The sequence below is a fragment of the Pleurodeles waltl genome, chromosome 3_1, assembly GCF_031143425.1.
Source record: "Pleurodeles waltl isolate 20211129_DDA chromosome 3_1, aPleWal1.hap1.20221129, whole genome shotgun sequence".
Classification (NCBI taxonomy): domain Eukaryota; kingdom Metazoa; phylum Chordata; class Amphibia; order Caudata; family Salamandridae; genus Pleurodeles; species Pleurodeles waltl.
In genome coordinates, this window is record NC_090440.1 from 708216690 (window position 1) to 708505047 (window position 288358).

The 288358-nt window shown below is 49.4% G+C and overlaps 1 protein-coding gene across 1 annotated transcript; it reads left to right on the forward strand.

Annotated features, from left to right (window-relative positions):
• The first annotated feature begins 14288 nt into the window (after positions 1-14288).
• LOC138284536 (bone morphogenetic protein 8A-like) lies at positions 14289-218059 on the forward strand. The gene is made up of 7 exons (XM_069223415.1): positions 14289-16344; positions 91126-91318; positions 165641-165789; positions 166033-166227; positions 199463-199542; positions 202263-202373; positions 215709-218059. The coding sequence occupies exons 1-7, from the start codon at positions 15951-15953 to the stop codon at positions 215856-215858; spliced, it is 1272 nt and encodes a 423-aa protein (XP_069079516.1). The 5' UTR covers positions 14289-15950; the 3' UTR covers positions 215859-218059.
• The last annotated feature ends 70299 nt before the right edge of the window (positions 218060-288358 follow it).

Genomic DNA, 288358 nt, shown 5'->3' on the forward strand with positions numbered 1-288358 from the left:
GCACTCTGAGTGTATGTTACAATAAATTGCACACTGGCATCAGTGTGCATTTATTGTGCTGAGAAGTTTGATACCTAACTTCCCAGTTTTCAGTGTAGCCATTATGGAACAGTGGAGTTTGTGTTTGACAAACTCCCAGACCATATACTCTTATGGCTACCCTGCACTTACAATGTCCAAGGTTTTGCTTAGACACTGTAGGGGCATAATGGTCATGCACATATGCCCTCACCTGTGGTATAGTGCACCCTGCCTTAGGGCTGTAAGGCCTGCTAGAGGGGTGACTTACCTGTGCCACAGGCAGTGTGAGGTTGGCATGGCACTTTGAGGGGAGTGCCATGTCGACTAAGTCTTTTTCTCCCCACCAGCACACACAAGCTGTAAGGCAGTGTGCATGTGCTGACTGAGGGGTCCCCAGGGTGGTATAAGACATGCTGCAGCCCTTAGAGACCTTCCCTGGCACCAGGGCCCTTGGTATCAGGGGTACCAGTTACAAGGGACTTATCTGAGTGCCAGGGTTGTGCCAATTGTGGAGACAAATGTACAGTTCAGGGAAAGGACACTGGTGCTGGGGCCTGGTTAGCAGGGTCCCAGCACACTTTCAAATCAAAACTTAGCATCCTCAAAGGCGAAACATTAGGGGGTAACCATGCCAAGGAGGCATTTCCTTACAAAATCTCATTGTTAAAACTCGCAGATATTATCACGAAGTATAGAACGAACAGCTAATAAACAATGTTTGCAAAAGCATTTCAGTAAAGTTAGCGTAACATTTCAACACTGCACTTCTGGAAAAATACTAAAACGGAGGCACTTTTACTAATGCTAATACTTGAAGAATAAAGCATTTCTAATAATTTCAAAATATTATTTTTGCTCATTTATATTAATCATCTTTTTGTTTGTACATGTAGTTATAATTTGTCAAAATACATTTCACAGTCATAGAAATCTAATTGACGGACTCCATGTCAACCACATTTTAAACATTCACGTTTTATTTTTCTAACACACTTTTCTCTATTTAGGCCTTTTGGTATGTTATATGTTACATTATGTTTCATACTATGTATGTTGTATGAAGTGTTCCTTTGCATTTTTATCTCTATCCAAGACTGTGCCGTGCCCTGTCGCAGATGGCGTTTTTTTCTTGTCCCTTTTTATTGAACCTGTCTTCTGACCCCTTACACACTCCGAGGCTGTATTCTGCCCCTTTATATACTCTGCCTTGCTTCTGGTCCACACACACTGAGAATGTCTTTATGTCCCCTACTCACTAAGTTTGTGTCCTTCCCCACATCCACTGAGTCTGTCTCTTGCTCTTTCTTGAAGCCCGTCTACCTCTCACATGCTGAACCAATTTCCTGGACTGCTTCAGTGAACAAGTCAACTACCCCCTTACACCAGTAGCATAGCAAGAATGCCATGGGCTCTGATGCAAGCAAGAAAAATTATCCCTTTGACTGCCGTTCGCGTAGTAAAATACAGCCATTATGAAGGTACATTGTTGCCGAACTATGTTGTGGCCGGTACCAACTTCAGATGCGGAAGAAGGGGGGTTAGGCATAGAGCCAACTACCGTACCATGTAAAAAATAATTTTGCTACAGAAACATCAACCAAAACACATTCCAGCCTTATGAACAGAGGGTTCTCTTTCACAGAGAGCTATGACACTATGTTGTGAAAGCCAGAGATCCCTGGAAGCCACAAAGCCGATCCATCTGCTTTCGACCAAGAGCATCACCACTGGGACAAGGAATGTGAGGACCATGTACAAGACAGGCAACACAGCCCAGCTGGAAGCGGAGATAAAAAATATACAACTTTGCCCTGCTTCGTATCAGGGAGACGATATGGGTCCAGTCCAGACAGAAAAAACTGGTTCCAGGAAGGATGCTGCTGTATTCTGGATACAAGGAAGAGAACACCCCACACGCTCAGAGTGTACTACTTTTGCTAATGCCATCAGCCAACAGAGCTCTGATTGGATGGGATGGCAATGGTCACAGAATCATCACAGCGACCTTTGGCACAAAGGAAAAGAGGATCAACACGAATGTTATCAAGTGCTATGCATCTACAAATTACAGCAAAGAAGAGGGAAAAGGACAATTTTACAACGGACTCTGGTCCATCCTGGAGAAATGACTTGAGAGAGACATCACCATACTGACGGGGACCTCAATGACATGTTTAGAAGCAGCAACACTGGGTACAAAGAAGTCATGGGCAACCATGGCCTTCGTGACATTAAATGAAAATGGTGAAAGGTTTGCAGATCTCTGTGCCCTGAACAGTCTGGTGATAGGCAGTAACAGTCTGGTGATAGGCAGTAGTGTATTCCCACACAAAGAATACACAAGGCAATGAGGGTGTCATCAGACCATTCAACAGAGAATCAGATCGACTGTATCTGTATTGCCAAGAAGTTCCATAGGTCCTTGCAGGATGTGAGAGTAATAAGAGGAGGAGATGTGGCGTCAGACCATCACCTTGTTGTGGCCAGGCAAAGCTAAATCTGAAGGAAGCATGGATGGAACCGACAACCGGTAACTGCATTACCCTCAAGAGCAGCATTGAACACCTTGGTAAGTATTTTAGCCCAGAAACAGGGTAGAAACAGGGTGCCTCATGATAGAGTGCAAAAAAAAAAAAAAGGGAGCACACTGCCTCACACTCCAGCAAAACGTTGGCCCCAATGCATCTTGGTAAATGCAATCTGATTTGTTTCACATTAACAAAAGTAATCAAAGTCTTTCACCTTAGTAGGTGCAACAAGTGCTGTGTATCTCTGGACATGTGTTTCTGGGTTTCGCCCGTCATCAGCAGAGAGCAGCATATTTTGTGGGGTTGCTTGAAATGCCACCAAACGTCTTCTCAGGTTTATGTATCACTCTGGCGCGCAGGTGCCATGATGCCTTGGGGTCACAAATGCTGGAATGGAAGACAGGCTGCTCCCCATTTTGACTGTTGTAATTAAGGCTCCCATGAGCCTCTGAGCTGACGAGCTCGGGTAAAGCACCTGTGCACCTTCTTGAGTGGTACTTAAACCTGTGAATACTTTCAAGGCATCATTTCAAGCAACCCTGCCAGCTACACGTTGCTTTTCACTGATGACGGCCAAATAGCCAGAAAGACGTGTCCGAAGATACGGCACTTGCCGCACCAACTTATGGTAAAAAAACTTTCAAAACTCTATTCAAATTCGTGCTAATGACTGCATTTACCATGATGCCTTGGGGTCACAAATGCTGGAATGGAAGACAGGGTGCTCCCCATTTTGACTGTTGTAATTAAGGCTCCGTGAGCCTCTTAGCTGACGAGCTCGGGTGAAGCACCTGTGCGCCTTCTTGAGTGGTACTTAAACCTGTGAATACTTTCAAGGCGGCATTTCAAGCAACCCTGCCAGCTACACGTTGCTCTTCGCTGATGACGGCCAAATAGCCAGAAACATGTGTCAGAAGATACAGCACTCGCCGCACCAACTTATGGTGAAAAACTTTCAAAACTCTATTCAAATTCGTGCTAATGACTGCATTTACCATGATGCCTTGGGGTCACAAATGCTGGAATGGAAGACAGGGTGCTCCCCATTTTGACTGTTGTAATTAAGGCTCCGTGAGCCTCTGAGCTGACGAGCTCGGGTGAAGCACCTGTGCGCCTTCTTGAGTGGTACTTAAACCTGTGAATACTTTCAAGGCGGCATTTCAAGCAACCCCGCCAGCTACACGTTGCTCTTCGCTGATGATTGCCAAATAGCCAGAAACATATGTCCGAAGATATGGCATTCGCCGCACCAACTTATGGTGAAAAACTTTCAAAACTCTATTCAAATTCGTGCTAATTACTGCATTTACCATGATGCCTTGGGGTCACAAATGCTGGAATGGAAGACAGGGTGCTCCCCATTTTGACTGTTGCCTCATGATAGAGATTTACCGGGACCAAATCTGGGCCCAGGGCCTTATTCCTCTTCATTGCTCTCAATGCTCTAATCACTTCTGGGATTAAAATTCCTATTTTGCTGGTGGTGGTGAGAAGGGCGCCTTGCCTCTGTCCAGGAGCCAAGGGATCCGCCACGTGGGTTCTATACAATGTACTGAAGTGGTGGACCCAGGCAGCTGGGCCTATGTGGATTTCAACAACATTCGCTGTCCCCTTCCTCACTTTAGCTACTAGTTCCCAGAATTTAGTCGTGTTGTAGTCAACTATGCTTGCTCTAAGTTCAGCCCACATTGCATTTTGGTACAGCCGTTTCTTGGTTGCTAACGAGCACTTACAATCTCTTCTATATTCTTTAAATTTCATTTAGCTAGTCAAGCTGTTATGATGCTGTGTTAAGGCAACTGAGACTTCTCTTTTTGCCTTTGCACACTCCTTGTCAAACCATCCTTCATATCCTAGCTGCCCTTTTCTAATAATACCATCTGTCTTGATCCATGCTGGTTTAGAGCACAAGGCCCCCAGCTCCCTTCTCATTTGGTCATAAGCAGCCAGTATGAAGGGACTATCATTAGCCGGGGTGTCTACGATAGATTGTCCATTGTTGGATATTATGGGTTCTAGCTGTGGAAGTCCCTGTCGGTACTTCTCACCATCCCATCGTATTGTTCTTCTACAATTGTACAGAACAATCTCCCTCCTGTGTAGCCCCAGGGCCCGTCCTGTTGTAATCCCTAGCCCCAAGAGCGTCCGTCCTCATAACCAGGGCAAGTGGATTGTGGTCACTTTCCACTCTGCTAACCACACCCATGTCTAAGATAGACGACCATGCTTCCATGTTGACGATAGCATAATCAATGATCGAGGAAGATTTACCATTATTAAAGTTACATTAGCAGAGCCATCAGACTTTGAGCGCCCACTGACAAAGCGGAGACCGTTGTTCAATAAGAGATCAGTAAAGGCCTCAGCTTTTTTTTGTAAACTTAAAGTGACTCATAGCTGTCTCTGGGTTCCCCATACACGATCTTCCAACAAGATTTCATGGCTGTTGATAGTGTCACAAACTGATGTGTTAAAGTCACTACAAACCAGCATCACACTCCTGTCTCCTACACAGCCCTGGGTATCTTTACCATCCTCTGTGCTTCTTCTAACTTTTTAAATATATGTGGAGCACTCTCTCCAGAGTACCTGAGCCCCCGAAGACCACCCTGGCGGAATATATACATTCAAGATATCAATTACCACCCCTTTATTAAGACCTGACCGAAGTCTCAAATGTTGGATATTAGTAGAAGCCCTCAGGAGTGGTATATCAACTTTCTCTACTTTACACTCTAGCTTGCATGACACCCATATTGAGATACCCCCCGTCCAAACAGCCAAAATATCAAAGCCCAGAAACCCATCAATGCACAATCCTTCAACAACCCATGTTTCTTGGAAGCAACAAATATCATGCAAACTGACATATTTTATTCAGTCGCTGTCTTTCAGTTTGCTAGCCAAAACTGCTATGTTCCAGGAGAGTATTCGCAGTCAGCCCCCCTCCAAGTTATTGTGGGCAAGCGGTATCGGGGGAGCATACAGAAGAAATGGCTGGATAAAGAGAAGTTTCCTTTGCTAATCAGTCAGTTCTTGCTCCTGTGTCACGAGTATAGCCACTACCCATGAAAAGCTGGAAAGACAATCATTGGTAACGAAGGCCAATTACAAAGATGGGTGGAGCACTTTGAAGAACTGCTGGACCAGGCCATGCCCCAGTCTCCACCAGACATATAGTTAGTTAGCTGACAAGGACTGCTAATCCATAGCAGCAGACGAGCCAAGAAAGGAATACAGCAAGCCACCCAACATCTGAAAAATAGGAAGGCCTTCGGACCTAACAACATTCCTACAGGGACACTGAAGGCAGACATTGAAACAATCGGAAGACTTGCTCTACCCTATGTTTGAAAGGATAAGGGAAGAGGAAAAGGTGCCATTAGAACAGAAGGAGGGCTAGCTCATCAGTATCACCAAGAAAGGTGATCTGAGTAACTGCGCAAATTACAGAGGGATAACCCTTCTTACATCTCAAGGCAAATCCTGAATAGAATAAAGGTCTATCAACTCAAGGCAAATCCTGAATAGAATAATGGCTCAGTGGCAAGACCAACAAGCTTGCTTTCACAAAGATACTTCCTGCACAGACCAGATTGCAATACTGTGCATTATCATTGAGCAGTTGTTGGAATGGAACTCCCCCCTCTATGAGAAGGCATACAACAGCGTAGACAGAGATACCCTTAGGAAACTTCTCCACCACTACGGATGTGCCAGATAAACTTGGAAAAATCATCAGAAACTCTTACGAGAGATTGACCTGCAAGATACCCCAACGAGGACAACTCACTGAAGTCTTCCAAATGAGGACTGGAATCCGATAGGTTTGTTCGCTCTTGATTTTTCTCTTCCTGCTTGCCATAGACTGCATCATGAAGAAATCCACAGCAGAGAAGAAATGGGATACTGTGGACACCTTGAGCATAGCTTGATGACCTGGACTTTGCAGATGAACTGCCCCTACTCTCCCATACCCAGCTACAGAAGCAAGAAAAGACAAACAATGTGACAGCCACATCAGCAAAACTTGGCCTCAGCATCCATAGGGGGAAAATCTAAGATCCCAAGGGAAAAGACAAAGGTCAAAAAACACATGGAACTGAGGCCTTGAGGCTGACTGCAGGGAGAATGGTTACACTTCGAGTTAGACTGAAGAAAATCCTAGGACAGAGATGGCTGAAGGGTCCTGTTAGATGGCCTTGGCTCCAGGAGGAGTAGTAGGTATAAGTAAATAAGTAAGCAATGTGCCCCGGTGTCACTGCACTTGTTACACCATTGGTAGCCCACCCCATCTTAGACACTGAGCCTTACATTTTACCTGCTAACCGTAACACATTGAGCCGCCCTCTTCATGCATGGATATTTGCCTTGCTTCCTAACACACTGAGCATATACCTTCAAATACTGACCTGTCTCCTGCTTCCTCCCACACCAGGCCTGTCTGTTAATGCACAGAGCTTGTCTCCAGACCGTTACACGGCACACCTCTCCTTTCTTGGGCTGCCCTGGCACACTGAGCCTGCTCTTCACACAGGAATCTGCCCTACCATAATCCATATTGAATGAGTATGTATTTTCTAGGAGCTGCTCCTCCGTCAGGGCGGAGGAGCGATGCCCGCTGAAAAAATGCCCCAGAGCAGCTGAAAAATAAAATGGTAATAAATGTTATTTATTACCATTTTATTTTTCAGAAACGTGTGCTGAACTGAGTGTCAGGACGGGGCTGGGCAATTGCTGCTGAGTGGCACCAGTGAGCTGTGCACTACGTTTAAAGTGCGCATGTCTCTTTGGCCAGAGTCTTACGACATCCAGCCTGACATGCACTTTTTTAATTTCTCTAACCCTGCTGTCTCAAGACAGAGGGGTTAGAGGAAACACAGGTCTCCAGTGCTCTTGAGTGCTGAGCGTTTTTGTCTGAACAGCAGAAGAGTCTGTTCCTGATCATGGACAGGGGAACATGGCGGCCGGCTGAATAGTCCGGTCGGGAGCTCACAGAGCCCAGGCGGCTTGAACCAAATAGAATGCGAGGAGATTGAAAAAAGAATAAAAGTATCTGCTGCGGTCTTGGTGCGGTCCCGGAGAGGTTCCCGGCATATGTAAGTATCGGGTGAGCAACCGCTTGGCAGTCAGGTCGAATTTCAGGCACACAGCGCACATAAGGAGGTGGACAGCTGCCATGGCTCTGGTGTGTGGGCGGACGCAGTTCGGGGCCTGGATTGAGGGAGGCGTTTCCTGGTCCGGGTTGATTTCCAGAGTGCTGGAGGTGCCGTCAGAGGAAACTTCAGGTTTGGGAGAACGAGGTCTGGGCTTCTGGAGGCACTGCACGCTATCTGTTTGGAAGGTGCCTGGTACATGACTCTGGCTGAATCGTGTGCACGGGCCTTCTTGGACCCTTCGACCGCCTCAGCTCGAGCAGGCAAACAGCTTAAAGGTACGGAGGGGTACCAAGATATTCTGGCGGAGGGATTGGCAAAACGAGCCACCCCTTTGGAACAGCATGGTGCCAACCTGCAGAGAATATGATTTAGAAAAGGGGGGGCAATGTTAGGGGGAAAATCTGTGATAAAGACTACAGCACGGATAACTCAATTTCTCCCAGGCCAATAAAAATGGTTAGAAGAAACAGAGGGAATCAGTTACAAGTCTTTCCCCAGTCTGTGGAGAGGTCCCTATAGGGGGTTCTAAGACCCCCTCCCTTGCATTCTTTTTTTAAGTTTCTCCCTCGGGAGGCCAAAGATTTTGTGGATACCTCCTCTCTGGCGATCCCAGGGGGCCCAGCCCACAAAATGCAGGTCTCGTGAACCATAAAGGAAAGCTGTTTGTCGCATCAAGAAGGGGTTATGATGGTATTAGATCCTACTGGGCCTGCGACCTCGCTTACTACACAGGCTGGGGAGGAGCAGGTACCTGTGTCCCTGACATCCCAGTCTTTGAGCCGTGAGGTCCAGATGGACATGAAGAGCCTCTGAGCGCAACCAGGAAAAAAATAAAGAAACCTGTGACATAATGGAAAATAAGACAGGAATATTGATGAAGAGGATGGGTATTATGGAAGTTGCCCTCGAAGAGCTTGATAAACAGGTGGTCTCAAATAAACAGAAATATAGCAAATAAAAACAGGAGAGAAGGCCATACAAGAGAAGCATGAGACTTTAGAAAACAATATGAGGAGGAATAATATCAGGTTGTTAAATGTTCTGGAGGGTGTAGAAGGGTATGACATTAAAGGTTTTGTAGTAGCATTGATAAAGGAGTCCATCCCGGTGGCGGGACATTTCATATTGGAGGAAGATATTCAGAGAGTGCATCGGGACTCCTTTAACAAAAATCCAACTAGGAAAAATCCGAGAAAAATTTTGGTCAATTTCGGCTCCTTCTCCATTAAGGAGAAAATCTTACTAGAGGCTCTTAAGGCGAACAGCTTTTCTAAAGGAGATTGGTCCTTCCGTATCAGATCTGACATCTCTAGGGCAACACAAGACAGGCAGTGGGAGTTAGGGAGATACATGTAGGAGCTCAAGTCCATGGGGGCAACTGTACAGCTCCGATTCCCAGCTGCTCTTAGAATTATGTGGGACAACAAGACACATAATATCAGGGACCCAAACAAAGTTTGCGCCTTTTTGGAGCAAATGAAAGCATCTTGCTAGATACTCTCTTTTTCTGATGTTAGCTGCCCGGAGCTGAGCAGGTTCGCTAGGGCTAATCCTTTGGATAATCCCAATGAGAATAGGGAGGGTTCCCTGGAGAGGTAGAGGGTTTGGGGCACAGAGGGAAGCTTTTTGTATCACAGGGTTTGGGAGCATGTGGGAGAAAATTTAAAAAAAAATAGTCCTCATGGTGTTCAGTTCTCGAGATAATCTATTTAGGGGGCTAGGGCACAGGATTTGGAGATACCTAAAACTGGGTTAGCTCAATTGTAGGTTTTATCCTGGAATGTGAATGGTCTCAGGGTCAAGGGACGTAGACAGAAGATTTCTAAGGTTGGCAGATGAGGAGGGGGTGATCCTCCAGGAGACTCATCTGATGCAAGAGGAATGGGGTAGTATTTTAAAGCAATTATCGTGGGTGGAGCATTGTGTGAGTACTAACCAGCCCTATACAGTTAAAGGGGTTGCAATATTGTTTGAAAAACCTTTAAAGGCAGTATTGGGTAAGGTTACTGTAGACCCTAAAGGGCGGTGGTTGGTGGTAGAAGCAAACATATACGGGTCTTGGTTGACAATAGTAGGTTATTATGGCCCCAATACAGATGATCCAGCCCCTTTTCAGGCTCTTTATAACCAGTTATTAGATTTTAAACACCCAATTTTGCTGGAGGTGGGTGGGGGGCTTTAACGCCCTCTTAGACCGTATTTTAGATGAATCAACTATGAGAAATACAGCAAACACCCCTGAGACAAGAGCTTGGGTGAAGCAGGTAATGAAGGGTTTGGATCTGGTTGACATTTGGAAATGGAAAGGTATTAATGGATCAAGATTCACTTTTCACAATAAAAAATATGGGCATTATTCAAGGATTTATTTCTTTTTAGTGGGTAGGAGTCTGTGTGGAAAAGTGAAGTATGTAGAACATGCCCCGGAGCACTTGTGTGATCACTCGGTGGTGAGGCTTCACCTTTTGCTTGATAAACCAGTTGTAAGCTCCAGGTGGACAGTGAACCGTGTTCTGTTTTCAGAGGAGTGGGCTATTGAGAAATTAAAACAGGATACTAAGATTTCTTTTTTGCTGTGAACTATGGGTCTACCACTATCCACATGGTTTGGGATGCTTATAAAGCTTATATCAGGGGTCAGTTGACTAGTATGGAAATTCACAGGCACAGAGAAGAGAAAAAGCAGATAAAGCATTTGGAGTCTGTGATAACAGAACTTACAATATAAGGCACATGGGATAGCTGCACAGCAGATATCAATACTGGAGGATCAGCTAAGGAGGGCTAAAGCTGATTTAGATATTTTATTGGAGATAAAGACCATAAATAAATAGGAGAGTAGTAGGTTTGCACAATATGAGTACGGGGAAGGGTGTGGTAAGCTTTTGGCCTGGAAAGCAAAAGTAGAGCAGACTAGAAACATAATTACATTAATCATGAATAAAGATACAGGTCTTAGTTATGTTAGGGATGATGAAATAGAACATGATCTTAACTCCTTTTTCAGGAGTTATACACAGAAGATTCAAAGGCCACAAGGGAACAAATTGAAGATTTTCTGGATAAAAGTTCAATTCCCTGCCTACACGAAGATTCAAGACACAATCTGGAAGTTAAGATAGATATAAGAGAACTGAATAAGGCTATTATGAGTTTAAAAGGGAGTAAGGGTCCTGGACCCGATAGCTTACCTAACGAGCTTTATATTCTACACAAGGATGAACTAACCCCACTCTTGCTGGAATTAGTTAATGGAGATCTGCTAAAGTCTTGGGACGAGGCTATTATTACTTTAATTTTGTAACCAGACAAGAACCCATCCTATTGTGAGTCTTACAGACCTATTTCATTATTGTACTCGGACTATAAGACCTACACACACATATTATGTAAAAGATTAGAGACAGTAGTTGCTTCATTGGTCCATGAGGACCAGAAAGGTTTTATTAAAGGTAGTCAGCTCTCTGAGTTAACACATGATTTATTAGGTGCTATCGATTCGGCCACCCAGGAGAATTTACCTTTGGCAGTGCTCACCTTTGATGCCGCCAAAGCATTTGATCAGGTGAGCTGGTCTTTCCTGTACATGGTAATTGATCGATATAAGCTTGGAGACACCTTTTCCAGAGCAATTAGTTTGTTATATAAGAACCCTGTGGCTAAAGTGCTGATTAATGGTAATCTCTCCCAGCAAGTTAGAATTGGACGGGGCACTTGCCAAGGCTGTCCATTTCTCCTCTCTTGTTTGATTTTCATATTGAGCCTTTGGCGAGTGGGATTACAGAATACAAATATTTTACCTTTCCAGTACAAGGGTTGGGAGAAGAAAGTTGCACTCTATGCAGATCACCTAATGATATATACAAGGGACTTAGGTGTCTCATTACCAAACTTTTTACTATCACTGAAGGTGTTCCGAAGGGTGTCCAGGGTATCTGGTAAACCAACAAAAAACTGAGATAATGTGCTGGAATACTACTTATAGTAGCCCGTTGATTAAAAAGGAAATAATGTACTTGGGGGTACAGGTTATGGCTAATCTGGATGATGATCCCCGGGTTAATTTTAACAAGGCATTTGTTGCCACTAAAAAACTTTGAAGGTGGGAGTCTTCCCCTGTCTCTTATTGGGAGGTTGAATATTTTGAAGATGATTATTCTGCCCAAGATTACGTTTTTGTTTAACGCGATCCCCTTAGAATTTAGACAGTCTGGTTTCAAAAGCTGCAAGGGGAACTAACTTCATTTGTTTGGGCATCTAGAGGGGCTTGCATTGCATGAAAGAAATTATGTAAGAGGAAGAGATATGGAGGGATAGCGAGTCCTGACCTTTATAAGTATTATTTAGTTTTTCAGGTGAAAAATGTGAGAAGACTACTGAATACAAGCTCTAGTTGTACCCCTATGTTTAGGGCTATGACCAGCTACCTCCAGGAGCAGGGGAGCATTTCTATTTAAATTTGGACACCCGAAGTACTTTAAGAAAATAAGGCTGAAGTGTCTGGGGGCGGCTTGCAAGATATGGTTTCAGGTCCGGAAGGTGTTATGGATACCCTATTATAGTAATCTGGCCCCTGTTGGGGGTTACCCCGGAATGTCTGCAAGACAAATTATCTCTTCCCTTAAAGGGGTAGGGGCTGGTGAAGTGGGGTCAATTTCTAGAGAACCATGCTTTGCTGCCTTGATCAGTATTTAGTGAGCAATGGGGGGGGGTGCCTTTTCGAAATATAAATATTATCAAATGGCAAGTTGGGCAAGTGCGCTACTGAAGGAAGGGCGTGGGCAAGAGGAGAACATCTGGGAAGAGAGATTGGTACAGAGATTTACCCTTGGCACGGAGGTCACTCTATGGTGTTGGATGCTGATAGAAGTTGGGGAGGAATCCGCTCCTCTGCCAGAGAAAAAGTGGGGAAAGGACTTGCCATCACAGGATGTTACCACTCTCTGGCAAGTATCAATGTCTATGCTTTAGGGTTTGGTGAAATCTTTAAAGAAACATCATTTGTTCACCTTGCATAGGGTGTATTGGACGCCGCAGAAGTTGACTGCTTTGGGGAGTCTTAAGAAGAATTGCCCCCGTTGTAGCGAGGAGGGAGCAGATGACATCCATATGTTTTGGCAGTGGCCATTGCTTCATCAGTTTTGGCAGGATGTAAGAATGGAAATCATGCAAGCGATAAGTGCGGAGGTTAAGGTAAGCCTGCCACTGGTAATATTTGGGGTGGTTGGTGGAGTAGAGTTGAGTCAAAAGTTACAGCACTATCAAAAATCTCTGTTATTTGTGTTAATTCTCTTGCGCGCCGGGAGATATGCTTAAAATGGATCCTCCCCTTGGCCCCGACATTACAGTACTGGAAGAGATCAGTTACGAACTTGTGCTGTTTTGAACAAAGTTTTTCCTTAAAGAAAAGGGATAGATTCTGGACACTTTGGGAAAAGAGGCACGCAACTCCAAATGGTCTAACATAAGGGTTGTCCATTTATTAAGAGCTCTACAAGGCCTTCCTCGGGAGGTGTGCTGAGTTAGGTGGCTACCTGACCACTTGGGAGCAGGGGAGGCGGTCTCTAATGGACCTTTTTAGACCCGGTGGTATCGGTCTGACATCTGGCCTAGCTGCACTCTCAGCCGATGCGAACTCACAATGAGGACAAAGAAAAAAAAAAGGGTGAGCAAGGCCGCTCCCTCCAGTACTGACGCTTCTGCTGTTTAACACCATGAGGACAGCGCTGGATTGGGTAGTGCGGTTCCCTGGGTCTGGAGCTTCGAGGAGAGAAGACATTGGAGTGAGGAAGACATCGTGGCAATTGAAGGTAAGTGCATTTTTTATTATTATTATATTAATGATGCATCAGCACGCTATATAGACGGCAACGCCACTGGTCTGTTCACGTACGGGCCTGTCACCCTCTCCTTCACACACTCAACTTGTCTCTTCGACCTGTCTCCCGCTCCGCTGACACACACCCACCCCTCTCTAAGGGTGACCAGGTGTCCTGAACTTTCCGGGACAGTCCCGGTTTTTCGACAGCTACCCCGGCAGATTTGGGTGCATTCGGTTCGTGTCCCGGTTTTGAGAGAGAGTCTACTGAAAACAGTGAGTGGCACATTTTTGGGTCTTTCCCAAGCAGGGCTAGTTAGCAGCAGTTATAAGTAAGCAATATAATTAACAGGTAAGAAGCTAGTTTTAAAAATTACATTTTATGTATTTTCGTGGTGCGTCTTCCGTGTCTCTATGTTGATGCAGCCTGTCACTCTTAGTTACTTCGTTGATGTGAAATTGTAGTCCTTCCTCCATTTTTGCTCAATGTCTTGGTTTATGGGTCGCAAGATCTGGTCATCCTAACCTATCTTCTGCTCCTTACCATCGAGAGCCCGTCTCCTCCACCCTCACACATTGATCATGTCCCTCCAGAGGTACTCGTCTCGTGCCCCCAGCACGCTGCGCCTGCCTCCGGCTCACACATGCACACTCTACTCTCGGGTACCCCAAGAAGTGCCGCCTAATCCCCTGGTTGTTTTACGTTACAGTTCGCATCTACCCTGTAATCTTAGTTTGTGCCAAGTGGGAGGAGGAGGGCGCGCTTGGAAGAGGCAGCCCTTCCCTCGGGGTGACAGGAGAGCTCGCAGTAGGAGCTGACCGGGTCCTGTCCAGGGCCAAAACTTTGCTCCAGCCTGGGATCCGCACTCTGCCCAAAACCTATGCAGCACCTGCACTCTGCCAAGGAACTACCCACCTGTCCTGTGCACTCGACACAGACCCGCGCTCTGCCGAAGACGTGCTTCTGTCTGGCACCTGCGGGCTGCTACCCCCCCCCCCCCCCCCTCCATGGTCCTCCCCAGCTCTGCTCCCCCTAGCCGTGCGCACCCCGCTCCCCCACACGCCCCCGGCTCTGCGCCTACCCAGCCGTGCGCACCCTCCAACCCTGAGCACCCCAGCCCGCGCCTTCTGCCCTAAGCACCCCAACATCACCAGCTCCAGTCCTGCGAGATGCCATACGCCGTCCATTCAGCCAGCGCTACTCTGCCCTATTCCCGGGGCCCAGTCCTCCACTGCCGCAGCCCCGCCTAGTCCCACCGCAGCCTCCTATCCGGGACCAGCGCTCTACCCCTGTCTTTCCAGCGCAGCAATCCCACCCTCCTGCACTCTACCCTCTGCCCGGGATCTGCCCCACACTGCCCTCAGAGTCCTGCCCTAGTCCTGTCATAGCCCTGGACTCTGCCTCCAGTCCCAGCCGCGCTCCTACCCACTGACTCCGTCCCATCATTACGCCTAAACCTCTCGGCGCTAGGTCAACGCCGGGTGAAACGTGTGCTGAATTTGTGGGCGGAATTTAACAACTGGATTTTGCAATAAGCGGGATATACAGCTTTCGCCAGCTGGGCATTTCCTGGACGTACTCCCAGGGTGACCGCCCACTGCCCCCCGTGCCCCCTTCACCCACAAACAAGTCGCCGTTTTCCCGATAAAGACTCCTCTCAAGTCGTTAGAGCCGAGTTTATTTTTTGACAAAACACTTCAATCTGCGCAGTTTTGATTTCAAAGTGGGTTGGTGAATGGCCTCCTTGTGGGAGCGGCGCTGCGCTGAGGCGTTTTTCGTGTTTCCCCTGTGCCCTTAGAAGTGGAATAAAGGTCTGGTTTTATGCGCCTTTGCTCGAGATTGATGACTGGAGGCGGAGAGCGGGAGAGCCCGGCTCGTGGGCACGATGGGCGGCGTCCGGGCTCCTTTTAGGATGTTTTATGGAAATTGAGCACTGAAGGTCTTCACCTGCAGCGAACTGCCAAGTTTACAGGCACGCTGGACCTCTCAGTGCCTTGTTTTTATTTATGTATTTTTATGGAAGTTGATGGCTGCAGGTGGAGAGGGGCAAGTATTCCAGATTGCAGGCACGATGGGTCCCACTGAACCTACTTCTGGGATGATTTTGGGTGGAATTTGATTCCCGCAGGCAGTGCCAGCCGAGAGGCCAATTGTTGATTTCACTGCCTGCCTCTGGAACTGAATCTGTTTCCTTCTGCTGGGAAATTGATGACGATAGGTCGGTGAGAGGCCCACGGCCGAGCTTCCTATGCCAAAAGGCATCAGTTGGACAGTCTTGTGGTGGTTTGGTGTAAATGAATGACTGATGCCAGGGTCAGTTTAAGGTTTTGGTTTGCGGGTCCAATGGGCAGTGCTGGGCCTCCTTTTGGGGTCTTGGGCTGAACTCTCGGAGTGCGGCCAAGCAGAATCAGAGCCTTTCTGTCATGGGCAGGACGCGTTGCTCTGGCTGTCGGCTCTGGGCCTGGGCTTGGCTCCTGGTCCTTGGGTGGGACGCAGCCGCTGGAAGCTTCTTGAAGAACCACATCCACTCGAGCTTCATCCAGCGGCGCCTGAGTGGGCGCGAGCGCCGTGAGATGCAGCGGGAGATCCTCTCCATCCTGGGCCTGCCCGGGAGGCCTCGGCCCGGCGTCGGGTCCAAGCTTCCCTCCTCCGCCCCGCTCTTCATGCTGGACCTCTACCACGCCATGGCCAGCGATGACGACGACGAGGGGCCGCAGGGGGTCTCCCGCCCGGTGCTGACCAGCCTCAGCACCCAGTCCCCCCCGCTGGGGGCGGTCATCAGCCAGGCGGACACCGTCATGAGTTTTGTCAACATGGGTGAGTAGTACCGGGGGGGCACCGTGGAGTGGGTGGATGGGGAAGGGATTTGGGTCTTGGGGCAAGAGGGTACTTATGGCTCTGTGGGTCAGAGAGTAATCTGGGCCGGAGTATGGGTTTGGAAATCATTGTTTTAAGACATTTATCATCAAACTTGGGCACCAAAGGGCTTCAGCACTGTGGCAAGAATGGCTGCTTAGTTCAGCCCCATATCAGTATCTCTGAACAACAAGTGCATTTTGCTAATGTACTTGTCAAATGTCCTTTTGAAGGAGCCACTTAAAATCATTGCAAGTTTGAAATGTTAAAGAGTTATGAGCAAATAAAAAGGAACAAGGAACGTCATTTTTGCTAAACATTTTAAGATGGTGCGTAACCTCCCATCCGAAGCCTCATAAACCCGGGAGGCCCCGAGTCCCTCCCCTCATTTACAATATATTTTTTGGCTTTACAAAAACTCCTTTTATTGCGTTGAAAACAAGGCACTCGGAGCATATTTTCAAACTTCTGCTTCAAGCTGTCAGTTCTGATCTCATGAAGATAATGACTGATGTTGCTTGCAGTGTTTTACCCTGCTTCTCTGAATGTTTATAAATTCTGACTCTTGCCTTTTTTGTGTGTAAAATATGCCTTTAAGCCCCATTTCACCGGTTTAACTTGCTGCTCGTGTTTAACATTTAATAGTCCATCCGGTGGTCCCCTAAATGTTGAGACAGCAGCAGTGAGCTGAGACAGGTGATTCACTCTGGTTCGGGTTCTTCTCATGCTGTGCTTCCTTTGCTTTTAAAGCCCCCCTTGTCTATTGCAGTGCTTAATTTGAGCCGGTGCTTTCCGGCGGGGGCACTTATTCTGGGGTGCCGGCACTAATTTTTCGGCATCAGGCAGTTACTTTGAGCGAAAGACACACATAGGAAAGACAGAAAAGCGTCACTAAAGGGAGAAAGCAGAAAGCAGAAAGCGGCAAAGTGAGTTTAAGGGACAGGAAGTCGTTTTAAATGGATTAAAGATGCCCGAGATGGCTTCAGGATAACGCTGCCTCAGTATTCTGTGCTCGCACACTTAGTTACAGCAGCCGCGTGTTTTAGAGAAGAGCTTTTTGGGGCAGGCACACGTTTTTATTCACAAATTAAGCACTGGTCTATTGGCTCCCGGTCGGTTGTTGAAACACGTGTCAGATTTACTGACTGCGGGGTTGCATGTATGAGTTAAGGTAAAATTAGTTTTGTTCAGTGCGAGTGTCCAGATCCCATTCATTTGTAACGAACACAAGTTTATTTAATTAGTAAAGCGTTTGTATAGCGCCAAAAATGTTGTTGCCTCGTGGCCACATCGTGGCAATACATAGTATGTACCTGTCAGTGCTGGAAATGGAATAAATCACCCAATAAACCCATAATTTAGAGGTCAAGGGGTATCAGCGGAAATGGGTCGGGCAAAAAGGGGCGGAGTCATAAAGAGCAGCACTGTCAGTCAACTTATTCAACTCAAACATTTATAAACTCTCCTGCAAGGAAATTGGCAACGAAGAGGTGTGGGTGAATCTTTCTAGCTTATTTGGTCACAAACCGATAGCATTTCAAAATATTTATGGTATTAAGGCTCTTGCTGCACGGATCTCTATATGCTCAGCAGTTTTCCGGGGATAATACTAACGCGTAGCAAACTCTGATGATTAATACTCTTCTTGGCGAGATCTGTTAGTTTAGTCACAGTTTTGACTCACAAAGTAACATAGAGGGTTATTGTGCCTGCTGCAAAGTACATCGTGTAACATGCACATCACAGATGTGTCCTTTATGCAGATAGTTTAATGAGTTACAGAGAGCCTTTTGTTACTTGTAGTTTAAGTAGGGATCCTTCTAATATAGCAAAGTGAACTATGAGCTGCAAGAGCACAATTGGTTTTCTTAATCTTTCATAATGTTAAAGTTGCTAAAAGGGATTCTTTTGGTAAAACTGTAGTCTTAATTGTATAGACAATCCCAACCACTGTGTTACATTTAAAATACCGACTCTCAGTTTCTCCAGAAGAAGTACTCTTGACCTATATTGACTGCCAATATGGGTAATATCTGACTCCTAGACATTTTAACCCTCATTGTCGTACACGAGTTTTCCTGTATATTAATTTACACACTTGTATGATTGTTGTCACTGTATGATGTGCATGTGATGTAAAGTACTGTGTCACACTAGATTCGGATGAGTAGCGCCATAAAGGAAATTAAATGAAAAAATGAATCTGGTGCTATTTAGATCATTAATAGTCTAAATACTCAAACAGTTACATCTCACATTCTTACAATGCATGCATATGTCTTAAATTCAGCAGTTGAACAAAGTCAACAACATGCCTCCAAATCATAGCTCCTCCTAAGTATTTGTGAAGTGATGAGTTCTGTGCCTTTGTCCCCCCAGCCATCCCCTCAAGTGCATTCACATCTAGATTGCAAGGCTTCAGGTAGCTCCCAGCTAGGTTGATACTCAAGCAAAAGAAGGGCTGATGGGACCGTGGGTCAACTCCCTTCAGCTATTGGCTAATTTCACTGTGAGTGACAGCATTCAGCCTGTTCACAAAGAGCACATCCATACACGAAATAGTTCCCTTCATTGTCAGGTGCCACTCAGGCAATGTGTGCTTTTAGAGATCAAATAATAATTTTGCTTCTATTTAGTTAATGATTTTGTTTTTTATATTGGCAAGGGGCCCCCAGCAATTAAGTTTTACAAAATCACGAGAAAACAAGGATTGAAAAAGCCAACAGACTGGCATCTAATGCTAGACCTATTGGCTTTGTCAATGCCTGTTCTGACTTGGCCCATATAATCTACAATAAATCTCTTCTGTTTTAAAGCTACCCTTTCTGTTTTCTACGTTTTTTTTTTTTTTACTCTTTAGTGCTTCTACTTTTAAATAACAAAACTTTGTAGGAGTCCATTTTATTGAGAGTTGGGCCTGTTTAACTTTTATGTTGGCTTTTATGATGTAATGTTTTTTGTGCGCTTCTCCAAAGCCTGCAAGTTTGGTGATCCTGTCTTGTACAAATTTGAACAAAAATAATAAACAATAAACAAAACCACGTGCCCAAAATGGAAATAGTTTGCGCTGTGTAAGGACTGATCCTTTTGTGTCACGGACAGAAACATGCTTTGCAATGTCCCGTGGTAACACTGGGCTACAGAAGTCAGTGTACCGACTCTCAGCCCATGCAGTTCGACCTGAGGAGATGGCTGTTAAAAAGAACCTCTTCCACTCGTGGTAGAATGTGGGTATGTGCAGGTGGAGGCAACACAGTAAACCAGCAGGAACATCTGAAGGGAACCAGAAGAAACCCCCACCAGGAACATGCTGTCAAGAGCTTCACCCACTGCGCAGTGAGCTGCCAAGGGTCACTGGTGGGACACACTCGGCCCAGCGCCTGTTCTTTGTGTGTATGCCAAAACATCATAGCTCTTGAAAAGCACCGACACACTGCGGTGGGAGGAAAGGCCGCGGTTTATTAAACAGCTCAGTTCTCATGCTCCCCTCTGGCAACGACTTATACGCAGGCGATGCTGGGGATGTTTTTAGTCCAGGATGTAGTAGCCACTGGCCTTTTTACACCCATAGCCACTCGCAAACCATTCAAAGCGAGGTGATACAACACGCCACGCCGCCATCCACACAGCACCGCACCGAAGCCGCATAATTGGTAATAATGCGGCTCAGCAGAACAGCCTCTCTCGGCCGAGCACCACAGCGGAGTGTGATACACAGCGAGTGATGTGGCGCCTGCATCAATTCAGACAACGCGCTGAACAGCAGCAGTGCGAACCACGTCTGTGCAGTGCACTGCAGACATTGGCAGCGAGTGGCAGCGTGAGTCCACAGTCATGATGGCACCCAGCCTCTGAGAGTACGAATGGTGCCAGCCTGCTGTGCGCATGCTGGGAACAAGACATGGCACCCCGCCACCTAGGATATAACGCTTCTGACTGAAAGTGCTGCTAAAATACGTATTTATTGTTGCCCTGCATGAAGACAGAAGTCTGAATATGACCTTCTAAATGGAAGGAGAATTATGATTTGATAGCATTCCAGACGTACAACGCGGTGTAAAGCCACATGGCTAAAAATGTCAAAAATTAAAGTGATAGCATTTAAAGTGGTTAAGGCTAAGGGCGGCGAAACATGCTCTTCCCGCTGGCGCAATTGGCGGAATTTTGGAGACTCTGCGTTATTCTTGTAACTCAGAGTTCCATCATAATTCCACCAATCGCTGCATGGCGGAATGTTTTCTGACCTGCAGCTCCAGAATGGAAAGTTGGCCAACGTGAGCGAGATTTGGTGTCCTCCAGCACGATTTTCGGTCGGTAAGAGGACATCTGGCAAGATTTTTCTAATGTGGGTGTTCGTGACCGTTCGTGGTCAGAAGGATGTTGCTCGAGTAAAAAATCTACTTTAGCGGCAGCAAAATCAACTTGAGTAGCTGCTCCCTCTGGTAAGCCACGTGGTGCCGTTTGGGCTGATTTTTCAGCGCAAAACCGCACTCCTGTCGCCAAATCACATCACGAGCAGCACAACCTACCTATCCCCCCTGATGGTGGAACTCTGAGGAATCTCACATAGGGCCATATATACAAACACTTTTTCCCATAGACACAGAATGGGTAAAAACCTTTGATACATCTGGCCCATAGTTTTTATGTAACTTCGGGGAGTCAAATTCCACAAATACCACCAACCCCTAGTAAAGGCAATTACTTTGATCATGGAATTGCAAAATACATTGTAGTGTAAGGCATGATTACAGGTGTATGGGAGAAAGCTGTCAACAGTGAGCTGCTGTTTGCAGCAGTGTTGTGCCCCAGGGGTGTACGAAGGCAGTGTACCCTGATCTTTCTGTCCTCTACTGTCAAACTGTCAAACTGTCTGGAGAGCACCTTTTTGCTTGAATAAGGGCTAACAGCATCCCTGCTACGCCACTTTCTGGGTTAACTATAATAAAACTGATGAGGTGATCACAGGGTATTTTGAACTGGGCAAGGTGGCTATGCCACCTTAAAAGCGAAGCATAGATATGAGGTGGTTCTTGATTTTGCTTTTAAAATCAACTAAAATATTTTCTAAGTCAACAGAAAGGAAGGAGAAGAATTGTCTGGAGCCAAGCAGGCAGGGCCTGAGTGTGAAGGCAGCATTAGACCTGGGGAAGCAGCACAGACTAGCAGTGTCACATATACAGCCATGGCAGCTCAACTGTCAGGCTGGGCAGAGCAGTGGGCACCTGTATAGCTAGCCTAGGCAAAGAAGTCACCCATATATAGCAAGCACCTCATACTCCTCCGATTGCCCATGGCGGAATGTGTCAAACACTTGTGTGCTCTTATAGGAACAAGCTCACCAGGGAGAGACAGGTAGAGTAGCGGAGGGTCATGTGACCCAGTCATCTTCGTGCCGAGAGACAGGCAAAGATGTGGGTGAGACTTTCCCATGAGGATGGACAAATCTGTGCTGAGAAATTTGTGCAAAGTGGGCCAGAGGTGCTACATATTTTATTTATCTTGCTTTCTAATGATTTCTAAGGAAGATACAAATATAGGGAATTAATTTTGATGGAACTTGTTTGATTATTATTTGATGACATTCAATTTAGAACCATTAATATACATTTTCTCTTCCATTTCCACAGACAGATTAGGTTTTCCTTTGCAGATTTTACGTTTCTTCCTGGGAACATTTGATAAAATTACTTATATTATTGTGTCAGTAATGAAGAGCCCACTACAAAAATGGAAAAAGCCAAAATGCAAAAAACGTCAGCTACTAAAATTGTATTGTATTGCATTAGTATTTATATATCAGTTTCATACACCTTGTAAGGCCTAAAGCACTTTTTCTTCTGGGTGGCCTTGTTTACACAATGCGTCATCTATTGGAAACCGTAATGTTTGGCTTGATTGACACAGTTATGCTATGACGACTTAAAGATCCCTGATGGTATCATGTTTTTAATTGATTTTCTCGTATTTGTTTTTTTTCTTTTTGTGGTAATGTGCTTTTTTAAATCAAAAAGCAAAATCGATCTAAAACAAGTATTCTGTTTTACTTGCATATTTGTCTAAACTGCTCAATATATTCCTGCTAATGGTCTTTTAAAAGCCAGAACACAAGTCCCACAGCTTCATATGTTACCTGAAAGTTCCTTACACTTCAACGATGGCGTAACAAAGGGGAGAACAACCCCTCATACAATGCCCTAAATATCTATGACGCCAGTTCTAATAAAAGATCTGTTTTTGAGGCAAATTATTAATTTAAACTAGAATGCCCTTGACGTTCAGTAGAGTTGCCTCACTTTTCCCATATAGATCCTCCATAGTCTTGATGAAGCTCCTCAATAGGAACACACAGCTGAAACAAAATGACATCTTGCTGTGTTCAAAACAATATAAGCAGTACTATGGAACAATACATTGGATGAGGGCATGAATAAATAACTAGTATCCGATGCCCTGTTTGTGTTATCATATTCATTGTTACCTTTGTAGATTTAAGTTGAAATCTGAAACTGAAACTCTCTGGAGCAAATAGGGGTTCAAGAAATGCCCAATCCCTGCTCCTGGAACCACCCCACCTTCAGTTGAGAATGATACATGAGCCAGTCATTCTCTGGTAGCGCTACAAGAATCTGGAACTCCCTGCTTCCCTCCCTCTGCCTAACCACCTGCCTAGTCACCTTCGAAAAGGACCTCAAGCTCCGCCTATTTGACGGACATCTTGGTTAATCACCCTTGACCAGGCTTAAGTATTCTCTCCACCAGGATCTGATCTACTTTGGTTATGTGACATCACTATCTAAATTGATGCTTTAACCGTGGAGGACCATTGACCAACTGCTGTACTTGTCTCATGTAACTTCTGCATGCATCTACCTATTTAAATGTCTGAGTTTAAATACTGGAACTGGAACCCACTGCAACTGATGTATCCTGCTACTGTTGTAAAGCGTTCTGATGCTTTCGGGCCATGTCTGCGCAAATAAACAAAGTAAATTAAGAATTGTGCTGTAGGACAGTCAGTAGATAATCCTAATGGGGCTTACATCTATCAACCAACAGTTAATGTGGACAAAAGACTGACTAATTAAATACTGTGGACATATTCTGCTTCTAAAACTATAAGCAAGCACATAAAGGTGCTGGATACATGTTGTTTGTATATAATCTGTTCCAGAATTGTAACATTTACCATGTTGGAAATAATTGTTTACCTAAATTGATCTTTAAACATTGGTTTTACTTGTGTAACATGTTTTAGAACACTTTTCTTGTGTTTTTGCAAATAGAAAACACAGATAATTTGTAAAAAAAAAAAAAAAAGAAAAAATGAAAATTTATTAGATAATAATACGACCAGGTATCTTTGAGTGGAGTGATAGTTTAACTGTATATAAATCTAGCCTAAATGGTTTCCACAATACGAAGTCTGGGAGTTTATTTATATTCTGTCTCTTTTTATAATCATCCTTAAAAAACTTTCTTTACCAGGTAATTTGGTCGTCCATGTGTCATAAATTGGGCCGGGTTGTATATCATTAGATGGGCTGTATGCCTCAGGCAGAGGTTGTCTTTTAGAATCTTCCCTGAGTTCTTTCTCACAATTTAATTTTATTCTACGTCCTTTTGTATGACACACTATTCACACATTTCTTAGGCTTTTTGCACTTCAGGTCCTTTGTCAGATTGCTAATTGTATGTTTAACTAATGGAGAGGCTTAGGGACTGGAGAGGGTTTAAAATGAAATTCTAACAGCACATGTGAGTGTAGCTGAAGTGATTTATAAGATCTGTTAAAGGAAATATGTTCACAGGCCAATCAAAGTTGGAAAGAGAAATTAAAGTTCTGTAAATCGCAGAATCAGTTGGCCTGAGATCCTCCAGCAAACTGTGTTGGAGGAACCTCAACAAGCAAAGACAAGACACAAATTTAAAGTGTTATAGACATGATAGGGTCAAACAAAGGTGCCACACGGATGTCTGAAGACTAAGATCATGATAAGAGAAGAAGACAATATTCAGATTTCCACGAGTATGTCAACATTAGTTAAGAGAAACTGGGTAGTAGTGGTATAGGTATTGCATTAAGAAATACAATTATGAGAAGTATAATGAATAATGGAGCTTAGGATTGGCCCTTATGCGGTACTGTACACCCTACTACCAGAGGTACAAGCAAGAGTAGGCCAAAGAGGTCTGCTGTGTATATCAAACTTGGATGAAGATACTCAAAATAGAAGTCCAGTAAGTAGAAGTCCATCACGTAGCGTCCGTAGGCAGTACATCCAATACAGTAATGTTATTAAATCGTGGAAGACTCCGAGGTCTCCAATACATATAACATCACAACAGTCAACACATGTTTCATCATGATAAATGACTTTTTCAAGACTGTAAGTACATGAAATCAAAGTAAGAATAGAGATAACATATGTTCAATCACTCTAGAGTATAGTGTATCTGTTACAGTAAGAAAAATAAATACCCGTAAATAATAAGAAAAAATGTGAGTAGGGATGTGAGTTACATAGCATACCGCACCCAAAAAGTGATGAAGAAAGAGGTTGAGACATTTTAATGGACATTAGATGATTGACTTCCAGTTTCATATTTGGTTCATAACAGTCCTAAGATCCATAACCAGACTTCCGCCCTCATAATATAATCAGCTTAACCATCCAGCACTCTCAAAGTGTAAGACAGGGACACATTATTCCCTCTTGTAAGACTCGAGATTTAGGCAATCCAGATTCAGACAAGAATGCAAATCATCAAAAGGCTGATGAAAATGACTGATATTATATATGCGATTATTTTCTGCCTTCAACCTCAAAAAATGCTTTTCAACCATGACCAAACAACTCCGAAAGCCATACTGTCTCAGAGTGTGTGCAAGCCCTTTACACTTTGAAATGTGTGAAATATCTGCTCAGGTGTTCTTAAAGAGAGATTCAGAATAAAAGCACAGCATTCTGTTCCTACAGTTGCTCCGACCTAACCTTTGACAGTCAGGACAAAATCGAGAGCCATTCTGTAAATAGCAAAAAGAATGTCAAAGAATCCGGCAGTCTCAGCAATGTTTCTAAACAGTTTTGTACATAAAGGAGGGCAGTCGTGATTTAGGGTGTCTATCGGCAGACACAACATGAGCAGGATCATATGATCCAGGCCATTTCTTGGAGAGCCAAACATGAGATTGATTCTACCATCGATTCTCGCAGACGTAAACATTTCCAGGTTGATCATTTGCACCACTGTGGGTGACTAGGACTCTGGAAGGAAGTTCATCATAACGGCACGAGAAGACTTATTCATTCATTGCAGGAAGGGACACATCACACTTACTATGTCCCATGAAGATACTGGCTTTTTCATACTCACAAGTCAGTCCATAACCAGTGGATAGAAGGAGGTAAAATCTGTTGGTGAGCAGATGCAGGTTCTGTCTTGAGAGCGGAACAAGATTGTGGTATTGTCATATTCAGAAATGAAATGCCCATGTGTGTGCAGCTTGTGACGTTGTTCCTCTTCATCAAAGGTAATCAGAATCATGGACACCCCTCCCTTAGATTAACTTTATCTCGAAGGTGGGCAGCAGGCTCGTGTGAACGATTTCTTCAAGATCAGCACTAATCTCCTCCAAACTCAACCATACAATGAGCCATTAAGACAGGCGGCCAGCGAAGAAGGCAGGCCAAAGCCGCCAAGGGATCAGGTAGCTGGGAGGCCTCCCACGAGCAGAGTCGCATGTCATAGACGTCGGCAGCAGGAAAGGCTGCATCTTGGTGATGACTCCAGAGTCTGATGGTAGGATCCAGGAACACTTTGAATTCTTGGATCTCATGGCCTTTAGGGTACAGATGCAGAAGTGCGGGTTCAGCATCAATTGGTTCAGATGTCCCCTTTCAGTGTGGTGTGTGGATCCAGACAGGCAGTCCTCAGCAATTCATGGCAGTGAGCAGGTTGGTAGAATTTCACATGGACTTGTCTTAGGCCTGCAGATCGTGGCATGCTTCTGTCAGGTGATGGGCAAGGCAGCTTAGACCTGGGAATGGAATTTGTTGAGATAGCTAGCCGGTTGTTTTGCAGTATTACAGTCATCTCACAGTTCAAGTGCTAATCAAGCAATTTTGAAGACACTAAAGGAGTGGCAAGAAGTGGCATAGGATGGCCCAAAACAATTTCTTACAAAGTCAACTTTTGGTTAGAAGTGACTCGACTTCACTATAGTGCAAATGGTATAGCATTAGGCCACTCAAATTCAGTTTCTGCACAGATCTAGGATATTTTGTGTTTTGAAAAAGTCCCATGGGTAGTAAGCTCAATGAAGGTGTTGTTTGATCTGTTTGTTTTGGCAACAGACTACAAAGAATTAGTGCCTTTGTCAGTTTCAACTACGAGGTGAATACCAAACCATGGGATGAAATCTCTGGCAGTTTCTTAGTTACAGTGATAGTATCAACTCAGGGGCATGGGTAAGCTTCAACCCATTCAGAGAACAAACACAAGAGTACTATGACAAAAATGGAGGAACAAAATTGAGGCATTTAAATGAAATCTATTTTCACATAAGCAAAGGGGCCCCATAAAAGTGGATTGATAACAGGAGTGGTGTGGACACCATTACCAGCATTTAACACTTACCCGGCAAATAGCACAGATTTGACAAAACTATTGGCTAATAGAACAGAAGTAAGGAGCAAACAAATGGGCACCTTTAGCACAAATAATGCCTGCTCTGCTGACGAGAACAGCACTGTAGTATAACTGTGCTAGATTTAAGAGCAGAACTTGGGTGCGACTACTCTACCTTGCTTATCTTGTCACCTTCCATAGGGATCTCTTATGCATTCATATTTTAACCTTGCATATTTTCATTGTAATTCAGCAACATCCATTACGGTGAGCATGATGGACTCAGCAACCTGGAACACATGTAGAGTAATTTCAGACCAATAGTCTTTCTAGCTGTTAGATCAGCAAAAGCATTGCCTTTGGGCACTTTGTCCTGAGTGAACTGATGTGCAGCACATGTAACAACGGCAGTGCTGGAAGGCTGAAGAGCACCAAGTAATCTTTTTACATAAAACTCTGTTTTGATCGGGGTGCCAACAGAGGCAACAAACCTTATTGTATTCCAAGAAGCACAACTTGTGGGTTTCCCCAAAAGCGCTCTTTGAAGAAGTGAAAATGGTTACATTTTCCTGTGCAGCGATGATACAAGCACAAGCGAGGGCTATCAGTTCAGCTTCTTGAGTAGAAGTGTGTATAAAGTAAACATCAACACTCAACGAATTCATATGTGATGCAGAATTGGTAACTAAATTTCCTTTATCATTTCCTAGAAATGACCGATCAGTTTATTATACAATCATACGGTTCTCCATCGAGAGCTATACGAAAAAGAGAAGCATGCTTCGAGAGAAGACATCGTATTAATTGGACATGAGAAGCAGATTTCAATAGTGTTGCTTATCTTGACAACCTGGTCATGGACAGGTGCTTGGTTTTGGTGGTCAATAATAGTGAAGCCACAGCGTGCTTTACAGACAGAGGTAATCCCAAAACAATGTTTTTGGATGCTTCAACTAGCTGGACAAATGCAGCCACCGTACACAGCCCTGCTGTTACATAATCAATATCAGAGGAGAGATAATCATTTTGTTTTGTGTTGCTGTGATTTCTTGCTGACACACCCAAGGCAAAACCCTCCCTCTCATTGCAATACAAAATGAAATGGTTAGCAGAGGCGGCTCCTCCTTTAGGGTGGAGGGCTGTCGCCCTCCCACCCCCGCCAGAAGCGGCAGCTGCAAACCTTTTCCCCAAAAACGATAATAAACTGTTTATTATTGTTTTTTTGGAAAAAGGGCTGGGTCTCTGGGGTGACTAGCAGTGAGGGGGAGTACTGTGCACTCCCCCTCAAAGTGCATGTGTGTTTGGCGGGCTGTCTCGGGACGGCCAAACACACACGCTCAGTAGGCTCTCTCCAGCCCAGCGGGAGCCTGCGTTAGGCTCCCAGCCAATCCTAACGCTGCTCTAAGCAGCATCAGGATTGGCGCAGGGCAGGCTGGGAGCCTGTGCTTGCAACCAGCAGAGGAGCGGATAGAGTGGTGCGGCGGAGGTAAGTATTTAAAAAAAATGTATTTTATTTTTTATTTAATTTCCCCCCTCTCCGCCGGCCCCTTTTGCATGCTGCGAGCCGTGACTGATGGTTAGCGTAATCAGGCAATCCTAGAGCAGGTGCAGAGGGTAATGCTTGTTTGTAACATAGAAATACTTGTTCTGGCTATTTGGATCAAGGAAAGGGTTCAGATGTATCTTTCATATGTCTTTTAATGAGATGGCAATGTTACAATATCCCAAAATCCTAAAAGTAGTCAACATTTCCACTGTAACAATAAAAGTTACACCCAGCAGAGAGTTAATTATCATGACAATCAATAAAGGTCTAACATACACCTTATACAGTTTTCCTAATTTATTTCAGTTCACCTTTGTAAATCTTATATTAACAATAGCTTCAAAAAACATTATTCAAGCTATGCAATACATTTAAACAATATCCAAGGGAATGTATCATACATCACTGGCAAATAATGAATTCTACATCATAACGACAGGTCCCTAGTTTTGACCACAATCCAATCATAGAAATTCCAACTTAGTCCAAGTACACAAAGTAATTCATCCAGGGAAATAAAAGAATTGTCAGAACTGTCTATGGAATGCGGATACAAAACAGCCAACACGTGTTTTACTGCTTCTTCAGGGCTGTTAAATGTAATGCAGAAAACGTTAAATGTAAAGAGTTCTCAGAAGAAAAAAACATCATACTTGAGGAATCAATCTTAATAAAAATACGTAGTGCCTCCTGGCATGTTTAGGAGCTTGATCTCCTCTTTCACTGTTTCAGTCTCTTTCTGTAGTATAATCATCTTCACATCTGCTAGTTCTGTGAGCACATCCATCAGTTCCCTCGAGGTCTAATCTATCTTCTGTTCCCACTTTGTTGTTTGAGGGTCAGTTAAATCTTCAACTGCAAGGAAAATATTAACACAAAGTCCACCTGATATACTTTTCGCTTCTAACTACTGCTTCAGTGTCATAATATCCCACCACTTCTTCACATCTTTAATTGAAAGTCTCTCTAATTTAATGAATAACTCTCCCAAAACATTTATTTTTTTTCATCTGTAGGTGGTTTGTACGGCCACTGGTATCTGGTAGTTATAGAATACCTTTCAATTTCTCCTACATATTTCAAAACCCACAGCACACAATATCCACCATCACCAAAAGAATATTAACCTAGTAGATTGGAACAGGTCTGGGTAGCATACAGATGGCATTAATGCGATCAGCAGACAGGTACGTCTCCCCTGCCAAGATACTGTGATCTAAATACTGAATATGGGGCAAACAAAATAGCAGATTCTATAGAGATGCTTTATGTCCCTTTTTAGCTAATTCCGCCAGCAGATATAGAGACTCGTCCTTGTATTGGTCCACAGAGCTTGAAGCCACCATAACTTCAACACATTAGCCAAGGTAGATACTTTTGAGATAAGACAATAGAATGTGGCTCTGTATACACTTGAGTAAAACAATACCACATGAGTTGTCATCCACCCCCAAATATGAGAAGGCAAACAAAATTATTGGTTGCTTGGGAATAGAAAAGAAAGCAGCACACAAATCTACAACAGTAAACCATGCAACAGTCTCTAGTATAGAGGACAGAATAATAGCAGAGGCTTGGTATAGCAGGGATACCAGGCATTGCAGCAGCATTTATGGCACATAAATCTTCTACAAAATGATGGACCTGGGGTTTTGATGAGTAAAATAGGTGTATTATAAATGCTTGCAGTAGATATCAAAACCCGTTGGTTGATCAGAGCAGCAAAGACTAGCGGATCTCTAGCTCTGCCTCAGAATGCCACTGCGGTTGTGGTATGTGGGCGAGCAATTTCATGTAGGTCACTGTAAATTTAACTGCGTCAACAGTTTAAACATAACCCATATCATTAGCATGTCTGGAATATAAAGTTCAAGTAACTTTATCGACTACCCATTACGGTGAAACTTTCACGAAAAATCAGTTTCGCATGATTATTTTCACATAAAATGCTGGAACAGCATCTTGAGCTTGAAAGGTACCTTCAAATAAACATTGTCACTAGCGCAAAACACAGTATGATTTAATTTGCATAAAAGATACATCCACAGGAGGTACGCAGGAAAGGTGGTGCTCAACAGAAATTTATGTCGACCAGTAATTGGATCAGAAGAGATAGACACAGGATCAGTAAAGTAATAAGAAACACAGGCGTTAGAAATGTTATCTGCATCAATTGTTTCGCCCGAGCAAAGTAGTGAGGGAAATTCGGAGATCTGCAAGGCAAATCTGCTAGCTCTATTACCAATAAGGCACGTGGTGGGCTTTGCATTAATGAAAATTGTTCATACGGCCCAATCTGATCTGCAGGGATTAAAGCATTCACAGAGCAGTCAGCTGCCCTTGAGCGAGCCTAAAAGGTTAGCTGTCAGTTTAGCGAGTGTCATTCATTGTGTCATTCTTTATCATTGCAGAGTGTTTTACAGAGTTTTGATACCTACCACCTAACCGACAACAACCATGTGGACCCCTATTTTATTATTTCTGGAGCCCGGGGACCACCACTGAATCTTTATTGGGATCTAGGGACCCCTTACTGAGTCATTACTGAAAGGTGGGAAGGGGCCTAATCTGTTAATATTATTTAGTTTTCTAAGCAGTCGAGGACCCCCTAAGAAGGCTTTGCAGACCCCCAGGGGTCCCCGGACCACAGGTTGGGAACCACTGATATATGACATTTCTGTATGTATATGATATTTCTATAGAGCAAACCTAGCAAGATGGCAGCTGTGACAGTAGTTGTACTTTTTGAAGTCTTGACTGATCGCTGCCTGGGCAAAGGGTATTGTGCTCTTTTAGCAAACTATCTGGATGGATGTCGAATCCTTTGTGGCTGTGTGGATTTTCCTTTTTGACTTTTGTTCCCGAGCATGTTTCCGATAGAACCAGTGCTGTTACTCTTGTCACCTGCCTCTCATGTCTGTCACAAGGAGGTGGGGGTGGCAGGTGGGCCGTGATGACTGAGAGAAGCAGTTCTTGACCTGTGATCCGCTGGGAACCATGGGGTCTGCAACACCTACTAAGGAGGACCACAACTCTCCGGAGTATTAAATATTATCAGGAGAATATTAGAGTTTATGAACATCAAAAACAAGATGTAAAACTGAAAATGTTAAAACGCTCTGTAAATGTGGAACAATTTGAAATTGTAGTCTAAAAATTAAGTTGGTATCCAGAGCTTGATTCTTGGGAGCAGCGGAAGTACAGCAAACAGTAGTGTGGACACCTGCTTAAATGAAGCACTATTGTCAGCTGACCAAAAGAGATGATGCATTAGGAAAAAAATGATACACATGAGTCTAGCATATTGCTATATCTTTTAGAAATAAAACCACATTTTAAAAAGCTTTGGCTTCCCCATTAAAATGAAATGTTTAATTTGTATATATTGCTTTGAATGTAAATTAAAGAAACTATTTCATAATTTAAATTTACTTATTCCTGTAGTTTTGTGGTTTTTTTTTTTTAGGTACAAATTGATTAGGCAGGAGGTCCACGTAAGGCAAAAGGTTAATAACCCCTGCCATGGACTCTCCACCTTTTCCGGGTCCCATACTTGAGCTGCAACATTATTTGTAGATTTGAAAGTAAACCTGGGCATCTGACATCCATAGTACCAGCATATGGTGCCCAATATTGCATCTGCTGAGTTTTTCTTGCCCTGCATCATAGTTTTTTAAAAACTTTAAAACACTCCTGTGGAGCTTCATTTGAGTTTGTTCGCCTGGTCCCTGCAAAAATGTCTGGCTTGCCTACTGTTTTTTGCTGATGGGGGCACACCTATTCTTCTTGTCCTGTTTCATGTTTTCTAGCCTATTCTCCTTGTGTCCTCCATCTGTAATTTCAAGCCTAGTGAAACATTGTTGCAATTTCCCAGATCTCTGTATCCTGACCCCGTGCTTCATTGTCCTCAGGGTTGTTGCCAATGCATCCTCTTACAAAGGCTGCAGAACCGATCCTTTGCCATGAGCTGCAGAAACCAATGTGCACTTACTACATGACTTACTCCTCATCTGTGCATACTATAGAAGGATGGGTTACTTGTTTGCTGTGAAGAGCAGTGTTCACCAGTTCCATAGCTCCTTGACTGCTGGTTGTGATTTATCCCACTGGAGGAGGCGGGGTGAGTGTATTCAGTGCAGGCTTCTCCAATAAGTAGCTCATGAGCTACTGGTAGCCCTACAGCTACCTTCAAGTAGCTGTCCTATGTGTGGCTGGGTCTACTGTTATGTTATGAAATGCTATGTTATGTGTATTTGTAAATAACACTATCACTAGCGAGGGTGTCCTGGCTCTGAGCAGGTGTGTATGCCTAGCCCTGTCGGTTAGGTTGGTTAATTGAAAAGCCAGTTCTTCAGCTTCTTGTGGAATTCAAGAATAGAGGAGTAGGCTCTGGTGTGGAGTCGGAGATCATTCCACACGCCAGGAGCGACGTAAGAGAACACCCATCCTCCTGATCTGGTTCTGTGTTTGTGTGGAATGTCTGAGTAGGAATCCTGTGGAGCAGAGGTGTGTGAGTGGTTAGTGGAAGGAGATCCGACTGTTAAAGCAAATGGGGCCTGAGTTGCATAGTGCATTGAATGTGTGTGAGGATTTTGAACTGAGTGTGTTTATGTATCTGGAGCTAGTGTAGTTCCCTGAGGTGTGGTGTGATGTGAGTTCTGTGTGGGAAATTGAGGATGAGTCTGGCTACCGTGTTCTAGATGGTTTGTAGACTTCATGTGAGTTGCTTGGTGATCCTGCCACAGAGGGTGTTCCCACAGTCCAACTTGCTAGTGACTAGGCTGAATAAGAAGCTTTTGTATGTTTGAATTAATATGTGAATATGAAAGTTGAGTGTGTGTAATCAATCAATCAGATTGTATTTATAGAGCACTGCTTGTCACCAGAGTAGGTATCCAGGAGCTGTGCTACTGCGTTGGTTGGAGAGCCAGGTTTTGAGCTCCTTCCTGAAGTGTGTCAGCGAGGGTGATGAGGGAGGGTGTAAGGGGAGGGCGTTCCAGTACTTAGCGGTGAGGTAGGAGTGGTCACCGTTGCGACTACGTCTGATACGTGGTAGCTGGGTAAGGGTCAGGCGGGTGGATCGGAGGTTCCTCAGAGGTATATGGAATCCCAGGTGGTGGTTCAAATAGGCGGGTCCTTGTTCATGGAGGGATTTGTAGGCATGTGTCAGCAATTTATATTGACATCTTTTATCAATGGGGAGTCAGTGGAGGTCTATGAGGTGTTGGGTGATGTGGGTCCTGTTATGCAGGTTGAGGATGAGTCTGGCTACTGAGTTTTGAATCATCTGGAGTCTTTTTGTGAGCTCAGTGGAGGTGCTGGCGTATAGAGGATTGCCATAGTCCAGCCTGCTTGTGATGAATGCCTGTGCCACTGTTTCCTGGTATTGACTAAGAGCCACTTAAAGACTTTGCGGAGCAGGCGGAGGGTGTGGAAGCAGGAAGAGATGACTGCGTTAACCTGGCGTTTCATGGAGAGTTTGCTGTCCAGAATGATGCCAAGATTGCAGGTGTGATCTTTAGGAGTGGGAGTGTGTCCGAGTTCTGATGTCCACCAGGAGTCATTCCAGAGGGAGGTGTGTCTTCTGAAGATCAATACATTGGTTTTGTTCGTGTTGAGCTTCATGCAATGGTTTTTTATCCAGGTTGAGACACTCTTCATGCAGTTGTGAAGGTTGGTCTTCATCGTGGTGGGATCTGCTGAGAACGAGAGGATGAGCTGGGTGTTGTCAGCATAGGAGTGTGTTTATGTTGTGGGCTCTGATGATGTCCGCAAGTGGATTCATGTAGATATTGAAGAGAGTGGGACTGAAGGAGGAACCTTGAGGGACGCAGTAGATTGTGTCCTTGGTTTGGGAAGTGAAGGAAAGGAGCTGTATTCTCTGGGTCCGTCCACAGAGAAAGGATGCTATCCATTGGAGTGGGTTGTCTGCAATTCTGATCTGTCTCAGATGGTGGATGAGTGTGCGGTGGGAGTCTGTGTCGAAGGCTGCGGAGAGGTCGAGCAGGATCAGGGCGGCAGATTCTCCTCTGTCAAACAGGGTGCGAATGTCGGCAGTTGCAGCGATGAAGGCTGTCTCGGTGCTGCGGTTGGCTCTGAAACCTGATTGTGAGGGATCCATTAGGTTGTTTCTTTCCAGGTGTTCTGTGACCTGGAGGTTGATGGCCTTTTTCAGGACTTTGGCAGGGAATGGGAGTAGAGTGATAGGACGGTAGTTTTGGAGTTCGCTGGGGTCAGCCGTTTGTTCTTGAGGCAGGTTCTTACGTCTGTGTGTTTCCAGGCATTCGGAAAGGTGTTTGAGGTGATGGAGGTGTTGAGGATAGTGGTGAGCTGGAGGCTGATGTCACTTGCTAGGTTGAAGAGTCAGTGGGGCCATGGGTTGGTGGGAGCTCCAGAGTGGATGGAGTTTGAGTGTGCTTGTGTTCAATATGATGAGTTGTTTCCAAGCGGAGAGAGGGAGGTCAGGGACTGGGGAGAGAGGGGTGCACGGGCATTGTGTTGGCTGGAGGTTGAAGTTACTGTAGTTGGTTTATACCTTGTTGTAGAAGTGTTTGGCGAGGTCGTCACAGAGTTCCTGTGAGGGGAATCGAGTTTTCGGTGGCTCACAGGCGGGTGAACTCATTGATGATGGTGAACAGTTCCTTAGTTTGGTTGGGGCTGGTGTTGATTCGGTGTGTTAGGGCATCCTTCTTTGTGGCTTTGATCTGGTGGTGGTAGTTGTTGAGAGCTGCTTTGAAGGTGGCGCAGTCAGTGTTGTTTCTGCTGGTCTGCCACGTCCTATCAAGTTGCTTCAAGTTTATTAAAAAATCTATATGTGTGTATTTTCAAAACACATAAGCTGGTGTTTGAAGAACAATAGCTGAATTTCTAAAATATGATTTATCAATGAAACATTAGCTTTATATATAAAACACTGTGTAAACTTATTACTTTTGTGCTGCCATTGCAAGTATAGCTATTCTGTATAAGGTATTCTATATTGGCAAAACCTTTTTAGGTCGAGCGCGCAAGCGCTTTGACCTGTTCTAAGTATTGTGGGCTTTTAACCACACCCACCTCACTCCCATGACTTTAACTCGTCCATGGGCTTGCCTTTCAAAAACCACTTAATGTAATTGGTAATTGCTTTACGTTTGTCCTGCCTTGAGGCTTTTTTTGTCACGCCTTGCAGGCTGCCCCTCTTACATGGATTATTGCATGATTGCCGATATACTTCAGCGAGGGAGTACTACTTCTTTTGTCTCTCTCCTTTGTGCTGCATGGCAGCCGTGGCGCTCACAGCGTGAACTTGATTGGCGGTATTAGAGCGTTGTACGTATTGTTCACAGTTACCTAATCAGAGGCATTTCTTGTGGTTCTCCCCTTAAAACACTTGAAATTGGTGAATGCTTTACTAAATCAGAAATCCTTAAAGCGCAAGTGGCTATCCCGGCACAGAGGGAGAGCCGATACTACAATATTCACTGCACTCTGGAAACTCGTCCCATTATGCTTTGCAAACATTCTTTTCCAAAACATTTCTGCTCATAACTTAGCCTGTGGTGGTCTTAGGACAATAGGACTACCACCAAAATGTTCACAACAATGTGTTCTTTCCATCCGCATCATCTTTGGGCCCTCACACTAGGTTAGTTAGGGACCCCAAAATATTGTCCCATCCCACCATTCAGTGTCTGTTTAACATTTCTCATGGCTAGAACTTTTATTTTACAGCTGAGAGTAGGTTGTGTTTTAAGGGCCAGCTTTGTAATTTCATTGCTATAGGCCTATTAGCCCTGAATGTGTATAATGTACTATGCCTCCTACGTGCCAAATATATGGTTGTACTGCATTATTTTCTGCCATTTTATGTGTGGTTATGACCTCTAGGGGCTAACTATACAGTTACATGACCATGTTTCTTACACATGCTTTTTTTCATTGTGTGGCTGCTCTAAACATTACAGTCTTATCAACATATTCAAATATTCATGGCACGGACACTTAGTCCATGATGCTTTGCAGGGTATTACTCTTACAAAACATTTTTGCTCATAACTCAGCCTGTGGTGGTCGTAGGACAGTCAGATCACCACCAAAAAGTTCACAGTGTGCTCTTTCTGTCTACATCATATTTAGGCACCCACACTAGGTTAGTAGGGACTCCAAAATAATAACCCCTCCCACCATTCAGTGTCTGTTTAACCTTTCTCATGGCTGGAACTTCTGTTTACAGATGAGAGTAGTTGTGTTTTAAGAGCATTCTTTGTAATATCATTGCTATAGGCCTGTTAGCCCTGAATATGTGTAATGTATTATGCCCTCACTGTATTACTTTCAGTCATGTTTTTGTGTGGTTATGCCTGCTAGGGGCTAACTATACAGTTACATGACCATGTTTCTTACAAATGCGGTTTTAATTGTGGGGTCCTCTAGAGACTGTTCTAAGCATTACAGTCATATCAACATATTAAAATATTTGTGGCACAGAAACTTGTTTCAAAATGCTTTGCAGGGCATTACTTTTACAAAGCATTTTTTGTCATAATTCAACCAGTGGTGGTCCAAAAACAATGGGACCACCTTCAAAACATTGGCCACGATGTGCTTTTTCTGTCTACATTATCTCTGGGTCCCCACACTATGTTAGTGGGGACTACAAAATCATAACCCCTACCACCATTCATTATCTTTTTAAGCTTTCCCATGACTGGAACTTTTGTTTTATAGATGAGAGACATTATGTTTTATGGGGCTTGTTTGTAATATCATTGTAATAGTTCTGCTTCCCTTGAAAATATGTAATGCACAATGCCCTCTAGGGGCTAAATATATAATTATACTGCATTACTTTCTCACATTCTTTTTTTTATGTGATTATACTCTCTAACGGCTAATCGCATGGTTACATGGCAATGTTTCTTACAAATGCTATTTTTATTGTGGTGTTCTCTAGGGGCTGTTCTGAGCATTGCAGTCAACATAATATAATATTTGTGGCATGAAAACCTGCCCCATTATGCTTTGCAGGGCATTACTTTTACAAAACATTTTTACTCATAACTCAGCCTGTGGTGGTCCTAGGACAACGAGACCACCTTGAAAACGCTTTTACTGTCTACATCATCTCTGGGTCCCCACACTCGGTTAGTGAGACCCCAAAATAATAACCCTTCCCACCATTCACTGTCTTTATAAGCTTTCCCATGGCTACAACTTTTGTTTTACAATTAGGAGAAGTTTTGTTTTAATGGCCCTGTTTGTAATTTCATTGCAGGAGGCCTGCCTGCCTGCCTTAGAAATACCACGTAGGGGCTACGTATATGGTTATGTATATGGTTACAGTGCATTACTTTCTCCTGTATTTTTTTCATGGGGTTATCCCCTCTTGGGGCTAGCAATATGGTTACATGACCATGTTTTATACAAATGATATTTTTGTTATAGTGCTCTCTGGGGACTGTTTTGAACATTACAGTCTAATGCTAAAAGTTTATTTCTGATAAAGGTTTATATAATGATTCTATATGTTTTAATAATCTCTCTTTATTACAATTATGACCATAATGCAGGCCAATTTAACATCCTTATTACACTATGACTGTTTGAACACTTGATATGTTTGGATGACCCTTCTAGTTTATTTCTCTTGTTACTCCTCCGTAGCTGTCTTGAGTCTTTTTTGGGGGGGGGGGAATTCTGTTAGCCAACCAGCAACATTGATGGTAGGGTGGTGAAACTGGTATTCTATTGAAATTAGCATGGCAGATTTAAATTAGGATGCTAAAAGGTGGCATTTTTATTTTTTGCTGCAGATAGAGGAAGAAGGTAAATAGAAGTGCTTTAGTTATATGCAGGGCCACTGGAATTATATGGTTGGAAAAGACGAAATTATGAAGCAGAGTTGACTCTAACTCTAGCAAATGCGAGACTTATTGCATTGAAAATGCTTGTTTTACATTATTAATGCTAGCATCCCTGCCTGATGCACTGAGTGATCGCTGCTGGTAATCTTGCTTGCTTTGGCTGGCCAGTGATGTAATCTTGAGTGATGTGATCACTATTACTACTCTAATAATAATAGCAGTAGCTCTGGGTGATTTATATTGATCCTAAGTAGCTCTCATTACAGAAAAGGTTGAAGTCCCCTGGCTCAATAAGTCTTTTTGTTTCACTTCTGCAGCCAGTGTCAGTCAGTCCCAATTTGTGGGACATGTCTTCTCTGTTTCAAAATGTTTGTCCAATGTGAGTCGTCTTCCATGAGGTTTCTGCCCCTACCCCAGGGTTTTCTGTTCCCCGTACTCTGCCTGAGGAGGGTACAGGTCCAGCATCAAATTGTTTCTGTGTTGCAGATCACGCAGGTCTGTATGCCACCAGCTGGTGCGTCTGTTGCAGGCCGGGCAATGATGTAAATCAAACATTTGCTTGTCTACATTTCACAGGCTGGTCTGCATGTCACATGCAAGGCTACTCTGTATGTCACACTGTTGTTTATTTGCGACATGTTGGTCAGGACCATATATCACAGGCAATAAGTGCTGCATGTCACAGACTGTGATTTTCTGTTTGTCACAGGCAGTGCTTAATTTGTTAAAAAAAAAAAAAAAAAAAAAAAAAAAAGGGAAGGGAAGTACCAGGGCCCTTCTCAGGGGCCATAGCAGCTTGCACCACCCATTGTCCTTGCCAGCAGTGCCAATGACAGCGTTGACACAACTACTAACCATCACACTCCTGCACGTGTGACAATCCAGACTTTTCCATGCCACCCAAAGCTGCGAGAAAGTCATGGGTGGAAGGAATTATTCATTTTCATTGTGTATTTAATTTTTAAACACTGATGTTGTGCTCATCTTAAAATTTAACAGCGCCACCATGTGGGGGACTGTCATGAGTGCTGTGTCAAGGATAAAGTGACGTGCTAAGCCCTGGCAACCCCCAGCTCAAACTAGGCACTGCTAACAGGTTGCTCTAACTTTAACCTTTAGGTTGCATGTACTTCACAGGCCTGGCCACACTTTATTTCATAGTCAGAATTCGTCAGTATTTAATAGGTCTGTAGGTGACACGCTGATTTGCATGTCACACAGTAGCGGAGCCAGTGTGTCATGGCCCTGGTTCAAGGAAGGAAATTGTGCCTTGACTGCTGTTTTCATGATAAAATGCAGCAATAATCAGGGTTCGGTGGGCCCCAGGGACCTCTGGGCCTCGGTGACACAGAACATGCTACGCCCTTGATGTCACAGGTTGCATTGTGTGCCACAAGCTGGGTTGAATGTATCATGGTATACCTATGCTGGACTATGTGTTACAGGCCTAGGTTTCAATGTCGCATGCTGGCTTGTTTGGCACAGTTAGGTATGCTACTGTTTGGTCCGTATGTCAATGGCTGTTCAGGTTTGTACTCCACACAGGCTGGGCTGGGTTGTGCGTCCCAGTCTGGTGTATTTGTCACAGGCTGGGTTCTGGAATGTTCGCGTTGCTTCTGAAGTGAGGCCTTTGGTCAAAGTACCCTTTTCTCAAACTATATTACAAGTTTGTGAAAATGAGGACCTTGGCGGCACCCTTAATTATTCCCTTAATCAGAAGGCGCGCGATGTGATTCGAAGGTAATGAGAGTCTTCGGAGCCCGACAGTAATTACGGACTGTGCGTTTGCGCAATTCAGAAACGGCTGATCGCCCGCCTTTATTTCTATATAAACCACATGAAGGGAGCAGAGCGCATCACGGACAGGCCTGTGAGCCGGCCTAGGTCTGCCACGCCCAGCACCGACCTGCCACATGCAGCACAAGGATGACACGTAGGACGACAATCTTCCATATAATCCAGGCATGTACACCGCTGCAAACGTGCAACCGCACACGTATGATGCCCCTCGCATCTCTCCCTTCGGGATGCTTCACACCCAGACTTGCATTCCCTTGATAGCCGATCCTCCCCCGATGCATCGCCGCAGCGCTCTGAGAATCCGAAGTAACTTAGTAACTTGATAACTTGTGTTTTATCACGCCTTGCACGAGTCGCAAAACTCACTCTCTCTCTTATGCATTTTTCTGGTTCCTTTGCTATGATCCACGGAACTGCTTTCACCCCCAACAGCCCGTGTATCAAACTTGTGGTCGAAGTACTTGCATCGTCCATAACACCGCGCCCTGTTTTTTGACCATTTAATTACTTTTGGTTCAACTAATCATCCTGGGATAAGTTTGGATCTGGGACTCTTGTCTTTTGTGATCTCAAGCAGGCTGTGTCCAGTTGCCACAATAGCGGTAGGCCTGTGTGCCCATGCTGGACAGTAGTGAACAGTTTACATACTGTTGCAGCGGCTCTTTCTAGGGTGGCCATGTTCCGAATGTGGTGCTCTGAGTATGCGGTCATCCCATAGAGGCTCCTGACCGCAGCTGCATTTTTTTGAGGCTTTTGTGTCCTTGTTGTCATTGACCTTTTGGAGATCAATGCTTAGCCGGTGACATAAGAACACATACTCATAGAAGTTTATGGCCCCTTTGAAGAAGGAATACGTGTGTCTGTGACGTCAATTTGTAGGTGACGAAGTTTTGTCTATTTTCAAGGCTACGTTCAGGTTACTGAGGATATCATTGATGGTGGGGCGAGATGCTGTTTCATCTAATGGTTTTGTTAGGTACTCACTAGTCGGTGCATATGCAAACACTACTTTGTCATGTGTTGCCTTATTTATGCCTCTGAGCCATCATATAATGTGTATTATCTTGGGTACTTTTCGTCAATGTGGCGTCACGTATATTTCATATTGCATAACTGTGGCTTGTTATTTTCTTTATATTAATTTACAGTATAGGAGGCTGGCCTGGTGTGTGGTGGACACCTATAGTGTTGGCACCTTATACCAGGTCCAGGCAACCGTCATTAGTAAGTGTTAGAGTGTCTAGGAGGCCAGAGCGCTCTAGTGGTAGCTGTGGTGCGCAGCCAAGACTTATCGAGGAGGAGTTTAAAGCACTTGCAATACCCCAGCAGTCACACAGTAACTTGTCACACATGAAAGGAACCACACAGTGTTACAAAAATAAAGGTACTTTATTAGAGTAACACTGAACTAGAATTCTATAGGTAATCCCCCCTCCCTGGAGGTAAGTGCACACAAAATACACTTAGGTTAAGTACTAGGAATTAGCATTAAAAACATTGGAACTAGCAAGGGCCTAATAGGGGGGCAAAAAATGGAATGCAAGAATGTGTCCCCCACCAGAGCGTATGGAGTAGTTAGCCAAGGGCTGAGAGAGTATGGAACCCCAAGAGGTCTAGCAGACCCCCAGCGACCAGGAGAGCAGAGGTAAGTTACCTGGCCGTCCCATAGGCTGACATGGGGACTGAGAATTGGAACAATGCAAGAACAGGACTAGGCCGGTGGAACCCAACACTGGATTCCGGATGCAGAGGATCTATGGAAGAAGGAGACAGAGTCCAGTCCACACAGAAGTGTCCAGGCAGGGCAGGAGGCAGTGCCCACTCTTCTGTGGGTGAAGATCCGGAACGATGGGGTTGGATGAAGGCCAGCTGCAGAGTCCAGGAGCTGCTGAGAAGTCCCTGAAGTCACCTAGGAACTGTGCCTTGACGGTCGCCGGATTGCAGATGGGTCAGTTGTCCAGAGGACCACCAACAAGCACAAGCAAATGCAAGTTGGAACTGAAGAAGAGTTTTAGGGCTGGAGAAGACCAGCAAGGTCCTGAGGATTCGACCCTTGGAGGGAAGTCTGGGCTGACACTAGGAAGACAGAAGAGCCAGTAGAAGTATTTTAAGCCCCCACAAGCAACCCACTGCCTGCAAGCACAGTAAGTCACAGTGATACCCAGAAAGCACACCTGAAGAGGAGTTCGCCCTTGCTGGAGCAGCAGGGAGGAGACTGTCCTTGCAGAGGTTGAGTGTTGGGGGCTGGGGCTCCTAGGAGCAGGAGTCATCCAGCCTTGGTTGCTGCAACAGTCACAGTGCACAGGGATTCCATCCTGGAGGAAGAGGCAATGGCTTACTATCTCCCAAGTTGGACAGGAGGCACAGAAGACCCATAGGACCCTACAGAACCACCACCTGTGTTGGAGAAGAATCTTCACAGGTCCAGAAGAAAGAAGATCTCAGCAGCCAGATGTCATTGCCTTAAGTGCCTGCAGATGAAGGGGAGTGACTCCTTCAATCCAAGGGAGATTCCTTCTTGCTTCCTTGGTGCAGCTGAAGTATTGCTGACCCTAGAGGATGCACAGCCGTGGAAATGTTGCAAAGTGCTGACAGGAGCCGAAGCAACAATGTTGCAGGATGAGGTTGTCTCAATGTTGCAGTGTTGTTTGGTTCCTGTGAAGTCCAACAGCGGTTCTGGTAGCTAAGAGCTGAAGAGGTCATTGCAGAGGAGTCCCGGTGGAGTCTTGCATGCTGAATCTGGGGACCCACCCACAGGGAGTCCCTAAATAGCCCAAAAAGGGGCCTGGTCACTTTACAAAATAACCACCTATCAGAGGGGGTCACTGACATCACCTGCCTAATCTGACCACTCAGATGCTCCTAGGGACCTCTGCTCGTCTTGGTTCAATCAAGTGGCCACCTGGAGGAGCTCTGGGCACCACCTCTGGGGTGGTGATGGACAGGGGAGTTTTCACTCCCTTTCCTTTGTGTAGTTTTGCGCCAGAGCAGGGACCGGGGGTCCCTGGACTAGTGCAAACCGGATTTTGCAAGGCGGCGACCAACTGTGCCCTTCAAAGCAAGTGGGTGGCGTGGGGAGGCTACCCCTCCCCAGCCTTGTAACACCTATTTCCAAGGGAGAGGAGGTTGCACCCCTCTCCCACAGGAAATCCTTTGTTCTACCTTCCCCTGCTTGAGCTGGTCAAGCAGCAGGAGGGCAGAATCCTGTCTGAGGGGCTGCAGCAGAAGGGACTTCTCGCAGACCTTGGAAGACTGGTAGGAGAAATACTGGGTGGTCCTCTAAGGAGCCCACAGAGTGCAGGGTATCATACCACCAATACTGGCATCAGTATTGGGTATGATTCTGATATGTTTGATACCAAACATGCCTAGGTTCAGAGTTACCATTATGTAGCTGGACCATAGGTAGTGACAACGTGACCAGTACATAGCTAAAATGGTTTCCCAGCATTTACGAAGTCCAGGAAATTTGAACTGGAGTTTGTAGGGGTACCTCTGCTCTTTCAGGGTTGCCCACACACACAGGGACTTGCTCTCTTCCCTTCGGGCTGGAAGGGCCTACCATAGGGGTGAGTTTCAGTGACCTGGTGTAGTGACCAGGAGTGAAAGGGTGCATGCACCTTTTCATGCAGGCTGCACATGGAAGGCCTGCAGACACAATTTGCATGGGCTCCCATGGGTGGCACAATACGTGCTGCAGACCATGGGAGACCCCTGATATACCAATGCCTTTGGTACCTAAGTAACATATACTAGGTACTTACAGGGTACACCAGTATGCCAACTGTGGGTTGTAAAGGGTACCAAAGCAATCAAATTTAGAGGAGAGAGCACAATCACTGGGGTCCTGGTTAGCAGGATCGCAGTGAAAACAGTCTAAGTACACTAACAACAGGTAAAAAGTGGGGGTAACCATGCCACAAAGAGTGACTTTCCTACATACAGTATAACAATATTTCATATAATTTGACAGTGTTTCTAGGTTATATGTTATATATTCATGAAGTAAGACATTTAAAGAAAAAGTGTACTAGTTTAAGATGAACATGCAAGGGAAGTCACATACTTCTACTCAAACTCTACGTCATAGACTACTGGGTTAGTTACACTCAAAATAATGTTGAAAAGCATATTTCAGAACTTTTCTGAGAGAGAAGAGTTTTGACAGTTCAGAAGGAGCATTCTAGGCAGTCTGTCAAAGCTGTGTTTCTTCACTTGCAATCAGGTTCTCTTGAGAGCAGGAAAAAAACAGACATGAAGACTACGTTGTGTACCGGCAGGCGACCGACTGGAAAAATTAAAACACAATAATCAGTTATGTGTGCTTTTAGGAAGATCCTATTTTTGCAAGGATTTTGGTCCTTACTTACTGCCCATTATGCCAACTGGCATGTAGGGCAGCAACAAAGGACCTCCCCTTCTGTCTGCCTTGGATAAGTTTCTGTACAGCCCCAGCTGTGGGCAGGGGCTTCATTTCTGTTTCCACAGTTTGGCTCCAGGTGTTCTTTGTCCTGCTTCTCTTACATTTGCCTTTTGGGATCCAGTGGAGAGCTGTTCTTGCGATGGAGGCTTGTTCTCTTCTGATGATGTGTCCTTTCCATCTCCGTCTTTTTCTCATAATGATGGTGCCCCCGTGCATTCTTGCTTGCATCCAGTGAGTAAATCCTGGTTGGAGATGGTTTGCAGCTAGAAAATGCACAAGATTCTTCTCAGGTTACTGGTGGGGAAGACTGACACCTTGGTGATGTTACTTTTCTTCATCTGCCAGCATTCTGATCTATACAAGAGTATGGAGAGAATACAGCACTGATAAAGCCTGGTCTTCATATTGGTGCTGTACTGAGAATACTGCTACACAATGTTCAGCATCTAGAAGGTGTCCCTGGCATTGTTTGGTCTGATCTTGCTGACTCTTAATACACCTTCATCATGTCTGATGTGCTGCTTAGGAAAGTGAACTCTTCAGTTGTGGCTAGGTCCTCTCCATCCAACTTGATTGGTGAAGAGTTGAGGATGTAGAGTGGTAGGCCTTCAGATTTATTCATGTTGATCTTCAGACCCACTTTCTGTGCATAAATGTTGAGGTGAGATGTCCTTTCCTGCATATGCTGGTATGTGTGTGAGAGCGCAAGACTAGGTAGTCTGCATAGTCAAGGTCCTCCAGAATAGAGAGTAAGATCTATTTGATACCTCTGGCTTGGTCTTCAGTTGTGCATCACATCACCCAATCAGAAAGAGGGCTGGAGCACACTCAGTTTTCCCCAATGCATCATGGTAAATGCAGTGCATGATAACACGTACTTCAGTAGTAGTCTTTAATTTTTCACCTTTGTTGGTGCAGACTGTGCTGTGTAACTCTAGACATGTGTTTCTGGATTCATTCCTTCATCAGTAAAGAGCAACAAGTTGTTTCTGGGGTGCTGGAAATGATGCCCAAAGTCTTCTCAGGTCTCTGTACCACTCACTAGGTACAGGTGCATCAACACAAGCTCGTCAGCTCAGTAGCTCAAGGGAGCCTTGTCAGACAGAAAGAGGGTGGGAGCACGCTGCCTCTCATCCCAGTACTCAATTTGCCCCAATTCATCGTGGTAAATGCAGTGCATGAAAGCACATACTTCAGTAGTTGTCTTTCATTTTTGACCCTTATTGGTGCAGTCTGTGCTGTGTTAACTTTGGACACGTCTTTCTGGATTATTTCCTTCATCAGTAGAGATCAACACATATTTTCGGAGGTACTAGAAATGCTGCCCAAAGTCTTCTCAGGTCTGTGTACCACTCATGGAGCGCAGGCACATCAACACAAGCTCATCATCTCAGTAGCTCAAGGGAGCCTTCTCAAACAGAAAATGAGTGGGAGCTTACTGCCTCACATCTCAGCAGTCAATGTCTGGGGTGAAGCGCAATGCTGACATCATGCATCCCTGTCTCACACCAGTCTTGACTTCGAAGCTATACCCTCAGTCTCCAACCTTGCAGGGAAAATTATAATAGAAGCTCTTGATGAGAGAACTATCTGCTGCACAGTGTGCCATAGGCTCTCAGCACACGCAGAGGCTGTCACAGTGGATCCTGTCAAAGGCTTTCTCAAAATCAATTATGTTGATGTATTTTGGTGCTAAGGTAGACATTAGGTAGGAATAGGAAAGAAGGGATTCTATCAAATACTCTATCAAAAGTGCCATTTAGTATGATGTCGGTTTTCAGATTATTTACATGTTTTTTCTTTATTTTATTCACATTAGCACTTATCTCTGCAATTATGCTTTTTCATGCATTCTGCACTGAAATCAGGATTTAATATAATGATGAAGACTTTTAATATAATATTGTTGATTTTATGTGTTTGCATTTTTTGAGAAAGAGAATTCCTGTAACCCACTGAAATAAAATGCATTCCTGACAGTCTCTAGAAGGATCTGACAGTTGCTCAATACCCATTATATCACGGTAAGTCGTGGGAGATGCATGAGTCACTGCCTGTCTGTTTCTCCCACTCAAGCTGGTAAATTATTCCAGACCTTTGCTCGCCTGATGGCCAAAGTGAATCTACTGAGACTTGGTTACAAGAGAACTTATAAAAAAAGTATCAACCGGGTTGCTTGGGTTTCATTATTAGTATGAGGGGGAACACCAAGGGTATTGGTCTGAATATCTTTTGATTATGTTGAGGGCTCCACTAGCAGAGGTTCTGTGTGCACACTGCTTATGCACATGTTTAGTTTCGGTTTTTCTGCTGCACTGCTAATCAGGGTGTTCACCTCTGCTTTGGTGACACATATTTACCTGTGAATTGCAATAGAACCATAGGACATGTCTGCCATGATTATGCCAGCAAGCAGAATAGGTTCTTAGTTTCATGAGTATAAAATTGCATGTCTTGGTACATGGCAATTTAGGGTTTGATCTCAGATCAACTTATTTCATATTTGTGGTGTTTCCAGATGTCCATGTGACGATTAGAGTGTTTGTTGAGTCCTTGTATTTGTACCTGGCATACAGACCATAATGATTTACTAGCCTAGGTGTGATCAATGAGATGAGGAATATTTCCTTATTACAATAATTGATGGTCATTGCTGGTTGCTCTGTTTGACATGAAGTGTCTTCAAGCTCTTGTGGCACTGCACGTAGCCGTTTTGGACTAATAGTGTCCCTGCGGGCCACATCCTCTTTGCCCACCATGGCATACTCTGCCAGAGTGGTTTGATTTTCCACATGTGGAGCATGTCTTGCCTTGTGCTGGACATTGGGCTGCAGGATCTACTTCAGCTCAACAGCGGCCACAGTTGTGGCACTCATTCTCGATATTGTTACATGTGCAGGCCCCATCTCCAGAGATTTGTCTGCCGCTGATGGTCTTGATTGTTTCTGCCTTGATGGGAGTGATACATCTGGTTCTTTTATGGGCCCTGTGGGTAGGCCTGGCTGCATTTATTTGGCTCTTGGCAGTTTATGCGATCTGCCTAATAACAGTATCCCTAATTGTCTCTGCATCAGTCACTTCAGCACAGAAGATCTGCATTCTTCGTTGAATTGTGCCCTCACATCTTTAGTTAGGTTGTCATTCGTGCAGATGTTGACGAAATCGCATAGTTGGGTGCAGAATCTATTGATGGACTTCTGCTTTTATTGTTTGGCTTGCCTTAATTTGATCCTCGCATAGTCTGAAATTAGCTGCCAATTGAAATTCGCCTCAAGGTAGCTCAGTGGCGGCTCATCTGCAATGGCGGTTTAGCGTCGCTCCCCCTAGCCAAGAGCCAGGAGATGAAAAATAAAACAATATTTTAATATCGTTTTATTTTTCATCTGCTGGCTAAGCAAGCAGTACGGGGCTGGCCTGGGCGGGGCCACAATAGGAAGGAGGGGAGAGAGTGCACCTAAGTGCGCATGTGTGTTTGGCCGGACGTCTCAGGCCAGCCAAACACACATACACATGTAGGTTTTTCCAGCCTGACTGTGTTTAACAGCGGGGCAGGAGAAACTGCACAGATCCCAAGGTTCTGTCTGAACGGCAGTCACTGCCACTCAAACCTATCCTGACGCTGCTTTCATGCTAGGTTTATCATGAAAGCAGCACCGGGATTGCTGGGGAGCCTGTGCTGGTGTCCCAGTGAATGTTGGGACACCAGAAGAGGAGAGGCGAGCAAGGCGGCAGGAGACGGTGGGTCGTCGTCGTCGAAACGGTAAGTATTTTTTTCCCGGTTTTCTCCGTATTCCACCCACCCCGTGACATTTGTCAGTCATTTTCACCTCCTGTGTTGAGGCAGTTTTTATATACAGGGAGTGCAGAATTATTAGGCAAGTTGTATTTTTGAGGATTAATTTTATTATTGAACAACAACCATGTTCTCAATGAACCCAAAAAACTCATTAATATCAAAACTGAATATTTTTGGAAGTAGTTTTTAGTTTGTTTTTAGTTTTAGCTATGTTAGGGGGATATCTGTGTGTGCAGGTGACTATCACTGTGCATAATTATTAGGCAACTTAACAAAAAAAAATATATACCCATTTCAATTATTTTTCATTACCAGTGAAACCAATATAACATCTCAACATTCACAAATATACATTTCTGACATTCAAAAACAAAACAAAAACAAATCAGTGACCAATATAGCCACCTTTCTTTGCAAGGACACTCAAAAGCCTGCCATCCATGGATTCTGTCAGTGTTTTGATCTGTTCACCATCAACATTGCGTGCAGCAGCAACCACAGCCTCCCAGACACTGTTCAGAGAGGTGTACTGTTTTCCCTCCTTGTAAATCTCACATTTGATGATGGACCACAGGTTCTCAATGGGGTTCAGATCAGGTGAACAAGGAGGCCATGTCATTAGATTTCCTTCTTTTATACCCTTTCTTGCCAGCCACGCTGTGGAGTACTTGGACGCGTGTGATGGAGCATTGTCCTGCATGAAAATCATGTTTTTCTTGAAGGATGCAGACTTCTTCCTGTACCACTGCTTGAAGAAGGTGTCTTCCAGGAACTGGCAGTAGGACTGGGAGTTGAGCTTGACTCCATCCTCAACCCGAAAAGGCCCCACAAGCTCATCTTTGATGATACCAGCCCAAACCAGTACTCCACCTCCACCTTGCTGGCGTCTGAGTCGGACTGGAGCTCTCTGCCCTTTACCAATCCAGCCACGGGCCCATCCATCTGGCCCATCAAGACTCACTCTCATTTCATCAGTCCATAAAACCTTAGAAAAATCAGTCTTGAGATATTTCTTGGCCCAGTCTTGACGTTTCAGCTTGTGCGTCTTGTTCAGTGGTGGTCGTCTTTCAGCCTTTCTTACCTTGGCCATGTCTCTGAGTATTGCACACCTTGTGCTTTTGGGCACTCCAGTGATGTTGCAGCTCTGAAATATGGCCAAACTGGTGGCAAGTGGCATCGTGGCAGCTGCACGCTTGACTTTTCTCAGTTCATGGGCAGTTATTTTGCGCCTTGGTTTTTCCACACGCTTCTTGCGACCCTGTTGACTATTTTGAATGAAACGCTTGATTGTTCGATGATCACGCTTCAGAAGCTTTGCAATTTTAAGAGTGCTGCATCCCTCTGCAAGATATCTCACTATTTTTGACTTTTCTGAGCCTGTCAAGTCCTTCTTTTGACCCATTTTCCCAAAGGAAAGGAAGTTGCCTAATAATTATGCACACCTGATATAGGGTGTTGATGTCATTAGACCACACCCCTTCTCATTACAGAGTTGCACATCACCTAATATGCTTAATTGGTAGTAGGCTTTCGAGCCTATACAGCTTGGAGTAAGACAACATGCATAAAGAGGATGATGTGGTCAAAATACTAATTTGCCTAATAATTCTGCACTCCCTGTAGTTTGAATATTTCCTTCCCCGCATAGTGCAGTAGTATGTTTGTCTCTGGCTGCTCTGAGCAAATTGTTTGGTACTGCTATCCAAATGCACCATCTTGGCACCACTCTTGTAGGGCCTGCAAATTCACTGAATGGCAGTGGGGGATTTCCTGTGGCCTCTCCCACTTAGTGGGCAAAATTTCTGAGAATAGCTCCAAAGACCTGCCCGTTTTGTACCCTTGGATTGGTCTTGCTTCCTGTTTGCCAGCTTGTCCTGGGACTGCTGCCTGGTCCCCATCCACATCTTGGATATTGTCTCCCATGTAGAGTTTTGTTGGGGTGCTGGCAGTGGCAGGTATAGTGGTGCTACTAATTGCATATAACATTAGGCTACTTCGGGTCATCAGTAGGATAGGCCTACTCTGCTTGCCTCATCCTCGCTGAGGGTGGTGCATGTGCAGATGATGGTTTCCCATCTTGTCCATAGGCTTTTTTCACTTCTTTCCATTATTTGTTGTTGTCACTTCTTGCAACCGATAATGGTGTGCAACCAATACATACCAACGTCCTGCACACTGAGGTGCACATGCACTAGAGGGCAGCAGCACCATTGGAGGGGGCTGGGGCACAGATGCTTGTCCTCATGCTGTCACAGAGGGATGATGCCAGGGTGCTAGCATGTGAAGGGAACAGGCTGTAAGCCCTGCAATGTTCTGGCCTTGTCTGTATTTTCAAGCTGTGTGCACTGGCATTTGCAGCGTGTGAGGGTAAACTAGGTTAGCCCTGCAATATTCTGGCTTTGAGTGCTTTTTATTTTTATTTCTTCATGCAACATTGTGCAGACGGTGCACCATGGTTATGTGCTTCTCTGGGACATCAGTGTTTTTCTGCACTTATCCCCAATGTGGTGAGCAGCAGCCTCAAACTCGTGCTCTGGTCTAGAAGTGGGGGGTGGGGTAGAACTCACTCTAGACAGAGAGGTGAACTTAGGTGTGGTGCACCAGTGCTTCAGCTTCCGTTTAATAAATCTATCAGCTGCGCCTAGCACCTCAGTAGAGGTATGTCACGTCATGACGGGGTGAAAGGTCACATACAGCCAACACCATGCTAACCAATAACACTGAACAGTCATGTTCCCCACTAGAGTGACTATCCACTACACTGCAGTGATCAATCCTCCTTGACACGTCTTGCACAACTTTGCACAACCTGATCTTGCTAGCCACGTCCAGTAATGACCTAAGTGAGTCAGCATCCTGCCACATCTAACTCACTGGCCTTCAATATAGAACATCGACCTTGGTGACTTTGTTGTGGGCTGCCACACCCAGCTAGAATCTTGCATTCTGAGCATGCATCAGCCTGTCACGTCCACCTCTGGTCTGCCACATCAAACACCAGCTTGGCACAGGAGCATGCACTAGTCTGCCACATCTAACATAGGGCCTGGGTTAGCCCCACTGGCTTGTCATATCCTATACTGATTGCAGAGAGCCTGCATCAGTTTTCTGCATCCAGCACTGGACTGGTAGGCCCACCACCCGGCTGAGTGAGCATGCACTAGGCTGCAAAGTTCAAAAATAAATTTGCACATATTCCAAAGTGGTTTATTAGTACCGAGACAACCACCAAAGGCCTGACCACTTGGATGTCTTGCAGAAAGCAAACTTCTCAAGATTCTAGTCTCACATTTTAAATGGCATCATACATTTCTATCCCTCTTCATCTGCACACGATGTAAACCACAGTGCACATGTGTAAAGAAATGGCTCCCTGTTGCAGTTACCCCCCACTTTTTGCCTGATACTGATGCTGACTTGACTGAGAAGTGTGCTGGGACCCTGCTAACCAGGCCCCAGCACCAGTGTTCTTTCACCTAAAATGTACCATTGATCCCACCATTGGCACACCCTGGCATCCAGATAAGTCCCTTGTAACTGGTACCTCTGGTACCAAGGGCCCTGATGCCAAGAAAGGTCTCTAAGGGCTGCAGCATGTCTTATGCCACCCTAGAGACCCCTCACTCAGCACAGACACACTGCTTACAAGCCTGTGTGTGCTAGTGAGAACAAAATGAGTAAGTCGACATGGCACTCCCCTCAGGGTGCCATGCCAGCCTCTCACTGCCTATGCAGTATAGATAAGACACCCCTCTAGCAGGCCTTACAGCCCTAAGGCAGGGTGCACTATACCATAGGTGAGGGTACCAGTGCATGAGCACTGTGCCCCTACAGTGTCTAAGCAAAACCTTAGACATTGTAAGTGCAGGGTAGCCATAAGAGTATATGGTCTGGGAGTCTGTTTTACACGAACTCCACAGCACCATAATGGCTACACTGAAAACTGGGAAGTTTGGTATCAAACTTCTCAGCACAATAAATGCACACTGATGCCAGTGTACATTTTATTGTAAAATACACCACAGAGGGCACCTTAGAGGTGCCCCCTGAAACTTAACCAACTATCTGTGTAGGCTGACTGGTTCCAGCAGCCTGCCACACTAGAGACATGTTGCTGGCCCCATGGGGAGAGTGCCTTTGTCACTCTGAGGCCAGTAACAAAGCCTGCACTGGGTGGAGATGCTAACACCTCCCCCAGGCAGGAGCTGTAACACCTGGCGGTGAGCCTCAAAGGCTCACCCCTTTGTCACAGCCCAGCAGGGCACTCCAGCTTAGTGGAGTTGCCCGCCCCCTCCGGCCACGGCCCCCACTTTTGGCGGCAAGGCTGGAGGGAACAAAGAAAGCAACAAGGAGGAGTCACTGGCCAGTCAGGACAGCCCCTAAGGTGTCCTGAGCTGAGGTGACTCTAACTTTTAGAAATCCTCCATCTTGCAGATGGAGGATTCCCCCAATAGGGTTAGGATTGTGACCCCCTCCCCTTGGGAGGAGGCACAAAGAGGGTGTACCCACCCTCAGGGCTAGTAGCCATTGGCTACTAACCCCCCAGACCTAAACACGCCCTTAAATTTAGTATTTAAGGGCTACCCTGAACCCTAGAAAATTAGATTCCTGCAACTACAAGAAGAAGGACTGCCTAGCTGAAAAACCCCTGCAGAGGAAGACCAGAAGACGACAACTGCCTTGGCTCCAGAAACTCACCGGCCTGTCTCCTGCCTTCCAAAGATCCTGCTCCAGCGACGCCTTCCAAAGGGACCAGCGACCTCAACATCCTCCGAGGACTGCCCCTGCTTCGAAAAGACAAGAAACTCCCGAGGACAGCGGACCTGCTCCAAGAAAAGCTGCAACTTTGTTTCCAGCAGCTTTAAAGAACCCTGCAAGCTCCCCGCAAGAAGCGTGAGACTTGCAACACTGCACCCGGCGACCCCGACTCGGCTGGTGGCGATCCAACACCTCAGGAGGGACCCCAGGACTACTCTGATACTGTGAGTACCAAAACCTGTCCCCCCTGAGCCCCCACAGCGCCGCCTGCAGAGGGAATCCCGAGGCTTCCCCTGACCGCGACTCTTTGAACCTAAAGTCCCGACGCCTGGGAGAGACCCTGCACCCGCAGCCCCCAGGACCTGAAGGACCGGACTTTCACTGGAGAAGTGACCCCCAGGAGTCCCTCTCCCTTGCCCAAGTGGAGGTTTCCCCGAGGAATCCCCCCCTTGCCTGCCTGCAGCGCTGAAGAGATCCCGAGATCTCTCATAGACTAACATTGAAAACCCGACGCTTGGTTCTACACTGCACCCGGCCGCCCCCGCGCTGCTGAGGGTGAAATTTCTGTGTGGACTTGTGTCCCCCCCGGTGCCCTACAAAACCCCCCTGGTCTGCCCTCCGAAGACGCGGGTACTTACCTGCAAGCAGACCGGAACCGGGGCACCCCCTTCTCTCCATTCTAGCCTATGTGTTTTGGGCACCACTTTGAACTCTGCACCTGACCGGCCCTGAGCTGCTGGTGTGGTGACTTTGGGGTTGCTCGGAACCCCCAACGGTGGGCTACCTTGGACCAAGAACTAAGCCCTGTAAGTGTCTTACTTACCTGGTTAACCTAACAAATACTTACCTCCCCTAGGAACTGTGAAAATTGCACTAAGTGTCCACTTTTAAAACAGCTATTTGTGAATAACTTGAAAAGTATACATGCAATTTTGATGATTTGAAGTTCCTAAAGTACTTACCTGCAATACCTTTCGAATGAGATATTACATGTAGAATTTGAACCTGTGGTTCTTAAAATAAACTAAGAAAAGATATTTTTCTATATAAAAACCTATTGGCTGGATTTGTCTCTGAGTGTGTGTACCTCATTTATTGTCTATGTGTATGTACAACAAATGCTTAACACTACTCCTTGGATAAGCCTACTGCTCGACCACACTACCACAAAATAGAGCATTAGTATTATCTATTTTTACCACTATTTTACCTCTAAGGGGAACCCTTGGACTCTGTGCATGCTATTCCTTACTTTGAAATAGCACATACAGAGCCAACTTCCTACAACATCCAACTATGGACTACCATGTTCAACTCTGGACTGCAGTGTCCAGCAGTAGACTGGCATTCTCTTCTCTGGACAACAACCTCTAGACTTCTATACCAACAATAGGCTGGCACACCTGACTGCTGACTGCTAGAGCCAACTGTAGACTGACATTATCATTCCTGGACCCCAAACAGTGGACTACCATGTTCTACAATGATTGACGCACCCCCCTCGGGGGTAAGTATTATGTAGAGGGGCAGAAAATAAGTCATGAGTGAAACCTTTCGCTCAAAATTGTTCTTTCATATCTGCATCCACCTACCGCAGACACTAACTAAGGTTACCACATGACTCCATTTCACCAAGGACACAGTGCTCTAGTGCTGGGCTTTCCTGGTCATTGTTTTTAGGTGTATTTGTTCAATTGGATCAATTTTTGTGAACCAGGACTGCATCTTCCAGAAAGCATTAAGCTTTTAAATGAAAACCCAGGGTTGAAGAACTGCGTCCCTGGTGATATTGTATTGTATTTGTAAGAAGTTGGGGTATTAGTTGAGGGGGTAAGTGTCCATTCAGGTAATAACCACAATCCTTCTCAGGGTGACCCACTAAATTCACTAAATAAATCTGAGCTCAAGCCGCTGGTAGCTATGACACAGAGCAGACAGACTTAACTTAGAGGCAATATGTAAAGTATTCATATAGTACTAAAACAGTAATAAAGTTGAAATGCAAAACAATAAAAATCCCCAAACAAATTAGAAAAATAGAGTAAAATGAGTTTAACAAAGTGACACACAATAAAAACCAAATATGGGGAATCAGAGATAGTTTTTAACGTTTTAAGTAGAAATAGTGCCCAAGAAGCACAAAGTGCCATTGATAGTAAATGGTCATGGTAGACAGGACCTTGGCACAATTTCACTCTGACAGCGATGGAGCATAGGTCGGATACATTAACCAGGTTCATCCAGCTCAAAAAGTTTACCTTCTGACATTAGTCCTTTAAGTCCCAATCCACAGCAGGAGTACATTTCTAAATCCTCCATGACCTCAAGGGAGGCACTTTGAGACTCACCAAATGTAAGACAGATGCCATATCAGGTCCAGTCCAGGTCTAGTTGTCACTGGTCAACTGGGCATATGCAGGAAAAGGCCTCTTGAAGCTTGTGGTGTCCCTCTAGCTTTAGCAGGTGGTCAACCTTATGACCCAGTAGGTTTAGTCCTCTTTTGATCTTCCACAGGTGCAGGAGTGTTCTGAAGTGGGTGCCATATTTATGATTGGCTCAAGTTAGTGTGTGGTAAAGACCCATGTGGAAGCCCTAACCAATGCTGTAATGGTTCCCGGAGCTAACTCTACACACTGGGCATTTTTAAGTTGGCTGAACTTTTTTGCTACACTAAACTTGGGCTCTGAAGGCTGAGGGTGTGTACTTTGGTAATCCCGGTGTCCTCCAGCCACTAATGCCAAAATCCAGTTTGATGCAGTCCCTGTAGCCACAACAACTTCAGAATATAACAAAGCTGATCTTTCAGCAATGAGACAGTGATATACACACAAATTGTTTTGGCATTCTGTTTTCCTCTTTTGAAGTGTGCCCCAAATGTTGGATGCAAAACAGCCAAACAGGCTGTGATGCTGTAATATTTTAAAAGAGGCCCACTATGATTGGGGCCTGACTAGCTGGGAAGACAGCAGAAGAGTCGTACTCAAGTCTCTGCTAACATTTTCCTTTGACAGGGTAGGACTCTTTGAAGAGTCTCTCAAGGGTCATATGAATAGCCCCAGCAGATCTGTCAAGCAGGATGTGACATTCAAGCGGGACATGACATTTTAAGTTAAAAAAGGAACTTTGCATATTCTGCCAGGCTCAGAGCGGTTATTTCTAGCCATTCAAGTCAACCTATTGTTTTGCTCCTGAGAGCACGTTCACACCTCATTTATACCTATTCAAATGCTAATTACTGGCTGGCCGATGTGGGAGAACAAAATGCAGATTTAGCTTTCAGGGGCTTCAGGCAGGGCAAATGTAACTTGTTAAAAGTGACCACTCCTTATTATTTAGAATAAATCTGACCTCACCATTGAGCTGGATTTTTAACACCTTTTAAAAATAGTTATTTAATTATTTTTCTAGCTATTCCCTTTCAGAGATACAGTATTATTCGTTAATATTGTATTTGAGTGTTTTCCTACGTAATAACCAAACCTGCTACAGTGAGAATAGCTTTGAGGGTGTTTGAACTGTAAGGACTTGTTCAACGTTAAACTTTTACATGTCCTGCTTTAAAAAAAAAAACATGCACCCTGCGTTTATGGGCAATAAAGCCTACTTAGTGATAACTTATAAATATTTTTAAAAAAAGATTTAGACCTGTCAAAAGGGGTTATTTTGATAGGACGAATTTGCAGTTAAAACCTGCACCTGCAGTGATGTTTACATTGTCTCTGTGGTGGATGGCACAATGATTGCTGCAGTCCACACTTAATGTGACATTTAACTTACAGGCCCTGGGTATGCATTGGTACCATATGCTAGAGAAGTATGGGAAATATGCCAGTAAGGAGTGTACTAACGTTACCATGTTTAAAGGAGGAGCACAAGCACTCTACAAGTGGTTAGCCGGGGTAGAGTGCACAGAGTTCTATTGCCAGCAAAATAGGATTCTGCATAAAGGCAACAAAATCGAGGTGATCTGTAGAAAGGGCAAATTTCCAACAATATTTTGTTGCAAGTGCATTTATATAATGTTTACTATCCATGACCAGGCACTGAAATGCTTTATTGTAGGTAGCACACTACTCCATAGCCCAAAGTTAGTGACTACTCCAGTGGTTATTAATTATTGTTGTAGATTTGTTGGTTATTGATTTATTCTTCTGCTCTAAGGAAACTGAAGAATTTGCCCCATTTGCAAGTGGTGATGATTTAAGGTAATAAGAGTTAGTTTATGATTATTAGAGTGAGTTCATGCAAGTGGAAATAAGGAGTGAGTAACAGGGGTGGCAGAGGTAAGATATTGTGATATCACAAGGAGAGGTTAAATAGAATGAGTAATTTTGATTTATGGCAGTGGATGAGTAGATAGGTTAGAAAGGTTTTGGCATTGTAGGAATGGTTACTCAGGAGAGTTTGTGATTTGCAAGGAAGGGTATGGTTATTTTACTGAAGTAGACTTGAGAGTAAGCTGGCAGGCATGTGAATGGATACGGGAAACTCAGAGGCACTAGGGCATGCAGAGCATGGGGTGTAAGGAGCGTATGAGTTTAACAGAGAGTGAAAAAGTCCTGTCTAATAAAACAGGTTATTTTCATACAGGGTGTTTTGGAATGTTGAGGTTGGATGCAATTTGAGAAAGTATAATCAGTGGAAAGAAAGGCTGAGAGCTAATTATCTGTGGGAAAGCGATATAAAGTTGCTCCATCTTAAATTATTCTGTTTGGCTGTTGCTGCTATCTGTTTTTTTTTTTTCTACAATGGAATTGCACATTATTGAAATTGTCTGAAATTGTATTCGGTTTTTTAAAACAAATAATGGGTTACTAGGTTGTGTAGTGTGAAGCCGTTTGGTAACGTTAGAGCTGTCATGGTTTCAGCACCAGGCTGCACCTCATACCCTTCCTAAAGAAAGTGCCTGGGAATAGAAGACACCCTGATTGGAAAGATACACCATATTTTCTCGCTGTTTGAGACAGTTAGCATCATGTCTATAGAAGACCCTTTATGGCTTTCTCCCTCTAAGAGCCTTCACTGCGTTGTCATCCTTGCACTTTATCATGTTCAGGGAGACCTGCCCTGTCAGGGATGTACATGTATCCCACTTCCACCTATACCGGCAATATCCGCCCACCAGTGCACAATTACCTGCTTGTACGTCCTTCAGAAATTTTAAAATTAAATGAGCAGGGGTTTGCACTTAGTGCCATTTGTGCATCCTAAAGTCAGCTCCAAACATTGTTGGGCAAGAGAACATTGTCCTCACCAGAGCTGCCCAGGCAATCAAGGGTGGGGGCTTAGTGGTCTGCAATATTAGACTAGGCTTATGCCAAAGCCGAGCCTTCGGCATCATATAGGGGGCTCCTCTCTAACCTAATGTCCACCCACATACATGAACACTTGGGGAAAAAGTACTCCTCTATCACCCTCATCCACATTAATTTTCAGCTCTCTGTCCACAGGAAAGCCATTCACTAGGGGAAAGAAAGCACGAGAGGATGCACCACAGACGTTATGGAAAGGGGGCAGTCTCTTGTCTCCAAGAGCGTCTCTCTGACCTGCTCTATCAAACAGTGTAAAGTAATTTCTAATTCACTGTCAGGCACGGATTCCGCTACTAGTATCAGGACTGCACATCCCTACCTGGGCCTCTCATCGTACCCTTATATCTATCTCATTGACTATCCTGTTCTCAAAAGCCCGGTTCTATCACCCATACGCTTTCTTCTCTAATCCCTCTGCCCGATGACCCGGCATCTAAGGTCAGTGACCCAACAGGTACTGTTCATTACTCCCTCCAGTGAGGTGGCGGTGTTTTTGGTCAAGACCACTCCAACACAAAGCTCTTCCCTCCATATTTCCACTTAGAATGTGGGTTATTAGTTAGGGAGGGGGTAACCCCACAACCTCCATAACACATTTTACACTGAGCAGTTCATTGTGAAACTGGCAAAAGCAGCAGGCAGTTCCCCCACAGAAATTGTAAGCAGTACCAAACACTAGTAAAGTTCAGGACACAACACAAGAACTTCTTTCTTGTGCTCGTCTGTGGGACTCCAGTACAGCTTCAAGGGTGAGACAAACCTTTCCACTGCTATTTTGTGAGATAGCCAAAAGTCCCAATTTCTTGAAGATGCTGGAAAAGTCAAGTCACTCCTCGTCAGTCCTACAGCTTCCAAGTGCTCAGGGGCAGGCTTCTTGAATCCAATTGTCTCTCTCGCTAGGGGTGTCACCGGTCCCACCATTCCCAGTTGAGCATTTGGTTCTTCCACACAGGATGCAGCTCGTCTTCATTTTTTTGTTATTCTGAAACGGTGAGTAGGATCCAGCTAGCTGACCCTTGCAGATCTACCCCCAGCAAGCCAGTTAGGATTCTTTTCATCCAGGTCCAAGAATATTCTGAAAAGGTGGCGGCATTGTGCCATTTTTATTCTGTTCACTGGCCAGTATTTGGAGATTTCCTAGGCCCACCTCTTTCGAATTTCCACCAAAACACAATCTTATGTTTTAGCACTTTCTGTTTCTTTATATGAATCCCACCCTTCCCAGAGATCCTCATTCAAAATGGCAGAAGCTTTCTCTGGTGTAGGCAGAGCTGAACGTTTGAGGGGCCTATACAGATAGAAGATTTCAGCCATGTAAATCCCGTCTTGGGATTGTCATCTGTAACAGAAGGCTGTTGCTGTAGTCTTTTGTTACGACATCATTTTTAGTTTGAACGAGGGCATTGGAGGGCTTTACAAGACCACCAGACATTAGACATGTTTTTTTCTTTTGAGCAAAGAGAGAGTAGGTGATTTTCTCAGGATCACAGAATGTTAAATCAAGGTGATGAGTAGAACCTGGTTCCCCAGTTCCGAAGTTGGTAGCTGTAGCTACTAGGCAACAGCGCCGCCATCTATTCTCGTTCCCTCCCAAGTAGATCACCCGAGCTACGGTGATCAGTGTTTGCACTACGACAGTCCTTCTTGTCTTTGAAGTGTTGTAGTGTACTCCTGCAACTCAACACTTCGCACCTAATTGGAAAGCTAATTACACCCATTGGTGGAAAGGCAGGCCAGTAGAACTAGTTCAATTTTGTTTGACTTGAAGGCAGCACAAGTGCACTTTATAAAAATTACTTTTAATTTACAGTTATCAAAACTTTCCTTTCACAGCTGAACTAGATTTCTCTAAAAAATTAAAAAAACATTTTTAAACAAGTTTTAATTATCTTCCCAGCTGAAATTATAAAAACAGACTTTTATCCACAATTAGGCCTTTTACGAAAATGCAACACAGCTAATGGATATAAAGGTAGTTTTTTCTATATGATGGAACATTTTTCTCTGACATGGGCTACTGCAGGGGCAGCTACAGGCAGTCAGTACGGATGGTGTTCTCTGGAGTCAAACATTTTACCTATACGTGGGTGGTGTAAACATAGACTGCAGCCAGCATGTGACACTTAGCTGCTAAACCCCTGATGCATTTCTTGCTGCAACCTGCTGTGGTCTTACTGGAAAGTTAAATAGCCAGTGAGGCATAACCAATATTACTTCAGGTCTTCTGGGGCAGACAAAATCCACTGTGAAACTGAAAGGCAGTTTCACAGTCCTAACACTTGCAAAAAGCAGTCCATAGAAAGTTGAAAAATGTCAGAAGACTGTTCTGAAAACACACATTTTCTGCTTGTCCCTCCTTATCTCTCTCCCGGTTCTTCGTTATGTTCTCCTGTCTTTCCCTCAGCTCTTGGAAGTGAGTTTGCACTGCCATAAGGTACTTCACAAATACCATAAGGTACATAAGGAACTGCAGTCTCGCCCAGGAATGTCAGACAGTAACCAACAAGGCAAGGTGGAGACCAAATTCATAGCCTCTCCTTTCCTGTGGAGGTCTGCCATTTCCTTGATATTCCCTGTTCTGCCAAATAGATTTAGCTCTGCCCCATCCCATCGGTTGCTGCAGTACCTGGTTCCCTTTCTTTCGGAATCTATCTGCCTCATGTTACCCTGAAAACGTTTTCCTGGACCTGTAATATTTGTTACCTCTGCTTGCTGGTGATGTAGGTACAACTCACCCTTTCATTTGTTTAATGTCAAGTCTTAAAACAATATATCTGCAGGTTGCTGTGATGACCGCGAGCTCTGGCTGCCTGTGGCCATTGGCTATTCCAAGCCATAACAAAACAACCAGTGTACTCTAATAGCCACCTGCCCGGGCAGGTGGCAGTCGTTGCTAATTATCACTCTGGGCTCAAAATGATATAACTTCAGAGCTCCACAATGGCTGCCAGCCTGACTGTCTGCAGCAACCGGTCACTGCACGGTCAAAGATGGCATGGTGCATGTTTTATTCTAACCCCAGGGCTGCAGGCAGGAGCTATGATTATATGCATAGAGACAACCTTTATAAGAAGCGGCCGGTGTACCTCAATTGTTTAACTATTATTTTCATTGTTTTAAAACTGAACAATCGCTTTGGCCATTTTTATGAATACTGAAAAACCTTGGTTTTTAGAATAATCTCTAGTTTGGTATCAAGTGGATTTTTAAAACAAAGGCCTTTTTCTTGGCATTTATGCTTTGCGATTTCAGTACAAGCAGAGGCACGAGTTTGAGAAATGCAAGAGATATTTTCTAAATAATCTGATCAAGGAAATTTTTGTAGTGTTTTGTTCAAGTCACAATTTACCAATACCAGCCAGTTGCGTGCGCACTGACGTCAGACGGGTTACGAGGTCCAGGCAAAGGAGGTTCAGTGAGTGATGAACAAAGCACTGAAGCGTCCACCTCCTGTTAGTTCTCTTTAAACATACTTCTTTCGTAGGACCAAATAACAAACAGCGTCAGTATCAATAGCCCCTAGGCACCTACGTCATTCCTCTTAGACACTACAATACCAAGTGGTGCTTGTCTCTAACACAGGCCCAACTGCTAGGGATCCTCACATTGCATCTTAAAGGCTAAGGAATGTGGAGACACTGTCATTACACACTGGGCTGCTCTCCTAGAGTTAAACAAGAACAACCAAAATAATCATAAATAGAAAGCTGAGTCTGAACGCACTTTAAATCAGTCGTTTCATAATTCCTTCTCAGTTCATATTTATTCAGGGTACCCCTTCAATACACTAGGTAAAAACTTTTTAATCAGCAAATGCAAGCATCTCTCTTGGGGAAAGCTGTTACGCTCCATCTGCTGCAATAGCTAGGATTGGTCACTGCTGGTTTTCCAGCTCATTCAGTCAGGCACATAGTTTTGCTTAAGTAATGACAACCTCTCTCTGCCATTGCAGCGTATGATCTCACAGCTAGTTTGTCTTCCTGCTGTCATACTTACTGGCCAAAGAAGGCTGTGCACCAGGGCTGAGACGGCCAACTGCGTGACATTGGGGAGAGGGAAGGAGCCCGCTCCTCTGTTCTCTGAGATGTGCAGTGCACAATTGCATCCTAGTCAGAGGTCGACGTGGCGGGAACGTTTTGGTACTGCATTCCCATGCCTTTTTAGCCTCCAAAAGATGTCTGTTGAAACTTTGTCAATCAAGACGCTTGCGTGATACAAATATGTTGAACGATAAGCACAGCAAGAAAACCCACCAGCCTCTCAGCAGGGCAACCTGATTTCAACTGTGGAATCCAGGTAAGTCCAGATACATTATGCTACCCACTAGGTTCCATTGCATTATGATGACAGAGCCAGACCCAGCTTCCAGTATAGCCATAACACATCCCCGGCCTAGTACAAACCCAACAGAACTCAAACTATGGTACACCCACTAAAATAAGTGAATGTGTAAGGCAACAACGTGAGAAGCAGAAGGTAAGAACAAAGTAAGGAAGACAGATGCAGAACAGCAAGACATTGTTAGGCATGTCAAGGAATAGATAGAGGGTCCAATCAATAAGACAACAAAATAGCTAACACAGAATCACATAATTCACCATAAACATTTCAGAGCAAAATTATTTCCTGGCAAAGGTCTTCCCAAAATCATTTCATGTCAAAGACCTTCCATCACTTACGTATTCCACCTCTTCCTCCTACATGATTTTTTTTGCATCTCCTTGAGTAGCCCCGGAAGTAGGACTAACACCACCATCCAATGTGAAAAAACTACTAGTTGTGGAAGCATCATGGTTCTCTAGAGCATGACTATCAAAAACCCCACCCCCAAACACATCTAGAACATGGAGCAGTATCCAACTTCACCAATCTGAACATGCTCCACACATCTCTGGAATCTAGGATGACAACATTCCTTCTTACCTTATATTTGAGTGGACCCTTAAGCTTGGGTAAGCCCTTCTTAACTTAGGCCTTGTCAGAAGAACAAAATCCCTCTTCTTTCTAAACACTCATTTGTTATCATCGAGCATGTTCCTTTATTTCCTCTGGTATACTTTCCCCCTAGCAGAGTTAGTATGTTCATCTCGGAATATTCACCGCCCCAAACTCTGTCCCTTACCCGCATTCAACCAAGCAGGAATGAGCTTGGAATTGGAAAATCTTCCCTTTACAGAACAGTAGGTAGACTTTAAAGTCACACACATGAGAGCAATGTAATTGTCCCACCAGGCCTCAGTTAACATGTCCTTGAGTGGAAAGTTAGGATCAACTGCTCTTTGTGCACATGGTTTGACCATCCTATTCACTTGCTCTGCCAACCCATTTGCCTTGGGTGAGTGAAATACTGTTTTAACATGCTCAATTGACATTGCCTTCAATAGCTCGCACATCTGAGAGACAAATTGCACACAATTGTCCATGACAATGGAACCAGAAATACCTTTGCAGGCAAATGTGTCCTTTAAATATCCAATCACAGGTCTAGTGTTCACCTTTGAGGCACCACCCCGGCTACATTGGCAATGTAAACCTTGCCAACAGTTGAAATTTGATTCTCATGTTCAAGTAGCCAAGCACATCGATCATTGTGCCATCAGATTCCATGGGATTAATATTGAAATTCAGTCTTGTCCACACCAAACTGCTTGTCCCTTTTGCTGCCCCCAACCGTGGTATAGGGTGATCTCAAATCAGCCTCAACGTCTTCCCACCCACTGTATCTCTACACTCTGGCATGACTAGCTGTTCAAAATCCACTCCACCATCTTCCCTTACACTTAAAATTACCTTCCTTACACTTTCAGCACAACAATCAACACTCTGGGCCTTATCTCCTCTGCAAACTCTGGTGTAATGACCCTTCTTACCACATTCCTGACAAAGCACCCAGGACTGTTGGAAAATATCTTCACTCCCGAACCTATAACATTTTTTCACTGACTTCCTATTTCTTCTCTACCTGAGAAGGAGCTATAAATTCACTACTGACATGCACTACCAAATTTTTATGGATGCCATTTAACTCCCACCTTCTCAGTTTACCCTTGCAAAAAACTTATGTTGTTCAAGATCAACATTTATCTGTGGGCTTAAATGTATTTACGACATCAAAAGACATTTCAATATCTCCCCTGGTTCACCGTCAGCATTCCCTAAAAAAATGCTCATCCAGACTCTCATATATATTCCATTCATCCACCGTAAATTATGAAGACGCACTCCTTGTTTTCTATCGGGAGAGAATGTTTCTCCAATAAGGTATGAGCCAAATAACTTCTTTCATTACGTCCAGGGTAGTAATGGATTGCCTTTTTCGGAAAAGAACAGTGGTGGTTGTGACGTACTTGCTACAGCCATAGTGTAGAAGAGAGAAGACGTTTAGCCACAAGACAGGGACAACAAAACAAGCAGTGGAAAACATTACGTGCAGGACAAGGTGCACAAATAACCTCATCTGGACAGATCAATCCAAAGTAAATGATTCATTCTCCCATAACCAAAAATATAGCCACTAAGCACTATGACCAGACTGAGTTCTGATGTCTAAACTTATACTTCAGGTCTAAACTTAGAATTCAGGTGTAAAGATAGACTCTTGGTCTAACTTTACCTTTGTGAAACGGGCTGAAAGCACTGTTCCTTGGTGTTAGGTGGCAGGAGGAATTCTGTAACCCTACAGCCTCTGAATTGCCCAAAGTGCCACTTTAAGTCTTGGGCTCAAATCCTGTCTTCCCTACTCGATCAAATTGTTTGAATAAAAGCCTTTTCCTTTTCCTTCGCTGTGTATGACTTTACTTAGTCAGTATGAGAGCACATTAAACTAATTTAGTGCAGATCTGTGCTTTACAAAAAACGTATTTGTATTGCTTGCTTTATATTTAATAACTGTAGGGGCTATATAAAGTGAGAACATGACGAGCTGACCTGTTTTACAGAACTCATGTCAACATCAATGGGGAATAAGCGTTTTTGTGAATGTTTCATGTTTAAAAAATGTATGTATATTTTCAATGAATGTCACTGAATCCAGTGACATAATCTTCCATACTTAATAGAAACTGATTTTTTTTTTTAAAATATATGTTTATATTTTAAAGTTTTTGTCAAACTTTGACATTAAATTTGTTGTCTCATTGACATCTTTTGATGGCTTGGCTCGGCTCGCTCGTGCTATGGGTCTTACAGCCAAGCCAGGTCTCTGGGTCTACTTTCACCAAGGGTGTCAATGTCTCCCCCACTAGAAATTTAGGGCCACATTTATCAAAGATTTGTGTTGCCCTAGCACCCCACAAGGTAACGGAAAGGCAATACAAATTCTAGGTGAGATTTACCAAGTCATGCAAGGCTTGGTAAATCTGGAGTAATGCAAGGCAGCGCAAGTCACTGCATTTTATTTCTCTGCCCCAGGGAGGCATTCTATGGGTGGAGCATGGGAGTTCCCTCGCATCCACCCCTGGATTCTGAAGCATTTTCAGATTTACCACTACTGATAGACCTGGGAACGGGTCAGAATGCTAGGCAAGGCATAACGAGGAGAAATATCTTTATTTCTTTTCATTTTTTTCCCTCTTTCTTTGTGTGCTGCATTCTGCAACACACACAGAGGAAAAAGCCTCAGAGGATTGCTTTTGTGCAGAAGGCATACCTTCAGTGCACAAAATCAACCCAGCCTTTAACACATGCACCCTTGCTTCACTGTGAAGGGGGTGCCTGTGTTGGATCTAGGCAGCAGTTTGTATGCCCTCGCAGGCAGAGAGCATGAATGCACCATATCTTTATTGATTTGATGCATTCCTGCCCCCTCCCTTTCGTGCAGCGCAGCAAGGTGTCTTGCTGTGTTGAGTGAAATAATGATAAGTATGGGCCTCAGTGTCTTCTACTCCCTTGTAGCACAATAGCTTCCTTGAAGGGATGTACTAACAGCGTGGAATATTCTATGACTGGTGACTAAAAATTGTAATCTTCACACATTTTTTATATGATTTTAAATGTCCATAATTTAAGTTGAGGGAGGGGCAGAGAGCTGAACAAGAATCAAGACTTGCCAGGGTGCTTGCTGCCTGAAAGAAATATAAATGTGTGCAAATAGTTAATTTGCAATTGTAAAAGGCTTCTTGGTTAATTGATGGAGTCACTTTAAGCTTCTGGGTGACAATAAGTTATTGTTTTTGAGAGATGTTGTAAGGGTGTTACAAGCTGGGCAATGGAGTGTGTGCTTTTATGGACAGTTATAAAAATGTTTGCACTAGGGAAATCTGCACATTTCTAAAATCTTTACTTTAGGAGAACTTTTTTCTCTCCTTTGGAAATGTTGTCAGGAAAGTGCAGGGATAGATTCCTGACACTGAATGAGGCAGATGTTGAGTCCTATGACCTCACGGAGGATACCCTGATTGAGGGCTTTGAACTTACCACTGAGAAATTTAGAATAAGGCTCGGGGAGATTCACAAAACCCCAAGTTAGTCCTGGGTTGAGTTTGTGGACTTTTTCAATGAAGACACTAGGTGGTTGGTTGAAGGGAAGTCAGGTGCAGGATTATGATGGGCTTGATAATTGGATTATGAAGGAACACCTATTAAATAACTGTACTTCTGAAAAGTCGCATCAATACCTAGTGGACCTGGGGCCAATCTCTCCCCAGAGCTGGGGTGGAAGGCTGATCGTTGGTTAGAACTAGGGTGTCCAAGACAAGACATGGTGGGGTGACCAAAAGAAAAAGTCAGGAACCACCACCCCTCCACTCCCCATCCAAGACAAAAAGGTGGACAACCCTAAACATAAAGAAGAGGAGTCCTCTGCAGGCCCCCAAAAATCTGTTCAGGAGGGTGGGTCTCAGGATACATCACAAAACAAAGTGGGTACCAGGGTAAGAACTGGGATGCCTCTAGGGTATGGTGCTTTGACTATAAGCACAAAGGGCACCAAACAAAGGACACTGCCTGTCGTAAAAACAAACCCACTAGTAAACCCCCAGGGGTTGTCAGTGTAGCCATAGGGGATGATTCCTCAGATGAGGAAGTCATCTTAGTATTTAAATGGAAAGTGGTGCCAACAGGTGAGTTGGAGATTCCATTCCAGACGGGAGTAAACACTTCCACCACCTACGGCTGAATGGAATACCAGCCTCTGCACTGAGAATTATCTGTGTCAGTCACAATGTTGTGCATGACAGGCTGGTACTCTCAAACCAGTATATCCCAGGTGGGACTGCCAGGGTAAGGGTTGTCGCAGGGGAGGTCACTGTTAGGCCTCTGTGGCCTTAGTGCCCTTAGAAATAGCTGGGTCCCTTAGCTAGAGAGAGGTGGTAGTCAGTACAGACCTCCCCCTTGATTGTCTCCTTGGTAATGACATCCAAGAGATTGGTCAGAGCCCAAAAGAGGAGCTGGTCCAGTGCCAGCCCTCTTCCAGGGATTCTGAAGGTGCTACCCCTGGAGTGGGTGAAAGTAGGCCCCAGACGAAAAAGAAGAGCAAGAAGTGTAGGAAAGATGGGCAACTTTTAGCCAAAGTTCCAGTAAGACAAGGAGATTCTGCTCCAGTAAGGAAGAACTCCAGAGATGGCACTGGTGAAGCCCAGTCTGACCACAAGAAGTTCTGACTAGTCAGGCACCTGTTAAGCTTGAGTTGGTGGCTCCTCAGCTGACAGAAAACCAAAGAAGCCTGTCACTTAGTCCCTTCACCTGTCAGTGAAGAGCTAAAGGTGTGGTTTTGGGCACTGATAACTGTCAGTGGCCTCGGCTGGGTGTTTGCCTTTATGACTGCACTATCCTTGGCATGGTGGTCCAACCCCATATCAAATAGCAAGCTAGGACCTCTGACCCTGTTGGTCATGGTGGGGTTATTCCATTTGTGGGTGACCTCTTTGGGTAAGCTGGTGTTTTGTCCTGGCTAGAATATGGTTAGCAGAGGTGGACCCCTCTCATCTGAAGAAAAGGGAAAAAGCAAATGAAAAGTATTCTAAGTGGGGCCCTAACACTATTGTGTTATGGACAGTAGGATGTGAGACAGAGTAGGCCCCCTCAACCATGCAGCCTGCTCCCTTACTCTTCCTCGCCTGACAGACTAGGAAGACTCTCCCAGGTTTGGCTGAATCTCCTGGCCTGTTGGTTGGTGGGGGGGGTGTGTGTAGGGAGCTGGGTTCAGGTTGCAACACCCCTCCCCCACACACATTTTGCCTGGTTTTTAGATGCAACTTCGACTGAAGTGCACTGGGTTCCTGCTAACCAGGTCCCCAGTGCCAGTGTTCCTTCTCTAAAAACAAGACACTTGGTCAATTGATCCCCATGTGACCAGGCCCTTAAACCCCCTATAAGTCCCCAGTAAATGGTACCCCTGGTACCTAAGGCATGGGTACTGAAGAGGGCCTCTCAGAGCTGCAGCACAACTTGTGCCACTCTGAAGGCCTCAGCACCAACCTTATGCAGACTTCCATTGCAGGCTGCTTGACAAGGTGCTCCCAAAATTGAAAACACGACATGGCACACAGCCTATGTGCCATGTTCCCTAAACACTGCATGCAATATATGTAATCTACCCCTCTAGCAGTCCTTGCAGCCCTAAGGCAGAGTGCAGTATATTACTTGTGAGGGCATATCCGCATAAGCATATACGACCCAGGTCTCTCCAGATTGTGGAGATGACCAACCCCCCTTTCCTGACTCCATTTTTGGCAGCAACATAGGCAGGAAAATTAGTTAAATTAGTGGGAGTGGCCATTTCATGCTAGTCCCACCCTTAAGGTGGGCAAGCTGATGTGAACACTACTTTTCAAATTCCTTCATCTTGCTTGGAAGGAATTAGGCCACTAGAGTATGGGGTAAGCCCACTTCCCAGCGGAAGTGGTCAGAAGAAGGGTGTAATCACCCTCAAGATGGTCAATGTAGGAGGCTGGCCTGGTTTGTAGCGGGTACCTTGGGTACTTACACCAAGTCCAGTTGTCCCTTGTTCGTGAATGTAGTAGTGTCCTAGCAGCTTAGGCTGATAGAGGTAGGTATAGCAGAGCAGCTTAGGCTGAACTAGGAGACATGCAAAGCTCATGCAGTACCACTTATAGTTACACAGTACTTATACACAAGTAAAGACAATACTCAGTATTACCAAAAATAAAGGTATTTATTTGGGTGTCACAGTACCAAAAATATCTTAGAGACAATACTCCTTCTGGAGGTGAGTATTATACACAATATATACACTAGACACCAAAATTAGACAAGTAAATAGTCATAGAACAATGCAAACAATAGGAAATCCTATAGAATGCAATGGGATAAAATAGGTCTAGGGGCAACATAAACCATATACTAAAAAAAGTGGAATGTGAATCACGAATTCTCCCCTAGACAAGTGTAGTGTGTGCAGAATCGCTGGGAGAGTAAGAATACAGTAAAGGTAAGTAAATTACCCCATCCCAGAGCCCAGAAAAGCAGGAGTAAAGTACTGCAAGTTTCCTTAGGACACACTACACCTCGTTTTTAGAATTTTTCAGCAGCCAACCAAGTCTGCAAAGAACAACTGCTGGATTATTGGACCTGAAGACCTGCAAAGGAAGGAGACCAAGTCCAGAAGTCGAAAGACGTTCCAGGAAGGACAGGAGCACCTGCCAACCCAGAAGAGGGTGCAAAAGAAGAGTCCCTGGATAGTAGGAGACTGCAGAAATGCATGCTAGGAAGAGGCCAGCGGGTTCCTGCATAATGCAAAAGATGTCCCACAGTGTGAAGATGGTTGCAGATGAGATTTCGTGTTGGAAGACGCCAACAAGCCTTGGCTACGGCAAAAGTGCAGTTTTCATCAAAATGGTGCTGGATGGACCCAGGAGGGACCTGGGAGCCTCAACTCTGTGTGAGGAGGAAGAGGGGGCTCTCAGCACTTTATAGAGTCCTCAGGATGCCAGCCAGCACCCCTAGAAGCTGCAGGATCCGGGTTCAAAGGAGGTGCAAAATGCAGTTGATGCAGCACAACAAAAGAAGGTCCCACGCCGCCGGAGAACAACTCAGCGAGTTGAGCGTCGCAGGGTGGAGTGCTGGGGACCTGGGCCAGGCTGTGCATGAAGGAATTGTGCAAAGAGTGCACAGAGGCCTCAGTAGGCGAAGAAGACACAAAACACAGGGGTACGTCGTCCTCGGGGAAGGCAAGGTCTTACCTCCTCCAAATTGCGTCAGCAGGACCTCAGGACAGTCTATGTCGATGATGTCCACCCTATTTGTCCATAGGAGCACGCTTGTTGCCTTGAGAGGAGTCCCAGGGTACTGATCGTTGCCTTGGAAGGTGCCTGCTTGGAGCAGGGGAGTGATTCCGTAACTCTACAGGAGATTTCTTCGGTTCTTCTGGTACAGGATGAAGACAGGGAGTCCCCAGAGCGTGCACACCATGGAAACTGTTGCAGTTTCTGACTTGGAGCTGAGGTTGCTGAAGAAAAGTGTCTCTTCTAGACACTTTCTTGCAGTTACAACGTTTCTTGGAGCAGGCTGCGGTTGATTTGAGGTCAGAGGATCCTGAAGTTGTTGCAGAGGATTCCTGAAGGAAACTTGCAAGCAGAATCTGAAGAGAACCCACAGGAGAGACCCTAAATAGACCTGAGAGGGGGATTGGCTTCCTTATCAGGTTTGGACCTATCAGGAGGGGTCTCTGACATCACCTGCTGGCACTGGCCACTCAGAGCCCTCCAGAGTGCCCCCACACCTTGCAAAGCAAGATGGCTGAAGTCTGGGACACACTGGAGGAGCTCTGGGCACCACCCCTGGGGTGGTGATGGACAGGGGAGTGGTCACTCCCCTTTCCTTTGTCCAGTTTCCCGTCAGAGCAGGGGAGAAAGGGTCCCTGAACCAGTGTAGGCTGGTTTATGCAAGGAGGGCACCATTTGTGCCCTTCAAAGCATTTCCAGAGGCTGAGGGAGGCTACCCCTCCCCAGCCTGTAAAACCTATTTCCAAAGGGAGAGGGTGTATTACCCTGCTCTAAGAGGAAATGCTTTGTTCTGCCTTCCTGGGACTGGGCTGCCCAGACCCCAGGAGGGAAGAACCCTGTCTGTGAGGTGGCAGCAGCTGTAGCTGCAGTGCAAGCCTCAGAGAGCTGGTTTGGCAGTACTGGGGGTCCATGGTGGAGCCCCCAGGATGCATGGAATTAGCTCCCCAATACCAGATTTGGAATGGGAGGACAATTCAATGATCTTAGACATGTTACATGGCCATATTCGGAGTTACCATTGTGAAGTTACATATAGGTATTGACCTATATGTAGTGCACGCGTGTAATGGCGTCCCCGCACTCACAAAGTCCGGGGAAATGGCCTTGAACTATGTGGGGACACCTTTGCTAGAGCAAGGGTGCTCTCACACTTAGTAACCTTGCACCTAACCTTCAGCAAGTGAAGGTTAGACATATAGGTGCCTTATAAGTTACTTAAGTGCATTGAAAATGGCTGTGAAATAGTGTGTGCACGATTGCACGCAGGCTGCAGTGGCAGTCCTGTGTAAGGGTTTGTCTGAGCTCCTTATGGGTGGTAAAAGAAATGATGCAGCCCATATGGATCTCCTGGAACTCCAATGCCCTGGGTACCTAGTTACCATATACTAGGGACTTATAAGGGGGGTCCAGTATGCCAATTGAAATTGGTAAATTAAGTCACTGGCCTACAGTGACAAATTTAAAAGCAGAGAGAGCATAAGCACTGAGGTTCTGGTTAGCAGAGCCTCAGTGACACTGTTAGGCACTACACAGGCATACACATTGGGCCACAAACTCTGAGCACTGGGGTCCTGGCTAGCAGGATCTCAGTGAGACAGGCAAAACATACTGACATATAGGTTTTTATCTATGAGCGCTGGGGTCCTGGCTAGCAGGATCCCAGTGACACCATAAAAACACAATGACACACACTCACAAACATGCCAAAAGTGGGGGTAACCAAGCTAGAAAGAGGCTACTTTCCTACAGTCAGCCCATTGGCTACCATCTGGAACTCCATGTAACGTCCCTAAATTGAGTATTTATGTGGCACCCCTGAACCCTAGAACTCGGATTTCGACAACTTAAGAAGACCCAGACAAAGAAGAGTTGCACCCACAGAAGAGGAAAAAAAGCAGTAGCTGACCTGGACCCAGCTCCTCCAGCCTGCCTGGTGACCTCGAAGTATCCTGCGCAAAAAGCCAACTTGTCCAGCTTTCAATAAAGACTCAAGTCACCCATGGGCAGCGGACTTGCCCTGCAAGAAGAAAATTCCAAACAAAAGACTCTGAAGCTGCTGGACCTGAAAACCTAATATCAGAAGTGACCACTGCATTCAACGTCCACGACCCGAGGTGAAGCTAACCAATGGTGCCAACGTGGGTCCCCAGCTGCCCACGAGGCCTAGTCCAGTGAGGTGTCACCGATCTTGGACTTCCCCAAGACGTCTGCAGCCGCTGCACGCAGGGCCCCTCCCCCATAGGCTTGTGGAGAGAGAAAATCCGACAGCTACAGCAACCACTGCACCTGTGACCCCAGCTGAGGTGGGTCATTGGTGCCAATGACGTACCCCAGCTCCTAGGAGCTCAAGTTCATCCTGGGTCCACCCCTGCTGGACTCTCCCATGACGCTTGCAGCCTCAACATGCAGGACACCCTGACCGCGAGTGCTCCTGGACTTGAAAATCTGATGCCTAAAGACCCCTGCATTCGTCGGCCCCTGGGCACAGGAGAAGAGGACCAAAGGTGCACCTATCTCCCTGAGCACCCCAAGTCTACTACCTACCTGTTTGTTGTCCCTGACTTGCTTCCTAGCCAGAGCCTGCAGCCTGTCTTCACGGGGATCAAACTCCCATAGGAAACCATTGGGCACCTAACACCTTACTGCACCTCTGCACCCGGCCGCCCCAGTGCCAGCCGGTGTGACCTGCTGGTGTGGTTTTGATCAGTGCCAAGTACTTACCTTAACTCAGTGAGACTGGCTTCTTAAGTCGTTGTTAACCTTGTGTTTGCTGAACATTGTTTTCCTCCCTAGGATAACATTGACAGAACTCTGAAAATTGCACGGTCTATTTTTGAACATGCAAAGAATTTGTGCTTAAAAGTCTACTTACCTGATTATGGAGTTCTTGGGTTTGAAACATATATAAAAAGAATTGTTATTTTTCTAAATTGTTCTCTAATTTATTCTTTGAGTGTGTGTGTCATTTATTGCCTCTGTGAGTACAACAAATGCTTAGCGCTACCCTCTGATAAGCTTACTTACTCGCCCACACTACCACAAATACAGCATTAGTCCTATCTACTTTTGCCTCTGCAATACCAATTGGGGATCTACTGGACTCTGCACAGCGTGCTTCATTTTAGTGCAACATATAGACGTAGCTTCCTACATTCACAGTATCCAACTTTTATTTAATGCATTTCGACCACTGCATTGAATAGATGTGGAAAGTCTGGTTTAGGTTTAAAGTGCAGTGGCGGATAAGGTGAACCAGATGTTTTTGTTCAACTTGTCTGAATTAGAAGGAGGTGAAGAAATCATGTACTTTAATGTTTCTCAAACTGTTGCCAAGGGTTTAAAATGTTTAGAAACATAATGAAACATTTGCTGTTACTTTCTCTCAAAGAAAGATTAGGGCAGGAGTGACGCCCTTGCCACCATTCCCAAGTGCATCAATTTACTTTTGAATAAGAAAATAACGCCCACCTGATTGTAGCACCCTTAGAGGCAATCACTTACGAAGCACAGGGACTAAATAGTCCAATATAAAAAATAGTAAATAAGTGTGATGATAAAGAAGTGAAGTATAGCCTCTCCTTGGATGTGTCTGTAAAATTAACCACTTGTCCTTTATTTTTGTCCTGAAATGTGACCCTTTTTCCTGAATTTATACCGACCTGCTCTGAATTTGACGCCATGCCAGGTGGTCACCCCAGAAATAAGAGAGAATGCAAGTCGGGCTGGATTACAAATATTTGCTTGGACTGTTCTTGGTTCTTAGACCGGCCCTGGCACACACTTACGGTAGAGTTAAGACTTTGAGTTTGAACTGTAATATCCAGAAAATTAGCCAGGTGTTAGTTCAAGGAGGCCTTTCGTCTATCCCGTCTGTAAATGTTAGGATGTGAGCTCTTCCGAACCATGTTCAACCTGTTCAATCTGTTGAAGCATGTTCCAAAGCATGTTATCCGCTTTCCTCCTCCTGCCATGCCCCCCGGTGTCCTACACTCAGGTGGTCACTCTGTTTACATCACGATAATGTAAGTCTGGGCCAGTACAGCTGCTCTTGTGTGGGGTTTCACATGGATGAGCCTGGCTCTGAGGAGACATCTATGCAGAAAGGAATGTGGGCGGTTTGTGGGAACTTGTAGATGCGAGCTGTTCCTGTTTTCCACTCCGACTCAGAGCCACTGACATAGACATATGTCACACTCTGAACGTGCAGCCCTCCCACCCACCCCCCCGCCCAGTTGTGCACTCTGCAGTCTGGTAGTGAGCCCTGGCCATGTCTGAAGTCCCGCAGTGCAAGAGGACCTGGGCCTTGACCGTATCCCCTGCTACGCCACAGTATAGTCCTGACAATGTCTGGAGAATCGTCACTGCCGCCGGCACTGCTGTAGTGTGGACATGGGGTGTCTGAAAGAAAATAGAGTAGTTTACCTCTCAACATGACCAGTCTCAAAGAGGCTTAACAGAGGGTCGCCCACAGGGACTTACCCATCTTCGAAGAACCCTTCCCATCCATAGTATGTCACACGGAGTGAATAGGACCAAAGAGATTCACCCCAAAATTGACATGTGTGACCTTACTCAAGTGCCCTGACCCCTCCCGCCCACTGCTCCCAACCCCCACCCGCCCCCATGTGTCATGCTTCATCACTGGCCAGTCCTCGTTCACCATACAGATCTCTAGTGGTGAATGAGCTTCCCATGGCTCTGGGAGTACTTTTGAGCGGTGGGTAGTGCTAGAAAGAGGATCTAGAGAGTATAAAAATCCCTATACCCGAAGAGTTTCCTTTTACTGAGGGGGGCCCGAGGTATGATTGCGATGCATGGGAATGCCTATTATCCTTTGCTTTTGGCGCTCTGGTGTATAGATAGAGAGGACGCAAACATTGACAGCCCCTCTTCCTCTCGTCCAGTGGACTCCCTTCCTTTTTTGGAAAGTGGTTCCGTATTTTGTAGTTTGCAGCATAGCCTGCAGTGCTGCAGCGCAATCAGTGAATGTCTCGAGCCCAGTAGAAGCCTAACTAGCAATATCCATTGTTGCAGCGTGGACTCGACCATGCTTGGAGCCCAGCAGTAGAGCCTGCAGCATTGCAGTGCATCTTGACCATGTCTGCTTTCCAGAAGTGCGGGGTCCTGAGTCTGAATTCCAGTAGTAAAGCCTGCAGTGTTGCATCGGGGACAGCCGCGCAGCTTGGGTGTAGTCTGCAGTGCACTGCTATATTGCAAGCAGGATTATGTCTGACCTCACAGGTTTATCCTGCAGAGCCAAAGTGGGGACCAATAGTGCAGTCACCAGCGTTGCAGTGTGTACATGGATTATCTGAAGTACAGCAGAGCTGCTTGCAGAGGCGTCTGCAGTGCTGCATCGCTGACGTGGCCAGGCCTAAAGTCCACCAGTGCTGTTTGCAGTGCTTCATTTTGGACATGACTCTATCTGAAGTTCAGCAGTGCAAGTTGCAGTGCAGGAGTTATACGTTGTACATTACCATCCCTAGCAACAGCGGCAGTGGCATACTGTGGATCTGGAGCACACTAGTGCAGCTTGCAGTGTAACTTGCAATGTCACGGTGCAACATGTAATATCTGAGGTCCATCGGTTTATCCTGCAGTGCTGCTATGTGTCATGGTATGTCTAGACTAGAAGACAGCACCGTGTACCGTAGCCTGCAGTGTCCCAGTGCAGGGTGAAGTGCTGCAGGCGGACAGTAACATGCCTGGGCCCCACAAACAGCGCAAAGGTGCAATGCACAAAAATGTCTCCCAACACGCACCCCTTCTACGGCTTGGACACATTTCTGTTTTTTGGCCCTGTTGGTATCTTTCGGCTACTGGTGCCGCAAGATTAAAATTAGTTTGGTGTCTGGCACTGCACCCGTTCCCAGAGTGGAGATTGTTTTCCCTTTCTTTTAATACACAGGGGAGGACCGAAATGTAGGTTTCTCATCACAAAATGTCCTCGACTTCCTCCCGCAGCCCAGCTGTCTCCCCTCAGTGACCAGCCCACACAGCCGGAAACGGCCACCACATCCTCCGGGTGGCCGTGCGCCTGAGGCGGCCTCCAGGCTTCACGAGGAGGCACCCTGCGGTCAGCCAGGAGCTGGACGACGGAAATGTTATGTTTAAGCGTTCAGGGACATACAATTAAAATGTTCCTTTTATAGCGCCAAGTTACTGGTTTCCACACCTGCAAACACTTTATGGTCTCGGCGGATGGGAAGAGAGGCTCCCAAAGCGCGAGGACAGAGCTGCACGTGGGCCAGTCACGCTCTGGGACTGGGAGCGATGGCAGATTCCAAAAGATGCAGGAAGAGTGAGTTACTGAAGACCAGGCCTGGCTGTAGGATTCTGGCCCACGAGGGAGCGTGAAGGAGCAGGGGTGAGCTATGAAGGGGCATGGAGGAGTGGGCAGAAGCAATAAAGGAGTTAGGGAAACCTGCTGTTGTCGACACTGAAAACACCTGTTCAGATTTGACATGTCTAAGAAGCAAAAGCTAAATATATATTTTTTATCAATGTTGAATATTATACATGAGACCATTGCCCACGTCCGGTGACCAGTGCCCAGTTTGTACCGGGAGCATATCGGGCACTGGATGCTCTTAACAATTTGAACGGGTGCAACACCGAAGCTGGGATTCCATGACGCCCAGCATATATACACATTTTTTAGAAAAAGTTTGCACACATGTGCCTGACCTTAGCATAGTTACTATAAGTTGGCTGGGCTGCTTCAAATTACACTGACCTAATAGGTTACAGTTACTATTCAATGCACGAACAAAATAAAATAACAACAGTGAGGGCACACGTATGTCAATAGCCCCAACATTAATTTGAATTCTTTTCACAACTAAATATCCATGTTTCATTTTGAAATCCCCAATGAGTTGAGTCTAACCTCAGTTTCAGTCTGGTGCATGGCATGGTGCATGTGAGGAAATGAGGTGTCATGTATGGTGTGGTTGTGTAACCTCACAGTGTAATGCACTCATCAACCACTTTAGGACCAGAAGGTTTCATTTGTCAAACCTTCAGCTCAAACCTGGGGAGCAGTGGCTCTGAGCAGCAAGGCTTACAAGGAACACGTGTAAAGCATTTATACAGCACCAAAACAATTGAAGAAGTTGACAAGTCATTCAAAAAATCTGATACTAATTTATAAAAAATAGACTGTATTATTATGTATTTGTAGTCACCACAACTGGAGGATTCTGGAGAGATTGAATTTAGAAGGTTCAGTAAATCAAAGCATTTAACTAAACCACAAACAAGTACCGGCAAATTCATCACATTTGACACTTAAAATCTTTTTCCACCAAAAAGTTGGGCTAGTTGTATTGTGGCCACTTAGAGTCACTTTAGGCGACCAACTCCAGTAGGGGGCATTCTAAGAGAGCAGCAAGGTCCTCAGAATCTTACTTCCACAGAAGTCTCCAGGCAGTTCCAGGCACTTTATCCCCTTTGCAATGGATTCCTATGGTAGCGGTCCCAAGGGATGAAAAATGCTGAGGATACTGAAGGATGCTGTGGATGAAATGAAGTCAACGGGGTGGTGAGGCGGTCCTGGTCACAAAGTCAACATCCTTCAAAGTGTTCTTGGGGCTTGAAATCCAGTCATCACTCGGCTACCAATAGCCCGGTATCGCAGTCACAGCCAAATAATTCCCTGGGTGATAACTCAGCTTCTGGGCAACCAAGCTACAATCTGACAACTCTCCCAGGCTAAGAGAAGTTGTGCGCAACTTTATGCATTGAATCCTGGTCTCTTGTGCTGCAAGGTGGTAGTTTGCAGCAATCTGAAGATGCTGGGCTTCCAATTTGCCCCAACAGGCTTTCAGCTGTGATTGCCTTGTACTATGAACAAGAGGTCAGTCAACTGACCCTTCAAGTCTCTGCTTTGGCTGGGCTCCGAAGATGACTTCTCCATGAGCAGGAGACAGCAGGCGCAGTCACTTGTCTTTGCTATTCACCAGGTTTAGCAGGTGCAGTCCACTCCAGTGCAGCTTCTCTTTGCAGGTTCTATGGTGCAGCAGGGCAGTCCCTCTTTGGTTCTTCTTCTTCTAGTCCAGTCGAGATCTGATTGCCAGGGGTGCCCTATTTGTGCTCAGAAAATGCCCTCAGGGTAGGATGCAGTTGGTAGCCAATGGGCTACTAGGTTCCCTACCTCCAGATGATAACTTCCTAGAAAGCGTCACATCTGGCTATCCAAAGATGAACCTTTCTGCCCACTCACAATATGGTAGAACCCCTCTCTTGGCATCCAGAGCTCCCTAACCCACTCCAGAAACGTGGCTACCGAGGGGTCTAGACAACCATGAAAAAACGGTTTGACAACAGATTTCCCTTCTCCTTCCTGGATGCCAGCTAGTCTGCTTAAACAAGGAGGCTGACCCTCTCACAAGTGTTCTCTATTTATTCTTCGAATGCGGCTTCAAAAGGGCTCATATACACCCAGTTATTTTTCAAACGGAGCAAGATTTCTGGTTGCCTGATCCTTGATCCTGGGCTGCATAACCCAGTGGCATATTTTAGCATATTGCAGTCCTTCGAATTCGGACATCTTTAAAGTCTTTCTTGCTGTCTTAGAAGGACTTTATGGTGCCCTTATCAAACTTACTACCTAAGGTAAGGCACTCCCATTTTTTCAGTTCTGGAACCTCCAGTGTCTAGACCTAGAGTGAAGCTGAGGTTTACATGAATCGTTGTGTATGTTGCCACCAATGTGGGGAGATCCTGTGTTGTAGATATGTCGTGCCATATTTTCAGTGATGTTTTAGTTACAACAGATATATAGTGTGATCTGGGTCTTTGGGTTTTGAGTATCCGTGGCAGGTCCAAAACATCCATGCCCGCCACGGATTTATTCATAAAAAACATTGTTTTTCAGATTTACGCATGGACCATTCTACTAATATTCGGAGGTGAGATGCTTGATAACATTTGGAGATATCTAGAAGCATCAAACCTCCTTTCTGTAGAGGAACCATCAGTATTTCTTGATGTCTCTCTCTAAATATTTAATAATGCTATTATGTATGTATTGTGGCTCATTTTTAGGTATGGTGGTGGGAATAGTTTAGAAACATATATAAAAGGTGGGGGAATATTTTCATTTTCACCACATTGATCCTCCCCAGCCATCAGATGTAGTGCCTCTTCCACCTAGTTGAATAATCTAAGATTTATGCCTTTAATCTAGGTCAGTTAGCTTTGGTCCAAGTGTCCACTGAATTGGTGACTTGGATGCCCCAATACTTTATGGCTTGTTTCACCCATTTAATTGGGTATGTCTCTCTCAGACGTTTTGCACGTGCCTTACGGCGAGAAAGATTCCCCCTCTCAGCGCCTCGAAACCCTGACGGGTACATAGCGCGCTTTATAAATACTATGATTGATTGATTGATTGATTTGCTGGGCCGAGGAGGTCACGCCCATAGGAGCTGTGATCTCCTCAGCCCAGCAAAGTTCAGCTCAGGCAGCCAGGAGTCTGCGCAAATCGCGCATGTCTGCTCCTGGCTGCCTGAGCTGACCATGGAGAGTGTCTGTCAGGCTGACCTTTGTTCAGCCTGACAGACACTCTTCATGGGGTGGGGGGGCGTGGCCCCTCCGTCCTAAAGGACAGGCCGCCACTGGTTTTGGGAGAGTATTACTAGAGAGTACCAGAAATGGAATAAAAGGAGAGTGTGTGAGTCTAGGTGAAGAAGGGAGATGCAGAGAAGAGTTGTTACAGAAGAAATACTGATATATTAGATCATGGAATAGGTGTTAGAGTTACAGTGTGGTTGCTGAGATGTGGTTTAAATCATATTACCCACGCTGCAGGTGGAGGGGTCTAATTTTTCAAAACCGGTAAAAGTAGTGAAATTATTCACTATTGCAGTCCAGGTTTGCAGAGTACAAAACATGAATAGGGTGAAAAGATGTAGCATAGAGGTGCAAAAAGTAAGTAGTAAGCAAACATTCTATTAGAAAAAACTGAAAGAAACGTTTTCCAAAGAAAGAGCCCTCCCACCTACTATGGCCTCCATTGCGAGTGCCTTTAACCCCTGCACAAACCAGTGTTTCCCCAGGGGTCAGAATTATAATTTGCAGATTTGATTGCACTCTCTAATCATTGGGTGCGATAACATCTGCCCCCTCAATCCCGACTACGTTTTTGGCAGATCAAACGTGCTGATATTTACAGGGGCAATGCCGGAACTCGACGTCTTTTTGCGTAAAGCAACAAAATCCACGTAATGCTTTGTACAGGGAAGATGTGTGACAAGGTGGTGGGACTGTGAGATAGGTGTGCACTACCATCACAAAAGGAGTGCAGTTGGGCCTAATTGCCCCGATTCCACTTTAAACAAGGCGATCACTTCAGCTCATACAACAGATGAGCAGAAGATTTATATCTCCCTCTAAAACTAGGAAAACTTTGCCTTGAGAATATTATGATTTTAGCAATCACAAACAAGTGGTGAAGCAAATGTGCCCCCCACCCATTCGAAGGCATCCCGCAGAATGTCATGGAGTTGCAATTCACTGTGTCGCTGCTATAACTTTTTTTTACTAATATCCTGTGTCATGCTGCACAATACTCTTAGTCGCATACTCAGATTCCTAAATGTCTAATTATTAAGATGCACCTCTGAATTGAACTGCATTGGTACAGTCATGTTGGGGAGTCATTGATAGGGTAGCAAGGGGTCTTCATATCAGTGTAGACATTGGCAGAGCTGTGCGTGGATCTCTAGTGTGAAATTGCAGGTTTGCTCCCTCTGAGAACGCGGGCACACTGGCAGAGGTGTGTGCGTGTCTTAATACTGGAGTAGAAAGGAATTGTGTAAATCAGAATTAGGGTCGACTAGGTGATGTGGTACTAAATAGCTGCATTACTCTAGGTCATGCTTTGCTGCATTTTCAGGTGGAAGCACAGAAAGCTAATGGCCGGGGTGAGGTAGGTGAGAAGTGAGGTGCATCAGCGCGGTTGTTTGGAGTCCCAGATCTGGTATACCAATGTCACTACAGGTTGCAATTGGGCAGCATCGATTTTCAATCAATCAATCAATCAAAGATTTATAAAGCGCGCTATGTACCCGTTAGGGTTTCGAGGCGCTTTGGGGGGCGGGGGGGGTGCTGCTAACGTTCGAAGAGCCATGTCTTGAGGAGTCTCCTGAAGGTGAGGAGGTCCTGGGTCTGGCGAAGAGAGGTGGGGAGAGAGTTCCAGGTCTTGGCGGCGAGGTAGGAGAAGGATCTGCTGCCAGAGGTCTTGCGCTGGATTCGGGGGACGATGGCGAGGGCGAGGTTGGCAGAGCGTAGTTGACGTGAGGGAACGTAGAAGTTGAGTCTGGAGTTCAGGTAGGTGGGTCCGGTGTTGTGGAGTGCCTTGTGTGCGTGGGTGAGGAGTTTAAAGGTGATCCTCTTTTCCACGGGGAGCCAGTGGAGGTTCTTCAGGTGGGGGGAGATGTGACATCGGTGGGGTACGTTGAGGATCAGGCGGGCGGCTGCGTTCTGGATGCGTTGGAGTCGTTTGATGTCTTTCGTTGGGATGCCTGTGTAGAGTGCTTTGCCGTAGTCGAGTCTGCTACTGACGAGGGCTTGGGTCACCGTCTTTCTGGTTCCTGTTGGAATCCACTTGAAAATCCTGCGGAGCATGCGGAGGGTGTTGAAACAGGAAGAGGAGACAGCGTTGACCTGTTTGGACATGGTGAGAGCAGAGTCGAGGATGAAGCCCAGGTTTCGTGCGTGGCTGGCAGGGGTGGGTGGCGGGCCGAGGGCGGTGGGCCACCAGGAGTCGTTCCAGGCCGAGGGGGTGCGTCCGAGGATGAGGACTTCCGTCTTGTCGGAGTTGAGTTTCAGGCGGCTGTTGCTCATCCACTCGGCGATGGATTTCAGTCCCTCGTGGAGGTTGGTTTTGGCGGTGAAAGGATCTTTGGTCAGGGAGAGGACGAGTTGGGTGTCGTCGGCGTAGGAGATGATGCTGAGGTTGTGTTGGCGGGCCAGTTGTGCGAGGGGGGCCATGTAGACGTTGAACAACGTTGGGCTGAGTGAGGAGCCTTGGGGGACGCCGCAGATGAGGTTGGTGGCTTTGGAGCGGAAGGGTGAGAGTCGGACTCTCTGAGTTCTGTCGGAGAGAAAGGATGAGATCCAGTTGAGGGCTTTGTCTTGGATGCCGGCCTCGTGGAGACGGTTTAGTAGGGTGCGGTGGCAGACTGTATCGAAAGCGGCTGATAGGTCTAAGAGGATCAGGGCTGAGGTTTCGCCGTTGTCCATTTGTTGTCTGATGTCATCTGTGGCGGCGAGGAGTGCGGTCTCAGTGCTGTGGTTTCGTCTGAAACCAGATTGAGAGGGGTCTAGGATGGCGTTGTCTTCTAGGAAGTGGGCGAGTTGTGCGTTGACGATCTTCTCGATGACTTTCGCTGGGAAAGGGAGGAGGGAGATCGGACGGAAGTTTTTGAGATCGTTGAGGTCAGTCTTGGGTTTCTTGAGGAGGGGTTGGATTTCTGCGTGCTTCCAGCTGTCCGGGAAAGTAGCGGTGTCGAAGGAGAGGTTGATGATCTTGCGGAGTTTGGGGGCGATGGTGGCGTCGGCTTTGTTGAACACGTGATGTGGGCAGGGGTCAGCGGGGGATCCTGAGTGAATGGAGTTCATGGTTTTTCGTGTTTCGGCGTCATCTACTTGAGTCCAGGTGGTGATGCGGTAGGCGTGGGAGGAGTTGCTGGGGGTGGGGTCCGGCGGAGGTGAGGTGTTGAAGCTGTCATGGATGGTTGCGATTTTCTGGTAGAAGAAGGTGGAGAGCTCGTCGCAGAGTTCCTGGGAAGGAGGGACGTCGTTGACGTTGGCGTTGGGGTTGGAAAGTTCCTTCACGAAGCAGAAGAGTTCTTTGCAGTCGTGAGCGTTGTTATTGAGGCGTTCTGTGAAGTGGGAGCGCTTGGCGAGTCGGATCAGTTGGTGGTGTCTGCGGTTGGCTTCCTTGAGGGTGGCAAGGTTGTTGGGTGTACGCTTGAGGATCCATTTTTTCTTGAGTTTCTGGCAGGTGCGTTTGGAGGTGGTCAGTTCGTCTGTGAACCAGGCTGGTTTTTTCTTATCTTGGTTGGCGGTGGGTCTCTTGAGTGGAGCTAGGATGTTGGAGCAGTTGAGGATCCATTGATGGAGGTTGATGGCGGCGGAGGCCGGGTCGGTGGGGTCGGGTGGTGGGTTTTTGGCGAGGGTGCTGGCTAGTTGTTCTTCGGTGACTTTTCCCCAGCGGCGGTGAGGCGGTAGAGGGGTGCGGTGGTGTTCGGTGTTTTTCTTGAAGGTGAAGTGTACGCAGTGATGGTCAGTCCAATGGAGTTCGGAGGTGTGGCTGAAAGAGATGTTGGTCACTGGGGTACAGTGGCCAGTGCAGATATTCCATTTAGGCTATTGTAGGCAGCTTCCTTACTGTGATCTACACATGGCAACATGTGGTCGACAGACTGTGACAATGGCCTTTTGGATTGGGGGAAAAGGCCACGCAAAATGCAAAAATCCTTCTAGGAACGTTCGCTCTTAGTGAGGCACTGGGGTCTCATGTGGATTAAGAGTATATGCGGCCGGATTGTGCGTGTTCACTGGCCACCCATACAGTGCCCCACATGGGTCAAAGTCAGAAGCTGGAACAAAGAAACAGTCCTTCAGTGGCTCAAATGTTATGTTCAATGCACAAGAAGCCACAGAGCATGGATACTCAAAGTGCGGCCCCCTTGACCTTTACATGCGGCCGCCTGGGCAACAGGACTACAGGGTTGCTGTTCACTCTAACTCGATTCAGCTCTAACAATATAAAGATTGTAAATAAAGAGGCAATTATTTATTTCAAGGTTAACTGGTGTTAAGGAAAGGGAGTAACCAGGGAGTCCTGAGCTTCACTTTAGAAGCACGTTCATTTTTAAAGACATCTTACAGCAAAAGCGTAAAAATATAACAGTCACTTCAAAATTCAAAAAGTGTGCTAAGTTAACATGCAGTCCATTTCACCTAAGTATAACTTATTGTATCAGTGCAATAAGAAGTATTAATTTAAATGTGATAGATTTCAAACATGAATTTAGAAACATTCATTTTCACCTCTACCCTGACAAAAACGCCAATAGGGAATTAATCAAGCAAGTCAGATGTTATGTGCACTTTTTGAGTGGCTTGGGTTCCTATTATACATGAACAACTTTATAGTTTATTAAATTAAACACAGGAGCATATTTGTACGGTGCAGACCCTGATTTCGATGAACTCATGTGTGATAATGAAGGAAAGGGAGGGAAAGTGAAATTAAGCAATTGCCTACGATCAAACAATTTGGAAAAGTGAGGAAACCAAGATTAATCCCAGGTTTTCTAGTTTCATATTGCTCAATTCACCCACTAGATGTATATCCTTCGCTTTGCCTATCAATACTTAACCGCCAATCCTCCCATCCCCCTCGCCCAACCACCATTCCACTGACATTGATGTGCTCCTCGGGCACATCACAGACCAAACGTTTTGGCCCCTGGGAAAATATATGCGAGTACCCATGCCACAGAGCATTGAAAAATAATGTTCTTAGGAATTTAAAAAAGGCTCTTACTGGCCCTTCAGTTACAGGGCATGTCAGAATACTTCTATGGCTTCTGGTGTAGGGTGTGGACCACCTTGGTCCCTTGTGCCCTGTGGATACAACCATGACTAAACTGGCATTTACATTTACTAATTAACCTTGAGCAGGACCCCCCACGTGGTACAGCAATCAAGGAAGAGCTGCAAATCTGAATAAATGGAGAATAGCATGGTCACCTCATGAGTCATGAACTATGTAGCAGGGCCCAGATTTACCAATAGTTCATGCAACACATCAGAGCAAGGCAAGTTGCTGCGCTGTGTTGTGTGAATGGGAGAGAGCTGAACTGGGCCATATTTACAAAGAAATTATGCTATTTAGCTCTCTCCCTGTACCGGCTCACTTGTGACTGACTAGCGCCAACAAAGGCACTCTTGCGCTTAGATGCCAGAGTGCCTCTATTGTGGGCAGGATAGTTTTGTGCAGGAAGGAGTACCTTGCTGGAGCACACATGCAAAGAGGAAGAAATGAGACAAAATAAATATATTTCTCCTTGTTACCCTAGCCTCTGTAGGTGCACCATTTGGCACTAATCCAGGTTTTAGACTTTAATAAATTTGGGTTTACATCAAGTACATGGGTGAATGTAAAGTAACACAACGGCTGTGCTTTACTTTTTTTTCACAAAGCCATGCAAACCGGGCTTCAATTGGCTTTGTATACCTTAAAAATACATTTTGTGTCCTGGCTGCTCATGCAAAATGTTAGAAATTGTGGTTCCTGGTGTCCAGCTTTATCCTCCTGGTTACGTGTCCTGTGTGCCAGTGGGCGTCTGAGAAGAGAATACCTGAAAGACTTTCTTAGCTAGAAACATATGTCAGGGGTGGAAATTCCTTTGAGGCTAAATGACATGCAGGGACCACAGTTAGTTTACTGTAGAGTGGAGTAATTCCCAGACCTATTGGAAGCAGGATACTGGTTGTTAGGAGAGGGAACAATAAGATAGAGAGAAGACAACTTACTCTTCTTGTTAGAAGTGTTCTCTTATTGGATGTTCCCCAGTGTTTGCGAGGTAAGCTGCCCCCTTGTAAGGTGGAAAGATAAGGAGACTCTGGGAATAAACAACATGCCTTAGTGTTCAAAATAGATACCAAGTCCTTACTCTTGTTACCCACACACCCTCACTTTGAGCTGCAATCGAAGATAAGGTGTTTTTCTTGGTGGTGTTTGTCTTCGAGATTCAAGCCATACATCATTGACTCTCTTAATGTGTAGACAGAACAACCCTTACTTTTGGATTCCCGCCCGAGGGACTAATGGGTGCAGTTGGTATACTCTTCACTGCCTACATAATATTAGGTCTGAGATGTGCAGCACTTTATTCCCCAGCTGATGCCTGCTAAGTCCTCTGTATGGAGAATGGCTGGGGCTATTGCTGGTGAGATGTATCCTACTGAGACTTATTTCTTGTGATGATAGCAGTACCCCTGATGCAGCTTGAAGGTGCTTTTCTTGCAACATCTTGTGAAACAAGACAGGTTCTCCTGTCCCTACCAAAGATGGATGGCCCTTCACCAGAAAAAAAACCGACCAAAGGTGACCCTAACAGAGAAACACTTCCTTTTTGTTAAAAACTGACAAGACCAACACATTTTAGTTCTTCAGTAAAAAATATATATATAAGAAAGTGATACTTAAATTGTCCTAGTGAAATTCCCTGTTCAAAAATGTAGGACCTCATTTAGAGTTTGGCGGATGGGTTACTCTGTCACAAACGTGACGGATATCCCATAGGATATAAAGAACTCATAATACGTTGGACGGGATATCCATCATGTTTGAGATGAAGTAATCCCATCCAACAAACTTTAATTCAGGCCCATAGTGCAATTATTTTCAACATTCATATGGTCCTCTTTTCAATATCTTCTGGGACCGACATGTCACAGCTCTGGCTTATGTTAATAAAACTCAGACATTCATGAAGTTCATAATGATTGTTCAGTGGTTCTGGAGAATACTTCTTAAATTCATGTCAGACAATAGCTTACAGCTAAATACCCCTAAGACCCAGCTAACAGCCTTCAGATCAGCTCTTGCTTCCCCAGACCAGATCGATTTAGGCACCACACCCCTGTTACTCCCAAAGCTAAAAATGTGGGTTTCTTTTCGACTCTGAGCTTTCCTTGAATGTCCAGATGGACCATATGATGGGAAACTGTTGCCACCACTTAAATAAATGAAGCAAAAATTATTCCCATTCTTTCTAATGACCACAGGGCAACTGTTGTGGGATCAGCTACCGATTCAATTACTGTAATGTCATATGCTGTTCCAGGGCCTAAGGTCCACAGACTTCAAAGGGCCCAAGATGCTGCCATTAGCCACGGGTTGCCAGTGAAATAGATAATCTCTTTAAAATAGGTGGAAACTTTATTATATGTCTTAGCAATCTGTTACCGAGCCATTATACCTTGAGAAGCCATCCTTACCTTCCTATCCGGAACCTCATAAGTAGCGACCTCAACTTTCTTGTTTCTGAAAAGGAGAGTTTTCTCCTCTCAAGGGCCAATTTTCTTAAAGTCTTTAATGCATAAACCGTGAAAGTCCCACACACACTCTTCAAAAAGGCCTTATGGGCGTATTTATCATAAGGTCCAATAACCCTTTTGAAGCAGTGTATGCATAACAAAAGCAGCCATTCAGTAAGTCAGTCAAAGGTACTTAAAAGTCAGCATACAGACTCAGCTGGCTTAGGTGGAAATCTTCTCCAGGACTATTAATGTTGTTTTGGCGAATGTGCTTGCTTAGCTGCCCCAACCTCAGTGGTTGGTACCAGCCCATTCCAAACCTTTGATTTTATTTTTTTCTTTTAACTCATACTTTTGAACTTTTGGTTAGATGTATGTTAAATTCATATGTACATAAGGTTCTTCATAACACAGACGATTTATCTTTCACGTTTGGGTTTTGTTTTATCTACGTTTCCTCTTGAATTGGATTCTTCAGTCCTTGTTTGTTGTGTTTTTATAGTGCTGCTCTGTCCTCTTCATTTAGCTGTGCTTTCAACTCACTGCGTGAATTGGTCCTTTGCACTCTTCCTGCTACCAACAAATGAAGTTCCTTCACAGCCTCTGATTCCTTCTTTGATCATGATGTTTCAACTACATACTGTTGGAAATATGGTGTACTGCCTGTTGGGCTTACGCCATCCTTCCTTCTTACTAATAGTGGGTTTAGTCCGATTACGGGAAATTCTCACATCTAAAACCAAGAAAGTGATTACTACAGAAAGGAAGACAAAAAACACCCACTTATTTACAAAGTGGAAAGAAATACAGAACACCTAGCAGCTATAAGATAATAATGTGTAGGAAGTAACAGGGACATACATGCACTCATGCTGCAAATAACGCAACTGGTTTCAAGAGAATAAGAGGGATAAACCCAATGGCCTTGCACTACTACTATTCATACTAACTGACCAACCAATTTTACTTACATAGTGCAACAAAGCACATTTTAATGCGGGGGAGAAAACGAGATAAAGCTATATATGACCACTAATCAATTCATACAAGCACTAACAATAATGTGTATGAATTTATTACATTGTACAGAAATTTACATCAACACAAAAATTGTACAAAAAATAAACACTTGCAAATACCTTTAAATTGTATACCACACAAAAGTATGACTAGTATTCAAATAGTCTTGCTTCGATCTTTCAGTCAAAAAACATAGGCAAAACTTGTTTTTAAACAGTCCTTTCCTCTTCTTCAAGATTGTCTAAGTCGATCAATTCTTTCAAAATATTAACAAACGAAACATAAAAGGGTGAAATATATTAAAACAAATAACGTTCTGAATAATACATGCGCATTTAAATAGTAAAAAAAAAAGTCAAACTATTCTTCTCATTCTTTTTCTTTCCTGTAAATTAGTTTTTTTTTCCTGCCCTTGGCCCCCAACTGCGTGTGTATCTGGTATCATGACATTTATTTTGGTCCTGGTGCCACGCTAATACGAGCGCAGAAGCATTGGTCTGTCCCAGATTATACGAGGTTCTGGAGCTGTCCTGTGTCCTAGAGGGGTGCGCCAAGCGTGGGCTACTGTCCCTGTCCTGTGGATAGCACATAAAGCAGTGGTGGCAGCATCCTGTGTTTTGAGAGTGATAGTGTAATCAGATTTATTTTACCTGTGTCACTTATAGTGTGACTTACAGACACCTAGGGGCATATTTATGAGCCTGTGAGCCGCTGAAGCATCATTTTTTTTACGCTCCCGTGGCGCAGACTACAAAATCATATTTATGAGGCCACGGAAAGCCACTGTGCGTGGCTTTGAATGGCCTCATAGATAAGGAGTAGGGCAAGAAAGCACAAGTTGCAGCGTTGCCTAACTCTGCGCCAGGGAGGCATTCCATGGGAAGTGGGTTCTCCAACGCAACTCCCATGGGTTTCAACGCTTTCCCAGATTTACAAGGACTTGTAAAACTGGAAATGCATCAAATCCTTACTCCTCCCCGATCAGGTATAAGGAGGAGAAATATTTGTATTTCGCCTTGGTTTTCCTCTTTCTTTGTGTGCTGCAGAAGAAAAAGGAAAACACCTCAGGATTGTTTTTGCGTAGGAAGGTGCACAAAAGCAAACCTGCCCACAATACAAGCACCATTGTGCAAGGGTGGCTGCGTTGGCCCTAGGCTGCCGAAACGGCGCAGCACAGGGGGAAAGGACAGAAATGCACCGTATTGCATAAATATGGTTCATTGCTGCCCTTTTACTTTGGCGTAGGGCAGAGCAGTAAAGTGACTGCATAAATGTGGCCCAGTTGTGTAAAACATTGCTGCTATGAGAATGCCCAGAAACGTGCACTAACATCCTGTGTGTATGTCGAGTGCATGAGAAATGCACGTGTAGCACATGTGCAGTAGAAGGATTCTGTGCATGAGTCTCGATGCTGAAGCCAGGGTGGCCCGGCTTTCAGACATTCAGATGGCATCTAGCTTTACGCCAGTATTCAGTTGGTATCCCTCTATGGTTCAGGCGGTGGCTCTCTAGTGGTCAAGAGATATCGTTCTGGCCTCTTAGCTGTATTGGCGTTATCGTTTAAGTTTTCTTCTAAATGATTGATGATTTAAACCTCCCTTGTGTGTGCACAACGCTATTTACCCAATGCTTTAACGTGTGCACATGAGTGAATAGCCTGCATATGGCAAGCGGTGGCAGTTCCCGGAAGTGAGGCCATGACATGCCGCAAGCCACCACAATTTATTGAATCATAGGTTCTGATGACATGTGGCAATGCGTAAATGCTGATGGCATGCAGATACATCAGTACTTATGAAAACAGTGGATGCTGATGGCATGAAGGGATACATAGATAGTAATGGCATTCATAGATACTGATGACACTAGCGATGTGTACTTACAACATGCTATAATATTTAGATACAACATACAGCGATGATCAATACTGAAGACATAAAAAGAAATCAGTGAATGTCAGAGATAGATATCAGCCACGAGAAAGGGCTTCCATGCCTGTTCATATCACCCATTTCCTACAGATAAGGACCACAGACGTATCCATAGCCCTACTTGCTTTGCAACTGCAGACTGGGCTTCATCTCCAGCTCTGTCTTGGTCTTAGACTGTAATCACCAGCCTGTGCCTGTCTCACCGCAGACTTCCAACATCCAAACATGCCCAACGACGATATCCAGAAATCCACATTCATAGCAGAACATGGCATGTTTGCCCAATCCATATCTTCTTCTGGAGATAGGTAGTGCATCTGTGGGGTCATGGCTGATTATAACACTTAGTTGCAGGTTCTTTAATTCTGCTCACGAATGATATTTAGCTCTTCCACAAGCTACAGTCACACATAACGTGTCTTGTGTCTTACAGTTGAACATGATAGGGACACCTTCTACCAAAAACCGTACTGGAAGGAGTTTAAGTTTGACCTGACACAAATTCCACCAGGCGAAGCGGTGACTGCTGCAGAATTCAGAATTTACAAAATGCGAAGTGTGTCACAGCATGCAAATAAGAGCCTGCATATCAGCATTTACGAGATCGTGAAGGAGCACAGCAACAAGTACGTGGCATGAAGGGCAAGGGGGGCGAGAATTTTACACAGCTGACATTTTGGCTATTATTGTATGTCTTTATATGTCTGAACACTTGAGAACAGATGTCTTCAAACTGAGAGGGGCTGAGGGGTGGTGGTTCTTAAATGGTACCAGGGAGAGTCCAGACACTGGCCCAGGGAATCATCATGCTAATAAAAAACAGAGCTGCTATAAGCCACTCTGTAATGTGCCATCACTAACATCTTTTGTCACTCATAGCTTTGCTGGGAGTAGGTGTCAGAGGGTGAGGTAAGGCCCTCCAAATAATCTCTAATCCTCCACCACTTCATTTTAAATAAAGAATCACACCGTGGGATGTCTTACACTTTATTCAGACTACTCTGCCCATAGCATGCTGACAATCAGGTATTTGATTGCATTTTTAAAAGGGATAGAGCTTGTATCACCACATTGGCCACCAATTGAAGACAGTGCCTCATGTGCAGTGATGGTTTGGCAGGCAGCCAAGCTTCTCAGGTACTAGAGTAAGAGCTGCCCTCCGTGTTTATTATCCTTTCCTTGTGAAAGGGGCGGGCCTTGTGGGGTGACCTGGATGAGGGTAGTGCACTGTGCACTCCCCTCAGAGCGGATTTGTGTGTTTGGCCAGCCGTCTCGGGCTGGCCAAACACACATGCGCAATAGGCTGTCTCCAGCCCGGCAACTGTGTTGCCGGGCTGGAGAGAGCCTGCACAGGCTTCCAGTCTGCCTAGGAGCGCCCTGGCAGGGCACTCCCAGCCAATCCTGACGCAACACTGAGCAGCGTCAGGATTGGTGCAGGGCAGGCTGGGAGCCTGTGCCTGGAGCCTGCAGGTGAAGAGCAGCGTGATGGCGAGGGGAAGGTAAGTGTATTTTTATTTTTTTATTTTATTAATAATTCCCCCAAGTCTCCCCCCTGTGCAGCCCGCCCCCTTTATAAGCCCCAACTGCATGCTCTTGTCTTTTCTTTCCTCCCTCCAATATCCATCCCACACCAGAATGGATTTTAGAAGCGAAACTGTTCATCTTGCTACATGAGGTATGGCTCTTGTTTTCTAAAGGTGCGGGGGTCGTTAATCTGCTTATTTCCACATCTCAAAAAAGAATGGGGGTTTCAGGCGTATCTAGTACATCAATCCCCTCAACACCAGATTCCAAATGCGTACATTGGCCCAGATCCTATATTCTCTGACCTAGGCGATTGGATTGTGTTATTGGACTTACAGAATGAGCATTTTTATATACCCATCCTGCAGGCCCACAGCCATTCTCTGTGGGTCAAGGTGGGATAGAAGCATGTTCAATTTGCCGTGCTTTGGCCTCAACAGCAACCCTCGGGTGATCACCAAAGTGTGTGCTGTCCATCTTCTGAGGTATTCCCATACCTGGCTGCTGAAGGCAGGCTCGCTGCAGTCAGTAAGGATGGCAGGCCTTTTGACATTGGTTGAATTCACAAAAAATGAACCTAAGTCGCCCCTGATCCTCTCTCAAGGGCTTCTCCTCACTAGGGCAGACTACTTGAGCTGCTGACCATTTATCTACCTGTGAAGGCATTCCTGCTATCCATCTAGGGGAGGCTAGTGCATGTTCTCACAGACAACACCACCACCAAGATACACTGTAACAAGCAGGGCAGAGTGGGGTCTTGAGTCCTTTGCTAAAAAGCTTTGTGCCTCTGGAGGTGGTTCGAGTTCCAGGGCATCTCTCTGGTTGCCAACTGCCCAGCAGATTCCCTGAATGCCAAAGCAGACAAGCTGAGCAGGTATCATCTGGTGGATCAAATGTAGTGCTTACATCCTGAGGTGGAGCAGGGTGTCTTCCACCAGTGATGAGAGCCCTTGCTAGATCTCTGCACCACTGTCAAGAACATGCAGTGTCAATATTTTTGCACATTGGAGTGTCTGCGATAACACGCATTAGGAGCTGTAATCTGGTTAAAATTCAACAAAGCACTCTCTGTACCCTCTCCCGCCACTTCCTCTCCTGAGCTGAATTTTGCAGAAGATCAAAAAAAATGCACTCAGGTTGTGCTGGTGACCCCGGATTAGGCTTGGAGAGTGCAGTTTGAGGAACTTCTGGGCATGAGCATCTGTTCTCAGATTAGATTGCCACTTCAAGAGGCCCTCTTGTGTCAGATCTATGCAACTCACACATTCATGTATGGAGACTGAGTGTCGGTGATTGACAACATTCAGTTTCCAGACTGAGGGGATGGAAGCCATTCTTCCCTAAACTTAATTTATGCCGGGGGTTGGGACAAATTTGTGACCTGGTACGGTGCCCAGAATATAGACCCCTGACAGGCAAAACTTTCGGACATCTTTTAGGTTGTCTTTAGCTGAACAAGGCCTTGCACTGTGCATTGTAAAAGGTTATCTGTTAACCCCTTCAGTCTTTCTACATTTCCTGGACTAACCATCCTTGTTCAAGTCACCTTTTCGAATGAAATGTATTAAAGTTTTGACACACGTTTCCTACCAAGCCATTTGTGATGCTTCAGTAGGACCTAAATTTGGTCCTGACATTACTCATGTGTACGCTTTTCAAGTCTAAGCATAGCTGTTTGCTCTGTCTCCTGACCTTGAAGACTGTTTTCCTCACTGTAATTGAATCATTTTATCATATGAGTGAAATATAGGCACACTAAGTGCAACCACCCTACACCCAGTGGCGTAACGAAATGTGAGGGGGTCCCCTTGCATAGTACATGGAGCCCACACCTGCCGGACTCAGTCAGGCCAGGGTACTGTGCTGAGGGGGTCCCATGGAGGTTGTGGCCCCCCTGCACTGTGGGGGCAGCTGGGGCTAATGTTACGCCATTGCCTACACCACCTCTTTCCTGCACAAATTGGTGCTGAGGACTTAGGCGATCTCCTTACCTAAATTCGTGTCTGCATTCCATGTTGACAATCCATCACTTTACCAGCTTTATTTGCTATGGCTTGCCCCTCAAAAGAGGAGGGGAGGATTCTTCAATTGGACCACAACAGGGCTTTAAGCTTTAACATAGATGTTACCACAGATCATGAAGTAGACAATCATTTTTTGAGGGATATTCTGGAGCAGAGAAGGGAACAGCTGTGCAGAAGAGGAACCTTGTCGAAGTGGATAGTTCTCTAGCTTAAAACCTGCTATGCACTGGTCAAAAAGCAGGTCACAGAAGGAATGAGAGACTATTCTACAAGGGCCATGGTTGCTACCACTGCACTGGTGTGAGGAATGCCTCTCCTTGACCTCTGCTAGACTGCGAAGTGGACATCAGTGCTTACATTCAAGAATCACTACTTGGCTGCCGGTCCGAGGTAAAGGACACTTCACCTGCTTGGTTCCGCAAGACATTGTGGTCTGAGTGCACTCCACACACCCTCTCTCTTAGGTTGGTCGTGCTTTGGTATCTATTCTAAGGTGAGGATCTGAAAATAGAAGTCCCCATCAGAAGAACGGGTTACTTCACTTACTGGTGGGTACACTATTTAACCGCTGATTCCTCTGCGCCATGCCAATGTCCCCGTTCTGTGGAGTGGCCTCTGTTTAACACTCAAAAAGGTCCCAGGTTATTAATCAGCACAGTGTATCAAACAGTTGTTTGCGTTCCATGTCTAGGGGTGTGGAAAAAGAAAAAGATAAGAAACTGATGTCAGATCACAGGTGTTGTGCTTTTATGCAGCCCCATACTGTGCCTTCTAAGGTTGTATGGAGCCAAAGAGGAGCTGCACAACACCACTTATTAGAGTGCGAGACCACTGCTTTGAAAGTTCTATGGATCTACACTGGTGTTTTGTGGAATATTCTAAAGTGAGGAATCTACAGTTAGAAAGAGTATCGACCGGAAAGAGCATTACTGAAGTTAAGTAACTTGTTCACTTGGTCTTGTAAAAGGCAACAAACACTAGAGATAGCATATATAAGTCTAACACGTTTAACGCAAAATAGCCATTAATTATCAAAAATAAAGCTAAGGATGGACCATACAAACAAACTACAGTTTTGTCCCTTCTTCTGATACATCCATACATTTTGGTGCTAAATATGTATGCTTATTCTCACTGCAAACAAATGGAGGAAAGGACACGTGGTAAGTAGAAACTACAGGTAGGCACTCATGAGCAGGCGAGGACTCCTCCAGTGTGAAGAATGGGAGAAGGCATTGAAAACTAGATGCAGTAAGCATAGTAAAGTGGCTGACTTCACTAATGTATGCATTTCTTGTGTTGGGCCAACTTCAGAAGAAGAGTACACTTTCTAGAACAGTTAGGCTAAAATGTGCAGTGTACAACACAGAATCACAAAATGACAATGCATTTAAATGCACAATAATGCCAACACTTAAGTATGCTGTAAGCAGATAAAAACGAGATTGCAAGTTTTAATATAAACTGAATGGCATATAACATTCTACATTCACAGTCTGGTTCAGGTGGTAGTTAGTTTCTCATAGGACTAATGTTTTCAGTTTGGTAGCCTTGTGTCTGAGATCACCAGTTTAGTGATCCCTTGTCATCAAAGGCTATGGAACTGTTTTTATCCAATCGTATTTTAGGTATAATCACATATCCTGTTTTCTTTGTGTCTGTTTCAGACTTGTTGTTTATTTGAGGGTGATTTTCCCTTCTGTTTTGCTTTGAGTCTCATTTTTTCCCCACCATGAACATATATATGTCCAAAAGAGACATTTCAATAACCCCCTCCCCTATTTTTAGGTCTCGCCTAGACAGCACATGTGCTGTCTCTTCGAGACATTTTGTTCTCTATCAGTGGGATTGACTCCCACCTATTGCTTACCAGTGGTTCACTTCATTGTCGCTCCCATTTGCTTGCTTTTTCATTGGTCAGATGCCCTAGGCAGCACTCCATTTCATGTTTGTTTCTTGCCTGGAGCATGGATATGTGTCCCTCCACTGCTTTTTAGGTCGACTGTAAGCATACGACCTCTTGTATACTTTTAAGTATACTGCTTCTGTGGGCTTCTAGCTATTTCATTTGTTAGTTTTAGTGTCATTTAAAATCCTTGCTTGCTAGTGGTCACTCATGCCTCTTTGTCCCTCCTTCCTCTGTGTGGGAGCAGGGATCAACTACTGTATAATTACGCTTTGTCCTCTTTATCTGGTCTGTAGGGGACTTTTTTTTACTTTCTTTCCTGCTCCTGTCCAGGGAAGCTTCCCTTTTCATTTGCAGAGCATTCTTCCTCTGAGCTTAGCTGTAAACAAGGATATAAATGAGGCTGTTAGCTTGGTCACATTTGGTCTTTGTGGGCTCTCTGCACCCTATCTCAGCTGCCTGGTTCCCACCCTTCCTTGGCTTGTATTTTCTTTACCAAGTGTGCCAGCCTGGAGGATCACTTGTAATTACTTATAACCTAGGCACCCAGCTCTACCAGGTCTCTGCAATCCTTAGAGACAGTGCCCACTTCTGCTCCATGCTGGGATCCTGCTTGCAGCTCCATCAGTGCACCTCAGTTCACACACTACAAGCCCTCAACTGTGCCAATGCCAGAACCCCACACACACTGTCTGTCATTGCACCTCAGTTCTTGTAGTCAGTACACACAGCTGTTCCAGTACTGTGACCTCGCACACAGCACCATCAGTGCACCTCATTTCAGATACTCCAAGACCGCTTCCGTGCCAGGAACCCCACACATGCTGTCTGCCAGAGCACTTCAGTTCTTGCAGTCAAAACACTCTGCTGCTCCCGTACTGGGACCTCAGGCGCAGCTCCGTCAGTGCAACTCCTTTCACACGCTCCAGGCCCTCAGCTGTGCCATTGCCAGGAACCCCACGCATGTTGTCTGTCAGAACACTTCAGTTCTTGCAGTACACTCTGCTGCTCCGATACTGGGACCTCGAGCACAGTTCCATCAATGATCCTCCGTTCAAATGCTCCAAGCCCTTAGCCATGCCAGTGCCATGAACCCTATGCACACTGTCTGCCAGAGCACCTCAGTTCTTACAGTCAGTACACTCTCATGCTTCAGTAATGGGACAGCAAGGCCAGCTCCATCAGTGCACCTCCGTTCACATGCACCAAGCCCTCAACCGTGCCAGAGCCAGGAACCCCATGCACACTGTCTGCCAGAGCACCTCAGTTCTTGCAGTCGGTATACTCTGCTGCTCCAGTGCTGGGACCTCGGGCGCAGAGCCATCAGTGCACCTCCATTTGCATGCTCCAAGCCCTAGCCAGGCCTGTGCCAGGAACCCCACGTACGCTGTCTGATAGAGCACCTCAATTCTTGCAGTTGGTACACTCTGCTACTCCAGTACTGGGCTCTCAGGTGCAGCGCCATAATTGCACCTAAGTTCACACGCTCCAAGCCTTCAGCCGTGCCAGTGCCAGTGCCAGGAACCCCACGTACGCTGTCTGCCAGTGCACCTCAGTTCTTGCAGTTGGTACATTCTGCTGCTCCATTACTGGGACCTCTGGCGCAGTGCCATCAGAGCTCCACTGTTCACATGTTCCAAGCCCTCAGTCGTGCCAGTGCCAGGAACCCCACGCACGCTGTCTGCCAGAGCACCTCAGTTCTTGCAGTCAGTACACTCTGCTATTCAAGTACTAGGATCTCGGACGCAGCTCCATCAGTGCACCTCAGTTCTACCCCGGTGAGGTCACTTCCTTTCCTATACTGGGACCCTGCTCACATACAGTTTCATTACAGCAGTTAAATTCTAATATTCAGTCCCAATGCCAAGCCAGTATTGGACCCAAAAGACCAAAACACAGCTCAGTCAATACACCTCAAGTCTAACACCCAACGTCACTATTGATGGGAACCACCACAGCTCCGCCAGAATCCATCAATTCTAATATTCAGTGCACATTTCTTCTCAGTACTAAGGCTCACACACACACACGCCCTTCAGGACTCCTCGCTTCTGTGGTTCAGAGGCAATGCCACTCCCATGCTGGGCCCCACTCACAGCTTCACCAGGGCACCTCCAGGCTAACACTTGGCAAAACGTGCATGCCAATACTAGGTTCCACACATAGCACCATTAACATACCTCACTTCTGACTTTGTGTGCCCATTACTATTTCAGTACTGCAGCCCACATGCAACTCTGTCAGTGGACCTCAACCCTCACCTGCAGTGCACCACTATTCTAATACTGGGAATTACACAGCGCTTTGTTTCTCATTCCTCACCCGCTGCCTTTCTGTTATTCCAGCACCGGTCCGGGACACAGCTCTGTCTATACCCCCAATCCTGATCTGAAGAGCCCCAATATTGCTGTATTGGGTTTCACATACAACTCTGCCCATGCACCTCCTGCTGTTCTGCCGTGCCCTCTGTTGTTCCACTCTCTGACTCCAGTTTGAGGATGGGAGGGATCCAATTAAATCTATTCTTAGCTGTCATCTTTATTTGGACGGGCCTGTTTCACCTATCTCACTCTGTTCTTTCCTTTACTCAGTTTACTCTCAATGTTTTCTTTCTCCTCCACTTTTCTCTTTCCGGCTCTTAAAATTCACACGTTAACAGTTTATCTCTTTCTTTCAACTGTTTATTTCTACCCCTTTCCTTTAATATTTCCCTCTTCCTCTTGAAAAAATGTGGTTATTTCTTTCCTTCTTTCCTTCCTTTATTTTTTTCTTCATCAGGCATTCATTCTTTAACTATTTTTTTTTCTCTTCCCTTCATTCTTTCTTTATCTTTTTAGGGTTGAGTGCACAAATGCTCTGGCCTGTTGTAATCTGTCTGTGGGCTTTTAACCACACCCACTCTTGCTATTCACTCTTTGTTGTGCTTGTCTTAAGTGCTTCATTTTTATTGGTGCATTTTGTGAAATGTCCCTTCTTTGTGTGCTGAGTTCCCTCCCAGGCGATTTCACCATGCCACCCCAGTTTGGAACCAGCCCGTATGCTCATCAGTCCTGACCCTGTTCCCCATGGGAACAGTCCAGCCTGAACTGCCAGGCCAGGTCTTCCATCATCTGTTGTTTTAGCATTTGTCACCCCAAGTGGGAAGGGTATGCCCAGACGTGTGTCCTGTGCTTGCTATGCCACCAGATTCAAGCTAGCCTGGCTGATGAAGGGTGATATCCTGAAACCGGTCCCTGGATTCTTGTTTCTGGTCGAGGGAAGACCTGGCCTGGCAGCTTGGGCTGGACTGTTCCCGTGGTGAACAGGATCAAGACTGATTTGCATATGGCTGGGCCCAAACTGGAATGGCATGACAAGCAAAAAAACAGATGTATTAAACCCATATCTGTGACTGGGGATGAATGCTTGATTTGCTCTGCATTCCGTCCATCATCTGTTGTTTTTGCAGCTGCATATTGTAAAGGCATTTGACATGAGCTACTTGCGCATCTTATGGACGCATCTTTTGCTCTGCCCAGCAAAATCATTGGGCAGCAGGCCGTTTTATTTTCAGCACTACAGGTATAGATTGAAAATCCCAGCATGTGGAGTGTTGTGGGATGCATAAATCGAGGGCTGCCAAGAGGCCCCTTTTAACAGCGGTACATTTGCCGTGTCCATCCAGCATTTAGTCCTGCTGCCATGTCTGTGTCCCAATGCACCCCCAACGCCCCTCGCTGACAACAGGGAAGCCTTTTCCTGCCAAGTGTGGGGGACGGTAGTTTGAACAACAACATGTCAGTATCTTTAATGTCGCTTGCTCATCAGCCTTGCTGATTTATAAAAGAAAAGGTCATGACAGCTGCCTCAGCATGTCTCATTGTATTGCCTTCTGAAAGATGACAGGATAATGTTGTCAAGCAAGAGGCAACGCTGCGGCAGATCTCTGCAGCTCAGCCATGCACCAGCTAAGATGTCTAATCAGCTGGAATAAATTGCAGCTCTCCTCCCTCTTTCTTTGAATGGAGAAGGGTGAGCAGCAGGAGTAAGGATCAGTGGAGGTGCGCAGTGCATGTCACAGTGCTCTTCTTGTTTCTGCCGTGGGAACACAGAAGCCAGCTCTCCCTTTTCCCTCCTTCCCACTTCTTCCACCATCCGATCAGCATCAAAGGCTCCCTTGGGGGTAATCGTGCGATGTGAGCCCTTTGGAACTCCTGATTGTAAACAAACCTAACGTGCTTTCCAACAACAGCATCCTTTGTTGGCTCAGCGCTGACATAAAATGTAACAATTACCAAACTCAATGTACCAATTTCATTGATCTCTGAAGGATGAAAGGCAGGCTGTTTAGCAACATTCCAGTTACAAATAGCTACAATGGGTGCAATTGTCTTGAGCTATTTTACTAATAGTGTGTGATTGAGGGGCTGGGCATCTAATCTTGGTGTGTCTTCTTTACTTGAGAGACAGTGCCTCTGTCTTGATTACTTGGGATACTCCATAAACAGTGGCAAGGAAGGTCGGCATGCCCCATGCCTGTTTCTTTTCCACTCCCTGTTTCTCCTTCCCCTCCCGCCCACTCTGTCCCTGTTTCTCCTTCCCCTGTTTCTCCTTCCCCCACCCACCCACCCACCCTGTTTCTCCTTCCCCCACCCACCCACCCACCCTGTTTCTCCTTCCCCCACCCACCCACCCACCCAGTTTCTCCTTCCCCCACCCACCCACCCACCCAGTTTCTCCTTCCCCCACCCACCCACCCAGTTTCTCCTTCCCCCACCCACCCAGTTTCTCCTTCCCCCACCCACCCACCCACCCAGTTTCTCCTTCCCCCACCCACCCACCCACCCAGTTTCTCCTTCCCCCACCCACCCACCCAGTTTCTCCTTCCCCCACCCACCCACCCAGTTTCTCCTTCCCCCACCCACCCACCCAGTTTCTCCTTCCCCCACCCACCCAGTTTCTCCTTCCCCCACCCACCCACCCACCCACCCAGTTTCTCCTTCCCCACCCAGTTTCTCCTTCCCCCACCCACCCACCCAGTTTCTCCTTCCCCCACCCACCCACCCAGTTTCTCCTTCCCCCACCCACCCACCCCACCCTGTTTCTCCTTCCACCACCCACCCACCCTGTTTCTCCTTCCACCACCCACCCACCCTGTTTCTCCTTCCACCACCCACCCACCCACCCTGTTTCTCCTCCCCCCACCCACCCACCCACCCTGTTTCTCCTCCCCCCACCCACCCACCCACCCTGTTTCTCCTCCCCCCACCCACCCACCCACCCTGTTTCTCCTCCCCCACCCACCCACCCTCTCCGTTTCTCCTCATGCACCCACCCACCCTCTCCGTTTCTCCTCCCCCACCCACCCTCTCCGTTTCTCCTCCCCCACCCACCCACCCTCTCCCTGTTTCTCCTTCCCCCCACCCACCCACCCTGTTTCTCCTTCCCCCCACCCACCCACCCTGTTTCTCCTTCCCCCACCCACCCACCCACCCTGTTTCTCCTTCCCCCACCCACCCACCCACCCTGTTTCTCCTTCCCCCACCCACCCACCCAGTTTCTCCTTCCCCCACCCACCCACCCACCCACCCAGTTTCTCCTTCCCCCACCCACCCACCCACCCAGTTTCTCCTTCCCCCACCCACCCACCCACCCAGTTTCTCCTTCCCCCACCCACCCACCCCACCCTGTTTCTCCTTCCCCCACCCACCCACCCACCCCACCCTGTTTCTCCTTCCACCACCCACCCACCCTGTTTCTCCTTCCACCACCCACCCACCCTGTTTCTCCTTCCCCCACCCACCCACCCACCCTGTTTCTCCTTCCCCCACCCACCCACCCACCCTGTTTCTCCTTCCCCCACCCACCCACCCACCCTGTTTATCCTCCCCCACCCACCCACCCTGTCCCTGTTTCTCCTCCCCCCACCCACCCACCCTTTCCCTGTTTCTCCTCCCCCCACCCACCCACCCTTTCCCTGTTTCTCCTCCCCCCACCCACCCACCCTTTCCCTGTTTCTCCTCCCCCCACCCACCCACCATGTCCCTGTTTCTCCTCCCCCCACCCACCCACCTTGTCCCTGTTTCTCCTCCCCCCACCCACCCACCTTGTCCCTGTTTCTCCTCCCATGTCCCCGTTTCTCCTCCCCCCACCCACCCTGTCCCTGTTTCTCCTCCCCCCACCCACCCACCCTGTCCCTGTTTCTCCTCCCCCCACCCACCCACCCTGTCCCTGTTTCTCCTCCCCCCACCCACCCACCCTGTCCCTGTTTCTCCTCCCCCCCCACCCACCCTGTCCCTGTTTCTCCTCCCCCCCCACCCACCCTGTCCCTGTTTCTCCTCCATGTCCCTGTTTCTCCTCCCCCACCCACCCACCTTGTCCCTGTTTCTCCTCCCCCCACCCACCCACCTTGTCCCTGTTTCTCCTCCCCCCACCCACCCACCTTGTCCCTGTTTCTCCTCCCCCCACCCACCCACCCTGTCTCCGTTTCTCCTCCCCCCACCCACCCACCCTGTCTCCGTTTCTCCTCCCCCCACCCACCCACCCTGTCCCCGTTTCTCCTCCCCCCACCCACCCACCCTGTCCCCGTTTCTCCTCCCCCGACCCACCCACCCTGTCCCTGTTTCTCCTCCCCCCACCCACCCACCCTGTCCCCGTTTCTCCTCCCCCCACCCACCCACCCTGTCCCCGTTTCTCCTCCCCCCACCCACCCACCCTGTCCCCGTTTTCCCTGTTCCCGTTTCTCCTCCCCCCACCCACCCACCCTGTCCCCGTTTTCCCTGTTCCCGTTTCTCCTCCCCCCACCCACCCACCCTGTCCCCGTTTCACCTGTCCCCGTTTCTCCTCCCCCACCCATCCACCCACCCTGTCCCCGTTTCTCCTCCCCCACCCACCCACCCTGTCCCCGTTTCTCCTCCCCCACCCACCCACCCTGTCCCCGTTTCTCCTCCCCCACCCACCCACCCTGTCCCCGTTTCTCCTCCCCCACCCACCCACCCTGTCCCCGTTTCTCCTCCCCCACCCACCCACCCTGTCCCGGTTTCTCCTCCCCCACCCACCCACCCTGTCCCGGTTTCTCCTCCCCCACCCACCCACCATGTCCCGGTTTCTCCTCCCCCACCCACCCACCCTGTCCCGGTTTCTCCTCCCCCACCCACCCACCCTGTCCCGGTTTCTCCTCCCCCACCCACCCACCCTGTCCCGGTTTCTCCTCCCCCACCCACCCACCCTGTCCCCGTTTCTCCTATGTCACCCACCCACCCTGTCCCCGTTTCTCCTATCCCACCCACCCACCCTGTCCCCGTTTCTCCTATCCCACCCACCCACCCACCCTGTCCCCGTTTCTCCTATCCCACCCACCCACCCTGTCCCCGTTTCTCCTATCCCACCCACCCTCTCCCTGTTTCTCCTCCCCCACCCACCCACCCTCTCCCTGTTTCTCCTCCCCCACCCACCCACCCTCTCCCTGTTTCTCCTCCCCCACCCACCCACCCTCTCCCTGTTTCTCCTCCCCCACCCACCCACCCTCTCCCTGTTTCTCCTCCCCCACCCACCCACCCTCTCCCTGTTTCTCCTACCCCCCCACCCACCCTGTCCCTGTTTCTCCTACCCCCCCACCCACCCTGTCCCTGTTTCTCCTACCCCCCACCCACCCTGTCCCTGTTTCTCCTACCCCCCACCCACCCACCCTGTCCCTGTTTCTCCTACCCCCCACCCACCCACCCTGTCCCTGTTTCTCCTACCCCCCACCCACCCACCCTGTCCCTGTTTCTCCTACCCCCACCCACCCTATCCCTGTTTCTCCTACCCAGTCCCTGTTTCTCCTCCCCCCCCACCCACCCACCCTGTCCCTGTTTCTCCTCCCCCACCCACCCACCCTGTCCCGGTTTCTCCTCCCCCACCCACCCACCCTGTCCCGGTTTCTCCTCCCCCACCCACCCACCCTGTCCCCGTTTCTCCTATGTCACCCACCCACCCTGTCCCCGTTTCTCCTATCCCACCCACCCACCCTGTCCCCGTTTCTCCTATCCCACCCACCCACCCTGTCCCCGTTTCTCCTATCCCACCCACCCACCCTGTCCCCGTTTCTCCTATCCCACCCACCCTCTCCCTGTTTCTCCTCCCCCACCCACCCACCCTCTCCCTGTTTCTCCTCCCCCACCCACCCACCCTCTCCCTGTTTCTCCTCCCCCACCCACCCACCCTCTCCCTGTTTCTCCTCCCCCACCCACCCACCCTCTCCCTGTTTCTCCTACCCCCCCACCCACCCTGTCCCTGTTTCTCCTACCCCCCCACCCACCCTGTCCCTGTTTCTCCTACCCCCCACCCACCCTGTCCCTGTTTCTCCTACCCCCCACCCACCCACCCTGTCCCTGTTTCTCCTACCCCCCACCCACCCTGTCCCTGTTTCTCCTACCCCCCACCCACCCACCCTGTCCCTGTTTCTCCTACCCCCACCCACCCTATCCCTGTTTCTCCTACCCAGTCCCTGTTTCTCCTCCCCCCCCACCCACCCACCCTGTCCCTGTTTCTCCTCCCCCCCACCCACCCTGTCCCTGTATCTCCTCCCCCCCACCCACCCACCCTGTCCCTGTTTCTCCACCCCCCCACCCACCCACCCACCCTGTCCCTGTCCCTGTTTCTCCTCCCCCCCACCCACCCACCCACCCTGTCCCTGTTTCTCCTCCCCCCACCCACCCACCCTGTCCCTGTTTCTCCTCCCCCCACCCACCCACCCTGTCCCTGTTTCTCCTCCCCCCACCCACCCACCCTGTCCCTGTTTCTCCTCCCCCACCCACCCAGTCCCTGTTTCTCCTCCACCCACCCTGTCCCTCCTCCCCCACCCACCCACCCTTTCCCTGTTTCTCCTCCCCCACCCACCCACCCTTTCCCTGTTTCTCCTCCCCCACCCACCCACCCTTTCCCTGTTTCTCCTCCCCCACCCACCCACCCTTTCCCTGTTTCTCCTCCCCCACCCACCCACCCTGTCCCTGTTTCTCCTCCCCCACCCACCCACCCTGTCCCTGTTTCTCCTCCCCCACCCACCCACCCTGTCCCTGTTTCTCCTCCCCCCACCCACCCACCCTGTCCCTGTTTCTCCTCCCCCCACCCACCCACCCTGTCCCTGTTTCTCCTCCCCCACCCACCCACCCTGTCCCTGTTTCTCCTCCCCCCACCCACCCTGTCCCTGTTTCTCCTCCCCCATCCACCCACCCAGTCCCTGTTTCTCCTCCCCCACCCACCCACCCTGTCCCTGTTTCTCCTCCCCCACCCACCCACCCTGTCCCTGTTTCTCCTCCCCCACCCACCCACCCTGTCCCTGTTTCTCCTCCCCCACCCACCCTGTCCCTGTTTCTCCCCCCCCACCCACCCACCCTGTCCCTGTTTCTCCTCCCCCCACCCACCCACCCTGTCCCTGTTTCTCCTCCCCCCACCCACCCACCCTGTCCCTGTTTCTCCTCCCCCAAACACCCACCCTGTCCCTGTTTCTCCTCCCCCACCCACCCACCCTGTCCCTGTTTCTCCTCCCCCACCCCACCCTGTCCCTGTTTCTCCTCCACCCACCCTGTCCCTGTTTCTCCTCCCCCCACCCACCCACCCTGTCCCTGTTTCTCCTCCCCCCACCCACCCACCCTGTCCCTGTTTCTCCTCCCCCCCACCCACCCAGTCCCTGTTTCTCCTCCCCCCCACCCTGTCCCTGTTTCTCCTCCCCCCCACCCACCCACCCTGTCCCTGTTTCTCCTCCCCCCCACCCACCCACCCTGTCCCTGTTTCTCCTCCCCCCCCACCCACACACCCTGTCCCTGTTTCTCCTCCCCCCCACCCACCCACCCTGTCCCTGTTTCTCCTCCACCCCACCCACCCACCCTGTCCCTGTTTCTCCTCCACCCCACCCACCCACCCTGTCCCTGTTTCTCCTCCACCCCACCCACCCTGTCCCTGTTTCTCCTCCACCCCACCCACCCACCCTGTCCCTGTTTCTCCTCCACCCCACCCACCCTGTCCCTGTTTCTCCTCCACCCACCCACCCTGTCCCTGTTTCTCCTCCACCCACCCACCCTGTCCCTTTTTCTCCTCCACCCACCCAGTCCGTTTCTCCTCCAATGTCCCTGTTTCTCCTCCCCCCACACACCCACCCTGTCCCTGTTTCTCCTCCAATGTCCCTGTTTCTCCTCCCCCCACCCACCCACCCACCCTGTCCCTGTTTCTCCTACCCCCACCCACCCACCCTGTCCCTGTTTCTCCTACCCCCACCTACCCACCCTGTCCCTGTTTCTCCTACCCCCACCCACCCACCCTGTCCCTGTTTCTCTCCCACCCTGTCCCTGTTTCTCCTACCCCCACCCACCCACCCTGTCCCTGTTTCTCCTACCCCCACCCACCCACCCTGTCCCTGTTTCTCCTACCCCCACCCACCCTGTCCCTGTTTCTCCTACCCCCACCCACCCACCCTGTCCCTGTTTCTCCTACCCCCACCCACCCGGTCCCTGTTTCTCCTACCCCCACCCAACCACCCGGTCCCTGTTTCTCCTACCCCCACCCACCCGGTCCATGTTACTCCTACCCCCAACAACCCACTCGGTCAATGTTTCTCCTACCACCACCCACCCACCCTGTTTCTCCTACAACACCCACCCACCCTGTTTCTCCTACCCCCACCCACCCACCCTGTTTCTCCTTCCCCCACCCACCCTGTCTCTGTTTCTCCTTCCCCCACCCACCCCCTGTTTCTCCTTCCCCCACCCACCCACCCTGTTTCTCCTTCCCCCACCCACCCACCCACCCTGTTTCTCCTTCCCCCACCCACCCACCCACCCTGTTTCTCCTTCCCCCACCCACCCACCCAACCTGTTTCTCCTTCCCCCACCCACCCACCCTGTTTCTCCTTCCCCCAACCACCCACCCACCCAGTTTCTCCTTCCCTCACCCACCCACCCTGTTTCTCCTTCTAACCACCCACCCGCCCTGTTTCTCCTTCCATTACCCACCCACCGCCCTGTTTCTCCTTCCCCTACCCACCCACCCGCCCTGTTTCTCCTACCCCCACCCACCCACCCTGTCCCTGTTTCTCCTACCCCCACCCACCCACCCTGTCCCTGTTTCTCCTACCCCCACCCACCCACCCTGTCCCTGTTTCTCCTACCCCCACCCACCCACCCTGTCCCTGTTTCTCCTACCCCCACCCACCCTGTCCCTGTTTCTCCTACAACCACAAATCCCACCCTGATTCTGTTTCTCCTACCCCCACCCACCCTGTCCCTGTTTCTCCTGCCCCCACCCACCCACCCACCCTGTCCCTGTTTCTCCTACCCAGTACCCCCCACCCACCCTGTCCCTGTCCCTGTTTCTCCTACCCCCACCGACCCTATCCCTGTTTCTCCTACCCAGTCCCTGTTTCTCCTACCCAACACCCACCCACCCTGTCCATGTTTCTCCTACCCCCCACCCACCCACCCTGTCCATGTTTCTACTGACCCCCTCCCACCCACCCTGTCCATGTTTCTCCTACCCCCCACCCACCCAGTCCATGTTTCTCCTACCCCCCCACCCACTCTGTCCCTGTTTCTCCTCCACCCACCCACCCTGTCCCTGTTTCTCCTCCGCCCACCCACCCACCCTGTCCCTGTTTCTCCTCCCCCCATCCACCCACCCTATCCCTGTTTCTCCTCCACCCACCCTGTCCCTGTTTCTCCTCCCCCCACCCTGTCCCTGTTTCTCCTCCCCCCACCCACCCACCCTGTCCCTGTTTCTCCTCCCCCCACCCACCCACCATGTCCCTGTTTCTCCTCCCCCCACCCACCCACCCTGTCCCTGTTTCTCCTCCACCCACCCTGTCCCTCCTCCCCCCACCCACCCTGTCCCTGTTTCTCCTCCCCCCACCCACCCACCCTGTCCCTGTTTCTCCTCCATGTCCCTGTTTCTCCTCCCCCACCCACCCACCCTGTCCCTGTTTCTCCTCCCCCACCCACCCACCCTCTCCCTGTTTCTCCTCCCCCACCCACCCACCCTCTCCCTGTTTCTCCTCCCCCACCCACCCACCCTGTCCCTGTTTCTCCTCCCCCACCCACCCACCCTGTCCCTGTTTCTCCTCCCCCACCCACCCACCCTGTCCCTGTTTCTCCTCCCCCACCCACCCACCCTGTCCCTGTTTCTCCTCCCCCACCCACCCACCTTGTCCCTGTTTCTCCTCCCATGTCCCTGTTTCTCCTCCCCCCACCCACCCTGTCCCTGTTTCTCCTCCCCCCACCCACCCACCCTGTCCCCGTTTCTCCTCCCCCCACCCACCCACCCTGTCCCCGTTTCTCCTCCCCCCACCCACCCACCCTGTTCCCGTTTCTCCTCCCCCCACCCACCCACCCTGTTCCCGTTTCTCCTCCCCCCACCCACCCTGTTCCCGTTTCTCCTCCCCCCACCCACCCACCCTGTTCCCGATTCTCCTCCCCCACCCACCCACCCACCCTGTCCCCGTTTCTCCTCCCCCACCCACCCACCCTGTTCCCGTTTCTCCTCCCCCACCCACCCACCCTGTTCCCGTTTCTCCTCCCCCACCCACCCACCCTGTTCCCGTTTCTCCTCCCCCACCCACCCACCCTGTTCCCGTTTCTCCTCCCCCCACCCACCCACCCTGTCCCCGTTTTCCCTGTTCCCGTTTCTCCTCCCCCCACCCACCCACCCTGTCCCCGTTTTCCCTGTTCCCGTTTCTCCTCCCCCCACCCACCCACCCTGTCCCCGTTTCACCTGTCCCCGTTTCTCCTCCCCCACCCATCCACCCACCCTGTCCCCGTTTCTCCTCCCCCACCCACCCACCCTGTCCCCGTTTCTCCTCCCCCACCCACCCACCCTGTCCCCGTTTCTCCTCCCCCACCCACCCACCCTGTCCCCGTTTCTCCTCCCCCACCCACCCACCCTGTCCCCGTTTCTCCTCCCCCACCCACCCACCCTGTCCCGGTTTCTCCTCCCCCACCCACCCACCCTGTCCCGGTTTCTCCTCCCCCACCCACCCACCATGTCCCGGTTTCTCCTCCCCCACCCACCCACCCTGTCCCGGTTTCTCCTCCCCCACCCACCCACCCTGTCCCGGTTTCTCCTCCCCCACCCACCCACCCTGTCCCGGTTTCTCCTCCCCCACCCACCCACCCTGTCCCCGTTTCTCCTATGTCACCCACCCACCCTGTCCCCGTTTCTCCTATCCCACCCACCCACCCTGTCCCCGTTTCTCCTATCCCACCCACCCACCCACCCTGTCCCCGTTTCTCCTATCCCACCCACCCACCCTGTCCCCGTTTCTCCTATCCCACCCACCCTCTCCCTGTTTCTCCTCCCCCACCCACCCACCCTCTCCCTGTTTCTCCTCCCCCACCCACCCACCCTCTCCCTGTTTCTCCTCCCCCACCCACCCACCCTCTCCCTGTTTCTCCTCCCCCACCCACCCACCCTCTCCCTGTTTCTCCTACCCCCCCACCCACCCTGTCCCTGTTTCTCCTACCCCCCCACCCACCCTGTCCCTGTTTCTCCTACCCCCCACCCACCCTGTCCCTGTTTCTCCTACCCCCCACCCACCCACCCTGTCCCTGTTTCTCCTACCCCCCACCCACCCACCCTGTCCCTGTTTCTCCTACCCCCCACCCACCCACCCTGTCCCTGTTTCTCCTACCCCCACCCACCCTATCCCTGTTTCTCCTACCCAGTCCCTGTTTCTCCTCCCCCCCCACCCACCCACCCTGTCCCTGTTTCTCCTCCCCCACCCACCCACCCTGTCCCGGTTTCTCCTCCCCCACCCACCCACCCTGTCCCGGTTTCTCCTCCCCCACCCACCCACCCTGTCCCCGTTTCTCCTATGTCACCCACCCACCCTGTCCCCGTTTCTCCTATCCCACCCACCCACCCTGTCCCCGTTTCTCCTATCCCACCCACCCACCCTGTCCCCGTTTCTCCTATCCCACCCACCCACCCTGTCCCCGTTTCTCCTATCCCACCCACCCACCCTGTCCCCGTTTCTCCTATCCCACCCACCCTCTCCCTGTTTCTCCTCCCCCACCCACCCACCCTCTCCCTGTTTCTCCTCCCCCACCCACCCACCCTCTCCCTGTTTCTCCTCCCCCACCCACCCACCCTCTCCCTGTTTCTCCTACCCCCCCACCCACCCTGTCCCTGTTTCTCCTACCCCCCCACCCACCCTGTCCCTGTTTCTCCTACCCCCCACCCACCCTGTCCCTGTTTCTCCTACCCCCCACCCACCCACCCTGTCCCTGTTTCTCCTACCCCCCACCCACCCTGTCCCTGTTTCTCCTACCCCCCACCCACCCACCCTGTCCCTGTTTCTCCTACCCCCACCCACCCTATCCCTGTTTCTCCTACCCAGTCCCTGTTTCTCCTCCCCCCCCACCCACCCACCCTGTCCCTGTTTCTCCTCCCCCCCACCCACCCTGTCCCTGTATCTCCTCCCCCCCACCCACCCACCCTGTCCCTGTTTCTCCACCCCCCCACCCACCCACCCACCCTGTCCCTGTCCCTGTTTCTCCTCCCCCCCACCCACCCACCCACCCTGTCCCTGTTTCTCCTCCCCCCACCCACCCACCCTGTCCCTGTTTCTCCTCCCCCCACCCACCCACCCTGTCCCTGTTTCTCCTCCCCCCACCCACCCACCCTGTCCCTGTTTCTCCTCCCCCACCCACCCAGTCCCTGTTTCTCCTCCACCCACCCTGTCCCTCCTCCCCCACCCACCCACCCTTTCCCTGTTTCTCCTCCCCCACCCACCCACCCTTTCCCTGTTTCTCCTCCCCCACCCACCCACCCTTTCCCTGTTTCTCCTCCCCCACCCACCCACCCTTTCCCTGTTTCTCCTCCCCCACCCACCCACCCTGTCCCTGTTTCTCCTCCCCCACCCACCCACCCTGTCCCTGTTTCTCCTCCCCCACCCACCCACCCTGTCCCTGTTTCTCCTCCCCCCACCCACCCACCCTGTCCCTGTTTCTCCTCCCCCCACCCACCCACCCTGTCCCTGTTTCTCCTCCCCCACCCACCCACCCTGTCCCTGTTTCTCCTCCCCCACCCACCCACCCTGTCCCTGTTTCTCCTCCCCCCACCCACCCTGTCCCTGTTTCTCCTCCCCCATCCACCCACCCAGTCCCTGTTTCTCCTCCCCCACCCACCCACCCTGTCCCTGTTTCTCCTCCCCCACCCACCCACCCTGTCCCTGTTTCTCCTCCCCCACCCACCCACCCTGTCCCTGTTTCTCCTCCCCCACCCACCCACCCAGTCCCTGTTTCTCCTCCCCCACCCACCCACCCTGTCCCTGTTTCTCCTCCCCCACCCACCCACCCTGTCCCTGTTTCTCCTCCCCCACCCACCCACCCTGTCCCTGTTTCTCCTCCCCCACCCACCCTGTCCCTGTTTCTCCCCCCCCACCCACCCACCCTGTCCCTGTTTCTCCTCCCCCCACCCACCCACCCTGTCCCTGTTTCTCCTCCCCCCACCCACCCACCCTGTCCCTGTTTCTCCTCCCCCAAACACCCACCCTGTCCCTGTTTCTCCTCCCCCACCCACCCACCCTGTCCCTGTTTCTCCTCCCCCACCCCACCCTGTCCCTGTTTCTCCTCCACCCACCCTGTCCCTGTTTCTCCTCCCCCCACCCACCCACCCTGTCCCTGTTTCTCCTCCCCCCACCCACCCACCCTGTCCCTGTTTCTCCTCCCCCCCACCCACCCAGTCCCTGTTTCTCCTCCCCCCCACCCTGTCCCTGTTTCTCCTCCCCCCCACCCACCCACCCTGTCCCTGTTTCTCCTCCCCCCCACCCACCCACCCTGTCCCTGTTTCTCCTCCCCCCCCACCCACACACCCTGTCCCTGTTTCTCCTCCCCCCCACCCACCCACCCTGTCCCTGTTTCTCCTCCACCCCACCCACCCACCCTGTCCCTGTTTCTCCTCCACCCCACCCACCCACCCTGTCCCTGTTTCTCCTCCACCCCACCCACCCTGTCCCTGTTTCTCCTCCACCCCACCCACCCACCCTGTCCCTGTTTCTCCTCCACCCCACCCACCCTGTCCCTGTTTCTCCTCCACCCACCCACCCTGTCCCTGTTTCTCCTCCACCCACCCACCCTGTCCCTTTTTCTCCTCCACCCACCCAGTCCGTTTCTCCTCCAATGTCCCTGTTTCTCCTCCCCCCACACACCCACCCTGTCCCTGTTTCTCCTCCAATGTCCCTGTTTCTCCTCCCCCCACCCACCCACCCACCCTGTCCCTGTTTCTCCTACCCCCACCCACCCACCCTGTCCCTGTTTCTCCTACCCCCACCTACCCACCCTGTCCCTGTTTCTCCTACCCCCACCCACCCACCCTGTCCCTGTTTCTCTCCCACCCTGTCCCTGTTTCTCCTACCCCCACCCACCCACCCTGTCCCTGTTTCTCCTACCCCCACCCACCCACCCTGTCCCTGTTTCTCCTACCCCCACCCACCCTGTCCCTGTTTCTCCTACCCCCACCCACCCACCCTGTCCCTGTTTCTCCTACCCCCACCCACCCGGTCCCTGTTTCTCCTACCCCCACCCAACCACCCGGTCCCTGTTTCTCCTACCCCCACCCACCCGGTCCATGTTACTCCTACCCCCAACAACCCACTCGGTCAATGTTTCTCCTACCACCACCCACCCACCCTGTTTCTCCTACAACACCCACCCACCCTGTTTCTCCTACCCCCACCCACCCACCCTGTTTCTCCTTCCCCCACCCACCCTGTCTCTGTTTCTCCTTCCCCCACCCACCCCCTGTTTCTCCTTCCCCCACCCACCCACCCTGTTTCTCCTTCCCCCACCCACCCACCCACCCTGTTTCTCCTTCCCCCACCCACCCACCCAACCTGTTTCTCCTTCCCCCACCCACCCACCCTGTTTCTCCTTCCCCCAACCACCCACCCACCCAGTTTCTCCTTCCCTCACCCACCCACCCTGTTTCTCCTTCTAACCACCCACCCGCCCTGTTTCTCCTTCCATTACCCACCCACCGCCCTGTTTCTCCTTCCCCTACCCACCCACCCGCCCTGTTTCTCCTACCCCCACCCACCCACCCTGTCCCTGTTTCTCCTACCCCCACCCACCCACCCTGTCCCTGTTTCTCCTACCCCCACCCACCCACCCTGTCCCTGTTTCTCCTACCCCCACCCACCCACCCTGTCCCTGTTTCTCCTACCCCCACCCACCCTGTCCCTGTTTCTCCTACAACCACAAATCCCACCCTGATTCTGTTTCTCCTACCCCCACCCACCCTGTCCCTGTTTCTCCTGCCCCCACCCACCCACCCACCCTGTCCCTGTTTCTCCTACCCAGTACCCCCCACCCACCCTGTCCCTGTCCCTGTTTCTCCTACCCCCACCGACCCTATCCCTGTTTCTCCTACCCAGTCCCTGTTTCTCCTACCCAACACCCACCCACCCTGTCCATGTTTCTCCTACCCCCCACCCACCCACCCTGTCCATGTTTCTACTGACCCCCTCCCACCCACCCTGTCCATGTTTCTCCTACCCCCCACCCACCCAGTCCATGTTTCTCCTACCCCCCCACCCACTCTGTCCCTGTTTCTCCTCCACCCACCCACCCTGTCCCTGTTTCTCCTCCGCCCACCCACCCACCCTGTCCCTGTTTCTCCTCCCCCCATCCACCCACCCTATCCCTGTTTCTCCTCCACCCACCCTGTCCCTGTTTCTCCTCCCCCCACCCTGTCCCTGTTTCTCCTCCCCCCACCCACCCACCCTGTCCCTGTTTCTCCTCCCCCCACCCACCCACCATGTCCCTGTTTCTCCTCCCCCCACCCACCCACCCTGTCCCTGTTTCTCCTCCACCCACCCTGTCCCTCCTCCCCCCACCCACCCTGTCCCTGTTTCTCCTCCCCCCACCCACCCACCCTGTCCCTGTTTCTCCTCCATGTCCCTGTTTCTCCTCCCCCACCCACCCACCCTGTCCCTGTTTCTCCCCCCCCACCCACCCACCCTGTCCCTGTTTCTCCTCCCCCCACCCACCCACCCTGTCCCTGTTTCTCCTCCCCCCACCCACCCACCCTGTCCCTGTTTCTCCTCCCCCAAACACCCACCCTGTCCCTGTTTCTCCTCCCCCACCCACCCACCCTGTCCCTGTTTCTCCTCCCCCACCCCACCCTGTCCCTGTTTCTCCTCCACCCACCCTGTCCCTGTTTCTCCTCCCCCCACCCACCCACCCTGTCCCTGTTTCTCCTCCCCCCACCCACCCACCCTGTCCCTGTTTCTCCTCCCCCCCACCCACCCAGTCCCTGTTTCTCCTCCCCCCCACCCTGTCCCTGTTTCTCCTCCCCCCCACCCACCCACCCTGTCCCTGTTTCTCCTCCCCCCCACCCACCCACCCTGTCCCTGTTTCTCCTCCCCCCCCACCCACACACCCTGTCCCTGTTTCTCCTCCCCCCCACCCACCCACCCTGTCCCTGTTTCTCCTCCACCCCACCCACCCACCCTGTCCCTGTTTCTCCTCCACCCCACCCACCCACCCTGTCCCTGTTTCTCCTCCACCCCACCCACCCTGTCCCTGTTTCTCCTCCACCCCACCCACCCACCCTGTCCCTGTTTCTCCTCCACCCCACCCACCCTGTCCCTGTTTCTCCTCCACCCACCCACCCTGTCCCTGTTTCTCCTCCACCCACCCACCCTGTCCCTTTTTCTCCTCCACCCACCCAGTCCGTTTCTCCTCCAATGTCCCTGTTTCTCCTCCCCCCACACACCCACCCTGTCCCTGTTTCTCCTCCAATGTCCCTGTTTCTCCTCCCCCCACCCACCCACCCACCCTGTCCCTGTTTCTCCTACCCCCACCCACCCACCCTGTCCCTGTTTCTCCTACCCCCACCTACCCACCCTGTCCCTGTTTCTCCTACCCCCACCCACCCACCCTGTCCCTGTTTCTCTCCCACCCTGTCCCTGTTTCTCCTACCCCCACCCACCCACCCTGTCCCTGTTTCTCCTACCCCCACCCACCCACCCTGTCCCTGTTTCTCCTACCCCCACCCACCCTGTCCCTGTTTCTCCTACCCCCACCCACCCACCCTGTCCCTGTTTCTCCTACCCCCACCCACCCGGTCCCTGTTTCTCCTACCCCCACCCAACCACCCGGTCCCTGTTTCTCCTACCCCCACCCACCCGGTCCATGTTACTCCTACCCCCAACAACCCACTCGGTCAATGTTTCTCCTACCACCACCCACCCACCCTGTTTCTCCTACAACACCCACCCACCCTGTTTCTCCTACCCCCACCCACCCACCCTGTTTCTCCTTCCCCCACCCACCCTGTCTCTGTTTCTCCTTCCCCCACCCACCCCCTGTTTCTCCTTCCCCCACCCACCCACCCTGTTTCTCCTTCCCCCACCCACCCACCCACCCTGTTTCTCCTTCCCCCACCCACCCACCCAACCTGTTTCTCCTTCCCCCACCCACCCACCCTGTTTCTCCTTCCCCCAACCACCCACCCACCCAGTTTCTCCTTCCCTCACCCACCCACCCTGTTTCTCCTTCTAACCACCCACCCGCCCTGTTTCTCCTTCCATTACCCACCCACCGCCCTGTTTCTCCTTCCCCTACCCACCCACCCGCCCTGTTTCTCCTACCCCCACCCACCCACCCTGTCCCTGTTTCTCCTACCCCCACCCACCCACCCTGTCCCTGTTTCTCCTACCCCCACCCACCCACCCTGTCCCTGTTTCTCCTACCCCCACCCACCCACCCTGTCCCTGTTTCTCCTACCCCCACCCACCCTGTCCCTGTTTCTCCTACAACCACAAATCCCACCCTGATTCTGTTTCTCCTACCCCCACCCACCCTGTCCCTGTTTCTCCTGCCCCCACCCACCCACCCACCCTGTCCCTGTTTCTCCTACCCAGTACCCCCCACCCACCCTGTCCCTGTCCCTGTTTCTCCTACCCCCACCGACCCTATCCCTGTTTCTCCTACCCAGTCCCTGTTTCTCCTACCCAACACCCACCCACCCTGTCCATGTTTCTCCTACCCCCCACCCACCCACCCTGTCCATGTTTCTACTGACCCCCTCCCACCCACCCTGTCCATGTTTCTCCTACCCCCCACCCACCCAGTCCATGTTTCTCCTACCCCCCCACCCACTCTGTCCCTGTTTCTCCTCCACCCACCCACCCTGTCCCTGTTTCTCCTCCGCCCACCCACCCACCCTGTCCCTGTTTCTCCTCCCCCCATCCACCCACCCTATCCCTGTTTCTCCTCCACCCACCCTGTCCCTGTTTCTCCTCCCCCCACCCTGTCCCTGTTTCTCCTCCCCCCACCCACCCACCCTGTCCCTGTTTCTCCTCCCCCCACCCACCCACCATGTCCCTGTTTCTCCTCCCCCCACCCACCCACCCTGTCCCTGTTTCTCCTCCACCCACCCTGTCCCTCCTCCCCCCACCCACCCTGTCCCTGTTTCTCCTCCCCCCACCCACCCACCCTGTCCCTGTTTCTCCTCCATGTCCCTGTTTCTCCTCCCCCACCCACCCACCCTGTCCCTGTTTCTCCTCCCCCACCCACCCACCCTCTCCCTGTTTCTCCTCCCCCACCCACCCACCCTCTCCCTGTTTCTCCTCCCCCACCCACCCACCCTGTCCCTGTTTCTCCTCCCCCACCCACCCACCCTGTCCCTGTTTCTCCTCCCCCACCCACCCACCCTGTCCCTGTTTCTCCTCCCCCACCCACCCACCCTGTCCCTGTTTCTCCTCCCCCACCCACCCACCCTGTCCCTGTTTCTCCTCCCCCACCCACCCACCTTGTCCCTGTTTCTCCTCCCATGTCCCTGTTTCTCCTCCCCCCACCCACCCTGTCCCTGTTTCTCCTCCCCCCACCCACCCACCCTGTCCCCGTTTCTCCTCCCCCCACCCACCCACCCTGTCCCCGTTTCTCCTCCCCCCACCCACCCACCCTGTTCCCGTTTCTCCTCCCCCCACCCACCCACCCTGTTCCCGTTTCTCCTCCCCCCACCCACCCTGTTCCCGTTTCTCCTCCCCCCACCCACCCACCCTGTTCCCGATTCTCCTCCCCCACCCACCCACCCACCCTGTCCCCGTTTCTCCTCCCCCACCCACCCACCCTGTTCCCGTTTCTCCTCCCCCACCCACCCACCCTGTTCCCGTTTCTCCTCCCCCACCCACCCACCCTGTTCCCGTTTCTCCTCCCCCACCCACCCACCCTGTTCCCGTTTCTCCTCCCCCCACCCACCCACCCTGTTCCCGTTTCTCCTCCCCCCACCCACCCACCCTGTTCCCGATTCTCCTCCCCCCACCCACCCACCCGGTCCCCGTTTCTCCTCCCCCCACCCACCCACCCGGTCCCCGTTTCTCCTCCCCCAACCCACCCACCCTGTCCCCGTTTCTCCTCCCCCACCCACCCTGTCCCCGTTTCTCCTCCCCCACCCACCCACCCTGTCCCCGTTTCTCCTCCCCCACCCACCCACCCTGTCCCCGTTTCTCCTCCCCCACCCACCCACCCTGTCCCCGTTTCTCCTCCCCCACCCACCCACCCTGTCCCCGTTTCTCCTCCCCCACCCACCCACCCTGTCCCCGTTTCTCCTCCCCCACTCACCCACCCTGTCCCCGTTTCTCCTCCCCCACCCACCCTGTCCCCGTTTCTCCTCCCCCACCCACCCACCCTGTCCCCGTTTCTCCTCCCCCACCCACCCACCCTGTCCCCGTTTCTCCTCCCCCACCCACCCACCCTGTCCCCGTTTCTCCTATCCCACCCACCCACCCTGTCCCCGTTTCTCCTATCCCACCCACCCTCTCCCGGTTTCTCCTACCCCACCCACCCACCCTCTCCCTGTTTCTCCTACCCCACCCACCCACCCTCTCCCTGTTTCTCCTACCCCACCCACCCACCCTCTCCCTGTTTCTCCTACCCCACCCACCCACCCTCTCCCTGTTTCTCCTACCACCCACCCACCCACCCTGTCCCTGTTTCTCCTGTTTCTCCTACCACCCACCCACCCACCCTGTCCCTGTTTCTCCTACCACCCACCCACCCTGTCCCTGTTTCTCCTACCACCCACCCACCCACCCACCCTGTCCCTGTTTCTCCTACCCCCCACCCACCCACCCTGTCCCTGTTTCTCCTACCCCCCACCCACCCTGTCCCTGTTTCTCCTACCCCCCACCCACCCACCCACACTGTCCCTGTTTCTCCTACCCCCCACCCACACACCCTGTCCCTGTTTCTCCTACCCCCCACCCACCCACCCACCCTGTCCCTGTTTCTCCTACCCCCCACCCACCCACCTACCCTGTCCCTGTTTCTCCTACCCCCACCCACCCACCTACCCTGTCCCTGTTTCTCCTACCCCCCACCCACCCACCCTGTCCCTGTTTCTCCTACCCCCCACCCACCCACGCTGTCCCTGTTTCTCCTACCCCCCACCCACCCACCCTGTCCCTGTTTCTCCTACCCCCCACCCACCCACCCTGTCCCTGTTTCTCCTACCCCCCACCCACCCTGTCCCTGTTTCTCCTACCCCCACCCACCCTATCCCTGTTTCTCCTACCCAGTCCCTGTTTCTCCTACCCCCCACCCACCCACCCTGTCCCTGTTTCTCCTCCCCCCCACCCACCCACCCTGTCCCTGTTTCTCCTCCCCCCCACCCACCCACCCTGTCCCTGTTTCTCCTCCCCCACACCCACCCACCCTGTCCCTGTTTCTCCGACCCCCCACCCACCCACCCTGTCCCTGTTTCTCCTCCCCCCCCACCCACCCACCCTGTCCCTGTTTCTCCTCCCCCCCACCCACCCACCCTGTCCCTGTTTCTCCTCCCTCCCCCCCCACCCACCCACCCTGTCCCTGTTTCTCCTCCCCCACCCACCCAGTCCCTGTTTCTCCTCCACCCACCCTGTCCCTGTTTCTCCTCCACCCACCCTGTCCCTGTTTCTCCTCCCTCCCCCCACCCACCCACCCTGTCCCTGTTTCTCCTCCCTCCCCCCACCCACCCACCCTGTCCCTCTTTCTCCTCCCCCCCACCCACCCTGTCCCTGTTTCTCCTCCCTCCCCCCACCCACCCACCCTGTCCCTGTTTCTCCTCCCCCCACCCACCCACCCTGTCCCTGTTTCTCCTCCCCCCACCCACCCACCCTGTCCCTGTTTCTCCTCCCCCCACCCACCCAGTCCCTGTTTCTCCTCCCCCCACCCACCCACCCTGTCCCTGTTTCTCCTCCCCCCACCCACCCACCCTGTCCCTGTTTCTCCTCCCCCCACCCACCCACCCTGTCCCTGTTTCTCCTCCCCCACCCACCCTGTCCCTGTTTCTCCTCCCCCACCCACCCACCCTGTCCCTGTTTCTCCTCCCCAACCCACCCACCCTGTCCCTGTTTCTCCTCCTCCCCCACCCACCCACCCTGTCCCTGTTTCTCCTCCACCCACCCACCCACCCTGTCCCTGTTTCTCCTCCACCCACCCACCCACCCTGTCCCTGTTTCTCCTCCACCCACCCTGTCCCTGTTTCTCCTCCCCCCACCCACCCACCCTGTCCCTGTTTCTCCTCCCCCCACCCACCCACCCTGTCCCTGTTTCTCCTCCCCCCACCCACCCACCCTGTCCCTGTTTCTCCTCCCCCACCCACCCACCCTGTCCCTGTTTCTCCTCCCCCCACCCACCCTGTCCCTGTTTCTCCTCCCCCCATCCACCCACCCTGTCCCTGTTTCTCCTCCCCCCACCCACCCTGTCCCTGTTTCTCCTCCCCCCCACCCACCCACCCTGTCCCTGTTTCTCCTCCCCCCCACCCACCCACCCTGTCCCTGTTTCTCCTCCACCCACCCACCCATCCTGTCCCTGTTTCTTCTCCACCCACCCACCCTGTCCCTTTTTCTCCTCCATCCACCCACCCACCCTGTCCCTGTTTTTCCTCCAATGTCCCTGTTTCTCCTCCCTCCCCCCACCCACCCACCCTGTCCCTGTTTCTCCTCCAATGTCCCTGTTTCTCCTCCCCCCACCCACCCACCCTGTCCCTGTTTCTCCTCCCCCCACCCACCCACCCTGTCCCTGTTTCTCCTCCCCCCACCCACCCACCCTGTCCCTGTTTCTCCTCCCCCCACCCAACCACCCTGTCCCTGTTTCTCCTACCCTCACCCACCCACCCGGTCCATGTTTCTCCTACCCCCACCCACCCACCCTGTTTCTCCTACCCCCTCCCACCCACCCAGTTTCTCCTACCCCCACCCACCCTGTCTCTGTTTCTCCTTCCCCCATCCACCCACCCTGTTTCTCCTTCCCCCATCCACCCACCCACCCTGTTTTTCCTTCCCCCACCCACCCACCCTGTTTCTCCTTCCCCCACCCACCCACCCACCCACCCTGTTTCTCCTTCCCCCACCCACCCACCCTGTTTCTCCTTCCCCCAACCACCCACCCACCCAGTTTCTCCTTCCCTCACCCACCCACCCTGTTTCTCCTTCTAACCACCCACCGACCCTGTTTCTCCTTCAATTACCCACCCACCCGCCCTGTTTCTCCTTCCCCTACCCACCCACCCGCCCTGTTTCTCCTTCCCCACCCACCCACCCGCCCTGTTTCTCCTTCCCCACCCACCCACCCTGTCCCTGTTTCTCCAACCACGGCCACCCACCCTGTCCCTGTTTCTCCTACCCCCACCCACCCACCCTGTCCCTGTTTCTCCTACCCCCACCCACCCACCCTGTCCCTATTTCTCCTACCCCCACCCACCCACCCTGTCCCTGTTTCTCCTACCCCCACCCACCCTGTCCCTGTCCCTGTTTCTCCTACCCCCACCCACCCTGTCCCTGTTTCTCCTACAACCACAAATCCCACCCTGATTCTGTTTCTCCTACCCCCACCCACCCTGTCCCTGTTTCTCCTGCCCCCACCCACCCTGTCCCTGTTTCTCCTACCCAGTACCCCCCACCCACCCTGTCCCTGTTTCTCCTACCCCCACCCACCCTATCCCTGTTTCTCCTACCCAGTCCCTGTTTCTCCTAGTCCCCACCCACCCACCCTGTCCATGTTTCTCCTACCACCCACCCACCCTGTCCATGTTTCTCCTACCCCCCACCCACCCTGTCCATGTTTCTCCTACCCCCCACCCACCCACCCTGTCCATGTTTCTCCTACCCCCCACCCACCCACCCTGTCCATGTTTCTCCTACCATGTCCATGTTTCTCCTACCCCCCACCCACCCTGTCCCTGTTTCTCCTACCCCCCACCCACCCTGTCTTTGTTTCTCCTACCCCCACCCACCCTGTCTTTGTTTCTCCTACCCCCACCCACCCACCCTGTCTTTGTTTCTCCTACCCCCACCCACCCACCCTGTCTTTGTTTCTCCTACCCCCACCCACCCACCCTGTCTTTGTTTCTCCTACCCCCACCCACCCTGTCTGTTTCTCCTACCCCCACCCACCCTTTGTTTCTCCTACCCCCACCCACCCTGTCTCTGTTTCTCCTACCCCCACCCACCCACCCTGTCACTGTTTCTCCTACCCCCACCCACCCACCCTGTCTGTTTCTCCTACCCCCACCCACCCTGTCTGTTTCTCCTACCCCCACCCACCCACCCTGTCTCTGTTTCTCCTACCCCCACCCACCCACCCTGTCTCTGTTTCTCCTACCCCCACCCACCCACCCTGTCTCTGTTTCTCCTACCCCCACCCACCCACCCTGTCTCTGTTTCTTCTACCCTCACCCACCCACCCTGTCTTTGTTTCTTCTACCCTGTCTCTGTTTCTCCTACCCCCACCCACCCACCCTGTCTCTGTTTCTCCTACCCCCACCCACCCACCCTGTCTCTGTTTCTCCTACCCCCACCCACCCACCCTGTCTCTGTTTCTCCTACCCCCACCCACCCACCCTGTCTCTGTTTCTCCTACCCCCACCCACCCACCCTGTCTCTGTTTCTCCTACCCCCACCCACCCACCCTGTCTCTGTTTCTCCTACCCCCACCCACCCACCCTGTCTCTGTTTCTCCTACCCCCACCCACCCACCCTGTCTCTGTTTCTCCTACCCCCACCCACCCACCCTGTCTCTGTTTCTCCTACCCCCACCCACCCACCCTGTCTCTGTTTCTCCTACCCCCACCCACCCACCCTGTCTCTGTTTCTCCTACCCACACCCACCCACCCTGTCTCTGTTTCTCCTCCCCCCACCCACCCACCCTGTCTCTGTTTCTCCTCCCCCCACCCACCCACCCTGTTTCTTCTCCTCCCCCCACCCACCCACCCTGTTTCTTCTCCTCCCCCCACCCACCCACCCTGTTTCTCCTCCTCCCCCCACACACCCACCCTGTTTCTCCTCCTCCCCCCACCCACCCACCCTGTTTCTCCTCCCCCCACCCACCCACCCTGTTTCTCCTCCCCCCACCCACCCTGTCCCTGTTTCTCCTACCCCCACCCACCCTGTCCCTGTTTCTCCTACCCCCACCCACCCTGTTTCTCCTACCCCCACCCACCCACCCTGTTTCTCCTTCCCCCACCCACCCACCCTGTTTCTCCTTCCCCCACCCACCCACCCACCCTGTTTCTCCTTCTCCACCCACCCACCCTGTTTCTCCTTCCCCCACCCACCCACCCACCCTGTTTCTCCTTCCCCCACCCACCCACCCACCCTGTTTCTCCTTCCCCCACCCACCCACCCACCCTGTTTCTCCTTCCCCCACCCACCCACCCACCCTGTTTCTCCTTCCCCCACCCACCCACCCTGTTTCTCCTTCCCCCACCCACCCACCCACCCTGTTTCTCCTTCTCCCACCCACCCACCCTGTTTCTCCTTCCCACCCACCCTGTTTCTCCTTCTCCCACCCACCCACCCTGTTTCTCCTTCCCCCACCCACCCACCCTGTTTCTCCTTCCCCCACCCACCCACCCACCCTGTTTCTCCTTCACCCACCCACCCACCCACCCTGTTTCTTCTTCCCACACCCACCCACCCTGTTTCTCCTTCCAACACCCACCCACCCACCCTGTTTCTCCTCCCCCACCCACCTACCCTGTCCCTGTTTCTCCTCCCCCCGCCCACCCACCCTGTCCCTGTTTCTCCTCCCCCGCCCACCCACCCTGTCCCTGTTTCTCCTCCCCCCGCCCACCCACCCTGTCCCTGTTTCTCCTCCCCCCACCACCCACCCTGTCCCTGTTTCTCCTCCCACCACCCACCCTGTCCCTGTTTCTCCTCCCACCCACCCACCCTGTCCCTGTTTCTCCTACCACCCACCCACCCTATCCCTGTTTCTCCTTCCCCCACCCACCCACCCTGTTTCTCCTTCCCCCACTCACCCACCCTGTTTCTCCTTCCCCCACTCACCCACCCACCCTGTTTCTCCTCCCCCCACCCACCCACCCACCCTGTTTCTCCTGACCCCACCCACCCTGTTTCTCCTTCCCTTACCCACCCACCCGCCCTGTTTCTCCTTCCTTTACCCACCCACCCGCCCTGTTTCTCCTTCCCCCACCCACCCACCCGCCCTGTTTCTCCTACCCCCACCCACCCACCCGCCCTGTTTCTCCTACCCCCATGTTTCTCCTACCCCCACCCACCCGCCCTGTTTCTCCTACCCCCACCCACCCACCCGCCCTGTTTCTCCTACCCCCACCCGCCCTGTTTCTCCTACCCCCACCCACCCACCCGCCCTCTTTCTCCTACCCCCACCCACCCACCCGCCCTCTTTCTCCTACCCCCACCCACCCACCCGCCCTCTTTCTCCTACCCCCACCCACCCGCCCTCTTTCTCCTACCCCCAAATGTTTCTCTTATCCCCACCCACCCGCCCTGTTTCTCTTACCCCCACCCACCCACCCGCCCTTTTTCTCTTACCCCCACCCACCCACCCTGTTTCTCCTACCCCCACCTACCCTGTCCCTGTTTCTCCTACCCCCCACCCACCCACCCTGTCCCTGTTTCTCCTACCCATGTCCCTGTTTCTCCTACCCCCCACCCAACCACCCTTTCCCTGTTTCTCCTACCCCCCACCCAACCACCCTGTCCCTGTTTCTCCTACCCCCCACCCAACCACCCTCTCCCTGTTTCTCCTCCCCCACCCACCCACCCACCCTCTCCCTGTTTCTCCTCCCCCACCCACCCACCCTCTCCCTGTTTCTCCTCCCCCACCCACCCACCCTCTCCCTGTTTCTCCTCCCCCACCCACCCACCCTCTCCCTGTTTCTCCTCCCCCACCCACCCACCCTCTCCCTGTTTCTCCTCCCCCACCCACCCACCCTCTCCCTGTTTCTCCTCCCCCACCCACCCACCCTCTCCCTGTTTCTCCTCCCCCACCCACCCACCCTCTCCCTGTTTCTCCTCCCCCACCCACCCTCTCCCTGTTTCTCCTCCCCCCCACCCACCCTCTCCCTGTTTCTCCTCCCCCCCCACCCACCCTCTCCCTGTTTCTCCTCCCCCCACCCACCCACCCTGTCCCAGTTTCTCCTCCCCCCACCCACCCACCCTGTCCCTGTTTCTCCTCCCCCCACCCACCCACCCTGTCCCTGTTTCTCCTCCCCCCACCCACCCACCCTGTCCCTGTTTTTCCTCCCCCCACCCACCCACCCTGTCCCTGTTTTTCCTCCCCCCACCCACCCACCCTGTCCCTGTTTCTCCTCCCCCCACCCACCCACCCTGTCTCTGTTTCTCCTACCCCCACCCAACCACCCTGTCCCTGTTTCTCCTACCCTCACCCACCCGGTCCATGTTTCTCCTACCCCCACCCACCCACCCTGTTTCTCCTACCCCCACCCACCCACCCTGTTTCTCCTACCCCCACCCACCCTGTCTCTGTTTCTCCTTCCCCCATCCACCCACCCTGTTTCTCCTTCCCCCATCCACCCACCCACCCTGTTTCTCCTTCCCCCACCCACCCACCCTGTTTCTCCTTCCCCCACCCACCCACCCTGTTTCTCCTTCCCCCACCCACCCACCCACCCTGTTTCTCCTTCCCCCACCCACCCACCCTGTTTCTCCTTCCCCCAACCACCCACCCACCCAGTTTCTCCTTCCCTCACCCACCCACCCTGTTTCTCCTTCTAACCACCCACCGACCCTGTTTCTCCTTCAATTACCCACCCACCCGCCCTGTTTCTCCTTCCCCTACCCACCCACCCACCCTGTTTCTCCTTCCCCTACCCACCCACCCGCCCTGTTTCTCCTTCCCCACCCACCCACCCTGTCCCTCCTTCCCCACCCACCCACCCACCCTGTCCCTGTTTCTTCTACCCACGGCCACCCACCCTGTCCCTGTTTCTCCTACCCCCACCCACCCACCCTGTCCCTGTTTCTCCTACCCCCACCCACCCACCCTGTCCCTGTTTCTCCTACCCCCACCCACCCACCCTGTCCCTGTTTCTCCTACCCCCACCCACCCACCCTGTCCCTGTTTCTCCTACCCCCACCCACCCACCCTGTCCCTGTTTCTCCTACCCCCACCCACCCTGTCCCTGTCCCTGTTTCTCCTACCCCCACCCACCCTGTCCCTGTTTCTCCTACAACCACAAATCCCACCCTGATTCTGTTTCTCCTACCCCCACCCACCCTGTCCCTGTTTCTCCTGCGCCCACCCACCCTGTCCCTGTTTCTCCTACCCAGTACCCCCCACCCACCCTGTCCCTGTTTCTCCTACCCCCACCCACCCTATCCCTGTTTCTCCTACCCAGTCCCTGTTTCTCCTACCCCCCACCCACCCACCCTGTCCATGTTTCTCCTACCCCCCACCCACCCACCCTGTCCATGTTTCTCCTACCCCCCACCCACCCACCCTGTCCATGTTTCTCCTACCCCCCACCCACCCACCCTGTCCATGTTTCTCCTACCCCCCACCCACCCTGTCCCTGTTTCTCCTACCCCCCACCCACCCTGTCTTTGTTTCTCCTACCCCCACCCATCCTGTCTTTGTTTCTCCTACCCCCACCCACCCACCCTGTCTTTGTTTCTCCTACCCCCACCCACCCTGTCTGTTTCTCCTACCCCCACCCACCCTTTGTTTCTCCTACCCCCACCCACCCTGTCTCTGTTTCTCCTACCCCCACCCACCCACCCTGTCTCTGTTTCTCCTACCCCCACCCACCCACCCTGTCTCTGTTTCTCCTACCCCCACCCACCCACCCTGTCTCTGTTTCTCCTACCCCCACCCACCCACCCTGTCTCTGTTTCTCCTACCCCCACCCACCCACCCTGTCTCTGTTTCTCCTACCCTGTCTCTGTTTCTCCTACCCTGTCTCTGTTTCTCCTACCCTGTCTCTGTTTCTCCTACCCTGTCTCTGTTTCTCCTACCCCCACCCACCCACCCTGTCTCTGTTTCTCCTACCCCCACCCACCCACCCTGTCTCTGTTTCTCCTACCCCCACCCACCCACCCTGTCTCTGTTTCTCCTACCCCCACCCACCCACCCTGTCTCTGTTTCTCCTACCCCCACCCACCCACCCTGTCTCTGTTTCTCCTACCCCCACCCACCCACCCTGTCTCTGTTTCTCCTACCCCCACCCACCCACCCTGTCTCTGTTTCTCCTACCCCCACCCACCCACCCTGTCTGTTTCTCCTACCCCCACCCACCCACCCTGTCTCTGTTTCTCCTACCCCCACCCACCCACCCTGTCCCTGTTTCTCCTCCACCCACCCACCCTGTCCCTGTTTCTCCTACCCCCCACCCACCCACCCTGTCCCTGTTTCTCCTCCACCCACCCACCCTGTCCCTGTTTCTCCTACCCCCCACCCACCCACCCTGTCCCTGTTTCTCCTACCCCCCACCCACCCACCCTGTCCCTGTTTCTCCTACCTCCCACCCACCCACCCTGTCCCTGTTTCTCCTACCCCCCACCCACCCTGTCCCTGTTTCTCCTACCCCCCACCCACCCACCCTGTCCCTGTTTCTCCTACCCCCACCCACCCACCCTGTCTCTGTTTCTCCTACCCCCATCCACCCTGTCTCTGTTTCTCCTACCCCCACCCACCCACCCTGTCTCTGTTTCTCCTACAAACACCCACCCACCCACCCTGTCTGTTTCTCCTACCCCCACCCACCCACCCTGTCTCTGTTTCTCCTACCCCCACCCACCCACCCTGTCTCTGTTTCTCCTACCCCCACCCACCCACCCTGTCTCTGTTTCTCCTACCCCCACCCACCCACCGTGTCCCTGTTTCTCCTCCCCCCACCCCCCCACCCTGTTTCTTCTCCTCCCCCCACCCACCCACCCTGTTTCTTCTCCTCCCCCACCCACCCACCCTGTTTCTTCTCCTCCCCCACCCACCCACCCTGTTTCTTCTCCTCCCCCCACCCACCCACCCAGTTTCTTCTCCTCCCCCCACCCACCCACCCAGTTTCTTCTCCTCCCCCCACCCACCCACCCTGTTTCTTCTCCTCCCCCCACCCACCCACCCTGTTTCTCCTCCCCCCACCCACCCTGTCCCTGTTTCTCCTACCCCCACCCACCCTGTCCCTGTTTCTCCTACCCCCACCCACCCACCCTGTTTCTCCTACCCCCACCCACCCACCCTGTTTCTCCTTCCCCCACCCACCCACCCTGTTTCTCCTTCCCCCACCCACCCACCCACCCACCCTGTTTCTCCTTCCCCCACCCACCCACCCACCCACCCTGTTTCTCCTTCCCCCACCCACCCACCCACCCTGTTTCTCCTTCCCCCACCCACCCACCCTGTTTCTCCTTCCCCCACCCACCCACCCACCCTGTTTCTCCTTCACCCACCCACCCACCCACCCTGTTTCTCCTCCCCCCACCCACCCACCCACCCTGTTTCTCCTGACCCCACCCACCCTGTTTCTCCTTCCCTTACCCACCCACCCGCCCTGTTTCTCCTTCCTTTACCCACCCACCCGCCCTGTTTCTCCTTCCCCCACCCACCCGCCCTGTTTCTCCTACCCCCACCCACCCACCCGCCCTGTTTCTCCTACCCCCACCCACCCACCCGCCCTGTTTCTCCTACCCCCATGTTTCTCCTACCCCCACCCACCCACCCGCCCTGTTTCTCCTACCCCCACCCACCCTGTTTCTCCTAACCCCACCCACCCGCCCTGTTTCTCCTAACCCCACCCACCCACCCGCCCTGTTTCTCCTAACCCCACCCACCCACCCGCCCTGTTTCTCCTAACCCCACCCACCCACCCGCCCTGTTTCTCCTAACCCCACCCACCCACCCGCCCTGTTTCTCCTAACCCCACCCACCCACCCGCCCTGTTTCTCCTAACCCCACCCACCCACCCGCCCTGTTTCTCCTAACCCCACCCACCCACCCGCCCTGTTTCTCCTACCCCCACCCACCCACCCGCCCTGTTTCTCCTACCCCCACCCACCCGCCCTCTTTCTCCTACCCCCACCCACCCACCCGCCCTCTTTCTCCTACCCCCACCCACCCACCCGCCCTCTTTCTCCTACCCCAAATGTTTCTCTTATCCCCACCCACCCACCCGCCCTGTTTCTCTTACCCCCACCCACCCGCCCTGTTTCTCCTACCCCCACCCACCCTGTCCCTGTTTCTCCTACCCCCCACCCACCCTGTTCCTGTTTCTCCTACCCATGTCCCTGTTTTTCCTACCCCCCACCCAACCACCCTGTCCCTGTTTCTCCTACCCCCCACCCAACCACCCTGTCCCTGTTTCTCCTACCCCCCACCCAACCACCCTGTCCCTGTTTCTCCTACCCCCCACCCAACCACCCTGTCCCTGTTTCTCCTCCCCCCACCCACCCACCCTGTCCCTGTTTCTCCTCCCTCCCCCCACCCACCCACCCTGTCCCTGTTTCTCCTCCCCCACCCACCCAGTCCCTGTTTCTCCTCCCCCACCCACCCACCCAGTCCCTGTTTCTCCTCCCCCATCCACCCACCCAGTCCCTGTTTCTCCTCCCCCACCCACCCACCCTGTCCCTGTTTCTCCTCCCCCACCCACCCTGTCCCTGTTTCTCCCCCCCCACCCACCCACCCTGTCCCTGTTTCTCCTCCCCCCACCCACCCACCCTGTCCCTGTTTCTCCTCCCCCAAACACCCACCCTGTCCCTGTTTCTCCTCCCCCACCCACCCACCCTGTCCCTGTTTCTCCTCCCCCACCCCACCCTGTCCCTGTTTCTCCTCCACCCACCCTGTCCCTGTTTCTCCTCCCCCCACCCACCCACCCTGTCCCTGTTTCTCCTCCCCCCACCCACCCACCCTGTCCCTGTTTCTCCTCCCCCCACCCACCCACCCTGTCCCTGTTTCTCCTCCCCCCCACCCACCCAGTCCCTGTTTCTCCTCCCCCCCACCCTGTCCCTGTTTCTCCTCCCCCCCACCCACCCACCCTGTCCCTGTTTCTCCTCCCCCCCACCCACCCACCCTGTCCCTGTTTCTCCTCCCCCCCCACCCACACACCCTGTCCCTGTTTCTCCTCCCCCCCACCCACCCACCCTGTCCCTGTTTCTCCTCCACCCCACCCACCCACCCTGTCCCTGTTTCTCCTCCACCCACCCACCCTGTCCCTGTTTCTCCTCCACCCCACCCACCCTGTCCCTGTTTCTCCTCCACCCCACCCACCCACCCTGTCCCTGTTTCTCCTCCACCCCACCCACCCTGTCCCTGTTTCTCCTCCACCCACCCACCCTGTCCCTGTTTCTCCTCCACCCACCCACCCTGTCCCTTTTTCTCCTCCACCCACCCAGTCCGTTTCTCCTCCAATGTCCCTGTTTCTCCTCCCCCCACACACCCACCCTGTCCCTGTTTCTCCTCCAATGTCCCTGTTTCTCCTCCCCCCACCCACCCACCCACCCTGTCCCTGTATCTCCTCCCCCCACCCACCCTGTCCCTGTTTCTCCTACCCCCACCCACCCACCCTGTCCCTGTTTCTCCTACCCCCACCCACCCACCCTGTCCCTGTTTCTCTCCCACCCTGTCCCTGTTTCTCCTACCCCCACCCACCCACCCTGTCCCTGTTTCTCCTACCCCCACCCACCCTGTCCCTGTTTCTCCTACCCCCACCCACCCACCCTGTCCCTGTTTCTCCTACCCCCACCCACCCGGTCCCTGTTTCTCCTACCCCCACCCAACCACCCGGTCCCTGTTTCTCCTACCCCCACCCACCCGGTCCATGTTACTCCTACCCCCAACAACCCACTCGGTCAATGTTTCTCCTACCACCACCCACCCACCCTGTTTCTCCTACAACACCCACCCACCCTGTTTCTCCTACCCCCACCCACCCACCCTGTTTCTCCTTCCCCCACCCACCCTGTCTCTGTTTCTCCTTCCCCCACCCACCCCCTGTTTCTCCTTCCCCCACCCACCCACCCTGTTTCTCCTTCCCCCACCCACCCACCCACCCTGTTTCTCCTTCCCCCACCCACCCACCCAACCTGTTTCTCCTTCCCCCACCCACCCACCCTGTTTCTCCTTCCCCCAACCACCCACCCACCCAGTTTCTCCTTCCCTCACCCACCCACCCTGTTTCTCCTTCTAACCACCCACCCGCCCTGTTTCTCCTTCCATTACCCACCCACCGCCCTGTTTCTCCTTCCCCTACCCACCCACCCGCCCTGTTTCTCCTACCCCCACCCACCCACCCTGTCCCTGTTTCTCCTACCCCCACCCACCCACCCTGTCCCTGTTTCTCCTACCCCCACCCACCCACCCTGTCCCTGTTTCTCCTACCCCCACCCACCCACCCTGTCCCTGTTTCTCCTACCCCCACCCACCCTGTCCCTGTTTCTCCTACCCCCACCCACCCTGTCCCTGTTTCTCCTACAACCACAAATCCCACCCTGATTCTGTTTCTCCTACCCCCACCCACCCTGTCCCTGTTTCTCCTGCCCCCACCCACCCACCCACCCTGTCCCTGTTTCTCCTACCCAGTACCCCCCACCCACCCTGTCCCTGTCCCTGTTTCTCCTACCCCCACCGACCCTATCCCTGTTTCTCCTACCCAGTCCCTGTTTCTCCTACCCAACACCCACCCACCCTGTCCATGTTTCTCCTACCCCCCACCCACCCACCCTGTCCATGTTTCTACTGACCCCCTCCCACCCACCCTGTCCATGTTTCTCCTACCCCCCACCCACCCAGTCCATGTTTCTCCTACCCCCCCACCCACCCTGTCCCTGTTTCTCCTCCGCCCACCCACCCACCCTGTCCCTGTTTCTCCTCCGCCCACCCACCCACCCTGTCCCTGTTTCTCCTCCCCCCATCCACCCACCCTATCCCTGTTTCTCCTCCACCCACCCTGTCCCTGTTTCTCCTCCCCCCACCCTGTCCCTGTTTCTCCTCCCCCCACCCACCCACCCTGTCCCTGTTTCTCCTCCCCCCACCCACCCACCATGTCCCTGTTTCTCCTCCCCCCACCCACCCACCCTGTCCCTGTTTCTCCTCCACCCACCCTGTCCCTCCTCCCCCCACCCACCCTGTCCCTGTTTCTCCTCCCCCCACCCACCCACCCTGTCCCTGTTTCTCCTCCATGTCCCTGTTTCTCCTCCCCCACCCACCCACCCTGTCCCTGTTTCTCCTCCCCCACCCACCCACCCTCTCCCTGTTTCTCCTCCCCCACCCACCCACCCTCTCCCTGTTTCTCCTCCCCCACCCACCCACCCTGTCCCTGTTTCTCCTCCCCCACCCACCCACCCTGTCCCTGTTTCTCCTCCCCCACCCACCCACCCTGTCCCTGTTTCTCCTCCCCCACCCACCCACCCTGTCCCTGTTTCTCCTCCCCCACCCACCCACCCTGTCCCTGTTTCTCCTCCCCCACCCACCCACCTTGTCCCTGTTTCTCCTCCCATGTCCCTGTTTCTCCTCCCCCCACCCACCCTGTCCCTGTTTCTCCTCCCCCCACCCACCCACCCTGTCCCCGTTTCTCCTCCCCCCACCCACCCACCCTGTCCCCGTTTCTCCTCCCCCCACCCACCCACCCTGTTCCCGTTTCTCCTCCCCCCACCCACCCTGTTCCCGTTTCTCCTCCCCCCACCCACCCACCCTGTTCCCGATTCTCCTCCCCCCCCCACCCACCCACCCTGTTCCCGATTCTCCTCCCCCCACCCACCCACCCTGTCCCCGTTTCTCCTCCCCCACCCACCCTGTCCCCGTTTCTCCTCCCCCACCCACCCACCCTGTTCCCGTTTCTCCTCCCCCACCCACCCACCCTGTTCCCGTTTCTCCTCCCCCACCCACCCACCCTGTTCCCGTTTCTCCTCCCCCACCCACCCACCCTGTTCCCGTTTCTCCTCCCCCCACCCACCCACCCTGTTCCCGTTTCTCCTCCCCCCACCCACCCACCCTGTTCCCGATTCTCCTCCCCCCACCCACCCACCCGGTCCCCGTTTCTCCTCCCCCAACCCACCCACCCTGTCCCCGTTTCTCCTCCCCCACCCACCCTGTCCCCGTTTCTCCTCCCCCACCCACCCACCCTGTCCCCGTTTCTCCTCCCCCACCCACCCACCCTGTCCCCGTTTCTCCTCCCCCACCCACCCACCCTGTCCCCGTTTCTCCTCCCCCACCCACCCACCCTGTCCCCGTTTCTCCTCCCCCACTCACCCACCCTGTCCCCGTTTCTCCTCCCCCACCCACCCTGTCCCCGTTTCTCCTCCCCCACCCACCCACCCTGTCCCCGTTTCTCCTCCCCCACCCACCCACCCTGTCCCCGTTTCTCCTCCCCCACCCACCCACCTTGTCCCCGTTTCTCCTCCCCCACCCACCCACCCTGTCCCCGTTTCTCCTATCCCACCCACCCACCCTGTCCCCGTTTCTCCTATCCCACCCACCCACCCTGTCCCCGTTTCTCCTATCCCACCCACCCTCTCCCGGTTTCTCCTCCCCCACCCACCCACCCTCTCCCGGTTTCTCCTACCCCACCCACCCACCCTCTCCCGGTTTCTCCTACCCCACCCACCCACCCTCTCCCGGTTTCTCCTACCCCACCCACCCACCCTCTCCCGGTTTCTCCTACCCCACCCACCCACCCTCTCCCGGTTTCTCCTACCCCACCCACCCACCCTCTCCCGGTTTCTCCTACCCCACCCACCCACCCTCTCCCTGTTTCTCCTACCCCACCCACCCACCCTCTCCCTGTTTCTCCTACCCCACCCACCCACCCTCTCCCTGTTTCTCCTACCACCCACCCACCCTGTCCCTGTTTCTCCTGTTTCTCCTACCACCCACCCACCCACCCTGTCCCTGTTTCTCCTACCACCCACCCACCCTGTCCCTGTTTCTCCTACCACCCACCCACCCACCCACCCTGTCCCTGTTTCTCCTACCCCCCACCCACCCACCCTGTCCCTGTTTCTCCTACCCCCCACCCACCCTGTCCCTGTTTCTCCTACCCCCCACCCACCCACCCACACTGTCCCTGTTTCTCCTACCCCCCACCCACCCACCCTGTCCCCGTTTCTCCTCCCCCACCCACCCAGTCCCTGTTTCTCCTCCCCCATCCACCCACCCAGTCCCTGTTTCTCCTCCCCCACCCACCCACCCTGTCCCTGTTTCTCCTCCCCCCCACCCACCCAGTCCCTGTTTCTCCTCCCCCCCACCCTGTCCCTGTTTCTCCTCCCCCCCACCCACCCACCCTGTCCCTGTTTCTCCTCCCCCCCACCCACCCACCCTGTCCCTGTTTCTCCTCCCCCCCCACCCACACACCCTGTCCCTGTTTCTCCTCCCCCCCACCCACCCACCCTGTCCCTGTTTCTCCTCCACCCCACCCACCCACCCTGTCCCTGTTTCTCCTCCACCCCACCCACCCACCCTGTCCCTGTTTCTCCTCCACCCCACCCACCCTGTCCCTGTTTCTCCTCCACCCCACCCACCCACCCTGTCCCTGTTTCTCCTCCACCCCACCCACCCTGTCCCTGTTTCTCCTCCACCCACCCACCCTGTCCCTTTTTCTCCTCCACCCACCCAGTCCGTTTCTCCTCCAATGTCCCTGTTTCTCCTCCCCCCACACACCCACCCTGTCCCTGTTTCTCCTCCAATGTCCCTGTTTCTCCTCCCCCCACCCACCCACCCACCCTGTCCCTGTATCTCCTCCCCCCACCCACCCTGTCCCTGTTTCTCCTACCCCCACCCACCCACCCTGTCCCTGTTTCTCCTACCCCCACCCACCCACCCTGTCCCTGTTTCTCTCCCACCCTGTCCCTGTTTCTCCTACCCCCACCCACCCACCCTGTCCCTGTTTCTCCTACCCCCACCCACCCACCCTGTCCCTGTTTCTCCTACCCCCACCCACCCTGTCCCTGTTTCTCCTACCCCCACCCACCCACCCTGTCCCTGTTTCTCCTACCCCCACCCACCCGGTCCCTGTTTCTCCTACCCCCACCCAACCACCCGGTCCCTGTTTCTCCTACCCCCACCCACCCGGTCCATGTTACTCCTACCCCCAACAACCCACTCGGTCAATGTTTCTCCTACCACCACCCACCCACCCTGTTTCTCCTACAACACCCACCCACCCTGTTTCTCCTACCCCCACCCACCCACCCTGTTTCTCCTTCCCCCACCCACCCTGTCTCTGTTTCTCCTTCCCCCACCCACCCCCTGTTTCTCCTTCCCCCACCCACCCACCCTGTTTCTCCTTCCCCCACCCACCCACCCACCCTGTTTCTCCTTCCCCCACCCACCCACCCAACCTGTTTCTCCTTCCCCCACCCACCCACCCTGTTTCTCCTTCCCCCACCCACCCACCCTGTTTCTCCTTCCCCCAACCACCCACCCACCCTGTTTCTCCTTCCCTCACCCACCCACCCTGTTTCTCCTTCTAACCACCCACCCGCCCTGTTTCTCCTTCCATTACCCACCCACCGCCCTGTTTCTCCTTCCCCTACCCACCCACCCGCCCTGTTTCTCCTACCCCCACCCACCCACCCTGTCCCTGTTTCTCCTACCCCCACCCACCCACCCTGTCCCTGTTTCTCCTACCCCCACCCACCCACCCTGTCCCTGTTTCTCCTACCCCCACCCACCCTGTCCCTGTTTCTCCTACCCCCACCCACCCTGTCCCTGTTTCTCCTACAACCACAAATCCCACCCTGATTCTGTTTCTCCTACCCCCACCCACCCTGTCCCTGTTTCTCCTGCCCCCACCCACCCACCCACCCTGTCCCTGTTTCTCCTACCCAGTACCCCCCACCCACCCTGTCCCTGTCCCTGTTTCTCCTACCCCCACCGACCCTATCCCTGTTTCTCCTACCCAGTCCCTGTTTCTCCTACCCAACACCCACCCACCCTGTCCATGTTTCTCCTACCCCCCACCCACCCACCCTGTCCATGTTTCTACTGACCCCCTCCCACCCACCCTGTCCATGTTTCTCCTACCCCCCACCCACCCAGTCCATGTTTCTCCTACCCCCCCACCCACCCTGTCCCTGTTTCTCCTCCGCCCACCCACCCACCCTGTCCCTGTTTCTCCTCCGCCCACCCACCCACCCTGTCCCTGTTTCTCCTCCCCCCATCCACCCACCCTATCCCTGTTTCTCCTCCACCCACCTTGTCCCTGTTTCTCCTCCCCCCACCCTGTCCCTGTTTCTCCTCCCCCCACCCACCCACCCTGTCCCTGTTTCTCCTCCCCCCACCCACCCACCATGTCCCTGTTTCTCCTCCCCCCACCCACCCACCCTGTCCCTGTTTCTCCTCCACCCACCCTGTCCCTCCTCCCCCCACCCACCCTGTCCCTGTTTCTCCTCCCCCCACCCACCCACCCTGTCCCTGTTTCTCCTCCATGTCCCTGTTTCTCCTCCCCCACCCACCCACCCTGTCCCTGTTTCTCCTCCCCCACCCACCCACCCTCTCCCTGTTTCTCCTCCCCCACCCACCCACCCTCTCCCTGTTTCTCCTCCCCCACCCACCCACCCTGTCCCTGTTTCTCCTCCCCCACCCACCCACCCTGTCCCTGTTTCTCCTCCCCCACCCACCCACCCTGTCCCTGTTTCTCCTCCCCCACCCACCCACCCTGTCCCTGTTTCTCCTCCCCCACCCACCCACCTTGTCCCTGTTTCTCCTCCCATGTCCCTGTTTCTCCTCCCCCCACCCACCCTGTCCCTGTTTCTCCTCCCCCCACCCACCCACCCTGTCCCCGTTTCTCCTCCCCCCACCCACCCACCCTGTCCCCGTTTCTCCTCCCCCCACCCACCCACCCTGTTCCCGTTTCTCCTCCCCCCACCCACCCTGTTCCCGTTTCTCCTCCCCCCACCCACCCACCCTGTTCCCGATTCTCCTCCCCCCCCCACCCACCCACCCTGTTCCCGATTCTCCTCCCCCCACCCACCCACCCTGTCCCCGTTTCTCCTCCCCCACCCACCCTGTCCCCGTTTCTCCTCCCCCACCCACCCACCCTGTTCCCGTTTCTCCTCCCCCACCCACCCACCCTGTTCCCGTTTCTCCTCCCCCACCCACCCACCCTGTTCCCGTTTCTCCTCCCCCACCCACCCACCCTGTTCCCGTTTCTCCTCCCCCCACCCACCCACCCTGTTCCCATTTCTCCTCCCCCCACCCACCCACCCTGTTCCCGATTCTCCTCCCCCCACCCACCCACCCGGTCCCCGTTTCTCCTCCCCCAACCCACCCACCCTGTCCCCGTTTCTCCTCCCCCACCCACCCTGTCCCCGTTTCTCCTCCCCCACCCACCCACCCTGTCCCCGTTTCTCCTCCCCCACCCACCCACCCTGTCCCCGTTTCTCCTCCCCCACCCACCCACCCTGTCCCCGTTTCTCCTCCCCCACTCACCCACCCTGTCCCCGTTTCTCCTCCCCCACCCACCCTGTCCCCGTTTCTCCTCCCCCACCCACCCACCCTGTCCCCGTTTCTCCTCCCCCACCCACCCACCTTGTCCCCGTTTCTCCTAGCCCACCCACCCACCCTGTCCCCGTTTCTCCTATCCCACCCACCCACCCTGTCCCCGTTTCTCCTATCCCACCCACCCTCTCCCGGTTTCTCCTCCCCCACCCACCCACCCTCTCCCGGTTTCTCCTACCCCACCCACCCACCCTCTCCCGGTTTCTCCTACCCCACCCACCCACCCTCTCCCGGTTTCTCCTACCCCACCCACCCACCCTCTCCCGGTTTCTCCTACCCCACCCACCCACCCTCTCCCGGTTTCTCCTACCCCACCCACCCACCCTCTCCCGGTTTCTCCTACCCCACCCACCCACCCTCTCCCTGTTTCTCCTACCCCACCCACCCACCCTCTCCCTGTTTCTCCTACCACCCACCCACCCTGTCCCTGTTTCTCCTGTTTCTCCTACCACCCACCCACCCACCCTGTCCCTGTTTCTCCTACCACCCACCCACCCTGTCCCTGTTTCTCCTACCACCCTGTCCCTGTTTCTCCTACCCCCCACCCACCCACCCTGTCCCTGTTTCTCCTACCCCCCACCCACCCTGTCCCTGTTTCTCCTACCCCCCACCCACCCACCCACACTGTCCCTGTTTCTCCTACCCCCCACCCACCCACCCTGTCCCTGTTTCTCCTACCCCCCACCCACCCACCCTGTCCCTGTTTCTCCTACCCCCCACCCACCCACCTACCCTGTCCCTGTTTCTCCTACCCCCACCCACCCACCCTGTCCCCGTTTCTCCTCCCCCACTCACCCACCCTGTCCCCGTTTCTCCTCCCCCACCCACCCTGTCCCCGTTTCTCCTCCCCCACCCACCCACCCTGTCCCCGTTTCTCCTCCCCCACCCACCCACCCTGTCCCCGTTTCTCCTCCCCCACCCACCCACCCTGTCCCCGTTTCTCCTATCCCACCCACCCACCCTGTCCCCGTTTCTCCTATCCCACCCACCCACCCTGTCCCCGTTTCTCCTATCCCACCCACCCTCTCCCGGTTTCTCCTCCCCCACCCACCCACCCTCTCCCGGTTTCTCCTACCCCACCCACCCACCCTCTCCCTGTTTCTCCTACCCCACCCACCCACCCTCTCCCTGTTTCTCCTACCACCCACCCACCCACCCTGTCCCTGTTTCTCCTGTTTCTCCTACCACCCACCCACCCACCCTGTCCCTGTTTCTCCTACCACCCACCCACCCTGTCCCTGTTTCTCCTACCACCCACCCACCCACCCACCCTGTCCCTGTTTCTCCTACCCCCCACCCACCCACCCTGTCCCTGTTTCTCCTACCCCCCACCCACCCACCCTGTCCCTGTTTCTCCTACCCCCCACCCACCCTGTCCCTGTTTCTCCTACCCCCCACCCACCCACCCACACTGTCCCTGTTTCTCCTACCCCCCACCCACCCACCCTGTCCCTGTTTCTCCTACCCCCCACCCACCCACCCTGTCCCTGTTTCTCCTACCCCCCACCCACCCACCCACCCTGTCCCTGTTTCTCCTACCCCCCACCCACCCACCTACCCTGTCCCTGTTTCTCCTACCCCCCACCCACCCACCCTGTCCCTGTTTCTCCTACCCCCCACCCACCCACCCTGTCCCTGTTTCTCCTACCCCCCACCCACCCACCCTGTCCCTGTTTCTCCTACCCCCCACCCACCCACCCTGTCCCTGTTTCTCCTACCCCCCACCCACCCTGTCCCTGTTTCTCCTACCCCCACCCACCCTATCCCTGTTTCTCCTACCCAGTCCCTGTTTCTCCTCCCCCCCACCCACCCACCCTGTCCCTGTTTCTCCTCCCCCCCACCCACCCACCCTGTCCCTGTTTCTCCTCCCCCACACCCACCCACCCTGTCCCTGTTTCTCCGACCCCCCACCCACCCACCCTGTCCCTGTTTCTCCTCCCCCCCCACCCACCCACCCTGTCCCTGTTTCTCCTCCCCCCCACCCACCCACCCTGTCCCTGTTTCTCCTCCCTCCCCCCCCACCCACCCACCCTGTCCCTGTTTCTCCTCCCCCACCCACCCAGTCCCTGTTTCTCCTCCACCCACCCTGTCCCTGTTTCTCCTCCACCCACCCTGTCCCTGTTTCTCCTCCCTCCCCCCACCCACCCACCCTGTCCCTGTTTCTCCTCCCTCCCCCCACCCACCCACCCTGTCCCTGTTTCTCTTCCCCCCACCCACCCTGTCCCTCTTTCTCCTCCCCCCACCCACCCACCCTGTCCCTGTTTCTCCTCCCCCCACCCACCCACCCTGTCCCTGTTTCTCCTCCCCCCACCCACCCACCCTGTCCCTGTTTCTCCTCCCCCCACCCACCCAGTCCCTGTTTCTCCTCCCCCCACCCACCCACCCTGTCCCTGTTTCTCCTCCCCCCACCCACCCACCCTGTCCCTGTTTCTCCTCCCCCCACCCACCCACCCTGCCCCTGTTTCTCCTCCCCCACCCACCCTGTCCCTGTTTCTCCTCCCCCACCCACCCACCCTGTCCCTGTTTCTCCTCCCCAACCCACCCACCCTGTCCCTGTTTCTCCTCCCCCACCCACCCAGTCCCTGTTTCTCCTCCACCCACCCACCCACCCTGTCCCTGTTTCTCCTCCACCCACCCACCCTGTCCCTGTTTCTCCTCCACCCACCCTGTCCCTGTTTCTCCTCCCCCCACCCACCCACCCTGTCCCTGTTTCTCCTCCCCCCACCCACCCACCCTGTCCCTGTTTCTCCTCCCCCCACCCACCCACCCTGTCCCTGTTTCTCCTCCCCCCACCCACCCTGTCCCTGTTTCTCCTCCCCCCATCCACCCACCCTGTCCCTGTTTCTCCTCCCCCCACCCACCCTGTCCCTGTTTCTCCTCCCCCCCACCCACCCACCCTGTCCCTGTTTCTCCTCCCCCCCACCCACCCACCCTGTCCCTGTTTCTCCTCCACCCACCCACCCATCCTGTCCCTGTTTCTTCTCCACCCACCCACCCTGTCCCTTTTTCTCCTCCATCCACCCACCCACCCTGTCCCTGTTTTTCCTCCAATGTCCCTGTTTCTCCTCCCTCCCCCCACCCACCCACCCTGTCCCTGTTTCTCCTCCAATGTCCCTGTTTCTCCTCCCCCCACCCACCCACCCTGTCCCTGTTTCTCCTCCCCCCACCCACCCACCCTGTCCCTGTTTCTCCTCCCTCCCCCCACCCACCCACCCTGTCCCTGTTTCTCCTCCCCCCACCCAACCACCCTGTCCCTGTTTCTCCTATCCCTCATCCACCCACCCGGTCCATGTTTCTCCTACCCCCACCCACCCACCCTGTTTCTCCTACCCCCTCCCACCCACCCAGTTTCTCCTACCCCCACCCACCCTGTCTCTGTTTCTCCTTCCCCCATCCACCCACCCTGTTTCTCCTTCCCCCATCCACCCACCCACCCTGTTTTTCCTTCCCCCACCCACCCACCCTGTTTCTCCTTCCCCCACCCACCCACCCACCCTGTTTCTCCTTCCCCCACCCACCCACCCTGTTTCTCCTTCCCCCTACCACCCACCCACCCAGTTTCTCCTTCCCTCACCCACCCACCCTGTTTCTCCTTCTAACCACCCACCGACCCTGTTTCTCCTTCAATTACCCACCCACCCGCCCTGTTTCTCCTTCCCCTACCCACCCACCCGCCCTGTTTCTCCTTCCCCACCCACCCACCCGCCCTGTTTCTCCTTCCCCACCCACCCACCCGCCCTGTTTCTCCTTCCCCACCCACCCACCCTGTCCCTGTTTCTCCAACCACGGCCACCCACCCTGTCCCTGTTTCTCCTACCCCCACCCACCCACCCTGTCCCTGTTTCTCCTACCCCCACCCACCCACCCTGTCCCTATTTCTCCTACCCCCACCCACCCACCCTGTCCCTGTTTCTCCTACCCCCACCCACCCTGTCCCTGTCCCTGTTTCTCCTACCCCCACCCACCCTGTCCCTGTTTCTCCTACAACCACAAATCCCACCCTGATTCTGTTTCTCCTACCCCCACCCACCCTGTCCCTGTTTCTCCTGCCCCCACCCACCCTGTCCCTGTTTCTCCTACCCAGTACCCCCCACCCACCCTGTCCCTGTTTCTCCTACCCCCACCCACCCTATCCCTGTTTCTCCTACCCAGTCCCTGTTTCTCCTAGTCCCCACCCACCCACCCTGTCCATGTTTCTCCTACCACCCACCCACCCTGTCCATGTTTCTCCTACCCCCCACCCACCCTGTCCATGTTTCTCCTACCCCCCACCCACCCACCCTGTCCATGTTTCTCCTACCCCCCACCCACCCACCCTGTCCATGTTTCTCCTACCATGTCCATGTTTCTCCTACCCCCCACCCACCCTGTCCCTGTTTCTCCTACCCCCCACCCACCCTGTCTTTGTTTCTCCTACCCCCACCCACCCTGTCTTTGTTTCTCCTACCCCCACCCACCCACCCTGTCTTTGTTTCTCCTACCCCCACCCACCCACCCTGTCTTTGTTTCTCCTACCCCCACCCACCCTGTCTGTTTCTCCTACCCCCACCCACCCTTTGTTTCTCCTACCCCCACCCACCCTGTCTCTGTTTCTCCTACCCCCACCCACCCACCCTGTCACTGTTTCTCCTACCCCCACCCACCCACCCTGTCTGTTTCTCCTACCCCCACCCACCCACCCTGTCTCTGTTTCTCCTACCCCCACCCACCCACCCTGTCTCTGTTTCTCCTACCCCCACCCACCCACCCTGTCTCTGTTTCTCCTACCCCCACCCACCCACCCTGTCTCTGTTTCTCCTACCCCCACCCACCCACCCTGTCTCTGTTTCTTCTACCCTCACCCACCCACCCTGTCTTTGTTTCTTCTACCCTGTCTCTGTTTCTCCTACCCCCACCCACCCACCCTGTCTCTGTTTCTCCTACCCCCACCCACCCACCCTGTCTCTGTTTCTCCTACCCCCACCCACCCACCCTGTCTCTGTTTCTCCTACCCCCACCCACCCACCCTGTCTCTGTTTCTCCTACCCCCACCCACCCACCCTGTCTCTGTTTCTCCTACCCCCACCCACCCACCCTGTCTCTGTTTCTCCTACCCCCACCCACCCACCCTGTCTCTGTTTCTCCTACCCCCACCCACCCACCCTGTCTCTGTTTCTCCTACCCACACCCACCCACCCTGTCTCTGTTTCTCCTCCCCCCACCCACCCACCCTGTCTCTGTTTCTCCTCCCCCCACCCACCCACCCTGTTTCTTCTCCTCCCCCCACCCACCCACCCTGTTTCTTCTCCTCCCCCCACCCACCCACCCTGTTTCTCCTCCTCCCCCCACACACCCACCCTGTTTCTCCTCCTCCCCCCACCCACCCACCCTGTTTCTCCTCCCCCCACCCACCCACCCTGTTTCTCCTCCCCCCACCCACCCTGTCCCTGTTTCTCCTACCCCCACCCACCCTGTCCCTGTTTCTCCTACCCCCACCCACCCTGTTTCTCCTACCCCCACCCACCCACCCTGTTTCTCCTTCCCCCACCCACCCACCCACCCTGTTTCTCCTTCCCCCACCCACCCACCCACCCTGTTTCTCCTTCCCCCACCCACCCACCCAACCTGTTTCTCCTTCCCCCACCCACCCACCCACCCTGTTTCTCCTTCCCCCACCCACCCACCCACCCTGTTTCTCCTTCCCCCACCCACCCACCCTGTTTCTCCTTCCCCCACCCACCCACCCACCCTGTTTCTCCTTCCCCCACCCACCCACCCTGTTTCTCCTTCTCCCACCCACCCACCCTGTTTCTCCTTCTCCCACCCACCCACCCTGTTTCTCCTTCCCACCCACCCTGTTTCTCCTTCTCCCACCCACCCACCCTGTTTCTCCTTCCCCCACCCACCCACCCTGTTTCTCCTTCACCCACCCACCCACCCTGTTTCTTCTTCCCCCACCCACCCACCCTGTTTCTCCTTCCAACACCCACCCACCCACCCTGTTTCTCCTCCCCCACCCACCTACCCTGTCCCTGTTTCTCCTCCCCCCGCCCACCCACCCTGTCCCTGTTTCTCCTCCCCCCGCCCACCCACCCTGTCCCTGTTTCTCCTCCCCCCGCCCACCCACCCTGTCCCTGTTTCTCCTCCCCCCGCCCACCCACCCTGTCCCTGTTTCTCCTCCCCCCACCACCCACCCTGTCCCTGTTTCTCCTCCCACCACCCACCCTGTCCCTGTTTCTCCTCCCACCCACCCACCCTGTCCCTGTTTCTCCTACCACCCACCCACCCTATCCCTGTTTCTCCTTCCCCCACCCACCCACCCTGTTTCTCCTTCCCCCACTCACCCACCCACCCTGTTTCTCCTCCCCCCACCCACCCACCCACCCTGTTTCTCCTGACCCCACCCACCCTGTTTCTCCTTCCCTTACCCACCCACCCGCCCTGTTTCTCCTTCCTTTACCCACCCACCCGCCCTGTTTCTCCTTCCCCCACCCACCCACCCGCCCTGTTTCTCCTACCCCCACCCACCCACCCGCCCTGTTTCTCCTACCCCCATGTTTCTCCTACCCCCACCCACCCGCCCTGTTTCTCCTACCCCCACCCACCCACCCGCCCTCTTTCTCCTACCCCCACCCACCCACCCGCCCTCTTTCTCCTACCCCCACCCACCCACCCGCCCTCTTTCTCCTACCCCCAAATGTTTCTCTTATCCCCACCCACCCGCCCTGTTTCTCTTACCCCCACCCACCCACCCGCCCTTTTTCTCTTACCCCCACCCACCCACCCTGTTTCTCCTACCCCCACCTACCCTGTCCCTGTTTCTCCTACCCCCCACCCACCCACCCTGTCCCTGTTTCTCCTACCCATGTCCCTGTTTCTCCTACCCCCCACCCAACCACCCTTTCCCTGTTTCTCCTACCCCCCACCCAACCACCCTGTCCCTGTTTCTCCTACCCCCCACCCAACCACCCTCTCCCTGTTTCTCCTCCCCCACCCACCCACCCTCTCCCTGTTTCTCCTCCCCCACCCACCCACCCTCTCCCTGTTTCTCCTCCCCCACCCACCCACCCTCTCCCTGTTTCTCCTCCCCCACCCACCCACCCTCTCCCTGTTTCTCCTCCCCCACCCACCCACCCTCTCCCTGTTTCTCCTCCCCCACCCACCCTCTCCCTGTTTCTCCTCCCCCCCACCCACCCTCTCCCTGTTTCTCCTCCCCCCCCACCCACCCTCTCCCTGTTTCTCCTCCCCCCACCCACCCACCCTGTCCCAGTTTCTCCTCCCCCCACCCACCCACCCTGTCCCTGTTTCTCCTCCCCCCACCCACCCACCCTGTCCCTGTTTCTCCTCCCCCCACCCACCCACCCTGTCCCTGTTTTTCCTCCCCCCACCCACCCACCCACCCTGTCCCTGTTTTTCCTCCCCCCACCCACCCACCCTGTCCCTGTTTTTCCTCCCCCCACCCACCCACCCACCCTGTCCCTGTTTCTCCTCCCCCCACCCACCCACCCTGTCTCTGTTTCTCCTACCCCCACCCAACCACCCTGTCCCTGTTTCTCCTACCCTCACCCACCCACCCGGTCCATGTTTCTCCTACCCCCACCCACCCACCCTGTTTCTCCTACCCCCACCCACCCACCCTGTTTCTCCTACCCCCACCCACCCTCTCTGTTTCTCCTTCCCCCATCCACCCACCCTGTTTCTCCTTCCCCCATCCACCCACCCACCCTGTTTCTCCTTCCCCCACCCACCCACCCTGTTTCTCCTTCCCCCACCCACCCACCCACCCTGTTTCTCCTTCCCCCACCCACCCACCCTGTTTCTCCTTCCCCCAACCACCCACCCACCCAGTTTCTCCTTCCCTCACCCACCCACCCTGTTTCTCCTTCTAACCACCCACCGACCCTGTTTCTCCTTCAATTACCCACCCACCCGCCCTGTTTCTCCTTCCCCTACCCACCCACCCGCCCTGTTTCTCCTTCCCCTACCCACCCACCCGCCCTGTTTCTCCTTCCCCACCCACCCACCCTGTCCCTCCTTCCCCACCCACCCACCCTGTCCCTGTTTCTTCTACCCACGGCCACCCACCCTGTCCCTGTTTCTCCTACCCCCACCCACCCACCCTGTCCCTGTTTCTCCTACCCCCACCCACCCTGTCCCTGTTTCTCCTACCCCCACCCACCCACCCTGTCCCTGTTTCTCCTACCCCCACCCACCCACCCTGTCCCTGTTTCTCCTACCCCCACCCACCCACCCTGTCCCTGTTTCTCCTACCCCCACCCACCCTGTCCCTGTCCCTGTTTCTCCTACCCCCACCCACCCTGTCCCTGTTTCTCCTACAACCACAAATCCCACCCTGATTCTGTTTCTCCTACCCCCACCCACCCTGTCCCTGTTTCTCCTGCGCCCACCCACCCTGTCCCTGTTTCTCCTACCCAGTACCCCCCACCCACCCTGTCCCTGTTTCTCCTACCCCCACCCACCCTATCCCTGTTTCTCCTACCCAGTCCCTGTTTCTCCTACCCCCCACCCACCCACCCTGTCCATGTTTCTCCTACCCCCCACCCACCCACCCTGTCCATGTTTCTCCTACCCCCCACCCACCCACCCTGTCCATGTTTCTCCTACCCCCCACCCACCCACCCTGTCCATGTTTCTCCTACCCCCCACCCACCCTGTCCCTGTTTCTCCTACCCCCCACCCACCCTGTCTTTGTTTCTCCTACCCCCACCCACCCACCCTGTCTTTGTTTCTCCTACCCCCACCCACCCTGTCTGTTTCTCCTACCCCCACCCACCCTTTGTTTCTCCTACCCCCACCCACCCTGTCTCTGTTTCTCCTACCCCCACCCACCCACCCTGTCACTGTTTCTCCTACCCCCACCCACCCACCCTGTCTCTGTTTCTCCTACCCCCACCCACCCACCCTGTCTCTGTTTCTCCTACCCCCACCCACCCACCCTGTCTCTGTTTCTCCTACCCCCACCCACCCACCCTGTCTCTGTTTCTCCTACCCCCACCCACCCACCCTGTCTCTGTTTCTCCTACCCCCACCCACCCACCCTGTCTCTGTTTCTCCTACCCTGTCTCTGTTTCTCCTACCCTGTCTCTGTTTCTCCTACCCTGTCTCTGTTTCTCCTACCCTGTCTCTGTTTCTCCTACCCCCACCCACCCACCCTGTCTCTGTTTCTCCTACCCCCACCCACCCACCCTGTCTCTGTTTCTCCTACCCCCACCCACCCACCCTGTCTCTGTTTCTCCTACCCCCACCCACCCACCCTGTCTCTGTTTCTCCTACCCCCACCCACCCACCCTGTCTGTTTCTCCTACCCCCACCCACCCACCCTGTCTGTTTCTCCTACCCCCACCCACCCACCCTGTCTCTGTTTCTCCTACCCCCACCCACCCACCCTGTCCCTGTTTCTCCTCCACCCACCCACCCTGTCCCTGTTTCTCCTACCCCCCACCCACCCACCCTGTCCCTGTTTCTCCTCCACCCACCCACCCTGTCCCTGTTTCTCCTCCACCCACCCACCCTGTCCCTGTTTCTCCTACCCCCCACCCACCCACCCTGTCCCTGTTTCTCCTACCCCCCACCCACCCACCCTGTCCCTGTTTCTCCTACCCCCCACCCACCCTGTCCCTGTTTCTCCTACCCCCCACCCACCCTGTCCCTGTTTCTCCTACCCCCCACCCACCCACCCTGTCCCTGTTTCTCCTACCCCCACCCACCCACCCTGTCTCTGTTTCTCCTACCCCCACCCACCCACCCTGTCTCTGTTTCTCCTACCCCCATCCACCCTGTCTCTGTTTCTCCTACCCCCACCCACCCACCCTGTCTCTGTTTCTCCTACAAACACCCACCCACCCTGTCTCTGTTTCTCCTACCCCCACCCACCCACCGTGTCCCTGTTTCTCCTCCCCCCACCCCCCCACCCTGTTTCTTCTCCTCCCCCCACCCACCCACCCTGTTTCTTCTCCTCCCCCCACCCACCCACCCTGTTTCTTCTCCTCCCCCCACCCACCCACCCTGTTTCTTCTCCTCCCCCCACCCACCCACCCTGTTTCTCCTCCCCCCACCCACCCTGTCCCTGTTTCTCCTACCCCCACCCACCCTGTCCCTGTTTCTCCTACCCCCACCCACCCACCCTGTTTCTCCTACCCCCACCCACCCACCCTGTTTCTCCTTCCCCCACCCACCCACCCTGTTTCTCCTTCCCCCACCCACCCACCCACCCACCCTGTTTCTCCTTCCCCCACCCACCCACCCACCCTGTTTCTCCTTCCCCCACCCACCCACCCTGTTTCTCCTTCCCCCACCCACCCACCCACCCTGTTTCTCCTTCACCCACCCACCCACCCTGTTTCTCCTCCCCCCCACCCACCCACCCTGTTTCTCCTGACCCCACCCACCCTGTTTCTCCTTCCCTTACCCACCCACCCGCCCTGTTTCTCCTTCCTTTACCCACCCACCCGCCCTGTTTCTCCTTCCCCCACCCACCCGCCCTGTTTCTCCTACCCCCACCCACCCACCCGCCCTGTTTCTCCTACCCCCACCCACCCACCCGCCCTGTTTCTCCTACCCCCATGTTTCTCCTACCCCCACCCACCCACCCGCCCTGTTTCTCCTACCCCCACCCACCCTGTTTCTCCTAACCCCACCCATCCACCCACCCTGTTTCTCCTAACCCCACCCACCCACCCGCCCTGTTTCTCCTAACCCCACCCACCCGCCCTGTTTCTCCTAACCCCACCCACCCACCCGCCCTGTTTCTCCTAACCCCACCCACCCACCCGCCCTGTTTCTCCTAACCCCACCCACCCACCCGCCCTGTTTCTCCTAACCCCACCCACCCACCCGCCCTGTTTCTCCTAACCCCACCCACCCGCCCTGTTTCTCCTAACCCCACCCACCCGCCCGCCCTGTTTCTCCTACCCCCACCCACCCACCCGCCCTGTTTCTCCTACCCCCACCCACCCGCCCTCTTTCTCCTACCCCCACCCACCCACCCGCCCTCTTTCTCCTACCCCCAAATGTTTCTCTTATCCCCACCCACCCACCCGCCCTGTTTCTCTTACCCCCACCCACCCGCCCTGTTTCTCCTACCCCCACCCACCCTGTCCCTGTTTCTCCTACCCCCCACCCACCCTGTCCCTGTTTCTCCTACCCATGTCCCTGTTTTTCCTACCCCCCACCCAACCACCCTGTCCCTGTTTCTCCTACCCCCCACCCAACCACCCTGTCCCTGTTTCTCCTACCCCCCACCCAACCACCCTGTCCCTGTTTCTCCTACCCCCCACCCAACCACCCTCTCCCTGTTTCTCCTCCCCCACCCACCCACCCTCTCCCTGTTTCTCCTCCCCCACCCACCCACCCTCTCCCTGTTTCTCCTCCCCCACCCACCCACCCTCTCCCTGTTTCTCCTCCCCCACCCACCCACCCTCTCCCTGTTTCTCCTCCCCCACCCACCCACCCTCTCCCTGTTTCTCCTCGGCCACCCACCCACCCTCTCCCTGTTTCTCCTCGGCCACCCACCCACCCTCTCCCTGTTTCTCCTCGGCCACCCACCCACCCTCTCCCTGTTTCTCCTCCCCCACCCACCCACCCTCTCCCTGTTTCTCCTCCCCCACCCACCCACCCTCTCCCTGTTTCTCCTCCCCCACCCACCCACCCTCTCCCTGTTTCTCCTCCCCCACCCACCCACACACCCTCTCCCTGCACCCACCCACTCTGTCCCTGTTTCTCCTCCCCCCACCCACCCACCCTGTCCCTGTTTCTCCTACCCCCACCCACCCACCCTGTTTCTCCTACCCCCACCCACCCACCCTGTTTCTCCTACCCCCACCCACCCTCTCTGTTTCTCCTTCCCCCATCCACCCACCCTGTTTCTCCTTCCCCCATCCACCCACCCACCCTGTTTCTCCTTCCCCCACCCACCCACCCTGTTTCTCCTTCCCCCACCCACCCACCCACCCTGTTTCTCCTTCCCCCACCCACCCACCCTGTTTCTCCTTCCCCCACCCACCCACCCTGTTTCTCCTTCCCCCAACCACCCACCCACCCAGTTTCTCCTTCCCTCACCCACCCACCCTGTTTCTCCTTCTAACCACCCACCGACCCTGTTTCTCCTTCAATTACCCACCCACCCGCCCTGTTTCTCCTTCCCCTACCCACCCACCCGCCCTGTTTCTCCTTCCCCACCCACCCACCCTGTCCCTGTTTCTTCTACCCACGGCCACCCACCCTGTCCCTGTTTCTCCTACCCCCACCCACCCACCCTGTCCCTGTTTCTCCTACCCCCACCCACCCACCCTGTCCCTGTTTCTCCTACCCCCACCCACCCACCCTGTCCCTGTTTCTCCTACCCCCACCCACCCTGTCCCTGTCCCTGTTTCTCCTACCCCCACCCACCCTGTCCCTGTCCCTGTTTCTCCTACCCCCACCCACCCTGTCCCTGTCCCTGTTTCTCCTACCCCCACCCACCCTGTCCCTGTTTCTCCTACAACCACAAATCCCACCCTGATTCTGTTTCTCCTACCCCCACCCACCCTGTCCCTGTTTCTCCTGCGCCCACCCACCCTGTCCCTGTTTCTCCTACCCAGTACCCCCCACCCACCCTGTCCCTGTTTCTCCTACCCCCACCCACCCTATCCCTGTTTCTCCTACCCAGTCCCTGTTTCTCCTACCCCCCACCCACCCACCCACCCTGTCCATGTTTCTCCTACCCCCCACCCACCCACCCTGTCCATGTTTCTCCTACCCCCCACCCACCCACCCTGTCCATGTTTCTCCTACCCCCCACCCACCCACCCTGTCCATGTTTCTCCTACCCCCCACCCACCCACCCTGTCCATGTTTCTCCTACCCCCCACCCACCCTGTCCCTGTTTCTCCTACCCCCCACCCACCCTGTCTTTGTTTCTCCTACCCCCACCCACCCTGTCTTTGTTTCTCCTACCCCCACCCACCCACCCTGTCTTTGTTTCTCCTACCCCCACCCACCCTGTCTGTTTCTCCTACCCCCACCCACCCTTTGTTTCTCCTACCCCCACCCACCCTGTCACTGTTTCTCCTACCCCCACCCACCCACCCTGTCTCTGTTTCTCCTACCCCCACCCACCCACCCTGTCTCTGTTTCTCCTACCCCCACCCACCCACCCTGTCTCTGTTTCTCCTACCCCCACCCACCCACCCTGTCTCTGTTTCTCCTACCCCCACCCACCCACCCTGTCTCTGTTTCTCCTACCCCCACCCACCCACCCTGTCTCTGTTTCTCCTACCCTGTCTCTGTTTCTCCTACCCTGTCTCTGTTTCTCCTACCCCCACCCACCCACCCTGTCTCTGTTTCTCCTACCCCCACCCACCCACCCTGTCTCTGTTTCTCCTACCCCCACCCACCCACCCTGTCTCTGTTTCTCCTACCCCCACCCACCCACCCTGTCTGTTTCTCCTACCCCCACCCACCCACCCTGTCTGTTTCTCCTACCCCCACCCACCCACCCTGTCTCTGTTTCTCCTACCCCCACCCACCCACCCTGTCCCTGTTTCTCCTCCACCCACCCACCCTGTCCCTGTTTCTCCTACCCCCCACCCACCCACCCTGTCCCTGTTTCTCCTCCACCCACCCACCCTGTCCCTGTTTCTCCTACCCCCCACCCACCCACCCTGTCCCTGTTTCTCCTACCCCCCACCCACCCACCCTGTCCCTGTTTCTCCTACCCCCCACCCACCCTGTCCCTGTTTCTCCTACCCCCCACCCACCCACCCTGTCCCTGTTTCTCCTACCCCCACCCACCCACCCTGTCTCTGTTTCTCCTACCCCCACCCACCCACCCTGTCTCTGTTTCTCCTACCCCCACCCACCCACCCTGTCTCTGTTTCTCCTACCCCCATCCACCCTGTCTCTGTTTCTCCTACAAACACCCACCCACCCTGTCTCTGTTTCTCCTACAAACACCCACCCACCCGCCCTGTTTCTCCTAACCCCACCCACCCACCCGCCCTGTTTCTCCTAACCCCACCCACCCACCCGCCCTGTTTCTCCTAACCCCACCCACCCACCCGCCCTGTTTCTCCTAACCCCACCCACCCACCCGCCCTGTTTCTCCTAACCCCACCCACCCACCCGCCCTGTTTCTCCTAACCCCACCCACCCACCCGCCCTGTTTCTCCTACCCCCACCCACCCGCCCTGTTTCTCCTACCCCCACCCACCCGCCCTGTTTCTCCTACCCCCACCCACCCACCCGCCCTCTCTCCTACCCCCACCCACCCACCCGCCCTCTTTCTCCTACCCCCACCCACCCACCCGCCCTCTTTCTCCTACCCCCAAATGTTTCTCTTATCCCCACCCACCCACCCGCCCTGTTTCTCTTACCCCCACCCACCCACCCGCCCTGTTTCTCTTACCCCCACCCACCCGCCCTGTTTCTCCTACCCCCACCCACCCTGTCCCTGTTTCTCCTACCCCCCACCCACCCTGTCCCTGTTTCTCCTACCCATGTCCCTGTTTCTCCTACCCCCCACCCAACCACCCTGTCCCTGTTTCTCCTACCCCCCACCCAACCACCCTGTCCCTGTTTCTCCTACCCCCCACCCAACCACCCTCTCCCTGTTTCTCCTCCCCCACCCACCCACCCTCTCCCTGTTTCTCCTCCCCCACCCACCCACCCTCTCCCTGTTTCTCCTCCCCCACCCACCCACCCTCTCCCTGTTTCTCCTCCCCCACCCACCCACCCTCTCCCTGTTTCTCCTCCCCCACCCACCCACCCTCTCCCTGTTTCTCCTCGGCCACCCACCCACCCTCTCCCTGTTTCTCCTCCCCCACCCACCCACCCTCTCCCTGTTTCTCCTCCCCCACCCACCCACCCTCTCCCTGTTTCTCCTCCCCCACCCACCCACACACCCTCTCCCTGCACCCACCCACTCTGTCCCTGTTTCTCCTCCCCCCACCCACCCACCCTGTCCCTGTTTCTCCTCCCCCCACCCACCCTGTCCCTGTTTCTCCTCCCCCCACCCACCCACCCACCCTGTCCCTGTTTCTCCTCCCCCCCACCCACCCACCCTGTCCCTGTTTCTCCTCCCCCCACCCACCCACCCTGTCCCTGTTTCTCCTCCCCCCCACCCACCCACCCTGTCCCTGTTTCTCCTCCCCCCCACCCACCCACCCTGTCCCTGTTTCTCCTCCCCCCACCCACCCTGTCCCTGTTTCTCCTCCCCCCACCCACCCACCCTGTCCCTGTTTCTCCTCCCCCCACCCACCCACCCTGTCCCTGTTTCTCCTCCCCCCACCCACCCACCCTGTCCCTGTTTCTCCTAATCCCCACCCACCCTGTCCCTGTTTCTCCTAATCCCCACCCACCCACCCTGTTTCTCCTACCCCCACCCACCCTGTCTCTGTTTCTCCTTCCCCCATCCACCCACCCTGTTTCTCCTTCCCCCATCCACCCACCCACCCTGTTTCTCCTTCCCCCACCCACCCACCCTGTTTCTCCTTCCCCCACCCACCCACCCACCCAGTTTCTCCTTCCCTCACCCACCCACCCTGTTTCTCCTTCTAACCACCCACCGACCCTGTTTCTCCTTCAATTACCCACCCACCCGCCCTGTTTCTCCTTCCCCTACCCACCCACCCGCCCTGTTTCTCCTTCCCCTACCCACCCACCCGCCCTGTTTCTCCTTCCCCACCCACCCGCCCTGTTTCTCCTTCCCCACCCACCCACCCTGTCCCTGTTTCTTCTACCCACGGCCACCCACCCTGTCCCTGTTTCTCCTACCCCCACCCACCCTGTCCCTGTTTCTCCTACCCCCACCCACCCACCCTGTCCCTGTTTCTCCTACCCCCACCCACCCACCCTGTCCCTGTTTCTCCTACCCCCACCCACCCACCCTGTCCCTGTTTCTCCTACCCCCACCCACCCTGTCCCTGTCCCTGTTTCTCCTACCCCCACCCACCCTGTCCCTGTTTCTCCTACAACCACAAAACCCACCCTGATTCTGTTTCTCCTACCCCCACCCACCCTGTCCCTGTTTCTCCTGCGCCCACCCACCCTGTCCCTGTTTCTCCTACCCAGTACCCCCCACCCACCCTGTCCCTGTTTCTCCTACCCCCACCCACCCTATCCCTGTTTCTCCTACCCAGTCCCTGTTTCTCCTACCCCCCACCCACCCACCCTGTCCATGTTTCTCCTACCCCCCACCCACCCACCCTGTCCATGTTTCTCCTACCCCCCACCCACCCACCCTGTCCATGTTTCTCCTACCCCCCACCCACCCACCCTGTCCATGTTTCTCCTACCCCCCACCCACCCACCCTGTCCATGTTTCTCCTACCCCCCACCCACCCACCCTGTCCATGTTTCTCCTACCCCCCACCCACCCAGTCCATGTTTCTCCTACCCCCCACCCACCCTGTCCCTGTTTCTCCTACACCCCACCCACCCTGTCTTTGTTTCTCCTACCCCCACCCACCCTGTCTTTGTTTCTCCTACCCCCACCCACCCACCCTGTCTTTGTTTCTCCTACCCCCACCCACCCACCCTGTCTTTGTTTCTCCTACCCCCACCCACCCTGTCTGTTTCTCCTACCCCCACCCACCCTTTGTTTCTCCTACCCCCACCCACCCTGTCTCTGTTTCTCCTACCCCCACCCACCCACCCTGTCACTGTTTCTCCTACCCCCACCCACCCACCCTGTCTCTGTTTCTCCTACCCCCACCCACCCACCCTGTCTCTGTTTCTCCTACCCCCACCCACCCACCCTGTCTCTGTTTCTCCTACCCCCACCCACCCACCCTGTCTCTGTTTCTCCTACCCTGTCTCTGTTTCTCCTACCCTGTCTCTGTTTCTCCTACCCCCCACCCACCCACCCTGTCCCTGTTTCTCCTACCCCCACCCACCCACCCTGTCTCTGTTTCTCCTACCCCCACCCACCCACCCTGTCTCTGTTTCTCCTACCCCCACCCACCCACCCTGTCTCTGTTTCTCCTACCCCCACCCACCCACCCTGTCTCTGTTTCTCCTACCCCCACCCACCCACCCTGTCTCTGTTTCTCCTACCCCCACCCTCCCACCCTGTCTCTGTTTCTCCTACCCCCACCCTCCCACCCTGTCTCTGTTTCTCCTACCCCCACCCTCCCACCCTGTCTCTGTTTCTCCTACCCCCACCCACCCACCCTGTCTCTGTTTCTCCTACAAACACCCACCCACCCACCCTGTCTCTGTTTCTCCTACAAACACCCACCCACCCACCCTGTCTGTTTCTCCTACCATGTCTCTGTTTCTCCTACCCCCACCCACCCACCGTGTCCCTGTTTCTCCTCTCCCCACCCACCCACCCTGTCCCTGTTTCTCCTCCCCCCACCCACCCACCCTGTTTCTTCTCCTCCCCCCACCCACCCACCCTGTTTCTTCTCCTCCCCCCACCCACCAACCCTGTTTCTTCTCCTCCCCCCACCCACCCACCCTGTCTCTCCTCCTCCCACCCACCCTGTCCCTGTTTCTCCTACCCCCACCCACCCTGTCCCTGTTTCTCCTACCCCCACCCACCCACCCGGTTTCTCCTACCCCCACCCACCCACCCTGTTTCTCCTACCCCCACCCACCCACCCTGTTTCTCCTTCCCCCACCCACCCACCCTGGTTCTCCTTCCCCCACCCACCCACCCACCCTGTTTCTCCTTCCCCCACCCACCCACCCTGTTTCTCCTTCCCCCACCCACCCACCCACCCTGTTTCTCCTTCACCCACCCACCCACCCACCCTGTTTCTCCTTCCCCCATCCACCCACCCACCTTGTTTCTCCTTCCCCCACCCACCCACCCACCTTGTTTCTCCTTCCCCCACCCACCCACCCACCTTGTTTCTCCTTCCCCCACCCACCCACCTTGTTTCTCCTTCCCCCACCCACCCACCCTGTTTCTCCTTCCCCCACCCACCCACCCTGTTTCTCCTTCCCCCACCCACCCACCCTGTTTCTCCTTCCCCCACCCACCCACCCTGTTTCTCCTTCCCCCACCCACCCTGTTTCTCCTTCTCCCACCCACCCACCCTGTTTCTCCTTCCCCCAACCACCCACCCACCCACCCTGTTTCTCCTTCCCCCACCCACCCACCCTGTTTCTCCTTCCCCCACCCACCCACCCTGTTTCTCCTTCCCCCACCCACCCACCCACCCTGTTTCTCCTTCCCCCACCCACCCACCCACCCTGTTTCTCCTTCCCCCAACCACCCACCCACCCTGTTTCTCCTTCCCCCACCAACCCACCCACCCTGTTTCTCCTTCCCCACCAACCCACCCACCCTGTTTCTCCTTCCCCCACCCACCCACCCACCCTGTTTCTCCTCCCCCCACCCACCCACCCACCCTGTTTCTCCTCCCCCCACCCACCCACCCACCCTGTTTCTCCTCCCCCACCCACCTACCCTGTCCCTGTTTCTCCTCCCCCCACCCACCCACCCTGTCCCTGTTTCTCCTCCCATGTCCCTGTTTCTCCTCCCCCCGCCACCCACCCTGTCCCTGTTTCTCCTCCCACCCACCCTGTCCCTGTTTCTCCTTCCCCCACCCACCCACCCTGTTTTTCCTTCCCCCACCCACCCACCCTGTTTTTCCTTCCCCCACCCACCCACCCTGTTTCTCCTTCCCCCACCCACCCACCCACCCTGTTTCTCCTCCCCCCACCCACCCACCCACCCTGTTTCTCCTGACCCCACCCACCCTGTTTCTCCTTCCCTTACCCACCCACCCGCCCTGTTTCTGCTTCCTTTACCCACCCACCCGCCCTGTTTCTCCTTCCCCCACCCACCCACCCACCCTGTTTCTCCTACCCCCACCCACCCACCCGCCCTGTTTCTCCTACCCCCACCCACCCACCCGCCCTGTTTCTCCTACCCCCATGTTTCTCCTACCCCCACCCACCCACCCGCCCTTTCTCCTACCCCCACCCACCCTGTTTCTCCTAACCCCACCCACCCACCCACCCTGTTTCTCCTAACCCCACCCACCCGCCCTGTTTCTCCTAACCCCACCCACCCACCCGCCCTGTTTCTCCTAACCCCACCCACCCACCCGCCCTGTTTCTCCTAACCCCACCCACCCACCCGCCCTGTTTCTCCTAACCCCACCCACCCACCCGCCCTGTTTCTCCTACCCCCACCCACCCACCCGCCCTGTTTCTCCTACCCCCACCCACCCACCCTCTTTCTCCTACCCCCACCCACCCACCCGCCCTCTTTCTCCTACCCCCACCCACCCACCCGCCCTCTTTCTCCTACCCCCACCCACCCACCCGCCCTCTTTCTCCTACCCCCAAATGTTTCTCTTATCCCCACCCACCCACCCGCCCTGTTTCTCTTACCCCCACCCACCCGCCCTGTTTCTCCTACCCCCACCCACCCTGTCCCTGTTTCTCCTACCCCCCACCCACCCACCCTGTCCCTGTTTCTCCTACCCATGTCCCTGTTTTTCCTACCCCCCACCCAACCACCCTGTCCCTGTTTCTCCTACCCCCCACCCAACCACCCTGTCCCTGTTTCTCCTACCCCCCACCCAACCACCCTGTCCCTGTTTCTCCTACCCCCCACCCAACCACCCTCTCCCTGTTTCTCCTCCCCCACCCACCCACCCTCTCCCTGTTTCTCCTCCCCCACCCAACCACCCTCTCCCTGTTTCTCCTCCCCCACCCACCCACCCTCTCCCTGTTTCTCCTCCCCCACCCACCCACCCTCTCCCTGTTTCTCCTCCCCCACCCACCCACACACCCTCTCCCTGCACCCACCCACCCTGTCCCTGTTTCTCCTCCCCCCACCCACCCACCCTGTCCCTGTTTCTCCTCCCCCCACCCACCCACCCTGTCCCTGTTTCTCCTCCCCCCACCCACCCACCCTGTCCCTGTTTCTCCTCCCCCCCACCCACCCACCCTGTCCCTGTTTCTCCTCCCCCCCACCCACCCACCCTGTCCCTGTTTCTCCTCCCCCCCACCCACCCACCCTGTCCCTGTTTCTCCTCCCCCCACCCACCCTGTCCCTGTTTCTCCTCCCCCCACCCACCCACCCTGTCCCTGTTTCTCCTAATCCCCACCCACCCTGTCCCGGTTTCTCCTAATCCCCACCCACCCACCCTGTCCCTGTTTCTCCTAATCCCCACCCACCCACCCTGTCCCTGTTTCTCCTAATCCCCACCCACCCAGTCCCTGTTTCTCCTAATCCCCACCCACCCACCCTGTCCCTGTTTCTCCTAATCCCCACCCACCCACCCTGTCCCTGTTTCTCCTCCCCCACCCACCCACCCTGTCCCTGTTTCTCCTCCCCCACCCACCCACCCTGTCCCTGTTTCTCCTCCCCCACCCACCCACCCTGTCCCTGTTTCTCCTCCCCCACCCACCCACCCAGTCCCTGTTTCTCCTCCCCCACCCACCCACCCACCCCCTGTTTCTCCTCCCCCACCCACCCACCCAGTCCCTGTTTCTCCTCCCCCACCCACCCACCCTGTCCCTGTTTCTCCTCCCCACCCACCCACCCTGTCCCTGTTTCTCCTCCCCACCCACCCAGTCCCTGTTTCTCCTCCCCCACCCACCCACCCACCCACCCCCTGTTTCTCCTCCCCCACCCACCCACCCAGTCCCTGTTTCTCCTCCCCCACCCACCCACCCTGTCCCTGTTTCTCCTCCCCACCCACCCACCCTGTCCCTGTTTCTCCTCACCCACCCTGTCCCTGTTTCTCCTCCCCCACCCACCCACCCACCCTGTCCCTGTTTCTCCTCCCCCACCCACCCACCCTGTCCCTGTTTCTCCTCCCCCACCCACCCACCCTGTCCCTGTTTCTCCTCCCCCACCCACCCACCCTGTCCCTGTTTCTCCTCCCCCACCCACCCACCCTGTCCCTGTTTCTCCTCCCCCACCCACCCACCCTGTCCCTGTTTCTCCTCCCCCACCCACCCACCCTGTCCCTGTTTCTCCTCCCCCACCCACCCACCCTGTCCCTGTTTCTCCTCCCCCACCCACCCACCCTGTCCCTGTTTCTCCTCCCCCACCCACCCACCCTGTCCCTGTTTCTCCTCCCCCACCCACCCTGTCCCTGTTTCTCCTCCCCCACCCACCCTGTCCCTGTTTCTCCTCCCTCCCCCACCCACCCTGTCCCTGTTTCTCCTCCCTCCCCCCACCCTGTCCCTGTTTCTCCTACCCACCCACCCTGTCCCTGTTTCTCCTACCCCCCACCCTGTCCCTGTTTCTCCTCACCCACCCTGTCCCTGTTTCTCCTCCCCCACCCACCCACCCTGTCCCTGTTTCTCCTACCCCACCCACCCACCCTGTCCCTGTTTCTCCTACCCCCCACCCACCCACCCTGTCCCTGTTTCTCCTACCCCCCACCCACCCACCCTGTCTCTGTTTCTCCTACCCCCCACCCACCCACCCTGTCTCTGTTTCTCCTACCCCCCACCCACCCTGTCCCTGTTTCTCCTACCCCCCACCCACCCACCCTGTCCCTGTTTCTCCTACCCCCCACCCACCCACCCTGTCCCTGTTTCTCCTACCCCATGTCCCTGTTTCTCCTACCCCCCACCCACCCACCCTGTCCCTGTTTCTCCTACCCCCCACCCACCCACCCTGTCCCTGTTTCTCCTACCCCCCACCCACCCACCCTGTCCCTGTTTCTCCTACCCCCCAACCATCCACCCTGTCCCTGTTTCTCCTACCCCCCAACCATCCACCCTGTCCCTGTTTCTCCTACCCACCACCCACCCACCCTGTCCCAGTTTCTCCTACCCCCCACCCACCCACCCTGTCCCTGTTTCTCCTCCCCCCCACCCACCCACCCTGTTTCTCCTCCCCCCCACCCACCCACCCTGTCCCTGTTTCTCCTCCCCCCCACCCACCCACCCTGTCCCTGTTTCTCCTCCCCCCCACCCACCCACCCTGTCCCTGTTTCTCCTCCCCCACCCACCCACCCTCTACTGTTTTTCCTCCTCCACCCACCCACCCTCTACTGTTTTTCCTCCTCCACCCACCCACCCTCTCCCTGTTTCTCCTCCCCCACCCACCCACCCTCTCCCTGTTTCTCCTCCCCCACCCACCCACCCTCTCCCTGTTTCTCCTCCCCCACCCACCCACCCTCTCCCTGTTTCTCCTCCCCCACCCACCCACCCTCTCCCTGTTTCTCCTCCCCCACCCACCCACCCTCTCCCTGTTTCTCCTCCCCCACCCACCCACCCTCTCCCTGTTTCTCCTCCCCCACCCACCCACCCTCTCCCTGTTTCTCCTCCCCCACCCACCCACCCTCTCCCTGTTTCTCCTCCCCCACCCACCCACCCTCTCCCTGTTTCTCCTCCCCCACCCACCCACCCTCTCCCTGTTTCTCCTCCCCCACCCACCCACCCTCTCCCTGTTTCTCCTCCCCCACCCACCCACACACCCTCTCCCTGTTTCTCCTCCCCCACCCACCCACCCACCCTGTCCCTGTTTCTCCTCCCCCCACCCACCCACCCTGTCCCTGTTTCTCCTCCCCCCACCCACCCACCCTGTCCCTGTTTCTCCTCCCCCCACCCACCCACCCTGTCCCTGTTTCTCCTAATCCCCACCCACCCTGTCCCTGTTTCTCCTACCCCCCACCCATCCACCCTGTCCCTGTTTCTCCTACCCCCCACCCATCCACCCTGTCCCTGTTTCTCCTACCCACCACCCACCCACCCTGTCCCAGTTTCTCCTACCCCCCACCCACCCACCCTGTCCCTGTTTCTCCTCCCCCCCACCCACCCACCCTGTCCCTGTTTCTCCTCCCCCCCACCCACCCACCCTGTCCCTGTTTCTCCTCCCCCACCCACCCACCCTCTACTGTTTTTCCTCCTCCACCCACCCTCTCCCTGTTTCTCCTCCCCCACCCACCCACCCTCTCCCTGTTTCTCCTCCCCCACCCACCCACCCTCTCCCTGTTTCTCCTCCCCCACCCACCCACCCTCTCCCTGTTGCTCCTCCCCCACCCACCCACCCTCTCCCTGTTGCTCCTCCCCCACCCACCCACCCTCTCCCTGTTGCTCCTCCCCCACCCACCCACCCTCTCCCTGTTTCTCCTCCCCCACCCACCCACCCTCTCCCTGTTTCTCCTCCCCCACCCACCCACCCTCTCCCTGTTTCTCCTCCCCCACCCACCCACCCTCTCCCTGTTTCTCCTCCCCCACCCACACACCCTCTCCCTGTTTCTCCTCCCCCACCCACCCACACACCCTCTCCCTGTTTCTCCTCCCCCACCCACCCACACACCCTCTCCCTGTTTCTCCTCCCCCCACCCACCCTGTCCCTGTTTCTCCTCCCCCCACCCACCCACCCTGTCCCTGTTTCTCCTCCCCCCACCCACCCACCCTGTCCCTGTTTCTCCTCCCCCCACCCACCCACCCTGTCCCTGTTTCTCCTCCCCCCACCCACCCACCCTGTCCCTGTTTCTCCTCCCCCCCCACCCACCCTGTCCCTGTTTCTCCTCCCCCCACCCACCCACCCTGTCCCTGTTTCTCCTAATCCCCACCCACCCTGTCCCTGTTTCTCCTAATCCCCACCCACCCTGTCCCTGTTTCTCCTAATCCCCACCCACCCACCCTGTCCCTGTTTCTCCTAATCCCCACCCTGTCCCTGTTTCTCCTAATCCCCACCCACCCACCCTGTCCCTGTTTCTCCTCCCCCACCCACCCACCCTGTCCCTGTTTCTCCTCCCCCACCCACCCACCCTGTCCCTGTTTCTCCTCACCCACCCACCCACCCTGTCCCTGTTTCTCCTCACCCACCCACCCACCCTGTCCCTGTTTCTCCTCACCCACCCACCCACCCTGTCCCTGTTTCTCCTCACCCACCCTGTCCCTGTTTCTCCTCACCCACCCTGTCCCTGTTTCTCCTCACCCACCCTGTCCCTGTTTCTCCTCACCCACCCAGCCACCCTGTTTCTCCTCCCCCACCCAGCCACCCTGTCCCTGTTTCTCCTCCCCCACCCACCCACCCTGCCCCTGTTTCTCCTCCCCCACCCACCCACCCTGCCCCTGTTTCTCCTCCCCCACCCACCCTGTCCCTGTTTCTCCTCCATGTCCCTGTTTCTCCTCCCCCACCCACCCACCCTGTCCCTGTTTCTCCTCCCCCACCCACCCACCCTGTCCCTGTTTCTCCTCCCTCACCCACCCACCCTGTCCCTGTTTCTCCTCCCTCCCCCACCCACCCTGTCCCTGTTTCTCCTACCCACCCACCCTGTCCCTGTTTCTCCTACCCCCCACCCTGTTCCTGTTTCTCCTCACCCACCCTGTCCCTGTTTCTCCTCCCCCACCCACCCACCCTGTCCCTGTTTCTCCTCCCCCACCCACCCACCCTGTCCCTGTTTCTCCTCCCCCACCCACCCACCCTGTCCCTGTTTCTCCTCCCCCACCCACCCACCCTGTCCCTGTTTCTCCTCCCTCCCCCACCCACCCTGTCCCTGTTTCTCCTCCCTCCCCCACCCACACTGTCCCTGTTTCTCCTACCCACCCACCCTGTCCCTGTTTCTCCTACCCCCCACCCTGTTCCTGTTTCTCCTACCCCCCCACCCACCCACCCTGTTCCTGTTTCTCCTACCCCCCCACCCACCCACCCTGTTCCTGTTTCTCCTACCCCCCCACCCACCCTGTTCCTGTTTCTCCTACCCCCCCACCCACCCACCCTGTTTCTCCTACCCCCCCACCCACCCACCCACCCTGTTTCTCCTACCCCCCCACCCCCCCTTCTCCTACTCCCCCACCCCCCCACCCTGTCCCTGTTTCTCCTACCCCCCACCCACCCACCCTGTCCCTGTTTCTCCTAACCCCCCACCCACCCACCCTGTCCCTGTTTCTCCTAACCCCCCACCCACCCACCCTGTCCCTGTTTCTCCTAACCCTGTCCCTGTTTCTCCTACCCACCCACCCACCCTGTCCCTGTTTCTCCAGCCCCACCCACCCACACTGTCCCTGTTTCTCCCTCCCGCCCTCCCCACCCACCCACCCGGACCCTGTTTCTCCCTCCCCACCCACCCACCCGGACCCTGTTTCTCCCTCCCCACCCACCCACCCGGACCCTGTTTCTCCCTCAAGGACCCTGTTTCTCCTCCCCACCCACCCACCCACCCTGACCCTGTTTCTCCTCCCCACCACCCGGTAGGTGGGCTCCCTCTTAGCTGGCAATCTTGGGCGAGTGCTGAAGGCACTTTGAATGTGGTGCCACCTTGGTCTAAGAGACTCGGGACGTCACACCTGGGAACTGATAAATTGCTCTCCCAGGCTGCTGCAATGGGATACACTCACCCTTCTGCAACTACCTGAGACTGATCGACGACACTGTGCCCTAAGGGAGAGAACCCACGCACAGCACTGGGGAAACAAGCAGCCCAACGGGCAGTGCCTTGATACAGTGAATTTGCCAGAGGGACTTGGGCGTGCAGGGGCTGAGGATGAGAACACTTTCTCGCTATTATAACTATGTCTAAAATACTACACAAAGGGCTAGTGGTGGATACCCTCACTACACAGATTGGAGTTTTTTTGGTACTCTTTGCACAGTGCCTGCAACCTCTTGGTCACCAGATGTTTCAGATATTTCCCAGCCCTACTGTCTCCCAAAGCTCCAGCTACAATTCTTGATCTTCTGGGAGGTAGCGATCCCTGACAGCTACCCCGGGGGCCTGCCTGCCTGGCTCTTAGAATATAGTGGATTTACTTTGCATCCCACTGACCTACTACTCTGATTCCTCTTTTCAAGTGTCGGGGGCTCCTGCCAATTGAATGACTCCTCTCAGGTCCACACCTATGATGCCCTGTGTAAGGATTCCCGCAAACAGACACATGACCTAGCTGAGATGGTACAATCTGACTGGGGAAATGCTCTGCAAGGGAATACACCCCAACCTGTTATTAGGAGTCCTCCCTTAACACCAATGCTGCAGGACATACTGCAAGCCATCAGGACTTCTCACGAAGCCTTAGAACTAAAATCAACACTCCCAGTTCAGATCTGGGGCTCTTGAGAGACGACCATCATTGCCTAGCTGAACGGGTCACAGCCACAGGGAGAGACCTCGCTAACATGCCCCCTGCTTTGGCCACCACTAACGAGCAACTATCCACCATGGAACACACTTGAAAACCTTTGGAGCCAGGGCAGAAGATGCAGAAAATAGATCAGGGCGCAACAACATCTGAATTGTAGGGCTCCCTAAGCGACTTGAGGGCAAAGACATGGTCTCATACTTGGAAAAATGGTTGTGCTTTGAAGTGGCCCCAGAGGGCCTCTCAACATTCTTTGCTCTAGAGCGATCACACAGAGTGCCATCATAACCCCTACCCCTGGGCACATCGCCAAGACCAGTAGTGGCACGTCTACTATATCACAAAGTCCACTACCACATCCTGAAACAAGCAAGACTGCGGGACCCTCGCCATAGAGAACAGCAAAATAGTGATTTTTCCTGATTTCTCTTGAGAAGCGCAACACTAGCGCTTGGCATTTGTGGAGGCAAAGGAAAGGCTACAAGAACTCCAGTACCCAATGCAGTTTCCCATATGTCTGAGAGTGGTAACAACTGAGGGTACCTGCTTTTTTCAAACTTCTGTTGTTGGCTTTTTATATATTTTCAATCTGTATCATTAATTAGTCGCCCCAATGTGTTGGTAACAGTGGATGGAGGGTTATTTTTTAACAATACTGTCTCCACACTCTTCTGCATGCATTATTTTCGACTGCTTTGCTCATTGTTTTAGCCGTATTAACACTTGCCTAAAACACATGCAAACTTCATATAAGTCTTTATTCTACTTAATAGGATGATTTCAATTACCTATTTGCCCATTGACCTATTCAATTATGATTTACACATTATTCTAGGACAATTCTCACAATTTATATTTTTGGATTTTATGTCTGTACACCAGTCTTCATTTTAAAACATGATCAATTCCAATTTTAAATCTGTTTGCAAAATATTTCCTAGATTATTGTTGTTCACTGGAATATAACTGTGGAAGACCAACTTCACAATACTCCCTTGGCCCCATGTGTGTACAAAGTGTAACAAACTAAACATTTCCCTTCTGTTATGTCGTTAACTGCCTTTACTTGGCATCTACAACACAACTGTCCACTACACAACTGCTGACATGTTTTGGTAACTCACAGTTCATGAAAAACCTTCTTTTGGACTAATATTCATTCAATCAATTGCAGCAATGTTTTCTGTTTTCACTATGAGTATTCACAAATATATTATAGGACACTGGACAAACCTATAGTGACAAACTAATATTAAGGGGCCACATTGCAAAAATTCAATCCTTTCCTGGTGTAGTTTTAATAATGCTTTTAATCCTCACCACGTCATCGTTTTGTTTTCATACTCATTGACATTTTTACCCTGAATCTAATATTTTCTCAACTTCAATTGCCAATAAATTATGGATATGGTGGGAGCTAATCAATTTTTTGTACTTAATAAACACTGCACTTCATCCGAGTTATGCATTCATTCTTGATGTGATGCAGAACTACGGGCACTTTATAACATTGCGTTTTCCTCTATTTGTGCAAACCTCTCAATGTTTTAAGGCAATAAGTTCCCTTTTGGGGTCGTACCCCTATGCCAATTTATGTGTTGGGACTAGAAGTAATTTCAAAATCCATCTAAAAAACTGACATATATCCAAGAGTAGTTAATGCTTGTAGGGGGCACACGGAGAACAACCAATAAATCCTGGAGTTGACTTGGATATTCTTCTGGTCTCAAAGCCAAAAAACTGAGACCCAGATTTACATAGAACTCAGGCAATGCAGGACAGCACGTAAAGTTTCTGTGCTGCGTTGAATGAACAGGATAGAGCAGAATAGGGCTATATCTACTAAGATGTGGAGCCGTTCAGCTCTCTCCTTGCGCTGGTGCACTTTTGACAGTTATGCGCCAATGCAGATACCCTTGCACCAAAGTGCAAGGGTATCTTGGTCGAATAAAGTATAGTTCTTGTGCTTGAAGGGGTCCTTTCCAGGACAAAAACTATGATGTAGGGCTGAGAAAAACTAGGAGAAATTAGATAATTTAGCCTCGTTTTGCCTGCCTCGAGGAGGCACATGATTTTGGTGCAAATCCCTGTGTACAATTATGTGTAGATAGGGATTTGCATCAAAACCCATGGGTGGTTGGATGGGAACCCCTGTACACCACCTATGCAACTCCCTTGATACAAAGTAACGCAAGGCAGCTCGTGGCTCAGCTTTGCATTCGTTTGGGTTACAATACAAAGCATATTGCAATTTGTGTTCGATTGTAAATGCTACCTGAACACATTGCGTTGGCTTTGTGTTAGAAAAGTAATGCAAGAATGATGCAGAGCATTTGTAGATCTGGGTTGGAAAATCCAATCTGCTTTAGGATTATTTATAAATAATGGCACTCAGTTCTAGAAAACCAGGGACTTGATCATTCACGTTTCCATCTTTGCGGTGCCTATTCAAACCTTACCTTAACTTGTCCATACTGGTCGTGTTGTCATCAGGTAAGGACAGTCAATAGCGTGGGAAATACTTGACTCCTGCTTATTGATGGTGCTGGGTGCTTACTCGGACCTCAGGAGAACATACTTGCTGAAACTTCTCCACTTTTCCTTTGGCTAGACAAATGCAATGCTCCCTTGAGCCTCTCTTGGTCCCGGGCCATAAAAAATGCCACAAAATGCCTCCATTTGTGAAACCACGCATTATGTTCTAAAACTGTTTGCAGACACCACAGGCACAATTTTCCGTCTAACATGAGCATCCCGCAGCAGAGTGAGTCATGACGTGTTATTTTTTTCCACAGGGAGTCTGACCAGTTCCTCTTAGACCTGCAGGATGTTGAAGCTGGGGATGAGGGTTGGCTGGTTTTCGATGTCACGGCCGCCAGTAACCACTGGTTATTGAACCCGAAATACAACCTTGGATTGCGGCTCTATGTGGAGACAGAAGACGGTTGGTATTTCTAGGAGCAGCTGTACCTGCGCCCTCTCAGCTGGTAACATAATAACTCTACATCAGCCAGGCCTTGTTGTGTAAGGTGGCCCATAACAGCAGCCGCCCCTGTGTGGCTTCTTCTCCCAGATGACTAAAAGAAAAATCCCACCCATCTTGTCCTTTCTCCATCCCCCTGAGGGAAGCAGGGAGGCGCTAGAGCACACGGTAACCCTCCTCTTGGTTTTGTATCTGGTTTTCCAGGACACAGTGTGGATCCGGGCCTGTCTCGCCTCCTCGGCCGGAGAGGACCCCGCTCCAAGCAGCCCTTCATGGTGACGTTTTTTCGAGCAAGCTTGAGTCCAGTCCGGGCCCCTCGAGCTGTGAAGCAGCTGAAGAAGAGGCCTCACAAGAAGAGCAATCACCTACCGCACCCCAACAAGCTGCCGGGTGTCATTGGTAAGCAGTGAGCCGGGTAGAGCGTGCTCCACGTGCCCTAGACACAGACAGGAGGCCGGTCATACCACAGCGACCACAGCATGCTACTAGGAGTAGAAAAGTAGGATCAGTGCCTGCGTAGTCCACCACCCGCAAAGTAGGGTGTGATGTGCATACAGCGGGACGTGTTACAGGCAGAAGTGCAGGCACACACACAAGCGTGCATGCTGCAAACTGTCGGTTGTTGCTATTAGTCAATTATGGTTGCATCAGTACCAACCTGGAGAACGCTGATAGTTTCTCGTTCATTTGAGTTTATTATATTTGGATGTGTAAATTTCTGTGTCATGATATTCAGTTCTTCGTCTCTTCCAATGTAGGCTTCCGCTATACAGTTAGGCATACATTCTCTGCTTTTCCATCACTGACTGTGTGGAGACTAACCACTGAGCTCATGCATGGAGTCATTTAATCCGAAATACGATTCAGTGGTTATTTTACACCAAATCACTGGTGGGACGCACAGGCAGCTCCTGTGCTGCTGAAACTGAATGCCCACTTCAAGGCATAAAACTAATTTGCAAAGGTCATGAAAACATAAATGAATATGTACGAGAAGATGAATTTTCCTTATATAAACATACCTCTTTAAAGTCTCTCAAGGTAATTGATAGGATGCTTGGGTTAAACGCGAGCTTTCTGGTTGAGTATACTTAGCTGTGCAATTTGTGTTGCAGGACGATGTCATCTGTCTTCAACACGCAGCAATTTACTTTTGAAACGTTATTTCTGTCTGTGTCCTCCGAGGAAAAAAATGAATAATTTTGCATAATTTCCCATATCTCCTATTTCTCCTGTATTAAAAACGATGAAGGGACGCTGGAAATAGCTTAGTTGTTAAGCAATACAAATCTGTTATAGCTCCTCCTAAAACGATGAAAAGGAGATAATTTGCCTTTATCCAGTAAAATGGGTTAATGTATGCAGTAGGGGAAAGGCCGCCTCAGATCAGAAGTCAGAGTTTCTTCCACCAAAGCCTTACACGACAAAGAACTTCAAAATAATGGCAAAACATAACAAATCCCCATTAGTTAAAGTTCAAACACACAAAACGCGGACCTTAAATACCCCTTGTTGCCTCCTCTGAGGAAAGCTCCACCCCATAGTGACTACGTCACCACTGACACTCCCCAACCTTACATAGTCCCACCAGTTTCAGCTGGCTGAAGATAATAAAAACTGTGATATTGCACCCTTGATTTGATGCTGCTGTTATTAGAAACTGCCCTTTCAAAACTTCTGGCCAGAAGTACAAAACCTGTTGTGGTCACAAGCAGGGCCAGCTTTAGGGCAGTGCGAGCAGTGAGGCCGCACCGGGTGCTGACCTGGATTGGGGGGCGCTGGCCTCAGTGGGGCACTGTGTTTAGCAAGAACTTACAAAACTTGCGATTTAAAGGCACCTGCTGAAAAGTTCCTTATGCGTCCAGCCTTTAGGAAACAATTAAAATGTCAAGATACCTCTTGTGATGCCATAAAGTAGCGTATAGGGTTAATATGCCTTTTGCAAAGAACAGGTCTGTATTTTATGTGGACAGCTGAGTTGTTTAGTAAAGCCAGCCTTTACAAGTGCTTTAAAACAAAGGAATGTATGTAAGAGGGGTTATGGAGAGATGAGGGGCACATTTGCCAGGTGGTAGTAAGTGAATCCGAGGAGGTGGTCATGGGGTGGGGGCACCAAAAAAAATGTCACACAGGGCTCCACAAAGCCGGCCCTGGTTACAAGCATCCCATTTCAGAACTTATGATTGCAAACACGTTTTTGCTCATGTACCAAACCCATTTTAGGAGTCAGTGAAATTTGACTGACTCCTAGAATGGGTCTTAGGGCCTCATGTATGAAGAATGTACTACATCAACGGGGGTCATACTTTGCGTACCGAATTTTGCTGAAAATCTTCTTGTTTTGCACAGTGACCTATGCATTAATAGGTCAGTTCACAAAATTGGAATTGTAGTGGGTCACAACTACCTCATAAATATTAATGAGGTAAATTTCAAATTGCGACTCACTACAATTGGCTACAATCACAGGCATGATGGCCTGCTGGAGTCAGGTGACTACCTTGTCTGTGATTGCTCTTAAATACAGCAATTCTTCTTAAAATACATCCTGTTTTCCAAAAAGGAAGACACGATACGTTTTCAAAAGAAAATTAAAACATTTGCAAACTTTTTTTTTTAGGAATAAGCAGTGATCCATGGATCTACTGCCTACTCTAAAAAAAAAAATGCTTTTTCACCATTCACAAAGGGGAGGCGGTTCCTTGGGCACCCCTTCCCGTTTGTGAATGGGTTACCACCTCCTTTGAATCGGTGGTAAAATAATAATATTTGGCAACAGGATTTCAATTGCAAAACATTAATACATACCCTAAGGAATCGGTATTTACAAGGTTTACCCTTAAAACGCTCCTTACAAGTAGCATTTCTGTAAGGTTTCCTAACCCCTTTTAGCGATTCAGAAAACCTTTTTTGATTCGTTAAATGGGTTTAGTAAAGAAAAAGTGTTTTAGCTGTTGCAAATCCTCAGAATTTGTAAATGGCTTATGACTGTTAAAACGCTTTGTACATGAGACCCTTAAATAAAAATCTGGAAGGGGCATATTGTTTGGAGCCCCTGTCAAATTGCAATTCAGTCGCAACCGGAATTCCGGTCACAAACGACTGAAAAGTTACCGACTACTAATTTGGGATGGTAACATTTTCAAAAGGGATGGGCTACCTTGGATGATTTCACAATCGCGGTGCTGAAGGCTAGACGGGCGTTTAGGGCTGTAAAGTGGAAACTGCAGCAGGCAGGTATACCATACCAATGCTTGATCCAGCCAAACTACGGATAACGCTCAATATTAACGTACTTCACGGAAGGAGCAAAAGCCATGGAGTTCATCAAAAATATAAAAGTAAGAGGTCATCCTGGATGGGAGAAAAACATTGATGTTAATATTGCATATGCAACTGGGAGCACAACAACACAATGAAAGAAGCGTGATTCCCTGCAGAGACTGTTGAGACGCGTCACATAAAAATGGCTGTACTCTGAGGGTATTGCAAAGCACGCCGTGTCTGCTTAGAACATTCTGAGACTGCAAAGGAAGCAAAGCTTGCGTAGTGATGCTTTACTATAGTTTGTACAGCAGTGCTTAATTTGTGCTGTCTCAAGTGTGTATGGCGAGCAAAAGACACATGGTAAAAACAGAGGAAGAGAAAACGAAAAAGCGTCACAAAGGGAGAAAGCAGGAAGCTGCAAGAGTGAGATGAAGGGGCAGGGAGTGGCTTTAAATGAATTCAAGGGGCCCAAGATGGCTTCAGGATTACACTGCCTAAGTATTCCGTACTCGCACATTTAATTGCAGCAGCCGCATGTTTAAGAGGAGGGCTTTGGGCACCGACACGTCTTTATTTACAAATTAAGCACTCTTGTACAGCATATAACGCATTTGTGTCGCTGGCAGGCATGGCCTGGACACCTTGGGCTGTAGCACAGTTAGGGGAATTACATACATCAGAAGGGGAGAGAACCACTAAGGAGGGACAGATACTGCGAGAATTTACGGAATCCTATTCCAAACTTTATTCCTTATGACACAGCCACCCAGGGAACCATACATGCATATTCAGATGAAATGGTGCCTGTGTATTGAAAAAGATGATGAAAACCATCCCCCAATAATAATGAGATACTCCGGTTTAGGTGGTTCTCTGGCCTCACTATCAGCTGGAAGAAATCTATACTATACCCCCTCCAAGAAAACACTCACTCAGTGGCCTATGTGGAGTCAGGCCTCAGTTAAATATCTTGGGATCCTCATCCACCATGATGAAAAACTGTTGCTAGGGACAATTCGGCCTACTATTGATATTGTAAATTTAATCCAATGCTCTAAATGGTCTGCCATTTTAGTGATGGCCGCAGTATGGCCGTCACTGAACTGGCAGACCATTTAGAGTGCTGGATTAAACTTTCACTATCAATAGTAGGCCAAGTTGCATTAATACGAATGGTTTTCCTGCCTGAATTCCTTTACTGATTTGAAAATAAACATAGGTTCTCCACACAACAACATAGTAATCTTGCACCTCATAAAACTAGTTGGACGTTAATGCAACCCAAAGAGAAATGGAACACTTTTATCAAGCCAATCCGGCATTGAGGACTGGAGGTCCCTAACTTTGATCTCTATTACTATGTTGTGCAGGCCCACTATGCTTATTTCAGCTAACATTCCCCACTTGCGTTGCTGCATATCGTGGTCGAAAGAGACATAGCAGCACCTATGCCACTGAACACTGCCACACATGCACACACGACAAGCTTGCCAACAATCGTAGACTCAGTTCAATGCATGATAGTCTGGCAGAAGACAGCAGGACGAATGGTCTATGGCTGTATGCACTCGCCTCTGTTACCACTTGCCATAAACCTTATTTTGGATCTGATGACGCAGCCCAAGGCGTGTATGCAGTTGCAGATACCAGGTCACACCAAATTTGGAGACCTCTACAGGGATGCCGGGTTTCTCACATTGCTCTGAAACTAGTCGCCACTAGATATATTCTTATACCAAAGGCTAAAAAGTAAAGCCAGAGTCATGCCCGATTAATTCACAGAGGAACTGAATGAATTGGTGCAGCTTACTGAATAACAACACGCAGCCCCAAACAATTGGTTTTTAACATATACAATAAGAAATTATACAACAAACCGAGTACTCCCCTCACAGTTAAAGAACAGTGAGAAGGTGACTTACGTATAGCAGTCATACCAAAGCAGTAAGAGTACTGCTGCATGCAGACACAACAGATGTCCTGCATTGGTAAAAAGGACAATAAACTACAAATTCCTACACAGAGAGTACCACAGGCCACAGGGATTCAATAGGGTGGACCTCAGATAAAGAAGCAATTGTGAGAGATTTTTTTGCAATGGAGGCTTGGTTTGCCCCCCTGGTGATGCCAATGAATGACAGAATTTGGACTGAGATTTTTAGAGAATTGACGTTGATGATATCTAGGGTAGAGGTCTACTAGGCTGTCTGCTTGACATCCCAATATCATACTGGAAATTTGCGGCAGTAGTGTTGTTACTAGCTAGAAGAAGTCTGGACATGAGATGAGGATTGGGGCCTCTGCCAAAAGTGTCAGATTGGACAAAAGATTTCATCTACTGCAATGAAAATAGTGAAGTATATATTGAACTACAGCCTGTTGTGTCAAGACCTAGAGACATATGGGATTCATTGCGAACCTATTTGGCTAATAGGGAAACATTTCACAAGGACAGCGAAGCAGATGAACATCTGCACAACAACTAATAAAGGGAAGAAACAACTCAAGGTGGGGAAATGTAAACTATCATTGTGATAGTCTGGGAGGGGTGAGGCACAAAAAACAACGCACCAAAAGGGAAAGTGAAATACAAATGCCTTGTACTATTGTATGTTTGCATAAAATTGAAAAATAAAGTATTCATAAATACTGAATGGTAGCACTAAGAACTTATACATCCTAAAATCTGTTACACGGTAATATTTACACCCTCCTTTACTCCTACCACTCACAACCCTTTGTAATGTCTAACTCACACACCTCAACCTCTATTGTAACTACCAATTCTTCTAACAATCTCACTATCTAACCCTCCTCCAGACAAAACCCAGCAAAATGTTTACGTCTTCTACTGGATGGACCTGAAGAGGAAGGCACAAAAGATTAATTGAAACCCGAGGTGCAATGTAGTCCAAAAAAAACACTAGAATTATCAATACAGCAACAACACCGAACACCTCGTTGGATAAGGACAGCTTAGCCCAATCTCCCAACTATCATGTAATATAAAGATAAGAAACTCAGGCAGAAATGGAATGCACCCTAAGAGCATTTACACTTGTACATAGACAAAAAAGTAGGTGCTCATTGCTACGGCACAGTGCAAGTCGGTAATGACAAGAAAATAAATGCGCTCAGCAAAGAACAGTAAAACAAACAAGTTTGACTGCATCAATCCCAAAGCAAATTATGTTTCTCAAGGCATAGTATCAAATGACTAAAATGTGAACATTCAACTTGGCAAATGCACAGTTGCACTACTTAACAACCAATATAGTAAAAGCATCGACCCATCAGATTCATACACACTTTATTAACAGACTATCGAAGAATTTCCTCATCAATGCTTTTTGAGCACATTTCTCAGTGAAAGGTCATCTGAAACCTCATTGATGTCTGTCAATCAGCTCCACCAATGGCGGATGGAGATTTTTAATTCAGTAGCTCCACTCAAAGCTTCAAGGCACAGGCAGCCACAACAAAAAACAGGTTGGCTCAACTCCAACATAAATTCACAAAATAGAAAATCGGAACTTTAAATTGACAGGAAGGAAAACATGTTCTAGAAGCTAAACAATTATAGTGAATTTAAAAAGCAACCATTACAAAACCCAAGAAGTCATACTATACTCAATGCAGCTCAGATCCACTAACTTAACCAACGAGCTATTGAAAACTATCACTGAATTTCAGCAACCAGACTGCACCTCAGTACCAGCCAATCACACCCAAAATGTTCCAACTCAATTGCAGAACACTTCACTGAAAAATTCAAAGATCTTGTGAACTTCATCCTTACAAAAACATCCACTAACCACATGACAGCACAAATTTGGTCGATTCACAATGCACATTCATACCCAAAACTATATTAGTTTAATCAACTATCCATAAAAGAAACAAGTGAGCTAATTATGTCTATGAGAACGGCTGGCTCTCCTGCTGACCCATGTGTTTTATATACATTCAAGAACCTCCCCGAAGGTACCTCTGTAGTTGTACCAATGAACAAAAACCTCCTGTACCAAACAGATTTTGAAAAAACAAACACTGAGCCTGGAGAACCCAACAAATTACAGACCTATAGCAAACGGATCATGTTTGTGTAAAATAAATGAATAAGCTGCTTTTGTCCAGATTTTAGACTTTGTTAAAAAACAACAACATCCTCTCTGACCTGGAGAGGCACTAAATTAGCACTTTTAACTTTCTGGGAGGTCCTCGAGAACACTACAGATGGGGCACTATGATTACTCACAGCTTGGGTACTGTGGACCACCAACTGCTACATACACTAACCAGTTATACAAGGTATAATGAACTAAAATTGATTCAATCATACCTCACTGAAAGAGCACACATCGTTTCATTGACTCATTTTGTATCATTACCATTCTAAAAAATAATGTCTCTCCGTGGCTGTACAATTAGATATCTGATTTTTAACATACAAGACACCATTCCCTGGGCTAATGAAATCTTCCAAACTAACTTGATGTAGCTGTGCTGTCTTAAACTGGGAAAACCTTCAGATTGTGGGACATCAGGTCTACACACAGTTAATACCCGGATGTTGCAAAATAGTAGCAACCACCCAAGCATTTCAGGCAAGGTTACAAGCGGAAGCACCAAGGAAAATTGTATTTTTTTTTTAAAAGCCTCCGCTTGCCAGACAAAGAAAAGCCAAAACATCAAATGCCCTCTGACACAGCAATAGGTCTCCTCAACTCAGCTTGACTTTCATTAACTTTCAGTGTGCTTTTGAATTACAACTTTTTGTTTTCATCAGATATCCGTTTCTAAAAATACAGATTTGTTACTATGAAATACCACTTTCCAATTTGGATAAACAAACTTAATTATCCAGAAGAAAATCATTTTCTGTAAAAACATAATTTTTGCCTTCAAACTATCAGTTTTCATTTTCAGAATATACACAGTCCCAATACACCAGCTTATCATTTTCATTGAATATTCACATGTACGGACTTTAAATGCTACAATTATAGGTCACAAATGCTCAGCATAGCACCAAGAATGCCTGGCACATGCCAATAATGCCCACCTTTATATGAGGGTCACCGTTGTCCCAAGGCTGGACAACTTAATGCTCAAGATGGCCATCAAATATCACGCATGGTCATTATGCCTCAACTAGACCAAAAATGCCCAAATTAGTCAAGGAGACATTACTTTGCCGGGAGCACTATTAAACCACAAATCGCTACCACTACCCCAGAGGTTAATCCTTTATATTGAGAGTAATATACTTTTGATAGTCCTGGATTCCAGGCATAGCTTTTAGGAAGCAAAACTGTTTATTAGGGAGGGGCACAATGTCATTTACACACAGAAATGGGTACACATGGGTACACACACAAACAGATGAATGCACAAAGCTCTTCATTGTTTCAGCTCTGTCTCTCTATCCTACTGTCCTCAGCTCATGGACTGATCATGCATCTAACTAACACATTTTGACTCTGGCTCCTGTAGCCCACACTTCGGTGGGTCAGCACTGGTTGCTATTGACACTTTTGTTTCATGACCCACTCATCACACACATTGTGTGACTGATAGCGCAAGGCCTCCAACATGTTCAATATCCATGTGTCTTACCTAGGTTGAAAGTGGAAACAGATGGTCGTGCAGCAGACCCAGTAGTCCAACAAAGTGTTTGGTTGATTGTTATCATGAGTCCCAGCCATTGGTTTGGCTAGCTGTCACTGTAAGGGTCTTGAGATCAGCAGTACTGCCTTACATATACAGACGCTCTCTGAATGAGGTTCTGGGCTTGTCTTAACCTCTGAGACCTATTTTGAAACTGTTGTCGAGCTACGAGTACTGCTACTCATGGGAGACCCCTGCACTACCCTATACCTGCTCTGTACGCAAACTACATAAAAAAGAGTTCATTTATATAGTGTCTTTCAGTAAGGAGAACTGCTATATCAACTAATTAGTACATTAATTACCTGGTTTCATAAATTAACATCTGTGTTACTTATTAGACATAAATCTTGTTTTCCAAATCTTAGAGTCCTTCAATTACTACAGGAATAATAGAATACCGGACATTGATTAGAATTACAGCTATACAGTACTGAATTGAATATATTTTCCACAATAAAAGAGAAATATCTGCTTGCGCCTGGAGGAAGGCTGGATAAACTCCAAGTCACAGCAGGACAGGAAGGTTAAAAGAAGAATAGAACATACAACAAAATTGAAGGACAAGCAGGCCAGATATTGTCTGTAAATACACTCTGGCCAAAAACAAAAGGTTATGCAGCCTCAGCAACCTTACAAAGGCCCGTAGATTCCTGTGCAAGAATAAGGCATATACAGCATCGACAACCCCTTTAGTAGATGCAGGTGAAACGAGAGAACCTTCATACATGTCCAAAAGTGAAACTGCTGTGAATAGGGGAGAACTGGATAGCGCCCATTCCCAGCCAGCAGATAAAGAGGAGGTCAGGATCGATTCAGGAGAGAATTGACTGCATCTGACTATGGTCCAGAGTAAAAGATATTGAGGAACACTCCAACTCAATCTGGAAGAATTGTCACAATCACACAGACGCATAAGTCAAGCCAGGCCTACTCAGAAAATGATAGACTCCAATTGTATAATGTGATCCCCAACAAATTAACCCTATAACCAGACTACAAATCACTTGGTAAAGAAGATCTTCTCAATAGAGGTAATAATATAATTAAGCTCTGCACAGTCTTAGCTGGCATGAATATAATGACCTCAAAAGACATTGAGGCAGTTGCATTGAAGCTGCCGGGAGAGACCATTGAGCAAACCAAAGTTACATTTGTAAATAATACGTTTGTTAATTGATAGAGGGACATAGGAAGCAGTTGGTGCACTGGGGGCTCAAAATAGAGCCTGTAACAATTATGAAATGGCCTGCTGGTTCAGAAAGAGCAATGACACCTACTAAAGATAACTCAGATCCCTTGGCAGTGGCACAAAATCAGAGGAAACCCCTGACAGCACAAAATTACAGGAACCCCCCCCCCCCAATACCACACAATGCAAAGGAAACTATGGAAGCCTGTTATGGATTTAGGCTTACGAATCACAAGGGAGTTAAGTGCAGAATGTGAAAGGAAATGTATAAAACGTTTTATAAAGCTAAATGATTGGACTTGACTGCCCGGAGTACCCCATCAGCAGTCATAACCCCTTTTCCTCCCTGAACTCGTTAGTGTCATTATGACCCTGCCAAATTATGGGTATTAATGCAATATATTCTAAGATGGATTCAATTTCCTACCTATAAAGATATGATATTATATGTCTTCAAGAAGCTTAGTTGCTTAGATCCTGCCCATGGCTGAACTATATGGAATTCTTCTGTCCTGCCAAGAAATCACAGCAGGGTGGCCATCCAACCAGAGGGGCCTCTATGTCTAGAAAAAAAACCTAGCTGTAGATGCATCAGTACTGATTCCGTATGAGGGGATTACACCTTGTTAAATTGGCAGTATCTTCAGATAAATATGGAAGACCTCTACCTATGATAATAGGTAGTATAGATATAAACATCAAAGTAATATTAAGAAAGCCACAATAGTATCTCTCATTCCCAAACGGTGGACTTTAAAACAGTTTATACAAACAAAACATAGTTAATATCTGGGGACTTTAATGCAAACCTTCTGCACACTTGCAATGGGTCAATATGGCAACAATGTTATGATCCTACCTGAAAATCTCTCCGATAAAAGAGCAATTCCACAAAAACAAAGATCCACCTGGTAAAATTATTGCAAATGAAATAAAAAACATGGACATGCGCCTGCTCAGTGGCAGAACACCAGCAGATCTGCTGGCTGCTTACACTCATAAATCACCACAAAGACTACCATCACTGGACTACATGTGCATACCCATTGCTGATTTTCAATAAATAAAATAGTTTAAAGTAATCCTTAACTTCTCAACTGATCCTTCAATGTCGGAGTGTGTCCTACATTTACTTAGTGGCTCAGTGGCCTGTCAAAAACATTAGGAAATCAAGCAGAGCTGGTATCACTCAAAAGGGTTAGGTGGCAGACTCAAACATCGAATTAAGCACTACCTTACTGGATCAATATTTGAATGATCACTTGACCGTGGGGAAACTGAGATTATGCACTGCTCTGATTGCAGTTTTTTACTTTGTTACAATGGCTCCTACGGTAGGTGGATAAACCCTATTCAAAAAGGGAAATGATGAGAAATCTCTGCTCCAGCGGGACGGAGATTAGGCAACTGAAATTGCAACTGAATAAGAACTTTGAGATCGTGCTCTCTAAACAATAATGGTAAACTAACCATATAACTATGCAAGAAATATAAATAATGAAGAAAGTAGTTATGTGAGATAAGAAACTTGAAGAAGAAAATAAATGGTCTGAGCTCTATGAAGTGACAAAATCAAAGGACTCAAGAAAATACTGTGCCTTAATGAATCAATTTGTATCACAGAAACTTCAAATGATTTTCAATCAATATTACTCCAGTCCGTTGGATAAGACAGATTAAAAAGTTATAACAGCTCATTATTTTCAGAGGTCAAACCAATAAGTATAGAGTAGGCCAAGCACAGGGAAAGATGGTGAGTTATCTTTAACTTTGCAGCAAGTAAAAAACTCCATTAGAGCCCCCTTAGCAAGTGGGGCCCTAGGTTCAAATTGCATTCCACCAACCATATTTTGGTAGGCCCACTCTAAATAGGCAGCAACACTTTATCCTCTTTTTAAAAATTGCCTGACTTAAATATTTCTATTACGGAGATCTGAAGGGGATCACTGTTACTGCCAATGCATAAAAAGGTTGCATTTGACACTTCAGAGAACTTCCGATTAAGTGTCCTTTTGGCTGTAAAAAGCAAGTGTTTTGCCAGAATTTTAAACCAAGAGCTTGAGCAATGGGCAGTGGGGAATCAATTATTCCCAAACCTCCAAACAGAATTAAAAAAAGTGCTGCAATATTGAGGATAATCTGCTATGTATAACTACACTGGTGGAGCAAACAGTGGTGTCAACAAGGATATCTATTTATTTATCAATTTTACCACAGCTGTTGCTAATGTGCTTAGAGTTAATTTATTAGCCAAACTGGGCAAATGGCGTATCTCCAATTCTTTATGAAATCCCATAATAAGTTTGTACTGACACCTTGGTTAAAGTTAAGGTAACAGTAGATTGGACCATGTGTGGAAAAATATTCATCCAGAAAAGTTTAAAGCAAGGTCGCATTCTATTCCCTCGCCTCTTTACTTTATACTTAGCCAATATGAAGAAGGCTTTTGCTTCGGCAAGAGTTTTCATCTCGATATTGGCCAGAGCTAAAATCCTATCACTACCGTATGCAGGTGATACTTTCATATCAGAACAGACAGTCATAGGGCTGCAGAGATCTTTGGATGCCCTGCCTTTTTATTGTGACATGAATAGTGTTCAAATCAACATCGCTAAAACGAAGATAATAATATTCAGCCGTAAATTAAGTAACAAGGGCTCCTGGCATTTAAAAAAGAGAGAGGGGAAAGGGTATCAGCATATAAGTTTAGGAGGATGGCTCAACAAAAGAGGCCATTCGCAGGCCCATGTGACGGTCTTAAAGTGATCAGCCCAAGCTTTAAACTTTGCATTTCAGCTTTACTAAAGAGCATGACAGGTCCAGAAACAACCACTCCGATTAAGGTAATTAGATGAAAATTAAAGACAACTCTGGCATATGGGATGATTGCATTCTGAAACAAATGTATTACTTGGCTGGATAAAGCTCAATGTACTTGTTATTGACACCTTTTCTGTCTCTTTGATGGCACAACACATCACAAATTTGTTTAGAATGTAATCTCACAAGACAAGAGCTAATGTTGAAAGCATGATTTCTATCGTATTGCGCAAAACTGAAAGTGGCCGACCCTGGCTCATTGAAATATTATTTGTTGCTGGCAATAATGAAGGGGAAGTCGCTATGGAAAAAATGTTAATCACTCTTTGTGAAATTTGGACACACACGAAATATTGGGGGTAAATCTTCAATGCAAGCAACAATCACAGGTGTTGGTACAGCAAGTAAAAAGATCTGTGGTCTTAGATACTGATAATCTTAATAAGAAGTTGCATGGGAGACTTGCCCTGATTCCAGAACATTGCAGCAGAAGAAGCCCATATGCATCCTGCTAGTGGTCGTTGTGGCGACTCCTCCCACACGTAGAGGTGCGTGCCGTTTGGGAGAGCGCGTGCTGGACCCGGAGCGAGCCGAAGCAGGTAGCTGATGGAGTTCTTGGCAGTCGTTATAGGACCTTATTATTTTTCAGCCTATTGAAGCATCGTTTCTGCCCATACTCTTTTGGAGCGATTTTGCCTGTACCGTATCCAGCATCGGAGGAAGTTGGCGGTAATAGCACGCAAATGTGCCAACTAATGATCTGTTTGCCGGAGGCAGGACCCGCCACGGCGTGAGGAGACAGTTGGAGGCTCAAGCTTCTATCAGGCTCCCCCATCCCTGAGGTAAGCGATTGTCGGCCATGAGGAGTCGTGGTGAGAGGGTGTGTATAAAGGGATGTGAGGGGGGTGTGGGATTTTACGTGTCATGAGGAAGCAACAATTAAAATCCCCCGTGACTGCGCAGAGCACAGCTTCAACAAAGAAAGGAAAGCGGCGGGTCAGGCAAGGTCGCTTGGCGGTGTCAGCTCGTAGGACAGTGAGCAAGAGAAATTCTGATAGCTCAATGGTAAAAGATCTCCCCCTCAGCCAAGAAATGAGCGCCAAGGCGGGCCGACCTTTTACCACTCCAAACTGAGCGACCTACAACAGAAATAACAGATGGATCTAATGAGGGAAACATGGAGGGTCACCAGGTGGCTCCTATTGAATCGCAACGAGCCAATATAAAGGATATGCTCCCTAGAGGGCCTAGCGTCATTCCTAGCTTCCTGATAGAGAGAGGGACGGGCTCAGCACTGAGCGCTAAAGAATATCTCCTATTTAAAAAGCAGGCAAGCGGTCAGCCAGAAAAAGAGATGAGGTGAAAGCAGAGGGGCGCAGAGACCTTACATTCAAGTTTAATTATGAGTACAGGGCAGAGAGACAGTACAGAGATTTTGGTTGTTGATGCCCCATTGCTAGTTGGCAAGGGAGGAAATCGCTCACAGGCTGAGACCAACAACATGGGGGGAGAATGTGCATTTTAATGAGAGCTCTACGTTAATAGCCCAGGGCAGTGACAGCAAGATTATAAACACAGTCCCCTTGCTTCAAGGTGAGCCAAGGAGATCGCTGTTTGAAATAATCCTGGCAGAAATTAGAGCATTACGGCAGCAGCAGACTCAGTATATTGAAAAATTACAGTAAAGATTGACTAGAATTGAACAGAAGTTCGAGGCATTTGAACAACTTGCAAGAAAATGACAGGAGGCCGAGCAAAGAATCTCTGATTTGGAGGACAAAATGGTCTTATACAATAAGCAAAAGAGAGTTTGGCACCTAGAGAATAAAATAGAAGAAATGGAGAACCACGCAAGACGCTCCAACTTGAAATTTATTGGGATTCTGGAAGGAAGTGAGTCTCAAGGCTCAACACCGAGTGTAACGCAGTTGATGGACTCCCTCATGAGAAAGCATATCTTAGCGGATGCTCCACCAGATTTGACAATTATGAGGGCACTTAGCGTTTCAGCAAGCAAATGCGAAATTCCCAGGCCCAATGTTAGATCATTTTTCAGCCTTCCAAAATAAAATTAAAGTGAAAAACAGATCCTGAAGTTGGCGATCAACTGAAAATCATTTCTGCTATTAGAGATCACTTGTATGAAAGTGTTTTCTGATCTTTCGATAACAGCGGCTCAATGTCAAAAGATATTCCCAGGTCTGGCTATAGTATTTATACTTTTGAGAGTCCAGGCCTCGATTTTTCAACAGTGTGGGAAGCTGTTTTTTTCTGTGGTGAGCACCTTTGGTGTTATCACCCGATACCGGGTCCAGGTATCCCCTATTAGTGAGAAGTAGTCAGTGTCTAGGAAGCCAGGCTCTCTCGAGATAGCTGTGGATGAGCAGCCAAGGCTTATCTAGGAGACATGCAAAGCTCATGCCATACCACTTATAGTCACACAGCACTTACACACATGAAAGAACCACACAGTGTTACAAAAATAAAGGTACTTTATTTTAGTGACACAAATACTATATAGGCAATATTCTACTAACAGGTGAATAAACACACTATTATACACACCTTAGTTGTCACAAATGAGCATAGAAAGTAATATAAAATAGTACAAAAACAATAGTGACCCTAGGGGGCAGCCAAAACCATATACTAAAAAAATGGAATACGAATGATGGACCCCCACCCAGGTAAGTGGAATCTGTAGAGCGGAGCTGGAGGAACTAGGAACCCCAAAAGGTAAGTACCAGAGTGCCCCCCAGCGACCAGGAGAGAAGAGGTAAGTACCTGGTTTTTCCCAAACCCACAGAGAAACTTTGCGAAAGGACTGTGCAAGACTGCGAGGAACAGAAGATGGTTCCATACAGAAGAGTACCTGCAAATGAAGGGGACCAAGTCCAGTTCCAGTTGGAGTGTCTGGTTGGGGCAGGAGCCACTACACACCCTTCTGGAGATGGCGGACCAGGTCGATGGTGAAGACCAGCTGTCAACTATGCAGCACAGGAGCAGAGGAAGAGCTCCAGAAGTGATGCAGTTGATGTCCCCCGCCGGAAGAAGAGTTACAGTCCATCAGTAGTGTGGAAAAACTACCAACAAGCCTTGGCAAAGGCAAAAGTTGCAGAAAGAGATTTGCAGAGCTGTAGTGGACCAAGAGGGTCTGAAGGGATTCAACCCACAGAGAGGAGTCCCAGGCATCCCCCAGCAGTCAGAAGAGTAAGAAGTCGTGGATGCAGCCCCCACAGGCAACTCACAGGCAGCAGGCACAGGAATCGCAGTGAGGCCCACTCAGCACACCTGGAAAGGTGTCCCACGTCAGTGGAGCAGCAGGCAGGAGACCATGCATTACAGGGAAGAGTGCTGGAGATGAGGGCTACATGGAGCCTGAAGATCCCTCAGAAGAAGAGCCAACAAGCCTTGGTAGCTGCAAGAGTCGCGGTGCACAGGTATACCGTCCTGCAAGGAGAAGCAACGACTCGCCACCTCCAAAGTTGGACAGCTGATGGAGGGGACCAAGGGGACCACTCAAGACCATCACCTGTGTTGCAGGATCCTCGCAGAGTTGCAGGAGAGAGGATCCACGCAGCTGGTCGTCGTGGCAGTTGGTGCCTGTGGATGCAGGGGATTGACTCCTTCACTCCAAGGGAGATTCCTTCTTGCTTCTTGGTGCAGTCTGACGAGTTACCGCCCTCAGAGGATGCACAGCCAGGGAAATGTTGCAGTTGCTGGAAGGAGCCGGAGAAACAATGTTGCAGGGCAAAGTTGTCAGGCCGATTGTAGGTTGCAGTGACATCCAATTGTAGTTCCAGTGGCCAGAAGTCGAAGTAATTGTTGCAGAGGAGACCACCAATCAGGAGGGGGTTGTGGTGTCACCTTCCTGACCTTGCCACTCAGATGCTCCCAGAGGCCTCTGCCCATCTTGGTTGCAAGATGGCAGATCCAAGTGCCCACCTGGAGGAGCTCTGGGCACCACCTGCGGGGTGGTGATGGACAGGGGAGTGGTAACGCCACGCCAGAGGAGGGACTGGAGGTCCCTGAACTGGTGCAGGCTGGTTTATGCAAGGAAGGCACCAAAAGTGCCCTTCAAAGCATACCAGTGGCCTTGGGTGGCTAACCCTCCCCAGCCCAGTAACACCTATTTCCAAAGGGAAAGGGTGTTGCCTCCCTCTCCAAAAGGTAATCCTTTGTTCTGCCTTCCTGGACTTGAGCTGTTCAAGCAGCAGGAGGGCAGAAACCCATCTGTAGGATGGCAGCAACACAGGAACCCTGCAAACTGGTCAGAGCAGAGCTGGGGGTCCTCTAAGGAGCCCCCAGAGTGCATGGAATCATACAACCAGTACTGGAAACAGTATTGGAGTATGATTCCGGCATGTGTGATACCAAACATGCCTAGGTTCGGAGTTACCATTATGTAGCTGGACATAGATAGTGACCTATGTCCAGTACACAGGTAAAATGGCTTCCCCGCACTTACAAAGTCCAGGAAAATGGAGCTGGAGCTTGTGGGGGTCACCTCTGCTGATGCAGGGGTGCCCTCACACACAGGTACGTGCACCCTACCCTCTGGGCTAGGAAGGCCTGCCATAGGGGTGACTTACAGTGACCTGGTGCAGTGACCTGTAGTGAAAGGGGTGCATGCACCCTTTCACGCAGGTTGTAATGGCAGGCCTGCAGACACACTTTGCATGGGCTCCCATGGGTGGCATAATACTTGCTGCAGCCCATGGGTAACCCCTGGTGCCCCAATGCCCTAGGTACCTAGGTACCATATACTAGGGACTTATATCGGGCACCAGAATGCCAATTGTGGGGTGTAAAAAGTTACGGACTTCTAAATCCAGAGGGAGAGAGCACAGTTACTGGGGTCCTGGTTACCAGATTCCCAGTAAACACAGTCAGAACACACTGACATTAGGCAAAAAGTGGGGGTAACCATGCCAAAAAGAGGCTACTTTCCTACAAACAATCCAGACTCAGAGGACTTGTGGATGGCCGATGTTATGTATTTCACATGGTAGAGGAAGCACAGGCATTCATTGCCAAAATGTCTACGAGATAATTGGTTTGTAGGCTGTGTGGAATGGACTCTAGAGAGTGTCATCTTGGATAGCCACGTTTAGTTATAAAGGAAGTGAGGGGAGGGTCGCACCACAAACATAGGGTGCAGTTATAGGGCACCTTCTTAAAGTTGGGTGGGGGTGATGGGCTGTCACTCGATCCAAGGATGGGGCGGGAGTAGGGTATGGTGGTGGATGTTGAAAATATAAAAAAAATACTGAGTACAGAGGGAGTTCGAGGAGTACGAGTTAGTTAAGGGTGTAACGAATATTTGGACAAGGTAGTGTGTAACCAATGTTGGGTCAAGTATGCGTGCAACCAGTGTTTTATGTTTGGGAGGTTGGGGGGTGTGGTGGTCTTTTTTTGGCTTTTGTGGTTAAAATAGATGAATAATGTATTATGTCAAAATTATGCATTATGTCAATATTTTAACATGTAAAGTGAATGGTCTAGGGAATAGGTGCAAAAGTGCTGCATTAATGAAGTGGCTTCTTTCCTATCGACCCATCGTTATCTATGTATAGGAAACATTTTGAAAATAATACCTCTAAATGTTGTTTTCCTGAAAGGTTTTCTCAAGTCTACTATTCTTCTGCTGGGGCAGGTGTGAGGGGTGTTTGCAGACTTCTTAGAATGCAAAATAAAAGATGTGCTGAGGGACAATCAGGGAGGGTGGAGCTGGGTGAAGGCCATAATCAAGGGAAAAAGCATTAATTTTGTACATTTCTATGGGCCCATGTTTGATGATTCGCAGCCACTAAAGCAGATTTGTGTTTTAGCTATAGAAGCAGAGGGGATATTAGTCTTGGGAAGTAACTTTCATTTTGTGTAAGATTTAAAAAGGGATACCTCCAACACAGGGAAAAACAGGTAAAATCTCAGGCCTCAAGACTAGTGCAAGTAATGATGCTGGATGCTGGACTCGTAGATCCCTGGCGGGTCAATCATTGACAGGAATCACAATATAGGTGTTTCTCAAACCGATATAGATCTGCCTCTAGGTTAGGTTTTTTTCTGGTTTCTGACTCCGTGAGGTGGGGGACAGTGAAAATCTTGGCAAACTCTTTTTCGGATTACTCAGTAGTTAGTTTTCAGATGGAATTAAGTATGCTACCAAAGGTAAGGCCAAGATGGCATTTCGAAAGGTCGCTATTTGCAGACCAGAATTGGTAGGATGATATGAGGTTCTTTATAAAATATTTTTTTGACACAAACTGCAATTCAGCACCTGGTTTTATGGTATGGGAGGCATTCAAAGTGGCATTTAGGGGGCAAAATATAGCATACAAAGCAAGATGTAATAAACAATGAGATTATTACAAATTTCGCGAATTCCAATGCTTCAAGCGGCAGTTAATAAGGCTACAAACTAATTCTTTCCAGTCAAGATAAATCAATAGATCCGGCAGAATACCAAAAGAAGAAAAGTATGCTAGAAACCGCAAAAGAAGATCTTCAGGATCTGTTTCTGGTGAGGAGGTATCTGGGAGTAAGGTATTTCAGCAGAAGGTATACGAAGAAAGCCAGCAAATTGAGAGGTATCTGGCCTGGTCAACAAAAATGTAAAAGAACTGGCAGATGATAGTTAAACTGAAAAATCCGGTTACAGGAAGGTTGGAATGTGAGGAAGGCCTGATAGCAGAGGCATTTATAGGCCATTACAGCTGTATATATGAAGAAGTAGAGATAGTCCCTCAAATTAAGCCTAAAGAATATTTTAATATGTTTCAACTGCCAAGATCGTATGCAAAAGCTCTTTCGGATAGCATTGATCAGTCCGATATAGCTAATGTCCTGAAAAAGATGCCAAAGCAACAGGAAGTGACGGTATACTCTCAGAAGTCTATAAAGTTTTCATTAAGGAAATTCTTCCATTTTTGGGGCGTGGCCAACATGGCGTCCGGAGTGGCAGCATAAACTGCAGCTCCGATCCCCAGCCCGTGTAAACATCCTGCAGTGGCGCCTGCACCTCCTCTTTAAGGTGTCAGGTCGCCCATTCAGCCGCCCGGGACCTGTGCTGTGGACCGTGGCTGCGCGCCGGGACTCGCGGCTGCTCCATCGGAGTCGATCGGCCCACTGGGCCTCTGGACCCGCGCTCGCGGTGGCGCCCCACGCGCTTATCGTACGGGGCTGCCAGCCGCCATCTGGACTGGATGCCGAGGAGGGGGTCTATGGCCGTGCCTGAGGCCGTTTTGCAGTAGATCCGGCCCCTCGGGGGCGTGCATCCACCTCAGACTGCATCTTGGTGCGGCGTCGCACGGGCGGGGCCGACCCGTCGCGGCGCCGCGCCTCGTCTTTAAATACCTGCCGGAGCGGGCCTTCGCTTCCCTTAACCCCCGAACGGGGTTCTTGAGTCTGGAAACCGCACCCCGGCTCCCCCGTTTGTCGGGAGGGGGGCGCGCCTGATGTTTTTCCTGTGCCCCGTGGCTTGGGGCTGCTGTGGCCTGCCAGGAGGAAGCCTTCCAGCACAGCGCCCAGAAAAAATCGAGCAGCAAACACATAATCAAGCACCTGGGCCTCAACAACCACCTAGGACCCCACAGACCTGCATCCTCGCCTAGCAATTGCCTAAGCTACGCCACAGGAGTGGTGTAGCAGAAGACCTGAAGCTGACAGCCAAGCACGCAGGAGGAAGGTGCTACATAGTGAAGGGAGAGGTGAGCCTTTCGGCGACATTTACCGAGTCGCAGTGCGCAATTGTGTTGATCACCTCCCCCCGATCCATTCTACTCTGAGTAGCTGCTGGCCCAACCGGGCACACGTGGTACCGCCCCCACCCCTCCGGGCCCTACACAAATATCGTCCCACTAACTCCAGCTACCCTAAGCCGCGCAGGTGACTGCCAATGCACTAAGCCAGCATCCATTATCCTGCATCGACCCTCCATCACTCTGTTTGAATTTGGAGCCCACGTTGGGCTGCGCTGTGGTGCGTTTCCTCTCCCGACTGCGTATAACGCTTCTCGCTCAGCTGCTCCCTCCGTCGCCCTTGTAGGGCTATTGGGCTTTGCCGTTTTATGCATTGGTAGCGGTGCAACACGCTTGCTTCTTCTGCTGTCGGGGGGCCGAGCGGCGTGGCAGATATCCGCCCAAGCGCTACAGCACTCTCTTAAATTACCAGGATCTAAGACGCCCGCCTCTCCATCACGAACCTGCACACTCGACCCGGAGGCAGTGGAGCGGTCTTCCAAACCTTGTGCACCACTTCACTGACACTAGTATAGCACTCCTGGCCTTCAATAGTTACTTACAGCTCTGCGGAACTGAGACTTCACTACGCCTCATCTGGCCCCTTCGCTCGATCGCCCCGCATTGCCTTTACCCGATCCCACCTCGTTGACGACTACTGAGAACTGCACTGATCAAATGGTCAAACCAAAAACCCCACGTGCACCTTCGGGTAGAATGGACCCCGACACCCCCCCCCCCTCTTCAGAGGCCCACGCCACCACGCAACTGGCCTTGCAGAAGTTGGAACTTACCTTACAATCTCACACGGCACAATTCGAAAAGATATTACAGGCCGTCCTAGACACCAAATCCACCCTAGAAGCCAAAATTGCCTCGGTGACAGAAGACCTTAACATACTCCGCACGGACCAACACGCACTGGCTGATAGGGTGGTTGAACTAGAAAAAGACGCTGCTACCCTCCCCCAGACTGTGAATGATCTCAAAACACAATTGTCCCAATTAACGACAGAGGTGAACTCCTTAAAACGCAGAGCTAAAGACGCAGAGGGCAGGTCCCGACGCAATAACATTCGCTTGGTGGGGTTTCCTGAGCGTGCCGAAGGCCCCAGCACAGAAATATTCATAGAACAATGGCTCACAGATACAATTCTTAAAGACAATATCCCAAAGTTCTTCTCCGTCGAACGCGCCCACAGGGTCCCCGGCAGACTCCCTCCACCTGGCGCACTACCTCGCCCGTTGATAGCAAGACTCCTCAACTACCATGATAGAGACCTCATCCTGCAATTATTTCGCAAATCTGGCCCGGTACGCTTCGAAAACGCTGTGATCACAGCTTACCCAGACTTCACGGCAGAGGTTCAGAAGAAGGGCAGCTCTTTCTGCCGTGTTAAAGAATGCCTTCGCAAACATAACATCAAATACGCGCTGATGTTCCCAGCCAGGCTTCGGGTACAAGATGACACTCGAGCACTCTTCTTCACTACACCGGAAGATACCTGGACCTGGCTGCATGCCAAGGGCCTTGCCGACCCGATTAATATAGACACTCCCAGTGAAAATTGGTCCTCTCCCAAGTCAAGGCGTAGGCAATGCAAAAAACAAGGCGGCAGGCCCTCACCTGAACAGTCACGCACTGAGCGCTCCCTTCTCCTGCAGGCCACATCCAGATTTGTTAACACGTCGCCGACAGTCTTGTCCACTCAAGCTGACGGGGAACCAGATCATGACGTAAACTCTGACTCAGCAGAATCTACAAGGGGTCCCACCCTCACCCCGCGCACGGCAGACGATGTTTGCTAAACCAATTATGCACTACTCACTTCTGCTCCTTATATTCAATAATATGACTCCCCTCCTCTAGCAGCCCGGAAAAGGCTTGACGACTCCGTGGTTCCTTGCCGTGGCGCGTCGCCCGCCGGCGGTCCTGGGCGGCGCTCTTTGCACCTTTGGCAACCCGGGCAGGGTAACTCCATAACTTTGACTCAATGGTTTCCGGCACCCCCTGCTCCATATGGACCGTCCTTTCAACCCGGCAAATGCTGGAACTTTTTTCGCTGTTTCATTATTTTTCTTATTGTTATATATTGTTTTTGAGTGCTTTCTCTTTGGTTGTAGGTTTTGTCACACGCTAATTAATCGCATACATAGCAACAGTGGCATTTGTCATGTTCACCTTATTAGTAGGTTCACATTTCAAACCACTAAGGACACTAACTGGCTAGCCCTGGAGCACAACTGACATAATAGTTCCACAATGGGGGCGATGGACACATTCTTACCTGGATTTATCATACCTAAAATCGTCGAATAGCCCCCCAAACTCAGCAAGGTATCTTGAAATATAAGATACTCACATGGAATATTAAAGGTATGGCAACACCGAGTAAGCGGCAATGGATTCACACATTTCTTAAAAGACATCAGGTACACATAGCCCTACTACAAGAGACACACCTCTCTAAATCCACTCTGGAAAGCACACGTACAAAATGGAATGGTCAATTGCACGGCACCACTTCCTCGTCCTTCGCTCGCGGTGTGGCGATCTGGATTGCTCCTGGGGTTCCGTTTACTATATCGCGCACACAATGCGACCCCAACGGTAGACATGTGATTCTAGAAGGCGTCCATGACGGGTTCCCCTTAGCGCTCGTAGCGTTATACTCCCCAAATTCAAATCAACGCGATTTCCTTGGTACGCTCTCCACTGGCAATCTTAGTGATCCCTCGCTAGAGTGTATATGGGGGGGGCGGCTTCAACACCGTCCTAGATACCCAAATAGACCGCTCATTCCCTCCACTCGCCTCGGCTCCATCCAACCGCACCTCGCAAGCACTGGCAAGTTGGGCCTCCAATAACGGCTTGAGCGACATCTGGAGGTTGGGCCACCCCACCCACCGCGAATACTCTTACTACTCCTCCGTACATAAACTACACACCAGAATAGACATGGTTTTCGTATCCGCAGCCATAATTCAAAAAGTGTGTGCAACCGAATACCTAGGACGCACCATATCAGATCATAATCCGCTCTGCGTAGTAATGACCTGGGGCTACACGCACACTCGCATACCAACATGGCGCCTGCAGACAGAAGCTCTCTCAGACCCCCCCTTCCACGCAGAAATGTCTAAGCGACTGGCTGATTATTTCTCACTGAATAAAAATACAACCTCATCTCGCGCTACAGAGTGGGATGCCCATAAGGTGGTGATACGCGGACACTGTCTCGCGGCCACAGTGGGGGTTAGAAGGACACTTATCAAAGAACTACAAGGTCTGGAGGTTAAACTCTGCAAAGCGGAGGTTGAGGTCTCCACCAACGAGTCCACACTAGCTGCCCTGCACTTGCTGAGAGCTGCCCACAAAGAAGCAGACACAAGACTATGTAGGCACGACTACAGACACTACATGACAAGACAACACGCCGAGGGTGATAGATAAGGCAGGCTGTTGGCATGGCTTACCCGCCAATCCTCACTATCATCACCCATTGGTGCGTTACGCTTGAACTCCGACATCATTATTAACACCCAAGTAGGAATTACCGAAGCCTTCTCCACATATTACTGCACCTTATATACGCCCCCTTCCCACCCATCGGAGCAGCAATTAGCTGACATACTCTCTCTCGTCTCCCAAAACCCACATATCACTGACAATGCCGCCACTTTAGACGTCCCATTACTATAGAGGAACTGCGTTCAGCTCTGGCACAAATGGCACGTAGCAAAACACCTGGCTCAGATGGCCTACCTGTAGAGTATTATAACTCCCATGCCACCCACCTCCTACAACCACTCATAGAGGTATTTAATGAAGCGCGCGGTGTACTACAACTGCCAGACACCATGCGCGAAGCGCTAATAGTCGTCCTCCCGAAGGCGGGCCGTGATCCTCTCGACGTGAAATCATACAGACCGCTCTCTCCTTAACACAGACTGCAAACTATTAGGGAAAATACTGACAAACAGACTACTCCCTTACTTATCAAGCTTAATACACCCTGATCAGTCTGGCTTTATTCCAGGGAGAAGCACCTTTTTAAATATTAGAAGACTACTTCATATAATGCACAGTAATACTGAAATAGAAGCGGTGGCACTCTCCCTAGATATCGAGAAAGCGTTTGATACGCTGAGCTGGGATTACCTTCTACGCACACTCAAAGCGTTTGGATTTGGTCCAGGTTTTATCAGTTGGATTAAAACACTTTACTCCAAACCCACAGCCCGAGTTAAAAATGGACGCGCTATCTCTGAAGCATTCCCCATAGGCAGAGGCACTAGACAAGGTTGCCCATTATCCCCTTTATTATTTGCCATAGCCATGGAACCATTAGCAATCAAGCTACGTAGCTATGCACACATATGGGGCATCACTGAGTTTAATATACACCATATTATATCCTTATATGCAGATGACGCCCTAATATACCTACGTAATCACACCACCTCCATGACAGAGGTGTTGCCAGTGCTTGACTCCTTCGCTCTCGCCTCCGGACTGCGGGTCAACTGGTCCAAGTCAAGTATTTTCCCCCTTACCGCCATACCAACTGATCTTCACATGGTGCTACCGCAATATCAATTGCCATGGTCACACACTACCTTTAAATATCTGGGGATACAAATTTATCACTCCATTGCCGATTTGAAAGAGGGCAATATTGATAGGGCACTCAGTTCTACCCGCAGCTCATTATCCTTTTGGAGCTCACTCCCTCTATCACCTATGGGCTGGGTAGCAATAGCCAAAATGCTCATCCTCCCAAGGTTCTTATATTATTTCACTGTCCTTCCATTATGCTTGCCACACTCGTTTTTCAGTAAACTGCACTCATTATTAACCGACCTGCTCTGGGGCAAAGACAGACGCAGAATAGCGCTAGCTATAACACAATATCCGCAAGAAGCGGGCGGTTTGGGCATGCCTAATTTCGAAAGATACTATGCAGCTGCCCAGCTATTATGGCTATCCACATGGCTCAGTGAAACTTCCCCTCCCGAACGCATAATACTCCAAGCACACACAGCTCCGCAAACGATACTGTCCTCACTCTTATCCGGTCCTAATCGCCTATCCTCAAAACCCACATTTTTGGAGGCAGCTCGTTTCTGCTGGCGCAGATACGTTCAAAGCAAGGCACCCACACTTCCTTACTCCCCTCTGTTACCATTGCTTCAGCTGCCAGGCACCCAGATACTCTCAACACACCATGATACACGGAACATGAGCATACTGAACGTAGGCGATTACTACTCTAACTCCACAATGCGGAACTAGTGGCGCTGGGGTTATGCACACTGGTGCCTTCTTGACGTATAGCGCCATTAAAAGGTTACTTAATAACCTCTGGCGCTCTGGTAACAATGAACCACCCGAATCCCAATTACTTACCACTATCCTTACCATAGGTAGAGCAAAAGGCATCATACCTAAATTATATAAAGAACTGCTAGCTGAGTCTGCTCTGCCCTGCCGCTTGCTAAAGCATGCTGGGACTCCGTCCTCCCTTCTCCTTTATCACAAGAAACTTGGGTCGCGGCTCTCACAACGATCAAGTCAATATCTCGCAATCCTCGCCTGCGGTACACCCAATTCAATTACATCCACCATTCATACCTATCCCCGGCCCGTATCCAAAGAATATACCCAAACACAAACCTGTCATGCCCCAGATGTGCTACTCCGGCAGCGGACTTTTACCACATGGTCTGGAGCTGCCACTCAATAAACGCGGCTTGGCAGCGCGTGACGGATGCCACAGCAGACATCTCATCCCATACTTTGAGGCCCACTCCAGACTCCTGCTTACTTGGCATACGTCACCGCACCAAAAGCGACAAACATATACACAGATTCATTGATCTTGCATTTGTTGTCTTCAAGCGTCTAGTAGCTACGCACTGGAAGGCCCCACACGTCCCATCCCACTCCGCTTGGCTCTGTGACTTACATAGCCGTGCACAAGCCGAAGCTCAGACACTACGCTCCTTACAACACAAAGGTCTGCTGCGGGATGACCCTGAAGTCTGGGACATTTTTGTGGTAGCAATGGAAGCTAGGGATGATACATACCCACTCTAAACCAGTAAGTGTGCATGTATTATTTTTCTTGCTCAATATTTATATCACATTACTCTCCGTTGTCCCACCTGTACTCACCCTTTGCATTAACTTCTTTATTCCCCCTCCCCCAATACAACAAAGCAATACTTTAGTGGGATTCCCTTACAATTATGCTCTTACGCAATCCACGCCTAGCCTTGCCTATTACCAGCTTGGGTCTGATTCCCTTCCTGTCATACAACTCATATCTCAATTATGACTCCCCGTCCCCTATACACAATAGATGCATCCTTCTTCTCCCCCCCCATACCCTCTTAGGGCTGTAGCCAACAACAGGATTGATATTAGCGGTGTTTAGCTGTGACTTTTTTTTTATTTTTATTTTTTTAATAGTTTCAAGTTGCATCTTTCGCACTCCATTGCGCAATTGCGCTGTACCAGTTCATAATTGTGGGCAAACAGATTGCAAAACTATTAATAGTAAACTGTACTGTTGTGTGTGCATAAAGTTTAATAAAGAGATTTTTTAAAAAAAAGGAAATTCTTCCATTTCTAACAAAATTATTTAACCAAATCATAGAAGGAATAGACATTCCTAATTCTTTTAAGGAATCCATAATAGTTAGCTTCCTGAAAAAAGCCAAAAATTTTCTGGATCCCAACTCATACTACCCCGATTATAAATTGTTCATGAAAATCTGGGCGAATCGGGTGGCAGTGGGTCCCCAGGCAGTTATACATAAAGACCAAAGCGGGTCTCTCCTTCAAAGATCGATGGCAGCAAATACACATTTTGTATCACATGCAATAGAATATTTTTCAGTTAACCAACAGAAAGCTGTGATCGTAATGATGGATGTTGAAAAAGCATTCAATTTGGTGAATTGGCAGGAGCTGATTTTTATTTTGGAGAGATTTGGGTTTCTGGCTCAATTTTTAATTATGTTGAAGAATTTGTATTTTGGGGCAGCGGCGAAGGTAATCGTCAAATCTAAAGAGGTAGGGCGAGTTAAAATTAGAAGTGGTATCAGACAGGGATGTCCTCTGTCCCCGGTCTTGTTTACTTTTTTTATTGAGCCTCTAGCCATTAAGTTTTGAAAAAATAACTTAATTGTCCCTCCACTTGCAGGTATGTCCAAAATCAAGTTGTTTGCAGTTGACGTTGCATTATATCTAAAAGCAGAGAGCGAGAATATACAACATGTAATAGAAGAGATCAAAGGGTCCACTAGTGTAGGTGTTTATGAGATGAATGAGGCAAAAACAGAATTTCTGCTGTTCAACACATCAAAATTAGATCTTTCGGTCTCCCTTCCATCATTACCACAGCATCCAATAAGATATTTAGGAATTTTTGTGACCAATACATTTTCCGATCTTTCCCAACTTAATTACACCGCACCCCTTAATAAGATCAAAATGCTGCTTGAGAGATGGATTTTACTACCACTCACACTGACTGGAAGTCTCGTTAATAAAAATGTCAATCCTACCTTTACTTTTATTTCTTTTTATAAACTTTCCCATACGAGTACCAAGTACATATTTTAGAGAACTTGATATAATTTTTTGAACATTTTTATGGCAGAACAAAACACCCAGGGTAAAGAAGGAAATTTTAGAACTGGGGATAGGACACGGGGGCTGGCACTTCCTCATATGAAGACCTATTATGAGGCGGCCCGTTATGGATAATTTGATTAGAGTTTCCATAGCAGATAGAGGAGCTGATAGTTTTTTCTTAATCTAATGGCCAAAGAAGGCGAGGTCAAACTGCTTTGAAGACACAGAAGTTACCCAAGAAATCTAGATGTAAGACCATGGGGATAGTAGTACAGCGCTTTCAGACCCTTTGTAGCTAATGGGAGATCCCACCTTGCCATGCCCACATTCGATTGAAGGAAACTTTAAACTGGGGTTTGAATATTCCGAGCCCTACGTTGCGCTAATGGGAAGAGAAAGGGGTTTACAAATTGTGGGACTTCTATGCAGGTACGACATTAATAAAGTGGGATTAAGTTACCTGGAGATTCAAGTCTAATAGTATGGATCTCCATTTAAGCTGTAGACAAATAATCTGTTTTTTTAAAGCAAATTACAGAAACATAAAGTTGGAAACTGGGTCACTGGTTCATTTGTTCAATGAGAACAAACTTCTAGGGTTGGGCAATTGGTACAGGCTTCTTACAAAAAATGCAAGCCAAATAGTGGTCACAGACTTCCTTCCGAAAAGTAATGGAGAGACCAGAGGTAAGATAACTTTAAGTGAATGGCAGCATATTTGCGAGATGGGATACAAAACCCTCAGGGCACTGAACTACAAAAGGAAGGCATTCCTTTGAAGGTGGTGGACGTATTATACTCCATCAAGGCTTCATAAAATGTTCCCATCTCATCTTAATCAATGTCTTTGCTGTAAGGCAATGGACAGAGGTGATTGGGGGGCATATATTTTTTATATGTTCTTGGCTGCAGCATTTTTGGGAGGAAGTATTGCCGAAATTAGTAAAACGATCCAGGTTTCTGTATCACCTGAACTCGTATTAGCCATATTCCGTTTTTCCCACTCAGTAAGTAAGATCAACAAGCCCTCCCAATGGTTTATTTCAATTGCAACTGCAGTGGCTCGTTCACTGGTTTTGCAATATTGGAAATCTACAAATACCCCCACGGTTAATTTATGGGTGGAAAAGATCAGGAGGACCAAAATCTTTGAGTAAGCATACGCAAGAAGAGTAGGGGCGATATCAAGGTTCTCAGCAGTTTGCGGAGAATGGATGCCACCAGATGCACTTTGGATTATTAGTGATCGAGGAGCTATGGGTGCTTTGGCATAGCGGTTCCCTTCATATTGGCTTGTATAAGATAAAGGGATGGTTAAAAGACGTTGAGGATGGGAAAAGAATCAACAATGTCATAAGACTTATGTCTATATGCTATGTTTTTTCATTTCACTACTCTAACAGTAACGTCTTGATGGACAACCAGATTAATGAATGCACTTTAGTTTCTAGGTAGAGGGTAGCATAAAACGTTTTGTAGACGCACTTTACTGGATTTAAGGCACTTTGAGGGACGGGGGATTTATAAGTCACTTTAGTGTTTGGGGATTTTGCCCTAACAACATTGTTAAACTGAAGTTTGAATACGCACAAATACGCACTTTAAATATATCAACATACTTTAATACTGGTTACTGGCTATGATGAAGAGCTGAAATGAATTATTTTTAAGTCATTTTTTAGAATGTAAATTCATACTCCATTGTTGTTTTCTTTCTGTGTGTTTATTGTGTCCAAGGTCATTAATATATTTTGCATCTCAACCCTGTTTTATAAATAAATAAATAAATAAAAAAGTTGCATGGGAAATTAGAAGTAAAGGTACATGATCCCCCGAATGTACCAAGTTATCCTAAGCAACCACTGGCACTAGACCAGGAACTGCAACTAGATAGGCTGAGATTTGGTCTTAATCATTTGAAAGCCTATTGATATAGGAGATTGTGAGGCTCGTTACAAGTTTGGCGGTGGGACGAGACGGCTGCCAAACTCGTGGGGAGGAGACTGCAGCGGAGATGGCAGTCTTCGCCCCCTGGATCCATTATGACGTTTCCACTGGGCAGACCAGCAGAAACCTCCATATTTGGAGGTTTACGCTGGTCGGTCCAGTGGAAACAGTCTGGCAGCATCGGCCCCTGCTTCACAAGGAGCCGAGGCCAATGCTTTCACACAGAGGGGGCCTCTGGTGCCGTCAGAATACCAGCAGACAGTGCGCATTCCAAGGGTGCTGGGCAGGAGGGGCCCCTGCACTGACCACAACATGGTTGTGGTCAGTGCAGGGGCCCCCCTGTACTGGGTTTCCACCATGGAAAGGCTGGCAGAAACTTGACTCATGATCAGCGTGGCGGTGCTGAACTCAGGGCCTCCATGGCTGACCACAACTCCAACTGCTGCAATGTCGCTGGGAACTATGTTTCTAGCGGGGACAGAGGTCCCCTTGCAGTCTGCCTGCCAAAGTCATAATGTGGCGGTTGGACCGCCTGGAGTGCAGTTGTCCGACTGCCACCAAGGCCGCCAATGTCGTAATGAGGTGCTAAGTGTTAATACTGACCCACGCTGTAGTCTATGCAGTGCAGCCCTGAAACAATTCATATTGTATGCACGTTCAAGAAGCTTCAAGGTTTGAGGACATTCTGGTTGGGGCTTTTGATCATGTAAGGAAGCTGTACATTAAAGTGGCAAATAAGGAAGTGAACTGAATAACTAGCACTAGTGTGAGGTTACTATTCTATTTGTGATAAGGAAATCTTTTTCAACTAATTGCCAGTTGTATAATGAAAGTATTTTTAAAGACAGACTGTGTTGACTTTTCATTGTGGTGGGTGATATAATTAAGTGATATTTTATTTTTTAAACTACTATTGAAAGTATCTCTACTAATTATAAATACATGTACAATAACTATCAATCTAACTCAGCAACACACAGAAGCAATCTTGGTAATTTACATGAATATACATATAAACACAAACATATATAATCTTCATTGTACCCAAAAGCAATCAGTCTTTTTTTAGCACCAAAAAAGGTGTACAATTCGCAAGGTTCAAGCAACTAGACTGATAAATATCAGTAGTTTGATTTGCAAATTAACAAAAGGTTATTCAGGAGTTCAGATGATTCCTCAAATACTGCAAAGTTCTTTCAAAATGATCAGTCAAAATATCTCCTGAGAAAATAAATTAGAAACTTGAAATCCAAACAACAGATTTCTGATCCCAGGCATCTTCTTGCACTGTCCATGTCCAGTAATTCTAGAAGGCAAGCACCTGTACCTACTCAAGTGAGCCCCAACTATCCAAACCTTGTACAAAGTCAGGATCCTCCTACAAGACTTGAAGCAGGAGATTCTGATCCACCCAATGTCACAGGAAAATCAGGGGCGATGCGCAGGGTGGTCCACTCCCCACATCACATTACCGAAAGACAAGCTAGTGTTCACTTGTCAAGTTGATGGGAAATCCCTGCTTTGTCAATAGATGAGAGTTGGAGTCCAGCCCATGACAGCCATGAAATCAAGTGGCTTCTATCCTCTAGAAAACATGCTTCCACTTGTTTAGACTCCAGAATTCCCTTTGTAAGGTGCTTCAAGAGCCTGGCTTGACGAGTGTGCTGGGGATCATTAGAGGTGGGTTTTGACAAAGAGTTACGCTTCTGACATGAAACCAAATTTTATCATCTGGAACTTTGGAATCTTAATTGTGATTACTTGGAACTTATTGTCAGAAATAGATATTTTCACCTGAAGTATAATGAGTGCATATCTTAGCAACTTTACCTTCAGAAATGATGCCAGCTGTTGCCTATTAAAGCTGAGGGCATGGCACATGACTGAATAGTTTAGGGAAGGTAACAATCAGTCCTGCAGAGTAAGAATCACTGTCCAGATAATTATTTATTTAATCACTTTTATAGAAAGTACCTAAATAGGGTGATGACTTCTTTGCCTAGCCAATGTGCACCAGAGTGGACTGACCTGTATAAAACTCCTGACCCTTCCAAATAGGTCTCTGCTTGAGACATACTGCCTGATTAAGATTTTGGCAGAATGGGTACCGCCGTCGAAACAGCATCGGATGCTCCGCCCACCTCGTCGGGAGTCCGCCTGCTGAATTATGATGTTGGCAGGTTGCTGATCGAGAGACTGCCAGAGTCTCACCGACTCCGTCAGCCATTCGCTGATCGCCTCGATGACGGCTGGGTAAAAGTAGCTGTCAGAGGGCAGTACAGACAAGATTCCCGCCATCCAGATTACGAAGTGCCTTTCCATCTAGCCAACTGTGGCAGGGAAACCTCCTGCTTCGAGATGGTGGAAATAAAGGAAATGGGGTGCAAGCTCACCCATTTCCTTATTTTCCCTTCAGTCTCTGACGTGGACCTATTCGTCCATGGCCCCCTTCACAGCAGCAACTTGACACCGAAGAAAACAACCCCGTGGTGGACAAAATCCAGGTAAGTACCTTTTGCACTTTTGTCCTGTTGACTGGACTGTGCACATATGGTCTGGACTCCAGCAATGGAAACATATTTTGTACAAGGTATTTTTTCGCGTGTCATGCATATGAGTACATTTCAGACTTATTTGGTCAAAATGTACACACCCGCATCAACACAAATATTCCTTGAATTGCTGACCGCGTCCCGCAACGGTCCCCCACCATCAGAAACACTGCCGCTGGCCAGTGGTGACATCTAAATACAGCATATTGAAGAACGCTGAGTCTATGGAGAATTTGAGACTGTGGCCACAGCAGAATGGTGGTGAGACTGCCAAACTCATAATCAGGCCCATACTATGAATGGGATCAGGGCAAGAGCTGAAGACGCTTGCTCTATATAATGTATTCCACTTGTATTCATCAGAACTTGTGATGGTGTGAGCAAGAGGGTTTGCACATCGCAAAATTGAGGTCAGCCATATTGACCTGTATATATTTTGACTTCACAATATCAAGGTTTAATATATTCTCAAGGTAAGCATACATAGGAAACTATAGATTTACTATTCTTGACTCCACACAATTTCTTTGATGATATATTGATAGTCCATATTGTGGAGGGAATGTACGTGCAGGCTGATATTAAAATTTTAATATTCAATAAGTGAGGGATCTCTCTTGCACCAGCTCTGTGATTCAGTGATCCGTGGAAGCCCCACAATGTATATGGTTCTAGAAGATTTTTAAACACTCCTGCACTTCCAATGAAATGTTGTCTTGATGAGGAAGCAACTGATTAAAGGGGGAGGTCAGGTGCTTCTGGTCTGAGACTTCCTCACCCTAATGTTTCCATCTTTTTGCAGATCATGTTCACAGCAACGAAGGGCATCAAGTGTGCAAGAGACATGAACTTTATGTCAGCTTTCGGGACCTTGGATGGCTGGTAATGATCTTTATTCTTTCACTGTACCATATCCTATCTCGACCACAGAATAGCAGTACACTTCCACTCACACCTCATGCACTACATCACTCATTTCCTATCTAGCCGCTAAAGCTGGAGACACACCTTCATCCAGGTCTCACTGGTGCTAGCTTAGAAGTAGGATTCTAATGAGAACTGTCAGTTCCAGACCAGTGGTGAAGACAGTCTGTCCCATATCTGTTTCTTCTGGACAAAACGGTTGCTGGCCTGTGATTTCCCTTCCAACCATATCCTTGCTATTTTTCCACATAGACCATTTCCTTATCAAGGTAGGATTAACCTAAATTAACTATTTTCTCCCCACTGTCTCCTTGTATTGTTACTTCTCTTGCCAATTAATACTTTCCTTTTTTTCAATTAGCTTAAATGTAACACTGTTGTGGTAAATGTACCCACTTTTACTTTACTTACCTGTAAAAATGTCCTTTTGTTAATATTGTATGAATTTGATTTAATGTTTTAAAATGTATTTCATTAAATTAATTTTAATGTATTGATACAATTTGATTTCCGTTACCTGGCATTAATGATAATCTTGTTTCTATCCATTAAATTAACTGAAAATAATTGAATTAATTAAACTTATTGTAAATGTAATACAATTGCTATAGTCCTGTTCCAGGAGTTAGTGGGGAATTTAGCTTTCTCACCTTTTTAGTAATTTTTATGATTTCACCTTTTTAATTATTGTTTAGCACCACTAGTTTTTATTAATGAAAACCTTTAGTTAAAACTAACTGTAATTGCGTTATTAATACTCCAGGGTTAAAATCACCACCCTTTTTTGCACAGCTTCTTAATAAATTGTGGTTCGAAATTAAAAGTAGTTGTAAAGTATAATCCATTTTTTTTTTTATTTTTTTTTATTAAGAAGCTTTATTAAACTTGTTTTTAAATAGTGTAATACTTATCTATATATATATATATATATGTATATATATATATATATTATTAATAAATATATATATATATATATATATGTGTATATATATATATACATGTGTGTGTGTTATTAATGTAATAAACATATTAACTTGGAAAAATCAAGAGGTGGTGGACGAGGAAATGGTATCCCTTGAGGAAATGGTAAGACGAGGAAATGTCTGCAAGGAAATGGTATGTTCTCTTTCTGTCCTCCAAAAATAAATGGGACGATAGCCATCAAATTGAACTACTGACTAGAGATAATAACCTATTTTGCATCTGCAAACACTGATGTGAAAAATCGAAGTATTTGCAACTGCAAAATCGGCATTTCCCACGTACATATCCCATTTTAGAAGTTGGTAACCTCTACTGAGTCTTAAAATAGGATTCTGTGTGGTTACCAATTCGCAATTGGAATAGGATGTGTTGTGGGCCTTCCAAATTCTAAATCGATGGTTCAGTGTACCAGTTGTTTGCAACCAGAATTCTAGTTTCAAACCACTGAAAAGCTATGACTCCCATGTGTGGGTGTTAACCTATTCGCAAATGGGAAGGGGACCCCTTTGGCCTCCTTTGTGAATTGGGGTAAAAGTTTCAGGAAGACTAAGCAGTGGTCCAAAGGGCCATTACCAACACTCAAAGAAATGTAAAAAACCAAGAACTATTTTGGCTTTTTTTTTTTTTTTTTTAAAGCAGCCCGATTTCCTTTGAGGGAATCGGGCTGCTCTAAGAATAGTCATCTTTGTGATGGTCCGCTGGCCCTTTCAGGCCACTTTCACTGTGATTGTGATCAAACAAGTTGAGTACTAGTTTGCAACCTAGCTAATGAATAATAGGTAGGTTGGATTCGTATCTCAATCCAAATCCTTGTTTTTCACACTGACCTATTAGTAAATAGATCTCTCTGCAAAATAAGATTCTGGTTGCGAAAAGACTGGCTGCAAATTGTGAATGCTTTTTGCGACCAGAACATTAGTACATCTGGCCCATTTTCTGTATAGATAAGTTGATGGCTATTGTCCCTAATATTTACCTTTATAATAATCCACCTCCGTACACTGGATTCAGGCATCAGTGTATATACCACACCCGCTCAGTAGTCCGTACTACTGTGGCCATTCCCTACAGGCCCTTCCTAGGTGTCTGCAAGCGCAATAATTTACCTGGCTTCCTATATTCTGAGCTCAGACCTAACAATAAAAACCCATACCTTGTCTATACCTTGGCAAGAAGTAAATGTCTCCCTTAGGGCTCTTTGCTATAAGAGTGCATCCACCACGTTGCATCATGCAACCCACCCTCCCATGTAACGCATGCCATTTCCTTGGCCTTCATAGAAGACAAGAATGTCTGCTCTTTACCTAATGCCTGCTATAGATTTGTTATCCTCTGCTTGACTTAGCCCTTATGCTTGCGGTGATCATGTCTCTTTGGCCCAGCCATGGCAGTGAGAATCCACCAGTCACGTTGGACCTCAGCATAGAAGAGAATGTTTGATTCTCAACTGAGTTCTTGCTCTAGCAAGAAGACCTGTTTCTTTTCTTGGCTTCCCCATAGACTTTCACCTGCACTGTCTGAGACTGCCTGTTTGTTACTTATCTTTTGTTCCACTCTTGGACTGAATGCTCACCACTCACTAGGTCTGCCCGAGTATGTAATACCTCCTTAAGCCACACTGTAGACTTAACAGTTGATGCACTTTCAAGTAGGGATTATACTTCAGAAACCAATGGCAAATGTTCTTTCCCCAGGATTGGGTGATCGCCCCGCAGGGGTACTCAGCATATTACTGTGAGGGGGAATGCGCCTTCCCGCTGGACTCTTGCATGAATGCCACCAACCACGCCATCCTACAGTCTCTTGTGAGTATAAAGGGAATTTACCAAGTTGGAGTAAGGTTCTGATTCTCACACTGTGCACACTGTGGGTGGTAAGTGAATAATGCATGTGATAATAGGCATAGGTTCACATGCACAGGTGCATTGGGTAGAAGATGGAGGAGCACCGAGTATGATAGAGCAGAGCATTGTGGTGGGGAGTACCGCACAGAGTAGGCGAAGTGCACTGGAGCAAGAGGCTCAGAGAACACAGGCCAATGAGGGTGGGCAGAAGAGCACTTGGTGCAGGAGTGAGGATCACAGGTGCAGTAGTCATAGAAACATGAAGCACAGAAGGGAGTATCAAAGTGAGCAGGAGTATCAGAAACAATGATCACATCACCTTGGAGCAAGACTCGTTGTTCCTTCATCCTCCTCCCAGAGTATTTTACAGTAGCAAGAAAACTAAAGGAGTCAGTTAAAACTTATCATAAAAACTTAGCTCCATCCGCCTCCATGCCCACCCCTTCTTCCTATCTCTGCCTCTTGACTGACTTCATAATTCCTTGCCATAGTAAGCTTCTCTTGATCTCTGGGCCTGTACAATTGAACCCATTAGTGTAAGTGAGTTTTTCTGCATGTGGATCCTAAACTTATGACAGTGGATTCCACCTCCATCTGCATCTACTTATCTGAGCCCCAATGATCCCTAGGAGCAGTTCTGACACTGGGTGACTTGTTAAGGAAGGTGACTCTAGAGCTGTGGGGGTCATGCTGCGTTTCTCTCTGTGAGAGGGGAAAGGTACATACATGGAAACCCACTTTACACCTCTGCTGTTCTTCTCCTGCGTGACATTCTAAGGATTTGTTGTGTCCTGGGCAAGATATATTTGGGGGCCAACTGTTTAAACAACTTTGAATGTATTACCAATTTTGGCTTATTCAAGCCCTTATGATGCCAAATAATATTGAATTCCATGCAAAACCTTCAGAAAGTGGCGCATACAAAAATGAACGAAAGCTCAATCTGCCTGGTGTCCATTGACCAATTAGTACAAAAAAGAAAGCTTAGCTTAAACCAGCATTGATAAAGCCATTTCTGGACGGGAGTGGTGGGAGGCAAGATGGCGGCCACGTGAGGACGGTTGTTTGTTCCCCCTTCCAACTGAATGTCTTTCTGAGCTCCTGTCAACACCATCTATATCAAATGGAGTAAAAATGCTTAGCTGTTGGAGTGCTTAGAGTTCTTTGCAGCCATCCCTTCAGAGTGCCGCTCCATCTGGATCAGCTGGTGTACTGGTGTCAGTCTCCCTTTAGGCTGGGACATTGCTACATTACTGGTATGGCCCCTAAGAGTGTGAAGGGTCCCAAGTCTCGTAGTGGCAGCATTCCTGTGAGGGAAGCAGCTATGGGTCTCCGGCGAATGGGGGGGGCCCTTGTGAAAAAAATCTGCCGGCAGGCAGCTGTTGAAGATTAGCCCCTATGGCCCCGGCACCTCTCAACTGGGTCTCTTCAAGCGCCTGACTCAAGTGAAGCAATCCAGTCCAATAACTAATGCTGTCATTATGGAAGGCAGCGCTGCCCTTGGTACTCACCAGTTTTCTGCTGCTGCGAGGCATGGATAAGGTTTAGTGTGGGACTCCCTTGTAGATGGCGGGGAGAAGCTGCCTTCAGCAGAGGCTGCGGCCTGGCAGCTGTACTGGAGGCGTAGCCTTCTGGTGGGTCCTCCTCTTCCATATGGCCGGGTGGCTCTCCTGAACCTAAGGAATCAATCACTACAGTGGCAGCACTCTCCCCAGAGCTAGGCACACGTGCTGAGGAAGGCAACGGCACCACCCAGAATGCAGTCTTAAACACTAATCCTCAAGGTGAGGTGAACTTGCTTCGGGAGCTCGCATTCAAGGCTGGCAAGGCACGTACTGATGGTGGCTCCCTGGATATTGGGGGCACTGTGGACATAGACGGTGGGGTTCCTAAAACTGCTGTACAAGCCCTTGCAAGTCAGGATTCTGGACAGCTAAGGCTGCATACAGACCCAGACTCGGGGGGAGATCATTTTTTCTTCTTGTCTGATTGGTCAGATGAGGACCTGCAAGACACTGGAGGGTGCCGGAGGAAAGGTTCTGGAGAGAGTGCCTGAAGTTATGTCAGCAGTCTGGGCCGCCTGGATAGTAGACATGGGCCAGCACCTGGAGATGTTGAGTTGGTTATATCCGGTACTGTAAGAAAGAAGGATAATCTGGTGAAAGGTGACTTTAAAGCTGAGGCTAATGTGAGCGTCAAACGGCATAAACCCCTCTGGGATTATTCTGTGCCTCCCCGCCTGAAAGGGACATGCTGGGAGGTGGAAAGTCGGCTTTAGACTCCTCAGACTTGGTATCTTTGGAAGCAATTTATCAAAGCATCATGGCTCACGGGAAGAAACCCGGGCAGAAAGCCACAGGTCTCAAGCTGCCTATTGCAAGTTACAAGGTGCTATTTGTTGTGTCACCAAGACTTGCTCGGAATTCTTGGACAGGATGGGGAGCTATAGGCGAGAATTGCAACTTTGGAAACTGAGTCATCGACTCAAAGTGGTGACAGACTTACTTGAGGCTCGGATGTCAGATACTCAGTGGAAACCAGAAGACTTTAGAAATAGGTTTAGGTGGAACAATCTGAGAGTTGTGGGTATTCCTGAGGGTTTGGAGGAGGAGAACACACGTAAATATATGGTCAAACTCTTTAAGGGGGCCTTCCCTGAACTTTCTGAATGGGCCTGGGAGACCGAGGTTTAGCGAGCCCTTTGATACCCTTTTAAATTAAGCACTCGGTGGCAGGAGGGCAACAAGCCAAGGGCTAGTCTTTTTTGGCAATTTTTTGCTGCGACAGGCATTTTTTGATTGGGTTCATCCAGATCAGAAACGATCTTTTGAGGGTTGCATATTCTCTGTGAGGCCCGAGTTCTGCCACATTACCATCAAAAGAAGATGGCTGCTTACACAATTGATTCAACCCTTTTAGAATAAGGGCGCTCAGGCTTATTTGATGAACCCCACAAAACATAAAGTGGTGGTACAAGATAGGGCCCAAATCTTTTTGTCAGAAATTAAATCTAAGGAGTGTCTTGATACGCTGGACCCAGGTTAGGCTATGTAGAGCATTTAAACCTAGATCAGTCTCCCTTTGGCATTGTTTTCTCATCTCTCGTTTCTCTCCTCTTCTTCTTTTTACATGTTCGTCCACTTCCAATAAGGAAGTCTGAAAGAGGGACAGGGGGTCCAGATGGGCCCATAGTTGATCATTGCATGTCATCCTCCGCTACATGGTAAATAGTGGCAGTAAGCTTAACCCAATCTGAACCGAGATATTGCAAACCAAAAGCGGATTTGCCGGAGTTTCCCTCTGATGACCTTATTGACAGGGTCCCAAAACACTTTGTTATTATTTCTGTTACCAGGCCCATTTATGCAGAAAGTTCTTTCTACACTTGAGAGTATATTTATAGGACAGCTTAGCCTCCCTGACCTCACTGATATCTCTAGGGTACAAAGAGATTGCTTTACTTAGGCGGCGATTGGCAGCAGAGCAATGCTCGTCGAACCTACCTGGACAATCATGGGCTGACCGAATGGGTTTCAGCAAATTACTCCTAATACATAAACTTAAATGCTGATAGCGGGCTTACAAAACTTCCCCACTCTCCGCTACTAGTCAACCCATAAATGCGGGCAACATATTTTTTAGAAGGAGACTGAGCGTAACCTTTGGGTCCTTCAAAAACCAAACCAGTCTAAGACCATCTCTTGAGTGTTGGGTAATTTCAACCTATACTGCAGGGGGTTGTCCTTCTGCACAGGGAAATGCCTTTCTATGGCAAGTGCATTTTGCCCCCCCCCCTCCATTGCGTCTCCACCATTGTGGTTTCTCCATTGCACCTTGAGAGAACTACTGTAAAAGGCTCTTTGTGGCATCAATAATGGACACCGCCTTCACCCCCTTAAAGTGGGTATAGTAGATCCTTCACCCTATTAAAATGTATTATATCCACAAGATAGTTTAAAGCTTAAAAATATACCTCAACTATCTCCCTCTATTGCCAAGGAGACCCTCATGGCCCAACTCCTCATACTTATCCCCTAATTCGTCCCCACAAGGCAAATATTTGGGATGATGTGTGGCACCTGACCCAATTGGCTTCAAACTCAAGGTAAACTGAAACAACTCCTCAAAAGAACAAAAAAAGAGTTAGCAAAACCATTATTACAAACGTTAACCAAATACAAATAAAAAGAACTCTAACTGTCTTTAACAAGAAAAGCCTGCTAAGCAGGACTGCCCGAATCAATAGTCAACACCTCCATCTTAAGATTCAGTTTCACCCATATCAAAAGACCACCCCTAGCTCTCTCCTGAGAAGATGGTAAAGCAGGGCTGGAGTATAACTAATAATTTTAACACAGATGCTTTCAGAGTCCCCCTCCACTAACCCAACATATAACTATGTTCAACATACCATTGTTAAAAATATAGCCTCTGGTTGTCTCTGGTCTGCTGTTTTTGTGTCAGCAAAACAATTTGCATTCATTTGCAAAATACTAATACTTCTTTATTCTAGCCAAACAATATATCCTACATTAGATCTTACATATTCTCATGGCAAAATACATAGAAAAAAGTTCTTTAATCTCACAAAGGACACACCAACACTTTGTACAGTGATATTTTTTAATTATCTTAAATGTATATACTCTGGTAATATCCCTTATACTGATGTAGTATAGTATTCTGAATTGGTTTATGTAAAAAAAATAAAGCCATTTCTTTTCCCAACAACATTATTCCACGAGGAATTCAGTATCAAACAAGATTTTTGCTCCCACTGTAGGAAAAGCATGCTAATGGTGACTTGGTAGCTGCTTAGTGGATTAGTGCATAGCATTAAAATACATCAGAATCCCTTTTGAGTGGGCCTCGGGGCACGCAGGTATTACTGGGCCCAAACATGGGTTAAGGCCTTTTACTTCATATGTGCCTGTACCTGACATACTATAGATCCTGAACAGCTGGGCCAAATACTCCTTCTGCACTTGACTCTCAGGAAAGTGTGGTCCGAGCAGTCCAAGGCTCCCTTGAGAGGAGGTGCATACAGAAGAGTGAACACAAGTTCACAACTCAAAATGCGCACAGCACCTGCAATAAATAATTTTCCAGCCAAATACTCACCTTTATGGTAAGTACTTTATTTCTTCTGCTAACTCCACAAAGGAAAAATATGACATCCACAAACAATTACATAATCCTCTCCTGAGGCTGGCGCTCTAGTGTTTCTTTTGCTCACTCTGCTCCTTTAGCGATTGTGGTTATTCCCCATTCGCTATTGGTAACATCCAGAGAATACCTCATCAGTAGTCAGTCTCAATAGTCCACTATGACTCTAACTTAAAATCAATAGGGTTCTCTAGAGCTACTGTGCTAATTTAGCAGCAAGTACTCCCATGGCAAACAGGCCTGAAACCCGTCTTACCCACCCCAGCAGGGTAAGACTAAATGTGCCCCTTCTGCGGGTGGTCACAGTGGCTACAGCTGAGTTCAGATGAGTTAGTCACATGTGGCTGCACTCAGTGGGAGCTGAGTCTCTGACTTTTGGTCACACTTCTGAAGTGACCAGAGGCTTTCAGTAGCTCCTCCAGCAGGGTAAGGGCCTGATTCATTAAGGTAAATGTACAATTTTGTCTAAATTTACACTTTTTCAGTATTCACAAAACTGCATTTTAATACCAAGTTTACTAGGCCAGTCCTACCTTTATGTGTTTGGAGTTATCCACCTCAACTGCAAAGTCTCTGCACTTGTAAACTTATTATTAAAATGCAATTTTGTGAATGCTGAAAAATGCAAACTTACATAAGTATGTTAGTTCAGCTTTGTGAATCATGCCCCAAGAGCTTGGTTCACCTCCCAGTAGAGCGTGGCTGCGACAACCCTGTCTTGGCTCCCTCACCTGGGTGATGGTGCACAAGTGCTCCCATGGCGCCCTTGCATCTCTGGCACAGGGGCAGAACAGGTAGCGCTTCTTAGTACTCCAGATGAACTCCTCCGACATAAGGAGCCACCGAAACTCACAGTCCTCCTGCCCAGTCGGCACAGTGAAATTCTTCACTGCAGCTCCTGCTGGCTGATCGCTACCACACAAGGCTACAGCCTTTTCCTCACAGTAGTCTTTTTCCACTTCAGCCCCTCCTGGCCTATGGGGTCACTGTCCACTACTGCACAAGGCTATGCCCTGTTCTGCATATCAGCCCTTCACACAGTGGCCCCTCCTGGTGCACGGGGTCACCAATCCGTCACTACGCACATGCCCCAGCCCTCTCGGTGCAGCCCAACACACAGCTTACTTCACGGCAGACCTCTCCTGGCATATGGGGTCATCAGCTTTGTCCTACACACAGGCAGTGACCTGATCGTTGCAGCAGCCATTTCCTCACTTCTTGCACAGGGAGTTCACTTGACAGGACACCCCAATGGACCTTGCTCCTTCCAGCGCTCTCCTTTTTCTCGTAGGGCACTCTGGTCCTGGCAAGCAAGCAGGGACTGGTGCTCCAGGGGAGGTAGTCTTGGATTCCCTGGATGATGTCCCCTCACCCAGCAAGGAGACTACTATGCCTTGACTCACAGCCCTGGCCACAGACAGAAGTCTTGAAGAGCTTCCCTTCCACACATAGCCCATCTGGCTACATGGCAGATGACAATTTTTGGGATCTCAAATCAACTTTCTTATAGTTCATTTCCAGACGCCAAGGGCCTGATTTATACTTTTTTAGCGCCGCATTTGCGTCATTTTTTGATGCAAAAGCGGCACAAATTTACATAATATAAATGAATTTTGTAAGTTTGCGCCACTTTTGCATCAGAAAATTAAGCAAATGCAGCGCTAAAAAAGTATAAATCAGGCCCCAAATGTGTTTAAGGTCTGAGCCTTTGAGGTTTTATGTTTGGGCTCTGCGTCTTTTGAAGTGCCCACTTCTCTGCTCCCAATTTCTCTTGAAAAGCAGTCTGTCACAGCAGGAGTGCCTTCAAAGCTGATAGTGACACAATACAGGCCATGGGAGTGACTAGAGTTTGCTCCTGGATGTCAGCCACCGAGATATGTGCATCAAGAGGTACGTCCAGGGTCCCCAGCAGTACTCTTTTATGATCCTCTTGTCAGCCCCATCTCCTTCCTGGGATGTGCCCAAGTCCTGCGGACATCTCACTTCATCAAGGAGCACCCTTTGAAGTGTACAGGGGAAGCCTTGCTCTCCCCTCTCAGTGTGTGTCCAACCCAACTTTCAGGAATACAATAATACACAAACCTGTCAGAGGGGACCGTTCTACCACCTCTGCATGTTTTGACATTTGGTCTGGGTCTCCCAAAATGGCATCCTGGGCCCTCCGTTTATTGTGCCATTCACAGACAAACATACACCCAGAGCATTTGTACGGCATGCACGCACTGCACAGTGCTCTATCCTCCATATAGTATACTACTCAGAGGCACACATACATCCAGCACTTGAACTTAGCATGCACCCACTGCCCAGCACTGTTTCCTTCATCCACTGTACCACTCATAGGCACACATATATCCAGCATATCCATTTAACATGCATGGACTACACCCTTCATGTATTGTAGTATTCACAGGTACACATACAACTACACATACAAATAGCATGTGCATTTATCATGCACGCACTTTTCATGTATTGTACCGCTCACATACACCCAGAATATGCATTTGTCACGCACGCACTGCACCCTTCGTGTATTGTACTACTCACAGGTGCACATACATTCAGGACATACTCACTACATCCTTCAGGTACTGTACCACTCATTGGCACATATTCATTCAGCACATCCATTCATCATGCACACAGTGCTCAGTACTTCATTATCTCTGTATTGTACCCTTTCCAGGAACACACACACCTCTGCGCTGCACAGCACTTCACACCAAACTGATTTAGGCCAAGGGTAAGTTAAGCACACAGCAGGGGAACTTAAAAAATGAGTGAGCCTATAGGCCTCACTCCAATGATAAAGATTAGAAAGGACCTGTTCACTCCTACTGATCACTACTTGGTATGCTGCCACCACCACGTTTGTGCTGATTAACTCCTGGTGAAAGCAGTGGCCTTCCCCCACTATGAGGGTAGGGGTTTGTGCTCCCCTCCCAGTCCAACATGACCACAATCTCATAAAAAAGGCCTATATCATGGTGCACTTGCATGATCCATGTTTGTCGCTGACAACAAAAAAATCTGTATTAAGGATCCAGACATCAGTACAGTTGGGGACTCACAGCAGGGGTGCAGGCCTATTATCATGCAGAGGCCTCTTTTCAACCCAACATACAACATGCATATAGCACTTGAAATTGTTGGTTTAGTTGCAGGAAATTAGAAACCACATATATATCTCCCTTCACTACTGCCGTTCTTGCTACAACAGTGAAAATCCATTTTCTGCTCTGAAGATTTTCAACATTCCAACAGTTAAAATCTGAAAATGTTCTTCTAATTTCTCTTGCATTGCTATGTCTCTTTTCCCCTCTTTACATGTGTGCCCTTCTCTGGCTAGACGGTACCTGTGACCCTGCTGACTACATGAAGTGGGTTGTGGCAGGATACAGTAGCAAGACTGAGACATAAAGAGAACAGTGTGAAGTAGAGGGAGACGGGGTGGAGATAGAGATGTTGTAGAAAGATATGTGAAGTAGGGAAAGAAGTTAAGTAAATAGAGAATGGTGAGTTAGCCAGAAGGAAAGAGAAAGAGAAGTAGAAACAGGAATATGTAGGTAGCGAAAGAATGGTAGAGAAAGAGCGTTAGAGAATTAGGTAAGGTTTAAGAGTGAGGTAGAGAGCTAGAGATAGAAAACGGAATGGAGACAGAGGATTACAGTACCCCAAGAGGTATGGGAGAATGAGGGGTAATGTAGAAAAAGTAGTTTATTAGAGAAAGATCAAAGCAGCAACAGCCTGAGGTAGACATATGGAGATGTGTTGTAAAATAAAGAATTGCAAGGTAGAGAGAGGTCACAATGAGAAGCGATATAGAGCAAGCATTTCCAATGCAACGAGTCTCGCGTTTGCTCGAGTTAGAGTGAATTCCTAACTGGACTTTTCTTGCCACACACATTGAAAATGAAAGGAAAAATGAAAAGTACAACAGTTGACATAAGTGAGCCGATCCAAAGCGCCAAGGCCACCATGAGCGTGTTCGCAAAGGAGACACACAAAAGGATAAAGAAGTTTGCTTGCAGTCAAACGTATCGGAAAAAGTGCAATTATCCATGGAACAGGGTCGGTCCCCAAGGCAGTAACAAAACTGCCCCAAGGAGGGACAAAAGTAAAGCATTTACCAATGATAGCAAAGGATTTTTGAAAGGAAAGTCCACGAACGCGGGAGGTGCGAGTGGCTAAAAGCCCACATAGATAGCAAGACGTCGGAAAAACAGCACTTGTGCGCTGCTATGCTCGACCTAAAAATGGATCAGGTAAAGGTAGTAGGGGGGAAGAGAAAGGAAAAGGGAGTGAAGGGTAGAAAGAGAAATGTAGTGCAATGCAAAAATGGGAAGTTGAGAGACATAAGTGAAATAAAGAGAGGTAAGGTTGATAGAGTTGTGGGATGGAGAAAGAAAAAGAGATGGTGAGGAAAAGAGATCTATAAAGAAAGAGGTAGTGAGAGATAGTTGAGGTGAAGGACGAAACATGAAATGGAGAAGGGGTCTAGAGAGAGATTTGCTTCTGTGAGGGGCAAGGACAAGAGCCGGTGATGGAGAAAAAGAGGTAGAGGTGTAGAAAGAGAGATGGCCAGAAAGGAGTAAGAGATTTAGAGAGGTGAAGGAAATAGAGCATATGTAGAAAGAGATGACTGAGAGGTGAAGTGAACTTGAGAAGTTAGGTAGTGAGAGGAAGAGCGGTGGGGTAGAGTGGTGAGGTAGTGAGGGAGATGTGAGGCACAAAGAGAAGAGATAGATGAGGGGAGTGGTGAGGTTGTGAAAGTGCTGAGAGGGGTAAGTTGGTAGAGACATGGAGAGAGATAAAGTTGTGTGAGAAGTGGAGATGGAAGAGACTTACAGAGGTGGTATGGGAAAAGAACAGTGGGGTACAGAGAAAGAGATAAGATAGAGAGACAGTTGTGGTAGAGAGAGGGCTCGGGAGTGACAGGCAGTGAGGTAGGCACAGAGAGTGATAAACAGGCAAATTCATGAGAGTGGTAGAGAGATATTAAGTTGAGGGAGGTGCATTTGGTTTATTGAGAGAAAGGTGAGGTACACAAAGGTGAGATAGAGAGGATGTAGGCACACAGAGCTGCAGAAACAGAGGTTTGCAGGGAGGGGCTATGTAGAAGAGATGAGGTGAATTCATGAGGAAGACATGACGGAGAAAAAGTATTGTTCAGTATAACTGTCACCAGCTGCCTGAGAGTGTGGCAGACCAGGCTTGCACACAGTTTCTGTTAAGCATGCTAAGTTCCCAAGTTGGAAAAAGAAGCCAGTTTTTATGAGCATTGATTATTAAGGCAAGAATTTCAACTCTCATATTCACTTTACCGGGGGCTGGCCATTCGGGGGTGAGGTCTGTGGACAATGCCCTCTTTTCTGAACCATGTGCAGGGGCAGCACCCAGGAGATGGGCGGGCAGAGAGAGACCCCTGCATTACCTGTGGGAATCCGATATGACCACGCGTTCTCCACCGTCAGCCAAGCGAAGTTTGATAGCTGCACATGATGTGCCTGTAAGCCATTGTAGGTTTTGGGTGCCTAGCTAGTCTGGGGCATCTCGCTGCACCTCAGATTGCCTTTCTGACTGGTTGAACAGCGTCACAAGCAATGGGCTCTTTTAATCTGTAGTGTAAAGAAGGCCCACGTTGCCCAGCTGTGGACACCAGGATTAGGAGTGAACTGTAGAGTTCAGAGATAGGGCGGAGGAGACTGACTGCCACAGCATCTTGTTGGTCTGTTGCTCCATGCACTAGTTCAGTAAGGCCAGGATACAGGAGAAGCCCAGCTGATGCCATGGTACAGAGAGGTCTCCTGTCAAGCTCCTGGTACAAGCTCTTGGGGAAATGGGGCCTCGTTAGGCTCCATATATGGATCGGTTCGTATTTTAAGGCGCTAAGGATGTTTATTTACACTTTTTTTCCAAGGGATAAATACATGGAATGTATGATCACACGCACCCCTAGAGGTTTCATGGCGCTAAGCAGACGTGGAGGGTGTCACTAGTGCTGAAAAGCCCAAAGAATTTTAAAAACAGCAGTGACTAAAAATACATTTGCGTTGTTTTTTTAAACTTGAGTGATAACAAGAAGTATAAAGATAAAAAGCACACCATACCTCCCTTTGTGCTCGTAGAAAATCTATGACATTTCTAAAAAGTAGTAGCTTCAGTCAAAGACAGAACAAGAAGTATCTCAGGAGCTTCTTTGTCAAGAAAATGGGAGAGCTACCATACCTCAATCTGCGAACAACTCTGAGGGTTGTAAAAAGTAACTCCTAAAGATGTCATGACAGTGGAGAACTGGAGTATCCAATGCAAACTCATTAACTCCTGTAGCATGTTTTGTATGAGGTGGAGCCATTTAATGAGGTATGTACGATGTACAGTAAACAGGTAGAAATTCCACAACTTTACAACGATTGCATCACGACAGCGATGATCTGAAAGCAGACACAGCGCTGAGGTTCCATAGAGGGACTCACAACCATGTAAAACAGTACGCCCAAAGTGCAGGTAAAAAAATCCCTTTTCGAGACATTTGGCTGATCGAAAACTACAAGAGACTGAAAGCTAGATTAGGATATCCTGGCCAGATCAGAGAACACATTGTGTAAAGTCTTGCTTGGTGTGTCGGGTGATGGGGTAATCCAACTAGCATAGAAGGGCCCAGGTGGACCATAAAGGTAAGTTGACCTGGATATTACTGCCCGATCAACGTTAAGGATTCTTCAGAGAAGGAAAAATAGATATTCTATACTGCTGGACTATGCCACACGCTATTTAGAAGCAGTGACGTAAAATGTTACAACACACGTGTTCTTGGTCAGTGACTAAACAGGAAAATTACCACCTTTAAGAGAAAAACAAAATCTTACTCTTTACCTCTCTCAGGACCTTAGATGCACCTAATACCTATCGCCATAAGCCCCATGCACTACTATGGGGACAGGAAGTCCTCTGTCATGTTATATAGAGGTACGGAGCGCCCACAGACCTAGCAGTGATGTATTTTCAGTCTACATGCTAATGTTCAGTTATGATGGGTGAATGAAACTTCCCACCAGTGCTCCAAGACCGCCTAGACTCCAGAGCTGGCTTAACACTTGGTTCTCTCATAACACAATGTTCAACGTCTGGCACTCAGCTATGATGTGCTTCGAGGTGTGATCTGCACAGTGTAAGCTCACATGAACCCCTTTCCATTTAATCATTTATTGATATTGTTTTCCGATTCAAGGCTTTCAGCTGAAGCCTGAATGTCCTGTGGACAAAGTGTGCACGGCAATGGGGGAATACTGTGGAAACAAGACAAAAAATAACGTTTCCAATTAAGAAAAACACGAGGGCCAGATTTATCAAGGGCTTGTGTTGCCCTTGCTTCACGCAAGGTGATGCAAGGGCAATACAAGCCCTTTGAGATCTATTATGCCACGCAGCGCCACGTGGCTCTGCATGGCATAGTAAATCATAAGTAAAGCAAGGCAGCACAAGTGGCTGCCCTGGGAGGACGTTCCATGGGTGGAGCGTGGCTGTTCCGACACATCCACCCATATTTTTTGGTGCATTCCCTAATTTACTAGCACTAGTAGACCTGGGAAAGAGCCAAAATGGTACACCTTGCCAAGGGAGGCGTAACAAGGAGAAATATGTATATCTCCATCTTTTTTCCTCTTTCTACCTGTGCTGTATTTTGCAGCACACACAGAAATAGGAAAAAGCCTCAGAGGATTGTTTTTGTGCAGGAAGGTGTACCTTCCTGCACAAGTACAATTCTGGCTGTAAACAGGCCCCTTTACACCTTGGTGCAAGGGAGCCTACGTTGCCGCTAGGCAGTCACAAGTGCACCTGAGCAGAGGGAGAGCAGGAATGGCCCATAACTTAGTAGATATGGCACTCTCATGCCCTCCCCATTTGGCGCAGCAAGCTTTCTTGCGCCAGATATTAATAAATTGTCCCTGAGTTTTCAACGATGATACTTTCAGTAGACTAACTCATATTGTAAATTACTAGCATTGAGAAGCACGTAGGTCTCTTCATTGGTATCGCAAAATATTAGATATTTGAGGTAGGCACCATAATACGTTGATGTGCGATAGCCTACTGTCTAAGCGCTTGTTTTTTTTATTCTCCTAGGTGCACCTGCTAAAGCCGGACACTGTCCCAAAAGCTTGCTGCGCCCCCACCAAGCTGAGTGCCACATCCGTTCTGTATTATGATAACAGCAACAATGTCATCCTCAAAAAGCACCGAAACATGGTGGTAAAGTCCTGTGGCTGCCACTAAGAGGACAAGGAGCTGAAAATGGATTAATGCTGCGGACTCTAAATCCCGGGTGCAGATAATTTATGGGGCAAAGTGGAGGCAATCACAAATAAACACTTCACAGACTAGCGCGCTGATGCCCAGAATACCTGGTTCACAGAGGAAACAAGAAAAGGGGCCGGCATCTGTAAAGCCCCAGCATCTGCGGCAAGGAAGTGTTGAAAAAGGACTACTGCTTCACCCAGCTTTGGAGCAGAGGGCACGCGGGCAGTGGAGTGATGAAGGTAGATTGTGTTACACAGGCTGTAAAGCCCTGCTGCACCGAAGCACCTCAGACTGACCCATGCTCCAAGATGAACTATAGACCAGAAGTAGGGAGCCCTTCGTAATCACGTCTACAAATATCACTTGGAGACACCATGTTATGCACCGAACCAACCATAGCAGTGACACGTTGTGGGGGAGGGCTCTGTAAGTTAATACAGATCTCCCACATCTGCCCCACTGAACATTTCCAAACACTGGGCACTGTCACACACGTTCCCATTTCCAAGCTATGGGATTGCGGAACTCAAACAGCGGGCCTTCTTCGAAAGAAAGGAAGGCTGAAGAAAGAGAAACTGGACCAGCCAAAAGAGTATTTAAAATAAAAACTATATTATTTCCACGTGCACACAAACATTACCCCTTAGTTCTATAAAATGGAATATATTTGTGAATATTGTAGGATGATCAAAGTTCAAAAGTCTGAATATGTAAAACACCTCCAAAGTAGTTTCATTGTCCAGAATAAAATAGTAAACTAGCCAGATACTAAACCGTAGTGAAAAAAATGGTAGTCTTAAAATTGCCTATGAATCAAATGTGGCTACTGCATCTTGGATCAGCAGATCTGCCACCAATAAGACAGCAGAAAGGTCTTCATTTTGGCACACGTCTACAGGCTTATATTTAACTTACGGTGACTTAAATGCCCTTCTCTATTTTTTTGTCTTGTGCTGTAAAAGTTTGTAATGGAGACAGACAGCGTCGATCCTTGGACAGAGTAGGGTATTACTCCAGAAGGAACAGTATCTGTTGACTAAATGGAACGAGGTTCCTTCTTATCTCCACAGGAGATCCTAGCTTGACAGCCAATACATACACTTTTTGCATCAGCCTTACTCTACACAGACTCCTAGTCTCATATTTCTCTTGCTGGCATCTCTACATTGTGGAGAATATTCAATTGATATCTAGAGTGTGTAGAACAGGGGTCTGGGGCCTCCAGCCTTCTTTGTAATGAGAGCCACCTATATTCAGTGAAAATCATCCTGGGCTACTAATAACCATGTTGTATTGGTGCTCACATCAGACAAGATTACACTCTTAGCCACCCTATGCAAGATTACCAGCAGTGTTCACCTCAGTGCACCAGGCAGGTTTGGCAGCAGTATTTTAAATTGACATGGGTAACATTCAACAGCCATAGCTGCAATGCTCCTTGCACTAAAGTAATAATATTAGTAATACGTTCTCTCATTGCCACATGATTTATCACTCAAATATCAGCTTTAAATATATTTTGGAAATTCAACTATTTTTCTTCAAACATCAGCAAATTAGTTCTGAAAATGCATACATTTTAGTTTCCAATACCAGTACACCTAAGAGCTGCGTACAGGTAGATAGAGAGCTACTAGAAGTTCATGGGCTGCTCATTGGAGAAGCCTGGTGTTAAACTAACGTGCATGGGGCCTGTCTTGTGGCAATGAGGAAAGAAAGCCGGAGGGGGGGCTCTTGCTCTTCCCTTTAGATCTTGCAGAGATGGCAATTTGACATGTCTAGTGCCCCTCATGAACCACAAAGCGTTACTTGGTCTTCATTGGACTTTCCAGAGCAGCGATGTAGGGATGGGAGGGTGGTAAACTTTTTCAGTGACTTCCGCGTATCTGCACCCTAGGGTGCGGGGGTGGGGAACAAGGTGCCTTACGCTTTATGAAGCCCTTGGTGCACTCCTCCTCAGGTTGTTTGCCTATGACAGTTTCCGGTTATTACCTAATTCTATCTACACCCAACCCTTCACTGTGGAGCGACTATTGATGACCACCAGCAAATGGCAATGGGCCTCTTGCCATCATTTCTCTTAACATTGAATGGTCCCCAAATGAGTTGCATCTGTCAGTACAATAGTGGAGCAGACGCCCCTAATTTGTATTTGTTCAATAAATGTAACACACGATATTCTTAGGTGTCTGCTTTTCTTTGAAAAAGGTGCTGCAAGGAGCAGTATTTTCAAGTGATTTAAAATGGCATGCAACTGTCAAGATGTCTCTGATCTGTGCAGGGTCCTGTGTGTGGTTAAGCTGAAATAACCTCCACATTAGCGCAGGGCGTCACAAGATCCCTATTTGAACTGCAGTGTAAAATATACAATGTAAATATGTAAACCTCACTTGAGATACTCAGTCTCAACTTATCCCCACTCTGTGGATTCCACCAGCATTTACACTGTATAAATATCAGTACTTAAAGATCTTCAACCACATAAGGTAAAAACATCAAATTTACTAGCGCAATTTGGTATTAATAAAAAGAAATCACAATTTGAAAGTCAGTTATAAAAAATGAACCACTGTAATTTTGCTCCTATTCATGAAAATACTTAGGGGCATATTTACAAGAAAGTGGCACATCGGTTCTGATGCACCACTTTTCTTGTGTCGCCCCTGCCCCACCTAACGACGCCATGGTTGCGCTGTATTTACAATACAGCGCACCATGGCAGTCGTTAGGACAATTACGTAAAAATTGTTGACGCTATTGTGGCGCTTTGCTGCACTAGCATAAAAATGGTGACGCTAGTGCAGCAAAGCACAGGGAGGTCCATTGATTAAAATGGGTGCATCATTTTAACGCCTGCTCTGGGCAGGCGTTAACAACTGTGGAAAAAATGGCACAGTGAAATGTTGTAAATTTCACTGTGCCATGTTTTCAGGCCTCCCTGCCTCGGAACGCCCCCCTTGTATACATTATGCCTGGCGCAGGCATAATGTGGAGCAAAGGTTTACAAAGTGGTGCAACGCAAGCGGTGCAATGCAAGCATTGCACCGCTTTGTAAATACGGTGCTGGAAAAAGGCCTCCTTAACGCTGCCTTAGAGTAAAAAATTGACACTAGGGAGGCGCAAGGTATCACTAGGGTCTTGTAAATATGTCCCATCGTATTTTTGTAATTAAGGCGTGGGGGAATGAGGCAGCAGAGGCTAAAACTTATTTAAGTAAAGGATCGTGTGCAAACACACCATATCTGCAGCATTGCATAAATGACTTACCACTAATCTCCATTACTTTGGGCTCTACTCTTCTATGTCCCAGTACTTTCTGATGAGAAGGGCGTCATACCTGGGTGCAGACCTTCTGCTACTCTGTTCTGAAAATGCTAGTCCAGCACATCTAGCATGGGTGTGACTAAAGGGGCAAGTATCCTTAGAACCCTCCAGAGATCACCTAAGCCTCCACAGGAGGAAAGTTACATCATTATAGTTGGTAGGCAGTGTTAAAGGACTGTGAGTAGGACTACGAGTAATGGGCATTACTGGTAAATACTAAAGACCATTACCTCCAAGTCCTTAGAACTTTTCACCCTTACTAATGTTTTTGACTGAAACAGCCTCTTACACTGTTAGAGTGGTATGGAACCCAATGCAAGCAAGGTGAATTGGCCTCCTTGTTTAGATGGTATCAGACTATAAGTGGGGTGCAGTTGACTCCTCACATCTCTAAGTGCTGGTGCTCTTGCACCTGCTGCACTAACGACAGTTATACCCTGCAAGCAGCGCCCTAAACTTCCAACCAGTTAACTTCCAACAGGAATCCTAAAATCACACCAATAAGTCAAGTAGATGTAATACCTGGTGCTCTTTCATACTGTATGCCTTCAAGATTGGACAGTTGTTCCCTTCTGCGCTGTCTTTCATGACCCTTAGACCAATATTTGCTTTTCTAGTGCCTAGACTTAAAAGAAAATGATGGACAAAGTAACACACTGACGCCCAAGGAGCTTCACTTCTAAATTTACAAGCTACACTTATTTCTAAAAACAAAGCTGTAAACCCCCAAATGGAGTGACTTTGATCCCTTTTTGGCACAAGCCTGCATCAACGACTGAGCTGAAGATAATGAAGATGTGAGCAACATCTGCGGCAGAGAGTAGAGGCCTGCTCCTTTCAACCTAAAGCTCAGCAAGTGACACTGACTGACCTACAGGAAGCAACACTTCCTTAGGGACCACTTCTGCTTTGTGAATCCCTGACAGGTGCCATGCATGGTTTTTATCTGGCACAGAAGAACGAAAAATACGCAAAGTAAACTTTTTTGGATTTAGAAGATGGTGACAATACTTTTAACTGGATTTTGGTGGAGAACCAATGTATTAGATGGATCACTTGATTGGAACTGTGTACTTCCCAAACTGGGGATATTGTCATCTCCTCATCCACAGCGAGCCTGTTCATGCAGGCCAGAAAAGGAGCCACACTGTCACCTATGACTGCCCTTCCTGCAATGCTCCAGTAAACACGGAAAACACAGTAAAAACAAACAAGTATTGGCAATGCCAATAGGTCTGGCTTTTTGTTAAAGGAAGTGTTTGGTATTAGTTGAGTGACTTTGTGTGTGTTACAGCTGAAAAGAAAATCGGATTATGAAGAAACATCATGGTTACAACAATATTGAAGTGGGCAAGGGTTCTTTTGCTAACCAGACTCAATTAATCTCAATGAAAAGTGTTATGAAAAGTAGTCAGAAAAAATGGGTTGCATTGTAAGACGTAAACTTAAAAAGGCAAATGCAGCAAACTTTTGTGCAGTAGGTACTTTTAACAAAAGGGCATTATTTTGCATGATCTGTAGGAAAGCCTATGCACATCTTTACTTTGTGAGCAAATAAAACCATGGATACAACAACATGCTATCATGCATGACAGCAGAGTAAAACAAATGAACACGCATTCAAAAGAATGTCAGGAGTCTGAGAACGGCACTTGGAAACAGATGGCCAGCCTAGCCTTCCAAAATAAGGAAGAAACATCAGGAACCTGTTTCTGCTTCCTGTCCATATCAATGAACAACAGCTAACGGGTCTAAGGATCCCGAATCACAAGAAGGGACCAGAAGATCTCGGACCAGAAGATGTCAAAGGAACTGTTGCAAGGAGATAGGAGATTGTCCCCTGACACTAATGACCTTTGGAAGGGTGGTGGAGGGGACAAGGTTGTACTAGTTAAAGCTGGAGTATTGGCTGACCTTTTGTCAACTATTTACTCCAGAACACCGATTAAGTTGGGTATGGTGTCTGCCAACACAAACAATTAAGAACAAGTTTCCACATGATTCAAAGGAATCAATGCCTAGAACCCAGGCTCTTTTACAGGCCTGCTACATAGACAGGGTGGACCTACAATGGATTTCTTACCCACTGTACTCAGGGTGTTGATTGCTTTTGCAGTGGAGGGAACTGTATTGGCTGTAGACCCCACCACTACCACCCTTCCTCACTTAGTGGCTGGCTCTAAGAATTTGCAACGTCATGCCTGGTAGATTAACATCCAGAGGCCTGAACCAGTTGGAACCTTGAAGGGTTCGGAGGAAATGTGACAGACAGCTGGAGGAGGAACCACAGAGAACACCCTAGGGGGCTCTTCTGCCATCTCTCAACGGAAACATTAGGAAGCAAAATGACAAACAGCTTCCGGAGAAGAGACCTTACTGTTCCAAGTAACATGGTTGCTGTGTCTTAAGAGTGGAGTGCTATGTGATGGGGGGAGACAGAAGCTTCTGCAATAAGAAACCTGCCAATGTTTGATGCAAAGGACACATCCAAAGAGGAGGAAATGTGACATCATGGTGGATTAAGGTCCTACGCTAACAGGCAATGAACCATATTCAAGGTAGGCCCTTGAGTTAGATCAGGTGTGTTGGAAGGAAAGACATCTGGAGTTTGATGGTCAGGGCCATGAATGAGTGAACATCTTAAGGTCTGCAGGGTATCAAAAGTGTTACAAGCTTGCCAATCTAAGAACAAACAACTGTTTTCTGAAAGACAAGACCAGGAGCACCATGCCGCACATGCTGAGCAACCCAGCTCCTGGATGGAGGTCACTTGGTCATGTTAGTAAGAAGGGAGACCGTATCCCATGGGTGACCTCTTGTTAAAAATTCAAGCCGAAGTATGGGCCTACTAACTTCAGCAGAAGCAGTAACGCAACCCTGTGCCACTTAGAGAGTTGTGACCCTTGCCTGAGTGCTGTTGCTGAAAGGCAGCAAGGTCCTCCAGGTACATGATTAGCTGGAGCTGTCTTCACAGACAGATGGAAAAAGGAAAGACAGGGTTCCACCAGCAAGGAAGATTGTGGTGTCTGAGCAGATAGCTCGTCAGTCCTGGGGAGTGGAATTAGGCTATCTGGGCCGGTCACATCGGAGAGCAATGGAAAAGCCAGTATGTGTGACTGTTTCCACCTAAAGGAAGATGGCCAGGGACCTGAGCAGGCTGTGCATAAGACTGCATAGACCATCTTCTGTCAGCTTCAGTAGAGGGTGAGCCATACACAAGTGTGTGGACCAAAGAGAAGGACATGCTGCAGTGCCTGAGGTCTCATTCATGAGACCAAGGAGGACTGATTTCAGCAGACCGCACCTGATGGCAAGCTGAAGACTGACAGCTGTACAGAGGGTACTCTCAGAAGTGAAGGTGACCACAGGGGTCTGAAGGAGCCAACCTGAGAGGAAGGAGATGAGGCCTGATCAGGCATAAGAACTGTGAGGGATGGTAATCTGCCCCTGTGTCTGAGCAAGATGGTCTCAAAGATAAGTATTGGCAAAGTCAGAAGGTCTCGCCTATGCACCAGTTATTGGCTTTTCCAATGTGTTTAGCCATGTTGTACACCAGTGTGGCTGATGTTCAGAATGGTTACAAGTTAGTGGTGAAAGGATAGTGGTGTGGAGTACCAAAAAGTGGAGTGTCTTTGAATATTATGGAGTGTCATGGAGTGGATTGGAGTGGTGAAGTGGAGTTTTATGGAGTGGTGTAGAGTGTTTTGGAAAGAGTAGAGTGTCGTAAAGTGGAAGGACAGAGTCGAGTAAAGTTGAATGGCTTAAATTGGATTTTGGGCGGCAGCAGCACTGTGTATGGGGGACTGAGTCTGATCCTACACCGTGTGACAGCTGTCAGCCTAACTCTTCCGGCTAGCTAGCAGCACCTCACCAATAGCAAAGGTAAGAGTGATTTGTGGCAGCCTATCGCATGACACTCGGACTCCTCAGGGGGGTCGTCGTGGAACAGATCATACCCCTTGCTCTCAGTTATACAAGTCTCTTACATGCAAAGACAAACAGAAGCAGGATCTTGGTTCAATATATATTTTATAAGTGACTCTTGGTGCTACCACATCTGGCACTGCCTGGGACACTAACACTTTGGCCAGAGCTATGGCTGAGGCAATGGAACATGAGTGGTCACTCGCTTTCCTTGTCAAGAAACTGGTTACTTTACCATCTGCTGAAGTGGGCTCTTTCCTGGAGTCCATAACAATTGATGATATTGGCAACAGCCGCGGGCAATCCTTTAGGGCGGAGAGGCCACGCCCCCCACCTTTTTCCCCTCATGAAGAGTGCCTGTCAGGCTGAGAAAAGGTCAGCCTGAAAGACACTCTTCATCTTCAGGTCAGGCAGCCAGGGGCGAGACATGCGCGATTTGCGCAGACTCCTGGCTGCTTGAGCTGAACTTTGCTGGGCTGAAGAGGTGACAGCTCCTATGGGCGTGACCTCCTCGCCTCAGCAAAGGTGCCTCAAGGACCTCACCCTTGGTGACAAGGGGAAGCGTCACCCATTGACTCTGACCTGGGCACTTCAGGTTTAAGCCATGAAGCATCCAGGGTGAGTGTCAATCAGTGACACCTTGTCACAGAGTGGGGTGGGGTCAGAAGTCTCACTGACCTCATCCCACTCTGTGACGAAGTTGGGACTGCTGCCTTCACTCATTGGCTGACCTAAGGTCAGCCAATGAGTGAAGGCAGCAGTCCCAACCCTCCTAGGACCTCCGAGGCTGAAGGTAAGTGTGTGTGGATTTTTTTTAATGAATGTTTGGTGCGTGCGTGTATGAATGAGTGTGCTTCCCGCACACCCCCTCCCTCCTAAAATTACCGGCCGCCACTGATTGGCAACTTTTTTTAAAGATCGTGATTATTGATCATCAAACATTCATTTAAAAAAATCCACACACACTTACCTTCAGCATGCGCTGCATTATAAGACATACTTCTGGTGCATGTTTAAATGGGCACCACAAACATCGAAAGAAGAGCTGCATGCAATTAAGGACCGATCTGAATGACAAAGACCAGTTGGACTCCAGTTCTTCCAGGAGTTGTGCTCTGTAAAACTGCATCATGCAGTCACAACACAGTCGGGCTGGTGGATGTGCCACTAGTCCTCCTTGTTGAGATGGGGCAGCGATTACGAATGGAAAGTGGCAACAGCAAAATGCCACCAATTAACACCAAAGTAACAGGGAATACCCCAAAGACACTCGAAAAAATAGAGTGTATGGCTTAAGGTATTATGCCAAACATAGAGGAGAAGGTGCTGACAAAAACCAGAACCAACAGCCTTTAAGAAGTGTACAATCCCAGTTGTGTTAGATGTGTAAAAAATGCGAACTATGCAAACTAAAATGTCTTGGAAAGTGTGCATTTAAAAGGGACTGTATCTCTGTGGATGACCTTGCCACTTGGAGAGCATAGGTCTTGCGGGCACATGTAAGCGCAACGTATTTTTGACACAAAAGAGCTTTTAGCCAGCTGAGCTTGTCAAAATGTACATTTGAAGTAGCAATATAAGGCCAATTTTCTAATACTTTTATCTCTTGTGTGTGTGGGGGGGAGCTTATTTCCATAAACAATTTGGGAGACCAAAACTACATAGGCAATTCCGGCTCACATACCACAACAGCTGATTTCATTCAGCATCACATAACTCCCATTCAAGAGCACCTGGAACTCCGGATGAATCAAAGGAACAGGGACCCCCTTTAGATAACAAGCAAAATTCACAGCTGAAGCATTACATGCTCCATGCAAGGACAGCTGTTTACAAATTACTGAATGACTTACAGAAATCCCACATTCACTAAGAAAAACCTCCTTCATGGCAGTGAAACATTTGTATGTAAACGGGTAGCTCCCACACCTCATGGATATAACTATCTCCTAGCTTTCCAAAATTGCCAAAAGGAATGTGCTTCAAACACGAGGTGAACTGAAGTGTTGAAATGGGCATATTAATGACCCTGTGTATTAACCAAACTGTAGGTGGCATTTCTGCCACAGTGAAAGACAACTTTTCGATGTTTAACTAAATGTATGTTGCTTCTTTCTTAGCCATTATTTGTTGCTGTTGTGTCAGATTAAATGAGGCAAACAATTCACTGGAGCTGATGAGTTGCCAGAGTACATAACCACTTTTCATAACTTGTAATGTCCATCCTAACTGCATATTGGACCTAAGCTGACTCTGTCCATGTTGTAAAAATGACATGCCAATTGCGGATGAAACTATTTTATTTAGGGTGTAAATGCAGTTGGATAAAGTGTTCATATCATTATCTACAACCTCTAGAACTTTCTATAGGTTTTCCTGAAATATTTGCCTCAACCAGGCGGGGCTATATATTGCACATGAGAAGCGCTTTGTGAGTAGTTTTCTATGACCTAACAAGAAATCTTGTAAGCCTGTGTTTTCTGACAGGAGACTAAGGTGTTCTTTAAAGGCTTTTAATGTGGAAGATTTTAACCATTATTGACATAATTTGCCCACGGTATATGTAGTGACAATGTCAGAGTGTTGTGATGATATGTAACCAGGGTCAGGTCGGCTCGCTCTAAAAACCCCTGTGGAGTTTACACAATGCACATGACAACCATTTGTGTCCACTGGCTACAACATCTACCCGTTTGGACCTGAAAGTGTTGAGTTAAATGTTCCATTTCAGACCCACCCATGGAGCTGTTCTTCTGTGACATTTCAAATCTTTTGCCATTTGTTAAATTTAGCTGGTGACGGAATACTGGGTGCATTCAATTCCTTAATTTTTGCTAAGCCTAAACAAATTGTTTGTTGTACAGTTTCATTTCAGAATACAATTTGCAGTAGAATAAGGCATGCTGTAAATAAAGTTTCCAATCCCTGTATTTGCCAATCTCTAGTTCCCCACATAATCTTTAAGTCAATTGATTTAACCAATATTCAAAGCCTTCAATAGCTAACTGGGAAACATAGAAATCAGAATAGATTAATTTGGTATCTGTTAACAGAACATTATGAAATTTCTTAGGAGCCAGTTTAATCTAAGACTCAAAATTTGTGACATCATGCACAGACAAATATGAAAACTTTTCTACATACGTTTTAGAACTACCCACTGATGGAGCTGGACAGTGTTCCCATTACGTGTAATTGTAGACATTTCTCGTGGTGCTGGCTTTGTGTATAAAATGGTGTCTGTAATTATGGTAACAGAACATTTCCCCATAATTTGCTTTTTTTTGGTAAACATTTTCACTTTCAAATACAGTATAGTATTCAAGCTCAGAAAGCATAGAATCAATTGTTTTCACATGCCAATCATCAGAAACCACACCAGGTGTCATTATAGCATTCGTAGAGACCTTGAATAAATATGGAACTTTAATCATTTATGTTGGTCAGAATATATAAAATTATACTTTATCCCAAACAATCCTATCAGGAACCGGTATAGCTGAAATGTTCACTAGGGACAGTCTCTGCAGACCTTATGTGAGGACAGATGAGGCTTCTAAACCTCATCCACTACTTCAAGAGCAGTGCATTAAAGAAGATAATGACCATGTATCAGCAGAAAGAAAAAGATGACAAACCAATCTAAAGAGGGAAGGCAAGCACAGTTAACAGTACCCATAGATAATTCCAGGGACAAATCAGATAGTTAGTTTCAAGCCAACTGAATAGTTTTCGTGCTCGTGATACAGGTGCAGTAGATGATGCTGAAATTTTGAAAAAGAATAATTGATGTTGGCAAAGTATCCAGAAGCAGTTCATGCAAACACTGCAGCTGGTGTTGGAGGAGAATTGGCAGATGCATCCCTTGGTGGTTCGTAGTAAACAATTCCATCCGTTTGTGTTGAATTTGAATAGTATTGCTCAGGATTTTGGACATTTTTTGTCATAGATATAGAGACCGGCACTAATGAAAGTTAATTTTCCATACTCCGCAAGCTCTGGGAAATCTCAACATTGTAGGTTAAATTTTGGAGAGGCACATCATGACCAGCAGTGAGAGGGGTTCGTGAACTGCTCAGGAGTCCTTGTGGTATACTGTGTAGGACTGGCCACATGGTGTAACTTGACATTGTCATTTAAAACAAAGCAGTATTCTTTGGAACCAGGCAGCGGTGGTAGAATGACAGTTCTAGTACCATGTATTCCCATGACTGGAATCGGTGCTCGATACGAAGGGCCAAATTCCTTCTTCACAGAAATCTTTGCACGCACTAGATCCCCAACTTTTGGAATCCAGCTGGTAGATGTTGTTGGTGAATCCCTCATTCCCAAGTTGGCAGCACACGCAGATGAGTTTTCATTACGGAACTGTTGTAATTCCTGCAAGACTGTGACACGTTCATCTATGTCAAAAGGTGTAACTGCTGCCACTTCCTCACGGCCATCAAGATCTGGGACATATATAGGTATGCCAAACAGAACCTCATATGGGGTGCATCCTCCCAAGGACCTTCTGGGCAGATTATTAAGTGCTCTCTGGATTCCATACGGGTGGTTAAGCCAACTACGACCTGAATCTAGTATTCTAGCTGTTAAGGATGGCTTGAAGTCTCAGTTCTTCCACTCCACAACAGGGTTTCTCCCTGGATGATATGGGGACGAGAAATGTAGTTGGACCACCATCGTCACCATAATGTCCCTGAATGCCCTGGAGGCAAAGGCAGAGCCCTGGCCCGAACAGAAAGACGAAACTGCATTTGCCCCGATAAAGATATGCAAATCTTTAATAACCGAGCGTCAGCTGATTGTTGTGGCCATACCCATAGAAATCTGGAGCAAGAATCAACAGAGACTAAGATGTATTTGTATACACCATCAGGTGTTAGAGGACCACAATGGTCCAGGGACACACATTGCAGTGGTTTGTTGGAAATTAGGGGGGATGTCTGCAGTGGACGTTTATTGGTGGACTCTTTTATTTGTTGACACATGTCACAACAAAGGACATACTGTTTAGTCTGTTTGTATAGACCTTGCCACCAATAGCTTTTTTGCAATAATTTAATTGTAGTCGCCACACTTGCAGAAGCAACCCCTTAATGTGCTACTTTGATTTGATCTAATCTTTGGTCTTGGTTGGGGATCACCAACCCCTGGTATTGTTATGAATGTAATGTTTTGGGCACTTAAATGATAGGAATATTTGTGGCAAGAGCTCGCTGTCAGCCAAAGATTTCATTGCAGCCAGTGTTTCATCATCCAACCTCATCCTGGAATGAGTAATCGCAGCAACAGAATTCGTGGCTACTGCTGACTTGGCTGCCTCATCAGTCAAAGTGTTTCCTGCAATGTGTATTTGTACACGTTGATGGCCCATTGTATGTGCTACATTGGTATTTGGTAGCTTCTCTTTTAGATCTGCTACCTTCCCCCCACAGGAGTCTTTTTGGTGTTCCCTTTTGAATCTCTGAAACCATTTTGGCGCCAGTCATGCCTCTATTCATTAAAGGACTGGAAACAATAATACAAATCACACACAATCAGTGTTAGGAGGTCAGGATCCGTGTGTTCCAGTGCCAATAATAGAGCTTTAACTCTGCCAAGTGTGCATTGCAGTCCCCTAAAGTCTGCGTGTATGTGTTTTGGGTGTGGAGCTTGCCATCCCTCATTAATCCACTCACATCTACGCAAGCAGCAGAGTGTTGTTGTTTTGTGCCTTCTGCTGGTTGTGCTGAACCATCAGTGTAAAGAATTATTTGATATTGATCAAGAGGCAAAAAGTTTGAACGTGTTGGGTATTCAAGTTCATATTGACGAAACTCTTGTGTCTGACGTTTTGGGTAAAAAACATAATCAACGTCAGTAGCAGTCAGAGAGGTGGCCCATTGAATCCAACGTGGATGTAATGCCTTTGCATTTGGAACACTGGCTTTCATCACAGCCTCTAAGGCCAGTATTGAAGTCACAACAACAATTTGTTCCCCTGGGCTAGAGGGCTCTCATTTATGACAGCCATCTGAACAGCAATCAGAATTTTCTCAGTGGGAGCAAAGCGTTGTTCAGCTGTTGAATACAAATGTGATTTGTATGCCTTGGGGACGGTATCACCTTTGTTGAATGTTACGTAGGTGAACCCAGTGGCACCAGCAATTACTCTAAGGACCAAGTTGGTTTTGTTATCACGTGTGTGTAAGTGTCCTGTTGTAATTCTCTAAGAATACGCATGTGTGCAACTGTCCCATATTTACTTGAAAAATATGGACGTATCAATCATAAAGTGGTTTTATATATTGTGCATAATCTGGAATGTATGTTCTTCCAAAATTGGGAAAGTCCAATAATGACTGTAGATTTTTTATGGTGTTCGGTGGTTGTAATTGCACACATTTTTTTAGAAAATGGGGTGCCATGCTCTTTCCTTCATCTGATAGCTCGTATCCCAAAAACATGACACTGAGAAAGGCAATTTTTGTTTTCTTGAAATTAAATTTTTAGTCTATTTCAGCAAAACCCACTACAATGTGGTCCACTCTCCTTGGGTGTGACCAGGTCGTCATCTGTTAGGTAGATGACATCTTCATATGACAACGCCTCAGGGTCAGTGTTGTGTAGTATGGACGTTACACGTGCTGAGTACAGTCCAGGACTGTTCTTATACCCTTGTGGGAATCCACAAAATTTCCTTTGCGAGCCTAATGCACTGAAGGAAGTCAAATCCCTGCTTCAGGTGATATATTTTAGCAGGAAAAAAACCTTTGAAATATCCAAGGTTGTTTTGTATTTTTTGTGCACTAAATTGTTGATAAGTGCTGTGTGCATTTTGCATAGCAAATGCTTGTGTGTGACTGTTTAAGTGTCTGTAGTCTAATACTATTCTACATTAATGGCCCAACTTAGCTACGGTGAGCAAAGGATTGTTCATTAGTGATATGCATTATTCTATCACACCATGGTACTCGAGTATGGAGTATTGCTCTCACTGGTGCTTTAGCCTCATGTTTAATGGGGTATTGTGGTTGTGGAAGTGGTGTTGATCTTACCAGTATTCAATGGTAGAGCTCATCCTACATGCTGCGATAGAACACCTGGGTTTGTGCCAATGCCCAATCTACTGCGTAAGCCTGTCTTAATTCTTCAGGAACAAGGACCAAGAAAGATGGCATAATTACACCTTACTCTAGAGGGAGCTTACGCGCAAGTTCTGGTGTGCAAACTTTTTCTGCCAATAGGATGTCATAACATAACATTAGTGTTTCCCAGAATATAACTTTAATTGTGCACTCTGTCTACCTCAATTGGTATTTTCACTTTGTAAACCCTATCTGGGGGAAAGACTTGCATGTACCCAGTTTCGACTTCTAAAAAGTTGTTAGATGCTGTCACCTACAGATGCTCAAGAAGATTCCAGCAAACTGTTGTGACCTCTGCCGCGCTGTCTTACAGATTCAGTGTCCACATCCTGTTCTTCAGTAAAGTTCTTATTATGTGTTGCATTTCTAGCCGAAATTGCTGCTACTTTTTTTTTTTACATTGTGCTTTCTGCTGTGAAAGTTTCTTTTCCTTTTTTACGGAAGGTTCAGATGAGCGTTTTGAATCTTTTCTTTGTTTCACATACTCGTTTTGTTGTTTGGAACACCCGTCTCTCTCACTGAGTTTATCCAGTGAGACCTGAAAGGAGCGAGATTGGTGTACATCAATATATTGGTATCTATCAGGACTTTGTAAACTATCTCTATTCCTCAAAATATAGCGTTTCTCTGAGGTCTATGGCACAGTAGCAGGATTCATGCCCGCTGTGGCCACATGTGGTTGCTGGGGCAGTGTTCAAAATCTGCTTTACAAGTTGTATTATTTGTCTATATATTCGTACTAAATTAGTGTATAGGCGGCGTACGTCTGCTAGCACGATTGTGCCCATGTTAGGATGTGGTGTATGGGTAGCCAACTATGGCCATGTAGGTCCGTCATTACTTGAAGGACGTAGTCTAATGTCCTGTGGAATGTAGGGTAGGGCGCCATCAAGCCAATTTTGGTTCTTGATAAGAAAGTGGCATTTCAAAGTATACATATGGTCTATTTTGTGTAGGTGCATTTGCTGGACTGTAGTGATGAAATGTGTGTGTATTCCCATCTGCTGTTGGAAAATTAACCCAAGAAAAAAACAATTATTTTCTGTATGCTTTGTGAGCCTCAACAACAAATATAACTGCTCCTCCCTCATCTGTGAGGCCATTATTTAATAGATGCATAGTGAGAGGGAGTCTCTTGTTTGCTGCAATTATGCCCCTGTTTTGGTCTGGCATTTATTTAAAAATCGAATTGAATTGTTCTTAGATTGAAACACCACCTGGGGAATCCTTTTAAGAGTTCAAGCTTGAACAACCTGCAGCATCAAGTAGGTACTACCTATCTAGCTGAGAAAGATATTCCCTAATACCATGGACATCTGCGCAGAAGGTAGTTAGGATGCCTTTGCATGAAATGAGACAGAGATACTTGGGAGTTCCGTAAAATCAGGCACAGAGTGGAGCAGAGTGGGATTGTCATAGACTCCCAGTGTAGTAACGAGACTGCTGGATTTTGAGTGACAGCACCACTGAGTATATGGGACTGAGTCTGATTCACACCATGTGACAGATGTTGGCCCAACCCTTCCGGCTAGCTCGCAGCACCTCCCCAATAACAATGGTAAGAGTGATTTGAGGCAGCCTATCGCATGACACTCAGACTCAAGGAAGTCGTGGTGGAAGAGATTGTACCCCTTTCTCTCAGCTATACAAGTCTCATACCTGCAAAGACAAAGAGAAGCAGGATCTTGTTTCAATATTTTATTGAAGCAACTGCGTTCTAGGTAAACAGGCATGAACTGCGATTATGAAGATAATGAAACACAATACTATTACAGCTGTGACCAGGAAAGTGAAACACAGGAAGAGTCCTACCATATTGTCACAATAGCATCCCTAATATTCCTACCTACACTACTAAGTATCTACATGACAGCAAGTAGCAGTGATAATCCTACTTTGCCCTTCTGGTCATGGGAAGGAAGCCCAACCCCCAAACCTGCGTTCAGAGGTGAAGAAGAGGTCTGCAGGGGGGAGTCCTATGTATCCAAAGAGGAACCAAAGGGTTTCAGCAGAAACTGCGATAACGTGTAGCATGAGATGGCAAGCTGGCTGGAATGTCCCCTCTATGGTGGTGTGGGCAGTGTGATGTTTTATAATAACATATCTGTTATTCTAAGAACTGCCCTGGCGTGACAACACATATTTTTCTGTGTAGGCTAGACAATGTACTCTCTAGACTGGCAGTTATCGGTAAACATTGCAGCCTTGGGTTGAGCACAGGATGAAAATGTCATGCTTTGATTGTTGTAGAGTAGAGTGGAACGGAGTGGAGTAGTGTAGTATAGTAGAACAGCACAGAGTGGAGTGGCATACAGCATTATAGAGTTTAGTGACAGAGTTGCATGGTATAGAATGGAGTAGAGTGCAGTGGTGTGTCTTAGAATAGAGTGGTGTAAAGGAGTTGCGTAGAGAGTCATAGAGTGGAGTAGTGCTGTAGAGTGGCATAGAGTGGAGTAGAGTGTTGTGGAGCGGCACAGAGTGGAGTAGAGTTTAATGGAGTAGAGCATCAGAGTGTAGTGCCGAAGAGTGGAGTTTCAGAGTGTGCTAGAATGAAGTGGCATAAAGTACAGCTGTACAGAGTAGAACAGCATAGACTGCAGTGGTGAAGAGTGCATTGAATTTGAGGAAAGCAGTGTAGATTGCAGTGACAGAGTTGAGTGGGGTACAGTGGAGTGGTGCACAACAGACTGCAGTGGCGTAGATAGGAGTGGCACAGGGTAGAGTAGCATAGAGTAGATTGTTTCAGAGTAGAGTAAAGTGCTGAAGAGTGGAGCGATACAGAATAGTGTGCAAAACTGTAGAATGGAGTGGCATAGAATGCAGTGGTGAAAAGTAGATTAGAGTGGTGTGGAGTGATGCACAGTAGAGTGGCATAGAGTGCACTTGTGTAGAGTGCACTGGTATAGAGTGGCACAGGGTTGAGTGGCGTAGAGTGCAGTGGTGCAGAGTAGAATAGTGTAGAGTTCAGTGACAGAGTGCAGTCTTGAAGAGTAGAGCGTCATACAGTGCAGTCACATAGAGTGCAGTAGTGTTGAGTGCATTTGGCATAAAGTGCATTGGTAAAGAGTGCAGGAGTGCAGAGCAGAGGGTTGCAGAGTAGAGTGCAGTGGCATACAGTACAGTGGGGCAGAGTAGAATAAAGTGGCATAGAGGGCGTGTATGTAGAGTGCAATGGTGTAGAGTGGCATAGAATAGTGTTTTGCGGATTGAAGTATAATGGCGTAGAGTGCAGTGGTGCAGCATAGTTAGCGTAGAGTTCAGTGGAATAGAGTGCATTGGTTTTGAGTAAAGTAGTGTAGAGTACCCTGGCGTAGAGTGCAGGGGTTTAGAGTACAGTGGCATAGGACACTGGCGTAGAGTACTGTAGTGTAGAGCAGAGTGGCATAGAGTAGTGCCGTGTAAGGTGGAGTGGCGTAGAGGAGATTGTTTCAGAGTGGAGTGAAATGGTGTGGAGTGGTGTAGGGTAGATTGGAGTGGAGTGGCATTGAGTGCACTGGCGTAGGGTGGAGTGCTACATAGTAGAGTGGAGGGACCTTGAATGGAGTGGTGTAGAGTGCAGAGGTGCACAATAGAGCAGAGAGCATTGGCGTAGAGTAGACAGATGCAGAGTAGAGAGGTGTAGAGTGCAGTGTCATAAAGTGAAGTGGTGCACAATAGATTAGAGTGACGTAGAGTTTATTGGCATAGAGTTCAGTGGTGTAAAGTGTAGTGACAGAGTATATTGGTGCAGAATGCATTGCCATAGAGTAGCTTAGAGTAGAGTGACACAGTGGCATAGAGTGCAGTGGCACAGAGTAGTGGTGTAGAGTTCAGTGGCAGAGAGTGCAGTGTAGTAGAGTACATTGGTGTAGAGTGCAGTTGGGTGCAGAGTAGAACAGAATGGTGTAGAGTAAAATAGAGATGTGTAGAGTTCAATGACGTAGAGTGCATCAGCATAGAGTTCAGTGGTGTAGTGTTGTAGAGTATAGTGGCTTAGAGTGCAGTGACGAAGTATATTGGTTTTGAGTAAAGTGGTATAGAATGCATTGGTGTAGAGTGCAGTGGTACAGAGTGGTGTAGTGGAGTGGTTCAGAGTAGATTGAAGTGGTGTGGCATAGAATGGAGTGTCATAAAGTGGAATAGTCAGAGACCATGGAAGTGAGCCCACAGGCCCCTTAACGCCTGCCCTTACCCAGGCGTTAAAAAACGGCGCACATCAGGCTGGGTGCCGTTTTTTTAAGGCCCGCCCCCTCCTGTGCATCAAACTGACACAGGAGTATAAATAAGGAGGAACGCCTTGCATGTCATTAACGCAAGGAGGTTTCCCGCATCCAGAAAATGACACACACGGAGGAACTTTGACGTTCGCGGGGTCGGGTGTCATAGTATAAATATGGTGCACGGTTTGTGCCGAATGTGCGTCTTAATTTTTGGGGCACATTCGGCGCAAACATAGTATAAATATGCCCCATAGAGCTTCAGGTTGCGGCAATGGGGATACTTTCTGATATGTAACTTACTACAGGGATTTTTGCTGTATGTTTTTAATCACAATTAAGTTTCACTTTATAGGTTACACTAAAGACATAGAATGCCACTCATAAGCACACTTAAACGTTGGTAATGTTTTCGTGTGCAATCTAAAAACTTGGCAGGTGTGAATGCGAGATATTTGGCGCCTTAGGAACTGTTTCTCGTGGAACAAATAAGCAGCAGGCGGGGAGTGGAGGCGAGGGGTGTACGGTCCCGCTCCTCGGCTCGGATCAGCACTCAATGCTCCCATTGAAAGAAAATTTGTAAAATCAAAGACATGTTACCAAATCTTTTGAAAACAGGCCTTTTGGTTTCTTTGACTGCTTTTGGTTTTTCTTATAAATACAATCTGTGCGACCGAGTCGGGCACGGCCGGGATGGGCCCAGAAGGGCTCTTCCTGTTTGGCTGGGTTTTCCCTGGCCCGCCTCTTCTAGGGCCCTTTGAAGGGCTTGAAAGCGCAGGGCCGGGTCTGACTGCCCTTTTGTAAGCGGGAACGAGGGGAACCTGAGCGGCAGCCAGAGGGGAGCACCGTAGCTGGCAGCGGGTCCTGGAAGCGCAACGCCGTGCCCCTTCCAGCAGACCCTCTGTGGTCTCTGCTACAGACACAGCCGGGTCACACCGCAAACACGGACTCCTTCCCAGCCTCGGGCTTCAGGACTACAGAGAACCCACCACCGGGTAGCAGCCCGTGACACAAGGCCACAGTGAACCTTTACTTACCGGATCCGGTGTCCCGGCGCCCTAGGACTGCACATTCACTCACTGAGCAGGTTTCAGGATTACAGACGGCATTCACTCCCCGAGCGCAACAAGGCTACAGTGCATGTTCACATTCTACACCCCAGTGCACTAAGCTCTATACATTCACTCACTACTAGTCATAGGAAGTAGTCAGCAGCTTCCTAAGAACCCAGCGCTAGAGAGATATTCACTCGCCACCCGCTCAAGCACAGGACTATAGAGAACAGTCACACCACTCCAGAGCCCTAGGACTATGCAGTCCACTCGAACATTGCATAGTGTGTTGCGTTTTATTGTGTTAAATTATGTGTAAAGCACATTGAGAGGTATCATGATGCTAGGAACCTATATGGGGGGTCGTGGGTAAGGGGGGTGAGGGGTGCTTACAGGAGACCCAGACAACAAAAACAGACAGGAAATTAGATTGGCAAACCACCCACATCTTCAATTTTTTCCTGAAAAGTTTATGACTGGACACCAACCTATAAGCTAGGGGTAGCACATTCCAAAGCCAAGGTTCAAGAACGCCAAAGGTCCTGCCTCCCAAGTGTGCCTGTCTGAAGCCAGAAGCATGGCCACTAAACTGCAAAGTCTTATTAGGCTCATTAGGAGTCAGCACATATGACAAAATAGTCAGCTTTTTTTTTTTTTTTTTTTTGCAGTACACCTGATTACTCAGTGAGTAAACCACAAAGCGGATTCTCTACTTAACCCCTTTGCTGCCATGCCTTATCCCCCTCAGGTGCCAGGCCTTTTTTTGGCTATTTGGGGCAGTTCGCGCTTCGGCTCTCAGAACGTTTAGTCCACATAAGCTACACACTCCAAATTTGCGTCCTTTTTTCCCAACATCCTAGGGATTATAGAGTTTTCCAGAGTTTGTGGGTTCCCCTGGAGGAGACCAAGAAATTAGCCAAAATACAGCTAATTTCATTTCTTTTTTTAAATTTGGGAAAAAAGGGCTGCAGAAGAAGGCTTGTGGTTTTTCCCTGAAAATGGCATCAACATAGGGTTTGTGGTGCTAAAATCACCATCTTCCCAGCTTTCAGGAACATGCAGACCTGAATCAGTAAATCACATTCTTGTTGGGTTCCAGAGTAGCGTGCTACTCATCGAAAAGCGCTTCGACGCCTCGTCAGGGGTAGTAAGCGCTATATAAATACGATTACAATACAATACAATACAATACAATTTTTCAACACAATTTTGGCATTTTACTGGGACATACCCCATTTTTACTATTTTTGTGCTTTTAGCCTCCTTCAAGTTAGTGACAGAAATGGGTGTGAAACCAATGCTGGATCCCAGAAAGCTAAACATTTCTGAAAAGTAGACAACATTCTGAATTCATCAAGGGGTCATTTGTGTAGACCCTACAAGGTTTTCCTACAGAAAATAACAGCTGAAATAAATAAAATATTGAAATTGAGGTGAAAAAAATCAAATTTTCTCCATGTTTTACTCTAACTTTTTCCTGCAATGTCAGATTTTCAAAAGTAATATACTGTTATGTCTGCTGGACTCTTCTGGTTGCAGGAATATGTTGGGCTTGTAGGTTCATCAAGAACCCTAGCTACCCAGAGCCAATAAAGGAGGTGCACCTTGCAATGGGTTTTCATTGTATATCTGGTATACAGAAATTAATTTGGTGGAATATAAAGAGTAAAAAATAGCTATCAAGAAATCCTTTGTATTTCCAAAATGGGCACAAGATAAGGTGTTGAGAAGCAATGGTTATTTGCACATCTCTAAATTCCGGGTGCCCATAGTAGCATGTGAATTACAAATAGTCGTCTTTTTTACACACTGTCTTACATTTGGAAGGAACAAATGTAGAGAAAGACAAGGGGCAATAACTCTTGTTCTGCTAGTGTGTTCCCCCAAATATCCTGATAAAAATGGTACCTCACTTGTGTGGATAGGCCTAATGCCTGCGAAAGGAAACGCAACATGGACACATCAAATTTTTACATTGAAAACTGACGTGTTTTTTGGAAAGTGCCTAGCTGTGGATTTTGAGCTCTAGCTCAGCCGGCACCTAGGGAAACCTACCAAACCTGTGCATTTTTGAAAACTAGACACCTAGGGGAATCCAAGATGGGGTGACTTGGGGGGCTTTCACCCGGTTCTGTTACCCAGAATCCTTTGCAAACCTCAAAATTTGGCAAAAAAACACTTTTTCCTCACATTTCGTTGACAGAAAGTTCTGGAATCTGAGAGGAGCCACAAATTTCCTTCCACCCAGTGCTCCCCCAAGTCTCCCGATAAAAATGGTACCTGCGACAGGAAATGCCCCAAAACACAACATGGACACATCACATTTTCCCAAAGAAAACAGACCTGTTTTTTTCAAAGTGCCTAGCTGTGGATTTTGGCCTCTAGTTCCGTCGGGACCTAGGAAAACCTACCAACCCTGTGCATTTTTGAAAACTTGACACCTAGAGGAATCCAAGGTGGGGGTGACATGTGGGGCTCTTGCCAGGTTCTGTTACCCATAATCCTCTGCAAACCTCAAAATTTGGCAAAAAAACAAAACACTTTTCCCACACATTTCAGTGACTGAAAGTTCTGGAATCTGAGAGTAGCCACACTTTTCCTTCCACCCAGCATCCCCCCAAGTCTCCTGATAAAAATGGTACCTCACTTGTGAAGGTTGGCCTAGTGCCCGTGACAGGAAAGCCCCAAAACACAACGTGGACACATCACATTTTCCCAAAGAAAACAGATCTCTTTTTTTGCAAAGTGCCTAGCTGTGGATTTTGGCCTCTAGCTCAGCCAGCACCTAGGAAAACCTACCAAACCTGTGCATTTTCAAATACTAGACACCTAGGGGAATCAAACATGGGGTGATATGTTAGGCTCTCACCAGGTTCTGTTACCCAGAAGCCTTTGCAAACCTCGATATGTGGCCAAAAAACACTTTTCCCACACATTTCAGTGACAGAAAGTTCTGGAATCTGAGAGGAGCCACAATTTTCCTTCCACCCAGCATTCCCCCAAGTCTCCTGATAAAAATGGTACCTCACTTGTGTGGGTAGGCCTAGTGCCCACGAAAGGAAATGCCCCAAAACACTATGTGGACACATCAACATTATCAAATACAAAACTACCTGTTTTTGGGGGGGGGTGGGAGGGGGTACCTGTGTTTTTGGTCCTGGGCTCAGCAGCCATATACGGAAACCTGCCAAACCCAAACGTTTCTGAAAACTAGACACCCAAGGGAGTCCAGGGAGCTGTGACTTCTGTGGCTTCCCCAGTGTTTTCTTACCCAGAATCCTCAGCAAACCTCAAATTTAGCTAAAAAATCACATTTTTCCCACATTCCTGTGTGAGATCAGCGCACCGGCGCAAATTTCCTACCACCCAATGATCCCCTCAGACTCCCGGTAAAAATGATACCTCACTTGTGTAGGTGGGCCGAGTGCCTGTGACAGGGAAAAGCGAAAAACATGCCGAAAATGAGGGGGAACCAAAGCGGGTCCAAAAGGGCAGTTTGAAAAAAAACATTTATAGGCTGGCAAGTGGGGCAGAATTTTTATCGGTATAGATGGGACAATGCTGGGTGATAGGAATTTTGTTAATTCCTGCAGATTCCGGAAGATTCCATCACATAAATGTGGGGAAAATGTGTGATTTCCAGCAAAGTTGAAGGTTTGCAGGGCATTGTGGGTAAGAAAATGGTGCGGGGTGCATGTGAAGCACCCCACCCTGGACTCACCCAGATGTTTCATTTTCAGATGGGTCTAGGTCTCGTAGATTTTTCTAAAAGCAGCGTCCCAAAGTCCAAAAAGTGAAGCCCTCACTATTCCAAGTGGGATGATTTTGAGAGTTTGACAAGCTCTCATGTCCCAAATGTAAAACCAAAATCCAAAGTAATGAAATGTCCTCTTGCTTGCAGTGGGATAAGATGATTTAGTGTGCGGGGGAGAGTTGAAAGACGTACCCCTTCAGTTGGGGCAGGGGCATAACCATGCCCGTATTGGTTGGTAGCCACCAACCCACTATTTTTTATTTTTTTTAATTCCCTAGCAGCTAGTAGGTTTTCTACCCCTCGGAGAGTGAATCGGTGGTAATTGCCACGTCTGCCCACCGCTGGGCAGAACAACTTTGTCCCCATTTATTTGGGGTGGGGGTATGCCCATGCCCACACCCTCTTTTTAAAAAACAAAATATCCTCCCTGCCCCCCCAAACAACACACACATAGCCCAATCTGCCCCAAGGGGGAAAAAATGGGCTAAAATATATTTGCGACCATGGCCAAGGGCAAGACCAGCTTGTCCACGGCACCCAAGTGGTTAATTGGGAGCCAGTGCACAGAACATCTCTCATCATGGTTGTCACAGGCCACCGGCAAGCCTGGCTGCCACGTTTTACACTTGTTTCAGAAGTTGCTGGAGACTATATCTAATTTAGTACGTTATTGAGTAGATCTTGACTAGGATGATATTTTGTCTCTCTATATTTTATCCACTTTTGGGGCATATGCTGTGCTCTTATAGTGGGTGGAGGATGCCCCAAGGTATAATCCTTCTTGACTCCTCTTTTTGCACAATCTGCTATCCCCAGGGGGTTGTGTTCCCCGCAATTAGAACCTATGTATTATCCCCATTCAGCTTTTAAAAGGTTGGTGGCCTTCTACTACTTAATGGTTCTGAGACACTCTCCCAGACGACTGACAAAACTATACGAAGACTGAGCTAGTCTTCGCCAGCAGTAGCTGGGGATCATTCACATAGAACAGGACTTTGAAGCCACAGGACTTGACCATTTTGCCCAAAGGTTGCATATACAAATTAAAGAGAATGGATGAGGCAGCCAAACCCTCCCGAATTCCACACCTTACATGATGTATTGTGGAGTGAAATGTATGATGAGAGATCAACTTGCTTACTCACAAAGAATTTCAACCACAGCATAGCAGAATCCACCAAAATCGTGTCCAGAGGTAGCCAATCAGACTCTTTTAGTTCAAGTAGCAAAGCATGTATCAGGATTTAAAAGCAGCAGCTTTGGCTTGGATACCTTAATCTCTGGTGGTTCACAACTCATTAGTTGTGGCCACAGTGGGGGGTGTGGCTTTAGGAGCCAACATGGCGGACGCAGGTTAGGTGAGCTCTGCTGCACCACCAATTTATCCTGCATCAAATGACCGTAACACAAGGGGATACATGCCGGAACCGGCACACATGAGGTGCTGAGGGACTGTGGCACTGGGCGCTGTCTATTTTTTTCGGCCACCGACAGCGACCGAGGTGTCCTGTGGCAGCTGTGTGGCCTAAGCAGTAAAATGGTGCGCTAAGCAGCGAGCCGCCCAACAGCAAAATTGGGCCCGCATTGCGTCCGGATGCCTAAATGGACCCGGGCTGACGCACTCAGCGACCGTAAGGAGTGTCGGTGCATCAGATGCAAGGCTGTGGAGGCTCACTTGGTTCGTGGAGTGACGCTGCGGTGTGGACGGTGAGGCCTTCACAGAACGGGTGGCGCTCATGGGAGAGAGGCCGCGTGGGGTCTAGGAGCGTGCTGCTGCACTGTTGCGGCTGCAGGAAGCGTGGGACTTCCTGACGTGCCTGGCACCGGGAAATCGGACTCTCTGTCTGTAAGAGTATCCCAGTCATGGCCTGCTGCTGAGCCGGCTGCGGCGGCTCCTGGATGCGGAGCTGCTGGCGCAAGGCACTTATCCTGTGCGCCAAGTCTGTGTGCCCTAATGATGACACCAATAGCATACCTCATGGTCTGGTAGTGCGACTGACATGGTAGACTTGGGGTGCGGTGCTGCGGTGGATGGGGTGAATGATCAGTCTTGGCAACCCTATATCTCCGTCCCTGGTTGGTGGAGTGCATCAGCGATAGTTCAGCCCTTCTGTTTCTGTGCCCTAATAAGAACTACACGCTTCAGTGCGAGCCGCCTAGGTGCTGACTGGTGGGTATAGGTCATCGTATACTACTTCATTGCTCCTCAAAAGTAATACACTGCAAGTCATGGGTCGTCAGCAAACTGTGGGGAAACCAACTGCATCCCATTCTTGAGGAGTCCCGCCACAAACAACGATTGCCGTGACCAAGGCGGAGCACCTCTGCACATTGGAGGACAAATTAGATGCTGTATTTCTGGCCATTGACAACACGCGGACTTCAGTAGAGTCCAAAATGGACAAGGTTGCCTTTCAGTCTACTGCAGGCGGATCACAGAAAGCTGGGGGATAGGGTGACAATGGTGGAGCAAACTGTCACGACACTGTCGCCCAGAACGAACAACCTGGAAACTTCCCTGAAGGAACTAACGGACAGAGTACTAATACTGGAACAGTGTGCAGAAGATGCAGAGGGCAGATCTCATAGAAAGAATGTTCAACTGGTGGGTCTGCCAGAGGGTACTGAGGGACAAGACCGAGTGAAGTATATTGAGGACTTCTCTCACCAGGCACACTTTCCAATTTTTTCTCTATCGAGTGGGTTCATAGGGTCCCAGCCCGGCGACCCCCAGCAGGTGCCAGGCCGCGACCGATGGTGATACGTTTCCTGCATTACCGCGACAGAGACATAGTGTTAAAGGAGACCCGCTCAATGGCAGAAATGCGGGTGGGCAGCGCCAAGGTGATGTTCTTTTCAGACTACACAATTGCCTACAGACACAACGTAATAACTTCCTAGCAGTGAAGCGGCTACTCTGGGAAATGGGTTTTTGATTACTCTCTCCTCTTCCCAGCTAAACTTCGTGTAGTAGCCGTCAACACCATACACTTTTTTACCACTCCTGAGGAAGCATGGCCCTGGATCGAGGGCTCTGATGACTGTACTGCCCGCTTAGTGCGACTGGAACCGACGAGTGAGGACAGTTCTCTGCAGAATCGTAGGGAACAGCGTAGGATGAAGTCATGAATGGACAGAGACCTTTCGGCAGTCCCAGATTTGGAACAAAGAATCCAGGAGCGGCGCAAAGCCCTACAGCAGGCAGCTGCACTTTCGATTATGGGGCGTTGCTCCAGGCAAGACGTCCTAGGTTCACCCTCTTCAGATGGAGAGAGTTCCGTTGCTACATAGCTGTCTGTGCAAAGCTCATATTTTCCTTCGGATAGAACCCCACAGACATCAAACACTATTATTTGAGTTCAATTATTTGTATTTTCATACTTATTGTCATGCAATTGTAGCCACTGTTAGTGCATAATGCTCCTTATGTGGTCGTGAATACTGGACTCTCAATAAGGTTGTGCACAATGTAGTCCCTTTATTGCTACATACTGTAGACCCTCATCCGGTCATCCCTGCTGTAGGGCCAACTATCTTTCTGTTTTAGTTACTATCACTTGGTTTGGGTGGCCACTTGTTCTAGTGTGCTACTCTTTTGGTATTTGCTATGTTATTGTTAAAATATGCTACTCGTTACCCTCCCAATAACCTGTTCTCCGCCAGGCAATCTGTGATGTTACTTACCACACATCACTCTTCTTCCTCTCATGCATCATTGGCAGTTCTGTGGCAAATATGTGCAACCCCTCCCTTTACTAGTCCTACACAAGATGGTGCATGTTAACGTAGTTACATGGAATATTCGCAGCATGCACACTCCAGCGCGCAGATATGCTATACACTCCTACTTGAAGTGCTGCAAAGCTCATATCTCTATGTTACCTAACGAGTTCAGAGGTAGACACACTTAGAAGAAAATGGCGAGGTCAGGTATACTCAATAAACTACTCATCATATGTGCAGGGGTATTGATATGGGTCCAACCAGGGGTCCCGTTTTATCTGATGGAAAGGGTTGCAGATATTGATGGCCGGCATGTGTTTATCTGAGGATGACTAAGTGGTCGCCACATCCTCATTGGTAATATCTATGTTCCCAACGTGGACCAGGCTCCCTTTTTAAGCACACTCAGTCGGTTACTGGCACGTTGGCGCGATGTTCCTTAGTTGATTGGAGGGGATTTTAATTGTGTGCTAGATACACATCTGGACAGGTCCTTTCTGTCTTTGGAGTGCACCACTGCCATTTTGAATGCCCACTTATTAGCAGCCTGGCTACACCATTGGCAATTGACAGACATCTGGTGCCATTATAACTCTGCCACAAGAGTATATTCCTTTTATTCAGCCCCTCATGATCTACATGTCCGACTTGACAGGCTACTCTGCACACCTAACCTGATTCCAGTGGTTGTGCAGAATTATTGCCTGGGGCATACTCATTCTGACCACAACCCCCAATACCTTCAGCTTGACTGGGGTGTGACCGCCCAACCTCCTGTTCCCACGTGGAGGCTGCAGCCTGCGACGTTTGAAGACTAGGCGTTCCGTGAGTGAACTGGCCAATAGATCACAAACTACCTGGGTCTTAATGCAGACACAGCCTCATCTCCTTCAGTGGAATAGGACGCATTTAAGGCTGCACTGCGGGGTCACTGTCTGGGGCTCAGTTTTGGCATGCGCAGGCAGCTGGACAAGGAGGTGTCCGCCATGGAGCAGCAACTATTGCGGCATGAATCAGAGGTGGTGCGGAATCCCAGTACTCTGCCTCAGTTGCAGACCATGCGTAAAACCCATTCAGAACTCCTTAAGCATTTGAGATGCCTTAACTATGCAGCTCACTCAGCCAACACGCATGCAAGGGCAGATAGAGTGGGGACTCTGCTTGCCTGGTTGATACGACGAGAGACTTCCTCTAGTTTGGTAATATCTATTCGTATACAGCCAGATAATTCGCTGTATACACTGGATTCCATTCATGAAGCGTTTCACGCTCATTATGAGTCACTATACAGCGATGTCTCACATCCTTTCCTGAATGATATCGACCTATTCCTCGCTGAGTTACCTCTGTCCCAGATCACGACCGAGCAGTGTTCATAACTCAACGGCCCTTCATTACTGTCCAAGATACAGGAAGCCATCTGTTCCCTCGCTAATGGCAAAGCACCCGGTCCTGACTAAATTCTATAAGAAATACTCAGCTCAACTTACACCCAAACTGCTTACTTTGTATGAGGAAGCACTAGCTCTGGTGTGCTTACCCCCTACATTACGTGAGGCCACACTGGTTTCCCTTCTAAAACCACATAAAGATCCCACTAGTCTACACTCCTTCAGACCGTTAGCACTACTAAACACGGATTATAAGATACTAGCCAAAGTTGTTGCAGTGCGACTGGCCCCACTGGTGCCTGCATTAGTAAATGAAGATCAGAATGGCTTCGTGCCTGGCCGCCCAACATCCCTCACCATATGTCTCTTTTTCCGTACGCTGCGATATGCTCCCTGTCACTGGCCACGAGCGGGTTACCTAGTGATAGACCTGGAGAAGGCATTTGACTCACTGAATAGCCCTACCTTTTTACAGTTCTGCCAAAATATGGTTTCGGCCCTCATTTTATATAGCTGGTGAAATTATTATATACGCTCCCATCAGCGCGTACCAAAATGGGGCACCTCATATCGCCCTCAATTTGTATCAAGAGGGGTACGCTGCAGGAATGCCCTTTGTCCTCCCCTGCTTTTTGCTCTTGTAAGGGAACTGCTGACGGTTGTGCTCCACAGGGCGGGGCATGCTCGGGGAATACCGCAAGGGGATGGAACACATGGGGTCTCTTTATATGCGGACGACCTTCTAGTGTATATTTGAGACTTAGCTGATTTTCCAAGCGACATAATATTGTTGTTAAATGCACATGCGAAGGTCTGCGAGTTAACTGGGCCAAGTCCTGTGTTTTTCCATTGTCACCCACTATGTCTGATCGAGGCCTTATATCTGTGACCCCTGGACTAACGTGGCAATCCAACACATTTAGGTTCCTTGGCATACAGATACATTATACGGAATCTGAACTATTTGATGGGAACCTGACGCGGGCCGTGTCGCGCCTGCGCTGCCAGATGTTGTTCTGGAAGACATTGCCACTGACAGTCATGGGCAGGGTAGCCCATGTCAAAATGATAATACTACCTCGATTACTATATTATTTTGTGAATCTGCCTCTAAATATCCCAGCCTCCTTCTTTTGCTCCATGGATTGGGATGTACGTAATTTAATTTGGAATACCTCCCGCTGAGAGTGGCCCTCTCTAATATTTATCGCCCAATGAACCTAGGAGGATTGTCACTGCCAAATTTGGAACACTACTATCTGAAGGTGCAGCTACAATGGGTGGCTCGTTGGTTCTCATCCCGACAGCTGGCGGACACGGCCACCGATCTACCAGCATGATCACCCTATAAATTGCTTCATTTTTTTTTTCATCCCTGTACCACATCCCCCGCACCAGCGCCCATGTTGCTAAACCTAGCATACTGCTGCTACCGAAGATGCTGTTACCTCACAAGGGGAATTACACCCTATGCACCGGCAATACCACTGTTAGGGACACCTCGTGGCGTATGTATCACATCACCCGCAGAGCTAGCTTCTTGGCACGAAGCGGAGATATACACCCTAGGAGATCTTTACACGGATGGCACACTCCACACCCATGACACACTGATGGAAGCTACTGGTCCACACCCAGGTACCTTTCTATTGTATAGCTCCCTTAAGCATGTCTTACAATGTGCATAGGGTGACCTCACAAGGAAACCCCATATATATTTCACACTACATTAGCTACATGTATTTGGGGAAGGGAGACATTTAATACGATGGATAGCTGACTCTCTGCGACCACTCACATCTGGCCCACATGTGAGCCTTCGCAGGCGATGGGAGGGGGGCGGGGAGGACCTTTTACTGATAAGGAATGGGCGACTGTGCAGGAAACTCCCATGTATGTTCCTCACAATATGCGATTCTGCCTCATACAATATTATGTTACCCAGAGGGCCTACCTCACACCTGAGAAGATTAACAGATATTTTAACTGCACAGATGCCACTTACTCGCGCTGTAGGGGTTTGGGAGCGGACTTCCTGCATATGATGTGGTCATACCCAACTCTGAATCACTACTGGTCTACGATCCTAGCACACTTAATGCATTGTGTGGACCAGCCCCTAATACAGACGTGGGAGACATGCATTCTGGGATTGTTCCCTAGGGGTAAAAAGTTAAAAGCCACATCCCGTTTTCTGGATCCAGGTTTTTTATTGGCTAAATGACTTATAACCCGTAAATGGCAGTCCCCTGATCCGCCGACAACTGAAGAATGAGTGCAGTCACTAACCGTCTGGGTGAGAACGGAGTGCACTGCTCTTCAGCGGGAAGATGTACTGGGGTTGCGCAAATACCCCCTTGCGTCACAATGGGAGCTAATTTTAACAGACCTCTGCACCCCACTGATACCTGCTCCTCTCAGCGCCGATCCCCCTTCTACAGGCAGTGGATGTCTGTAGTGTAAAGTATTCCACGTAGCATTCAACATTCCTGTATACGTGAGTAGGCCAGATGGGCACCACCTCCAAGCTGCAGGTTAGCGCGCCAGGTGCAAGTCACATGGAACGCGTGTGTGGAGGCAATCTGCTGAGCAACTATGAATTGTATAACAGTCATACTAATTCTGCAATGTAAGTACAGGGATATGTCTTGCCTACGATTCTTCCCAATATGTTTGCTGTTGTGAGTTGTAGTTGACTGCAAACGTGTAGCTCACACGTATCTTTGTTCTGAAATATGACATTTTTGAAATATAAATGCAATAAAGATTTTTTTTTTTTAAATAAGTTGTGGCCACCTTGTGACCAGAAGGACAAATTCTGAGCTGTGCAGTTGCATGCATAATCCTACTAGTGAACCACCCAGCAAGTTCCAAGACATTATCTCAGGCTTGGGGTTACCATTACTTCATCAGTAGTCTTGAGCACTACACTACAGTGAACACTCAGTCACCACTAGTCTATTGCCTGAAAGCTACAACAAAATGTTAATTCACCAGTCCCTACCATCCCAGGACCCTGAGACTACACATTCACTCACCATTATCCTAATACCCTGGGATGACAAAGCCATTCTTTCACCACTATCCCAGATTCCTTTGGTTACAGGGACCATTCACCCACCACTGATCCAATTCAAAAGACAGGACCCAGTGGCCAGAAGAGAACACTCATTCACCATCAACCTAGAGCTTAAGAGCAATTGAGAATGTTCACTGATATCCAGTGAGGGCCTCAGGACCGCAGAGAGCATTAGCCACAAAGAACGTTAACTGGCCACCCAGTTAGGGTCCCTGTACTATGTAGACCAGTGGTTCCCAACCTTTTGACTTCTGTAGACCCCCACTTTATCATTACTGGAACACGGAGACCCCCACTGAATCATATTTGGAACCTTGGGACCCGCCACTGAGTCATTACTGAAACCTGGGGACCTAATCTGTTAATAATTAATTTTCCAAGCAGTCGTGGACCCCCTGAGGAGGATTTGCGGACCCCCATGGGTCCCCGGACCACAGGTTGGGAACCACTGATGTAGACCATTAAGAGCTCTATGGTACAGGGCCCAACACTGCATAGAATACTCACTCACTGGTAGTATAGACTCTAGAACTTCACCACTCTACGACCACAGAACTACAGAGACCATTCACTATCCCCTACCCTATTTATTCACAGGGAAGGTGAGTAGGATGGCTTAAAAAGTTCAGCACCCACCGCTGAAGATACAGTGATCCGAAGGTCACACATCTGAATCTCTGGAAAGCAGATTCTGCTTTTCATGTTTCAGAGGTCAGTAAATTGAGTGCCATAAAGTGTTAATACTAACAGCTGTTGAAATTTGGTATGAAGCGCTGTATAAAAGACTAGTTAATATTTGTTGCCACCCTTACTGAAGGCACACGCCATGAAAAGTCCACTGGTGCTTTGTTAGATTGATGAGTTTAAATACTTAGGCCCATATTTATGCTTTTTGACGCAAACCAGCGCCGGCGCTGGTTTGCGACAAAAAATTTACCGCCGGCTAACGCCATTCCAACACGCCAGGCGGGCGCCTTATTTACGGATTCACGTTAGCCGGCGCTGCAGACTGGTCAGAGTAAAAAAATTACTCTAACCAGGCAGCGCCGGTGTAGAGGAAAATGGGGGTTGTGCGTCAAAAAATGGTGCAAGTCAGGTTAGAGTAAAAAATCATGGCTCTAAGCGGACTTGCGCCATTTTTTGACACACAACCCCCATTGAAATGAATCCTGTCTTAGCAAAGACAGGAGTCATGCCCCCCTGCCCAATGGCCATGCCCAGGGGACTCCTGTCCCCTGGGCATGGCCATTGGGCACTGTGGCATGTAGGGGGGCCCAAGTTAGGCCCCCCATGCCACTAAAAAAAAAAATACTTACCTCAACTTACCTGGGATGGGTGTCCCCCAGGGGTGGGTGGGGGTGGCAGGGGTGTCCCTGGGGCCAGGGAAGGACACCTGTGGACTGCTTCCATGATCAGAGACTATGGAAATGAGCCCACAGGTCCCTTAATGCCTGCCCTGACCAAGGCGTTAAAAAAACGGCGCACATCAGGCTGGGCGCTGTTTTTTAAGGCCTGCCACCGCCTGTGCTTCAAAATGACGTGGGAGTATAAATAAGGCGCACAGGCCTTAAAGTCATTTTTTGGACGGGAACGCCTACCTTGCATGTCATTAACGCAAGGCGGTCTTCTGCGTCCAGAAAATGACGCACACAGAGGAATTTTGACATTCGCGGGGTCAGGCGTCATAGCATAATTATGGTGCAAGGTTTGCGCCGAATGTGCGCACATTCGGGGCAAACAGAGTATAAATATGCCCTTTAATGTAAATATGCACTGTTACTCCTAGGGTCAATACATTTACTCTAATGTGCTAACTTATCTGTGCTATTATGCTGGTACAAGTAAGCCTACTTGTGGGGACAAAAAAGTTGTATGGTGATGGATGTGCACCCTTGCCCTGAGTGCCCCAACTGTAATGATAGTCATACGTGTGTGCCGTGACATAGGCCTACCTCATGAATTGCAGTCTTTTTGGACTGTTAGGGGCACCCAAGACACTACCATCATAGTGGTGAAAGGCTGTTGCTTTTGCTGGGAGTTAAGCATCAGTGGGAGCGAACAGGCCTTTTTACCTGTGTCACTGGAGTGTGGTCTTCAGGCTAACTCATTTATAGTTCCACTGCTATGCACTTAATTAACCCTTGGCCTACATTGGTTTAGCTTGCAGTGCTGTGCAGTGTGTAATATATGTACTGGTGTGTATGTGTTCCTGTGAATGGTACAAACATGAGAGATGTAGTGCTGAGCAGTGTGTGTGTATTATATGCCTGTGCTGGGTGTATGTGTGCCTGTGAATGGTACAATTCATGGAAGATCCTACTTTGGGAGAGCCAGGGCTAACTGGAGGAACATAAGCTAGAGGGATCTTACAGACAGATTTGTAGATTGCTGCATTCCTGTGAGCTTGGTGGGACACAGTGGAGGAAGGTAGAGCCAGGCTCTTCAGTATACTTCAAAGGGTGCTGTTTGAATGAGAGAGAGGTCACTGGAAAGGGGCCTGGGCACATCTCAAAAATGAGGTGCTGCTGATAAGAGAATCATAAAGAGTAGGGCGGAGGTCCTGGGGTAACCTTTTGATACACATATCACTGTGGCTTACATTCAGGTGTGAAACTCTAGTCACTCCAATGGCCTGTGTGTTGTGGGGCTATCATACTTAGAGCTTCTGCTGTGAAAGACTGCCTTCTGGAGCAAGGTCAGGGCAGAGGAGAGGGCACTTAAAAAGGAAGCAGATCCCCAACATAAACTTCAAAGACAGACTCTAAAATCACATTTCGTGTTTGGAAAGGGACTATAAGAAGGGAGGCTTGAGGCCCTTAAATTGGTCAACTGTCAAGTGCCAGTCAGGCTATGAAAGCAGGAGAAGCTCTGCAGGACTTTACCTGTGACTAGCCCTGGGGGCAAAGACCTGCCAGTCTCCCAGTTGGGTGAAGGACATCACCCAGAGACTCCAAGACCACCTAACTCTGGAGCACCATTGTCTGCCAGTTTGCCAAGACCAGTGTGCCCTGTGATGGAAAGGAGGGCGCAAGGTCTAGTGGAGGATCTTGGCAATTGGATCCTTGTAGCAAGGTGTGAGGAGACAACTGCTGCACTGATTGGGTTGTTGTCCATGTGCAGGGAAAAGTCAGGCCCCCATATGCCAGAGAAAGGGCCGCTTTGCAGTACTGTGTGTGAGGAACTCAAGACACCCAAATGCTGCCCCTCCCAGGCCACTTGTGAAGAACTCACCAGAGGTAGCCGCTGCAGCTTCAACACCTGTGAGGGGGACATGCTCAGAGCATCTGGTAGTTCAGATCCTGCTGGCGCAAGTAAGAGTGATTTACAGGCCAGGTGGCCCCAGGGAATTTGCTGGCCATGTAGTGTGTTGCTGTTGGGACTGTATTGACTTTAATAAGTCAGAGTGAGACTCCAGAGACTCAGACTACTAGTGGGGCTTAACCTAAATGCTGCCTATAGTGAATGGGGAATAACCACTACAGCTACCCAGAACAGAGTGGGACTCAGGGGCCTGCCTTTTAGCAAACTAGTGCCCTGACCTCAGGGGACTATGTCTATTGTTTGTGAATGCAGTATTTTACTTTGTGTTCGTATATACATACTCCTTTTCATAAAAGCAAGTATTTGACTGGACAATTACTTATTGCTGCTGCCAGACATATTTTGAGTCCCCCTCGTCTCCCCCCCCAAATAAGCCTGCAGTACCACTGAGAGTCAATTGCTGAAGAGGTACTTGGCCCAGTTGCTCTGGATTCATAGTATGCTAGGCCCCAGGGCATCAGGATTAAAAGGCCCCAACCCCTCCGGTTGGGCACAGTAGCTCATGCTTGCCTAGTGGCCCTCTGAAAGTGGTTCTGACATGACTTATTCTGAAAAAAATTATATTATTTTTATTTTGGTCACTAAGTACCTATCTTTACATAAGGTTAATCAATTTCTTACACCTTTCTTTATTATTGTCCACCCTTTTTATAATGTGCAGGTTTGTATGCACCACAAACTCAATTAATAATTTTTGGTCAGAGGGTGGCACTACAAACAGTGAACAGCCAATCACCACTAGCCTAGCACCCCAAGAAACAGAAAACATTCACTCATCACCAGCCACGGAAACCCCCACTCACTAGGAGACTTTTTCTTGGGGTTCTCTGACAGTCTGTGTACTAGGAAGTGTCCTATCTGGATACTTTAGTTTACCACCAATGTCCCACTGCAATCCATTTGGATAAACAAGTTATTTTCTATGCTTAGGCACTTCACTCGCAAGGCAGAGTCCTGGTGTCAATGGCGACAAGATCTTTTGTTACTAGTGTTTGGCTGGGATGCAATCCAAGGCCTATATTTATGAAATGTTTGCACCGCCTTAGCGTCATTATTTTTTACACTAAAGCAGCGCAAACCTTACTCCATATTTATATTTTGATGCTAGACATATCTAGCGTCAAAATATCTGAGTTAGCGCCATTTTTAGGGAGCGCCAATCCACCTTCTGTCTCATTGTGACAATAAGATGCAAGGTAGGCGTTCCCTTCTTTAAAATGACCTAGCCCCCTAGCTCCATATTTAACTCCCAACGCTAAAACCACGCACACTTAGAAAAGGGACCCAAAAAATTACGCTAAGGCCGATTAGCATCAACATTTAACACCTGGTCAGACCAGGCGTTATAGTGCACTTAGCCACATTTCCTTAGGGAAACACTGTGGATTCCACCATGGTGTCCCTATTTTGGGCACATAGATGCCCACCCCAACCCCCAGCATCACCCCCACCCACACCACAGGGACACTACAGGTGGAGGGAGCCCATTCAAGGTAAGCTAAGGTAAGTATATATGTTTTATTATTATGTGCCACTGGGGGACACCTATATGTGGCCCCCTGGCTGGCACTGGGTATGTTGGGGTTGTCCTCGGGACACTGGTCCCCAGTGGTGGGCATTGGGGTTGTGGTAATGACTCCTGTCTATACGTAGACAGGAGTCGTTATTTGGCTGCTTGTGTGTGAAAAAATGACACAAGGTTGACTAGCGGCTGATATTTTGCTGCTAATCTGCCTATCGCCATTTTTTCTAGTGCCGTCCAACCGCGGGTAGTATTATTTTTCATTACGTTAGCCATTCTTTAGCGCCATTGTGCGTCATTTTATAAATATGGCGCACAGATGACTCTATGGAATGACGTTAGCCCACGCTCATATTTTAGTGTCATTTTTCATAAATATGGGCCTAAGTATTTCCAAAACCAGTTAAGGTGTCCACTGGGTTTTTATTGTTGCCAAGGCGGGAGATATAGTTGTGGATCAGATGTCACTATAATATTCCCCTTGGGTTCCTAGATTTAGGGGCATGTATATCAGGAACTACAGGATACATCCAAAATTTCTGGAACGCGGGCAGCTACAATACAGAGGAACCCACTGGACCCCAAAGCATTACAAGTTCCTGTTGAGAATTGAACCTTAGTGTTGGCAACCAACCACAGTAAAAATGGCAATATTTCAATGATTGTAGAGAGTAAAAGTTATTCTGGAAACAGGACGACTTCCCAGAGCCAAATGAATCAAATCCGTGCTAGAGGTGTGCAGGCACAAGACATACTGGTCTCTTTGGGACTTGGGAAATAGAGTAGAATGTACACTCAAAGCGGACAGGAAAGGGAGGGGATATGGAGGCTTCACAATTCATTTGAAGAATGGAATTTTTTCAAATCCACAACCAAGGTAATGCTTGTCTGTAGTGCTTGTCTCACTTCTCAGGCCAGCTGGTATGTGGGGATCATGTGGCTCTTGGGTATAGTTGGCTCTTTTAGGAGTCCTATAAGCTGGTCCTCCAGTTAACTGAGATATGTGCATAACCTTCTCAGGATCAAAAAAGCGTTCCATCTTGCACAGCAGAAGTCAGCATATTTTCGATCTATGGGTCGCAGGAAAAAAGTTTCTTTCAAGAGACCAGACTTTGTCTCCAGCCTGCACAGAAGCAATGCAGCCCAGGAGAGGTTCAGTTCCTGGAAGTGTGTTTGCTCTTGGCAAGGGCATAAAGTTGTCTAATTATACTAGTTACTGGATCAGCGGTTCTAATTTTTATGAGCCTTTGGGAACGGGACCAGGGAGCCTGTTGCAGCCTTTTGAAATACAAGCATTGACAAAGCCAGTAGGTCTTGCCTATGCAAGAGCTATTGGCTTTGCTAATGTGGTTTAGCCATGTTGTTCACCAGCTTGGCTAATGCTTAGTGGCATAGAGGAGAGTGGAGTGTCGTAGAGTGGAATAGTGAAGAGTAGAGTTTTGTAGAGTGTGTTGTGTACTGGAGTGGCAGTGTGTAGTCAAGTAGAGTGGCATAGAGTAGAGTGGACTGGTGTAGAGTGCATTGGCATAGAGTGTTGCAGAGTATAGTGGTGTAGAGTGCAGTGGCATAGTGTTGCAGAGTATAATGGTGCAGTGGCATTGAATTCAGCAGTGTAGTGTACAATACAGCATCATAGAATGCAGTGGCATAGATTAGAGTGGTTCATAGTAGAGTGCAGAGGAGCAAAATGGAGTGGTGCAGAGTAGAGTGGCATAGAATGCAGTGATGTGGCGTAGAGTGGTGCAGAGTGGAGTGGCATAGAGTTGAATGATGCAGAGTGCAGTGGCGGAGAGTCGAGTGTCATAGAGTCCAGTGGCGAAGAGTGCAGAGTAGAGTCGAGTGGCATAGAGTGCAGTGGTGTGGAGTGGTGCAGAGCAGAGTAGCACAGAATGGAGTAGAGTATAGTGCCGTGACATAGTGGAGTAGTGCAGAGTAAAATGGCTTAGAGTTCAGCGGCAGAGAGTGCAGTGTTGCAGAGTAGAGTGTTAGAGTGCAGTGAAGTAGAGTGACAGAGTACAGTGATGTAGAGTGCAGTGGTTAAGTGTAGAGTGCCATACAGTGCAGAAGCATAGAGTGGAGGGCATAGATTGGACTAGAGTGGCATAGAATGCAGTGGCATAGGGTAGATTGTTTCAGAGTAGAGTGAAGTAGTGTGGAGTGGTGCAGGGTAGAGTAAAGTTACTAGAATGGCAGAGTGTAATGTAATAAAGTAATGTAGAGTGGAGTGGCATAGAATATAGTGGTGCAGAGTAGATTAGAGTGGCATACAGTGGACTGGTGTTGTGTGCAGCGGCATAGAGTTGAGTGTTACATTATAAAGTGCATTGGCATAGAGTGTATTGGCATAGAGTGCAGTGTTGTAGAGAAGGGTGGCGAAGAGTGCATTGGCGTAGTGTAGAGTGGTACATGGTAGAGTAGAGATGTATCGCACGAAGTGGCGTAGAGTGGAGTGGAGTGCAGTGGTGTGGAGTAGTGTAGAGTGGAGTGGAGTGGCGTAGAGTGGAGTATTCATGGTGTGGTAGCACACTGCCATTGCAGACAACACAATTTCAATTGAAATGACCATTACATTTGCACAGACATAGAGTTTCACTCATCAGTAGCTACAGGATACATTCATTCACACCAAATCCCCAAATATTACTGACATACCAAGGAAATTGTATTGAAGGAGCTTGTGATGAGTGCTATACTGCTATACTGCTAGCATTTCAGAAAAAAATGAGGGGCAGGTCCAATGTGGAGTTTTTCTATTTTTCCACATGTTCCCTTATCTGACCTTTTACACGTAGGTTCTCTGGCTCCATAGGTCACCCAGATGCCAACTCCAAGAACTTTTTAGCAGTGGCTTAGTCTGCTGCTAAGTAGGGGAACACAATAGGGGAACACAAAGTGGCCACAGTCATTTGTTTTCAAGGGACTAATCTCCCTCGATTCCGTATGTGGTGACTACCTGGTTGATAAGAGTGTATAAAATTTGCATTTAAGGTCTTTTTCCGATCTCCTTGGAGTGAGGTCTACTTTTGGCTAAAGGTAAATACTTTATTGTTCAGTTAAATAAAACTTACAATATTGATACAATAAAATCTCTAAATGAGACATCACTAAATAAATAACATCATAAAATAGCTATTTGCCATTTAGTTGGATACCCGTTCATTTTTTTTTTTTTTTTTATCATCTTACAACTCAACCCGCATAAAACGAAAAGGGCTTTGACATTAGTCATAAGTCATGTAATGACAAACTAATTCTTAAACCGCCAGCTCTAAATTATAATTGTCCAAATGGGACCAATTATATTGAAAACTGATGTGCTTTAGCATACAAGGTTTATGTAGGCATGGATCTTAATCAAATATTATTTAGCAGTATATGAGGACATCCCACCAATATTGTTGTTACCATTTGTAGGAAGCTGGCTCTGAATATACTATATCAAAATGAGAAATAGTGTGCACAGGGTCCAGGGGTTCCCCAGAGGCCTAACAGAGGATAAAGAAGATAATGCTAATGCTCTCTTTTGTGGTAGTGTGGCCGAGCAGTTAGGCTTATCAAAGGGTAGTGCAAAGCATTTGTTGTACACACACAGACAATAGAAGAAGCACACACTCAATGACTTAACTCCAGACCAATGGTTTTTATATAGAAAAATATATTTTGTTAATTTATTTCTAGAACCACAAGATTTAAGTTGCAGGTAAGTACTTCAATAATTTCGTATTTGACACATATATCATTAATACTTTGTTTAAATTCTGTAAATTATACAGTTTGTGAAATATTGGCAATTATCTGTTTTAAAAGTTGACAGTGCAATTTTCAGAAACAATTCCTGGTGGGAAGAAAACTTAATTCGATTTGCAGGTAAGTACAAAACTTACAGTTCCAGCGTCTGGGTTTTAGGAAGTCCACAGGTTGGGGTTCAAGTTAACCCCAATCACCCACCACCAGCAACATGGAGCTGGCTGGGTGCAGAGGTCAAAGTTGAGGCAAATTTAACATGGGCTCCTATGGAGACTGGGGGCACTCAGTTTCAGATCTGCAGGTAAGTACCTGCGTCTTCGGAGGGCAGACCTGGGAGGTTTAGAGGAGCACCTGGGGTGGTGCACAAGTAGGCACCAAACGCACACACCCAGCGGCACAGGGGCACATGGGTGTAGGGTGCACACAGAGCATTGGGCTCCCAATGCTTTCCTATGAGGGGACCCAGCCTGCAGCACTTGGATGCTGCAGGCTGTGTCCATGGGGTTGGTTTTGGGAAACCACAGGCTGGACAAGTAGGAGGGCCACCCACTGAATGTTGCTGCACCGGAGGTCGGGCTCCCCAAGGCCATGGGGCTGTGGGTGCAGTGGACCTTCAGGCAATGTGTTTCTTCGTTTGGAGCTTTCGCGGTCAGGGGGTCCTCTGGATTTACATTGCAGGCGTCATCGTAGGGGACAGGAGAGGCCGACCCAAGGTGGGCAGTTGCTCGTAATGGCCTGGGGATCCTCTCTAGTCGTTTGGGCCACCTGGACATGGGCCGTGGGCGTCGGGTGCAGAGTGGTCAGGCCTCGCGGATCCGGAGAGGCTCTGGAGTCATTGGAGGCTGTTTCTTCTTGGACAGGGCCGCTGTCCACAGGAGTTCTTGGTCCTCTGTGGTGCAGGCAGTCCTCTGGAAGCTTGGCATAGGTCACTGGACCCGCAGGATGCGTCGCCTTCTCTTTGCAGGTTCTTTGAAATAGGAGACAGGCTGGCAGCTTAGCAGTCCTTCTTTCTTCTTGTGAGGACGCCAGGAATCTGACAACATGAGTTCAGGGGAACCCTTAAATCCTGGATTTAGGGTTGTTGCAGGGGTCAGAGGGCAGTAGCCAATGGCTACTGTCCCTGGGGGTGGCTACACCCTTCTTATGTCCACTCCTTTGGGGATGGGGACACAAACCTAACCCTATTGGTCCCTGTCCTCCGAACTAAGATGGAGGATTCTGCAGGGAGAGGGGTCACCTCAGCGCTGGACACCTTAGGGGTGGTCCTAGCTGGGGTGGTCACTCCTCCCTGTTTTCCCTAATTTTCCTGTCAGACTTGCTGCCAAAAGTGGGGCTTTGTCCAGGGGGCTGGCATCTCTACTAGCTGGAGAGTCCTGGGGCACTGTAAGATGAGGCTTGAGCCTTTGAGGCTCACCGCCAGGTGTTACAGTTCTTTCACCCAGGACAGGCTTTGTTTCTGGCCACAGAGAGCACAAAGGCTCTCACCCCATGAATGTGTCTAAAAGTGGCAGGCTGGCACTGACTGGTCAGTCCTACACTAGCAGTTTGGCTAACATACAGGAGGCATCTCTAAGATTCCCTCTGGGTGCATTTTTCAATAAATCCCACACTGGCATCAGTGTGGGTTTATTGTGCTGAGAAGTTTGATACCAAACTTCCCAGTATTCAGGGACACCATTATGGAGCTGTGAGTTTGTAATGACAAATTCCCAGACCATATACTCAATATGGCTACACTGCACTTACAATGTCTAAGAATGGACTTAGACACTGTAGGGGCATATTACTCATGCAGCTATGCCCTCACCTGTGGAATAGTGAAACCTGCCTTAGGGCTGAAAGGCCTGCTAGAGGGGAGACTTACCTATGCCATAGGCAGTGGTTTGTGGGCATGGCACCCTGGGAGGGGTGCCATGTCGACTCTGACTTTTTATCCCAACTAGCATACACAAGCTGCAAAGGCAGTGTATACGTGCTTGGTGAGGGGTCCCCCAAGGTGGCAGAAAGCATGCTGCAGCCCTTGGAGACCTTCCCTGGCCACAAGGCCCTTGGTACCAGGGGTACCTTTTACAAGTGACAACTGTGTGCCATGGGTGTGCCAATTGGGAAAGAAAAACTGGTTAGCAGGATCCTAGCACACTTCCAAACAAATTTGGCGTCAATATCAGGCAAAAAGCGAGGGAGTAATCATGCCAACAGTGGCACTTTCTTACACCATAAAAGTCTATTTAGTGCAAAAGGGTGAAAACAGAAGTGCTGTGTGCATATCCTAAAATACTATATACATATTCTAGATTACCTCTTAAAAACTATTCTTTTTTGCCAAACTACAAGGCTAGCGTAACATGAACAATCAAGTGCAACTAGAAACGTTTGCCATTGAAAGATGTTACAATAAAATTCATGTTTTTAGTTTAGTCTGTACAGAAGGGTCAGGGAAAGTGCTGTATGCAATCAGGTATTTCCTGGTTAGTAAGAACATGGTCAAATAAGGTGACCAGTTTCTTCGCCCAATACTGCAGATTATGTTTAAATATTGCATGTGGAAAACCATTAAGTCCAGGTGCTACTCCGGGTAATCATTTCCCCACTTTTCCTATCGAAACTGCTTTTAATGAGGCTTCCCCCTCCAATTTTGAGGCCACTGCTTTTAATGGACTCTATGTTACTTCTGCTCTGCCATACATTGCTCCTATGTAGGTTGAACAGGAAGCTTCCGAAATGTTCAGAGTTGATGGCGACATCCTCGGGCCAGCAGCTTGGTTCACTGTTGGAAACGGCCCTTTCTGCAGGGTTCTCCCCAACCCTTTCGCCTCTCTCCTCCTATTTTTCTGACAGTCTTTTTGTTGGCTTTAGGACTCTGAGCACTTTACCACTGCTAATCAGTTCTAAAGAGCATGTGCTCTCGCCCCTAGAACTTGGTATAGTTGGTTTACACTTGTTTGGCTAATTTACTTTACCTACAAGTCCCTTGTAAAGTGGTATACCATACACCCAGGGCCTGTAAATTAAATGCTACTAGTGGGCCTGATGCACAGATTGTGCCACCCACGGAAGTAGCCTTTCAAACATGTCTCAGACCTTTCCACTGCAGGTCCTGTGTGCGCAGTTTACTGCCACACTGACTTGGCAAGTCAAACTACTGGCCTAGGCCTAAACTCCCTTTTTGCTACACCTAAGTCACCCCTAATGTAGGCCCTAGATAGCCCTATGGGCAGGGTGCTGAGTATGTAAAAGGTATGACAAATTATGTTTTTGTACCACATGTCCTAGTAGTGACAAACAACCTATTTAGTTTCTCACTTCTGTGAGTGCTGCCCCTCTCATAGAATTGCATTGGAAATGCCCTGACATACGTCTAAGCGGTATCTTCTGATCTATGAGGAATAGTGTGGGCATGTTTAGTATGTTTGGAATGGTAGTGAGGAATCCTGCTTACTGGTGTGGGAGGATTTTTTATTACTATTTTAGAAATGCCACTTTTAGAAAGTGGACACTTCTCTGTGCTTATAACTCTAGTGCTTGCAGCCTGACTCCAATCCACATCTGGGGCAGAGTGATCGCTCCACTTGGTGCACACTTTCCAGACAGGCATCTGGGTGTGGCAGAAAAGGCATCTGCATACTGATAGTCCTCCTGGGCTGGTGAGAGGGAGGGTCGTCACACCTTACATTTGTATAGGCTGTGTCCTGAACTCACACAAAGGGCTTGTTTACCCTACTGATGTCTGGAGCTAGGGCTGGGGTTGAAGGGGGGTGTTGCGCACTTCTAAAGTCCCTTAGAAGTTCCTGCTGAGATCAAAGCGAAACTGAGTATAAGTATAGGGGTTGTTCCCCGTGTTGTTAGACATTGTATGAACCTGGAACCAGATGCTGCTGGAGGGGGCTGTGATGCTATAAGGAACCACCAGGGGACTAATTTGTGTTGTGCTGACCTGTGGCCTGCTGAGCCACAAGAAGGACTACCACTTACTCTACAAGGACCCTGGTGTGCTAACCCTTTTCTTGCCCCCCTGCCCTGTGTTCACCAAGTCGACTCCAGGGGCTGGGTGGTGTGCCCCCTTCCCCCTGGTTTTCTACTTTTGAACGCTAGAGGAGTGCTAGAACCTGTTGCTGGGACCTCATGGAAGAGTAGAAGTGAGAGGCGCTCTCCAGTTTCTTGAGCAGCATGTGCCTTTCCTTCTTCCTTGTGCCTTCGGCATAGGAGGCCCGTTCTGCAGTCTGCACAGACAAAGCATGTACTACATAGTGCCCCCAGGGCAGGCACTCACTCCTGTCTTGGGAGCCTGGAGTGAGGTTGCACTCTGTGCCTCTGCGAGGAGCTGACATCGCTGTGCCCAGGAAAGATGAGGACACGCGGCTGGCCTTGTAAGTTGGAGGCTGCGTTGCACTTGCCCCGACCCATGAGCAGGAGAAGTTTGGCAGTGGCACCGCCTGGACAGGGGTGGCTGCCTCAGATGATTTCCACGTTGGGAACTCGCGCACCTTGTCGGGTGAGGGCATCTGATGTGGCGCTCACGGGCAGCCCTGCCTGGAGGCTAGGGTGATCTGGCCTCCTGACTCAGCGGTCCAGGAGGACCCCGGATGCTCTGCAGTGTTGCCTGGAGCATTGCAGTCAGCCCGCCTTGCACGGCAGTCGCTTGAGCATTAGCGGACAGCTTCCCTTACTGCGGTAGGCACAGGGGACCTGGTGAGGTCTCCGCGCAGATTTCTGTGGGGTACCCCCCACTCCTTTCTTTGGATAAAGTGTACTGGGCAGGGGCGCTGGCTCAGTGGGACATGCACTCTATTCTCCAGCAGGACAGGGTAGCGACCCTCAATAGGGGTCCCCAATCCTGTTATGGCTATTTGGCAGTCCCGGTGATAGAGCGCAGGAGCTCCTGTTCTGTTTGTGGTGGGTTCTTTTACTCACCGGATAACTTATAAAGGAAGTGCAGACGCTCTGTATTCCTTGTGCAACGGGTGCTTTTGGGAGTGATTTTTGGATATGCTGACCGGGGAAGATCTGCCTCTACCGTATATCTTCTAAAAGGAGAGCAGAGACGCGAAGGCCTTCGTTGGGGGATGATCTACAGTTTACCACTGTGTACCCTTGCCTCCGTATTTTAGGACCTGGGGGCATATTTATACTCTGTCTGCGCCGAATGTGCGTCAAAAATTTTGACGCGCAAACCTTGCCCCATATTTTAACTTTGACGCCCGAGCTCGCAGACGACAAAATCCCGCTGTGTGCGTCATTTTTTGGATGCGGCAACCCGCTTTGCGTTAATGATATGCAAGTTAGGCGTTCCCGTCCCAAAAATGACTTAAACGGCCGTGCGTCGTATTTATGCTTTCGGGCAAAAATGACGCACGGCCGGGAGGCGGAGCCAGAAAATGATGCACAGCCCGATCGGCATCAAAATTTAACACCTGGGTCAGGGCAGGCGTTAAAATGGGGCAAACACATCTGTATTTAATCAGAACCCACAGAAGTAACAGCAGAGCAGCAAAAGGGAGACATGGAAGTGATTCTTATCCAGCGTGCACCCAGGCGCAGAGCCCAGCAGCTACAACAGCAGCTACCACAACACCAGCAGGGACCCCAAAGGCAGCGCAGAAGGCAGGAGAGGATATTCCGCCCCAGAACAACCCTTCATGGCCTCAGGGAACACAACATCATCCAGAGGTACAGGTTGAACTGGCAGGCCATTCAGCAGCTGCTGCAAAACATTGAACCGCAGTTGGCACCCACTTTGCTGACACCCTGCACCATCCCAACAGAAACCAAGCTGCTTGCCGTACTTCACATGCTGGCAAGTGGCTCTTTTCAAACAACTGGTGCCCTGGTTGCCGGAATATCACAACCATCATTCTCTGCCATTTTGCCCAAAGTACTGGATGCCATCATTGAACTTACACCCGCCACATCTGCTTCCCTAACACACTGCAGAAGCAGCAGGAAACAAAACAGGGGTTCTACCTCATTAATGGCTTCCCACACGTACTTGGTGCAATCGACTGCACACATGTATGCCTTGTGCCACCTGCTGCAACTGAACACCTCTACCAGAACAGGAAGCACACACATTCCATCAATGTGCAGGCCACTGTCGATCACCAGGGATTGATCACCAACATCGTGGCTAAATATCCTGGGAGTGTCCATGACTCATTCATCTTCCGTCACTGCACCATCAATCAACACTTCCAGGATGGACGGTATGGCAATGGACTACTTGCTGGTAAGTACAAAAATCTACTTATATACACACTGCACAGCAACCCTCTAGGACACACAACACATACACCTCAACAGCAACATGTGAACAGGAACACACTGAGGTCGTGACATCGCTAGCCATGTCTCATAGGTCTGCAGTGAACCTGTCACACATCTGAAATTAGTGTACACTCTAATATTAAGAGGTCAATGATCACAACGTGTGGCGTGGGTTGCCTAAATGTCACCTTGCAAATTGTAAGTGTCCCGATGATGTTTACATTAATCCATTGCATAAGTCTCAAAGGTATGGGATGTCCAGGGTACATTGATATGAACGTGTTAACAACACTGTCAATTTTAACCTGTGTATGGAACTATCATCTCACCCCCAGTGAAGACACAGGGACACCTGTATCACAAGTCACAATGCTAGGGAGGGCACACTGTACTGCAAATCCCAAAACATACTGCTGACAAACGGTCAGCAGACAAACACTTGTTCAGCCAAGGAAACAACACAATGCAGATGGTACATCCTAGAAGCCTAGGATGTGACATTATAACACAAAAGAGTCAAAGACAACACAAGACAACTACTGCCATGAAAGGTCATTTCAATAGGGCCAGCTACATGAACATGATCCCATTCATTTTCTCTTGCAGCTGATCAGGGGTATGGCATCCAGCCATATATAATGACACCTATTGGCAACCTGAGTACTGCAGCAGAGCGTGCCTACAAGGACGCACATAGGAGGACACACACCATAGTCGAGAGGACCTTCGGCATCCTCAAGTCAAGGTTCCGGTGCCTCAACATCCCTGGTGGTAGCCTCCTATATTCCCGGGAGATGGTCTGTAAGATCCTCCTAACATGTGCAATATTGCACAACATTTGCATCAAAAGGAACATTCCCCTCCTGGAACCAGAGCCACACATGCCTGAAAAGGAGGAAGAGGAGGATGGTGGCCTGCAACATGAGGGGGAACTACAGAACACAGCCGCTGGTAAACGCAGGCGGCAACATATTCTCAACAATTTCTTTTAAATATAATCACAATCACCACTTTAATGAACTAATTTAAATAAGCACCTATAATAATCACCATATCATGGTCTGGCTAATTATTTTTGCACACCTTCATCTCTACTTATCAGAATAAGAGTGTTGCCTCATGGAGCATTGCTGAGATACTGATTAGGACACTGAAAATCCCAGAGCTAATGTGATGCGTAACATACAATGGTCACACACACACACACACTGTAAATGACATATATCATGTACATTTCTCCTTTGAAGGCCAATAGCAGACAGTAGGCACATTTCAGTTATCCACTGCACAGTTGATATGTCACATTACCCAGAGACAGATTTGTTGTGTAAGTGCTATTTATTGAAAAGTGCTGTAGTGCTATCTGTACATTGTCTATGAGTCCATTAGAGTGACATCTTACATTGTGATCCTACACAAGGGGTTAAGGAAATGCTTTTGACATGCTGGGGGGATGTTTCAGACAGTGCAATGGGACTGGATTTGCCAATGAGTAAGAGAGAGACAAGCACTGGGCAGACTGACAAGATATACTGTGGTAAGTAGAACAGTCATTAAGTAGAGCTGTTGCAAGACTGGCATGTTACAAAGCGCAGGACCTTGGTAATAGTTGGCCATGTGGCAGTGACTAGTGCTTCCGGGTACTTTTCAGTGTGAAGGTGATCTGTTCCATGTCTTCTTCTTCTGATGTGTGTGTTGCCTCCTCTGTCCTTGGTGGTGGTGGTTGTGAAGGGGCAACACACACCTCAGTGTTAGAAGACGTGGAGTCAGACATCCCGGTTGCTGCTACCTGTGAAGGTCTTAAGGGCAGTACTGCAGCAAGGAGGATCTGCTGGTTCTTGAGAATAGCAGCCACATCACGATGGTAGGCAGCCAGGTCGACCCTGAGGGGTTCAATGTTGCATTTGTGCACGCGTTGACAGGATTGCTGTTCTAGGTGTTGGGTCAACTGTATTACAGCTGTGCTGATTTCCTTCTGGGTTTTTTGCTGTTCCTGCAAGATAGATGTTAGGGCTTGCATAGCTGCTGCCTGATCTGCAGATGACATCATGCACGAACGCACCCCCTCTAGGCTGGCTGCCATAGTTTGCATCCCCACCCGCACCTCCTTGGCCAGCTCCCGCTGTACTCCAACTACAGTTCTCTCAAAGCTGGTGCCAGTGTCGTCTGAGTCCTCAGCTGTATTGGAGCTGGCAGGTCTTACAATTGGGGTGGTGGGTGGATCCTCTGCGATGGCTGCTTGTTCTGTGCTCCTCCTTGTGACTGAAGGTGGGGTCTGGAGGGTTTCAAGGACCTTTTGGATAGTCTCCTGGGGAATGTTTATCGGCTCGTCATCCATATCATCAGGGTAATCTGGGACAGGCATATCCGCAGGAGATCCATCTTCCTCTGCAATGAAACAGGGTACAATTAGTGTGTCTGTGTTGTGGCAAGAGTGATGTGACATGCCTGCCTTGTGATGAATTCACATTGTGATCTTGTTTCGTGTTCATTGCTCCAGTCCTTCAGATGGGCATTCTCCCAGGCCTATGGCCCACCTGCATGTCACATGTATGTTATTGAGTTATTAGACTTGTCGGCATCATCTCTTCTAGGTGTTGGTTTTGGCCAAATAGAGAATTGCCACCTTCTTGTCCTACTCAACCCTCCGTCTACATCCATTCTCATGGTGAGGCCTTTCACTGGCTGTGGGTGTTCTGATGGCACTGGCAGCACACTTAACAATCTGGACCTGCCCCAATCTCTGATCTTTCACATCCACTTAAATGTATTTGACATGTGGCATATCCTATGCATGGCAATGCTATGATCCGATATGGATGTTGGCATTGGTAATGTGTACTGCTGATGTTGGGGAATGTGTGGTACATTGGATTTCCCTGATTGTCGTAGCAGTGTCCTATTTCCTCCTCTGGCTGTGCAGCTGTATGTCAGTGACCAGTTACATGTGGCCCCCCCTCAATGCTGTTGTCTGAGCAGTATGACATTTGGGATGTTACATTGTGACCCAGGCACAGGATGGACCCTGAAATATGCAGCATGGGTATGTCCTTAGTGCTGTGTAGCTCCTAATGTTGATGACATTGGCTGATGTTTGCGGCAACTATGGGCATTGGCATTTGACAGGACTGGAGCCTTTGTCTTGTTTCAGGGGATTATTGGAGTTGTCATCCTCAATCCTCTAATTTAGGTGTGTATGATCCATGGGGAAGTTACTGCCATTGGCTACTTGAGCTGCACACAGAGTGGAGGTGGTAGTGGCAACTGTTGTCGCAGTTACATTCCAGTTGTCGGTATGGCTAGAGGTTGTTAAGAGGGCCCTAGTTAATGTAGGGGGTATAGTGGCTGACATGTGCCGGGATGTCAGTTTGACGTTGTGGTCTTCCCTCCTGGCGTGGATTTCCCTTTGCTCCATCGTTGGCATGGCAGCATGCCCCCATGAGACTGTTGTTGGTGTAGTGTGCCCCAGCTTCTGTTTGTGCAGGCCGTGCCCCCATGCCATCCCCCTTTACCCATGCCACTCCATGTATATGATGACTTCCATGCATTTTGTGGTCGGTATCCCCCCCCTGCTTACGGTTAACATTAGTGCATTTTGATTCCCCATGCGACTTACCCTGCATGTGCGTTGTCTCCTGGTAGTCTGCGCTGTCCTGTCCTTGAATCCCTGTGACGATCTCCTCAGGGATGACGGCTGCCACCATCTCCTCCATGTCGTCCAGGGCCTCCTGCTGTGCTGGACTCCCACCTCCAGCCTGCAGTGTTGCCTTCCTGTTCCTGGCCATCTTTTCCTTTGTCCTGCGCTTGCAGTCATGCCAGCGTTTCTTGCACTCGATGACTGTTCTGCGTACTTCAGCCACACTGTTAATCTTGTCAACAATTTGTTGCCATATAGCCTCTCTCCTACTGATTGGCAACTTTGAGGTGACAAACAGTTGGTGCTGATGTTCCGTCACCTCTTTAACCAGAATTTCCTGTTCCTCTGCACTGAAGCAACACTTTCTTTTCTTCTTATAAGTGTCCTGGTTCTTGTGTGGGTCCTCCTGGCTGGTTCCTGGTCTGTTGTCATCTTCCTGGGGTCTGTAGTGGCATCTGGAATCCATTTTGGCTCTCCTCTGGTGAAATGGCAGTGTTCGCGGGTTGTTTTTACGCTATTGCGTCAAAAAACGGCGCATATCCGGTTTGCGGGGTCCTAAATCGACCCACAGTCATTTCCGCCACATTAACGTCATTTTGCTTTACGACTTGATGCTGCGGTGTGCGTAAAAAATAATGACTCTCACATGTGTTTTGCGCCGCCGTGCGTCAAAGTATAAATTTGACGCCCGCACGGTGCACCAAAATGGCGCTGGCGCAGTTTTGCGTCAAAAAGTATAAATATGGCCCCTGATGTCTAATTACACGTCTTGGTCAGCATGTGCCTAAGGTATCCAGGGAAGGTAATGTTTTACATGACCTAGGCAACATGGGAATCCTTCTCTTTCTGCATTCACTATGATGTGACACAGTGCCATTTGTACAGGGATGACGTGTTACGTGACGGGAGAATATTGCTTTCAGTTGCACTATGATGATGATCTAACAATTGCTTATTTGGCAAATTGTTTTTGATTTATGTAGTTTTGGTCTACAGTTTGTTTATGCAATACAGTTTATTTTTATATAACTTGTGGAGTTTTCTTTGTGGGGTATTTATTGCGTCACTGGTTTGTGTGTGTTGTGCAAACGCTTTCCACATTGCCTCTGGGGTAAGCCTAACTGCTCGTGCTAAGCCACCAAGGGGGTGAGCAGGGGTTATCTTAGGTGTGTAAATCCCTTGCCCTAACTAGAGTGGTGGCTACTGCCTGGCTAAGGTGCCTAGCCTAGCCAACCAGGAACCCCATTTCTAACATTCACCAACCGCCAAAATTCCCTGACATCACTTAATCTTATAGCTGAATGAATTTTACAACAGTATAGGTTAACCTCCCATTTAGCTGAATCCCATACGGCTTCTTTAAAATAATAATCTTAATTTTGGGAGGATCTCTCTCTGTATACTGGAATTTGGATTATTTCTCAGAAGCCGTGAAGCTTGATTCAGCTTTTTTTGGCTATTAAAAGTTGATCAGACACTCTTCTGGGCAGTGTGTGTACCAAGGTCAGAGCAGTTACCGTCTTATGGACCCCATCATAATGCTCCAGAAGTTGCTTGGGGAATTGATACACCAGGACCAGTGGGTTAAGAGTTGTTTCACTTAACTTTTTCCATTGGAGTCCAACTTGATATTCCACTTTGTCGATGATTTTAATGTACCACTGCAACTTCCTATGATTAGTCGTGGAGACTGTACCAATTTCCGGTTGGACTTGACTGTGCAAGGAAACATGCAAATATAATTGAATCATCTGCGGTTGATGATCACTTTCCAGCCAGATTCCTAATGCGTAGCAAGTCACTGCATGAAAAAGAGAAAGTGATGCTAGTGTGTTGTCAATGATTGAAAGGGAAGTCGCTGAATGAGTTGGATGCGCCAGTATATCAGGTTCGCCTCGCTCTTTTAGGACTCTTATGCCCAGGTGCTCCGCGTTACTTATCAATTGTCGCCCACTTGCATCCTTCCTCTGTTTGGTTGAGACACAGGGATATGCCAAATCTGTTCTAGAGAATTGCCATCTGTCGCAAATTCATATTAAAATCCCCTGTCATTAAAATAAGAGGCACCGGGTTTACTGTAAGTTGAGTGGTCAGAAATGTCGATTGATCCTTTCTATTTTACTGGCGAGGGGTGGATGTAAACATTTATAATGAGGAAGGGTAATTCATTTGTTGAATAATACTCCCAAACCGTTACTGCTTGCAAGTTAGGATGGCCAATAACCATCTCCTCTATTCTCGCATTAAGTTCAACTGCTACATATACAGCAAGACCAAAAGCGGGGTGGCCCATTGAATTTGTTTTAACTGACAACTTGCTAAGACTCAAATAAGCTGGAAGATCAATGACTTCTTGGGCCCACGTTTCTTGTAGGGTCACCACATGAAAGGTTTTGATGAAAGCTAAAAAAAAAAAAGGACTCATCCTCAATTTCCTTTGCTTCGACCCTGTGTACCCCATCTCCCCGCAAGGCCTTTATAAGGGCCACGTTCCCCACAAGACTTTTGGCATGTGTCCTCTACGATTATTAACCATATACTTCTAATGTTTTGCATTAGGAGTTTTGAACCCTATAAAGAGCAGACCCCCATCCCATCCCTGATGAAAAAGTTACTTACCTTCAGTAACACTTTCTCATGGATATTCTAACCACAGATTGCTCAAGTCTATTCCACAGGCTCCAGACTGATCCAGAGTTTTTTTTTTTATAGTAGTTCTCCTGCGGACCTCTAGATGGCACTGTTGTAGCCCCATGTTAGCTTCATACCTTCCCAGAACTGATGGAGCAGGGAGACACATAAGCACCAGCCCACTGCGATGACATCTATTTCTTATCTTTTCCCTTTCTGTAAAACGCACAAGCGGAGTGTGAACAATTGTTAGTTGAAGTGTTTTGAGTACTATCTTAGGACCTTTTTAGATGTTAAAAAGAGGCCATTTCACAGTACAGAGAGGTGGGAGGGCTGTAATGAATCTGCGGTTAGATAGTCTATTCATCAGGAAAATCATTACAGAAGGTAAGAAACAACTCCTTGTAATGGAAACATTTAACTGCAGATTCCTCACTCTACAAAAGATACCAAAGCAGTATTTCCCCAAGGTGGAGAGTCTGTGGAGTGGACCCAGACCAAGGCCCATATTTATACTTTTTGACGCAAAACTGCGCCAACGCAGTTTTGCGTCAAAAAAATTAGCGCCGGCTAACGCCATTCTGAAGCACCATGCGGGCGCCGTATTTATTGAATGACGTTAGCCGGCGTTTGCCGCCGGCGCCGTCTGGTGTGCGTTAAAAAAAACGACGTACACCAGGCAGCACCGGCGTAGGGGGATATGGGGCTTGGGCGTCAAGAAATGGGGCAAGTCAGGTTGAGGCAATTTTTTCGCCTCAACCCGATTTGTGCCATTTCTTTTCACTCCCAACCCCCATAGAAATGACTCCTGTCTTAGCAAAGACAGGAGTCATGCCCCCTTGCCCAATGGCCATGCCCAGGGGACTTATGTCCCCTGGGCATGGTCATTGGGCATAGTGGCATGTAGGGGGGCACAAATCAGGCCCCCCTATGCCACAATTTTTTTTTTTTTAAAACACCTGAACTTACCTTAATGTCCCTGGGATGGGTCCCTCCAGCCTTGGGTGTCCTCCTGGGGTGGGCAAGGGTGACAGGGGGTGTCCCTGGGGGCATGGGAGGGCACCTCTGGGCTCCTTCAGAGCCCACAGGTCCCTTAACGTCTGCCTTTTGCAGGCGCTAAAAAACGGCGCAAAAGCGGCCGTACGTCATTTTTTTTGACCCGCCCACTCCCGGGCGTGATTTTTGCCCGGGAGTATAAATCCGACGCACATGCCTCGGAGTCGATTTTTTAGACGGGAACGCCTACCTTGCATATAATTAACGCAAAGTAGGTGTCCACGCTAAAAAATGACGCTAACTCCATGGACTTTGGCGCTAGACGCGTCTAACGCCAAAGTATAAATATGGAGTTAGTTTTGCGTCGAAATTGCGTAAAAAAAAAGCCGCAATTTCGGCGCAAACGGAGTATAAATATGCCCCCAAGAGTCTTGCAGAACCAGTGGGAGAATGTACTTCCATCTGGACTTGGCTGTCAAGGCAATAGTGCTTCATGAATGTATGCACTGACACCAACGACACAGCCTGGTAGCTATCAGGGACATTCATTGTATCCATGGGTATTAACTGTAATGAATGATATAATTTGCACTGGTGCTCCAGGGCGACAATGCAGTTGCACTCCAAGAGAAAGGTAAAGTAGAACTTGACCCTTTCAGGGCAGCGAGATCGAGCAGCCCCACTGTACTTGAGGAGGTAGAGCGAGGTTAGAAATTCTGACACGATATACACATCAAATAACATTCATTTATTTCAAAACCAAAGACAGTTCTTATCTTTTTAAAGAAAAATACTTTACAACTAAAATGTTCAATGCTTAATACAGAGATAATAATCAAAACCAGAAGTGTGTATCACCTACTGGGTCAGAACTCGACACCTGAAACTATTTTTAGCCACTGCAAGATATGTGCTATATGTTTAATATTGGGCATGGTGAGCCATGTTATCTTGCTGTGAGTCAAAACTAAAGACTATTACTTCAAAGTCTTAGGAAAAAAATGACTTCAAGTTCAAACCTAACTGTTCTTGGGGTTTCAGCATGCACTGATTTCATTTTGATGGCCCAGAGGAATGTGCCCAGGAATGCAGCATCCGCACCTGTCACAAAACCCAAGGACATCTGTCAATGATGGCCAATGGGTTCATCACCCTTCCTGGTATTTCTCCTTTGTTAGCGTCTCCCAGAGTTGGCACTGGAGAGTGCAGGCGACAGTGTCCAGACACCAGTAGCTCGAGAAATCTGTGGGTATTGAACTCCAAATCTAGTAGCCACTGGGGTACTTTGGTGGGGCAGTGGCTGTGTAGGGGGCCCATTTACCTTCGATATTATTGTATGTGTTGGAAGGAATGGTAGAGGCACGTATCTTGAAATTCGCTGAATGCTGCAGACATTTTCTGGTGGGGATGGCACCCACAGGTCGAGGACACGCACTGTGGGCGTCCAGGAATCACTGAACTACTGACGAGTGGCAGGAACTCCTGAAAGTAGCGTTACCCAGTGTCATCTAACCATCCGTAAGGGCTATGATTTCAACAGTCCCAAACTCAGACTGATCTCATCCAGCCAATGTTATGGGGCCTCAGACTAAGGGACAAAGTCTAAATTCCCAAGGATTCTACAGGACACCTGGAGAGGTACGCAGTGAGTTGCTCATGGTCATGGTGGAGCAGAACCGCCACTCTGAATGGCTGAAGGCATAGTGCCATCTTCTGGCCCCCCACATCTCAGTGTTGGCCCTTTGTGCAGATGGTTATGGCTACCTTTGGTTCCGGGGCATGCTCAGTCTGTAAAGGCTGTACTTCAGAGGTCCTTCCAGGAGCTGGGCTGAGGTAGTTCGAGAAGCAGCCCACTTCATTTTGGCAATTGCACTAGTGCTTTTAACTCTACAGCTCTAGCAAGGTAGCTCTGCTGATGCTTCCTACATTTAGGTCCATAATGGAGGGGAAGTTACAATGCAACATCTATTCCCACTCCTGTCTCTTCTATGCGTTTCTTCTCATGGGCTGGCGCAAGGGCCTCTCCCCAGGGGGCCAAATTATTTATAGGCCATTTCTGCCCCTCCCCCCCTACACAAGGCAGAAACCCCCAAGACACCCACGATAATTTATTTATTAATTAATTTTTTTATATGTGGGGAGCGACCCCTGAGGCAAGGGTCACTCCCTGGGGGACAAAATTAGTTTTAGGCCATTTCTGCCCCCCTTTGGGGCAGATCGGCCTATTTTCATTAGGCCAATCTGCCCCCCAGGGGGGCAGAAACCGCTAAACATCAGGGAATTATTTTTGTTTTTATATTATTCAATGAGGGGCGCGGCCCCGTGAGCAAGGGCCGCTCCCTTGGGGGGTGGGGGGGAATATTTTTAGGCCTTTTCACCCCCTGGGGGCAGATTGGCCTTTTATAATTAGGCCGATCTACCCCCGGGGGGGGCAGAAACCCCTAGACACCAGGGGTATATTTTTGTTTATGTTTACTTTTGTTTGTTATATATGGGGAGCGACCACTTAATCGAGGGTCGCTCCCCTGAGGGGCAAATTGTACTTAGGCCGATCTGCCCCGAAGGGGGGCAGAAATGGCCTATTTTTATTAGGCTGATCTTCCCCCTTGGGGGCAGAAACCACTAGACACCAGGGATTTTTTATTTTTTGCATCAATTTCACACAAGGGGAGCGACCCCTTAGGCAAGGGTCGTTCCCCTGGGGGGCAAATGTATTTTAGGCCATTTCTGCCCCTCTTGGGGGCAGAAACCACTAGGCACTGGGGATTTTTTTTCCCGGCAATTTCAGGCAAGGGGAATGACCCCTTAGGCAGGGTCGCTCCCCTAGGAGGGCAAATTTATTTTAAGCCATTTTTGCTCCCCTTGGGGGCAGATCAGCCTATTTCTATTATGCCAATCTGCCCCTGGTGGGGGCAGAAATCACTTAGGAACCAGGGAGTGGTGTGTGTGTTTTGTTTGGGAGACAGCCCCTTGGGCAAGGGTCACTCCCCATGGGGGCACATTACTGATGGCCATATCTGTCCCCCCTTAGGCGCAGATCAGCCTATTTTTGGAAGGCCTATCTGCAAATAAGGGGGGCAAAAAGCCCACAAGAGACCAGGGAAGATTTTCAAAATAAGAGGGTGGGGGTATGAACATACCCCCACCCCCAAATAAATGGGGGCAAAGTTGTTTATGCCCGGGAATTAAAAAAAAAAAAAACACAAAATAGTGGGGTGGTGGCTACAACCAGTATGGGCCTGGTTATGCCCCCACCCCAACTGAAGGGGGTAACAGTCTTTCAGCTCTCCCCCCGCACACTAAAACATCTTATCCAGCAAGCAAGAGGACATTTGATTATTTTGGGTTTTGGTTTTACATTTGGGCCATGAGAGCTTGGCTAATTCTCAAAATCGTTCCACTTGGAATGGTGAGGGCTGCACTTTTTGGACTTTGGGACGCTGCCATGTAGAAAAATCCACAAGACCTGGATACATCTGAAAACTAAGCATCTGGGTGAGTCCAGGGTGGTGTGCTTCACATGCACCCGCACCATTTTCTTACCCACAATGCCCTGCAAACCTCCAACTTTGCTGGAAATCATAAATGTTTCCCACATTTTTGTGATGGAACCTTCCGGAGTCCACAAAATTCCTACCACCCAGCATTGCCTCATCTATACCAGTAAAATTTCTGCTGCACTTATCAGCCTAAAAATGTTTTTTTTCAAACTGCCCTTCTGGACCTGGTTTGGTTCCCCCTAAATTTTGACATGTTTTTGTCTCTTCCTTGTCACAGGAACTTGGCCCACCTACACAAGTGAGGTATCACTTTTACCGGGAGCCTGAGGGGAACGTTGGGTGGTAGGAAATTTGTCCCGGTGCGGTGACCACACACAGAAATATGGGGAAAATGTGATTTTTTTAAGCTACATTTGAGGTTTGCTGAGGATTCTGGGTAAGAAAACATTGGGGGATCCACGCAAGTCACACCTCCCTGGACTCTCTCGGGTGTCTACTTTTCAGAAATGTCTGGGTTTGGTAGGTTTCCCTAGATGGCTGCTGAGCCCAAGACCAAAAACGCAGGTGCCCTCCCCCACCCCGCAAAAACAGGTAGTTTTGTATTTGATAATTTTGATATGTCCAGGTAGTGTTTTGGAGCATTTCCTGTCGCGAGCACTAGGCCTACCCACACAAGTGAGGTACCATTTTTATCGGGAGACTTGGGGGAAACGCTGGGTGGAAGGAAATGTGTGGCTCCTCTCAGATTCCAGAACTTTCTGTCACCGAAATGCGAGAAATTTTTTTTGGGGGGACAAATGTTGAGGTTTGCAAAGGATTCTGGGTAACAGAACCAGGTGAGAGCCCCATAAGTCACCCCATCTTGGATTCTACTAGGTGTCTAGTTTTCAAAAATGCAAAGGTCTGGTAGGTTTCCCTAGGTGCAGGCTGAACTAGAGGCCAAAATCTACAGCTAGACACTTTGCAAAAAACATGTCAGATTTCAATGTAAAAATGTGATGTGTCCATGTTGCGTTTCCTGTCGCGAGCCTTAGGCCTACCCACGAAAGTGATGTACCATTTTTATCGGGAGACTTGGGGGAACACAGAATAGCAAAACAAGTGTTATTGCCCCTTGTTGTTCTCCAAATTCTTTCCTTCCAAATGTAAGACTGTGTGTAAAAAAGACGTCTACTTGAGAAATGCCCTGCAATTCACATGCTTGTATGGGCACCCCGGAATTCATAGATGTGCAAATAACCACTGCTTCTCAACACCTTATCTTGTGCCCATTTTGGAAATACAAAGGTTTTCTTCATATCTATTTTTCACTCTTTATATTTTAGCAAATGAATTGTTGTATACCCGGTATAGAATGAAAACCCATTGCAAGGTGCATTTATTGGCTCTGGGTACATAGGGTTCTTGAGAAACCTAAAAGCCCTACATATCCCCGCAACCAGACGAGTCCAGCAAATGTAACGATATATTGCTGTAAAAAATCTGACATCGCAGGAAAAATTTACAGAGTAAAACGTGGAGGAAAATGGCTGTTGTTTTCACCTCAATTTCAATATTTTTTAATTTCAGCTCTTATTTTCTGTAGGAAATCCTTGTAGGATCTACACAAATGAGCCCTTGCTGAATTCAGAATTTTGTCTACTTTTCATAAATGTTTAGCTTTCTGGGACACAGCATTGGTTTCACACCCATGTCTGTCACTAACTGGAAGGAGGCTGAAAGCACACAAAATATTAAAAATGGGGTATGTCCCAGTAAAATGCCAAAATTGTGTTGAAAATTGGGTTTTCTGATTCAAGTCTGCCTGTTCCTGAAAGCTGAGAAGATGGTGATTTTAGCACCGCAAAACCTTTGTTGATGCCATTTTCAGGGGAAAAACCACAAGAAGCCTTCTGCAGTATTTTGGCTAATTTCTTGGTCTCCTTCAGAGGAGCCCACAAAGGTCTGGGTACCTCTAGAATCCCTAGGATGTTGGAAAAAAAGACGCAAACTTGGCGTGGGTAGCTTATGTGGACAAAAAGTTATGAGGGCTGTGAGGAAATGCCTCCTTGGCATGGTTACCCCCTAACTTTTTGCCTTTGCTGATGCTAAGTTATGATTTGAAAGTGTGCTGGGACCCTGCTAACCAGGCCCCAGCATCAGTGTTCTTTCCCTAAACTGTACCTTTGTCTCCACAATTGGCACAACCCTGGCACTCAGGTAAGTCCCTTGTAGCTGGTACCCCTGGTACCAAGGGCCCTGATGCCAGGGAAGGTCTCTAAGGGCTGCAGCATGTCTTATGCCACCATGGGGACCCCTCACTCAGCACATGCACACTGCCTCACAGCTTGTGTGTGCTGGTGGGGAGAAAATGACTAAGTTGACATGGCACTCCCTTCAGTGTGCCATGCCAACCTCACACTGCCTGTGGCATAGGTAAGTCACCCCTCTAGCAGGCCTTACAGCCTTAAGGCAAGGTGCACTATACCACAGGTGAGGGCATAAGTGTATGAGCACTATGCCCCTACAGTGTCTAAGCAAAACCTTAGACATTGTAAGTGCAGGGTAGCTATAAGAGTATATGGTCTGGGAGTTTGTCAAACACGAACTCCACAGTTCCATAATGGCTACACTGAAAACTGGGAAGTTTGGTATCAAACTTCTCAGCACAATAAATGCACACTGAGGCCAGTGTGCAATTGATTGTAACATACACCCAGAGGGCATCTTAGAGATGCCCCCTGAATACTTACCCGGCTTCTAGTGTGGGCTGACCAGTTCCTGCCAGCCTGCCACACACCAGACATGTTGCTGGCCACATGGGGAGAGTGCCTTTGTCACTCTGTGGCCAGGAACAAAGCCTGTACTGGGTGGAGGTGCTTCTCACCTCCCCCTGCAGGAACTGTAACACCTGGCGGTGAGCCTCAAAGGCTCACCCCTTTTGTTACAGCGCCCCAGGACATCCCAGCTAGTGGAGATGCCCGCCCCTCTGGCCACTGCCCCCACTTTTGGCGGCAAAGCTGGAGGAGATAATGAGAAAAACAAGGAGGAGTCACCCACCAGTCAGGAGAGCCACTAAGGTGTCCTGAGCTGAGGTGACCCCTACCTTGAGAAATCCTCCATCTTGAGTTTGGAGGATTCCCCCAATAGGATTAGGGATGTGCCTCCCTCCCCACAGGGAGGAGGAGGCACAAAGAGGGTGTAACCACCCTCAAGGACAGTAGCCATTGGCTACTGCCCTCCCAGACCTAAACATGCCCCTAAATTCAGTATTTAGGGGCTCCCCAGATCCCAGGAAATCAGATTCCCGCAACCTGAAGAAAGAAGAAGGACTGCTGACCTACAAGCCTGCAGAGAAGGAGGAAGACGACAACTGATTGGCCCCAGCCCTACTGGCCTGTCTCCAACTTCGAAAACCTGCTCCAGCGACGCATCTGACAGGGACCAGCGACCTCTGAAGCCTCAGAGGACTGCCCTGGACTACAGGACCAAGAAACTCCTGTGAACAGCGGTCCTGCTCACAATCAGCTACTTCTTTGCAACAAAGAAGCAACTTCCAAGGACTTCACGTTTCCCGCCGGAAGCGTGAGACTCTACACTCTGCACCCAACGCCCCCGGCTCGACCTGCAGAAAACCAACACCTCAGGGAGGACTCCCCGGCGACTGCGAGCCCGTGAGTAACCAGAGACGACCCCCCTGACTCCCCACAGCGACGCCTGGAGAGAGAATCCAGAGGCTCCCCCGGACCTCGACTGCCTGTAACAAGGGACCCGACGCCTGGAACCAACACTGCACCCGCAGCCCCCAGGACCTGAAGGAACTGAACTTCGACGCAGGAGTGACCCTCAGGTGACCTTCTGCCTTGCCCAGGTGATGGCTGTCCCGAGAAGTCCCCCCTGTGCCTGCCTGCACCGCTAGAATGACCCCCGGGTCCCTCCATTGAATCCTATACAAAACCTGGTGCCTGCTTTGCACACTGCACCCGGCCGCCCCTGTGCTGCTGAGGGTGTGTTTTGTGTGCCTACTTGTGTCCCCCCAGTGCTCTACAAAACCCCCCTGGTCTGCCCCCCGAGGACACGGGTACTTACCTGCTGGCAGACTGGAACCGGAGCACCCCTGTTCTCTATAGGCGCCTATGTGTTTTGGGCACCTCTTTGACCTCTGCACCTGACCGGCCCTGAGCTGCTGGTGTGGTAACTTTGGGGTTGCCTTGAATCCCCAACGGTGGGCTGCCTATGCCCCAGGACTGAGACTTGTAAGTGTTTTACTTACCTCCTAATGTAACCTTTACTTACCTCCCCCAGGAACTGTTGATTTTTGCCCTGTGTCCACTTTGAAAATAGCTTATTGCCATTTTTACAAAGACTGTACATGATATTGTTTTCATTCAAAGTTCCTAAAGTATCTAAGTGAAGTACCTTACATTTAAAGTGTTTGATGTAAATCTTGAACCTGTGGTTCTTAAAATAAACTAAGAAAATATATTTTTCAATATAAAAACCTATTGGCCTGGAGTGAGTCTTTGAGTGTGTGTTCCTCTTTTATTGCCTGTGTGTGTACAACAAATGCTTAACACTACCCTCTGTTAAGCCTACTGATTGAACACACTACCACAAAATAGAGCATTAGAATTATCTACTTTTGCCACTATCTTACCTCTAAGGGGAACCCTTGGACTCTGTGCACACTATTTCTTACTTTGAAATAGTATATACAGTACAGAGCCAACTTCCTACAAGGGCCTAAGCGCGAACTGCCCCAAACAGCAAAAAAAAAAAGCCTTGGCACCTGAGGGGGAAAAGGCCTGGCAGCGAAGGGGTTAATGTTTTTTTAAAGACATGTTACACAGCAGCACGAGCTGCTGCACGGTTTAAAATAAAAAAAAAAGCTCTTTGATGCGATCAACACTGGGAGCGTCATAGCAATTTTTTAAAGTCATGCTACACAGCAAACATTAACAAAACAAATAGAGCAGCCATGCACCGTGAACGCCAGGGAGGAAAGAAGAGGGCATGCAGACGCACTAGTATAGAGTGCTAGGTATCTAATAATAAAAAAAATGTGAAGGGGGAAGAGTAATTTAAACAAAAAGTACCATCAGAAGCATCCAGCTGCTGCAAGTGGAAGGAGATGGGTACCGGAGGCAGTAGTTAAGCTCGTGGCCAATCTCCATGCCACATCAACGGAGGTGAGGAGGCAGCGTTGACCAGCAAAGAGCCATGTGGGAGCCAGCCAGTGGTAAGGGGAGCGATGTGGAACCACATGGGAGCCAGCCAATGGTAAGTCAAGGTAAGTGATGGGTGGGCTCTAGGTCCCTTTTAAGATTTTTTTTTAATACAAAAGATTTTGCAAGCATTGTGAAGGCAAACCTAAAAACAGGTCCAAGGCAAGCATGGGAGGGGCACATTCACGGACTATTGAAGCGCCCGCATTACCAGCTCGAGCAGGGTTTTTAGCTGGACTGATTAACCTATATTGTAATACCCCTGTTAAGATTGAACTGTGATTCTGAGGTCACAACACAGAAGAAGTTAATAAATAACACAAAGAAGATAACATGACAGTCGTGAAAAGGGTGCCAAGGCAAGGGAACTAAACATGGTTAGAAAAAGGAATAATGAAAAAGCTTAAAGGAAATATAAGTGAGAGCGATAGAGCAAGCGCGATAGTGTGAAAGACGGGAGGTAAAAATGCAAAGCAGGAAATAAAGATGCAACAAGAAAAGAAAGCAGGCACACCTAATTTATTAGGTTGAGCGCGCAAGCACTCTGACGTGTTGTAATCTATGTGTGGGCTTTTAACCGCGCCCACCGCACGCCCATCACTATCACTTGTTCATGGGCTTACCTTTCAAAAATCCTTTATTTTCACTGGTAAATGCTTTACGTTTATCCCTTCTAGGGCGATTTTGTTACCGCCTTGGCCATCGACCATGTTACATGGATAATTGTACGTTTGACTGCGAGCAAACTTTTTTTTCCTTTTGTGTCTCTCCGCGCTCATGCGGCTATGGCGCTTTAAATCGGCTCACTTATGTCAACTGTTTTATTTTTCATTTTCAATTTATGTAGCAAAAAAAGTCCAGTTGGAAATTTACAACACTAATAGCTCTAACTCAAGCAAACGAGAGACCCGTTGCATTGTAAATGCTTGATTTTATGGCTACTCGCTTAGACACAGTATAGCATTCACTAGTTCCCAGGCAGACCCATAACAATGTGACTGTGACCTTCTTTAAGGCAATCTCTGGAGTGATGGGCCGAGTTAGAAGTCTGTTGAATTCACTGCTCAAAATAACTAATAACATGTCTCTAAAGGGTAAATAAATACATTTTCAAGAGCTTTTGGAAAGAGATGTGGCTGTCCCTGTCGGAAGATAAAGACCACTAGCGGTTCCTTTCCTACTCTTGAGAGGGCACAAAAGAAGTGCCATTGTGGAGGGGAGTGTTAGGAAATAATGGGGGTACCAGAGAAGGGTGCTGGTGCCAGAGCAGGATCAAGGGCCGCAGGAGTAGATGAAGGTGACCTTTGAATTTTTGTGCCAAAAATAGAACGCCAGATCTGTAGAAAGCCCAGAGACAAGGACTCAGTTAACAATGACTCCTTCTTGGGAGTCATGACATCGAAACTAGGTCATAACAGTGTGACATAAAACAAAGTGATTACACATTGTGTGTAAATAATAGTGTGGTAAATTACATCATGAATCAAAACTTTAAATTTAGTACTGTGGGAATTTTTAATAAAATTTACCCACATTCAAAAGTAAATAGTCATTAAATGAATTCCATTTAATTGGGGAATAGTCACATTTAGTATCTAGGAGATCAGAAATGGCAGGGGGGAATATAAAAAGTGCTACGTAATTAAATATGGTAAATTACCTAATGGAGCCAGCAACAGTTAATATGACTTTGAGGGACATGTTACTTACCTTCGGTAACACCTTATCTGGTAGAGACTTTATCTAGCTGCAGATCCCTTACCTTTGAGTTCTCCCCAGGCGTCAAACTAGATCCTGAAGAGTTTTGTGAGCAGTACCCCTGCGTGCCTGTAGGTGGCATCAATCGACTCCAAGCCTGTTGTCAGCATTGTTCACGCTGGATATAATGCTGTGGGTCCTATATAGGAACCAGCCAGGCATGCTGACATCAGTATCTTTAAACACTGCTCTGGGCCAGAAGCGCAGAGTCATGAAGAACACAGACTAATGGTGCATCAAAACTAAGGCCCTGAAGGGGCGCCCCTACCCTTAGAAATCAGTTTGCGGGGAGGATGGATAGGTCAGTAAGGGAACTGCAGCTATATATATTCTTTACCAGATAAGGCATTACAGAAGGTAAGTAACCTGTCCACCTGATTGAGACTTCTAGCTGCTGATTCCTTATCCCCATTCCCAAGCAATACCATCCACGGAGGTGGGTGTGCGAACCAAGTTCAGACTAGAATGTCCTGCAGGACCGATTTGGCAAGTGCCCGTTACTATGTACCTGTCTGTCTAGGAAGTAGTGTTTGGTAAACGTGTGCAGAGATGCCTACGTTGCCGCCTGACAGATGTCAAGTGCTGGAATTCCACAAGCTAATGCAGTGGTCTCTGCTTTAGCTCCGGTAGAATGAGCATGTAAGCCCTCAAAGGATTGCTTTTTGGCCTGGGCAAAGCAGATCTTAATACAAAGTAGGACCTATCTGGAGATGGTCTGCTTCTGTACTGCCTGACATTTATTCACACCCACATACCCTAAAAAGATTTGGTCATACACTCAGAACTCTTTTGTACGATGAAGGTAGGATGCCCACACTATTTTTGGGTCCAGGCAGTGGAGTCTCTACTCTTCCTTAGAAGGATGTAGGGGTGCGTAAAAAGTACGCAAGGTGATGGATTGGCCTACATGAAAGGGAGTGACCATTTTTAGAATATCAAGAGGCCCTAGTGTGAAGCGTCACTTTATCAGGATAGATAGAAGGGTAGGACAACTTAGGCGACAATGCCTGCAGCTCACTCACTCTGCGGGCAGATGTGATCACCACAAGGAAGGCTGCTTTCAACTTGAGAAGCCTGATAGGACAATTGTGGACAGGCTCAAAAGGAGCACACTTCAGAAAGGTCAAAACCAAATTCTGATGCCATTTGGCCATAATGAATGGGAAAGGAGGAAAGAGATGTGTAAGACCTTTGAACCTATGTACAATAGGAGACAAACAAATAAGGTTGATCAGGAAATCTTAAAATAGCAGACCAATATCCCTTAAAAGTGCCCATAGCAGAGCCATGCTGGGCAATGGAAAGGATAAGCAGAACCTCAGAGAGAAAGGCAGAAAGGGGGTCAACAGGCTTGTCTGTGTACCATCCCACAAATTTCTTCCAAAGACAGGTGTATACCACTTTGGTGGAGGGAGTCCTGGCTGCTAAGATGACATTACAGATTTTAAGAGGAAGGTCAAAGGCTGTCAACTACCACCTCTCTATCTCCACACAAGAAGGCGGAGAGTGAACAGGTTCAGGTGCAGAACCCTCCCCTGCTGCTGCCACAGAGGAGTGATGGACATGCTCCACAGCTTGGGATACCAGATTCTCCGTGCCCAATCTGGAACCACAAGGTTTACTTGGGCCTGGTCGCTCCTGATCTTCTTGAGAACTCTGGGCAGGAGTGGTAAGGGCAGAAAGGTGTACAGGAGGCCTGAACTCCACTTGAGGCAAAAAGCATCTCCTTGAAGGACTGCCGCCTTGGAAACTGGAATGTGCAAAGCTGCTGACATTGCACATACTTGACAGAGGCAAAAAGATCTAACCAAGGCTCTCCGATCTGCTGAAAGAGACCTTGTGCCACCTCCGGATTGAGACACCATTTGTGATCTGCTAGGCATTTTTGGCTCCTGAGAATTCACTTTATATGCCAGATGTTGAACAACCAGGGATATGCCCTGCTGTTCCAGCCACATCCAGAAGCACACAGCCTCTTGACAAAGGGTCAATGACCCCACCCCATCCTGCTTGTGAAGTACCACATGGCAGTGGAGCTGTCTGTGAACACATGCATCATCTTTACCTTGATAGAGGGAAGAAAGGCTTTCAATGCCAGCCAGATCGCACAGAGCTCCAACAAGTTGATGTGGAGTCCCGTCTCTGCCAGAGACTAAATGCCTCTGATCTTCACCTCTCCCACATGGCCTCCCCATCCCAGGAGTGACAGATCTGGTTGGGGAAGGGAAAGGGATCTGCCTTTGACTCAATAGTGGTTTGTTAACTACCACTGAAGAGCTTTCACAGTTTCCTCTGAGATCTGGACCTGGTCAGAGAGATTCTCCTGATGCTGCGCCCACTGGAACTTCAGGTCCCACTGCAGAGTCCACATGTGCCATCTGACATATGTCACTTGCAGGACACAGGAGGCCATGAGGCCCAGCAGCCCATTCTCACCAAAATCCAGGATGGAAGCTGAAACATCTGTATCATAGCTTGAATATCAAGAAGATAGGCCAAAACTGCACTGAGTCCAGAAGAGCTCCAATGCAAGGGAGTGTCTGAGAGGGAGTTGGGTGTGACTTTGGCATGTTTATAGTGAACCCCAGGGAATGCAGGAAGTCCACCTAGTCTGGAGGTGGGAGACAACAGCCTGGGGTGAACTCGCCTTCAACAGCCAGTCATCGAGAGGTAGGGGAAGACTGAAACCCCTGACCTGTGCAGATGAACTGTGACCACCACCATCACCTCGGTGAACATTCAAAGGGTGCTGGTAAGGCCAAACGGAAGCACGGTGTACTGAAAGTGTTTGTGGCCTACTGTAAACCGCAAGTAACGTCTGTGGGCAGGCCGGAGGGGGATATGAAAATAAGCATCTTACAAGTCCAAAGCTATCCACCAGTCTCCTGTGTCCAGGCAGATAGACCCTGAGTCAATGTAAGCATCTTGAACTTCTTCTTGAGGAAGAGATTAAGGGACTGAGGCCAAGGTAGGGAGGAGACTCTTGTCCTTTTTGGGAACCAGAAAGTAGTAGGAATAGCAACCACAGACTACTTCTGGCACAGGATCTCTCTCTACGACTCCCTTGGCCAAGAGAGCCGTAACGTCTTCACGTAGAAGGGACAAATGATGCTCCGTCATCTGATCGTAGGATGATGGCATGGATGGAGAAGTAGTCTCAAAGGGAAGGAGTAGCCCCTTCCCACTATCTGCAAAACCCACCAGTCTGACGTAATGGATTGCCAGTGGAGCAGGTGATGGCGAATCTTGCCTACTGGACCATGGTGGGGAGAGTCAAGCTAGGAAGGTTTAAAGGCTGCTCCAGAGGTGGAGGCAGCAGACTGACCAGACCGCTGGCCACCTGACCCACAAGGTTGGTGGGTCGTGAGCCCTTGACTATGCAGAAGCTGGGCAGCGTGCGTGGCACAGTGGCTAACCGGAAATGGGTGCAGTTGGAGACCCCTTCCAAAGCCACGAAAAGGACAAAAGGCAGACTGGACGGGGCAAGGGGCCCCAGTGAGGCCCAAGGGCTTGGCCATAGCACAAGAATCCATGAAGCACTTGAGCGCCGAGTCTGCCTAGTTTCCGAAGAGGTGGGTGCTATCAAAGGGCATGTCCATCAAAGAAGCCTTGACATCCCCCGAAAAGCCAGATGTCCTCAGCCACACGTGGCGCCTTAGGGCCACTGTCAAAGAAACCGCTCTGCCTAGTGAGTTGGATGTATCAAGTCTGCAACAAATTGTGAACTTTGCTGTGTCTCTTTTATTGGCAACAGCCTGAGAGAGTACCGCCCGGGCCTCCTCAAGGACCTGTGGCACACTTGCGCAACTGTATCCCAGAGTGTGTGTGGGAATAACAGCCCAAAATACATGTGGTGTTAAAAGACCACAAAGCAAGGCTGGCAGAAAAAAGCATTGTATTCCCAAGTGAGTCCAACCTTTTGGACTCCCTGTCTGGGGGAGCGGAAGAGAATGTGCCATTGGAGGTAGAGTCTTCGACCACCAAGCTCTCAGAGGTGGGGCGTTGCGTCAAGAAACCTGGGTCCCTGGGTGCAGTGTGATGGCAGAGGGCAAACATCCTGTTGCTGGGTTTGGAACAGGTACCCAGTAAGGCGTCAGTGAGGGCATCAATGAACAGTAGTAGGGTTTTTGAAGAGGAAGCTCGCGTTGCAGCACCTCTGTCAAGCGGTTGGTCTTGATGGACACTGATGGCAGTTGAAGGTCCTGGACCTTGGGTGCCCTCCTCACCATCATGACATAAGAAGCCCCCTCCTCTGTAGCCACAGTAGCGGGAGAAAGCATGCCAGTATCTGGAGAAGTATCCATTCAGCTGGCCTCACTCAAGTCTTCATGCCAGTCCATTTCTTCACGGGGTGGTATTCTAAAGGATGCAATGACCCCTCCCATTCATCCCCAAAGCCTAGCCCATAGAAAAAGGGCTCAGGATCCAAATGACGAGGCAAAGCTCCTGCTGGAGTCAACATCATACAACGCCCATCCAGCTCCATGTCTGAGTCGGTGATTACAATGGGGATGGTGCCGTCTGTGGGCATGGATGGCGTCGGGAAGGTCTAGGTAGCACAACCAGCACTGGTCCGGATCCAGGACTGGGTCCGTCGGAGCCCCTCAGTGCCAAGGCCGAAGTTGCCAGAGCAGAACCTAAAGGGGCTTCCTCTGACTCCACAGGGCCTGAAGTCGCTCCTGCTGGGACAGGCTACCCAAAAATGAGGCGCCTGGCCTCACAGAACTCTTAGAGTTGGACAGCCATTGTCCCAGCTCCCAGAAATTCAGTGTCAATGCTCCATCATCCAGTCAGCTGACAGACAAGGAGAAGTGAAACAGCGCTTCAATTTCTTGGATTTTGTTCTTGTGCCTCGACTTACCCAATCGTCCGGAGGACTTGGAGTGGGACAATGATGAGTTTGGACTTTGCGACAGATCACGGGACCTTCCTCTTGACTGAGATCTCGACTTGCGCTGAGTCTAGCACAGGGCCGCCATCAGCTTCAGGGACCACTCCCTCAAAGCCTTCTGATGCATGGCCTGGCAGTGAGAGTACAACTTCGAGCAGTGGTTGCGTTCCCGACACCAAAGACATATGAGGTGTGGATCTGTCACGGACATCGCCCGATGACAGGAGCTGCAGGGCATGAATCCTGACTTTGCAGACAACATCACCAGGAGTGAACTCTGAAAATACTTGACAATAAGTCAAAAAAATCCAGTCAAAAACTGACAGAGGGGTAGCTCTCTTCAGATCAGTGCTTTGCTGGTGCGGAAAGAAAAGAACTGATGTCAGTGTGTTTGGGTCGTGCCTATATAGGACCTGCGACAACATATTCAGTGTGTATGACACTGATGACAGCTGCGGCGCAGATCAACACCACCTACCAGCATGCAGAGGTACTGCTCATATAAATCTTCCAGATACAGTCAACACAGAGGGAGAATTCAAAGATAAGGAATCTGCAGCTAGAAATCTCTATCAGATAAGCACCTTGCAAAGAAAAAGAATAATAGTACACAATACAACCAACTATTAAGCTCTTTTGCCGGACTGCTTACCTGAAGATAAATACATATTTTAAAACACCTTAACTTAAGAACCTAAACACATTTGGAAAGTTTGGGGTGACGGGGGAGCCAGGGGAAACCAGCAGTTCTACGGCCCTTTTAAAGTCTCAATTCCTCTACCCCATTTAGAGCAGGGCAGTGACAGACTGAGTGCCAGTAAAAACACCACCGGGATCAAGGGCCACTGCCAATTCATCACAGGGTCACCTCCCTTCATGTATCAGAAGATCTGCCCTATTTATGAATGAATGTGGTCTGCTTCATAGAATGTAGGGGCATATTTACAAAAATGTGGCCCAGTGCAGAGCAGCAAGTCACCTTGCTGTGCTGCACTGAGTAAGGGAAGGAATGAACCATATTTAAGGCAATATTGCACATTCTTGTCCTTTGCCCTGCGCTGGTGCACAATGGCCTGTCTAGCGCTAACGCAGGTGCCCTTGCACCATGGTGCAAGGGTGTCAGCGCTGCATGCAGGATTCTTTTTGTGCAGGAAGGGGCACACATAGAAAGAGGAAAAAACAAGGAGAAATAAAGATATTTTTCTTTTTTATGCCTCTCCTGGGGAGGTGTGTGTTTTGACGCATTCCCAGGTTTACCAGTTCCAGTAAATCTGGAAATGCGTCAAACACCATGGGAGTTGCGTGGGAACACCTACGCAATGCCCATGAAAATGCATCCCTGGTGCAGAATAATGCAACTCAGTGATTTGTGCTGCGTTGCATCACTCGAAATTTTTGGAGTCACGCAATGTGGCCTTCCGTGGTTTCATACATTTAACTTAAGGTTTCTGTCGTGCATGTACCATGTTAGGTGGTGCAAACGTGAAGCAAACCGGGTGATAAACATGGTCCGCAGTGTTTTATGTCCTACTTTTAACAATAATACCCTACGATGACATTTTGGAAAAACTGAGCTTATGAAGTGCGTTGATTATGTGTGTTCTTGTACCCGGGATGCGCTCCGCATTCGCATTACAGTGAGGCCCCATTGTTTAGGTCTAACGCACAAGCGCTTTGATCTATTTGAAGTATTGTGGGCTTTTAACCACGCCCACCGCACACCCATCACTTTCCTTGTTCGTTTGGCTGGCCTTTCAAAAATCCTTTGTTATTGGTAAATGCTTTCCGTTTGTCCCCCCTTGGGGCAGTTTTGTTACCGCCTTGCTGACTGCCCCTGTTACATGGCTAATTACACGAATGCTGATACTTTTGACTGAGGGCAAACTTCTTTTTCTTTTTGTCTCTTTCCTTTGCACTCATGCTGGCCATGGGGCTTTGAATTGGCTCGCTTATGTCAACTGTTTTTCTTTTCATTTTCAATTTATGTGGCAAGAAAAGTCCAGTTAGGAATTTACAAAGTTAATACTTCTAACTCGAGCAAATTCGAAACCCATTGCATTGCAAATGCATGTTTTATCTTATGAACTGTAAGAAGGCATGCTCGCATGAATGATAGGGTGGGGCAATGCTAGGTACAGCCAGTGGGAACCAGAGAGGATATGGGGGGGGTAAGGGGGGAGAGAGAGCGGCACCGAGAAGACGGCGCCTGTGCCTGTCCAGGACGAAGTTAAAAATGCACTAACCAAGCACTTTACCAGTTCTTCCAGTCCCCGTCTGTCCTGGCTGGATTCTGATGTGCAGGGTAGTTTAATTCAAACTTGGCTTTAGGGATTTATGTTATACTAGATCCGGTCAGGCGCAATTATTTTAATTGGTTTACTATCAGTAGCTATGAAATGAGTTTTAAGTCTGTGTACACTAAATTAAATGCTAATACATAGATTCCAAAACGTGTATTCAACAGGGGCGGCTCCTCTATTAGGGCTGAGGAGTGCCTTCTCCCCCCCCCTCCCCCCTCCACCAGTAAGCAGTGGCAGCTGCAAAACCTTTTCAAGAAAAGGTTAATAAACAGCGTTTATTATCGTTTTCTTGAAAAGAGGTGGGGCATTGGGGTGAAGAGCACTTGAGGGGAGTGCCCAGAGCACGTGTGTTTGGCCGGGCAAACACACGGGCGCAGTAGGCTCTCTCGAGCCCAGCAACACAGGCGCTGTGCTGGAGAGAGCCTGCACAGGCTCCCAGTCTGCCTGGGAGCGCCTTGACTGGGAACTCCCAGCCAATCCTGACACTGCTTTGAGCAGCGTCAGGATTGGCCGCAGGGCAGGCTGGGAGCCTGTGCCTGCCTAGCCTGGAAACGAAGCAGAGGAGCAGCACGGCGCGGCGGCAGCAAGGGTAAGAGGTTTATTTAATATGTTATGTGTGTCCTCCCAGATGCCTCCCCCGCATGCCGCCCCACCCCTTTAGAGAGCCATGACTGGCATTCAACTTGGAAAACTCCACATTAGAGGTAGTAAGTGGGAGGCAATGTATTCAATACAGTTATTTCTATCCTGTGGGTTATTCACATGGCCACACATGTAACTGCAGAATGTCCACCATTCTATGGTTCAACATCACCCGTTCCCAGCCCATTCCTTTTTCCTCACCGCTTCCATAGCTGGACACAGCCCTGTCCTGAAAGGATCCATGAATGAGGAAACAAAACTCACAGCAATGGAAGGGAGGAACAAGCAAACACAGACAACGCAGATGACCGAGCCAGCTACAAAAGATGCACTCTCCCAAGTGCGAGCAGTGTAATGACGCAAGAGGGTGAGATGCTCGAAGAGATAGCGCATACGCTGTCTAGCCGAGACCTAAGAAAAGTGCCTCCAGAAGCATACAGCTTGCAGCGAGTGGAAGGCGCCTGACCACCTGAAGCAGTACTTGATCCAGGCA

Excerpts from the sequence above, each read along its gene's own strand:
- LOC138284536 (XM_069223415.1), top strand. The coding sequence starts at position 15,951 with ATGGGCAGGACGCGTTGCTCTGGCTGTCGGCTCTGGGCCTGGGCTTGG. Across the intron at positions 16,345-91,125 it reads CATGAGTTTTGTCAACATGG|TTGAACATGATAGGGACACC; the intron begins GTGAGTAGTACC and ends TGTGTCTTACAG. Across the intron at positions 166,228-199,462 it reads CAAGCTGCCGGGTGTCATTG|ATCATGTTCACAGCAACGAA; the intron begins GTAAGCAGTGAG and ends ATCTTTTTGCAG.